This window comes from Fundulus heteroclitus, chromosome 3 (genome assembly GCF_011125445.2).
Source record: "Fundulus heteroclitus isolate FHET01 chromosome 3, MU-UCD_Fhet_4.1, whole genome shotgun sequence".
Taxonomy (NCBI): Eukaryota; Metazoa; Chordata; class Actinopteri; order Cyprinodontiformes; family Fundulidae; genus Fundulus; species Fundulus heteroclitus.
In genome coordinates this window covers 7,355,150-7,643,507 of record NC_046363.1, presented here as the reverse complement: position 1 = coordinate 7,643,507, position 288,358 = coordinate 7,355,150, and the positions used below count along the sequence as shown (strand labels likewise).

General features: G+C 42.0%; 2 protein-coding genes across 2 annotated transcripts; one reads left to right on the top strand and one right to left on the bottom strand.

Annotated features, from left to right (window-relative positions):
- Positions 1-93,772: 93,772 nt before the first annotated feature.
- On the top strand, positions 93,773-252,118 carry zfpm2a (zinc finger protein, FOG family member 2a). The gene is given in 9 exon segments (XM_012872986.3): positions 93,773-94,188; positions 135,086-135,244; positions 145,883-145,984; positions 170,209-170,333; positions 193,492-193,603; positions 246,698-246,904; positions 247,437-247,664; positions 248,657-250,854; positions 250,856-252,118. Coding segments are annotated over 9 exon segments (3,555 nt in total). The 5' UTR covers positions 93,773-94,148; the 3' UTR covers positions 251,240-252,118.
- A 3,905-nt stretch (positions 252,119-256,023) lies between these two features.
- si:dkey-122a22.2 lies at positions 256,024-283,718 on the bottom strand. The gene is made up of 11 exons (XM_012872866.3): positions 283,579-283,718; positions 280,991-281,147; positions 280,748-280,819; positions 280,569-280,645; positions 279,982-280,082; positions 277,051-277,167; positions 273,631-273,705; positions 258,590-258,728; positions 256,596-256,678; positions 256,380-256,476; positions 256,024-256,287 (listed from the first exon to the last, which is right to left on the bottom strand). Exons 1-11 carry the CDS (start codon positions 283,636-283,638, stop codon positions 256,120-256,122), a joined length of 1,146 nt encoding a protein of 381 aa, XP_012728320.2. The 5' UTR covers positions 283,639-283,718; the 3' UTR covers positions 256,024-256,119.
- Positions 283,719-288,358: the final 4,640 nt, after the last annotated feature.

Below are 288,358 nucleotides of genomic sequence, written 5' to 3'. Positions count from 1 at the left end.
TGCAGTCTGTCGACATATGCATTGAGAAATAAATGACCTGTAGACCCATGATACCCTTCACTTGTAGATGGACCTCCACACTGATAAAGTCACCTGTTAGACTTTGAGCAGTAAAATTTGTGTAATATTTCTAAGTAGAAATCCTGTATGTGAAACAGCTAAAAGGCAGTAAAATTAATTTGGTTCAATTCCATTTAGTGCCCTAATAAAATTCAGTTTTAAACCATTTTTAAGTAATTTTCCACAAATGAATTCAAATAACATCGTAAAAAAAAAATTCTAGAATTTGCTATTTTTTTAAACCATGCTCTTTGATATTGACTTAAACTGTGGAGTATATGGGCCATATTTGTATGCATTTTATGAATCATATTGAAGTACAAAACATCTGGAAAATCAGCAGTTTGTAAACAAAAAGACAACGGTGTGTTGTTATTATTTCTCAGCCCAGAGTCATCTACCTTCAAACATTCAAAACATACAAGCTCAGATCAATTAATAGCAAGCACACATAATTATCAGGGTTTAATAAGTAGTTTGGATGCAGATTCCGCCTGTCACAGCAACCACCTCACGAGCACCTTCACCTTTTTCTTCCATGAAGTGATCTGGTTTGTCCTTCATGTTGAAAAAGAAAGAGAAATAGAAGTCAGTTTGCAATTCGTGCATAAACTTTACCAAAATATTAATGGCGTTTTTTTTTCAAACCCGTTCTAACAAGGTGGCAGCAGGTAAACCTTTCTCCCTGTAAGATGTGCCGTTCAGTGGCAGCGACTGCCTCCGGGTGAGGAAGCTCAGCTTCATATTGAGGTTGACTTTAGCATCACTGCTGTCATTAAAAAAGCTAAAACTGGTTTCAAGCTTAGATTCTGCTTCAACGTGAAAACTTTCTCAACACAAATGGCTTATGACAATTCCCAACTCTTACTAAGTTTACTGAGTTAAAGTAATTGCTAAACACACCGGCTTTGCCATTTCTTGCTGGACAACCGCACATACTCAACAACAGGAACAGCCCACACTGAAGGAACGTCTTTAGGTAGATTCTAACCACGTTAGATTTATTATCAAAGTAAAGCGACAAAAGAGTTTAATCATTAACTATCATTGCATTTGCAAACCAATATGCCTGAGTTTAAGTTAAATAATTTGAGAAGGTAACATTGAATCCCCCCCAGAGTTCCTGTAGTGTAGCTGGCGACTCCAGCATCAGCCTTGTTGTTAGACTAGTTAAAGCAAACTGGAATTCTTTTTGTGACACAGAAACTTTCTCAATTACAAAGTTTTTTTTTTTTGACAGATCTTAGCTTGTGCTATGTTGATATATTCATTCATAACACACTGCATATCTGCTGGAAACCCTACACATGTAATGACGGAATCAGCATCTTCAATTAAATTGTAATCACAATGTTCTGATAAGATTTGTTACCAAAGTAAAGCAGCTGATGTTCTTCAAATTTATCATTACATTTGAAAACAAATGACAGTAATTCCTTTTTATGCCAGTGAGGGGAAAGGTCAGGGGCTCAATCAAGTGCATCAGTCCTATAGAGTGTCAAAAAAAGTTGTTTTTTTTCATGGGATAGAAATGAAAATTAAATATTTTTTATATTGTTTTGGATTTTTTGTGTTAATAGAAACTGACGTATTCTGCTCTGATGTCTGATGACAAGTCATATTTGGACATAAGTTTGAAAAATAAATGAGTTAATAGGAAAAAAGTTTTGGATTTCTGTTTTAAGGTTCCGTTGCAAACGTGGATCTCCTGCTAACGTCACATTTTCCACAACATAACACAAGGACAGTACTCCTCTCATTAGGCACTGTTGCTCCTTAAAATGTGTATCTTGGGAAATAAAATTTCGACTCTTCTTTAGAACATCTTCATCGTCGCTATCGGTGCCATCATCACCGTCATTAACTGCAGCTCATTTCCAAATCCGTGGCTTTGTGGGGGAACATTTTGTTTACCCAGTTCCCGGTGTTTTTCAGGAATATGCTCACATCATCCAGCAGCCTCTCAGCAAGAGCCATTATTCCCTCATCTCTTTAGCTTATCTCCTCTGATGATCTGCTCAGATAGATATGACAGCTGAATAAATATGCAAACGCAGAGCGCAGCTCTACCACTTCAGCTCAGAATTTCCATTCTGCTCTCCGATTTAAGGAGGAACAGTGCATTGTGATAACAATGGGACTCCTTGGGGAGTTGGATGAATGATTTCTTTTCTTCTTTTACCATCTTCTGATAAAATACAGATATCAGCTGAAGAAGAAGAAAAAAAAATCAACACACTCCTCACTCATTCGCTAATTAAAAATCTCTTTTCACAAATCTGCTATTGATACTTTCTGAGGAGATCTTTGAATATCAGAGAGTAAAAATGGGATTCATGACATCGTCTTTAATTAACTTCAGTTGGCGGTGTCACGTCTTTTACTCTTTCTACTGGCTCTACTGTGTCCTTCAGAATCGCCTCGGTTTGAAGTCAGGATGAAATGATCGCATCACAAATGTTTTCACTGCTCTGACCTAATTACCTGAGAGCTTTTACTGGATGGAAGTGAAATGACAGAAACTGAGAAATCAGATCAGAGTGTACAACTCTAATTCAAATGCAATTTTTTTTTTAAAACTGTAATGAAAAAAAAAAAAACTTTTTTAAGCTTTCAATGTCAACGTTTAAACTGTAAATGAAAGATCATGGGAACGTGTTCGACCTTAATAAGAAAACAAAGAAAATCTGATCAAATGTTTTCAATAAATCAAAAAAAAAAAAAAAAGAAACCTTCTAGAATTTGGATCGTTGCAGCACTGCTGGACTTTAGCACATATGCTGCCTTTTTTATAGCATACTGGTGACTATCTCAGCTTTAATACTTTGGGCTTTCGCCTGGCCCCCAGTTCCCAGCATGCTTTGAAACATGTAAGTCTCTTTTCAATCAGTTTTTGAGCATGGCATCGATACTGGCTACATCTGTGGCAGAGCGGGTGCTTTGGCAGCCCCCCATTTGAAAAGAATCGCCTTGGGAGGGGCTGGCTTGACCCAGCTTTATTGCAAAACGGGGAGAAAAAAAAAGAAAGAGAGAGATAGCAACAAAAAAAATAAATAAAATAAAACACACAGCTTCACTATATTTAACCAAATCTGCAGCTTACTCGGGGAAACACATGATAATGATATCCTCTTAACAGTCCTTGCTGCAGAATTACAGCCTTCACGGCAGCAGGGGCCAAGATTCGGGACTAGAGAGGAGGCACGGTTATTACAGCAGCATCATTATGTTGTGACTGTGTTTCTGGCCTCTTTCACCTTATGTGGTCAAAAGATCAGCGCTACAAAATTAGCAATTAATGGAGCAACACGGACTCTTTTAGAAAAGCCAGCATTACCATAACATCCTAAATAAGCAGCCGCTATGTGATTATTTTCCTGTTGGGTTGCTGCTTTTTTGGGGGATTTGTCTCCGCACTTCAGTTGCGTTATTTGAAGAACAATTGAGGCACTCTGACAGGCTTTCTGCTGCTTCTCCGAGGAGGCAACGGCGCTCCATCCGGAGGAGCTGGAACTCCTCTCTGCTCCTGAGTGGGCGCCCAACATCCAGCTGCTGCGTCTCTCATAACGCGGCTCTAAAATTAGATCCATCTTCCCTGGCAGGTTCCTTGTTGTTTTTGCTGAATCTTAATTAACGATTAGTTAAAATAATTCTCAAACTGCTTTTTTTTTTTTTTTCCTCGGTGGAGGATAGTCTGTTATTTTAATTAAGCAGGGGTCAGATTTATTAACTCAGTAGGAGTGTGTGGAGTGAGACTGTGAAAATCAGCAACAATGTTATGCACTCTGCCACTCAACACACAGATGCACATTTTATCTCTCCTCCTTCGCAAAACTGTGAAACAAGGAGGGGAAAGGCTTTCTGGGGAGGGGAAGGGGGAGAAGGTTTCATTCTTTGTTGTTTATGGATTTATTTGAGGTCCTCTGTTTGTCCCAGTGATTAGAAGATATGCACAACCCTGGTGTTTGGGAAAAAAAAATAAAGCTGACGAGGAAGATGTGTAGATTTGTTTAGATTTTTTTAAAGTATATATCTTGTTCTGCTTTTGCTGCTTCGGTGTTAGGCAAATCAGTGCATAACGTTTTTTTTCCCCCAAACATTTTGCATAATAAAATCCAGCAAGAAATATTCTTACTAATAGAGGGAAACGAAAGCAGTTTTTTTTTTTTTTTTACTCACGCATGAAGACATTGAAGGCGAACTCCACAACGTAACAATTTGCACATTTCTGCAGTGCATAGCAGAGTTCATATTTTCAGCATTCATTTGTTAGAAATCTCTGCAGGGAAAGACTGCAAAGTGTGCTACATGTCTGTCTGTGGCCATGCAGCAATTACTGCCAGAAAGCTTTTGACTCCTCGTGATAATGCGATGCCTTTCAGAAAATTACACAGATTTCACATCAAACGCTGAGCATACCTCGGCGGCAGTTGGAAGCCTGGAAGAAAAATCCTGACATTCATGCGCGCAATCCTGTAACCCCCCCGGTATCTACAGTAGGCTTTATTTGTCTGAGGGGGCGATGAAAGACAAATAGAGGGGAAGCTGCTTGCTCTCCCTGGTCAGTGCTGCAAAAAAAATATCTGTCTTAATGAGTTATTTAGTGCAGTCTTGATTTAAGAAAAACATTCTTAGAAGCATAAGGTCACCAGGTAGTAATGATGATGAGCTCTCCAGTTTATATGGGACTGATATGTATACTAACCCATAGAAAATAGTAAGATCTTACAAGTATATTTTTAAATGTATAGTCAGTTCTTTAAATGAAGAATTCATGAATTAACAATAGTTAATTCATCTGTCTGCTGAATGTGTAATCTGCAATAAGATCCTGCTCATTAAATAAATAAATCCATTGTGTTCTCAAAAATGAAAAGCCGTCGATTCAAAATAAAAGAGGCAGTATGAGCCAACTTTTAATTTCTACTAGCTAATAAACATTCTGATCAACCCAGAATGGCCATTAATCGTTGTCAAGAAAAATAAATTAAAAAGTACCTGAATAATTTTAGTCAAATTTAAAGGTTTTAACCTGGTTTAAACCTAGCCTGACCCACTCCAAAAATGCTTTGTTTCCTCCTTCTGGCTAAGCTTACCTGGCTAAGAGTTATAATTATATAAACTCACTATCCTAGACCCAGGAAAAATGTTTTCCAAGTACTTTCCATAGAAAAAAAAAAAGAAAGTTGGGCAGTTGTACATATTTCAGTGATGTCCAATTTAAAGACCTGTGTCCTGTGTGTTTTAGGCGTGTCCCTGCTCCATACTAGCTGCTTTAAAAAACTACATGAACTAATAAGCAATTCAAACTTCTCTTGTGGCCTGGTAATCAACCGTTTATTTTTCAGCTCAGTCAAACTAGAGGAACATCTGAAAAATGCACTACACTGACCCTATTGGGTTGACAGTGGACACCACTGGTGGATGCACTAACTTTCTTCTGTGAATATAGCCCACAGAGGACAACTATTTGTATGCAGGATTCCAGCTGTTTGCTAATTAAGTAATCAGCTGTAATAATACAGTAATTAAGAACATTACTGTATTATTGCCCTGTATTCCTAACATTAGTATGACATGTCACTAACTTCAATGTGTGTGTGTGTGTGTGTGTGTGTGTGTGTGTGGGGGGGGGGGGGGGGGGTGTTAAGAATAGCCTTGCCTTTTTTTGTCCAGAAAATACAAGCCTTCTAAATATTCCTAAATTGGTCAACAGCACCCCCTGTTGTTTGATCTGTACCTGCAGTCAGTAGCAGGATGAACACTATTAATAAACTCCTAAAAAGTACAAAGCTTGATATACCTGAAGTTTGTCTTTGATATTAATTGCTTGAAATTATTTTTTCCCATATGAGGTTCATAACTACTTAAAAGTTGACAGCAGGTACTGTACAAGCCATTTATATTGTTGTTAATAATATATAGTTAAAGTGTGGCAATGTTGAAACATTCCAGTTGTTATGTTAATGAACCCATATATATGTTATACGTTTTAAAGGGGGTTCTGGGTAATCTTCAGAACGACAGCTTAAATGCATTGAAGCAGAAAACGATCAAAGTTAAATTTTTGACCCAGTTTGTTGAGATGGGGTCCTGAAAAGGGAGCAAACATATGAGAACTACTGAGTTAACCTCTCATACAGCAGATGTCCGTGAACATCTTTTTATGCCTATTTACGTAAAGTCAGTCTTTGTCAAAATTGCACCCCATCGAAGTTGTTAAAGGTGAGGGTTATTTTGGCCCATCTGATCAAATGCGACCATCTTTCAACCACGCCAACGTCCTGACGTCCTTATACAGATGTCTTTTCACCTTTTACTTCTCTGCCCCATTGTTATGATGAGTAACACTATGTGTGTGAGATGAGTCACCATAAAACAGGATTTTACAATAAAACAAACAAAGACCAAATTAAAAAAGTTATTTTAAACTATCTTATCAATCTTAAAATGAAGGCATAGCGCTGTTGGTGTTGCTAGCGTCACTAAAAAAAAGCAGTCTCTGAATTTCAAGGCATGTAAGAAAAATATTTGTAAAAGGCTGCAAACATTTCCGGATCTTTCCCATCCTATAACAGAGAGGTGCTAAAAGGGGTGTAATGGTAAACGCATTTATGCTGAACATTTTCAGCACAGCCCCTTCCAGTTGCAGAATGCTTATGTGGAGGATTAAAGTTTGAAAGTCTATGTTTTGCTGCACAACTTTAGAAAGTGGCGGCAAAACAAAACCCGGTATGAGGGCTGCGAGCTGTCGATAAAGTCAGCTTTTTACAAGATCACGGTTTCTCAATTTGCTATGGTGACAATTGACAAAGAAAGTCAGATAAGACCAAATCTTTAGATGAGCCTTTTTAACTGTAAAAAAAAAATGCGTAGCTCTTTCCAAAACTTAATTACTCACCTGAAACAAACTCGAAGTGAATCAAAACATAATTGGAATGGAGATAAATAGGGTGACATGAAAATCGTTCTAAATGTAGCATTCAATCTGCCCCAAATGCAATGGAGGGCTTTATGGCTGCAGATGTACCTTACTGGCCATCAGTCCAGAGCTGTTTCACCACCAGGTGCTTTTCTCTGGTGCACTGAAGTCTAACGCCGTTGTCCATAGATCAAACCATCTCCAACGTGAATTATACATATGCTTTATCAAATGTCAGCACAATCTTATTCAAAGATTCCTCAACATTGGCCATTTTCCTGTTTTTTATTTTTGTTTTGTTTGTTTATTTCTAACATAATAAGTTTAACATTCATACACCATAAGACATTTTCTCTCAATTTGTTTGAAAAAGAGGTAGGCAGAAGTAAATACTTATATGACCCTACCCCCTGTTCCTTTCATAGATATCTTACTTTACAAATTATTCTGTAATATAAATGTTTGATTTATTGGCTAAATCAAACCACATCTCCAGCTAGCTCTACTGACCACTAGAGAACAATGACAAAACCCAATTATTTAAATGTTTTCTATTGATTGTTCCATAACCTAAATGTATCTGACTTTAAAACAGAGGTACATACAGAACCATGAGTACTTACATTTTTTATGATTGCATGGACACTAAAAATAAAAGAATGACATAATTATCAACACCTTACACTCAAGGAGAAAAACATTGGACCAGATTCTCACAACTATAAACACAGTCAGCCTTACACTTTTTCCAGAACAAGACACACAGTGATTTGCAAAACATTAAACACACTTGTCTGCGTTAGACACTGAAGTATATCATAATGTCTCTTCCTTGAGATTCCAAAGCACTGACAAATCACCAAACCCGTGAGCCAGTTGATTAAACACACACATTAGGTGTACAAACACATGACTGCTTTATTGTAGACACAACGATCAGGTTTGAGCTCCACAAAAATGCAGCAGCTGAGTTCACCTGCTTTCAAATGAGCAGGAGGTAGAGGACGAGGAAGACCTGAAACCGGAGGAGAATGTCATCAAAGAAGAAGAGGACCAAAGTTGTCAAATGTCAGCTGTGTAACGATGCATCATTCAATATGTTTCTTCCCACGTTGTCTTGCCAATGAGTATATTGTCTGCAATGTTGATGAGATTCTCTGGCCTGATCCAGCTAGGTGAAGAGATGTGTAGTATTTACTGTACAGATTTATTCTTGTTTCCTTCTTTTACTTTGCAGCACTTTTACGTAACCTGTACTGGTAGTACAGTATTTCTATCTGTTTATTTTCTGGGCTTACACTGTTGGGACATGTTTTGTTGTGATTGACTGATTTTGATTATCTAAAGAAAAGTAAATCATATTTTCAATAGTCAGCACCACTGATCTTGTGTTTGGTGAATTTACCATGTTGTATATTTTCACTTTCTCTCTGTACTTCGCTTGCAGTAATATAATCACTGAGAGGTAGAATAGTTACTGGGAAGTTTTTTTAAGTTAAACACTGCAGTGTGTAACTGGTTCAAACAGAATAAAAGCCTTATGAAGTGTGTGTGTGTTTCATAAGGTAACATAATATGGTTTTCATAAATGTGTATATAGTTTTTACAAGAGTCTTTCATTTTGCACAGGATCCGAGGTGTTCTGCATATTGTGTGTGTAGTTGTGCTAATTATGTGTATTGTTTTGAAAATCTGAGCCTTGTTTACAAAATTGTGCCTAAGCCATCGTAATACAAACTGTAATACGCCTCCAGTTGAAAGCTCAAAAGGACACAACAGCAACTTTTCTGTACTCAGTTCAGCCTTCCTGTTATCTGTTCTCTCTCGCTGTCTGGAAAAAAAAACACAGACATGTCAGAACATACAATTTCCTGTCAAGGAGCATGTTTTTATGTTAAGTGCTTTTATCTCCAATGCTGAATGTAGCTAACTTTAAGTCTTCTTCTCTCAAAATGTCTCCCTCAGATCTCCACTCAGTGACTTTTTAAATTCAAACACATGAGTTTTTTAATCAGAAAGGCTTTTAATACTCAATAGCATTGTAGTATTTTGCTCCAGCTTTCTTATACTATTCTTATATCTGTTTTATTTGTTTAATCTGTTCTGAATGATTTTTATGATTTTGTTGTAAAAGCACTGTGGCTGTCTGGTTAGCTGTTGCAAAGGGCTAAATGAATGAATGAATAAATGGATAGCAGCATCCAAAGATGAGTAATGTCCGCTGATTTTTATATGTAGTGTATTCACTGGCCGGAAACAGATCGGATGTTTTAGTTTTCGACCAGAATGTCAAAAATCCTGTAAGGCTCAGTTGAAGTCAACATCGGCTGATTCCATTCCACAGACGATCTTCTCAGTAACCTTAACCCTAACGCAAAACTATACCAGGGTAATAGATTAAAATCATAAAAGAACACATCAATTAGTGGTATCTCTACATAATGTGGCTGTTTTCTATGCATTTCAAGCAAAATCATTATTGTTGATCATTGTTTTTGTCATGATGTTGGGCACTTTGGTGTTCTTGCCTTCTTTTGTTGGCCTTCCTGTACTCAGTATTTTTTCCATCTTGGATTATTCTGTAGTTTTCCAGTCTTATTCCAGTGTTCATTGTATATTTAGGGTTATTTTCTGTTAGATATTTTCTTTGGGTTTTCTTGTACTTACAATCAGTTTCATTCTGATCTTTCTCCTTCTGTTTCCCACTGTTTTCAGTCTATCTGGTTCAGTTCACCTGCGTCTTTTTTCTATTTTCCTTCATGCCACTCATCCGTTACCCCTATTATGTAAACTCCTGTTGCTCCTGTTTCTTTGCTGGATTGTCTATTTCTGGCCGTGCCTCACCTGCCTAAGTTTGAGTTTCTGACCTCATTCTGTGCGCCATACTCCCGGTGTATTTCTCACATAGTTTGGCTCATTTTATATTAAATATTTTTTTCACCCTGCTGGCTGCCTGCCTGACTGCCTTTTGGTCCGGCTGCAACTTCTCAGACCATGACACTTTTATTGTTTTGGTCATGACTGTCAGCTTGAGCTGCTGTTAATCATGTGTCACCATCAGGCGCCAGGAAAACTAGCTTATCAACATGTAACTGACACTGTAATATGCCTTTTACAAATCTTTGGCCTTCTTCTAAACAAAAATATGAGTCTAGGACTGATTGGAGGTTTTAAAATCTAAAGGAAGGGCTGAGACACAATGGAAACCGAAGAGCAGATACAGCTGATTAAAAGGAAAATAAAACTTCAGTTAGAAAAAAGGCTGAATAAATATTCCTCAAAATTAGTTTTCAAGAGTCACTGGGCATAGAATATCAAGAATCACCTTACTGTGTTTTGCAAGTCAGAAATCCCTTCCGTTCCCAGACTTGTACAGTTCACAATACGTCAGATGACATGAAAACGGCTCTTGCTGGTAACAGTTTCTGAAGCAGCTTAACTTGTTTTAATTGCACTCATTACTTTTACTGCTGCAGGGGCTTTTATCAGATGATCTGCCAGCCTCCGTGCCGATCTAAGCTGCATGTTTTCTTCTCCGCAGCACGCCTCGGGAAGGCGTTCGGGTCGCTCGGCGTCAGCACCGGGGGCCTCGGCACTGACTGACACTCTGCGAATGATAGCGAAATCTAGCAGGTGCATTTGGCTAACATACTTCTGATCAGTACACCGCTGCGCTTGTCTTCTTGTGCTCGCTCTGTAATAAGCTCCTTCAAAGAACAGTATGTACGCCCCCCCACCCCACCCCCCTGCCACCACCTCTTTCCTGATAAAAATCTGGAGTATGTAGTTCTCTCTTTCCCTTTATTCCCAACTCTTTTGGTTTTTCTTAAGAACATGTCAGTTTAATCATATCTTAATGCTTTGATAATGGGTTCTTTTACACGGGCAAAGAACAGTCACTTCAGTGTCTTACAAGCCCAGGATGTGGAGGGAAGAAGAGAATGTCTCTAAATTAAATTTACCCTGCCTCTGCACTGTGTGTATGTGTGTGTGTGCGTGATAGCGTGCGTGCGTGTGTGTGTGTGTAACTGTAGGAACCGAGGCTCTTTTTCACCCTCTTGACAATCACACAAAACATGTAATTGTTTCCCGTGTGTAAGTGAGGACTATTAATATTTAAATGTCAGCTTGCTTGATTTAAATAATTGTGAGCGTTTAAGTGGAGACTAAGAAGAAGTGTCAGAGGGGGTCAAAAACCTGCCTTTTCGTAATTGTCTGTGTGCTCTATCTGTACTGTTTTGCTTTGACTCGCCGCCTGATGGGGAGCCGGAGTCAAGTCACTTGTCACGCGAGACTTTGTTAGCGTTCCTCTCAGAAGATTTCTATCTGGCTGCTGAGAAAAGAATATATGTCAACAACAAAACTGCCAGAAGGAAACTGCGAGAAAACAAGAACGGCACAAATAAATTATTTGTAAAGTGTCACCGCTCGCTAACAAAAAGGAGGAAATAGTCCCCCGATGGAAGTGAGCGCGCGAGTGTGCAGGTGCAACACCAGCTGCCGGGTCCCCGAACACACACACACACACACACGCAAACGCGCGCGCGCACGCACACACACGTTCCCTGTCATTCACAATGACAGGCAGGTGAGGCGACGAGCGCACGCTCATACGTTCCCTCACATCAACTACAAGAGCACAGTGGTTAAGGTGTGTGTAGCTCAAACTCCAAACGGGAGCGGCACACTGAACGTATACCGCCAGACCTGTGAGTGAGGGAAAAGTGGGAAAAAGTTCTTCATGCTAAGTTAAAAAAACTAAAATAAAGAAATAAAAGAAAAATAAACCAGATTGCTTGGATGAGGAAAACTCGTCGCGCATCCGGCAGTGCCACCCACTTTCAGCCATTTAGACAGAGCGAGAGGGAACGACCGGAGGGCATATTTAAACAGCCCTGTGGCTCTTCGATGTTGCTGTCAGTCTCTGACACAGAGACACTGCTGGCTGCAGGCTTGTGCTGACCTACTTGTGACTCGTTATTGCAGTAAATTAGAGGGGTGGCTGACAAAAACAGTTCAACAAAGAAAGGGTGGGGGCAGGGTATGGGGGTGGGTGGGTGGGGGGGACATAGCATAAGAACAAATAGCCATTTCTGCTGGAGTTCTAATCAGTGCAGCAGAAGCAACCGTAGAGCACGGGGATCCTGCGCTCAAAAACATTATCGGCGTCTCAAGATGGATCCTTGACTAATCCTGCTGTCTGAGCTCAGTGTTCCCAAGATGCTCGGAGAGGAAAGAAGGAACTCTGGTGGAAAGGAGGTGATGAGGGGGAGGGAGGAGAGAAGGCTACAGATTCAACACAAACACCCCGGTTTGTCACTTTATCACAAACTTCACTGAATTTAGATTTGATTTTTATGTGATAGACAAAAAAGAGCAAAAAAATGCTCCCAATCTATTCACAATATAAATCTGAAAAGTGTGGTGTGCATTGGTTTTGAGCCCCTTTGAGTCAATTTTTTTAGGTCCACTTTTCCTTGCAGTTGCAGCTACCAACATTTTTGGATCCGTCTCTTTTTCAAATCCTGTCACATATTATTGATTGTACTTGGGTCTGAACTTTGACTGGGCCATATAAAATATAAATTTGATTTAAAATTCACCACTCAATTTATTTCTAACTCCATGTTTAGGTCCTGTTCAGACGCAGGGACAGACCTCAGACCTCTCTGTCTGAGGTCTCTTGCAGCCTCCGACGAGTTTTCTTTAAGGATCGGCCTTATTTTACCTCCACCCATTTTCCCATCAGCGTCTCTTTCCCTTGTGAAAGAATCCCCGCAATATGATGCTGCCATCACCATGCCTCCCAGTGAGGATGGTATGTTCAGGGGGATGTGCCATGTTGGGTGTTTTCCTCCTTCTCGTTATTCAAGAGTATCTCCTGTGTGCCCTGTGTGAATTTTAGTAAACTCTGTTGATTGAATTTATTATGACTTTCTTCTTGCCTTTCTTCCTTAAAGGCCAAAATGCCAAAAAAACTAAACAAAAAAACCTTCTAACGAATTCTCTTGCAAGGCACTGTCCTTATTAGCATCATAGTGACTTTGGTCAACAGTGCAGTAGAGTACCATTACTCAAAAATGCATCCAACTACTGGGGAGACATTCTCGTTTTATCTTTTAATTAGTTAGTTTGCATTGTCTGCTACTGTAAGAAGCAGATTTGGTATTTATTTGCTGAAACACAGGCTGCCACATTGCTGTGCGGCTCCGCGCGGGCCTCTGTCCTCTTTGATTGGGGCTAATGGAGTCCCACCAAGCTACACAATACGCGCTGTATGAAAAGGTTCTAATTCCGAATCATCTTAAAGGAACAGAGCAAAATAAAAAAAAAAAAGGAGAACCCCTTCACAATAACACATATGCACACACAAAAAACAAGGGAAGTGAAAAGAACAACAGGGAAATCCAATGTGATTTTTTTTTTGTCTTGTTTTCTTTTGTTCACATGATCATTTTGCTGCCATTCGCAGGGAGTGATTAAAGGGAAGCTGCTTCTTATTGATCTCCGGCACAAAGCTCAACAAGCAACTGCAGGAAATAAAAAGAAACAGAGTTAACATTAAGATCAGCCAAGTCATGATCATGACGGGTATCAGTTCTCCCATGATTCAGCTGTATTAAAATGTACTTTAGGGAACGTGTGCATGGAGCATGCGAAAATCCATGTTCAATTATAATAACTAAATAACCTTTGATTGTGCTCGTAATTTTTCAACTAGAGGGAACAGACTTCTTGCAGAGGGACCAATCATGTGATGAAGAGCGTCTTTTTAGCCGACTGCTGCTGCTTCTGCTTAGCAGGACTCTGTCACTGGCACTCTGCTAAACTGTCAGGGTTACCGTTGAGATGAATCTAAAACTGGCCACAGGCTTATTTTTAGACTTGGCTGCGGGATAAAAAGTTCCTGAGCCTCATAAGTAGGTCAGCTCAAGTGGTGTTCACATCGGGGTTATGTACAATTACTGAAAAGTAGCATCTCCGGTCCAGGACAACTTTTTAATCTACTCCCCAGTGAATCAGCGAGTCAGCTTCTCCCTCACTGACTTCCTTCCTCCTAATCTTCTCTAATCCACAAACAGTTTGTTCTACAAGTTGCTTCTGTTGACATACCTGATTTTGACGTTGTCAAAAACCAGCTGTTGGAAATGTGTACAGTTGCTGCAGCTGTTTTTTTTTTTTTTTTTTTTTCTGCCTGATGGAGGCAGCTTTTAGATTGCTGATCCAGTAGCTCCCCTCCTCCCAACGTTCTGTTTCCTTCCTTAAACCTCTTAAGACGTCTAGGCAGAACATGCATTATAGCGACGTGTCATAACTTTCACGTTCGACCTTCTGCTTCTTGCTTCCGACGTTTCATATGCTCAAAGTATAGCCACGCACGGCCATGCCGAATTAGTTATATTATAGTCTGCAAAAGACGCATTTGTTTTCTGTTTCCTGCCGGTGTCCTTAAAGTTTTCATTCTGCCAGTTTCTTTGAGGTTCACAGAGCAGTTCCTGAATCCATGAATACTGAGAGCTAATGCGGTCACCAAAAAACCCTGCCGTATCCCAGCGGAGTGCTCAGCTACATTAATTGAATAACAGTGGGAGAGCAGGTGACAGTGTTGGAGCAGAAACGATGAGTGGCACGTCCTGCTTTCCAACTTTGACAGGTAAACAATCTAATTGATTTTTTCCATGGGCGCCTCGCCGGACCGTTCAGCAGCCGCGTTTCCAGCTGAAGCGGTGACCGTCCTCGGTGTTTGCAGAACAGACAAGCCCGTCATCTGTAGCACTGAAAACATGTCAAGTTAGAACGAGTAATTTGTGGTGATGAATGACAAGTGCGGGCTCCTGTTCAGTAGACTGAGCGCTCATTAGAAAACACATTTTCAGATGTCACCGAGCTTCTTTGTTTTCAGACTTTTTTAGGGGTAGAGTAAACAGATATTGCTTGAATACTGCCGTGTCACAGAGATGAGCAGAAGGAACTTAAACCTCAATTGACATGTCTCAGGCAGCCGACTTTTTTGAACGTTGACAGCCATCTGTGTGGATTCCTTTCACTCTCCACTAATGAGCTGTGGGTTGAGGAGACCCAATCTACACAGGGCTGTCCCTGGGGCCCTGTGCAGCTGCTGGGCACACACTCTCTTGTGCATACATGTTAGCACCCCCCCCCCCCCCCCCCCCCAGCCCCTACACACACACACACACACACACACACACAGAGGAACACCGAAGTGTCCTCCTATGTTTGATAGGACACTTTGACTAACTGAGCTTTAAAGTTGCAGAGCATAATGTGAATGAGCTCCTATGCACCTGTGGTGCAAGGATTGTAATGTTCTAATTAAAGGAATGCAAAATGTCACAGTGAGAAAAAAAAAATTGCAATGCATAAGTTATGCACATTAAATTTAGATTTCAGATCAGCTGTCTTAGCCCAGAGTGCTTTGCAAAAGCGTTCACTCACCTTGAACTTTTCCTCATATTGTCACATTACAACCACACATTTTAGTGTATTTTAATGGGATTTTATGTCATAGAGTCATAGACAATCACAAAGAAGTATCAAATTGTGAGGTGGAAGGAAAATAATACACGTTTAATAAGTTTTTACACTTTTTTTGATAAATAAATGTTGCTTGAAATTTTCAGCTCTGTTAATCAAGCTACACTGGATTCTAAATTGAATCCAGTCTAACTTTTTACCTTCAGACTTCACCTAGTAGATAATAAGGGTCCACCTGTCTGTAATTGTGCATCTTTTCTATACAGGTTTGCCTCAGAGGTTTGAGAACGTTGGACAACAAACAACATGAAGACCAAGGTACACAGCAGACAGGTCAGGGATAAATTTGAGGAGAATTTAAAACATTATTGCAAGCTTCAACCATCTCACAGAGCTCTGTTCAATTACCCAAAAAAGAAAAGGAGAATGGAAGAACTGCAAACATACCAAGAAGCAGCGTCCACCTAAACTCACTGGCTGTACAAAAACATAATAATCAGTGAAGGAGAAGATATCAGATGTCTAATTTGCAGCTTGCCAGAAGCCATCTGCCTTTGAAGCCATCTAAGGTGCACTATAACATGTTAAATTAGCTGTTGCATCTAAATGAAAACAGAACTGAACTTTTTGGTATAGAGAAAAAATATATATATTAAGGGTGTAACCTCAGCACTGCTACCCGAGGACAGCAGCTAAAACAGCCGGTACAGTCCATCAAAATGCTGCGTGCCCTCTTCAGACAGTGATAGTCCTATTCAACAAATTAGAGTAATAGTGAAACGTTCATTTATTTGATTAATTCGCTAAGTAAAACACATTGTATAGATTGAATATGCACATACTGATGTTTTCAAGCTTTTATTTCTAGAATTATGATTTTCTGTTTACAGCTAATGAAAAACAATATTCAAGATCAGACTGTTACACCAGACCAAGAAACACGTTTAATACATAAATGTGGGCTTAAAGAAATTATGTTTCATAGATGCTTAATGGTTGTTGTTGTTTTTTCAAGAGTTACTAACAATCTGTCAAATGATCTTCATTGAACTGTGTCTGGCAGAAAGCACTGCACATCCCCTTGAACACACCATCTCCATGATGAAACACGGCAGCAGCATGTTTCACTTCATGTGGACGGAGAAGCTGGTCAGAGTTGATAGAAAGATTGATGGAGCTGGATGCAGGTCAATTCAGGAAGAAAACATGTTGGAGGCCGCAAAAGCCTGGAGGATGGGGCAGATTTTCAACTTCAAACTGGACAAAAACATAAAACATAGAGCCCTGATGCTTTAGATCATGTTAGAACAGCCAAGTCAAAGTGCAACCCTGATCCGATCGCAAAGCTGTCTCTCACTCAAACATTTCACAGATGTTCTCTATATAATCTGTCTTAGCTTGAGTAGCTTTGCAAAGAAGAATGAAAAAGAAATTGTTTCTATGTCTGCAGATCTGGTGGAGACATTTGCTCAAAGACTTCCCGCTTTAACTCAAATAAGATCAAAGAAATACTTTTCTTTTTTCCACCTCTAAAACAAAAAAGGAAAAGCATTTATTAGCTTCCTTCCTCTTCATCATTATACAATCTATTGTCTTGATCTCCCATATAAATTCTATTAAATCAAATTGACTTGTCTGAATGTCACAAGTCAAAATGTGGAAAAGTTCAATGGGTGTTAGTACTGTGCCAAAAACACAGCATGTTCTGCCTTTCTGTGTTTTTTTTTTTTTTTAATTGGGATTCTTTAGACGTGTTTTTGTCTTTAAGCAGCATTAATTTGTGAATGATGAGGTGAGTAAAGCCCAGGTAAACAAATGAAGAATGTGTGCAAATGGAAACTAGAATAGGTTAGGTCAAAGTTTGACTAGGCGGCGTTTCCCCCTCGTGACGTTGCGTACCTGTCGATGTTGTGACAATGTGAGGCGATCCATCTGATCCATATCACTCGCGAAAGCAAATGAGCTGGAACGTGGCTGATACAGTGTGTGAATAGAAAATGACGGGAAGGGCCTAATCAATGTCCTGCAGGGCTGGCAACCATGTCCCCTTTGTTTCTTTTTGTAAATACAAACCTCTTTAACATCACAATGTGAGCCATTATCTCTCCTGGCAAGGTAAAAAAAAAAATTTTTTTTTGGACGGGCTGCGCACAAAACGAAACAAAAATATACATTTTCACTCCGTTTGGAGCGGATCAGTTGGATGAGATCTAAAGTCATGCAAATGCTCCAGCAGGAAAATACTGGCAAAACTCATTCTAATTATTCCATATCAGCACATTTGCATGGAATAGAATTTCTTTTTAAGAAGGGAAGAGTTAATGATCAGTGGAGCTTGGGCATGGAGCCTGTTTAGGAATTCACAGCATTTTGATCTAATCACAGAATCAAAATATTCATGAAACACAATGATATCTCCCCCAAGCAGGCGGCTAGCCATTAATTTTCAAATTCAGGTAATTTATTAACACTTATCAGGGGGCTGAAAAAGCCTTGCTCTGTGTTTGTAAAGTGGCTGAAAGGGAGAGAGGAGTTCGAGAAAACTGATTCCAGATGATTTATAACCATGTGCTAGGTGCATTTTCAACCAGGTATTCAATTAGAATGCATGTCCAATTTTCTATTCTAGATCTACAGTTAAAAACTCTATTAAAGCACCATTTTCCTTAGCATACATATCTATTATCAGCGTTCACAGCAAATTTGATAACTTTGGCTCTGGCTCTGTCATTGTGCTCTGTTTTTTTTTTTTATGCTCCGTGCTCTCGTTTCCCACTAATTAGAATGTATTTGACAATGGACTACAAGGTGCTACTCAGGCATATTTTTTTTTTTCACCGAGTATGTTAACAACTTGCCTTAGTATTTATTTGTGGCATAAAAACTGTCGTCATAGCGTAAAAATATCACAGTCGCAGTCATTAGCGGCAACCACAAAAGCATGCTGTACGTGATCTCGCTCACACGCTTGCTTTGCAAAACCATGCCTCTTAGTAGCTATTTGTTAGCTAGCTGCTCGCACACATGCCTTAAACAATTACTCTGACAAATGCAGGTCTCTAAGCTACTTTTTCAGACATGGCTGTGACTTTTGAGCAAATTTTTGAACAGCAGATATTGATTCTGCAGGCTAAAAGCCATGTATTTTTACATGCTGTTGCTGGCTTTCTCACTCATCTTTATCTGAGTGGCTGCTTATAATATTGGCCTGTTTCACATGTGGAGACATCCAAACAAAGATAGGTGGACAATTAAATTCACTATTTTTCACTATTTTTGTAGGTAACTAATACAATGCCTTTAAAAAAAAAAGCGTTCAGACCAGGTTACACTTTGTCACTTTATAGCCAAAAAATATTGATGTGATCTACTGGTATTTAAGCAGATAGATGTAAGCCTGAAATGGAAGGGAAATGATCTATGACTGTCGTCATCTTTTGCAAAATCTGTTATTCTTTGACGTACATGCGAAAACAAATACTGCTTAACAATATGAACAAGCGAATCTCTAGTGAAACCCAGTCATGGTTATGACACAGTCTGCTGTGCTGCACTGCTTTACTTCATCAAGTAAAGGGGAGCTTGTCTAAATGTGTTGTATTGTTAGAATGATGCAAAAAGAAACCTAGACCTGAATCTAATTGAGAATCTGTGGAAAGACTGGAAATTGATGTTTACAGAAGTTCTCCATTAAAACCTACTGCCATACCCCAGAAGAAGTGTAGCTGTGATTGTTTTAAAAATCTGGTTCTACAAAGTATTTGCTCATTCTACTTACTGAATATAAATGTAATTTGCACATTATTACTTAAAAAAAAAAAAAAACTTAATTTTTTGGTACTATTGCCCTTAATCAGACCGTAGGCTGACAGAAAATGAGGTTAAGTGAGAGGGGAAGACATGCGGCAGAGGTCTACAGGCCAAGACTCGAAGCGTCCAAACATGGGGCGGAAGAAACTGAAAAGGCTTTGTTTGTCTTCTGAAGAGTCGTCTCCATCATCCTTTTTTTCTTCCACATCCATTGCACCTGCTAATTTATGTTGGGCTGTCACAAAAGAATGTCCTACACCCCATGCACTGACGTTTGATTTTGTAACGTCACAAAATTTGAATAGGTGTAATGGGTTTCAAGGCTTTTCCAAACCACTGTATCTCATCCATCTGGGTTTACATACATAAATCATGTTTCCTTAAGCAACTTTCAACATTCTGAACTGTGTCCAACACTTTACCTGCAAGTAATTCCGTGGTTCCCACATTAATCAAAATCCATGTTTGAAATGACAGTAGAGTAAATATCCGTGCGCTAACTAATACGCAGTGTAAATCGAATGTATTAAGGGAATACTTTAATAAAGACAACAACCCGATTTGCGTCTTTGTGAGTCATCTCTTTTCAGAGATACTAAAGAAAACAGCATATTCCTCCGTGTTCAGTGCTGCGATAGATATTGTGTTGCTGGTAAACCATCAAGGGGGTTGTGTGGGTGTATTTTTGTTAACCAGTCTACACCAGAGTGCAAAGATGATATCACATGCCTACTATTGTACATTTACACATCTCAAGGAAACAGCCAGCCACATATCTTCCAAGTGTTGCTCACACAAGAGTGGTCTGGGGAGAAGGATGGTCCAAGGACAAGGCTGAAAAACAGCAGGGCTGGCCTCTTTTTGTCTCTCACTAATATAGTGGGATGGATTCAAACAGCCCCCGCCCGAAGCTAAGCTGAGCCGAGCCCTGAGCTGCGATCGCACTGCGATAACAACAAGATGGATCAATACATGCGTTGTAGAGGTTAAATGATGTTATGTTGTTGCTTGTTATTGGACATGGCGTGTCACACTCCATGATACTGACACCTTTTTCTGCCCTTGCTTTTTACATGGGTAAGGCGAGGTTGAAGACCCCCACAATGGTCCTAAAATAGGGATCTAGTCTTCATCTCCATTGTCATTGTACCGGCTTAGATAAGCAAAACTAATTTAAAGGTCCACTTTTTTTTTTGGTATTCATGTGATAAACACATTTGTGTGGGTTAAAATGAACTTAGGTTTATTTAATCTACCACTCAAATATCTGACACTTAACCTTTTAGCCTGTAAACATGGGATCTTCTTACTGGTGGGCTGTGTTGATTTAATTTTCAAACAGCTGAACCCAGAGATTTTAATACATTGTATAAAAAGACACATTGTAATTTTTCATTTCCTGACATCATTAAATCATTAAGCCTATTTAAGGGCATTTATGATTACCAAAAGTGTTCCTATTCACTAAATGACTAATAAGGGTTTTCTTTTTTTTTTACTTTCATCAGAAACTTGGATTACTATCGATTTAGTATTTGTTTTTTGTGATATATTTTGTGTTTATGTTATAATTACATGTTTAAAATGGTATATTTTGCTGAGCTGAGCTTGTGCTGTTAAAGGTGACATATCATGCTGTGTAGTGCCTTCCTTTTCACAATTGAATCATTCAGTTGTGATCTATATAAAGTGGAACTGCAATACTTTGGTCTGAATTCCTTGCTATTGTTGCCCCACAGTCCCTCTTTGGTAGTACTCTGGGGGGACGGTGTAATAAACTGTGTGGGTTAATACACCCCATTTTCACTTATCCACTTGTAGCTTTGGCATTTTTGAGCTTGGACTGCAAAATTGCGGTGAAAAAAAGGAAAAATGGGAGATTATTGAAATTGTTTAGCCAGAAGTCTATGACCGTGTTTAGCAGATCCGCACCAAATACTGTGACATACTTTTTAAAAAAAAAAAATAATAATAATAAAGAACAGAGAAAAGTGAAAAGCTTGAAAAAAATGCCCCAAACAGGAAATAAAGATATCTACGCAGCATCTGGAGAGACTACATTCAATTTCTAACCAACTTCTCCATTGCTGGAGACCCCAAGTACACAACAACATGTATTTAAGGGCTAAAAATGTGGATTTTGCATGCTATGTCCCTTTTTAAGGAATTGTATTTAGGAATCTATTGGTAAGCCAGCTAAAAATGCACTCTCAGCTTATTGGTAAAGATCTCAGAAAAAGCCTAGACATAATTAATTTTCTATTGCAGTAACATTGTCACATTTTAAAAACATACAGAAATTACAAAATTACCAACCAGGTTAAGATAATATTTTTTGATCAAACCACCACTGCAACATTTATTGGCAACCCCCCAACAGTTCCTGTAAAGTAAAATTAACTGAAGCATTTTTATTTTATTTTATATGTAACTTTTTTGAGTTCATCAATCTTAGGAAACGTTTAATTACAAACACATATAATCCTGATTGCATGGGGTATACATATACCACAGCAACATGCTTTTAAAAAGGAACAAGATAAAACATGTTTAATAAAGCAGATATTTGATGATCTGTCTACTTCAAGAAAGACTGGCTAAAATATAGCAATGTATTTAAATCTGGAAAGCTCGCTATTGCCATCTTGGCATCTTGAGGTCATTTTGTCTATATAACAACCATGAGATGCTGTCTACATATAAAAATGTCAAATTTGCTACACTTTTTAGAAGGTTGCTGCCTGAGTTCCATTATTATGTGTGCTGTACATATAGATTGGATACTCTGTTACTTGTGCGGAAGAGCAAGCAACTTGTAACTCCACCTTCAGAAACTGTCTGTCTGAACAAGACTAATAACGGCAGGTTGTGGAGTGCTCTGTTGTACTTAATCCCAGAGGAATTTTGACCAAAGCATGTCTCGGATATTTCATTAAGACTGGTGTCATCAGTCTGTTAGCAGGATGTACTGTCTGTCATCACTTTTATGGTAATAATCCTTACAACTCCATCCACACTCTTGACAGCAAAAACAGAGCCACACAACATCCACCATTTATACAAGGTTGGCCAGTACATCAAGTGAGGCAATGAAACAAGCCAAAGATTTGTAGAATTTATCTTAGCAATTCATATTACCTGAAGAAGTGTGCCGTGGTTCAGTAATATATTCTGGCAGTGGATGGTAGCTGTTAAAAAATATTGCCTTGAGACATGTTTCAGCTTTGTTGAACAGGTGGTGTGATGAAGGGCTCTAACTGGCCTCTTTCTCGTAAAGGTTTTAAATGTATTTAATGAGCTCGGTTATTAACAACTGGGAGAAAAACGCGGTTTGTCATACATTGCCTGGGTTCACTGTGTTCAATTGTACCTTTTCACGGTCCTCTTTGTATGTGCCAGGCAGGGAAGTCAAACTCAGTGCAGAGCATTTACCCCTTTGTCTTCATTTTGAACAGAAGCTATGAAAACGGTTTGTAACGACAGCAAGTTATGGCACTGAACAACATGGAGCAGAAACATTTAGACAGAATTATTTTTTCATTTATTAATGCGGCAAAAATAATATGTTTTATTTACAAAGGAGCTCTTCTCAGTTTGACTTCCCTACCTTTACATGGCATTGCATGCTGTCTAAACTGGAGATATGACTCTGGTAAAACTATCTACTAATATCCGAGATTTTCATTCATGCAAACACAGATGTTCTTTAAGACACTTGAGAAGAAGCCCACTTTAATCCAACAGCACTTAAGGAGAAATGTGTGTTGAGAGTGTTTTGAAACTAATATCACATAAAACTAGAAGCACTAAACTGACATAAAAGACACAACTTAAAATGGAATCATACTAACTTGATTTAATTAAAAAAAAAATTAAAACATACTTCTGGTTCATTCGGCATTTTGCGAGACCATTCGACTGTATGACATTGCATGAGTCACCGAGGACAAATAGCATAAATAAAGCCATTGAACAAGTGGTAGAGTATAGGTTCATCAATTGTCCAGTATTTTGCTATTTACTCTTTGAACCAGAAAAACAACTGGAATATATATTTTTTTACACTTCCCAAATACAAAATGCTTCAATAGGCTTGGATATAACAGATCCAACATGAGAGTTACAATCCAAATCCGAGTGACTGCCTGTGTAGCAACCACCACTTTGAAATCTCCAAATACAAGCCGTCATAATGCGGTTGATTAGCTACAAGCCAAAGGAGCATTTGCAGTGGCCCAGAGCTATAGGTCCTGCAAGGCTAGTGCTGGTAGATAGGGATGGGTGATGAGATTCCGCAACAGCGAGCAGGGCAACAGTTTATATCAAAAGAACTGAACTTTAAGCAACACCTGTTGCACAACACCGCCTATAACAACTACTTACACATGTTTACTTTTCAAACAACATCATGTGTGCATTGTGCTATGAACGTAACATAGAAAAACACCCAACAAAGGACCACGGCACCTCAATCTGAAGATATTCATAAACACATGTTAGCTGCCCCGTGCTAAGAACCATATGCTAAGCTACGAAAATGTCAGCATTGCTTTTCAAATCACCCCCAGAACGCAATTTCCAAACAATGGACTAAATCCACACATTGAATAATAGGGCATGGATGTAATCGGTTCTTCCAATTACATCCCAGATTCCCGGTCTGTAGAGTTCTCACTTGAGTCCAGAGATCAAGCTCTAGGTTCAGGTTTATACTGGTATGCTTCAATACCCACTACTCCCACAAAATCTTTCAGCATTTTTCATGTTCAGTAAATGCTTCTTTTTCCATGGCTACAACTGCCATGTTGTGTTGTAGCTCGCCATGATTAACTATATGTCTGGCAGCTCCACCCACCAAAATCAGTCCACTTCGGCACTCATTGACAGAAATGCTAAAAACAAGTTATTCAAGGTTGAAGTTTGAGAATTTGGCCTCTTGGATGTTTTGTGACAGCGCCTTGCTAAATGATATTCCAGCTATGCCAATATTTGCAGATTTTATTTCATTTCTGCTCTAAGCATTGCTATGGAAGTTTAAATACCCACTCAATAAGGGGTTTCGCCGCTGCTTACCCGCCATTGTTCTACAATACTACCACCATGGGTATCACATCTCCACTGAGATGTTTTTTTTCTCATAATATTTAAAATCTTACCTATAAAGATGAACAGTTTCTGCACCACTACCTGAGTAACAGCATTGCTGTGGAGGAGTAACCGCAATCAAGAGTTGAATCATCTTGTTAGCCTGAGGGGACTGCCAAAGTGCCATCCTGTGCAACTGTTTTAACCTGTCACTCTGGCTCTCACGCTGAGTAAAATTACACAAAAATTTCAATTGTTTTACAAATCGTTATGGTACCCTTATCGAGGATTTAAGTGGTTGTTTATGTATTGCCCTGTGACTATTGGATATTATATTACTGTATATTCCTTGTGGGATGCTGCTTGAACATTTACTTTTTGTAAATGTCCAATGTCCTCATCACCTCCTCCTTCCTCATCGCTCAATGCAATGCTAAGGTTTTTGTTTAAAAGTATGGCAGGTACATTTTGCATTTTGACTGCACCCTGATAAATCTGATGACCCCTGCTAGTCAAACATCTTATGCACAAGTATGTGTAAAGGTGAGTATACTGCCTTCTCAGTGCACGGCAGAAGACTTCTTAACTGTCTTGAGAGTTTCCATGTTCTGATTGATTTTTAAATGCTGTGCTGTAGTCTTAGTTGGGTGTGTTTGCAAATCTGACTAATGAAATTGTCTTCACTTAATGAAACAATGAGGAAAGGAGCCCATCTCTGATAGTAGTCTTATATTATGTTATGCTTGATTTAATACGACAAAGATTGTAACCTTCAGTTAAAAAGTAAAAAAATATATATTTATATCCAGTTTGGATGACGATGGTTTCCCATGAGATTCTAGAACTGGCCATTTTGTAGCCATTTTGTAGTATGCTGTTGTAATGAATTCTGCCGGTGTGGAGGAGTAAATGCAATCAAGTAAATGCAATAGACCCAACAACCTTTACTTATCCACTTGTAGCTTCAGCATCCTTCAGCTTGGACTACAAAATCACAGCAAAAAGAAAAATCAATATGTCAGATTCCCAAAATTGGTAAGCCGGAAGTCCATGACCATGGCATAATAATAAAAAAAAACATAATAGGAAACAGAGAAAACTGAACAGCTTGAAAAAATATGACACAAGAAGAATATAAAGATATCTACGCAGCAACCCTTTTGCACTCCTACAGACTCAATGTACACAACAAAATGTATTTAAAGGCTAGAGAAGAGGATTTTGCATGATATGTCCCCTTTAAATTCTTGCATTTTTTACAGCTTTTTACAACCAGATTTTACAACTCATATTTTAAATAGCTTTGAAATCTGACTTTATTTTCCTTGGTAATCTTCTCAGTGGTTACAACTTCACTCCCATTCATTCATCCACCCATCGTCTATGCCCACTTATCTGTGCAGGATTGCAGGAAGGCTGGTGCCAATCTCCAGTGGTCATTGGGCGAGGGGAGGGGGGTTCACCCTGGACATGATGCCACTCCAGGCCTAAAACGCACATGGATGGGGAGAAATACAAATGCCCCACTGACAGGCCATGGCTGACAGATTTAATACGTATTTTACTAAAAGCCCTGACCCTGCATGGATTTTCTTTCCTGTTAGAAATGACCAGATGAGTTGCAAACCCTAGGCTGTCCATTGATTTTCAGAAAGAAATTGTCAGAAACACCTGATAAGTAGCTAATGTGTCATTCATTATTTGCATTGAAGTGCTCGCTGCTAATACTATGGAGGGCTATAGGTTATATTACCAGTCACATTACTACAACCAGCAATTAGCAGCTTAGGCCGTACTTGGCTGCATGTTGACGACTCAGACTCTTGTTTCTGAGGTGCACAACTTGGTGGTGTTGGGGGATTATCAGTGCTCCAAATTACATAACTGAACTAATGAGATACACACTCGCACAGTCTCAACCCGTATTCCCACCGGGTGCCTCACTGGCGGAGTGAAATATTCCACAGGTCCCTGTGGACTCACAACACATCCCTGCCTGTCTGGGGAAAGAAGAGCAGAGCAGGCGGGTGAGAACGGAGAGGAAATAAATGAAGATGTATTGCCACCAAAAGGTCTGACGGACATGAAGCTAATATGCTGTAATTGTTCAGAGGGTGGAAAGGAGCTTCTCGCCATGGTGAACCAAGGTGAAAAAGCCTCTCAAGTCTTTAGGATCCTTTCTCGTTAGTCTCATTAGACAAAAACACTGGAATTGTGGTTTTCATGTATGGTGTGCATTTTCATTCGACAAATCCCACCGTAGAAAACAAGAGGTGTCTATATTGGCCAGTAGATGGGGACGATGATTTTTTTTCCCCCTGTAAATTCACAAGCACTTTGGAATGGAAAAGCATTTTAAACAATAGCATGTTCCGTTTTCTCACACAGGGCAGACAATTGAGGTCATGCTGTCGTTTGTGTTCATGGTAATAAGGCGTTGCATATAATTGTAGGGTTTGTTCAAAGCTCCCTTTTTCAACTGCAGGTTTATGGCACTCAACCTTACACCCAATTCATCTCTCACCAAGGACCCCTTTGCTTGCAAACCTCGGTGAAAACCACAAAATACAACGATTTTCACCAGATAAGACAGTCAACGTTAACTCGCTGTTTTGGTGCTTTTCCCCTCTGCCTCTGCCTCAGGCAGAAAGATGATGATAATTTTTAATACGCATTTGAATAGATGCACAGAACACTGCTCAGGCTATCATTGTATCAGCATGGCACAGCTACAAACTTACCAAGACGTAGTTGTCACCCAAAACAGGCAGCACAAGAAGATCATTATTCAGAGAAATGCCCTACATGCCGATGAAACATCTGGAGCAGCTGCAGAGATCCAAAAGGTGGGAAAATCTTCAATGAGGACAACTACGGGTGATGCACTCAAAAAGAATCTGATTGCCGTCCGCAATAAGCCATAGGAGACACAGCAAACATACTCTGGTCAGATAAAACCTAAATTTAACTTTGTAGTCTTCATGTAAACAGCTGTGGATGGTGGAGGGCTAACAGTGCACATCAGCCTATATGGACAGCAGTGAAGATGGGGAGTAACCAGTTCTATTTACTCTAGTTCTAGTAACTTGAGTAACTGTTTTGAAGAAAAAAACGTAGTAGTTGTACTGCTCTGTACATTTCACTTCTACTTGAGCCATGTTATTTTGAAGTAATATCTACTTTTACTTAAGTGCAATATGTTGCTAATCTACCTACATTCTGTTTCTTCGCTGACTGAAAAACAAGGATATTTTAACCAAAGAGCTCAGACAGCCACAGTTTGCATTAAAATTCAACTTCGTTTGTGCACGTTGTTTTCTGTCGGCATTAGCCTGCTCTCTTTTTGAGATCAAGCGAATGTACATTAGAGAGTATATATTGTAATTAGATGTGCTTTTCACTGCTCTAACATATAAATATATCGCCTGTTACAGAAAATTAGCAGGGATGGTGGAAAATGTGAAAAAAATGATGGTGGAAAACAATAAATAAATGTATTGTTTTGTAATGATTTTATTCATTTTTACTCATTTATATATTCTATTTTTCAAAATATCAGAATTTTCCCAAAATTGCATTTGTTTTGGCCTGTCTAACATTTTCACAAATTAAATCGGATGTTATGATCAAACAGTTACGCAGTACTTGAGTTGCCTATTTATCAATTTTTTTTTTTTTACTTTTAATTGTGAAATTCATTGAGATTGGCTACCATTTATTTCTGCTTGAGTAAAACCATGTTGAGGTAATGGTTCTCTTACTTGAATACAATGTTTGGCTTCTCTATCCACCTCTGGTTAAAATCATCTGGTGGTGGCAGCATTATGCTCTGGGTTTGGTTTTATTTAGCAGAGGCAGGGAAGCTGTTAAGACTCTTTGGACAGATGGAGTAACAATTACAGGATATAGGGGGAAAAAATCTGTTAGATGCTGAAAAACACTTGGGACTGGAGCAGAGGTTCATCTTTCAGCAGCACAGTGACCTTTAACATACAGCCAGAGCTACAATGGTTTGCTTCAGACGAAAGCAAGACATGTTTCAGATTGGGCAGCTGATTCGATGAGGAGAATGTACAATCCCTAGATGTGCAAAGCTGGTCAAGGCATGCTCCAAAAGACTTGCAGCTGTGACTGTAGCGAAAGGTGATTGAGCAAAATATTGAACCAGGGGGGCTAAATACAAAAACACGGGACTCTTTTCAGATTCTTATTTTTTAAAAGAGAAAATCTTGCATCATTTACCCTCCACTTCACACCTACTTGTGTCCCGTGTCTGTCACGTAAAAAAAAACAATAACATCCAGTCAAACTGTGGCTGTAACGTCACAAAATGTGGGGAAAATCCAAGGGGTATGAATACTTTAGCAAATCACTGTAACTGGTACAGAGCATGGAAAGTGCTGGCAAAGTCTGCAACTGTATTCTGTCTTATTACTTGTTCTGCAAAGAATAACATGGCAATAGAAAGACCCAAAGAAAAGGACTTTGCAGGACTGTTTTCTATCAAGAAACAAAGAAACATGATTTTAAGAAAACAGGAAGGTGCCAAAAAATACATATTTGCAATAAAGGCATCAGTGAGCCGTAGTGGAGTGTTTCCACAGTGTGAATGATGGTATTGTAAAGCAACTGTTTTGACTCGCTGCCTGAGAAAATGTGGAATTGAAGTCACCCTGATAGAGAGACGAAACAACCTAACTGGAGGGGACAGATTCACAGCATTATTTATCATGTTACAATGAGCTTATCCCATAATTACCGTATGGTAATTCCCCTATGGATGTTAGCTGTGTTTTTCCTCTCTCTCCACATCCAAATTAAAATCTACACTGCCTTCTTTATCATTTTAACTACTGTATATTACCTCCAGTACTAATAATGAGGCTTTTAAAAGACACTTACCTAGAAAAGAAAAAAAAAACCCTAATTGTTTTTGTTTGATTTTGGTGACACTTTATCAGGACTGGTGGTTAATTAATAGCAATTATACATTAACTATTAAAGGAGGAACCTTATTAATTAATAGCCTCAGATGCAATTAAATTACAGATGCACACATCAATTTAGCTACCAACTTTCCTTAATCCTGCGTAATTTCAAAGGGATTTCAGAAAGGGGGAAAACGATTCATTATGGCTGTAGTAGGTGTTAATTAAGAAGTAACTAGGGGGTGCATCTAATATGGATGCTGTGTGTGTGTGTGTGTGTGTGTGTGTGTGTGTGTGTGTGTGTGTGTGTGTGTGTGTGTGTGTGTGTGTGTGTGTCTTAGGGCGGGTCCAGGCAGGGTATTTATGAAGCACACACGGATCATCTAAATTTACCACACATAGGGCCGCATTTCTTCTCTAAGACCGAGCTACTTCACTGACGGGGGCTGCTGTGTGTTTTCCTCTGCTCAGAGCTGCATGCATGCAAGACAGTTTCCATTCTTCATCATATTCAGGACCGCTGTCACTGACACTCCTTGTTTGACACTGAACATTTTAGGGTATTTTTTTTTTTCACTCCTGGCCTTTAGTCTATTAATAGACAAGGCTGCAAATCACAACACAACTGCTACTCTACAATAGAGATAAATGACATTTGAAATGGGAGTTTTTAAACATGTTTGGAAAGATTTGACATCCAAAGTTTTTAATCTTGCTGCAGTGACTGAGCGTGTTGTCCCTTTCCACCCATGAATGGAGCCCACTACAACAGTTTAGGTAAAATAAAAGACAAAAAGCAGCTCTGGGAAGCTGGGTGTACTTTGTCATCTTCGGTAAGGTTTAGAAGAGCAGTGCAGCTCATGAGGGAATATTCCAGGCAACAGTCACGATGTCCGATTATGTTAATAATAAATCCAATTATGCACTCACACCGTAATGTTTGAAAAATAATTTGGGCTTGTTGCCCATCCGGTCCCAGTGAAGTGGCACCAGGTTGCTTCATTTTCAAAACACAGGAATTTGCAAGGTTTCTCTTTTCTTTTCTTTTTTTTTTACCTGATTCTTAATGATCATGACACTTTGAAAAGTACAAAAAAAGATTAGATAAGTGGCTGAATCCGTTGCATCACTGCCTTTATTAATAATTATAACTTTTAAAAACACAGATATGAATACCAAAATAGCGTAAATATAAAATGCATATTTTTATGAGACCTTGGGGTTTATTCTGATAAACAATGGATAGTCCTTTTAAATATAAACTCTAGTTTTTATGTACACTTTAAAAAAAAAAGACGGATTAGGTCAGTGAGTAAAGCTTAAAATATGGAGCATTTCCTATGTAAAAACAGAAATGTATTGCACAGACATGCTATTGAGTTAATGTTCTTAAAGGAACAATAAGCGAAATGTTATTTCTTTATATAAAAAGTTATGAACTAACGGTATCTTTTTATATGGACTATGGTATAACGTCACACCGTCTCTGTGTTGTTCTCCTGACTCTGGTTTATGAAGCCGGGCCGGCTGCGCGAGCATGTACGAGTGCAAGTATAGCTGCCTCTCAGGGCTTAGATCCTCCCTGCTCATAAAATGTTAGCGAGCACGTCCAACAGATCAAAATCTTCCCTTGCTAACAGAATTATAAAGTTTTGAGTAACTTACATTTTCGCTAGACATGTTCAAGCCCGCATTAATGCACTGGCTTACTGGGGTTCCAGGGTCTACGAAGACAAGGGGCCTCTCATAAGCCAATAAAAAAATGTCTGTGTATCCTGATGGAGTAAAAGAGTTTAGCGCAACAAGACGTATTTAGACTTAGTAGAGCTGAGCTGAAAGAGTTTTTCCCGCCCCGTTTTTTGGTTCGTTTTGCCGTACCAGAAAAAACAAATCCATCTTTATGTTGTTAGGCCTTTCATTCTTAAGTAAGCTCCATTCTTAAGCTCTAAAAGCAAAAGGTAAACTGCCCCCTCTGCTTCTAGCATGTTTCAACCAATGCACAGTGGTGAATTTGTATGGCTTTGTGTGGATGACAACTTTTGTAAAAACAATCGTGTATGTTATTATTATAATTGTTTTATTTTTTTTATTTTTATTTGGGGTACATATTCATTTAAGACATATTGGTTAAAAATAACATCAGTGTTGTAAAGTGTCTCCCACCCTATGCATGACGCTGTTGCAGAGCTGGAGAGCTCCTTCAGGTACAGACTGCTGCACCCTAGGTGCACAGAGGAGTGCTATCGCAGATCCTTCCGCCCAGCAGCTCTTAGACTTTATGACAATCCCTGCTAATTTTCTTCTTTTTTTCTTTTTTTTTTTTACTTACAGTATATGTGTGTCTCCATGGTTCCATTTAGCCTTGACTTTGCTTCTGGTACACCTGCTTTTATCTACTGTGGGACACTAAGTGTTATTTCTATTCTACTGTATGTGGAGTTGTTGCAATGATGCCATAAAATATTCCTACAGCACATCTTGGAGGGCAAGAAATGAGCGTGACAATGGTAACAGACTAAGGCATGTCTGAGAATGCCATAGATTAAAAGCAGCCATTAAGGGGAGATATGGAGGCTTTTAAAGAAATTTAATAGATTTCTATATACCAAAGGTCTTAACCCATCCTAGATACCAAAGAGTCCATATTGTGAGTGCTTAGGCTACAAAGCATTTGTTATATTGATATGGAGAACTACTTTGTGTCGTCAGCGAAGCACACAGCCAAAGGAAACAAGGGACATTATTGCCAGCATGGTAAGAATTATCCAGCTTGTATTTAACAATTGGTAAAGGCTACTGATCACAAGCTTTTTATTTGAACACCTAAAACAAGTCTGTAACCTACACTGTAAAAAGAACATCCAACTTAGATTAATGGCTTCAGTTGGTGACAAGTAAATTAATTAGATTTAACCAATTTACTAATTTAAAGCCATAGTTGGTAATCCTGTTCAGAAGCACTTTTTGTTAAACTGGGTGAAATGGTCTTTCCGTCTTGACAGTAGTCAATACAGTATGTATTCAGAGAAAGGGAAGTTAAAAATTAGATTTCTTTGAGAACTGCAGGCCTGTACAAATTCACCGCCTTTTGGACTGAATTGCATTGATTGGTCAGAGGACTGGTCCTGGTTGTCCCACATGCCAGTCAGTCTGATACAGTCACAAAACACAAATGTGCATGCACGTTCCCTGCTCATTCCTGCTTGCTGGCTGTACATTCATGCACACTTCTAGTGTTTATGTATCTGGTTAGCTTAGTGATTAGCTTCGGTGTTAGCCGTTCATTGTAGCTCTGCTACTCTCACCGTAAACTTTGAAAATGGCTGAGAGTCGCAAGAAGCAAACGGCATACAGGTTTATGAGAAAAAGAGGAAGGCCTTAGTAGAAAGAAATAAGACCAGATTTGGGAGATTTTTTCAGACTATCCCCCTGAGGAGTGGAAGAGAAGGTAAGACGGTCTTGTGCTTGTGCAGTTATTCAAAAAGGTACTTACTTCCATTTCCGGAAAAATCGCATACTCTACCTTTAATACAATTCTGTTACCACTTGAAGTGATTCAAGTTGGACCTGCATTCTTTTTTTAGCTGATGTACTAATGTAACACCCAATAACAACGTCTTTGACAGGCTTATGTGTTTTCTTATTGAAACTGGGTCATTAAGATCCATTAGGTTGATGAAATTTCACGCTAAAACTGAATTATTACAAAACGTAAATAAAGGGTACGTTTAAGTTTCTCAAAGGTTTTAAGATTGTCAAACTGCTCATCAGAAAAAAAGCTTGCTTGCCTCTAAAATTAAGAAAACTAATTGTAAAATATTTAGTTTTCTTCTTGGAAGGATTCTGAGGAGGGGGCAGATTTTAAATATGATAAACTGCATTTTGTGATAATCAGCTAATCATGAAAATATTGGATCTTCTTAAAATTAATTTAGTTCTGTTCAGTTTGATTTATTTATATAACATTGACTTGCTACCAATGTCATCACAAGAGACTTAACCAAGACATCTAATTTATATACAGAAATATATATGCAGTTTAACCCAATCATAAACACAGATTATAAATCATGTATATACATTCCAATTCATTCCCAGTTATTAAAAATACTGTGAACTTCAGTTTATTTTTGGAATGGGTAAAAAGTTTTCCATCTAAGGAAACCCAGGCAGATGCTGTGAGTCTCTGACTTTGCAGCAACCTCTCCCCCCTGAAGGCGTATGTGGACACAGTAGCCAGGTAATTGCATGGTGATGTTAACTTTGCAATAATCCCTTATACGGAGAATACATTCACTGAAAGAAAAACACAATTCTCCTCTTAAAGAAAGAAACCTCCAGCAGAACCTTAATCAGTGTTAGCGACAATGTGATGCGGTTTGAGAGGACAGAGCAGAAACACACTGACAAACACAACCATATAAAAAAACAATCAGAAGTACTAAACCAGGGGTACTTTCTACTTTATGTTAAAGAAAGAGTAAAGCATTAGTGAAAACAGATGCACCTTCAGTGGCTTCATCTAGAAAAAACAGCTAAACATCTAAGCTCTAAATCAGTAGTAAAGTCCATGCCATGAAAAACAGTGTGCATAAAAGTGTTTGTCGCAGGAAAATAAGTCAAATATTGCAAAATGATTGTTTAGAAGGACCTCAGACCAAATCGTCCGAGACAAAGCAAATGTCTTTCAAAATGGAAATAACTTATTTACAGCTATCATCATAAGTAAGTACCCCACATTTTATTTTAATGCCAGACAGTAAGGAAAAGACCTTACACTGGTTTTCTTCTTTTTTTAACTAAAAAGTACACGTTATTGGAGCTCTAATTTAATAAAAATAGTAAGTTAAATGAAGCAAACAGAGAATGTGATATTACTTATTTATATCAAGTGAAGCTGAATTGATAAATGTCAATAAGTCGATTGTAATGAATCATGCTTGCTTTATTTAAGCATAAGATAAAATCTGTAAAACTGGAAACACCTAAAAAGACCATTCACAATGGCTTTAGAATTGAGTCAGTGTATTTATCTCATGGATAAATTTTGCAAAATCAAAAAGCATTCAGCTGAATATTTGTCTCTTTTTAAATATTTTTTGTAAGGTTTTACACTAATTTTCAATCATTCAGTTGGGAGTCACAGTAAAAGCTTAGTTTACTCTTACAAGAAATAATCACAGCCTGCAGCCCTATACATTAATGTTCCTGCACTAAAGGTGTTTTAGACCTCTTTCATGTCCTCCCTTAATATTTAATTTTTTTTTCTACTTTGATATATCAGGTAGTAACTGCTCCCATGTTCTGCCGTATGTTTTGTTTTCCTTCTGTTTCCCCATTTTGTAGTTGTTGTTTTTAGCTCTTGCAGCCCAGATCCACGTGATTTAAACATTTGCTGTTTGTGCCGTACATGAAACGCCCTCTAAAACACCCAACTGTCTGTGTCCGTGCTAATTAATGTTTACTAAACTTGAAAGCCAGTATAGGCTACACTGGGAACCATAATTACAAATGCGCCTTCAACGGCAATTTGTTTCTTGGGTGACTGAGAACATTAAAAGTCCGACTTAAATGAGGCTACAAAGCTAACAAACACATGTATTTACACTATTTCAAGCCCATTTTGATCCCTAAAGACAGCCTATCAGTGACAAGTCCCTGATCGGAGAAGAAACCATGCAACGCAGTCAAACCAGCAATTAGTGCAAATTAGCCGTCGTTTTCAAAAAACGTCTTTGCTCTGAAAATGGCTGCTTTGTAGTTCAAAAAAATTCCCACTTTGGCCTTCGAGTGGGAGGGTTTCCAGCAAATGCTTAAATCCTAAAATAAGTACTGCAATCTTCTGGCACAGACACACTGTAATGCTTAAAAAACAATTTAGCAACTGTCATCGCTGTAATTACAGTAACTAATTACCATCCTCAGCAAACAAATAGCTTAACATAATAGGCAGGCCCAATCAAATTGAAGAAATGCAAATTCTGAAAGTAAAAAAAAAAAAAGGACATTTTGGCAAACTTGAAAGAATTACAGGGAAATAATACACTTTGTTTTATCCACACATAATTCCCAGGGAATATCATATCATAAATATTTGCATTCAGTTCTTATCAGTACATTTGCATTTGCCTCTTATCAGTCGGCAAGCCAGGTACTGGCAGATAGGGAGGGCTGCCTCCACGCCATACACACATTTCTAATGAGTCACGTCGCAGGCTGATATCATATTTTGGCTAGAACTTTATCACCAAAACGAGGAGGTCATTTTCTCCTGGAGTTGGCTCATCTTGGAACTGTCTTTGACTTTTTTCCCCCTCTGATGTGATTCAGCCGAGATTCATTTTTTAAAGCCCACAAAAAAGGATTATTTCCTCTCCTCCCCCAACCGAAACAGGCCCCGTATCAGCGGCACGTATGCTTGCAATGATTATCATTCTGTCATAAAATATTTCAGTTTTATCAGAGTATTATTTTATTTGCCACAGCATCCCCCGGAACAGAGACTCTGGGGGAAAGGGAGAAGAAGAAGAGGGAGAAAAAAAAAAAAAAAAAAAAGCTCATCTGCATGAACAGCAGTGGATGACAGGCGGGAGGCTCCGTACCGCCATCTCATTTCTAGGTAGACGTGTGCAACAGTTTCCAGGGGGAAAAATTAAAGTAATTGTTTGATAACATTTTCAAAACGGTATTCCACAATAACAATTTCATGGTGAATTGCAGAGTATAATTATAAATCAGCCTTTTTTTTTGCCTTGGATAGCCAAGGAACACTGGGGGTCAAGTAAAGTATCCTAGTCAAATTCTCCTCTCATTAGCGCAATCGTTTCTCTCTGCTAATTATTTCCTCCCTGTCTCACCCGCACTGCCTCTCTCTCCCACTGGAATATTTGGAGCTACATACAGTACTAAGCTACGCACCGATTTAATATCATTTTATTAGGAAAATGTTGTCCCTGCAAATACATTTTGCATTATTTACAGCTTGATATGACAAAATGCAAAATATTCTTTTGATGTAATGCAATCATGCAAATTAGGAAATGCATGTTGGTGTGCACTTGGCATTTTTTTTTTTAAGTAATTGGGCAGGTGTAGTTTTGTACGCAGTTAAAAGGAAAGATGCATTTCCCTGCCAACAGTAGGGAAGGTAGAGAGGAATAATCGGGAAAATTCAAACACAGAAGAATCATTAAAATGTGCTTAAAGGAAGGGATGTGACAAACAAATTATGTGAAGAGAAATTTATGTGTGAAGTCAAACCGGAGTTGGAATCGGAATGAAAAACAACAACCGTGTGATGTTAACAATGAACAGCGGTAATGGCTAAAATAAACTCAGGAAAATTCAAACTTCTGCAGTTTCCTCGCGGGAATAATACAGTGGAAACACATTGTTCCACAGACCGTCCAGCCTTGGTATGGCTTGGTGCCTTCAGCAGCACGGAGTAGGTCAGCTGGATCACCTTAAGGATTCTCCTTAAATCTTATCTCAGGCTTTGTTTAAACAGAGAAGGGAAGACATTCCACAAGGCTCAGCTCTGATGGACTTTAAATAAAACAACACATCCGTACAATCAGCAGTGGCTCTTTTCCAAGCAGCAGCTAAGAATGATCGCAGACTTGATGCCATGCAGAATGCACAAATGTTGCAGAGGTTTCCTGCACTGAATGCATCCGATTTTAGGACTGCTGACTTAAATAAATATGCTGTACTTGAAATTACACTATTTTCCCTGCAAGTTTAGACATTCAATGAACAGATGCAAAAACAGGCTCCTAAAAATGTGCTTTTGCAAAATCTCTTCGTTATAGTACACTAAAAGTCGTGTTTAGAGTCTAGCTCAGCACACGCAGCTGATGCAATGTCCTGTCATTTAACCAGAGCACATTTCAAGCATGCCTCTTCAGTTAAAGAGAATAAATATTTCATATATCTGCAGCAATTAGTTAAAAATAGCACCTAAAAGTGCCTAATACCACTTTTACATGTTGTCACATTACAACCATCCATCCCCAAGTATTTCTTTGGATTTTTAATTAATAAACCAACACAAAGCATGTGCAATTAGGTAGATCATTGAAAATCATGCCTTAAAAAAGATTTTATAAATTAAAATCTATAAAGTGTGGTATGCATTTACACCCCACACTAAAATCAAATGCAACCAACTGCAAAATTGCAGATTTCGTAAGAGTAGGTAGAGTCAGCCTGTGTGTAATGTCCTCTAAGTACAAGTCCAGCTGCTCTATGGAGGCTTCAGATGTTTGTCAGAGAAATTAGCAGCATCATAGATCAAGAAATACAGCATGCAAGTTAAGGTTTAAAAAGGGCGAAGTTAAAAGCAGGTTTAGGTCATAAAACAACATTTGCAGCTAAATTTTTCAGGGAACATTGTCCAGTCCATTTTCCCACATGTGTATGAGGATGACACCACTGCAAACGTACCAAGGCAAACATATGGTTCAGGCAAGTAGTTCCTTAGTCAGAGAAACTGCCAAGAGGTCCGTGGTTTCTGAAGCAATCCAAATCTCAGGTGAACCTGGGGTGGCAGCAGATGCTTTTTTCAGCAATGACAGGGAAGCCGATCAGACTTGATGAGAAGATGGACAAAGTAAAACAGGACAGTTCTGGAAGAATACCCGCCGGAGTCCGGAGAGGAGGTTCCCCTTCATGCAGGACAACAGAAACCAAAAATAATGGCAGCTGGCATTGCAGTAAGAAGTCATTTTACAAAGCAGCAACTCAGAAAGGCTGAATATAAACACATACTTCAGTTTTCAGACTTTCCTTGTGAAAACAAAAGATTAATGCATCCTTTTCCTTCCACTTCACAATTATCCACTACTTCGTGTTGCCGTTTCATGTAAATCCTTAATAAAATATACAAAGGTTGTGACAACATAATATGTGGAAAAGTTTCATATATATTTTTGCAAAGTCATCGTATGTTTGGTAAAAAAAAAAAAAAAGTAAGAATTACAAGCTTAGGTTTTCCTTTGTATATTATATATTTATCACAGTCGGAATGTCTTTTGTTTTCATTGGCTTTGTTAAAAGTATTTTATCCAAGTAATGTACATTTAACCCCAAATTATGATTGCAAAATTGCAATAAGTAAAATCAAAAGTATTTTTTGTTGAATTGTTGTGCTGAAACAAAATGCAATAACAATATTTTAATCATTACTCTGTAACAAACGTTTTGACTTTACATAGGTTTTAATTCTATACAATTGTGCAGGTGTTTACATATATAATATCTGCATCTCTCAGATTCTCTATGCATAATATAAAATCATTTTTGGGGATGAAAATAGAAAAGTAGGGACAAACATTATAGTGTTTTCAGCTGACTATCAGACTAGCTGTCAATTAAAAACATTAAAGCACGAAGGAAAACCTGTAAGATAATAAACTGTATTTCTATTTTCCATGTAATCGTCATGTGACAAATCATTTGCACACAGTGTTATCATGACCCTCAAGTGTTCAACGTAACACCCAATAAAGTTTTATAGCACAAACATAATTGTCCATCTCCCATTTTGTAAAGTCTCTTAGAACGACATTTGACTACTCATTAGTCTCTGTATCATGGAATGTCAGGATAATACCGTTGAATGTTATATATTTTTTAGAAATTCGTTTTTTTATAATAGGAACTGGGCATCAAGCAGGTGGGTAAAAATGTCATTCAGAAGTGAAAGCTGCATTATTCTAAAAGGTGTAACAACTAAACTGTACAGGTCCGTTGTGGTGAAGAGAGAGCTGAGCCAAAAGGCAAAGCTCTCAATTTACCGGTCGATCTACGTTCCTACCCTCATCTATGGTCACGAGCTTTGGGTCGTGACCGAAGGAACAAGATCCCAGATACAAGCGGCTGAAATGAGTTTTCTCCGTAGTGTGTCTGGGCTCTCCCTTAGAGATAGGGTGAGGAGCTCAGTCATCCGGGGAGGACTCAGAGTAGAGCCGCTGCTCCTCCATGTCGAGAGGAGCCAGTTGAGGTGGCTCTGGCATCTGGTAAGGATGCCTCCTGGACGCCTCCCTGGTGAGGTGTTCCTGGCACATCCCACCGGGAGGAGACCCAGGGGAAGACCCAGGACACGCTGGAGGGACTATGTCTCTCGGCTGGCCTGGGAACGCCTTGGGATTCCCCCGGAGGAGCTGGCCCAAGTGGCTGGGGAGAGGGACGTCTGGGCCTCCCTACTGAATCTGCTACTTGTTTCACCTTTTGATCCAGCTCTCTCTTCACCGCTATAGATCGGTACAGCGCCTGCTTCACTGCAGACTCAGCACCGATATGCCTATAGATCTCCCGTTCCATCTTTCCCTCATTTGTGAACAAGATTTCAAGATACTTAAACTCCTCCACTTGGGGCAGGACATCTTCCGCGACCCAGAGATGACACTCTATGCTTTTCTGGCTAACATAATGTGATTAAATGGGGACCCCGCAATAACTATTAATCACTGTGTAAAAAGCTCTATCTGCATTAATGGAGACTCACCTCAGGATGCTGAATGCTTGAAGAGGTTCCATCTGACAGCAACCAGAACCTCTTTATGATCACTTGGGAGAACTCAAAAACCGACTCTGTAGAGAACAAAAATTTTATCCACGCATGGTCAGATTTATCTCAGACATGGTAAAGAAAGTTCAGTTATTTCCAACAAGACCCATATAATGTGGTATTCCTCAAAACATACAAAAATATATGAAACAATGTGATAGATTTATCATCCACTCTACCAGCATTGTGGCTGGGCTTTTGGTTTGTATCATAGTTTGACACATCAGAGGCCCATTACCTTCATGCACAGAAGTTGCCATTCTCAATGCAAACTTTCACAACTGGTGTGATTTCAATCAAAGTGCAAACTGCAAACGGCATCCGGAACGTGAAGAATGTTTGGCCACTGTCTGTGTCAGAGCCCAAGTTGAGCTAGCATCTTGGCCCCTGTAGGGACCAAAGAATTTGAGTGATGCTTCAAAAGTTCTTTAAATAAGCTTGTTAGAGAGATAATGTTACATGGTCCAGCAGTTGATCACAGTAAATAACAGGGGAGTTATGGGAAGGCCTTGCCACAGAACTGAGAATATATGTGGCTGTTTTATCTGCATTAGTTACTGTACGCTTGACACCTTGATAAGGTCAGGATCATATATTAAGCCATGCTTGGTTGTTCTGTTGATGTGCTGTGAGAAACCTTGGTTCGGGGTCAGAATGAGCAGATTTATGTCTTTTCTGAAGCACTCCTGTGCAATCCTCAAATTGTTTCTATAGAAATAAATGTGGTGTGAAATGCCTCAACATATGAAGTAAAAGACTATTTGAGACTGTATGTTTTTTTCTTTCTCAGTAGACTGAAAATTAGTGCCATCAAAACGTAAACTAGAAGTAAATTGAAATGTTACAAGGGTAAACGCTCTAGCTGTAAATACTGTGTGGTGCTGGTAAAAGGTCCTCATGATGCATTTGAAGCATTCATTTGTTAGAGTTCAGGTTATTATACAAAGTACACATTCATTCAATTTCAAAAAGCAGGAATTACACGAACAAACTTCTATTTTTTCTCTATGCTGCATGGTTCACACATGTTGTGTATTGTTGACGTTTGTGCCATTCCAAAAGCTTACTGCTTTATCTATTCCAAAAACAGTGGTTGAGTGTTTGTGTCCTATTGGAGAACCAAACTCATCCAGCTGTTGACCAACTAACTATAGAGTTGAGGAGAAACTAAGGAATTTGGAGATCGTTTGTGTTTTTTATTTCAACCCACTTTGCTATACACCCGTATCACTGGCAGCTAAAAAGCCACTTTGCATAATGCTGCTTAACAGTGGACAGAGTGTTTTTGGTTTAAAAGTCCCACGTTGATTTTCAAAGATTGTGGCCCACTAGTTAAATCTTTGACTAATTACACTGTAAAATATTCCCCCAGAAGAATTTGGCTTATCCAAATGGGCGCCTGTAAACTGCATTAAGGCTAGATGATGTTGTTTTTGGGAGAGTTTATTTCTTTTATCAGCAGTCTCTTAGTCTATAGGAATGAAAAACTTGTTTTATTGTAGAATGGGGCACTGGTGTTCCAGCAGTCTACAGTTCATGGTTGGCTTGAGACTTCATCATTTTTGTTTTTTTTCTGAACATCTTCCTGAATTTATTTATTTTTTTTTAGGTTGAAATGGTTGAAACTTAGAACCAAATGGTTGTTTCAACAGAAAAAATATCTCATCGAGCTGCTTTTAGAAGAAATGTTACAGGTCAATGATAACAGGTGTAGACTATTGTCAATTTTGTCCTGAACGGCACGTAAGGTGACATCCTTACAACGAGAGACGTTCCACACAGGGGGGTGTGGAGACCCCTGGGGCATGGCACCCAGGACGAGCTGCTGTGGACTTGACACAGCTGGTGGAACCAGAGGGACGACGAGGTGGTCCCACAGGTCACCTGACACCTTCCACTGACTATAAAGGGTTCTGGGTTTTCAGGGTTGCTGAAAACAGAAAGCTTCAGAGAACCTTTAACCCTTCCTGACCGGGTACTCAGAATACATAGATCATAGGTCAGATTGCAGAGGCCTAGACAAATAGGAACGCAGAGACGCGTTCATCCAAGAACTTCTTAATCAAAGTCCTTAATCCTCAGTTTAAGAATAAATAAATAAATAAATAATCACGATGTACACAATGTAAGGTTTACTTTATTTTAGGATTAATTTGGGAACTAATTCTGATTTGCTTAAGTAGCTTTAGTTGTTCAACAATGTTAGAACATTTTCAAAAAAACTTCTGCTCTCTCCTGCTCTCTGCTTTGTTTTGTGTTGTAGAACCTTGGCATCCTTGAACAGTAGCAGCATGGTATAAATATTTTGTCTTTTCGGTGCAGAACAGCACCTCGCTTTCTTTAAAAAAAAAAAAAAAGAGGGAGAGAGGAAAAAGGCTTTCACATGGAAAGGCTTTCTTTTTCTCAGTTGGGTTTTCAAAATAAATGGGAAATGTCATGAAACGAATATGTTGATGAAATTATGTTGCAGAGAGCTTCAACTGTCAGACAACAACAGTTAAGACACACATTAAAAGCATTCTGTTAAGAATTATTATGAATTTACTGCAGATACATTTGAACTTAAAGATTACGCTTTTAACTAATAATTAAATTGCAGAATTCTGAGAGCCAAATAATTGTGGACAGAAATATCTTGAATGTGAAAGTGCTTGGAGGATGTTTTAATAAATGACACATTAAAGGGGTTTTGATAAGAACACTAATTACACCTTGTTTCTGTTCTCTAGTGGGAACAAGGACTCGTGTCTGCAGACCATCTTCACAAAGTGTTTTATTAGAGAGAAATGCAAAATAAAATGCTCAGTGCCCATCCAGAACTGAACACTTATTACCATCCAGCTCAATCGTCCAGCCTGCGAGGAGGAAACAAGAAGAGGACTGGGGATGAAGAAGCCAGAGAACTCTGTTTCCTTATTCTTCAACGGGAGGAGTTACCTGAAGAGACCCTAAGCGCGATTAGATTATTTTCTGCCTTGTGCCTGAATGGCCTGAAGGCTTTCTTAACTTTGCGTTCTTGACGTTTAGAACTCTTCTCATATTGTGTTGCTGTTTGTTTAACTGCTCTGTTCCACTGACTCACATGTTTGATTTTTTTGTGTTATGAGATCTACACTTTAATGTTACATCATGTTGATCAATATGGTTTTATGGGGTAAAAAATGGAAACTGTTTGCTTCAGACACACAAGATCTATGGTTTATGCACCTTTTGATTTGATATAGGAAGAACCAGGATCGGATTGGCTCTAAAGATCCTTTAATATTAGCTGGTAATGATAAGACTTAGATTCAATACAGGGGTTTCAGGCTCAGATTGGCCGAGAGCGTGATTTCACCTGGGGTCAAATCAGTTTTTGTCATCTTTTAGATAGGATGAATTTTTCTGATGACAAAGACCCAGCCTGCCCTCTGATGCCCCTCAGTGGTACTCCTGGATTTGTAAGGTATGAAAGTCATGGATGATTGTCCATGGGAATGGTAAATGGAGAACCAAGTAAGGGGTTTTACAGGGTGGGTGAAGAGTAGACGGATTCGACCTTGGTTACTGAACAGGGTTTAGCTTACCATAGTCTAATGTAATTTTAAAATAATGTGCGCATAGGTACCTAAAACAGGCCTTACCTAATTAGATGAATCCTAAATTGTAGACAAAAGCTAAATCTTTGATCTTGTGTGTTAAAGCTCTATGAAGCATTCATGTTGATCTGTATTAAAAGTTCCAGCACTACCCGGTTCCAACACGGGAACCCTTTGGGTCCCACTTTACGAGTTTACAGAAATGGTTCCTCTGTGTTTTGTTCACATTTTCATATGATGGGTCATCTTGTTTTGTCTTGATGCTGACGACGCCATCATCAAAAAAAAAAAAAAAAAAAAGAGAGGAATGTTATAAGAATTATTATTCTGAAGTCACTATGGCCTCACACCACTCGGACAGAGGAGGCCTGGAGACCTGATGTCTGTGTATAAGATCCACTGTTTTCTGATTTCAAGGCCAAATGCTGCAGCTGCTGAGGGATACTGATTGTTTACGATAGACTGTCTTTGTTTTGTCTCATGGGAAGGCCACGGTGCAGTATTAGGGAAAGCCCGAAAAGCGAGGCAGACAGAGACAGGGCAGACAGAGACTGCAGCGGAACCGTGGGGTGCGATTACTTTCCAACTATGTGACACTCTGCTCTGTTTCTCAATAAAAGTGCTGGAACGTTATACCACCGTCTCGTCATTTAGTAAAGATGGGAACTCAGTTACTATTGTTTAATATTCCACCCAAAACTCCCACAACAGGCAGCCAAGGTGACTTATGTGTCCCACTAATGCCAGTTGATGCATATTCCACACACAGTGGGGATCGTATTGGAAGCACTTTTCCACTATCTAGCAGTTGGAGTCATGTCTAATTACTGTCTAATTTTGCCAAATTTCTATTGATTGCATTTGCTGAATTCAAATAAATATGTTCACTTAATTTAGCATTAACTTGAGCTGAACTATTTCTGATAAGAGTGGGCAAATTTCTGAGCTAAATTCTACCAGAACCTAGTTGATATCTACAAAACAATTATGCAGTTGCTCTGTAACTTTTTAAAGGACATTTATCCATATATGTGTGTGCGTGTGTGTTCTTATACTTGAGCGAGAACATGTTTTGCTCATTTTAATAGTTATATTAGGAATTTGATGTAAGGTGTCTCTAAATGGGTGAAGAGTCTTACCTTGGAAACAACAACTTAGACAGTCAGAGCAAGGGTTCACATTGTCAAAAACAAAAACAAGGGAAAAAAAATTATGTCTGATAAATTTAGATAGAACAGTGATTCCAGTCTGACAAAGATCGAGCTGCAAAATGAAGACAAAACCCCTAGTTTATTTTCTTTGTTGTTTTTCTCCACAGAATATTTGCATGATGATAATGATAATGGTTGAGGAGTAGAGTGGACTGGGAGGTGGATTGTAAATGTTTAAACGTCTGTGGCATCTTCTCCAGCTTTAAAAACGTTTTGATACGTTGGCTGAAAACTAACCAGAGGTGCTCTCATATGTAGATTACTTTGTCTACTTGTTGGCGTGTCCTTTCTTTATTGTAACTTTGTGTTTTTATGTGTTTTACATAGGTGATGTTTCTTTTATTCTCAGCTCTTTGTTTTGTGGGATGCTCACTGCAAAAAGGGAACTAAAAGTAAGTAAAAAAATATATCTTAAAATTAGTATATTTTTCCTTGATTTGAGGAGCTAAATATGGAATTTTACCCCTAAAATAAGATAATTAGATATCCTGCACTTTAAATAAGATGATGGAGATGAATTGTTCATATTTTAAGTGAAAAAATCTTATTCCATTGGCAAATAGCCTTATTTAGCTGCTCAAATCAAGGAAAAATACACAAATTTCAAGAAAATTTGACTTACTTTTAGTTCCCTTTTTGCAGTGCTTTTGGTTTTTACCTGCCTTAGGACAATGGTTGAAAATGAGCTGTTTTGCTAACTTGCATATTTACATTGATGCTCACAGCTGACATGTTGATTAATATGCATTGTCCTAATTTAAATAAATAAATGAACTAGAACTCCATGCTGGTTGCACATTTCTTAACTTAACCAATGGTTCAAATTATTAGCTGTTTGTTGAATGCTGTGTCTTGTACGCAGGCTAATACAAATTTTTTTTTCTCCTCGTGCTTTAAAATAATATCCTGGACTTTATGAACGTTATCTGGTTCTGAACATGACTAAATTACCTTGACAAACGTGTAGAAAACCTTACACTTCGAACGGTATTGTCTCCTGTTTGACACTGGTCATCTTTTCAGTGAGACATGCAAGGCAGACAATCAGAAGAGCTATGCTTTGGTAATGCAAGGCCAGCCTCCACTATGACAGAGCCATCAGTGCTCTCTGTAACCCTTTTACTCAGATGTCGCCCACACACACAGAGTGAAAATTGACTGTTTGGCGCAGGGGAAATAGCATATGATGGAAGACAAGGACGCTGCTGGGTGGAGTCAGGCTGATTAAGTGATTGTGACCATTCTGGTACTGAAAGGCTTTCTTCAATCCTGCAGATACCATCATCCTTGGGCTTTATCTTTGCTCTTGAACTTATTTTAAACACCCCCTCCCCCCCATCACCACCCTGCTCTCTCTTCATTACATACTGTCCTCTGCTGTTGGTATCCAGTTTCGTTACTACCGATTCATCTCAGACATCCTTCCTTTCTGTCACTCTGCATTTTGTGACACAGGGATTTTAGAGATTAGCGGCAGCTGCACCTTCCCTAAAATTATGTGTTATCAGAACATGATTCAAGAAATTAGACTTGGTCTGTGTGCCATGTTTGGAGGTACTTACTGTTTATTTAGGGTGAAAGTAAATTAATTAGGTTATCTAATAAAATATATGCATTTCATATCGCCATCGGCAGCAGATTCCATGCACATTGATTGCCAGGGTCTACAAGGGTGGCTGGTTTTGATTAGTTAGATGAAATTCCAGGTCTTTATAAGACATGAAGTTCACCTAAGAGAACAAACCTTGACTTCAGAGCAGGTATTAAAGACACATAACTAATAGCAGCTCCCTGCCATCAAGAATTAAAGGTCTTGTGCGAGTTTACAGCTGCCGATATGACTCATACGTCATTGCTTTCAGAAGCATTAAAGGGCCATTAATTAACCTCCATAAGAAACTGACATTTAGTTATGCCACTGAGTGCAACCATGAGCTTTAAAAGAAAAAAGGAGCGTGTTGGTCTCAGAATCTAGTTAGTCTCTTCTTGTGTCTTTCCACTCTTTGGTTAGGCTGCTTTATCATCACTTTCCCTCCATCACTGTTAAGATTGTTGTTTGGTCAGAAAATCAAGATTAGGAATTTTAGAAAATTAAACTATAATGAGAATATAAAAAGTTACTGTTAGTTGTAAGTGGGTATAACACCTGATGGGTGCGAGTTGATGCACAGTCGGTAGGACATGTTTTAGCATGACTCCTTACAGGAAAGTGATAATCAGAGCTAGACTAGAGTGGGCTGGGAGGTATGAATTCACCTTAATGGTAAACATTAAATTGACTGTAATTTGCAAGTAATTCCAAAGTGCTTTTTACCTTTTACTCTCCCAGTTGCTGATTTAAGTTTGCTAGCTTACTATCATAGTCTGGGCCTTAGTGTTTTTCACAAAGCCTTAGCAAGTGAAGATAATGTGCTAGTTTTTCATGCGTCTACGCAGAAGAGAAGAGGAAGAAATCACCTAGGTGCATCCGGAGTTGTTAAGGAGCTGGAGGCAGATGCGGTTCTAAGGTTTTTCCCAACCGTAGCGCCATCTTGGAGACCTCTCATTTCAAAACTAAAAACATCCAAACATATGAAATTAAATGTTGTTAAAACAGGAGTGTCAAACTCTAGTGTATGAGGATGAGTTTTTTTTTTAGAATCAAATAAGTTCAACACCCTGGACTTCAATGACCTGTTCTAAGAACTGAGTCAGAAATGGCATCTATGGATTCAATGGAAAATATCAGCTTTTTGTATTGCAACGCTGGTGTGTTTTTAATGTTGCTGGTGTTAACTAAGGCAGATCAAAAATGAGTTTGAAACATGCCACTTACAGTATGTTAATTAGTTCCTGACTTCCATGAGCCTGCCAATTGCTCCTGCAAAAAGCTCCTACTGTAGTTGGTCCTTTGAAAGAACCGTTTTTTGGGGGGGCAGAGTTCAAAGTTTTGGAAAGATAAAGGATTGGAGCTTAGCAAGTACTAGTAGCACTAGTTTAATACCGTAATTGATTTTGAGAAAAAGCTCAAAGGGGTTAGCTGAAACCAGTAAACCCCCAATTTGGTGACAACACAGTTGACCACCAGAGCCCCAATATTCCCCCCATATTATACCACAGCCATTTAGTTTTATTGTATAGAATTATTGTATCTTTTATATTCTAATTTTTACTTGAGTAAAGAGTATGTGCATCTCAATCAGACCTCTGTTCCTAGTCAAAAATGCTACTTTCAAAGAGTTTCCTTTTCACCTACAGTATACTTAAGCTCAAAATGATTCACACGGTAGACAATTTTAAAGTTTAAATTCACTTTTTAATTTTATCAACACTCTTCTTCTGGTTGGAAATAATATTAATGTTTTGGAGCAGCCGAGCCAGTCAGGACTTGAATTCGATAGAGAATCCGTTGGGGGGGCTAAAGAGTGGGGTGATGGCAAGGAGGGTTTCCAACTTCAAAGACTTAGAACTCATCACCAAGAATAAATCACCAAAATACCAATGCAAACATGGAAAAAGTTAGAAACATGGAAAAATGTGGTCTGCAATTATAAGAGGGACTTGAAAATGTTGCCAATTAAGATTGTTTCATCGAATATTAAGAAGGTATACATCAAAGTAAAGTGGAAAAGCAAAAAGTAAGGAACATTATTGTGTGAGCAAGTAAAACAAACCAAGAGTCACTGTGTTACAGATATGTCATGAATATGTAAGAAAATAGATTTCCACCCTAATATCAATGTAATACTGCTGATTATTTTTTGCAATGGCATGCCTCATGACTTGAATCATTAAATAGAGCATGAATGCAAAGACGCTTTGTAAAGCAGGTCCTTAACCCAAAAACATATCTGCAATCATAGTCAGGGTATGATGTCCATCTGTAGAAATACTGCGTGGCTTTTTTAGGTTGTTTTGAGAAATGACTGTTTTGTCCAGAAAATTTAGAGCTGTTTTTTAAATTATTATTATTATTATTGATATTATTATTATTTTAATTATTTTTATTATTATAAATTTTAACATTCAATCAACGCTTCCCAAAAGGAAGGTAAGGACTAGTGTAATGTTCCACCATAAAACTACAGCCAGAGAATATCCAGAAGTAAACTGGGTTATTTCCACAAGTAAAAGCGTAGTTTATGACGTGTAATTCTGTCGCTGATGGCATTGTGATGTGTTACCTCATCGCAATCCCATTGCTGCTTACAGAACTGTGTCCTGGCTGCCTTCCAGTCCCTGCCCAAAGTGATCGGGTGTCGTCTTCATCTACATGATATCAACGCTTGTCTGCACCACAAAAAAATGTAATTGCATCACTCAACAAGCAGGTTAAGAGATGGGGTTGAAGAAATTAACATTTTTTTTTTAATAGTGCAGATTTCCCTAGTTGTTTTAATAACCCATCTCAAACCTGTGATCTAATCTACAGGAACAGTAATTAAAGTTGAAATTAATTACTGCCTGTGCCTGATATTCTAATAATGGCTTTGAGTTTTGTAGCAGGAAGTTGATATTTTGTCGCTCGTGTTTTATCTCCCTCGGCCGTGCGTGATTCTCTGCTCTTACAGATTATTAATATAGTCAGGAAGGGAGCCGGAAATGGCAGATAAAGGCGGGCATACTTTCCTTTCCAGCACTCCTCCTGACCACACTGGCCCCTCTTGACAGCTCCAAAGCTCCCCCCCCACCCCCCTTGCCGCCTCCCCCTGCTCTTCTTTTAACAGTCACTTTATCATGACAGTATTTAGAGGAGATACGGTAAGAAAGTGCAGGCCTTATGACTGCTTTTGATAGAATTTATACAATTGTTCATTAGTGGTTAAGATGATGCCCCTCACCCCTTCTGGCCCCTACACCACCAGCCCCCCCACTGTTTTCCCATTGGGATCTCATTTAGGAAGCGCAGCATTCAGCAGTGCATACTGTCGGGGTTATGGATGTGACACACACAGGACCAGCCGCAGACAGTGCAGCAGGAAATGTCAAGTTAAGTGAAGGAAACAGTTGGGCCTGCACACTCTGCTGAGCAGGGTATGTACCTCCCTGTGTGCATGAGGAGGATCGCGGGGTACTTGTGAGCTTGTGCTCCCGCTGCCCGAGTCTGTCACTCTTACAGTGGCTATCATGTTTTTAATGGAAAATGGTCAACTAAAATCAAATATTAAGCCTTGATAACCGTGGTGGAGGAGCAGTGCCCTCTGAAGTGGAAAAACCTTTCAGCTTTCTTTATACCGTATCACTTTTCACCAACTCAGGAGGCTTCGGGTTGATTCCAGACTCGTGTTTGCTCCAATTCACAGGAAGATAATTCAGTCCTTGGATACCTCCTTTGTTAGATCTCATCAGTTTGTTTTATTCATTCCATCTCAGCGGCTGCTCAGTGTGTCTGACTAAGCAGCGGCTTATTAATTAAGATTTCATCCCAGTACCCACTTTTTTCTGCGTGTGCCGCTGCCGGAAAAAGCAGCTGCCCACATTTTCACACATTTACACAATTAAAGGGTTTGCTCAACCGCTGGCTTTTAAACCTGATTCCAACAATGAGGCGACAGATAGACCTTGTATCGACATGACTCAATGTTACTTCCTTACGTAGCCATGTTTAGGGCCCACATATCGTATCTAGGCTAAACCAAGAATAATTGCCTGCTCTAAAAGTGCTCTAAATCTAAGCCTGAAGTTCTCCAATAATCTGTAAGTCATGCAAAACAGGCCAAAAAAAAAAAAAACAAATAAATAAAAACCTAAAAACAGCTGCATTTGATTCTGAATGAATGATTTCAGGGACAATTTCTAATTTAATCATTTTATTAAGTGCAATACAATATCAATGGTGGGGGGGGGGGGGGGGGGGGGGTACTGTCATTTATTTATCTGAGAGCTAAAAATTAATAGAATGTTGGTAAAATACAAAGGCATACTTTCATATTTGAACTGTTTTGCCACATGGAAACAACACATGTGTTTTATGTAAAGTGTTATTAAATATTCAAGTCTGTAAACAAGAAAAGATTGTAGAGAATAAGTTCAGTTCCCTTCATAAAGGAAAAAGCACAGTCAACTGTATAATTGTTCAGCAACTCTGCATTTTTGTAAAATCCCTTCAGATGACATTTGTTGTGAATCTGTGCGATATAAATAAACTGAGTTGAATGTGTGTGATTTAAACTTGATACTGTGCTATTCATATTTAAGATCCCAATTTTATATTATATAAGAAGTCATTCTTAAGTTGCTCCCATGTGTTGACAGAGTCAGCTAATGAAAACGGTTCCTGCTTATATAAGCATTGATGAAGCCTCTCCACTTTAAATTGTTTGTGTAGCAGGATTTTGTTTAGTCAGCAGAAAAATAAAGATTGTGACCGAGTGGCAGACAAGATACAAGCAATTTGTAAGTACTGTACGGGCACTACAGGGCCTCTCATTGTTTTTGTTTTTTAATTGAGTCTGGACTTTAATTGCACATCTATAGCGGAGCCTAAAACACTAAGACTGGTCAAACCTGAACTGGACAACGATTCTGCATTAAAAAGGAACAAGTTATGAAGCCAGAGTGTTGGAAGTTGCAACAGAAGGAGGTTTGCCATCATCCTGCTGAAATTACTGCCATCCTCGTGCAAAGTCATTGCCTTGTATTCATCAATGGTACCTTCACAAATTGACCAAGCCATCTGTAAAAAAAACAAAAAAAAAAAACATTATTAGTTATTTTTAATTGATAAAACAAAAAGAATGTTGTCTCTTCTCTGACAAATAAAGACTAACATTGCTCAACCAATCCATCCATCCACTTTCTCTACCCACTTTTCTGTGCAGGGCACGGGGGCGAGGAGGGTTTTGGGTGGTGCCCATCTCCAGTTGCCACTGGGCAAGAGGTAGTGTCCACCCTGGACATGTCATCAATCCATCACAGGGCTCAACGAATACTTGTTTCAGTCATTTTAGTCTTTGTTACATCTTAGAAATAAAAGAGCTGAAAAGCGGTTAGTAAAAGTCAACATTACAGCAAAAACATGATTGGATCTAGACCGCAACAATAAATGACACTGGCCTCAGACTGCAATTGCTAAAGAAATTAGCAGCACACTCCTGGAACTATGAGAATCGATGGAGTTTTGGTGAGATACCAACTCAGAATTCACACAGATCCATTCACACATAACACACAGACACAAGCAAGACGTAATGTTCAAGTTGAATACACTGACAACACTTCATGAGAAGCTAAAAGTATGCAATTAGTCCTCAGCATCTGGTAAGGTTTAAATGTTTGAATCAAAAAGACATAGCGGTCAGATGTTTGATGAATATGGAACAGTTAATGTTTCAAAAATGACGGGGACTGCAATGCAGACATGACGGAACCGGTTTGTGCTGTGGAGCAACAGAGGTTTAAGAATAAAATAATTGCAAAATAAATTCAGGCAGAATTACAACTTAAAACTTGATAGCAATACTTACAGCCGATAATGTATATTCAGTATGTTAGAACAGTGCAAAGTACTTCCAATGGCAATATCTACTGTTTACTGTACGTTCATTTGCTCTCCAAATTTCTCAATGAATTCAGCAGATTGAAAACAACTTTAAAATATCAAAGCTTGTGCACAAATAAGAAGTCTCACTTTAACATAAACTGTAGGATTTTACCTGTCTGGTGTATTTTTGGTCAAAACAAATCTTCTTTATTCATGAAGTTACTCACAGCAGGTAGAGTAGCCAAACATTTTACTCAAATAAGAGTTGCAATACTTGAGAAATAATATGACTCAAGTAAAATTAAAAAGTACAATGCAGTAAAACTACTCTACTAAGAACATTTTATTCAAGAAGTTACTCAATTAATGTAACTGAGTAATTGTAATTAGTTACTTCCCACCTCTGCATGTACACTCATTCTTCTTATTTATTACATTTAGAATTGGAGAACACTTATTATCTTTTGATGCATTGCAATGGATGTGTTAAGTTGAAATCCATGTAAGAAGCGGCTCATGAAGTTTACAGTTCATCAGATTGTTGGAAGCGGGGGTTCTGTTGAGGTTAGTAATAATTTGCTTGTCGTGAATGACTGTCACAGCGACTTCACGTTCCATGCTTACGAATATGTTGCAACCAAAAGCTGAAACTAACAGCTCGTTGGAGTGGGGCTAAAACCAAAGCAGGTTCTTTCAAGCCTGCACAATATAAGGAAAATGTGTAATTGTCAATATCAAAATATTGATAAGTTAATTGATGACGTTGTGATTAACTCACTATTTCTGAAGTTTTTTTTAACCATTATGGCAATGTCAGTCATTGAATTCTATGGTGGGTGTGAACATTGAGTCTTTACAACACTCCAAATTTACCATTGACATACAGAATATGAATACATGCCAACAAAATACTCCATCCCAGTGGCCGTTTGGATTACGATGTTGCACACATCAACGTTATAATGACAACTGCAGTTGTGTCTTGTGCAACCCCAATTTGTGCTGTCATAATACAGCTCCAATCTCAAAAATGCCAAAGTGGTTTTCACAAACATTACTTGAAATACCTTTAACTGTCATCCTTTCATTAGGTGGTTGTTAGAACAATAAGTTGCAGCCTTTTACCAATGACCTTCAATGTGAAACACACGTTGCAAAACAGCAACATGTTAATTAAGCAAATTTGGGTGTGTCATGGTTTTGGTGCGGCGAGGACCTAGGCGGCAACGAGGCGGAGACAGGCGCATGGTGCAAAAGGAGATTTTAATGAGGGCAAAACTTACAAGAAGCTCAGGAACAAAACTCTGGGCAGCGGCACACAGGAAGTACAGCAACGCAGGCGAGAACTCAGGAGCACACAGACAGAAGAACACAGGATGACGACAACGGGGAAACAAACTGAGAGAGCTTAAATACAGGCTGGGAATAATCAAACACAGGTGAGTCCAATTAACTAAAACAAGTCCACAGGTCGGAGGGCCTGAAAGGGTGTGCTAACTATCTAATACAAAATTAGGTTAAAAGTCAATAGAATAGCATTCTATATTGAAATATATGACTTTTATATTGTCTTACTTATAGAATAGAAATCTCCTTTATTATTGCACAAGGCATTAATTCAGTAGGAAACGTCAGACAGCTATTCTGGCGGGTACTAGTATAATATAGTAGTATAGTAGTATAGTAAGAGCTCTTACTATGCTCTGTGTTGCTGTACAGTTATGGTAAAAAGAAAGTGTGCTCTCTATCAAGTCTAAGGTTTTAATATATAAAGCTGGATTTACTCTTTACAAAAATCTAACATTAAGTATACAGATCTACATGCAAATCTACAAAACAAATTCCAAATGAAATACAGTGCTAATAGGATGTAATAAAAAAAAAATATTCAAATAAATTTTGGATGACACGTGAACTACTTAAACAACATATTTATGAACTTAAACAGTCGCATCAGAGCCTGTTTTACTCCCAAACCCTGCCATCTGGGCCAGGCTAACATTAGCGCTGGTCTTTGTTCTGGCAGCAAGATGCCGAGCCTTGAGGCGATGCCGTTGGTCTGAAGTCCTGCAGGTCACAATAGATCCTTGGCGTCTTTTTTCGCATCACTGTTACACTTGTCCCCGACCTGAGGAACAGAGGAATATATGAAAGGAATATATGAAATATGTTTTTTTATGTTTGACCATTGCTTTTCTGTAAGTAATGACTGAATGTTTACCTTTTACAAATCCCATCCACACCATGACTGTGTGTTTTTAGATGGAAGGTCACTGATAACATGACAAGAGCTGCCATAGCCAAAATATAAACAACCCTCAATCTTACTCCACACTTGACTTCAGAATTAAATAATGACAAATTATTGAAGAAGTATTTTGGTGCCAATTAATGACTTCTACGTAATCATAAAATTAGCAACAACTTTGACATTATCCGCGTCTTGGTAAATGGCAATATAAGGTTTCAGAAATGTTTTGTTGGTTATAGATAAATTGTCAATAAGACTGCGCATACGTACTTAAAAGTATTTTTACATCAGGAATATAGTGTTTGGCCTAACACAAGTACTATCACAGAAGAACAGAGAAAACTCACTTAAAGAAAAAAAAAAATATGGCTAACTGGCCGGCAGTCACTTTGACAAGACAGAAAAAGTTACAGAGCAGAACTTCCTCGCCAAGACTGGAGTCGTGTGACAAACACCCCCTTTCCCCCTGTCTCCTGGATCAGCTATAAGACGATTTCAATGACATGCAGAAGATCAACTGTTGGGAGAGTGAGGACTGGAAGACAGGGGCTTAGAATCGCGGCCGGATCAGAATGAGATGAACATACAATCAGAGGCAGCGCCACACGGGCTTATCTGCCCTTTCACGATGGCTGTCATCATCTGAGAGTTCACTCAGCTTCTCCTCTGCCAAGATGAGAAGGCTTTCTGGCAGAAACGGAAAGTTTCCCCCCCTTTTTTTTTTCCTTTTTTTTTTTTTTTTTTTTGCTTCAGGAGAAACTTCTGGAGGAAACTTGCAGTGCCCGACAAAAGAACACATGAAAGTCATCAAGAAGAGGGCAGAGCAAAAATGAGAAGTCGGTAGATGTCAACCTGGGAGAATATAACAGAATCAAATACACGGAGGGTGAGATACCGAGCTGCAGGGCATACAGAATAAGATTAAATATTGCATGGATGTGGGGAGGCATGGCTGTAGAAAACACACAGGGCTTGAAATAAAGTTAGTTTCCAATTACAAGCTGCTCCTCTCTCTTCCACGCTCAGTTTGATCTATATTACCGATATCCTTTAACACAGAGGCATACTTTCTGTTCCAGGCCCTCCTGCTGTGATGTGTTATGCATGCATACATTAGCCACCATAATGTACACTTGACGTATCCCTTCAAAAACGCCGCTTCATCCCCCCTGAGTGCCATTTTGATGTGAGCTACTGATGGACTGTCAACATATGTTACATATACTTCATACAAACCCCCGTTTGGCATCAGTCTTGTTGGGCTGTGCGGGAGATCCGTGACATAAAATGGCTCCGTTTCAGTGCACATCACTGAACATATCCCATACAAGGCTGCGGCCAGTGTTTATAGCTTACCCCCTGTGAGGTATTGGCATCCAGTAGCGGCTCTATATCTGAGGCGGCATTGTGGCTGGTGTAGTCTTTTCCCATGCGAGCCTTGCAATGCGAGGTGATTAGAGCATCTCTGTCAGTGGCTGAGGGGACAGATGGAGCAACAGAGGACTTTCTTGAGAGGCAATGGTAATTAGGAGTGAAAGGAGAGAAAATGGCGGCTTCAGAGCCACTGGGTTCAGGGACGAGCTTTAAACAACGCCTTTCGAGTGGCGCGGGGAGTTGTAGGCCTTTTGGCCAGTCAATGTGGCATTGTTGTGTTCGTGTTAACATGTTTGCACATGCTGTGATGTTTCTCGCCGCAGGATCACTGCTGGGGTAAAACACTGCGCGCATAGGATGTAAAAACGGGATTTAACTGCAAGCGTTTGCGAATGCGCCACTGTTAACGTTCAGCAACTGTATTATGAAAGCTTGCATCTTACATCCCAGCTCGGGCTGCAATGCAAAAGATGCCACTTACATAACTATGAAACCACTCAAGAAAAAATAAAATAATAAACAACTTTTTTAGTGGCTTGTAAGTTCAGCAAGTATCAAATGTGCCAAGAGAGAGATTGGTCTTGGTTTGACAGGGACATAGTTTCAAGATGACTTGACTCTGCAGATTTCTATATGAGGAAGGAAACCAAAGATTTTTTATAAATACTTGATGTCATGTTGCTAATTTATACAACTGAGCCTTATGCACAACAGATCCTGTAATTGATCTGGTGACTGTGATTGGAAATCAAAATAATGCATTAGTTTCATGTTCACATGCTTTAATGGGATGTCAGTAAAGTTAGTAATACAAGACATATTTTATGACTTTTTTAAATAACAAAACACAGTTTCCTTTTAAGTGCTGTCCCTTAAGAATAAAAGGAAAATTCCAGAGTCCAGCTTTCAAGATGAGATAATAAAAGGAATCGGGAAAGAGCACAAGACACGACAGGATTTTAGCAATATTTTTGGAAAGGCTAAGGTCTCCACATACTCGCATGTACTTGAACCCACGTGGAGTCTGCACGGACTGTATGTACGTTGGAAGCTAAAAAAAAAATTCAACCGTGTACACATACGTGGTTTATGTCACACTATAAACTGCTTGGCGGCAAGAAGTCTCCTCATCAAACCTTTTTAGGTCTGACATTGAGCTGCTGTACTGAGCTGCTTCAAGAAGGTAGTCGCGAGGATGCAGCGTCACAGCCACTGTCTGCCATACTGTCAGGTGTGCTGTGGATGATTGGTGCAGAAGAAATGGTTCTGGGCACTCAACTAACTCATCAAACTTGCTATATCCACTCCCCTGCTTTGTCCCACTGGAAGAACATGTGGGAAATGTAGGAATTTGTCACAAGAAATGTAGGCGATTGATATGCTGGACTACAAAGTCTAATGTTGGGCTCACGCTGAGTACGGTCCAGTTATGGTGCAAATACGGTGCAGGCGGCGCAAGGAACCCAAATCATTTAACTTAGCGCGTACGCTTACGTCAGCCATGGTGCAGATCCCGTTACCGAGGTCGCGCGCTGCACTGGATCGGGAGCGTAACTGGCACCGTAGTCAGTGTGAACCTGGTGAAAATCGTTCCCTGATAGTCCCAGAAGCTCACAGTATGCGCGCAATACCCCAGACTATGTAGGAGCCTTAGCATGTTTTTCACATTTAGAGTAAAAATTTCTGAAATAGCTGCACTTCAGGTTATACTAGTCTAAATGTATGGCAGTTTGTATTCTTGTCCGATTCAGACAGGATCCTAGATCCAAAAAGCTTTTAGTTTGTTTTCATGAATAGAACAAAGATTTCAGAAATCTAAAAGTGTGTTTTAAAAACAATGTCTGGTCAGTATAAAGAAATGAAATTTAGATCAATCCAAATAATGTTGACTTTGAAATTAAAAGAACCATATGTGGAATAAAAGAAGAAGAGTAAAAAAAATACATTTAGCAACAGAATGAAAGCTCACAGCAGATGCTAAGTTTAGTGTTGTTAGTGTCTAACGCTTAGCTGCTTTTTTATTCTTACAGGCCTTGGTTCATTTCTATTTTGTCTTTGACTGTCAGAAGAACGAAGCACCTCAAAAAGTACTTCCTTTCTTGCTTCAAATTAAAAGTCTCAAAACTTTAGATTGAGGCTGTCAAGACTGAAAGCACCCACCTTCACATTTTGGACTCATTATAGCATAAATCTACTTCATCCAATCAAGTCTCATGCTGACAGCAACTGGATTCAGTTTAGTCAGATAGAGTTCGCTTTGACAAGAAATGGTTTTGTGGCGTTTCTATTTTGAGAGGTCGAAGGCTCTTGTCTGCACAGTCATTAGAAACTTTGATCAACTCCCTTTCATTTAAGTACAAAATTCTAAACTTGGAAACATTTAAGTGGCTCGAATGAAAAGGTGTAAACATTCTTTTGACATGTAGCTGTATATTCTATTGAAAACCCCTTATCTCCTTGAAGCTTTAAAAATTGGTATTAATTCTTTCTTTTGACCCCCTTGATATTAAATAAATACAGCTTCCCCTCACCACTGTTAAAAATTCAAACGTCCCCTCCTCCCCTTCTCAGAAGCAGCTGATTTGTCCCCATTGTGATTAATTGGTTTGTCAACCATCAATCTCAAACAGCATGAAATAGCCACAGGACCCGCCGCCAGCAGGTTTCTGTTGAAACAATGGCAGGTAAAAAAATCCCCATGGGGCACATATTAATGAGGCCATAGCCACAGTTAGTAATTCAACATTAAAACATAATGTATTCTTTAATTAATTAAGCTCTCGTTTATAAACACCCCCCCCCCCCCATCCCATTCCTCTTTCACCCCTTATTTGACCTTACAAGGAAGTATTAGCGGTGGTTTAATATATTTACGTAACATTAACGTGGCAGTGTCCAGAACAGAATCCTCCCCCACCCAAATCCAGAATGGATTGTTTAAGAACAGACATCAGTCACACTCCGAGGCATCATTAAAATCAATACCATGTTTGAGAATTCAGCAGTTTTAAAATGCAGTTAGTTAACACGCTCCATGTTTCCAGAATTATACAAAATAACTCACCAATGACAGCTATTTTACTTCCAAAAGGGAGTTTCTCCAGGACAGCCCCCCCCCCTCCCCCCAAAGGACATATCTGACTGGAAACAAACAGCTACAGTTGTCTGTAAATTCACATCTTACCTAGAACCAGAACTAAACAAGGAGAAGCAGCATTCAGTTCCTATGCTCCACTTATCTGGAACAAACTTCCAGAAAACTGTAAAAGGGCTGAAAGCCTGAGTTCCTTTAAATCGCGATTAAAACACATTTGTTTGAAATTGCCTTTGAATGTTCAAGTTATACTGTTTTACTGTTTTTAATGTTCTTTTTTTGTTTCTACATTCTATCCCTACTTGCTTTTATTCCTATATTTTAATCATGTAAAGCACTTTGCATTGTCTCTGTACTGAATTGTGCTATATAAATAAATTTGCCTTGCCTTGCCTTACTCTTTTTATTGTTTCTTATCAATCTACATCACTGCACCAAAAACCAGTATTGAGACTTAAGTTTAGTTGGCAGCACAATAGGGGGGAATTAAGAAGGCTATGATTGGGAGAGCCTGATCCAAAAGCACTACGGTATTTTAAAGAATCAGTGCAATTCTGTTCTTAGATCCCAAATAGGTATCCCACGGGTCAAAGGAGACCTCTCTTCTCTTAATGCTCTGTAAAGTTCATATCAAACCAAGCAGTAAGGTCATCTCCTTCATCTTCATTGGTCATGAGCTGGAGGTTGTCGGGCTTATTTGAACTTTTGTCTTCCGTCACTGCTAGGATAAGCTTTACGGCAGCACAACATTTGGAGAAAAGTAGGACACAGATAAAAGCAGTGAATACCAGAACAAGTACAGGAGATATAGAAAAACCTTCCTGGTTGTAATGTGTCAGAAGAAATGTACACAAGGTGCACCGTATGGTCTAAAAGGGGTCATTTTGGTTTACGCATGGAGGAAAGAGTGATGTCAAATGATATGCAGCAGAGAAGTACCAAGAGGAAGCAAGGAGCAGGAAGAACATTTACTGCCAGCAAAACATTTTATACGGCAGGCTGAAGCAGTCTTGAACAATTTATCCTTTCTCTGTTTGGAGAAATGTCATTTGAGCTGCTTTGGATTATTAAGATTGCCCAAACTTTATTTTCAAATAACCAAATATCAATGACACAACGACACAAAACAGTAAAATAAGCCAACCCATAGGATATAAAACAAATATGTCTCATGTTATATATTAAATGCCACAGTAAATTTTAAGAAATGTTTTTTTTCAACATAATCAGTTATCTAAAAAGTGGAGTGAGGTATTGTGGGGCAGGATTTTTCTTCAGTAAAACACATTTCCTGCTATAAGAATTTAACTATGCAAAAAAATAAAATTAAGAACTACTAAGAACTGAAATTATCAGATAAACGTATTTGTTGTATATTGGGGCATCTCTGTGTTAATCCATGAATAGCACGATGAACACGCCACACTTCTGGCTGGAGCAGGATGTTTTTGCTGTTCAGGCCTTCATTACAGCCAAACAAGACATAATCCAGGACATAATTCAAGTCTAGCCCGAGAGGCTAGAACCGTGTTAGGTAAGATATGCACACCATCACATGACCACTTTCCAGCTCGGATATTAACTAACTGGAGATCAAATTTCACGTCACACATGAGGACTAAAAAAAAAAAAATTATACATTGGTTCCTAAATTGGTTGGTCACTCCAACATTGAAAAATAGGTCACATATTTTTTTTTCCAATCCAAAGTGTCTGCTAGGCTCTGTGATTTCAGATTGATATATGGGGCAGATTTTTTTTTTCCTTTTTTTTTACCCCTGGCAAGTGAAACTCCAGAGTCTAGAGATTCCAGACACAGCAGGGGCTAAGGTGTGTGTTTTTACCAAACTTCAGAAGGAATGTGGAAATAAACATCAAGGAATTGGCGGAACTAATTGTTTTATTTCGATGAGAGACGCGGTGGTACTGGAATCCCATTTTTGGATGGAAAAAATATTATTTTTAATGCCCCCCTAAGGATGATTAAAATTATCCCACTGGAATGTTTCTCTTCGTAATAAGTGCGACGCTTTCAGGACGCCGGCTGAACAAATGTAATGCAGAAACAGAAAGCGGGTCTGAAGTCGTTTCATTGTGTTTCAGCTCGGTGCCTTCAGTGTTCAGCACGGAGAGCGGTCTTCTAACGCTGGACCGTCCCTGAATAACTCGGGTCTAGCTGAGCTAAATTGTTCCTCGGCTACCTCTTTAATTTTATTGATGTCTGCAGACTCCAGCGCGACCCTCGTGATTAAATCAAACCTAATCGGGGTCAGTCCGCTTTGGCAGCGCCAGAGCACCTCAACATCATCATTCCGCTCCCCCGGTCCAACCTCTGCACCGGCTTTGCCTCCCCGGACCGCCGGGCGGGCCTGCCAAACGGGCGAGCAGCTGCTCATCATATGTCTTGTCACAGTCCTTGTCCTGCTTTTTTGGACAGCGGCTCCTCCATTCTCCAGGTTTGGTTCAGAATTTCACCACGATCCAAATCAGAAATGAGACTTTGTGTTTAAGATTTCACTTCCAAGCTGTCTCTGCCTGTGGGACCTGCTCCTTGGGCTTTTCATCAGCTGCCATTTTCGACGGCATGCAGTAATTTCATGGCTCATTGCAAGCGCTGAAAACCTTTGAAACTGCAAATGTTAACTTTGCCTGGCCTGGAGCCATTTAGGAAGCGATTAATTTAGCAAACAGAAGTGAGCCACTTTCTCCTCCTAGCCTGTGCATAATTTTTTATTTTTTTTTTTGGGGGAAAAGGGGGTGCGGGAGAGGGTGGGCTTCTATCTGTATTTGAGTCCGAGTGAGCAATGTAATGACGGCTGCTGTAATTGTGGCGGTGTGAAAATGGTTCCTACCTGAGCCTCTGCTATCTGACTCATCTCTGCTGGCAGAGCTTCTACACCTCAGCTGATTGAGAAGAGCCGGAATCACTTACAACATGCTTGACCTTATTTCTCGTGGGAAGTCGTCAAAAGCGTGTTAGAAGAACATGTTTGTTTGCAGTTTCAGCACGTCGCCACGCCGTGGCCGTGTTCAAATTTGCAAACCCCAGAAACCAAGAGGCTTTTTTCCTCATCAGGAATTCTCCATATATTCTTTGACGCATGGAGGAAGCAAGTATTTAATTTGGATAAAGAAGCAGAGACAGTATTGGGAGAGTGATGCTTTTTGGCTATGGTGCGCTCAGGAAATAGTGTGGATCCCAGTGAGAGGCTCGTGGTGTTTGCCCAGTATTCCTGGAGGCTTGTTTTGTCACAGACTCTGTGCAGCAAGGCATGGGAGCGGCAGAAGGCAGCGGGTCGGCCAGCCTTCCCCCACAGCTGTCCTCCTCCGTTCTGGCACCCGGCTTCACCGAGCCAATATGAAAACAAATTCTCAGCCCTCTTTGCAATTAATTTTCCCTCGCAGCAGAAAAAAAAAAAAAAAAAAAAAAATCAGTCTTGACAACATAACATATAGCAGGTTGTGTACAGAAAATCTGGCTGTACACAGAAGCAGAACAACCTCACAAAAATCTGTTTGTTTCCCGAGAGTAATTTTTCACTCTGCTGGGAGCAGTTGTCTCGCACATATTCCTACCCGTGTGCATATAGATCAGAGCAGAACCATTGAAGCGGTACTAAAGTGCATGATGGGGAAAAAAATACGCAAATATTTTATACATCTAACAGTCGTTTTTCTAAAGATGGGTAATAGCGTGGGCGTTTTAGGGTCATTTTAAGGAATGTCTCTATTCTCTGCTATTTCCTTTTTCTGAGCCTTGAAGGGGAACAAATCTATACTTGGGATCAGGCAAGCGTTGCTCTCATTGTTTGACAAAAAATCAACACGTTCTCAGAAAAATAAAGAGGGTCAAAGCACAAAAGTAAGAAAGTGTACAGCCGAGGAACCCACAACCACCCAAATTCCTCTCTTGATTCTCACCTCTCCAGCATGTGTGAGCGCCTGTGTCAGCACTGTGTTTAGGAAACGACCGCTTCCTTACCTGGATACCCACGCAACTACATCTGCATCCTGTTTCACCACGGCCATCCAGCCATCTCCACCCCACCCCACCCTCCCCCAAACCATTAATTTTGCAGAAAGCCGTTCACAATAACTATGAGATACTGGGCAGCGGTGTTCAAACGCTTTCGTCCTGCCTTCTTATCATAAAGGTCCCACATGTCCTGGCAATATCCCCAAAATACAAAAAAAAAAAAAGAAGATAAATTTGTCCTAATTACGTCCCTCGAACAATGTTGTTTGACGGCCAAAGACGTCAAATTAAATACTATTTTGATTCCGCAAAAGTGGTGTCAAGGTCTTATATTTTCATTGCAGGTACACTGCCTGATAAATATGAGGGAGAGAATAGTAATTATAGGGTGGAAATGACATCAGAAATTAAGCAAATTGTGAAAGGGTTTGCCTTTAAATGGGTTTGAGCCAGGAATTAAAAAGACCATTAACTGGGAAGAGGCAGGTGTTATCCTCACGGCCCAAAACAAAACAAACAGATAGGGGGAGGAGGGTGTGTGTGTGTGTGTGTGTGTGTGTGTGTGTGTGTGTGTGTGTGTGTGCGCGGTTATCTCTGCAATCCCATGTCATTGCCCAGTGAAGGTGTATTTAGCTGATTTACTTCATCATCGGTACTGATAATTTGTAAAATATGTTTTTTTCATACAGACAGAAAGCAGCTGGGTTATGTTTTTGCAGCTGTTTTGTCGGATTTTGGGCAGTTTTAACCAAACATATAAGCGAAAAAAACGTGATTCACATTCTTGAGTTAGGGAAGAGACTTGATGGAGTTTGATCATTCTTCACAGACGTTCAGAACTATACAAAAGCCTGATCAGACTTTAGTGAACATCTGCCATAGAAACTGTTGAGATGGTATTATTATGATAATGTCAAGGAGTTGAGCTAATGACTTTAGTTTACAATACAGAACACTTTCATTTACTGAAGACAGCGTTAGCTCTTTACCTGCTATGGTTAGCACAAGCCAGTGTACGCTATGATCAAAAATTAAACTTAAACCATTAAACCATTAGATTAATATAGTAATGCATTATTTTACAATGTGTTATATATTAAGTATGAGTATGAATATTAGATCTTGGGGAACTTTTGTCTTCATTTTTTTTGTTAGCAACATTTCCTTGCAAGGAAAATAGTACTGGGCTCACATTAAGGGTGCATCCACACCAGCCCTGTTTGGTCCTCTTTAATCAGACTAGTACGTTTGCTCCAGAAAGTTTGGTTCGTTTGGGGAGGTGTGAATGCGCAATCAAACTATGATGCGGACCAAAAAAGTGAACACAGGTCCGCCTCAGAACCCAGGTCTCGGTTCGGTTGAACTGAACTCTGGAGCGGTTTGAATACACGAGGATGCCAAACGGGAGGTCACTCCAAAAGCAGGAAACGGACTACAGCGGAGGGCAATCAGGATAAATCCAATTGTAATTGCTCGATGTCTGTGGAAACGTGACATCCGTTCAATGAAGCTGTACGTGCTCCATGCTGCCGCCATACAGAGCTGCCTCACCCACCTTGTGTAAAATATGACATTCTCCGTGGTCCTATGGCTCGTTCTCCCACTGTTGAATTGTGCTTGTCTGGCACATTTGCCAAAAGACAACATCGCATTAACGTGGCTAAAATCTGTAGCCGTTCCATTTTGTTTACATTTTCGCGGAAAAGGAAGTTGTGCTGTGTTGCTGACCGACCTCTTTCCTTTTGTATTTCTTGGTGCAGCATCACCACAGCGCACAGCCACAGGCGAGGGTTTGAACAGGTTGGTCATAAGGCTTGGTTGGTTTGACAAAGTGCAGCATGAATGCCAACCGCACCAGCTGAAAATTTGTAATTCGGTCCCCATTCGAATCAAGTCTATCGGATTATCGAGTGCAAAAATGACTTGAGACTAGCATTTTTCTGCAATAAGTTCCTTCTGTGCTGGAAAAATATGGATGTTAGGTCACTTTAGAGTGACGAAGAATCTCTTTTGCCCGGACATGTCCACTTTTCATGTGATGCCTCCATGATGGCTCCATGGTACTAAATGGAATGCAGCCCTTCTATGGCAACAGCAGTGACCATAGCAACAGCCTACAGAACTGTAGAATACATGACATGGTAAAATGGTAAAATGCTTTAACTAGGCCCCAAAGTGCTTTACACTGTAGTTAGTCCTTCCCCCACACATTCACACCCTGACGGTGGTGAGCTATGTTAGTAGCCACAGCTGCCCTGGGGCTGACTGACAAAAGCAAGGCACCAACAGGCCCTCTTACCACCGGCAGCAGGCAATTTGGATGAAGTGTATTGCCCAAGGACACAATAACAGAGAAGGTGGGAGCGGGGATCGAACTGGCAACATGCCAGTTACAGGACAAACTCCTTAACTCCTGCATCACCATCACCCCTGTCCTGATGGGTTGTTTTTTTCTGAGAAGACACTGAAATCTTTGGCCAAACTGATAAATTAAAAACTATCTACGTTCCCTGAATGAATATTGTGAAAATATACGTACTTCTTGTTATAAATGTCATAAAAATGCATTTAACTGTGGATGCTTTCTTTAAAGGTTGAGGTTTTTTTGTACAGGGAATGTCGCTGCAGGTCAGTGCTTGATTAGTGTTAAAGTTTTACCAACAATTAGAAGTAACAGATTTTTTTGGCATGATGTTAAGGGAACTGGAGTTGCAGTAACTTCACCCAACGCTGACCGTGAAGAAGAAAGGTTCTATTCCAGCCAGGTGTTTCATCCAGCCAGGTGTTTCACCCAGCTGGTATGCCACTGATCCAGATACACTGACAGCCCTGGACGTGGCGCTGCTGCTTCGGGTAGTGGTGAAGTAGTGGTCATAAGCAGCATCGGGTGGCTAGTGTTTGAATGGGGAAAGTTTTGTTTACGTCACATGACACAATCAGCCAATACATTTTTTGATAGAATCATTTATCCCCATTGTAGAATGATGCTGCTGCTGCTACTGCCATAGACTACTGTGTATAGAAAAAAAAATCCATCGAAGAGTTACATTTTATTAATAAATATTTTACATCCTATTTTACATGTTAGATGATCAAAAGAGGAAAGGGCCGTGGCCCTAGTTTCCCTGCCATTGCACTACAGTTTATCACGTTTTTAGGGAACCATTTACCTGTTGTGTCTTAGTGAGAATTATATAACAATGTCACTTTCTTTCTCACTTCAGAATTATCCAGCATTAAGATGTATTTTAGAAGTAGCGCTCACGGCCTGAGGGAGTGGCAATCTAGTTGGACTAATTTGTTTCTTTTCAGAGCGAGAAGGTGCTGTGTCCACAGACATTGAACTATATTGTTTCATCTTTTGTTTTGACTGCAGGGTTGTGTCAGACTAAAAACGCTTAACAATCTTATTAATATTATGTAGTTTATAAAATGTGGCAATGTTTAAAAATACCACTTGTCTTAGAAACCTTTATTGTCGTGAAACGTATTTAACTATTGTAAAATGTAAAAGGGGAAAACATAGAGGTTACATTTTTGGTTCATTTTGTTGGGATCTGCAGCCTGAAAACGTTTTATTCTTCAAAGGGGGCTGCAGGAGAAGAAATCGGAGAAGCACTGGATTAGCTATTGTCTGTTAGCTAGTTACTTCCACTGAGCTATATAATACACTGGAGTGCTAATCACCGTCTGTTTGAACGAGTTGCTCTGTGAAGCCACCAGCCGCCATATTGGTACTCCCTATTTCCCCCCAGTAACTAGGGAATATGTGCGCTACAGCATCGAATAACGAGGATTTTCTCATGTTCAGGGGAGGCTTAAGACTTTTAAAATGTCAAATGTCATATACTTTTATGTTATGTTCTAAAAATATCAAGTACTGAGAAAGTCATGTGCAGAAATATTTTGCATTTTATTCACCTAAATATATATGTTTAACATTTATAAATATATAAATAACAATATACAAAAACATATATTTACATATGTGTATACATATATATACATATATACATATACACATACTTATATATATATATATATATATATATATATATATATATATATATATATATATATATATATATATATATATATATATATATATATATATATATATATATATTTAATATGAATAACATGTAAAATATTTCAGCACCTAATTTCCTAGTAGTTCATAGTGTTAGTACATCCACTGACTGTAGAATTACCTGTGAAACGTTTTCACTCAGCCAGAAAACTGCTTGTTGTTGCAACCAAATCCAATGGGATTCTGTGAGAGTAGGGAGTAGCAAGATGGCGGCCAGTGACTTCAGTTTTTCGGCAAAATCAGCACTCCGGTGTATTATATAGCTCAGTGGTTACTTCACAGTTAGCGTGTACCACTCACTTTGCTGGGTTTTATTCTTCTGACTAAATATTTTGTTAGATTTCGTCTGGTCCGGCTGATCAATATAAAACAAAATAAAAACATTGAACGTACATATAGTATAAAGCTCATCCTTGTCATACTCGTCACACTTGTCGTACTCATCGTCTTCCACGTATCTGGGACTGGGTCGAGTGAGCAGCAGACTCAGCAGAGACACCCAGATATCCCTCTTTCAAGACACCTCATCGAGCTACTTTGGGGGAAGCCTGAGACTTTCCAGGCCAGTTGGCAGACATAGTCTCTACAGCGTGTCCTGGGCCTTCTCCCACCTGCTTATTCTTTAACTTGAAGTTGAAGAAGTTTGACCTGATTTTTAATTTGACTGGCTTTTGAAGATTAGTTATTACCTTTGTAACATTTGTTCATACAGCAAACTTATTTTTTTTTGTTGTTAAAAAGTGGTCTTTATTTTGAGCTTCATGAACTAGACCCTAGAATTAATTTTTAGAGTGTTTCAAAATCCAGATTGAAAGACCCTGAATCTTTGCTCCAAGTAAAGTGTTGCACAGTGACTGCACCAGATTTCAAAGGGCAGAGGATCAGAGTCTCATTTCACCCCATTTTGTGTTGCCATAGTCTTTTTTTTTTTCTTCTTTCATTTTTTTTTTTATCAAACCCATGCCTGGTCTTTTCGTGAGCCCAGAGAAATTTAAAGGTGATGAGAGGTCTTCTGCCTGATAGGACACGAGGCTAGTGCGGTGATCAGACAAAATTACATGAAGTTCCCCCCCTACCCTCCCCTTCTAGACTACACTTGCCTGCTTTTATTCTCTCTTCTCATTTAATCAAAGTTCTCGCCGCCTGATGCTGCCCTCTCTATTGGCCAGGTGTCAAACACTTTCCATTGATGTCAATGTGGTGATAATCACAAAGTCTATCCACAGATGCCAGCGTGCACCGGCATTTCACTGGGGCACCGCATTCTCTACTCAACACCTCTGAGGCATGTAAGATTATTTCTCCAATCTGAAAGAGAGAATAACCTCCATGAAGGAACCAAATCACAATATAAAGTAATTAAGCACATTATCAACGTGGAGGTTAATTAGCGAGACCTTACACAGCAGCGCCACTGGTAGCATTGCAAACAGACAAATGCTTTCAGTTTTTGTCTACTTCTGACCACGCTCTCACACATGCACACACACACACATGCCCAACTATGCACAACACTTAGAGGCAGTTGATTGCAACTATTTGCTGCTCTGAAATTGATTAAACAACTTGCAATCCAGCTTAATTAATACAAACCATCTGCAGTTCAAAACGACTTAGCCGAATGTTGTCTTGGCGCCGCTCCCTTGTCCTGTGTTGCTTAAACAATGGTAGAAATTAATTAAACTCTATTGCGCACTGTAGGCGATAACCTTTTAAGCAATCTTTGATTTCACAGTTTATATTAAAAGGTACGCACAGCCAGGCAGCTACTCTACCGTTAGCCATTGTTTCTCCAATGGGAGAGAAAAGACCGGGCCCCGGCTGCAATATCACAACACTGGGATGACAACATGCTCAGCCTCTGTATCTCTGAAGTGCAGCTGAGACCAAAATGGCACACTGACAACAACATACATAGTTGCTGCATAGAAACAAAAGACGAAGCATTCCTAATTATTGACAAGCAACATATATTTACTTTTCCTCATTTGAAAGTGATAAGCCCTTGAAGCTCCACTCAGTGTCTGCAGTGTGAAGATGTCCCTATCAAAAAACAACAGGCATACCTGTTTATTCAGGAAGGCTTGGCAAGAGAACACCAGCCCCTGTGCTGCAGCTCCGGGTGAAGCCATTAACTAACTTAACTTTTCTCTCTCTTTTTTTTTTTTTTTTTTCTCACACATGCATCAATTTTTTGATTGGTCCTTTTGTGCTTCATATCTCCCTTGACTAGAAGGGGAGGAAACACACACACACACAGGGGTTCAGGCTTCAAACTTACATGTACATTTCATTATCCTTCTTTCAGTAGTTTTAAAAAAGGCTTGGCTCTCTAAAGCAGTGATTCATGAGAAGTCATACCCCGAGGCTTTGGGCTACAGGACCAGTTACAGTGAACTGTGCAGCCAGCCTGTTTACATACTGTATCTCAACTTAACTCAGTTTAACCACGAGGGGAAACTCTTTGGAAATATATGTCCTCATATTAGTCTGTTTGTATTGTAAAGGACTCCTAAATTGGATTGTAAATTGGCATTTTGAAGAAAAGTGTCAACAGAAACATTAGCATTTGAAGCATATTGCTAAAAGAATTATTAAAGGACATTTGGATTTATCTAAAGTAATGAATATGTTTTAAGAACTGTTTTAAAAGAAGGTACACCTACACACACATACACACACACACACACACAAAATAATTGCTGATTCTGACCTATTTGGACAGAAGGGGGGTAGCTCCATTAAGTAATTTAGACCGAGCATTGGGTCAAGCACAGTTTGTTGGAATGAAACAATGACAGCATCTGATGATCTTCAAAAAAACTTTGCACTGTGAAAGAAAATGGAGAATATTTGTGGTTGTGACATCACATTGTGTGTCTGTGGTCATTCAGTGTGACAGATGCCCCACCGGCCAACGTACATTTACAGTTGAGATAAACTGCATAAGGTGAAAAAGATCAATATCTTTCATCAGTCATTTCAGAAAGTGAAACTCATATGCTACTTCAATTCATTACTCATAGAAACGGGGTGGGGGGTGGGGGTGTTACATTTTTTTTTACCATTGCTTAAGCACAATTTTGTAAACAAGACTCAGAATTGTAAAACATTACACATAATTAGCACAACTACACACACAATATGCAGAACGCCTCAGATCTTGTGCAAAATTAAACACTTGTAAAAACTATATACATGACAACCATATAATGTTACCTTATGAAACACACACACATTTCATAAGGCTTAATTCTGTTTGAACCATTTACACACTGCAGTGTTTAACTTACAAAAACTTCCCAGTAACTATTCTACCTCTCAGTGATTAGATTACTGTAAGCGAAGTACAGAGAGAAAGTGAAAATATACAACATGGTAAATTAACCAAACACATGATCAGTGCTGCAGACAATTTAAAATATGATTTACTTCTCTTTAGATAATCAAAATCAGTCAACACAGACAATCACAACAAAACATGTCCCAACAGTGTAAGCCCAGAAAATAAACAAATAGAGATACTGTACTACCAGTACAGGTTATGTAAAGGTTCTGCAAAGTAAAAGAAGGAAACAAGAATAAATCTGTACAGTAAATACTACACATCTCTTCACCTAGCTGGATCAGGCCAGAGAATCTCATCAACATTGGCAAGACAATGTGGGAAGAACCGTCTTGAATGATGCATCGTTACACAGCTGACATTTGACAACTTTGGTCCTCTTCTTCTTTGATGACATTCTCCTCCGGTTTCAGGTCTTCCTCGCCCTCTACCTCCTGCTCATCCTCCACAGATTCTCCCTCTCTCACCCTCACTCTTCTTCCTCTGACTTCTTCCATTTAGGTTGAAAGCAGGTGATCTCACCTGCTGCATGCCTGTGCAAATTCTCGGTTATCCGGGTCATCTCAACACTGTCACTACCGCAACACCCATTTAAGCCTGTTTGCTCTCACCTGCTGCATTTTTGTGGAGCTCAAACCTGAGCGTTGTGTCTACAATAAAGCAGTCATGTGTTTGTACACCTAATGTGTGTGTTTAATCAACTGACTCACAGGTTTGGTGATTTGTCAGTCAGTGCTTAGGAATCGCAAGGCAGAGACATTATGATATACTTCAGTGTGTTTAGTGTCACGGTGTGTATTGTTCTGCAAAAACAAGGGTTGAGGCTGACTTTGTGTTTTTAATGGTGAGAATCTGGTCCAATGTATTGCTAGCCTGGCCAGACAGACAAAACAAAAGTGAAACTGAGTCTGGCTGTCCAGGCTAACATTTTGCTCCTTGAATGTAAGGTGTTGACAATTATGTAATTCTTTTGTTTTTAGTGTTTATGCAATCGCAAAAAACTGTAAGCCTTTACTGTTTGCAATTTAAATGATTACGGCTTACAGATAATAAACATCCAACATTCAGAGTCTCAAAAATGTTTACATTAGATTAATAGAAAATAATATTTTGAACAGAAATGCCATGCTTCTGAAAATTTGTTACCTTTCTATGTACTTGGTTAGGCCTCATTTTGTTTAGATTACTACATCTGTGCAGCGAGACATGGAAGTGATCAGCCTGGGGTTCTGATGAAGTGTTCAGGAAGCCCCGGTTACTTTGATAGCTGCCTTCAGGTGTCTCTCATCCCTCATACTGAGCAAGCATGAAGCGACAGTGGAAAGGAAGACTCCCCCTGGGGTTTCAAATTGAGAGAAAGTTAAATCTACCATTCACATTCCAGGGGAACAAATGATCAAAACAGACTTACAGTATGTCTTCAGTTAAAAAGGGATCAGTGTGTCTTTTTCTTTATTATTTTTCTAATGAAGCAACATTTGTGTCTTCATAAGTATCTTTAAGGAACAGATTGTGGCTCTGTGGGAATATTAGTTGTCTTGGTATCCAAAAGTTTGAGGTTTTATCCCAAGTTCCTCCTGTCAAATGCTGATGTGCCCCTGGGCAACACACTTAACATTCCTACCAATCTGTACGCTGATGTACATGATTTGTTGAGGGTGTAATGTCAGCCTGTATGACTGGAAAAGCACTCCTTAAATTCGGTCCACTTACCATTTATAAGGGCAAACAGCAACACAATGAGATCATGATTACTCAAACCAAACATGGATATTTCATTGTTCTCATTTTAAAAGGATGATATCTCTATTATTCACATATCTGCTTTAAGATTTTTTTTCTCAGGGTTTTCTTTGGGCCACAGCACATACATGCATCTCTGACATTATCCCTGCAAACAATATTAGTTTATGATAAATATGTGAGTGGATAAGGTTTGCAAGTAGGGTTAAATATGTAACGTAAAATATTTACGCCTGACTGCCATTTAATGCAGGTTTGCTTGGTTGGGGGTTCAACTGTTATCACTGCTGAAGTTAGATGAGGAAGTGATGAAAGCAAAATTATTATACTGAGAAGGGATATTTACCGCTATGATTTAGTGTTTAAAGATTAAAAAAAAAAGCTGTAGAAATATTTTATAGGTCAAATTTAACTAAGAAAAAACAACTAAGGTTTATAATGAGAGGTTAAAATGGTTTGAAAAAATATAATTTGTACAACATATAAATAAGAAAAGAGTAATAAAAAACATAATCAGATTAATCAGATTTTAGATAGTGTCTAGCTAATTAGCCTACAGTGATTGGAATGAATCCCCTTAGAACAAATCTTCATTAGTTATATGTTTCTATTTTAAAAGAAAGTTATCTTGGACATGAAAAATCTTTATTAATCTGTGCTTTTTATTTTTATGTATAAAAATTTGAAAACAGGATCATATGCCTTTTTTTTAGCCGACTTAGCCACCAAAATGTCGAGGTATCAAAATGTGAAAAAGCATTTTTCCCATGATAGATTTCCTGGTTTTGTTTCACCCCACATTTCACAATAACAAACAAGTTTTCATCTCAAAGATAACCAAAGTAAATCATGATCTCGTTTATTAAGGCAAAAAAAGCTGTCAAAACAAAACAGACCCTGCGTAAAAAAGTAGTCGTCTCCTTTGTTAATCCATGACTTTACTGTGATTAACAACATTTTTCATAAAGCTTAGTTGAATTATTCAAACCCAGGCCTGATTTGTGTCTGATCTGTAGATCATGGTGGTGGCAGGGTGAAAGTGGAGCGGAGGTATGGATGACTTGCTGCAAATGATGAAACTATGAATTCTGCTCTTCAGAATGAAACATCCTGAGGTTGAATAACAGCCATTATATGATGACCTTGGGTGCACTAGAGTTATGCTGCAGGAGAATGATGTCAATTAAAAAAAAAGTAAAAAAAAAAGATGCTTGGAAATCCTCTAATGCGTCTGAGTTCTGCAAAGAAGAGTAGGACTACATTCCTTCAAAGTGATCTTGAAGAATCATTGCCAGTTATTGTAAATGTTTGACTGCAGCCGTTGCCACCCAAGGCAGAAAAAGCTTAGGTTACTCATATGGTTCCACGTAGGGCCAAGGAGGTTAGGACAGCTTCTTTGTCTGTAGGCAGGTCTTTTTGTCTGATATGAACACTGCTGGGGGAAAAAGTTAGGAAAGTAATCAATTCCTGAACTACAATAAATTCATTTTTTGGGGGTCTCAGGGAGGACCCAGTGCTCTAAGCCCCCCCCCCCCCCCCTCCCACAGCTCTGCTAATTACATCCAAATTTGGCAATTTTTATTTCTGATAAATAGGGATCTGGGTCATATTTTATGATTAATTTAGATTCATTATTTCATCTTTTCTAAGTCATTTCCCCAACTAAACACGCCCTTTAAAAAAAGAATATGAAATTCTAAGCTTTGCTGCAAAACTGTGTTTGTACTCTAAAAATCATTTATTTGTTTTTGTGGTGAAAAGCAGGTTATGCCAAGCCCATTGTATGTTTTGTTTTAGTTTATGGAGACAGTGTGACTCTCAAAAGTGCCATTAAATATTAACGAATAACAGCCCGGCTGGAAAGGCCAATTTTCCTGTTGTCTCTATAACTAGAAGGGTGCTTGAGGGCAAAGGCCTACAATTAACTCTTATACGTAGGTGGCCGTTCTAGACGGCATCAACTCTTGTTAGCACCATGACAGCAAAGAAAGAGAGTACCAACCCCAAGACTAATTATCTTGCTGCTCTCCCTTAAATAATAAGACATTAAAGTTGATTATTCCTTCTAATTAGGCTACGCTTTTGATACCACGTCTGTTTTTAGCTTCTGGCTTTTACGCAAATCTCTTTTTTTCCACACTTTCCTGCAGCATGTAACAGTACAGACAGTTTTCTGAAGAAGAAAAAAACAACTTTGTTCTTCATTCAATGAGTTCAATGTCTTGCGCTCACCTGTACCCTCGTCACCTAATTTTGCATTTCTAGAACTTTTCTAAGCACGAAATAATGGGGATGTTTGTGTAGAGCGCAAGGAACAGCAGGGTGATTCCAACACGGATCGAGTTTGCTGAGAAATGAAACCACAAGAGCCACTTAACCCAAGATGCTGCTTTCAAATAACAGTTGAATCTGATACGCCAACCCCCCCCCCCCCACCCCACCCCCCCTTCACATCAGCACACAAGGACATGACTGGGCAGAAAAAGGAGAGTGCTCATCTGTAAGATTAGGTTTGGCAACTCTACTCCTCTCCTCTGGATGTCAGATCAGCAGAGTAAATTATATTGAGATCCTCTCAGAGATGACAGATGAAATCTGTCTCTTTGGGCTTGACGTGGAGCTGCAGGTGATACATGATACGCGATAAGGTGGTGGTGATGTCACGGCCGCAGGTGGCTTCCCACCCCCCCCTCCCCTCCCTCTTCCACCTCCTCCTCCTGCCTCCTCCTACCCCTCATGTCCCCTCTCCTTCTGTGTAAAATGGCAGCACTGTGAGCGGCTCACAGAGAACTTTTATCTCTCCCCATCTGTGCAGTCTCAGGCGCGATGATCTTGGACTCCAGCCATCTCAACCTTCATGCCATTTAAGAAAAAAAGAGATGGGGGGGGGGGGGGGGGGGGGGGCAGGAGGATGAGCAGAATAGAGACAGGGGGGTGAAGAATGTCTGTCTGATCTGGCTTTTGAGTTTTGTTGCGAACAAGCAGCTGCTCTTTTTTCTTATGGTATACGTGGTGTATGCAAAAGACTTCTAATTTTTCTGAAACTATATTCTGCTATTCTGCATTTGTCTATATATATATATATATATATATATATATATATATATATATATATACACACAAACATCAGACAGCCATATCAGACTGTTAAACAGCTGAACCCCTCCCCCCTTATGGGAATTTAATCTTTGGACATTTCATTTTACTGCACTATCGTACCTGAGTACTTGAATTTATCTGCTCAATTGGAAAACACCGTTCCTTCTGCTGAATGTTGCACAGAAGCAACCTGATGCTCTATTTCACATTTCTATATCATTATAGTGTGTTACTTGTTATATTTTTACTGTTTTTACAAGCATGCTTATTTATTTTACTCTGTCCAGTGTGGACAGCGGAGTAAGAATTTCATTGTACGGGGATATGTGTTTCTTTACTATGCATATGACAATAAAGCCTTTGGAACTCTGCACTTTGAACACAAACACACACTGAAAATCTAAAAAAAAAAAAAAAAAACTCATGCGGGAGGCTGATCCAATATGCTTAACTGTAATTGCAGCAACTCAAAATGGTAGTCAGTAGCTAGGTTGGTCCCCACATGCTTGTAGGCATGATCCAGATGAGATGACTGATGGTGTCCTGGGGTATCTCCTCCCAGATCCTGACCAGAGCCTCCCTGAGCTTTTGGGCAGTCTGAGGTGACCTGGTGGACCTAAACATGAGATGTCCTCAAACAGAGATGTTCTCTTGGATTTAGGTCAGGGGAGCATGGAGGCCAGTCAATGGTACCAGCTCCATCATCCTCAGGGAATGAGACATCATCCTGCACCAGGAGGAACCATTCGTTTTTTGGGGGGTCGTCTCATTGTTGCCCCTTTAGTGCACCTGTAGTTAATTTTATTAACAGCAGAATAGCGGACACTGAGTAACAACTGCCTCTGCTACTGAATCGACCAGATCAATATTCCAGACATTTAAGCATGTTGATATTATTCTCTGATATACATAAATTTTTACGAGGAATACGTATGTATATCACCTGACTCTCGCCAGAGGGATTTCGTTCCGCAGAGCTCCACACATCCATCTGGGATCGCTCCATCAGAGATGTATTTCAGAAGGAGGGGACTTATCAAAAACCCTTGCATATGACGGGATACATCACTTGTCTGTCATCTTTACTGACGCGCTACTTCAATTACTGGCATCAAAACCAACACTGAAACTGAAAGCGTAGTTTCCACTAACAAAAGCCTTTAAAACCGTTCTCTGGTGTTCTTTTAAAGAATTAATATACGGTAGATTGGACAACACTGATGAAATAACAGGATCAATGTTACCGGGTGACCAGATTTCTCTAATGAAAACGAGGGACATCTCTGATTTTGCTAAGCGGGGGCAGAGTCTCTGATGGGGGTTGGTTTGTTTTGCCCGTTCTGCAACGCCGACGGGGCAGGGAAGGTGCGTTGGGATCAGCTCTTTTACTACGTCGGGACGGCGGCAGTACCAGGTTAATACCTCTTGCTGCGCTAGGCGTTTTACTCCATCATCATTCACTGAAATCGGGGACATTTCCAGGGACAGCTTCTGTTGGAGACAGGTCTTCCAAAACGGGGAGGTCTGGTCACCGCCTGCTTCCTCGCTTTTGTCTGAATCCAAACAGTTGCTTCTCTGATACGTCACATCTACAAAAATCCCGCCCGGCGATCCTGATTGGCTCGTCCATTTTATGGGGTATTGAAATCGGTCCCAATGGCAGCAATTCCAGATGGAGGTGTGGAGCCGTGTAGAGCTCAGCTGAACTACATCCATATGGCTCGCGACAGGTTAGTATGTATACACATGTGTGTATTTAAATAACAAAGAAGTGAAAAAAGCTAATCAAGTATTGGAAAAACAAATTTAGATTACCAATTGTGAGAGAAAAAATTTCATAATAATGTACGTCTGGTTCACAGCATCTATTCACTAGTTTACGTTTTGTCCTGTAACTGTAATTTATATGATTGACCAAAATGCACTGCATAATTAGAAAGTAAAATGATACGGGATTTTCAAAACCAACCTTACTGTCCATTCTTTTGACCATTTTTCATGTTTGGTCCTTTTTTTTTTTCAAGGCCTTGCCGCAGAATTTTTAGATTATTTTGATTTGGACTGTCACATTCCAACCTGAGTACGCTTTGATCCAAACTGCTCCACTGTTGCTTTGGCCGGATGTTTAGGGTCGTTAACCAGCAGGAAGGTGAAGCTCTGCTTCCGTCCAAAGTCCTCTGTAGCCTTTAACAGATTCTCTACCAGGATTGTCCTAATTTAGCTCTATCCATCTTCCCATCAACTCTGACCAGCCTCCCCGTCCCTGCTGAAGAAAAGCATCAAGACCTTTTGGAAGCCAAAAAAGTTCACATTTGGTCTCATCTGCCCAGAGCGTCCTCTTCTGTCATGGTCCTTCTGTTTTCAGATGATGGACCGAGCAGTGATACATGAGATGTTTAAAGCTACAGATATTGTTTTATAAGCTAAACCTGCTTCAAACGTCCCCACCTTGCCTGGTCTTCCTGATACTGTTTGCTCACTAATGTCCACTAATGATTTCACTAGACAGATGTCATGATCTGTGTGTTTGCTGATGGACCAAAGGAGACTGGGACTCGCATGATGAAGAGCAAAATTATTCATTAAGTAAAAAGTAACAGAACTTAGAGGCAGGTAAGGAACCTGACGCTAAATAATCAAACTCCTGGGGATCCTGACAAACAGGCGGGGGCTATTTTCTTTTTAGGTAGTAGGTATATGACAGAGGTATATGACTAAAAGGGGGTGGATTAAAAAGGGATGCCACATTTTCCATTATTGGCAAAAGTTGCAAAACCATTTGTCATTTGCATTAAATTCCACCTTCATGCACTGCTTTTTGTTTGACAAAATGTGGAAAAGTTCAAGGAGTGTAAATACTTTTGCAAAGCAGTGCATTTGATCACATTTACCTTTGATAAGTCATTCGTGGAACTGTTCAAGGGTAACCAGTCACTGTCTTATAACTTTATTATTCTCTCCTAATCGGTTTATAAATATTTATGAATCGCCAAAGCCACCTTGGCTTGCTTTTGAGATTGAAGCCAGGGTGTGGTATGTAAGTTCTAAAGCAGGCTTTCGGTCGGGTGCAGAGAGATAGCATGGGCAGGAGATTTGTGACAGAGCAGAGCATGAAACCCATCACTTGATGAGTGGAAATCCCTACTTTCTAATTAATAGAGGTACACAGGCCAGGAGGATAAGAAGGATCAGGGAAATGAAATCAGCAAAAAGATACCATCACTCATTTCTGAGGTCCATTGTCACACTTCAGAATCTGCTGTAATGAATCACTCAAGCATTCTGCAGATACATTTGAATGGTGGGGGAGATTCATTGTCCAGCGGAGAGCATTCGATAAGGATCTTTTCTCTTGCCTTTCCCTCTCCTTCGGCTTCTTCTTTTCCTCCATTGTCAAAAAGCCCCCTGATCAAAAAGCAAAATCAAGGCCCGAGCAACAGGTACCGCTGCCTGAAAGGCTGCCATAATCTGCAAGTGAACTGGAAAGCTATCTCGGATTTAAGAAGAAAGGAGGCCTGCTTCAAGAAGTTTCAAGGAATTTGTTTCTCGAGATCCGCTCAAGGGTAAGACGAGGTAAGGTGAGGGTATAGGTTTCCTGAAAGCAGGCGTAGTCACAGAGAAGCAGCCTGCGTAACCTGAAACAGTTTCCACTTTGCAAAAGCCCACCTCACTTTGACCACAACGTTTTCTGACAGATTAAAAAAAAACTAATTGTTCCAACAGAGGCGGCGTCAACAGGGATCTATTTAGAACATTTAATCATTCATAGAAAATAACACAAAGTGAACCCGTTTATCCTTTGAGGAACAATCTCTTCATGGAAATACTGTTGATTTGATGGATAAAGGAATGAGGTGATTTACAAGCACTAAATAAACCCAGGAGATGCACCTGGAGCAACATGCTTAAAAAACACCAAATAAACATAATTTTTCTGTCCTTCTAGCAGAGTTTCAGAGATTTGCCTTATCAGCAACACAGATAGTGGTATAATAGTGACACTTTCACTCTCTGTATGTCTTTCCTCCTCTTAATTTACCTACATTTTAATCTAATAGTCTGGCAGTTTGTTCAGCTAAAATGTGGAGTCATGTCCTTCAGTCCATCGACACTATAATTTCAGTGGTTGGCCAAAATGTGCACCATGCAAAGGGGAAAAAGAGGGAAGTTTACAAGCGTTAGAGCCCCAGTCCCATAGTTGAAGAACTGAGGTGGCAGCATCATGTTGTGTGAATGTTATGGTGCAGGGAGAACTAATCCACTTGACAAAATAGATGGAATCATAGGGAAAGAACAATATTTGGTAATACTGAAGCAACATCTTAAGACATCAGCCAGGAAGTCAATGCTTGGGTGCAAATGGGTCCTCCAAATGGAAAATAACCGTAAGCATACCATCAAATTAGTTCCAAAGTGGCTTAATGACAAGAAAAGAAGTGTTACGGGTCGAACATCAGAATACCCTGATTATAATCCTATAGAAAATCTGTGAGCAGAGCTGAAAGTGCGTGAGAAAGCAAGGCGGCCTACAGATCAGACTCAGTAACACCAGTTCTGTTGGGAGGAGTAGCACAGCATTCCAGAAAAACACAGCGAGGTGAAAATGGGTTACCATTAAAAATGGCCCTAGGAAGGCCACAGGTTCCCTGGTTCAAATCCCACAGACTGCCATTCTGGCCCTCTGAGCAAGAAGAACCTTAACCCCATAATGCTATCCGGGTGCCGCTGAGTGGCAGACCACTGTATTTGGAATGTAAATAATAATAATAATAATAATAATAATAATAATAATAATAATAATAATAATAATAATATAAACATAATCTCTTTATGTCTTGACTGGCTTTTGTTAATTTAAAGGAGGAGTGAAGAAAGCTTTGCATAATGTTTCAATCCCTGGAAACAAGTAATATCAACAATTAACTTTTTGAACCAAGCTGCTCAAAAGCTGAGTTAAATCAAAGGCATCAAAACCTGCAGTTCTATGACGAAACCTGCAAACGGACTATTAAAGTGCATTGTCCACATTTATTTGTTCTTTATTGAATTATGCCAACGAAGAGGCTCGTTTTTGTGTGCCACACTTACAGGTTTAATTACAGTAATAGTTGACAGTAAATATAAATAATTTACACAAACCTGGCCAGTTTTTTGTGATGTAAAAAAAATATATATTAAAAAAGCTACAAATCTCTGGTGGCATGAATTTACAGAAACTATTAAGCTATTATTTGAAGCAGGTTTTGTAGCATACTAAACTTTCAACCAGCTATATTTACTGGTTCTGCCTTAGAAAGCTCTTCTTCATCTGCCAAATTGTGACTCCTGTCATGGACAGGTCTCTCTTGTAAATTAGATCTTGGATCTCATTAAGGTTACTTTTGTATCTGAAGGTTAAAACAATTGCTCCTCAAACTTAGGCCTTGGCTCTGATTTACTCATTCCAAAAAAATGTATATCCTTCAAGTAAAGCTGTTCCTTTGTTGACTTTAATGTATCCTCTGGGTCATTGTCAGAATTAAACATTACATCATGTTTTAGCTTTTCAGCAGACACCAGATATTTGGAACTGCTCATAAATTCCTCCAGCTTGACAAAATGTCTTCCAGCTGAAGAAAGGCATCCTGAGCATGATGCTGCCACCGCCATGTTTCAGTGTAGTTCATTTTGTCCCAAACAAACCAGTAGGGTTGAATTTGGGCTCATCAGACAGCAACACTTTGACACCACAAGGTTTTAATAACAGCATTATAAAAAAAAGTGATCAATTATCCAATCAAATATATATTTTTAGAAATATTTAAGAAATATAGAAACATCAGAATAAATAAGATTATCAAAGAGATGATAGTTCCTGCTAACGCAATTAATAATCTAAAAAGAAAAAAAAATAACAAAACCTGAATAGATAACAACATTTGCTACAATTGGTAGCAAGAATATTTGAAATAAATCAAAAAGAGATGTATAGAAAATCCCTGTAAACTTGAACTAAAGGCCAGACTGAATGGTTGCATGTTCTGTTTGCTTTAAACAATCTGCTATGAGGTTCTCTGGAAGACTGCTCCACAGACGAAGGCCATAGTGGAGAAAAACACTCCTCACTGTGGGCTATTACATCCCACCTTACACCCTTTGCAGAGGGGCTGATGGGCCTGTAGGACCTGTAGGATCAGAGCAAATCTGATAAGAAGGGTGGGCTTAGCAGTTCTAAATGGCAGTAAGAGGACCTTATATTCAGTTCGGCAATACGTGAGTAGTGAATGCAGAAACTTTAAAATCGTTGTGATGTGAGCTCGCTTTCTGGTCCTTGGCAGCAATCTAACAGCCAGGCTGAAAAGCAACTGCGATGGAGCTATAGCTCCTTAAGGAAAATCAGAAAGCAGGACATTACATCGTTCAATCTACAAATTAGAAAAGTGGCAACTCAATCTCTGCAATGGACTGTGAAAGAAAAATAGCGTACCTGCTATTAATTCCTGGAGGATACAGTGCCATAGGGAAATGCACTCCTACTTTCTCCTCCTATGCAGTAAAGCCTTATTAATCTGGTTTATTATTGTCTGACCAATTGAGGGCACTCATACAGCAAAGACATTTCCTTTCAATATGGATAATAATATTTGATCATTTAATACGAACAAAAAAAAATTAAAGGAGACTGTGATGTCACAGAAAAGCACCGTACTCCATAATAACACAACTAAACACTGTGAATTTCAGCCAGCATGGAGCGATATGGAAGCCAGATGTTTCATAGAATACATACACACTTATTTGTCTGGTTCTCCTTGCCATTGAGGCAAATTAATTTAGACTTGCCAAACAAGATAACCTCAATAAACCCAAACATTAAATGGGAATGCTGAAAAATCAAAAGTAATACACATTTTATGAGAGAACAGATGTGATAATTACATTTTTAATTCATAAATTATGTTTACTGTGTCTACACTTTTTTCCTGCAGTTTTGACGGGGGCAGCAACCTACAGACCACTACTGCCCAAATGTCCGAACACAACTGAAACAACAAACTCAAATAACCAAACCATCTGGTCTCTAACTCAATCATAATATCAGTAATCACATTTCATGAATTAATGGATCCATGCTCTCCATTACATGCAACTTAAGATTATTTTGAATATGCAATGTTTCAATCATGTTACAATTAGAAACTGCACAGTATATCATGACAAACATGCAACGTAGACGGGGCTTTACCTTTCGCATATCACCAAGTTGCGCTTTGTGTTTCATCTTTGTTGTTTAAATGAGTTTTAGCTGAAAGTTCAAGACAACACAAATACCAATAACTTTGCTACTGCTTATTAAATAGACTTTAAAGGGGACATATGCAAAATCCACTTTTTTAGCCCTTAAATCGATTTTGTTGTATACATGAAGAAAGTTTGAATGCAGTCTGTTCAGGTGCTGCGTGGGCATCTTTATATTCTCCTTGGGTCATTTTATTTAAAGGAGAAGTCCGGTCAAAATCAGAATTCAAACTGCTGAAAGTACTTTAAATATAAAACTACTACATACTGTGCAAAAAATTATACGTTTTTTTAATTATGAATAATTTTCATTTAATCATGTTTATGTGGAGGAATCCATCTTGGTCAAGAATAGTACTGTCACCTCCCATTTTTTGACGTCACTCGGCGGACCCGCAGTTGAGCAAGTTTCAACGCTCTGTTTGTCACGGCGCACTATTTTCCAACATGGCGACGACTAGTGCTCTGTACGAAGCAGAGAGTGATGAAGTACTTAGTGACAGTGATGGGAGCTCCGTGCAGCTATCATCATCTGATAGTGATATGGATTTTTTTAGAAGAGTTTCTTGACAGAAACCGGACTTTTGACGGAATCCAGCGTACCTATTTCCAGTGCAAACTCAGTCGGGTCCTACAGTATATATGTATACACGCGTGTGTGTGTGTGTGTATGTGTGTGTGCGCGCGCTCCGCCGCAGCACGGCTTTGCCGGCGCTGCAGCGGAGCGCACACACACACACAGCGGAGGAGAGATCGCTGAAGTGACTTAAGTTATACATTTGCCCTCTAGTAAATAGGGCAGGTGGTCATTATTGTATAAATATTAAAATATAAAAGCGTTCCAGCACATGCTGGGGCGGAGGGATACCACATCACATGTGGTATCCCTCCGCCCCTCTGCTCGGTGACCATCCCCGCAAATTCTGAATAAAAAATTCTAAAATAAAAAATAACTTACCGAAAATCCTCGCTCTCATGTCATGTTCAAAACATTCTTCTTCAAAATGGTTGCTGCATATGATGTGTTTTCTCTCTGGCCAGAAGTTAGATGGCAAATCCGCTCTGTTCAAGTTGGCAATCCAGCAACGAGCCCGGTGGCTCATGAATCGGGAAGTTGAAATAAGCAATGTTTTTCCACTTTTACCAGTTGTGTTGGAACATCCGATGGCCATGCACGTGGGCATTGTTGCTTCAGCAAAAGCTCTTGGGAATGTCAGCGGTGAAGTCCTCTGGAAATCCGAAAAAATTATTGATGATCGCAGCTGTGTAGAACGGCTCCTATTGACTTTGCATGGAAAGCTTCCGCTTTTCCACGCCCCAGGATGTGATGTCAAACGCCCCTTACTGCCCAAATATGGGCAGTAATGTCAGCCCCCATACACAGTGATTCAGACGACAATTTATGTTTTTATTTTCTTATTGATTAAAGATAAGTTCATTAAATAACCACAAACGTATTAGTTTTAGTTATAGCTAATGATACCCTGATTTTTCCTTGTTGACCGGACTTCCCCTTTAAGCTGTTCAGTTTTCGGTGATTTCTATTATGTTTGTGCAACAACTACGTCACAGTTGTTGCACCCAAATTAGTTGCTCTCAGACGCACCTCAGAACAGAGGTAAAAAGGGGCTAACATGACGGTAAATGAACGAGGAATTCAGACCAAAGCGTTGCACTGTCACTTTATACAGACCACAACTGAATGGTTTCAATGTGAAAAGGAAGAATTGGAAAGCATGATATGTCCCCTTTAAACAGTACAGGGAGTGCAGCATCTTGCTCACCCTGAATGCAACGTATTTAAATCGCAAGCCTGTAAGTGACGATGATGACATTGAAGATGATTCATCTGCAGCAGAGGATCTAGCATTAACCTCTGACCCACAAAAAGAGTGCGCCTGGAAAAAAGAAGGTTTTAAACCCCTTGTCTGTTTGCGGCTGTACAACATTAACGGTTTAATCTGCTTCTCTTTAAGGAATAGCAGAAATGCAAGCCTAAGCCCCGAACATATTAGCTGCTCTTCACAAAGCTGGCAGGCTGTGCACAGCTCCTCGACATTTGAAAACACATAACTGAGATGGTGAAATCTGAAAGCAACATGAAACAAGACACAAAACGCAGCGAATGCATTTCTGTATCCTGCTTTTTCCCAGAGAGATTTACCACAACTGCCTTTAGACATCCCAATGTATGTTCCCATAATGCACCTAGAGCATTTTTCATGTAAATATACAGAATCCAATGTCTCCTCTATTTAGCCTTTGTTTTAGTTTGCTTTCCACAGATTTATTTCTCTAAGTAGTTTAATTCAACCCAGGGGAACAGAGACCACGAAGAAGAAAAGAATCTCTTAAAACTTATTTTTCCATTTTTTTTTTTACTTTCACCCTTATATATCAATGCAATTATTTAATATACTGTACACCCACTCACAGTCTGCATATGAGATATGAATATAATTGTATGTTACTTTTTAATTACAGGAAGAATCTAACTTGTAAGATGATGGGCTGGAAGGTACCACTGCATTGTTATTTTTTTTTTCATCCTCGTTTTCTGATTATGTGAGCTGGGCTCCTTTGCTTAGCGATGATAAGCAGAATTTCCATGTTCTCTGCATAATTAATCCATCTTTGCCTCTCTTCATGCCAACTCTGCCGTTATCGCGGGCACATGCCTGAATTGCAAAAGAATCCTCTCTTCAATTGGAACTTATTGATATTCCGCAAAAAAAAAAAAAAAGAAAAAGGAAAAAAATGGAAATCCTCAAATTTAAGCCACAGATTGTTAAATGGATTAATTTCGCGGCAATCGCAGGCATCTAACGCGGGGAGACAGGCAAAGCAAATTGAAAGTGTCTCCTGTTTGTGGAGTTTTAGTCCCAAATGATAGGGCTTATTGGCATGTTTTTTCCCCCTTCATAGTCAGAAATTACCATTTATTTGCATGCCATAAAATACTTTTATATGGTTGAAAATTCAGAGGAATTTCTTTCAATGCCTGTCGTTGGCTTCATGATAACAACTTCAGCTCCCCACATCTGGACGCTTTTGATACTGGCTGAAAGGAATGTCTGAATATTTAATATTTTTATCTGCTCTCATCGATGGTTTCACCATTAAGGATGGCTGTGCTGTTTGCATGGAGCCTGGCAGATGTAGATTTATTTTCTGAGCTGTCCACGGCCTGCCTTTCTGTGAATATATTGAAGCATTTTTCCATTTTGCTGTGCACTGATGCCTCTGCATATGTAATAAACCAGCAGACACACTTATAAAATACATCAACAGACTGTATTATAATACTGCATTCAGATGTGGCTCCTCAGTCGCTGGTACACATACAGGGAAATAGGTTGGGGGGAAAAAAAAAATCCACTACATGCATCAAATATAATTTACTTGACCTCATAAAAATGAATAACATTAAATCACAAGATGCCAAAACACTGGAGCTGTTTGTGTATAAATCAGTCGAAATGTCATGTGGACACTTCGCTGTGTGGTACAGTGAAACAAGGACACGATCAGGCCAGGAGAGCTGTCTCTCATAATGTAATACACATCTAAGCGATGTTTTGAACATAGCCAAAAATCTGAATTTATTCATTCCGTTTGGTAAATCTTTAGCTGCACAGCTTAGACGCATGCTTTTACTTTCAGCCAAGGAGTCTGGCAGGTTGTAAAATAAACAGGAGACCTAAAGTGGGAACTGTATGATTTGGGAGAAAAAGGAAGTAGAACTTCAGACCTCTGAATCAGTTCTGACTTTAATGTGTGTATGACCTTCTAACTGTTTTTCAAATGGGAAGAATTTGTAATATGTGTGTTAGATAAGGTCTAAGATTTTAACTAAGTCCGTATTTGCATCTTGAAATAATTCAGGGAGTCATTAATTTAGAGCTTATTACAGTAAAAAAAAAAGACTCTGAACCTTACAGTAAAAAGTTGAAACTTGTAAAACAATAAAGATTAAATAAACTCCATGAAAATAATTTACATTTGAAGGACATTAGTTTCCAAATCTAAAGTTAAACACTACCTGTTAAACAATGCGAATTAACTATTTTATTTCAACGTCAAATTCTGCCTAAACATAAAATCTAACTGAAGACGTCGGTTTGGGGGAACCAGTATTCTCCTTTGTCCTGTTTTATTTGGTGAGTAAGATCGGTTTGCTCATGTGGTTTGAATAACGAATTTCATCAGAACCATTTAATTCAGTTATGGGAGTTGTGGTCCAGTTTTAGCTGGTTTAGCAAGAGCGCTAATGCTGAAGCTAAACCAGCTAGCATGCTGAGCTTCTTTATGATGAGCAGCACATGTTACCTGTGTTTTATATGAAAAAGGTTTACACGCAAGCTTGTTGTAATCGATTTAAAATGTTTAGTAGTTTTTCACTAAGATCTTCCGCCCAAATAAAAAAAAATAGTTATTAATTATTTTTTCTTTTTATTATTGGAGATCAAACCAAATGAGTAGAACTATACTTGCAATTGACTAATTTAGTTGACGACATTTTGAAATTATCTGAAATTCAATTAGCTTATTTCTTAACTTTCAGCTGTTTAACTTACATTATTTCTGCTGAGAAGTATTTAAATAAAAGCTACCTGAATAAAATGTGTGCAAGCTGTCACATTAATTTTAGTGCTTTAATTGGGGAAGTTGTTTTGTCAGTTTGGGCTTCAATAAATAGAGATCCCTCCTTAAAAAATATTTTCTTCTTCCTTTTTTTAGATTACTATTTTAAATATGTGTTAATGTGTTTGGTTACATGTAGCTGTTTGTTTAATTAACACAGTATTTTAAATAAATTTAGTAACTATAGTTTGTCTTGCAATTCTAATTAAACCCTGATTCACAAAAAACAAAAGTGGAAAATATTTTTGCTTCTTATTAGGTGCCTTTAACGAGAAATTGTTTTTAAAACACTTAAAAAAAAAAAAAATTCTGTCAGATACCTGTAACCAAAATTACACTATTTGTCTGCAGTATAAAAACATATGTCACACTGATCCTGTTTCTCTTTTTAAAACCTCTAGACTAAATATCCATACATTTTCATAGCAAATTAGTAAAGTATATTAAGCGACAAATGTACTTGATACATCAGCTTTCATTCAGTGAAGTGCTCACTTTGTTAACCCATTGTCCTTCAAGGAATAAGGAGATGGAGGTCTTAGGAAAAGAATGCATGTGGCATCACAGGATCAATTCCAAATGTTTCATCTGAATTGAAATGGAGCACCTCTTCCTGGTAGCCTGAATACACACATAATTTACAGGGGATGTTTATTCATTTATTCTTTCATTGGTTCATTCCTCAGGCTCCTTTCCGTTATGGTGCCTTTACTGTCGGCTCAGTTTTTCTTCCATCTTAGTATGCTGCAACTCTAACATTTTGAGAAATTAACCTCCTTGAAACTCCGAGGGATATTTGTGATTTTAATCCAGGAAAAGCTCGCCAGTTTATCCTCTGGAGGTGTCACAATCTCCGCTTTTGACCACATGGAAAAAAAAAAAAAAAAGAAAAAAGCGGAGATTAGCTGTAAGAAAGAGCTGCCCTATAGTTCTTCTCTCCTCTTCCTCCTCCCCTCCTCTTCCTCCTCCTCTTAAAAAAAAAAAAAAAGCTTTTATTTACAGATTTACACACTCCCATAGGGAGGAGCATCGTTTGTTCATCCCGCCCTCTTTTAGTATCTTTATCAATCCCCTAGACTTTAATGTTTTTGGTGCAATCTTAACATGCTTTGGGGTTATGCGACATTTTTTTTTTTTTTTGATAGCTGTTTGTTTCTTATTTACTTGCTTTGTTTAGCTTCCTGGTAAATGGAAGAGATGAGAAGACGATGGAAAGTGGCACAGAGAGAGCGGAGCGTCCCTGGAAAGGGCTGGCGCCGAGGCCTCCAGGGCTGCGGATGGTTTTGGCAGCTCAGCCAGCGGAGTGGGCACTTTCTCAGACATCTGTTTGCTCACTGCTGCTGGAGATGCTGGCTGGCTGGCTGGCTGGCTGGCTGGATGGAAGGTGGGCTGGGGTGGGGGGGTGGGTGCTGAAGAGGGACAACCAGCCCAGGCAACTTTCTCCAGTCGCATAGTAATAAAAACTGTTTTTAGTTGTTAAAGGTAAGCCGTCATACAAAATGTCATGTTTATTTCAGATGATGCTGCTTGCATTTTTTTTTGCTTTTTACATCGGTGCTGAGATGCTGTGCTTCTTTAAAGAGAATTTAATAAAAGAACATCGGAGGGAATTTATGCATAAATTGTTTTCTCACATGACACCCCTTTTTTACAGATGCTAAAAACAGTTATATAGGCTAGGTGCCACCCCAAGCCACCCCCCCCCCCCCCCCCACACACACACACACACACACACACTCCCATCCCCTAATACCACTCTCCGCCTCACACACACACTCAAACTCTTCTTCCTCACAAGACAAACCAATCCCCAACAGCCAGAGGGTGACATCGCAGCAGGAAAACCTCAGCCACTGATGTCCCAGTCGAGCTGCTGAGGCTGCTCTTTAAGGGCCCAGCCGCTGTCCACGCCATGGCTTTCACTTCCAAGAGCCACCGGACATGTGTGATCCCTTAAAGAAATCAACCTTGTAATTTGTCACAGCAGAACCCCCCTGTGATATTACTCAGTCAGCGCAGCAGCTCAGCCCAAACATAATGAAGAGGAAGGCTGCAGTTGGTATTAAAGAAATATACTGACTGAGGGCGGATGTAAAATTAACCCGTTACAGCCTGGGACTGCTCGCTTTCATTTGCGTAGGTCATTTTAGATGGGACTGATGCCAGCCTAGCAATGATGCCTTTGTGGGAGATGGTTAAAATAAATTAGGTTAGAGAGGTTCCGCTGGGGTAGTTATTTTTTTCTAAATTAATCTTTAAAACACGCAAAAAAACTTCCCTTTGGTAGTTTCTTTAATTTATTAGTAATTTTACTCAATTCATAAAAAATATATACATCCAAGAAACAGGTAGTCCAGTGCATAATAAAATTATAATGAATTAAATAAATTGAATTATGTTGCAATATATATATATATATATATATATATATATATATATATATATATATATATATATATATATATATATATATATACATATATGTATATATATATATATAGATATATAGATATGTACATATATATATATATATATATATATATATATAATTTTATTTAATTAGTATTAGATTATTAATTAATGTATTATGATTATGTACAGTAATGTATTCACCACTTAAATAATTTTAATCTCTTTGTTTTCTTTCAAATTAATTTATGCTGACTGTTATTGTTTTACGTATATGTTGTCATTATTAACAGTGCAGCACTTTTCAACAACTATTTTGTGAGAATTAAAATAAAACACACGCAGAAAAACACAGTGCATGATCATTTAATAAGTGTGTACATTGCACATGTGTGTACAGCGCTTATCTGCAGCCACATTTTGCCTGCATGAGAAAGCATACCTATGTGCATTGTTTATAAAGACGTGACGCTCTCGTGTCTATGTTCCCTCTAAATGACTGACCCAGACGTGTTAAAACTTTTTCAGTATGGTCGCATTTTTAATGATCAGTCATTGAATTCCAGCCAGACTGAGACAGATGCAAAGCAGGAGACAGGGTGGCATTCAACAGTGATGGGGACATCAATCAGCCCAAAGATTGCTTTTAAGAATGAACACAACTAAACCCCCAGACAGCAACGCCACCACCACTGCCCTGACACTGAACGCCTGCGCCCAAATGTGACTTGGCAGTTCTAATCAAATGATTTAGCACATTAAATCAACCTTTCCCCCATTAATCAGATTATATGAGAGCACTGTGCAGCATCTCCGCAGCATACAGTATACCTTAACCTATTAATGTGACCAACCTTGTGTCAGTGATTTCCCCTGCGATGGAATCAGTATCATGTTAATTATCACAACCATCTGGTCTGAGCAGTGAAGAAAAAAAAAAAAAAAAAAAAAAAAGCTTTCTGTTCCTCTTGCAGATTTGTAGCTGCCAATCAAAGTCTGCTTCAAACAAGCCACTGAGGCTCAGGAACAGCACAGGAGAACCGCGCTCCAGTCTCAGAGGATTTAGGAGTGGCGTTAAATTAATCTGGAGCTGGCAATTTGACTCCACTCTCTTACTATGTCGATGCTCTCACCACAAATCATTATTGATTTTGGTGCAGGGTGCCTTAATATACCCGAGATGGGCTATTTATGGCTGGTTAACATGGTCATTTTAGTGACTCCTGCTTAGATTCCACTGAAATTCTGCATGTGGGTTATTTTTACGTGCATGCACATCTGACTTGTGAAACACACACACTTCCACACACACACACACACACACATATACATATACGCACACACATATGCGCGCACGCACGCACGCACGCACGCACGCACGCACGCACACACACACACACATATATATATTCATATATATGAATGTGTATATATATATATATATATATATATATATATATATATATATATATATACATAGAAACATCATATATATATATATATATATATATATATATATATATATATATATATATATATATATATATATATATCCTCCAAACTTAAGCGTGCAGCAGCACCTGGGACAGGATGACAAGCCTCCCCCCAACTCCAGGTGAACCGCTGCTGACCCTCGTGCCACATAAATTATTCTGCACTTTCAGACTCCATCCCAAAGTTGTGGAATTGGGTTACGAGATAATTTCACAGGCCACTTGCTTGTCTTCCTTGGCAGTCCAACTGGCTAATTGAAGAGAGTGATTTCCAGTTTGGGCAACTATTCAGAACATGGCAGTCAAAATCTGAACCATTCAAAGGCTCTTCTTTTCTCAGCCTCTTTACCAAACATTTTAAATATTTTCCTCTTCCACAGAGAGACTAATTAAAAAAAAAAAAACACTCTGATTTCGACTGATGGTTTATCAAATAAAACTGAAAGCAGAAAAGAAATCTATCCCTCCAACTGTACATTTCCTGGAGTCGGCCTTTATTTATTTCACAAGCAAAGCGCATTGATAGAAGAAAGTGTTGGAATTTAACTTATTAAACTGATGCAACAATGTGATTGCATTTTATTTAAGTTATTTTAATCATTTACCATTTAATCGTGAATTTAAATAGCTAGGTTTTTCCGTTTACTTGCTAAACTTATTGAGTCAAATTCTAACTCCTACTGAAGACAATTTTACCCAAGTTAATTATTTGAATTACTCTAACAAACGAGTTACATTCTAAGCATTCTGTTTATATTTTGACTGTATTGACTATATTGTGAGATTTGATATTGCATGTTTTATTAATCAATTAGAAGTACAAAACCACCACATAACAGTTTATAATTAATACAACATTTCTCAATCCAGAATACTCTAGTATACAATTCTAATACTTATTTAAAACCTACAACTTCAGATCGATCACTACCAAATAAATCTCCCTATGAAGGATAAAATTTCACAGATCCAGTCATTAGGGTCCACATAGTAGTTTTATGGAATTTTAATGGATTTAATGGATAAAACTACTCTGCTGGACCCTCCATAGCAACAGAACCATGAGTATCCGCCATATTTAAAAGAAAGATGGAATGAGCGTTAGTTTACTGTCGAGAGATAAGATTACTGGAACCCTAATAAACTTGATAAATCTATTCCAATCCATTGCTCCTGGGTAAAGACGCTCTGCTCGGTAACAAGTTTAAGTGCTGTCGCCGACCTGGTTTGAACTGATTGCAAGCTTGAATCCTTCTCTACCATAAGGCCGATGAAATTCTGAACTCAGCGTATTCCTTCATACAACAACTCGTGTAAACACGTCAGCCTTACCGTTGTCTGCTGGACCCAGCGCATGATGGCCGACGGGTCAATGTCTTCAATTAAACGGCAGTCGACATGTTTACAATAAAGTTGTTACCAAATATACCACCTAATACTCTTAAAATCAAACCGGTCATTGTACATCACACGGTTATAAAGGAATATGCTTGATTTCATTTTGAAAAATCTTAGCGACTGATATTGATTACCCTCCAAAATAATTTTTCATGGTGTAGCCATCATAACATAAAAGATTTAAAGACTCTTGGTTCTGCCTCATTTTTTCATTTTAACTGCATAAAAAACACGCAAGTTCAATTTTGAAAGACAAAAAATGGGAAAGTAATTCTTACTTCCACCTAGAAATTCCTTGCAGACACTTTAAAACAGCAGCAGTGAACACCAACTGTGAGCCTTTTTGTTGTCTCACTAATAAAGTCACTTTATTTGCAACAGCTCTTCAGCGTTAAAGCAACATACAGCGCGTCACTTTAAAGTGCAGACAGTATTTACTGTATTCTAAGCAGTATAATCTGTTTTCATCATGTTATTGATGATGCATTCTGCACCCTGGGTAAACCATGAAAAGAGCTGAAACATGCATTGCAGCAATCAGGTGTTTTAGTTTGTTCCGCAGTTATTATCGCTTTGTTGCTTTTGCAGTAGCACTTCTTTCTTTTCTTCTTCTTTTTTTAATACATACAGTAGAGATGCCCTTCTGTATGTTAGTTTTATTGGAAATTGTACAGTAACAACTCAAAGCTACAGGTTTACCACTGAGTCACGGGTATTCTGACAACAACCCATTTAAAGTGCATCTTCAGGGAGATGTGGGTTCAATGCTTGAAAAAAGAGAGATAGCCTGTGCTTTTGGAGTTTCAGCTTTGATCTCCTGTCAGATGCACCAGTAAGTTGTCAATCTGCATGTAAAGCGCTGCGTTTCAGCGCTGCAGACATTGATTGGTCACTGATATGAAGGTGTTGTAATAAAGCAGAGCTGCAGTGGAGGGGGGGTCGACCCGAAATAACGCGGCTGCTCTCTTCTGCATCACAGTAAATAAAAAGGAAAGCATCACCTCAAACCCAGCATCTATCCAAGGGGGGAAAGGTGTTTCCATGAAAGAGAAAAGAGTGTGAGGAAGTGTGACTCTGGAACAAGTGTATTTTTATTATCTATTATCACCCCCCCCCCCCCCCCCCCAAAAAAAAAAAAAAACAATAATAATAATAAAAAAGGCACCAACAACAAACAAAAACAAAACAAATGGACAATCATCAGGCTAAATGGCTAAGTAACTAGAGGGGAACGAGAGTGATTGCGGATCACAAGAAGTTCACGACGCCGCGGCTACGGTGCCCGGGGAGGAACAAACGTTATCTTCAAACAAAAGCGCGAAACGCTTTCACCTCCCCAGTCAGTCCGTGCGGATCTCGGCGAAGCGCAGGAGAGAGGGGGGGGGTGGGAAGGGAAGAGCGAGGCAGGGAGCGACAGGGAGAGGCAGGGAGGGAGGGTGTGTACGCGCGTTGGTGTGTGTGTATGAGAGAGAGAGAGAGAGAGACCGAGAGAGAGAGAGAGAGAGAGCGTGTGTGTGTCTGTCTGTGGATGCGTGAGTGTGTGTGTGAGGAGAGAAAGTCAGAGTCGGAGCCAGAGAGACCAGAAAGATAAAGGAAAAGACAGACGGAACGATAGACTTGTGCGTTTTTAAAAAAAAAAAAAAGTGCCGGTGCGCCCTTCTTCTTTTGCCTTCTCCAGCTTTTTTTCCCCTCCAGCTGACAAAAAAAACAACAACAAAACAAAACAAAAACACCCCCTCCGACCCCTCCACATTTCGACTGCTTGGATGAAGCAAAACCTATCGATCTGTCAGTACTACACCTGGATTCCCTGAGCCGCCGCGCAGCAGGCATGTCCCGAAGGAAGCAGAGCAACCCCAGGCAGATCAAACGTAAGTTTCCTCTTTTGCTCTTGTTACATAGCATCTGTGGCGGTGTTACGACTTTTGCGGAACGGTGAGCTAAAAGCTGATCCCGGAGCTCCCAACTAACCACCGCCGCCGCGGCGCGTCCTGCCATACGTCCCGGCGCTTCGCTCATCCATCCGCGCTGCGATCATCTCCGCTATTAATTACGCGGCGGGTCATGGAGCTCAATCTGACGCCATATTCCTGGCTGGGGGGAAAAAAAATAAAACTTTCTGCAAAGTTGCAGGGAAACTGACATATTTTTCTTGACACTTTATAGTCGCGTTTATCCAAAAGTGTGAGCGAGCGCATCACTTTTGGCTGAGTCCTGCAATAAAGCGCTTTAATTAGCAGTAAATCTGAATTATAGGCCTAAAAGAGCGATGCTGCCTTGCGAGACTAACTTGAAAAGCCAATTTTCTTGTTTTCCTACACCGCTATAAAGTGCGTATGTTTGCTTCACACACTCTTACACACACACACAGGCTGCACACACTTGTGTTTTCCATCCTCCTTTACAGTTTTCAGCCCCCCCCCCCCCCCCCCCCCCCCCTACCATGCACACCATCTGGCAGGTGTGTGTACACGAATGCATGCAGCATGCCGTGTAAACGCTTGGAGAAGCTGTCAAAAGCTGTGGAATTTGCGGCATTTTTTTTTTAAATCCACGTGAATGTGTTGTAAAAAGAAATGTTGGGCCCAGCTATTACAGATTATACGCTTTCTTAAAATTGTTTTCAAAAAAGGGGATAAAATCCCCTTTTTCATAATTGTATTCAAGTTTTTTTTGTTGTTGCTTTTTTTTTTCTAGAAAATGAATAAATATAAGTGACTTCCAGCATCACATGGCCTGCATAAATTAAAAAAAGTGTGTCATGTGAGCAAGTTGATCAGTTCATTTATTTATTACAGCTTCGAAACAAGTTTAAAGACTTATTGGGATTTTGTGCCGCTTGTATATCAGCCATAAATCTCTAAATGTTGTAAACACACCGTTTTAGCTGTGGTCAGACAGTGTGTGTGTGTGTGTGTGTGTGTTTGCTGTGTGTGTGCTCAGTGTGACAACTGGATGCAGGGTATGAAGGAGGCTGAAAAAAGGCAGATTGTGTGCTGTTTCTAAAAATGTGACGAGCATTGTGACGGTCTATTCTTGAAGGAATCAAGTTTTATCAAAGAAAGACGAAGGAAAAGGTTTTGGTGAGCACATGTAGGTGTGTTTGTTTGTGTGTGTACGTGTGTGAGTGTTTGTGTTTGCATACATGATGGAGTGTGCCTGCTGATGCAATAGAGATGCTTGTATATATATATATATATATATATATATATATATATATATATATATATATATATATATATATATATATATATATATAAATATATAAACAATATATTTAGAATGTACACTTTTGTTTTATATTTTGGATTATTATTTTTTTTTTTGAACAGCTTAAGGAATAGGTTATGTTCATTGTTTGACATTTTATGGACTCTATTTATTCAATAAGTAAATTTTATTAAATTTTTTTTTTTAACTTTCTCTTCTAACCCTCTTATTAGCTTTATCCATTATCCAGTGCAAAGACTAACAAGAGAAGCAAGGACTCTTAATTCATGTGTTTATCAGCATCCACCACGAAGCCAAACAATCTGTGACGTGATAGGCCCTCTCGCTCTTCAGACCAATCCCGTTGTCGCCTCCAAATTCTTGTGCTGCGGTGCGAAAAGGAAATCTAGCGCTCGTTGTTCCGCTTTCGTCACTTTGACCTGGCCTTTTTGCGAATTAGCATGTCGTGTGCAGGATCTTGTTTATGTGTAGCCGGTGTGCGGCCGGATAATCAAGCAGTACTTGGAGGCAGAAAGGTCACGAGGAGCCTGGATCCTCGTTCCCGCCCCGGGAACCCCCCGGAAAAAAAAAAGAGAAGAAGAAGAAAAAAGAAAAAGAAAGGCAGAGGAGGCAACACGCAGAAAGTCAGCACAGACAGTCATTCTAAAGGACAAAAAGGTTGTTGGGCGCAGTCCTCCCCCTCACCCCCCACCCACTCTATTTCTCCCACCCTCCTGCATACATTGGACCGTTATCTAAAATTGTGATTTATGCAGTATTTTAATATTTTGCTTATTCTTTCCCCTTGGGTGCTCTCGGAGCGGCGATAAAAAGGCGATGCTGAAAGAGCACCATTAATTTGCTCCGATGACTGAAGAGATAAGGCCAGATAATGGGAAAGATAAGCAGAGAAGATATACCATCAGAGACCCGATTATTACCATTAAAATTCCAGCCCAGCAATCTGCAGCTGGCTGATAATTCCTTCTCCGTTTCCACCACTTTGGATGATAAGGCAAAAAATAGTCACTCAGTGCTCCTTGATTAGACTGCCTGGATATCCCGATAATACAGTGATAAATTATGTATTTTCCTCCTTGTTTTTTTTTTTCTCTCTCTGAAATGTTTCATCTGATTTTTATATATATTTACTTCTAAATGTATATTCCCCCGCCCCCCCCCCTCTCTGGGTGCCCTCCCTCTGTTGTTTTTCAAGGAAAGAAAGGGGAGAGAAAAAAAACATTCACTTTTATTGTAATAAGAGTTTGATAGAAAGAGGAGATAGCGGTGGAGGTGTTTTGTGTGGGAGCACATATCAATGTTATCAGCTCATCTCCCCGGGCCAGCTGCTGGCTGCTGTTGTTTTTAGCCTTATCACCCTGTGCCAATATGCCAATAAATTGCCCAGATTGTTAGTCATTTCAAACGCGGGGGGCGGGGGCTTGGACAGAGGTAGGGGGGGGGGGGGGGGGGAGTTAGGATTCAGGAGAAATTGACAGGAATGATGAAAATATCGCTGATGCTCGGCAGAGTGCGATTAGCTGATGTAATATGATGGGCGAATTCCACCAATCTCCCTCTATCCCCTCTTTACCCCCCTCGCTCCTCCCCTTAGCCCCCCACCCCCACCACCCCCTCACCCCCACCCACCCGCCTTCGCCTCAGCTTTTGGTGGAGTCCATACCTCCACTCACTGTGAGAGGGGGGAACATTCTGATGCTTAATAGGAAGGGGAGATACGAGCAGGCTGAATTGAAACCAGGAGCCCCGGAGTAATTTTTCTGTAAAATTGCCCCCCAAAGTTTCACATTGAAAAAGGGGAGGTGGGCATCTGGATGATGTAGGGGGACCGTGCCTCCGCCAGTGTTTATGGCAACATATTGAAACACCCCCCCTCGGAGGCCACGCGCCGACATCTGATGTCAAATGTGCTTATTAAACTGACTTAGTGCTCTTCCCCTTTTACTGTTGTCTTCACTTTATGGACCATCTGAGAATTCATGTTGCGTCCTCCGGCTCTTTTACCCGGCACTGTGGAAAATGAAGCACCACACTGTGGCGAATACTGTAAGTTTATACGGCGCCCGAGTGGCCAGTGCACAGGTGCCCACAGCTTACTGCTATGTCATATTGTTAAAATGCCTAATCTCGCCTTTTGTAGCGCCGCTGTGTGCCGTAAGCCAGGGCTGATATGAGGCCCTCATGGTAATTAAAAACGTCATGCTTTCATAGCACAAGCAAAAAGGTACGCTGCTAAAATCATTTCAATTATTTATTTTTTTACATTGGTAATGATGTTACCGATCATTTTTTTTTTATTTTTTTTTCATAGATAAAGGAAGACATTGAATAAATCACTGTTAAACTTAGTAGTCGTTTTCAGCTGCTTATTTCATTGAATATTATAATTTTTTTTATAGAGCAACACAACAAGCTGATATCGATTGGTTACACAGGAAATTTATCTGAATAAAATTTTATCAAATTAAAGAAGATTCTACCTAGATGCAGATACAATTTGGTCCCTTTCTAAAATCTTCTTCAATTTGAGTAATTTGAAGAAGAGAGAAATTTGCTGTTTAGCCAGTCGGGCTATCTGCTCAGATAGCGTCTGCAGTCAGCTGCTTTACAGACAGCTGTCAGAACCCGCAGCTTTAAAACACTTACCTTAGTAAATGATGGGCGGCCTTCTGTCAGTTTGCACACCGCGGCTTTATGTTCTGTTGCACCTCCAGTATGTTTTCTATTCTTTTTGTGAATTTGTCTGTCTTTCAAACAAGGGAGAAATATTGCAGCCAGCTGACTAGAAGTGTGCAGCTACAAGTCGGGGAGGGGCCATGTTGTTCCGCACAACTCAGCTGGAGAAAAGTGTAGTCACTACGGCTTTTGCTCATCTCGTACAAAGGGATTAAAAAGATAGGAATGGAAGATTTTAGTGCTTTAGGAACCACAGGTTATTAAACTCTTGGTATTCCTTGATACCAGAGATCAGATCATGCCCAAAGGAAACTGCTATTTTCTTTTACAATTTTTGCAAACCAAACAAAAGTGTCACATATCACTAACTGAGCTTTATAGATTCTGTATTTAATGTGAGGTCATAATTACTACAGAGATTTGAGACATGTAAGATGTATCGATATTGAAGAGCTGATCTTGCAGAGCAGAAACCAGCATCAGCACGGTGTGATTTAATAACTTGTCAAACATACAGATAAGTTAACTGGGAAAATCTTGAAATTTCAGTCTGGCAAAGTAAGGAATTTTGCTGAATTAAATAAATACGTTAACAAATATCTGGCTGCTGTCACATTGAGTAAAGCTCCAAGGAGGAAAACATTCAGTTTAATTTTTATTTTGTATTTTTTTTGCTTTTCACCAACTGCTAACCTTCTTTGGATGTGGTGACCTTTTAGCTAGCTTTTAACGTTTCGTGTACGTAACCGTGAAAAAAAAAAAAAACACAACAAAGTACCCCCCCCCCCCCCCCCCCCATTCAGTCACTGTGAACCTGAACCACAGCAGAACGGGGCGCTCCGCTCCAGCTTAATGTCTGCTTTTTATCACAGCAACCATTTTTTCCATCTCCGCTCCACAGTTAATCTCTCCAACTCCTTAGCATACGGCCACTTTATGTAACGTCAGCATACTGTTTATCATATCAGGTGACATTTCTATCTTGGAGGGGCATTTATCAGAGGCAGATTACACTAGTAAGGGATAAGGGGAGTGTTTACAGAATTGACTGCCAACATCCTGTATCTGAATGTGTGTGTGTGTGTGTTTGTGCTTGCTTGAGTATACATCGGTGCGTGCACAACCAGCATGCGGTGATGTGATTTAGCAGAGCCGTCGGAGCTGTTAGCTTGATGTGCTTTATGCGTGTGTGTGTGTGTGTGTGTGTTTTTTTTCTCGCTTTGACTTCTCGTTCGCGTTGCCTCCAACTTAGCTCGGCTTTGCTTCCGCGCGCCGTGCTACGCGGGGAAAGCTGCGCGAGCCGTACACGCCGAATGCCACCCTTGGCCCGCCCGAACGCTGGCAGCTCAAGCAGTCAGATGTTTTGGGGGTGTAGAAATCAAAAAAGAATGTTTGCATGCCAGCTTCCCTGTATATTTAAGGGTCCTCCTTTCATTCGGGTGACAATCACGCCGCGTCTCTCTCGTGTTTCTCCCGTTGATTTCTGTCAGGAGAAGAATGGTTGTTGAATGCCAACTTTCCCTCAAACATCTGTTCCCTGCCAATAACAGCTTGTGCCGTTGCCTCGTCTTAGCTGAAGGATCCCCAATTGCCTCCTCACTTTTGACACAAAACAACAATGCAGATGAATGTCATCTCCTTTCATTGTTGTTGTCCCTTTATTTTGTGTCTAAACCAGAACTGTTTCTTGTATAAAGTCTTTTGTGTTTCCCTTGCTGTGATTGGTCCTCATATTAAAGGCTCTAACGCTATAGGGGGGGGAGGATTGGATGGCAGCTGCTGCTTCCTTTCTGCTCAAGGCAGCGTTGCCTTCGCCGAGCCGAGGCCGATACACCGTCAGAGCCTAACGTTGCCCTCGCTGTCGCTGGAGTCTGCGCTGTCAGGGCAGCGGTGGGAGATGTGGGCAGGGTTGCTGCAAAGGTGGAGGTCACTTCCTCTGCCGGCTTCCTCTTTATCTTCCTCTTTCCTGAATTCCACCGCTATTATTCCAATAACCGCTGGTTCAGACTGCTGCCATTGTGTTTTTATTTTTATTCGGGGTGCTGGATCTGGTCATCACTCTGGATCAAATGTTGATTTTAGGAATTTTAGGCATAACTAAAAGCCTGTACTGCAGCTAGGACTAGGTGGGTTAGCTATATGAAGCTATGCCAAAGTTCTTAAAAACCACAGGAAGTTTAGGTCATATTGTCCCCATGGTTTAATGTTATTTTAATGAAATCCCAGAGAATGTATAGCCATGCACCCCCCCCCCCACACACACACACACCCCACCCCACCCAGCCTCACCCACCCTACCCTACACTTCCTGGTTGCTGCACACTGTTAATCAGCTGCCCAATGAAAGCTACTATGTTGTGGAAATATTTCCAGTTGCAAAAAGTACAGTGAAAACCCTCCAGTTATTTCTGTTTATAAAACTATAACTATCTTTTTTTTTATTTAGGAAAAATAAAACTAATAAGATCATATTGCAGAATTTTGTTTCTAAATATCTGTTAGTAGCTACAACCTAGTCTTTTCACTCAATATTTTCAAAACAATCAAATCCCATGCCTGCACACCCTCACCCGCCAAAGTTGTATATCTGCTTTTTAATTTTTCACAATTCGTTCCTTAATGGTATTCCTCCCAGTTTGTTGGGATTTTACATCAGCGATGCCCACTGAGCCCCGGGAAACAATTGACTTTCAGCCCGCTTTAAGTTAATAGCCTTGTCTCTTCCTCGTTCGGATCAATATTGGTATTAATTAATCAGCATTATCAGGGGCAGGATCTAGTTCCATTTGTTGTTACATCAGCAAAATATCAATAGAGAAAGTGGACTCCCTGATCGTCATGGCAACTTCATCTCTCAGGTCAAAGAGAGTTTATCTTATCTTGCTGTTGAGAGTGGCAAACTGCTCAGAAATCTAGTTTAGACTCAAAGATCATTGATTTAAGCTTTTTCTCTAAACCCCACCTTGTTGTTTTGGCAGAGAAAGGGGACGCCCCCCCCCCCCCCCCCCCCCCGCCCCCCAAAAAAAGCAGCATTCTAATCGGAGCCGAGATGTGAGATTTAAATATTGATGGCTAAAGGCCATTACAGCAAAGAGGGCCGCTGGTCTTGCTGTTGTTCAAGTACGTCCTTTTAAGACCCAGACAAAGCTTTGATTATCAGATGTGTCACCACAGAGTATGTCTGTATAGCTGACAGTGTGGGACTGCAGGGATCAGTTTCCTGCCGCCACAAGCTCAGAATGTTAACACAGCGCTCTGCACATCCTGGCATTTCTACAGACCTCTGCATGTGCACGGAGACTATGGCATCGCACTTAGAAGCGTTCTAATTGAGCTGAAAGGATTTATTGGAATGACTGATTTGTGCAATATGAGCTTTTACCAGTTTTAATGGTTTCTTAAATATGAGAATACCGTAAATACGACATAAATATTTATATATGAAGCTTTCATATATAACGTCATTTTCCAAAAAATAAAAAAAATAAATTCAGGGGGTCAGAGTCCAAGGTGGAACATAACAATAAATAGCATATAAGACCTGGAGGAAAGTAGTGCAAAACATGGATTAATGAGCAACACATATTTCCCTCTATGTACCACTGAACAGTATGTGCTTTTGAGAATTAGCACTGAATTGTTTTCTGGTTTTTAAAAGCATTAAAAATCTTTCAAATTAAAAAGAAAAGAAAAAAACACATACCACAATGCTGCTCTGGGGTACAATATAAGAGTAAGCATCTTTCGCTATTTTCCCTCCAGTTGTTGCAGGTTGTGCCTGTAACTGCGTTTTTCCATACCAGAAAGGCAAAAATATTCTTAAACTGACCTCCTTTTTTTGTGCAGGACACACAGAGTTGATTATAAATTTCCTGGAGCCAGGCCCTATATATTGCAGAGCAAAGTGGCTGGTTCTCATGGGAAGTTAGGCCTGGTGTGAACTATGCAGGTGTAGTGGCAGGCCTGGGTGCTGGGTTATACCTCACCGTACTGCCGATTGCTCCTCTGGGTTGGAGCAGAGAGCACGGGTACTGCCTGTTTTCCCCTTTTTTTTATTTTTTTTTCCTCGTCTTTTTTTGCCTCCGGGACACAATTGCCTCATTTAACATTCTCTATTTGGCCTCTGCCAAGAGGGGAAATAGCCAGGGTGAGTGAGAGAGGTCGCCACACATCATGAATTCTTCTTTCATTTAACTTGCACGGTCCCTTTTCACCTTGGTGATGCGCGTGGATCAGGAATGAAGATATTGCTCAATTACGGGGATTTCTGAGGTGGCTCCTGAGGTATTGCGGTTATTTTTTTTTTTTTTTTTGTGCCAGACAGAGGTTCTGATGTATCATGGATATGGATATTGAGTTCACCGCATCCGCGCGATGCTTTGACATCCTCGCAGCCCAGAAGAGAAACAGATCTGCGCGAGCGAAAGGAAGCTCGCCTTCATGTTTGCAAAATAAAGTCCAGGGGTGGAAATGTGTCAGTTTCCCTCCACGGGCTTATAAATAACTCGTGTGTCTCTATTCAGACCCCTTTTTTGTTTCTATCAATCGAATTAGCTACAGATGATCAAAACATTTTCATGGAATCTGTCAAAGCTGATATTAGGGTTTTGACTGAATCTTGGATGAGAGGAACGAGAGGGGCGATGCTCAGAAAGATGACTCACAGCTTGCAGCAGGCATTGTCGCATTGCATTCCTAGCACTGTACGATGTAAATACCGTCCGATGTTGGGTTCGACTTGGCTTTTGTGTAAATAGTCTTTCAAGAAAGGTGACTGCCATGGTGATTCTAAAAAAAAAAAAGGTCAGGGTTGGAATAATGGAAGAGAAGATTCAGAGGACGGCGCTTTTTGGAGCTGGATCACGGCTGGCACTTCCAGAGAGTGATGGCCTAATAGCTGTTCAGTCTAAATCTCTGGCTTGGCAGGAATTACCGAGGATGTATTTGTGGGGGCGCGCGGTTGAGACGCAGAAGTTTGCGGCGAGGTTTGAAAAACGCACCCGGCGTTGCGGTTCAGGGATAGTTGGCAGCCGAGGATTAAGTAACAAGCCTTTCACTTCAATTTGTTCATCAGCGTTTTCCGCCAGACAAACGCCACAAAAACGCACGCCATCTTAAAGGTTCGCCGGAAAATCCCTAATGACAGAGCTTTGTACACAGATAAACAATTTATGTCAAACGCGTTGGAAATTGTAAAAGCAAACTCCAAAAAAAAAAAAACGCGTTAATGCTTTAAAGAGGCTGCGTTTAGATTTGCACCAGTGCAAAGCTGGTAAAGCTGTTGACAGCACAGCTTACCCCCGCGATGCGATCAGAGGCCCGTATCTGCCTGCGTGTGATTAGCGAGCGGGCGCGGGCGACGCGAAAACATACAAACCCAGGTGATACTCAAGTGGAAACGGGTTGACGATGATTGATTATATTTATTGCAAATTGTACAAATCGGTTTAGATCGAGTGAGCGCACCGCCGGGCGGCGACAAAAGCGGCGGACGTGTTGCGGAGAGCACGTCTCCTTCTTTTGATTGTCTTAAAGCGAGCTTTGTGAAGTGACACAGTAAACACCGGGAGAGAAATGCAGCTGCTATTATTTCACATTCAGCCCATTTCCTTTGTGTCGTGTGCGCGGTGCACGCGCGTCTCTCTGTGTGTGTTTGTATTTCAGAGAATGCTTATCTGGTAATTACTAAAAACTGTTGACACTGAGCAAGTGCTGTAGCCAACTAAAATGCCTTTTTGTCTTATGATATCAGATTGGATTTTTATCTGAGGTTCATGCAATCGTGCATCCCTGAAAAGCAAAGATAACCGCCTCAAAACTCCTTATTTTCCAGCATGAGTGTAGAATTAAGAGGCTCATTTAAAAAAAAAAAAAAAAAAAGACTCATTACATCTGCTGTTCATTGCTTTGCTCAAATACAGAAAACATATATAATTTTTTTTCTCTCTGTGGTTAAGTCTTAGGATGTGTCTGTGAATCTTTGAGCTATACGATTGACCATAATCAAGTTTTTTTTAAGCTTCAGAAACAGGATAACAACTGGGTCAGATGATAAGCCTTGGCAAAAGAGGAGGAGGGGGGGGGGGCTCCTGTGATAGACGAGGAGAAAATCTGATTGATTGATGTCGGCTGGCTTTGCCACCATCACAAGCCGGTTGACAGCTAGTTTGGGATCAGATGATTTTGCTCTTAAGATTGGGGTTGAGGGGAAGCTAGGCAAATATGAAGGACACAAAGGTCAATGGCTTCCCTCCTCCTCTCTGTATCTATCTCCCCCTCGCAATAGCTTGCTCTGACAAACTCTAATATGTTGCTAAGCTTTGTGGCGGCAGGACACATGGTCATAGTTTGTACTGTAATATCCTATAGCCGTAATCTCACGAGGCAATGATTGAAAGTGCTGGAAGAACAGGGCGCTTGCCGGGACCCGTTGACATCATCAGTTGCGGCGGACTGGCACATGTCTGCCGACTTGTTTGAACTGTGTTTTCCCCCCGGGACCGAGTAAGTTAAACAACAGCTTCGACTCAAAGGGAATCTGTTATTGTAAGCGGGATCTGATAAGACGCTGCCATATTATGAGTTTGTGTAGCAAAGAGGGGTAAAAATGGAATCTCCAGCGAGTGTGGTTTGGGCAAAAAGAAGACGAAAGTGGAACTGTGACAGAGAGTGATTGGAGGCGTATTGTAAATAAACACCCAAGTCTTCTGCGGCTCACTCGTGGTGTCTTTAGAAAGATGTTCCATGTTAGATTTCAGCTGTTACTGGTGCTACAGGGCCTGCTCCCGAGTTGACCCTCTTCGGCTAAATAACTGTGTTGCCAGGGTTAAATTAAACCAAAGTAAACTCCTGCAAGACGCTCATTTTCTCTCTCCTTGGGCAGAACAAGCTGTAATATTTCCACTGGTTGCCATTTTGTTCCTTTAACCAGTGTTTAGATTTGGTAACACAAGGCCTTGCTACAAGGGGTGTAACAATGGATCTGGCTCACAAGACAAGATGGTGCACAAAATGATGTTTTTTTTTGTGTTTTCACAAATAGACTAAAGGTTTAATGAATGTCAAAGACCTGTCATTACCCTTGTTACATTTAATGAGCTACAATATTTAAGATTTGGACTTAAAGATGATTCGTTACAACCCACCCTGGACTGAGATTTGCACAGTATGACAGCCTTAAGGGGGAAAAAAACATTAGTTTTATTGTATTTGAACAAAAACTACAACAAAAAAGGGCATACAATCTTGTATTTGCTTTTATTCAGAGCACAAATGCTGCACTTGCTTCTGCTGGGAAAACAATAATCTCACATATGATTTGACAAAGAAATAATAATGTTATCTTTCTCATTGATTTGCCATTTTGATTGTTAACTTAATCAAAAATGTAATATAAACACCTGCTAAATTTTAAATGTGTCTACTGTAGTTTTAATTTTTTGTTTGAGTAAAGCAGGCATAGCCAGCTGACATTAGTTGGTTAGTTAGTCAGGTTACCTGCTCCGTAAGCCATTTTGGAAGCGGCTGTGTAATAGACAATTCCTCTTGGGGCGTGCCAAATGTGTTTCAACATGCTACCGTACTGAGAGTTTCCACCATGACTGTTTATGTTTTCACATTCTTTTATAAACAACAGATATTTTTTTACATTTTTTTTTAAGCCAGAAAATTTTCTTTCAGCCATTTTACTCATCGCGTGCAGCAACAGGTGTGAGTGGAGTGGTGCTTTGTTCCTCTGCTACGCTCCAGCCATACAGACTCTGGTGTCTCAGTAAAATGGCTATAAATTATGTTAGCGGTATTATGGACGATTTTAGCAGATTTGAAGCTGTAATTCTTCAAAACCTCTAAATTTTGGTCACCGGTAGACAGTCCATGCCAAAAGAAATTTTAGCTTTTTAGCAGCAGCCACACCAGTAGTAAGGACAGAAGTTTTTTTTAGCCATTCACTGTATTCTCACACTGCTGTTTGTCCAGATCTCCTAACTTTGCCTGCAAGATTAATTTACATGGTATTTCCGCATTCACAAACACACTAGAATTCATCTTGTAATGCCCTGGCTTCAACCGTTTGTGTCCGAACCACAAACGGTTCGGGCCAATCACGTTGCAGTATTGTGGTTTAAGGCGGTGCATACCAGCTGTGACAAAAGCAAGAGCCCACAGCTGAACCAAAGTAAACATGGCAGCGCATGAAAGTCAGTAATTGCCTTGACTAGCTTACCTTGTTGTGGTTTCGCATGACGGTGCTGCATTCGTTTTAATTTGATACCGTGATTTACTAAAACCTGCCTTTGGTAGGCGGGCACTTGGTGTCGCTTCACCCAATCAGCATGGAGAGTTCCGCTCCTTCCTGGAGCAGTCCCAGATTGATAGTGTACAGAACAGACAGTGCTACACATTCTCAGTCTAGCTGGCCAGGTTAGATCTCTTCTACCAAGAACTCAGGATGCTTCCACATCAACGATGTAAAGGTGGTCAAGGCCTTCAATTCGTTTTTGTAAGTGAAATCTTTCCACAGAGCAGAGATACTTAAAAACAGCTTACTTGTTCACTTCAAAATAAAAGTCTTCCACACAATTGCAACACTTTTTAAGTCTCAGGCTCATAATAAGAGGTTACGACAGACACATTCACATGCTGACAGCAACTGGATAGCGCTTCAACAGACAGGCCTACCTTTAATGAGAGAAGTCAAGCTGTTTTGATATCGCGAGATTTCACGAAATTAGGCTTGCTACGAATATATGGCATGAACAACACGGCATCCTGAGTGATGTCTGATGTTAAATAGGCTTTCCTTTGAGGGTCCGTCCCTAACAGACATGTCCATTAGCTTTGTCTGGGAGCTGCTTCAAAGATCAAGGTCTCACTTGTAATGAAGTGGAAATGCAAATGCAAGTCAATTTCAACTATTGTGCATCGCTTGTTTTAATCAAGTTTTCACTAAAAGAAACGTAGCCTCCATTCAGAGCCTCCAACCAAACAATAAAAAAAAAGGATAATCCGGAGACAATTCCCATCCGAATGGAACCGGACATCATTTAGGGGAAGAGACAACAACTCTTTGTTTGTTTGAAGTGGTTGATATGACAACCTCCTTGTCAAAGACTCTGGGCGAATAAAAGGGATTTGTAATTACCATAATTATCTCTTATATGTTTTCACCTAATGATGTCCATTAAATGCCCGGGACTTCATTATAGTCCGCTTCACTGTAGGTTGGCATGCCCTCATAATACGGCATGTTACATTACACAGAGCACAAGTAATGAACTTCTTTCATCAAAGATGTTTATCGCGCGGCACTTCTAGGGGGAAAAAAAGCCAATGTGCTCCAGCTTTTTGTTACAGCTGGATTATAACAATTCTCATAGTTCCCACTTATCTTTCACATTTCCTCCACATGTGATATCAACCCAATTGGCTTCATGTCTAAACAGGACGGCTCCCTAATCTAGACCGCTGTTCGTTTCATGTAAAACATCTCATTTTGTGGCTTAGGCTGGTGGCGGGCCTTATCGTTACGTAACTCGCTGCCCTCGACGTGATTTTTCTTTGTGGCAATTTATTTAAATTCCCCCATGTTTATATATTTTCTGTCTCCTTTCATTCCCAGTGATTGCCTTTGCCTAAGTTCAAAGACTCATCTTGGAGACTTTCGGTAACTCTGCAGATATGAACTGGCAACGGGGGGGAGGAGGGAAAGCGGAGCTGTTTTGTTGGCGAGCAGAGGAAGGAGGAGTTGTAGCGCGTGTCCGTCTGTGACTGGAGGCGTTAATCTAGAGGCTGAACTAACCCCCATCTGAGGGACAGATATAGCCCCTCTTTAAACCGGCCTCACCTCAGCAGGTACAGCGTTTGGCGGATCTTGGCCGCATAAACGCGTGCCGTTCTGCTCCCGCTCTAAGGCCCTCAGTCCTTGCATGTGGCTTCGCTCCTGTGGACGCTTTGGTCTTTGTCTGTCACCTATCAGCCTATCAGCAGTGTCTCTGAAGCCCTGTTGTATAATGCACCATTTATGGCTTTGTGGAGGAGAGATGGCGGCCGGGCGGCGCAATGGCTCCAGGCCTTTCCCTTCAGTGAGTGGATTAACGGCAGCCTGCTTTAGCGCTCTCGACCGCGGTGTGAAATCGGCCCTGCTTCGGCGCCGGCGATCAGGCCGCCTTTCTCTCTCTCTCTCTCTCTCTCTCTCGTTCCCTCTCCTTTCCATCTCTCTGTCTCCTCACCTCATGCAAAGCCTCTCCCAGCCATCTGTGAAATGTGGAAACTCTGTGTCTAAGTTGAGTTCAGATCCCATCCCCTCCGTCAAGCTGAGGCCAGCAAGCAAATGGGCAGGCAGTCGGCAGAGGGGCTTTGGGGAGGAGGAGGAGGAGGATAGGAGGAAGAAGGAGAGAGATGATGAGACGGAGGAGGAGGAGGAGGGTCGTGGTGGTGGTGGTGGTGGGGAGGGATCAGCTCACTGATGTCGTGCCGCGTGTGCAGGAACCCTGCCTGTTCTCCGCGGGCGAGTTGGAGGAGGGTCCAGGCCTGGGTGCCGGCCGAGAGATCTCTGGTTCCTGCTTGCAGGTCCAAATCCCCCTCTCTGTGTGTGTCTGTGCGGAGGCGAGGCGGTGGCACAGCTCCCCTGAGCCCCTGCCCAGTCCTTTGAAGATAAGATGGTGATACAGACTCCCTTTTGGTACGAAGCTAACCGACGGTCTTTGTGCGACACACATGCCTGTCTCCGCTGGAGCCTGCAGCTGAAACACCTATGCTCTTTCCTGAAACGAATCGGCTTCATGGCCTCTGGTCAAATTAGATTATGAATGGGGGGACAAAATTCTAGATCATATGTTTAGGATATTCCGAGGTTTTTTTTCTCCACCATTTCATGCTGATAGCGTGGAGTTGTGCTATGGCTGATTCTCTATTTCCATTCGATTTCCCTCCGCTGAGAAGAATCACTTTTAGAAACTCTTCATTTGCACCCACTACTGACTTACTTCCCCCCCCCCCTCCGCCCTAATTTTCCATGGCAACTAGTTGTCATCTTAACTCGGCCGATTCCTCCACTATCTCCCCTCTATTGCTCTTAATCATGACAGTTTTTCAAAACATCTTTCCCCTTCGCATTTATAACCATATTTTGCAGCACTCATGGGCCAATTCTCCCACTTCTGGCTCTCCACAACAGCTTTTCAAAAAGCGCGTCCGTGGTAATCAGGCTTTTGAATCATGAAGTCAACATTCCCCCTTCTTTCTTTTCCTGCTATCCCGGGGCTTTGGGGGGGGGGGGGGGGTTCAGATCTGTGCATAATGTCTGGTGATTGCGCGGCATTATGGTGGTTTGGAAAGCCGAGCTTGAGGTCCAGCCACGCATCCTCTTTCCATAGACAATGTGGATCTGTGTGTGTCCCTCTGAGCTCATCAGGGATGGGGCGTTGATTGCTTTTTGATACCCCTCCAATGTGGATGAGGTCCTGCATACATCAACTAATTAGAATGTACTTAGAGCATTTGTATGTGACAGACCCCACACTTCTCATCAGATCCTCAGCCCAAGTGCACTAACCACACTCACCAAAGGCTGCACCAAATTCAAAGGGAAACGTCTCAGCGCTGGGGCTCAGATGTGATGGTTGGGGTGTGTGGGATGGGAGATGATGTAGGGGGAAAGGCGCAAAACTAAAAGAGAAAAGAGAATGTATAAATAACAAAAGTAATGCACACTGCCTTGAAGAGATGTTTGCCTACCTTACATAGTTGATTTATTATTATTTTTTTGCTTTAACTAGATGGGGTTTTTTTTTACCTGCAATTTCACACATCATGCCTTGGCCTAATTACTGGCTGACCTGAAGAATAATACAATCTCTCAAAGAGGAACTGTCTTGACAACCTGACGTAGGCTAAAAGGTCTGAAAACGAAACATGTCTTGCCACGATCCAAAAAATTTTAAGAAAAGCTTAGAAACATAGTCATTAATGTCTAGTAAGAGTTATAAAGCCATTTTTAAGGTATTAGGACCCCTGTGAACAATAATGGCAGCCATTATCCACACATAGAGAAAAAAAGAAAACAGTGATGAAGCGTCTCAGGAACCAAAACTACTCCGAGAACACAACAAAGATTCATCCAGGAGTTCATCAATGAACCCAGAACGACATTTAAAGAATTGCAGACCGCAGAGGCCTTAGTGAAGGTCAGTGTTTATAATTAAAAAAGAAGGAAAAAATTGAAAAACAGCATTTGTAGGACAGTTCAAAAACCAAAAACACTTCTAAGCAAAAAGAACACATAGGTCTTTTGTTTCCCAATACCTTTAGGAAAGGATTCTGTAAACTGATGAGACAGAAGTGCAACTTTTTAGAAGGTGTGCGTCCACTCAGATCCAAACTAATGCAGCATTTCAGAAAAAGAAGATCACACCGACAGTCAATCATGGCGGTGGCAGTGTGATGGTTTCAGACTGCGTTGGAACCATGAATTCTGCTTTCAAGCAGGAGATCATAAAGGAGAATGTCTGGTCTTTCAGGTTGTGATCTTAAATTCGAGCAAAGTCATCTCATGCATTAGCACAATGACCCAAAGCACACAGCAACTCCGCCTTTGAATGGCTCTAAAAAGGGAAGGTTTTGGAGTTACCTTGTCAAAGTATGGATTTAAAACCTATTGAGATTCTGTGAAATGACCTAAAACAGCCCAACAGAGGTAAAAAAAAGGGTAAAAAGAGGAACATGAGGGTAAATTAATGAGGAATCAGACCAAAGCATTACAGTTTCACTTTATAAAAAATCAAAACTGAGTGACTTCAGTATAAGAAGGAAGTACTGAGAAGCATGATATGTCCTGTTTAATAGGGCCTGGTTGGTTTGGGTAGTTTTTTCCCCTTAAATACACTCTGCTGTGTACTTGAAGTCTCTATGAATGCTAAAAAAAATGTAGTCAGTCTAGGTGCTGTGTATTTATATATATATATATATATATATATATATATATATATATATATATATATATATATATATATATATATATATATATATATATATATATATGTATATTTATATATATATATATATATATGTGTGTGTGTGTATATATCCTGCCCCCAGCATACTACACAAATGGCTGAATGGGGTGGAGTGGAAATGTATAGGGAGCAGATAGCGCTTTAAATATTTGGGTTTTAAGGCCAACTCATATAAGGAAAATGTTATTTGCGATTCAGTGCAACCCCAGAGTTCTCTTTCTCGCTGTGCCAGACCCTGTCACCGCTGGAAGTCTCTGGAACCCTTAAATGGATGTCTTAGCATTGGGGAGGTTGTGGCCACTAATTATGCTGCTTAAATGGATGTCGACCATTAATGCTTGTACGTTTATGAGGTTGTGGAAAATCAGAGGATATTCCTGCTACTTAACAGATTTCTCATTTTGCAGGACGTTTCAGGAAGCCTTCATAAGTCAACCCACAGGACCTAATTTCTGTTCCCTTGCCTTGCAAAGGCACACGCACAGTCTCACTGAATGCCCTAGCCTCATGCTATGAGCTGTAGAAGGCATCGGGGTGTTGCTATATATTTCATAAAGGCATTCTATTACACCCCTGTGGCTCGTAGGTAACAGCCCACTGTGGTCTGGTCCCCAGGCAGCAGAGAATAAAGTGTAGGACATGGCACTGGAACAGAAATCTAACTGCAGTTTCCACAGCTAATCTTGACTTACATCTTAATTCCAATAAAGAGTTATATATATTTTTTTCAAAGCATAAGCCAAGCAACAACACTCCACTCTGTTTTTTTTTTTTTCAGCAGGTATGCTTTATTCAATATCATTTCAGATAAGAGGCGTAATCCTGTGGAGGAGGAGGGCACAGTGATGTATATTGACCAGCGCAATGATAGCGACGCAGCGCATGGCTGCGACGTGAAAGTAGTAAATAACGATTGGTGTCATCGGCTCAATCAGGCGGTGAGGATTATGGAATACTGTCCTTATTGTTGTCAGCTTCCAACTTTATCGGGGGTAGTTGGAATATTTGAATGCATCGTGAGTGAGGACAGGACAGATATGGAGTCTTAGAACATGGCAACCAAAAACTTTGGCATATTTCACTTTCGTTTCATGTAACGTGATTTCAACAGAGCATCACAAAGTGGTGCATTATTCTAACGTGGCTAATGTTTCAGGGTTTTTTTTTAGGAGTGAAAATCTGAAAAGAGCTGTGTGCGTTTATATATCCAGCCCCCGTTACTGGCATCCCATGGAACCATAGACTCCGCCAATAATAAAAAAAAAACTCGAGACCAGGTATAGATCTTGCTGGAAACTGACGCTGACAGATGCAAATATCGAATTCTCTGAACAGATTGATTAGAGATGCACTTTTGTCATGAAGGTATTCAGCCAGTCAAATAAGCTCAAACAAGAAGATGGGCGCCTTGATGTGCATTATTTTCTCCCGTCTATTCTGCTGATGCTATGGTAAAATGCATCCATTTATTTATTCTTTTAATCACACAATCAGCTCTGAAGCCTCAGCAATACAGTATGGCGGACTATCTACCCTGTTCCCGGCATAGTATTCTTATGCATTGAAAATATTTAATTCGATAAGGCTCCTATTAGACAGAAAGCGATGCCGCAGAGGGACAATATTTCCACACAGGAGAAACAAATTCTGCTGCTAACAATATTTATTTAAGTTCTTAAGGCCAAAGGAGGCTCTCATTTGGTGCATGTCATTTAATCTCTCTCATATTTTGGAGAAGAAAAACATATGAACAATGTAATATATTGATAAAGAATCCACATGGTATTGCAGGAGTATAAGCTGCACTCCCTCTCCTCAGACGGGATTGTTGCAAAGTGCTGGAGCTCCAGCAGTGAGCCAGGTCACTCGGGTCGGTACGGCGCCGCTACAGTCTCACCTTTCAGAGTGACTTCCATCAGTGGAGAGCATCCCTCTTTTTGCCCCTCACATGCTTCACTTCATCAGGGTTTCTTTTATCTTCTCTGGCCAGGCCCATGACCCCTGAGCACTGATAGTCCAACGCAGGCTGCCAGAGAGCATTACCGGGGCCATTGTGGAGACTCAGACAGAACCTAACAAGGTTAAGTTTTCTCTTCCGTTAGATCTCAAGTTTGTGCTGGTGTGCCGCTCACCGACCTGCGTTTCTAGCGCTTCCTCTATTGTTTGCGCAAAACAGTGGAGGTTTTTAGCGAAGCGTGAAAGGACTTGAAGGCTGACCGATTCAGAGAAGGCATTTGTACGGTGGAGGAAATGAAAATTCATATTTGAAGCATGTTTTTATTTAAATATATATACACAGGGTGTGCTGAAGGTTCAGTAGAGGTTCTTTCATCTAATTCTAAAACACAGAAGCGCTGATTATGGTCCAAATTTTCCAATTTCCATGAACCATGAGTGTGTCATGTTTACTTTTCTTCCGCATGGCAGAAGGGAAATAAATGCTCTCGCCTCCCTGTAAAGACAGACATGAAAGGGAGCGCCAAGACTTCTTTCACTCCTTTCTCTTGTGTCGTCCCTCTTTACGGCTCAGGTAGTCTCCGCCATCTGACTGCTTTTTGAAGTCAGCACAAGTCGGCAATATTTGCTTTTCAGCAATTCTCGCCCACTCTGTGTCTCTTTTGAAAATGTGACCGGTGTGCAGCCTCTATCGGTTCACCTCTGAGAAAGAAATGGCTCAAATTAGGCGCTTGGTTCATTCAGGCCTTTCCCATATGAGGGGGGTTCGGTTCATTTGTTGTGCCAGGGTGATGGTGATGGACAGCTCTGGGTGGAGGCGGCAATGGGGGGGAGGGAGTTGGAGAGTGTGAGAAGCCAGGCGGAGCCATTAGGGAGTGGCAGATAGCCTCAGTTCGGACCTGCTGGGGTGTGATCTCACCAGAGAAGTAAGGCTTGGCCAATCTTAGGCACCCTTCCCTAAAAAAGCAAGTGACAGAAGGTGACGGAGAGGGAGATTAGAGACTTGGGCAGAGAGACAAGGGGAAAGGTGCATTCAGTAACAGATAAAAGAAACCCAGGTCGCTTAATGATGAAGTGATTTTTTTTATCCACTTATAATTTTATTATTATGGCCATTATTAAATAGTTTAAACTTTATAATCCGAGATGCACCGGGACATCAGCTAGTGGCTGAATTCTGCATACTGTCAGTCTGACTGGCCGTCTGGAAGAACAACAACAATCGTCTTCCTTCGATAAGAGACGGCACCACACATAAGCACTACCAGGTCACGCTGACAACAACAACACTCTTCAGTGGAGAAGCGATTATTGCTTGAGCAAGACTCAAAGAAAGCTTTTTCTTTTTTTTTCATATCATGAATCAAAGACACATGAGCTGTAAGACTATGTTTAAGAAAACTGTGTTTTCCTGTTGGGTCTTCATGCGGGCAGCTACAGCAGAGAGCTAATCTTCGGGATGTGTTGGGTATTTCGCTCCTGTTCTGCTTCTGCGGTCTGGGTTGTTTCATAAACCAGGTTTTTTCGGGTACGGAAAAGCACCCGAGATGAATTCGTGCCTGCCTTGGGGACGTTTTGTCGTTCTGTCAAATGGCAAATTGATACCATGCGTTGCTCCGGTTTGTGCTCGTGGATTTTCCCCCTCTGTCTGGAACATGCTGCTTTTAAAAAAATGTTGGCTGCTGTTTGCAAAGCTCCGAGTTAGGGTAAAGATCTTCATTTAATACACACAGATCTAATGAATACACACACAGAGTGCTGTTTACGTCTGGAAATGCTAACGGAAGTCGAACCTCGTCGTCCCAATTAAACAGTAAAACTCGGTCTAGCGGTCTCTGCTCTCACGAGTGCACAGACGCCGTGTGACGTCACCTGGCCTCCCATTTTAAACGTTATTGGCCGCTCACAGCGGGAAGGCTAGACACAAACATTTGAAAGCTGTTCATTTAAGCTGTTGCAGAGAAATGAAATCGGGACCGGCTAAACCGAGCACCGGCAGGTCAGAGTTTCAAACAAAATGGACGTCATAAATCGACCTCAACATGCCGATTGGCACAAATTTGTATGATGTTTGAAAAAAATCCCTGCGTCTCACCGGGCCACCGCCCTTTTTTGGGTGTCACACTGGATGAATTAGGAGCTGACGCTGTACCTTGTCCCAAAATACCACGCAGCAGGAGTGCATGTTTTGCTGCATTGAAAGCTATTTTTAATGGCATTATTCAAGGAGGGAGTGTGCCAGCGCTGTTCCTTTTTTTTCTCGTGGAGGTGTGTGTGGGCGGGTTGGAAGGGAGGCTGCGAAGCTGCTGAGACCCCGGCGTTATCAGCACCAGATGCACGTCGACTTGAGACTTTCAGCGCAAGGTAAAGAGAGAGGGGAGGAAAATTAATGAGAGCCATAAAACCAGCAGGATAAATAATTAGCCAACTGGTTGTGAGATCTGTGCCTTCGTTCGCCGCTTCAAATAAATCCTCCTCGCAAAGTTTCTTTGTCAAAACTGCGAGCTGATGGCATCAGCTGCTTCTGTACGCATGCTCATTTGCATTTTTTTCCACTTTTTTTTTTTTAAAGAGTCAGTTGCTGTGTAGGCATGTGTTTTTTTTTTTCCTGTGTTCACATGAGTGACAAGTTTCTCTGTCCTCTCGCTGATAATTGACAGGACCAAGGTCTCCTTCCAACCTGCGCAACATAGATGGACAAAAAAAAAAGACTCCGCAGCTGTCATAATTGAGCTCATAAATCATCCGGGTGACAGAATGTCACATTTGTGTTCAAATTTTTTTTGTTTAGAATAATCAAAAGTTGTAATGGAGCCTGCTTACTCAGGGCTGATGATGTTCCCCAATTTAGCCAGCAGAGAACGTTTGGGCCCTAAAACACTTTTCTTTGCCCAGATAACAGAACCTAATGTGTCTTAAATTGCCCGTTTGTCCGACAAGTGATGTCGTTTGCCTGAACCGGTTGCCATTTTGCTGCCCCCCCCCCCCCCACCCCGTCAGGATCAAAGCTAATTTTTGCTGCATTAGAGGACACTTTGTGCCAGTGTGCTGATCTGGAGTGTTTACACGCGCTTCAGTCCCTGAGGATTTTGTATTATTGTTGTCACACTGTGTGGAGCACAGCCACTTGCATTGTTCTAATACACCAAGCGGTAGATTTGGAAAAAAAAAAAGCTGAGCAATCACAGAAAGACTTACCCTATCCTGCTGTCTTTGATCGCTATTCATACGTCTGCGCCCAGTAATCTTCCCCTCTAATCTTATTCACAGATATAAATAAACAAGCAATGCTCTAAATGACACGAGAGCACATGAGTGAACATCCAGAGGATTATGGTAATTTTATGGATACATAGGAGTGTTTAAAAAATGGGGAGAATAAAATGTTGCCTCTTAAAAATGTGTTCTGACTCCACTGATGTCTCACAGAGATGTCAGTGTACAAATAAACTGACTTGAAGAGGATGGACTGGACTGGCACTCATCATGTCTGATGAAGTTTGTTAGGGGGGGTTTGGCAAATAAGAACGAGCGGGTTACTGCTATATCGGCATGCAAATGTTCGTTCAGTCAGGTGCCAGAAAAAGAGCCGGAGTGCAATTCCCCTTCCCACCTGTTGCTGCACACTGCCAGTCAGCTGGCTGTAAGAAGGCTCCCAGCACTTCTACCTTGGTTACAAAAGACAAGTTTGATGGTTGGTATTATTTCCCATCATGATAGCCACCCAGTTTTAAGCCAAATGCTTTGAAACTGCTGGTGGTAAGCTCCCCATTAGCAACTACTCAGTAAGGAAAGTAGCTTTTTGCTGTCCTTAAACTTTTTTATGTCACAATTTCAAGCCTCCTTCTTGATCCGACTGGTAAATCTGACTGGAATGACCTTTTTTTTTTTTTTTAGCTTAGCTTAGTTTTGGATTGGATTTTTAACTTTGGGGTCCACTTGGAAGGTTGCAAGAAATAATGTGAATATTTTTAACTATTTGTGTATAGCTTATGTCACAACAGAGGCAAGACAGTGGATGACAAAGAAAACGTAACATTTACAGCATGGGTTGACAATCTGCAGCCTTGACTAGGAGGGGTAAACATCTTTTGCCCTGACTGCGACGGGGAGGGACTGCTCTGCAAGGACTGGGCCGCCTGTTACGTACTCTCAACTCAACTCAACTCAACTCAACTCAAACTTTATTTATAAAGCACATTTCAAACAACCGGGGTTGACCAAAGTGCTGTACAGAAATCACAGTTGCAGAGTATAAGATAAAAACTGAATGCTAAAATACATAAACACAATGCAAAAAGAAAAATTGAATGCGGATAAAATATAATAGGATAAATGTTTCAATTGCGATGGGGAACACAGCAACACCTGCAGCTTATTTAGAAGAGCAAGAATGGTACTTTTACTTTAGTCTTAAACAGTCTCCAGTATCACCAGAAAATAGATTTGTCACTAGTCCCTTTTTTCCCACAAAGACCTTCATAAAGAGGTCTGAATATCTGATAAATGTAGCAACAAAGTTGCTAGTTTGGGAACACTAGAAAACCTGTGGGCAGCATGTGTGTAAAGCAGCTGACTGCAGGCTAGCTACCTTGCAAGACTGCCTGACTAGTTGACCCGCTAGTATTAGCTTGTTACACTTGTGTTATAAAGAGAGAGGAAATGTATAAAGAACAACTGCTAAGTAGTTATAGTGTAGTTTTTTTTAAACTGATCAGATTATGTTATGCTTTTTTTTTATTTCTTAATTACTTAAGGTTCTGATACTGTGGGAATCTGGCCCATGCCTAGTGATACAGATGCAGCTACAGATAACGTTAACCCAATCACAGAACATCATCAGCACTTAGGCCCTTTATTGTATCTCTTCTAACTAGGAATCTGATAAGTCAAAAATCAATAATGTCTCCTCCTCTTTAAAAGAAAGGCCAAAAAAAAAAAAAACTAATATAGGGCTTTAAAGTCCGCCTAGCTTGCCTTTGACACGGTGCATTACAAAGGGAAAGGGAAATCACACTGCATACCTGATCCATAAAAAAAGCCTTTGAAATGGATTGCTGGGTGCAATCCAGTCTGGCACAAGTCATGGCACTGATGGCACAGCCTCTGGGTGGAGGGATGCTTGGCCTGGACAAGACGGTTGCTGGGCCCGTATCAGTGGGCACTGGCCCATCCTCCGGGAGCTCCTAAACCATGCCGTCTGAAGAAGAACTGATGAGGTTGGCAGCGCATGTGTGCGCATTACGGGTTTTTATTTCAGTCGATGTTATCGTCTTCAGTCACCAGAGGAACAAACTGACCGAGGTGGGATTCTAAAACAAACACTTTACTCCTTAATTATTCATTCCACCTACACCAATTGGGAGTCGCATCACCCCCCCCCCCCCCTCCCCCCAGCGTGATAAGCACACATTCTGCAAGCCGCCCCAGACCGGAGGTTGACAGCTGCAGGAGTTTTCAGAAATGTTGATAACAATCCGTGGGGCAAAAGAAACGTCCACCTTTGATGAGAAGTTGAAAAGAGCGTGTTCCACCATTGGCTTGGCAGAACATTAGACATGGCTGCAGGCTGGCCGGGGCCGGCGAGGGATCAAGCCGTTTTAATAGGGCTCATCCAGAGGTAACGAGAGCACCGAATGCACTAAACTGGAGAGGTGAGCCAGGGCTGCCAGTACATATCTTTTGTCTTTCATTATCTTTATTTCCTTATTATTTTAAATGGCCGGTGTGTGCATGTGTGAGTGTTTTTTTTTTCTTCTTCTCTAGAAGCTTTTTTGATATCCATTTAGATTGGGGCTTCATTAAAAAACCTCAGACAATGGAGTGACTTCTAATTAAGAAGCGCCGCATCTGGCCCCTGGCACCCTATCCCGTTGTTCCATCTATTTTGCTGGGGAGAATTCATTTGTTTCTTAATTAAGAAAAACACCAATAGCGTGAAAAATCTGCTTATGGTACCTGAATCCTAATGAGCTAAATAGTGAGGGGAAGGGGAAATCACATTCCAGTAGCCCTAGAAATGAACTCAGAGCTGATAAAAATGAACTAACTAGCCTTGCATAAATCCAAGCTGTGGAGAAAGTGTACCATCATTATGGGTAAGACAATATGCAAACTATCTTCAAAGAAATCAAATTGCCAGAATGTTTTCATTTGCATGTATTAACCATTAACATAATGAGGAGAAGTGACATTGGACCCGGATTGTGTGTCTGTTCGGATTGATAACTCTGCTGCATCTGCAAATAGTCTCCTCTGCAAAATTATGCTAGCAGTCAAATCAGTGCTGAACTGTGGAGGGAGAGGGAGAATGATGGAGAGAAGGAGAGGCGCGCTGAGCGAGGGAGAGGGAAGAGTGCAGGCTTTTGCTTTTTTTTTCACCCCCCCCCCCCCCTCGTTTTATCAGGGAGCTCTGTGCAAACCTGCTGCAGTTTTGAATCGGAGCCATCATCCCCCCTGACAGCTATCCTTAAACAGGAAGGTGCCACGAGTCATTGTCTCTGAGCCTCTGCAGAAAGCCACCGTGTGTGTGTGTGTGTGTGTGTGTGTGTGTGTGTGTGTGTGTGTGTGTGTGTGTGTGTGTGTGTGTGTGTGTGTGTGTGTGTGTGTGTGTGTGTGTGTGTGTGTGTTCATGTGTGCGTTTGGGGGGTCGAGACACACATCTAGCTGGAGACTGACTCTCAAGTGGGCACACTTCACGCCCCCGTCACCCGTATCGGACGTATGCACCCACACGCATGCACACGGTCTCATACATACATGTGTCCACCCCCGCTACGTCCCCCTTACCCCAAACACACACACACACACACACACACACACACACACACACACACACACCCCCATCCGGGATACCAAAAGGCTCACTTATCTGCTCCGTAAAGACTCGCCGTGGCCCACGTTGGCGAGTTGGCGGGCACGCAGCCAAACCCGCTGTGTGTTCCCCCCACTGCAGGCGTCGTGCAAAACAACAAGCAGCCTTCAAACATTAAAAATTATTATTTTTTTCCCCAGCATGTTTTTTTTTTTTTTTTCTTCTCAGGATCAGCCTCTTAGGTCAAATTATTCAATTAAGTGTCTGTTTATTACTGATACCAAAGCTGGGTGGTGGTTCTACTTATCACCTTTTTTGCAGATTGGTGTTCTCGCGGAATACCACCATAAAGATTGTCTTGGCTGTAATTAAAATGGCACGGGGACAAATTTTGGCGCAGAGCTAAGAAATGAAGGAGGTAGTGGGGAGTGTGGGGGGAGGGGGGGGGGGAACCGCTGGGGCTGCATTTAGTCAAATAGCCTTTAAATCAAAGCAAATACGTCCTCAGAGGTCTAATATGTACCTAGCATGTGTAAGAGGGAAGGTAACGCTGCCTTGTTGTAATCAGGAGGCAGAAAACGGTCAGAAAACCGGGGAGGTTCTTTGTGGATCTGACTGAAAGAAGTAAACAGGAGTCGGTGATGGCTTCTGTGGCAGAGCGGTTGCTCTTTAGGCGCTGTAAATGCCAGCCGGGCCAGCGTCCATCCACAGTCCTGTGTTTGATGAGCTATTGGCAGGCTTTAGGGACACGTGTTCCCATGCCTCGTGGCGAATGTACCTTTCACCGTTCCTGACTCCACCAGGCATGTATGTGACTTCTCAGGCAATATAAAAAAAAAAGAAAAGAAAAGAAATCAAAGCGCCCATAAGCTGAGAGTGTTAAGCCAGAGAACGGGGGAGAAAGGAAAGAAAAGAAAGACCTGAGCGACTTTGGATTTCGACAGAATCTTCTGACAAAAAAAAAAAAAAAATTTGCATCGTTATCACAGATAGCTGGTGATGTTTTTTTGGTTGGTTGTACATTTTTTGGGGTGAAATATGTAAAATGTAAACCGAGCCGCTAACGACTCCCTTAATGACGCGGATCTTGCTTCTCCCCCCCCCCCGAATCGCGTCTTAGCGGGCTTCTCGGCGCGGGATGTCTGATATCTGAATATTAAAAGGGAGTTTCAAGCTCATCTGCAAATGTGATTTGCACATATCACACTTGTGCAGTCGTCAAGCTGCTTCATCGCCAAGCTTCTGAGCAAAGAAGACAGGGGAGGGGAGGGCGGAGGAAAAAGAAACAGAAAGATGCACATATGGGTTGCTATTGATGTATTCCATTTCTGACCTAATTTAAGTCCCTGCCAACAAGCTCATATGCATACTGTACATTTGCTAAATTACCGAGTGTAAACCTCGCCGTCTCACAGAGACAGGTGTAAACATCAGTGTTGTCATAATGCGCTACCTGTAAATATGATAATTGGGCCGTGCTGCGACTGAGCCCAAAAATAATTTGGACATCATTTTGATGCCTGAGGGGCCCTGGGGAATGCCCTCGTCGAAACGGAGGTGGCCCATTGACATGCCATACACGCCAAGATATAATTATGGCTGCCTGTCTTTGTTCCTCCCGAGTTTGCTCTCAGAACATGAGTAATTATTTGTGATATTTTGGTATTCTTTTACGAGCGAGCTGCTCTCTGTGGACTCGATCATTACACGGGTGGAAATGAAGTTGCGAACGAGCTCCTCCGCTGCCAAATCCCGAAGTTCAGTAATTGTAAGCGCACCATCGTGACAGGAAAGTTACGAGGACGAGAAACTTGCAGCGCAAAGGCAAAGGCCCGATTTTGAAATGTTATTTGCGGATCTTGACTGGTGACGGCTGCTGATCCTCTGGCGTTTGGCCGCCTGCTCTCCGGTGTCCTCGGCGGCTGGCTGCAGGAGGGATGGTGCTGATAATAAGGGGCAGCGCCGGAATATCTTTAGGGTATGCAGCGTGTCGAGCTGCGGTTTGTTGTCATGATAATCCCCTCATTTGTAATGTTGGGATCAGCAGGTTACGCCTCTCCACTTGCCTTCTGTGTCAAGGCTTGGGACCGGCGAGGTGGATTGTCATTTCTGAAGCAATATTTTGACAGCGCCTTCACTTTACTCGTATGCCGAGGCTCAAAGGTCAGAGCTGTGCCACTTCCATTTACTGTGCATGAACACTCAATCCCCGAGGAGCTCTCTACATCCCCCCCCCCCCACACCCCTCGCCCGCCACAGACTCTGACACACACACACCCTGTGCACACAGCCATTCTTTGTGCCTCTCGCTTTTTAACTCGCTTGTTTTAGGAGATAGATGTCAGAGCTGGTCCCTCGTACAGCTTTGCAGCGACTTTAAAGCTCCGAACTGCAGAGCAATTACAGATTCTCAATATTTGGGGATGGCACAACTGGAAAAAAAAAAAAAAAAACGCTGAATATGATGCCTGTTTTCCATTTCTGCCACCGTTCCAATTAGTGTATTAGAGTCAGCCACCTCAGCGCTGTCCTTGCCTACATCCTATCGCGCACGCACACACACGCGCGCGCGCACACACGCAGACGCTGCTGGGTATTTTTCAAAACATAGTGTGCTGTGATTTTTGCAGCAGCACAATGTCTCAATGGTGTAGCTGTCATCCGTTTCCCTGTGTGCTCAGTGCCACCCCTCACATGCACAGGCAGGTTATGTCAACCAAATAAGGCACTTGTCAGTAATACAAAAAGACATTGTTGCCTGGCCATTGTTACCTGCTCTGCCAGCTATCATATAGAAAGTGATAGAGTGACGGTGTTCCTGCAGAACCGCGCAGCTCCGGAGGCCCCAGGGGTATTATGGGTGTAAATCTCCCTCTCACAGTTCCGCTCCGGGCCAGGGAGAGCATCATCATTAGCCGGAGCAGATGGAGGGGCTTCAGCGCTGTTTTCCTACACTAACTCTGCTGCTGTCAGACGGTTCTGCTGGAATCTGGTCTGGCAAGTGGATAGGAGCAGCAGCAGACAGTCAATGATGAAATGAACGTGAAATCAATTGAAACACACACACACACACACACACACACACACACACACACACACATACACACACGGACTGATTCATCATTTATTTGTGAAGTTGTGACTGCAGAGGTTTGGTTTAAGTGCAGCTCAGCCAGTTTGTCTGTTTTTGCTCTTTTATTTTGTAGACAGAGAAAAACCAACACGGTGATGGGTGTGAAAGCTCTACAACAAATTTATGCAACTGTGAGAAAGCAATGTTTTTTTTAAAAAAAATGGTTATATGTTTCTCTTTTCTATAAATCTTTGGTTCTTTTCTCGGTCAGAACCCCAAAAATCCACGAGGTAGAGTCTATCACACTTCAAGGTGTGATGGACTCTTTCTTTAGTTTTTTTAATCAACATTATAGGAATTTTTCAAGTAAAAAAAATGACAACTAAGTATCATGTATTTGAGTTAATGCTACATATGAAATATTTTGCCTTACAATAAAGAGACTAAATGCGAGTCACCATCTTTAATCTTTGTTTCCTAGCTAAACCCACCCAAAACTGTCTGATTTTGCCAGGCTCCGGGTCAACCCACCCCTTTGCCAACTCATGCCCACATTTCATACCTATGAACAAACCATTCCAATCTCATATACTTAAACCACTGCGTATTAGGTTTTTTTGTAGTTCAGTGTTTTCACGACTTATGGAGATAATACCATAAATGATCAGGCTTACATAATATGTAACTACCTTGCTTATTGTTTCTGAATAATTAAAATTGTAGCACGTTTTAGTTTATTTTGCTTCTGTTCCTTGTTAGGGAAAGTTGTCTCTTGTGAAATTTTGGAGATTAGGACCTCTGATCAAACCAACACAACTGAGCCACCTTCTATTGGTAGATATTATGTAGTGTTGTCATATAAGCTTTGTTCGTCATCCTGGACTTCCTGGTTGTCAAACGGGGTATGAGACATTTCCTTGGCAAACTGAAACGTGTGTGGGGGGTGTCCCATGACACAATTTCTACCTGTAAAAGTCAAGTAGAACGCAATCAAAACTGCAAATGTGCAAAATGTTAAAATGGCTCTGACTGCTGACCGGCAGGTCAAACACAGAAAAATGTTGTTCTTCTTCCTGTTCATTGAATGCATAAAAACTGGAAACCCCTATTTCGTCTTACTCAAAACGTCTTTAAATGCACCACCATACCTGTTGCACTTTGTTCAATTAAATTCAGAATCAAGTCAAGAGTTTATGCATTGATGGATACATGGGGATAATTTTGGAATACCTTCATTTTCTGTTACACTCCCACTGCTGTCTTCCAAAGAACCAGTTTTTATTAGATTTTATTATTAGATTAAAACAAAATATGAACAAATACAGTGCATGGTGTTTAAAAGGCGGCTCTGAATCTCCCAACATCAGAATTGTCAGCTGAGACCTCAAAGTAATGAATTTGAGGCAGTAAAAACCAGAATCAGCACATCTCACGACTTTCTGTATAGAAATCAAAGTTTACAGATATGCAGATTAAGGCCCAGTTTGTCTCAGACAAACGAAAGAGTTGGAGAGAGACTTCTTAAAAGAGTCCATTTGATCAGGTACATCTTCCATGTACAGTGTAACAGTAAGTGGGATTTCAAGATAATCACAACAATCATTGGTCAGTAGGGAGTATTTATCTCCAGCCGGCACATGCGGCTCATTGATGCAGCAGCATCTCACCACGTATCCGAGGCCTGCTATCCAGGGACAGCGTGCGTCTGTGTGTGTTAGTGGGCCTGTTTTCTCTGAAGCGCCGGCAGAATCCTAATCGTCCAGCGTGAGGCTACACATGGCTACATGAAGAATTATGAGAGAGGCAGAGACGTTGGGGGGGGTGGAGAGGGGGGGCCTTCTCGGTCTGTGTTTTAAAGGACAGTGCTTTGAATGTCATTTGACAATTTCCTTTTAATTAGAACTAATTTACAGAAAGATGCCCAGCAGCTAATCTTTACAGGATAATTAACTTCTATTTTCTTTACTTTTAATTAAAAAGTGGAAAAGATTTAGCTGATCCATAAAGAATTGTTCTTTTGAAATGTTCATCAGACTTCACACTTCTTTTGGCATTGGTAATATTTAGATCCTATCTGCCGCTCGCAGTCTCCACTGAGTTATTGCAGCGATTTTCTCCCTCTTATCCGGGGTATTAAGAAGTAGAACTATCAATAGTAGAAATAGGAACCAGAGGCAAATTAGAATTGAATTAATGAAGAATATATTGCAAAAAGACACGCCACCCCCCCCTCGATTCTTCATAATACTGGAATGAAATTGGCATCTTAGATATATCCATTTCATAGAAATTCCTTGATGGGGAAATACTGTTTTATCTACATTATTTGACACAGTAATCAGCTTCCTTGTTCATAAGAAAGCCCTTTAATTTCTTTGAAATGGTTCTCGACTGAAAGCTATCTGTTGCGAAGGCAGTTTTTGCTTTTATGGTGTTGCCATTTCAGCACCGGAGGCTAGCGGACCACTAAAACGTGATGAATATTACCCTTCTTTTTTTATTTTATTTTTTTTTAGGTTAAACTGCAGCGTCCTAATAAGCGCTTAAGACACAGTCAAGTGCCTTGTGGCTCAACAGAATGAAAAGTCCCTCAGCCTCATCAGAGCTGCTGGAGAAAAGTCTTTTCTGGCCACTGTTAGCACCTTCCAAACAGACTTTACTTAGTGGAGATAAAGTGAGCCAATATGAGGTGAGTGCGCTGCAGACACAGCCTCCACTCATCTGCAAACGAGCCAGTGGCTGAAGATGGATGCCCCCACTTAACCATGATAGCTCCCTGGAGGAGCCTCACTCAATGGCTTCATTAGAAGTGAACGTTCTAGTGAAAAGCTCGCTTATAAACCAGTAATTAAGAGCACAAATATTTTACCTGCTTTGTTTCAGCTGTCACCGTCACATGGTCAACGTATATTTCCTTAGCCGTAACAGACCGGCTCGAATAAATCCTTTAGTTTGACGAGGAACCGTTTTCAGCGACAAGTCTTTCTCTTTGCTTTAACAGCATTTCAACCCCTTCATTGTACCTGATAAAACAAACTATTAGGATTTAACTGATAGAGAACCATTCAGTGCAATTTAGTTGGTGGATGTAGCACACACTCACAACAAATTTAATCTTCGGACACTTTGCAAGACCCACAAATCCAAGTCAGAAATATATAACAAAAGCAATTTAATACAATCTGATAATATTGACACATTCCAATTTAATTTAGGTGCTCTCCAATTTGTTGCAAGCTATAAAACAGTACTGTCAAATTGGCTTTATTTTGCCAAAAGATAAAAGTTATCTTTGACTGCATCAAGTCATTGGGTGTGATGCAGCCCCAGCTGCTTAGCAAGCATATGGCTGCAGTGAATTACATCAGGTCGGTTAGTGTAACAATTTGTATACATTTAATTTGGGATTTTATTACTCAGTACTTCTAAAACACTTAAATACTTTATATTATTTTGTAACATGTTCAGCTAAATAAAGTCAGCTAAATTCTCAGGATTATTTTGTTAATCTGTTTTTTTTTTAATGAGTCAAAGAACAGTTTTGGTTTGTGAATAAGACATAAAACATGACTGAAATATCAATATATTTATTCAAATCTGCTCTGACAAGGTGGGATGTGAACTTTTTTCTCCTAATAACCACAGCTAAAATCTTTTATTCAGTGGCGATGGCTGCCTCAGGGTTAAAAAGCGCAGCTTGCTAGCAAGTTTGACTTTAGCGTTAGCGCTGGTAATAAACTAGTTAAAGCTGGATACCGATGGAAATTTGGTCCTCAACACGGAAACTTTCCCTGTCACAAGTTCTTTTTCAGCCCTGAGGTTATCTCCTGGTGGACACTGTCAACGACATGACAGACTCTGTGTGGCTTCTTAAAAAAATCTTCAAACAAAAAAAGAACAGAGTCGAATCCAGGCGTCCAAGTTCCCCCAAATACTGACATTTTTTTTCTTCTCAAATACTGGCCAGTTGTAGTTTCTATAGAGAATTGAAATCAAAATATTATTCTTAGTTACCATATTCTTTGTCATAAAAAGAATATATTTAACATGGTTTAGCTTGAAATGTTGGAATTTCAGTATTTGGCAATCAATGCTAGTTAGGATAGAACCCTGCGTAACTTTACAGGTATGAAAGAACTGAAGTCACACATGCGAGAGCGTAAGGACATTCCATTTCAATTGCTCAAGTTAGCATGTTATGATGTTTTTTCTAATTTACACAGGTGTAAAATGGAAATCATAATGGTCTTGAAAGATTTTTAAAAAGTCTTTTGAACTTCCTGAAACCAGCATAACTCCTGGAATGAGAATAATGGGGGATATGACCAACATCTTAATCAAAATATTTAGGTAAATTCATTAATAAAAACAATTAGGTAATATTTGGGGATTATGGCCACAAGTGAATTATTAAAGTAATATGCTTCAATGGAATTTCCCCAATTTTAGGGAGTAAAATTAAAATTTGTTGTATTTCTTTAGTGGACAAACTGACTGTTAGACACCACAGAAGCATCAACAGAGCCGATGCGACTCCTACGGACTCATCATTGTACCGGGGACCGGTGCTGGCGAGAGTCTCTTTCTGCAAACTCCAGTGAGGAGAGGAAAGTCAGCAGAGTACAGCAGGGCCCGACTAACTCCACAGAGAAAGTGGCTGGCATCTGCTTAAGCCCTCGGGCACGCTCAGAGGTGCCTCCAGCATTTTAATAGCGTAGTCAAATGCCAGCATGTTTTCATGCTATTCCAATTCAAATTCATTGGATAAAGAAGTGAGAGCATGTTATTCTCCTTCAACGGTCCAGACAGAAGCGCCGGGCGCCACAACACAGAACTTAGCAACTCTGGAAACACGCTGGGATCCAACGCCGCGTCTGATTGGAGTAATACACTGGACCAGAACTCTCTTAGCTCTTGTCTGTGAAATGTGAGCAAAAAATAAATTTGTGTCAAGAAGAAGTGATATTTTTTTTTTCCCCCCGCTGCACGTTGATTAAACAAAACAAGCTTTCATGAGGATGCTGTCCGAGCCAATGGGTGTGTCGGCCTCGCCGCACATGGAAACTCCTAAATGGATGATTTAATCGGATTGCGTTCAGATGCCGTGTCATCTTTAGCGTCGCAGCCTCAGAGAAGAGAGAGTGTGTGAGTGGGAACGCATTTACTTAAACCCGCCCCACCCAACCAACACCCCCCCCACCCCCCTCCCCGACCCGCCTCCTATCACACCACAGCCCCACCCTCCCGCCTAATTTTCGCCACACTTTCCAGATGAGTGTCACCGCTGAGTTTTCAAGCAGTTTGTTGACTGCTGATTGTAAGTGCCCGAATTTAGGAAGGCAGCCATTTCTAATCACGAGAATTACATTGCTTAGCAACCGGAAAATCAAGTTAAACAATACCGTTGCTTATTCTTGCTCACAGGCGGCAGCTCGCAGAACGCATCAGTCTCCACTGAAGCTGCTCCGCGCTCCTCCCACAACACACACACTCACACACACACACACACACACACACACACACACACACACACACACACACACACACACACACAGGCAGACATTCACAGACAACATACAAGTGGTTAATTTGCTTTTGACTTGCGTTACGGCCCTTGCTCCACATTTAGTCTGATCACAGACTGTGGATCTTGGAGAAACGCTCTCCGTTCGCAACGTTGACAAAGAAAACGTCTGAAGCGGGATATTCCTTTGAGCTTTCCTGTAGCATATTAGACTATTAACAGTTGGTATCTATTTCATTACTATGATCAAGGATTAAATTAGAAGCGTGAGCCCGGTAGCGGTAATGCTAAGTCGTCTCTAAGGCCGTGCGAGCCCTCTGCTTCCCAAAGGTCATTAGAGCTGAGGAGAGTGTGGCCCCCGAATCTCTCAACACTTTATCTCCCTCTTCACTCTCAACCTTTTGAAAACCCATCCTTCAAGTTGAAATTAGTCCTCGCTTTCCTCCTTTGCAAAAGTTTCACCCGGAAGCGAGGAAGGCCCAGCATCGGCATCGGCACCCAAAGGCCAGTCACCGGGAGTGCGGTTGGCAGAGGTTGAGCCGCGTGGCCCCTGCTGGATTTTTAGGTTCTGCATTATGCATTCATGTTTGGTCTCAGGTGCGGCGTTTTATCCCCAGGCCAGCTTGGACACGTTTTCAATGGATCTTTTTGGATGAAAAACTGTATAGGTGGGTGCAAAAAAAAAAAAAAAAAAAAAAAAAAAATGATTTCCATGCTTATAGAGATCTGCCGCTTTGTTCTGTCAGATTCAATTACCTCACCTCTAATTAGGGAGCTATAGAGGAGGCTGGGTTTGTGATCCACACATCACACTGTGGAGCCTGCTGATAATGTGCGCTATCGCTATCACAGCCCGGCCACAAGCTCCACGCATTGCGGACGGTTGAAAAAGCACTCCGTGAAATTAGCAGCCACTTCTACAGTCTTGCACATACCCACATATTTCTTTAGAGCTCTTCCCTTTTTTTTTTTCGGATGGGAAGCTTTTGGACGAAAAGGTGGCACGTTCCTTTTTCCTCTTCTTCTGTTTTTTATCCACTAAGTCACAGACTGCAGTGTGGAGTATTTTCCTGACAGATATGCGTATTCCTCCACCTGTGTCCTGCCTGCTTCCCTTTTCTCCGTGACTCATTAATCCTCTGTCCATCATACGGCCTCAGAGTATCACCCCGTTTTATAGACCCAGCGGGGGCATTACCATATCCCTCTCCGGAGCTCCACTCCGCATGGCCGATCCCTATCAGACAGAGGCCATGCCATGAACAAAAGAGCCTCTGTGATCAGGCCTGCATTGGGCTAGCAATGTCTCTATTAGCACGGGCTGCTCCTGCTGCAGGAGTGTTTGAGGAGGACGCACTTTCTCCCTGTGGCTGACAGAAGCTGAATGTGGATGGTACGCTTTAAGGTGGAGGGCTGCAGAGGTGCCTGAGCAGTAGCATTATTAACGATGCATCTATAGACAATAGGAGAAGTAGATTAGATTAGATTTCACAGTAATTTGGGGGGAAAAATTAACCCCCACTTTATTTATTTTTTTCAATCTGAAGCTGTTTTCATGCTCGACTAATTGTAAGGAATGCTATAATGCTAAAAAAGAAGCTCTTAAAAGGCTCTTTTTGAACTTTCACAAAAAATGAAGTTTTCACTGCATTTGGAAGAATCCCTAATCAGCGTAGAGTTACCCAGGCCTGGTTTGATCAGGATGCTTGTTTTAGATTTTGAACCAGAGTAAATAAAATAGCGCACCAGATTCCAGTGCTGTTTGCAGCTATCAGTTAGCCCTATTTCCACAGTGCTTACAGAATGTTAGAATTACAAATTAGCCGACTGGTAATACAGCAGCACAAATCAAGAACTACTTCCTTTCTTACTACAAAATAAGAGTCCCAAACATAGATATAGGGTGTCAAGCCCAAAGCCCTCATCTCCATATCTTGGGGTCACAATGATGCTTAAACTGCAGCAGATGAAGTGATGTTGATAGAAACGGAGTGGTGCTTCACAAGAGATTCCAGTTACAAGAGAAACATTGTGCTATTTTAATATCTCGTTACGCCCCTCCTGGACAGAGACCCTGATTATAAGATTGTTTGTAAATGTTGTTTTATATGAAACATATGGAGAGTGAGCAAAAAGACGTGAGTCTGTTGACGGTCACTTGTTTGTCGGGACAGGAGGTCATTTCACTGATTTTACAGCCACAGATATTTTGAAAGGTCAATGGTTCAAATCCTCTTCAATTACAACTACATGATGTTCAAAGTCAGTGTCATTTACTGTCGTAATTTTGCAGATGTCCACAGGAGTGGCTGACTTAGGCAAAATACAGAAAGAAGACCTGTTGAATGTGGTGGTAAACTGACTTGTGTAGAATATACGTTTTTGTCATTATATTCTTTATAACTTGAACAGGTTCAAAAGCAATCAGAGGGCACCACGCCTTCACCACATCGGTGCGCGTTGTTTAAGAGAAAACAACAGGGGCCAATGTTTTTAAGGCGTCTGACGCCACGCGCATAGTCAGGTAGCTAGCCTGCAGTCGGCTGCTTTACAGACATCCTGCTCTTAGCTTACCGCCTAAAGGTGTTACCTCCATGGCGCCCATGGGCAATGCTCCTTCAGCGTTTGTGGGGGAAGCAGCACAGAGAGATTCTGCTCCATACAACTGGAAACATCACTGATAACTCCAGAAATTAAAATATTAGCAGTCCTAAAACTGTTACTCTTTAAATCTTGATGTACTCAGCAAGAAACTGAAACATATTTATACATGCCAGACTAAATGCCCAAACAAAAATGATATGTTTTATCTATTTATCCATCCATCCATCCATCCATCCATCCATCCATCCATCCGTCCATCCATCCACCCATCCATCCATCCATCCATCCACCCATCCATCCATCCATCCATCCATCCATCCATCCATCCATCCATCCATCCATCCATCCATCCATCCAAGTTAATTTAATATATAATAGATAATTTGAAAGGGCATTGGTATCAAAGGTTATCAACCTAAATAACTGCCTAACTCTGCTCTTAGATCTTTAATTACATTTTTATTTTGTCTTAGTTCCCTACCTCACAACACATATGCGAGTCTTTCACCATACCCCCCCTCCCCACCCCCCGACTGAAGGCGCACTCTGTTGTCCTGCCGTGGTGAAGTGAAATGCAGACGTCCTCTCTCCGCGGTGTCGTTGGCCATCTGAACCCCGGAGAAGGCCTGATAAGAGGCAGAAGCAGCAAACATTCCTCTGGCCCCGTTCGTCAGCAGCCCCCTATAGAAATGCACCGACGAGTGTGGGTCACACAGAGAATGTGACAGGATTTTAAACAGTACACAACTAAATATAGCAGGGACGCCACTATCAGAAAATGAGTTAGGAGTGTGGTGCTGGTCGTTTAGAAAGTCATTATTCTTATCATTGCTGTCTCTGAAATAATTTCAGGTCTCTCCATGCAATGAATACTGTATAATAAGCTAAACATGTGAGAATGCGGGCAAACTTTGCCAATCTACGTGGCTCTCGAGAAGTAGCCCATCAGGCCCCCTTTAATGTCTCCGACTGGGTGGAATATTTCATTTTTCCATATTCAGCAAGGCCCTCAGTATCTCTATCAGTCTGAAAATGCTCCATTTAGTTACTATCTGCTAGAGTGGGGAAGTGAGATGCCCTTATTCCGAGTCTATTAAACCTCAATTCTATCTCATCTTATCTACCTAATCTGTGTGTCTTATTGACCATGAAGTTTATCTTTAATCTCCCTTTTACTCTTATTATCTCGCAACACTGTAGGTCTATTTTCTGGGCCGCAATAGCGCTGCTGTATTTTGCGAGCACCGGAGGAAGAATCATTTAGTCGTACACACGGTTCTCATTCAGCTGTGTAATGGAATGTGTACAGACTGTGCGTATAGAAATGTATTTCCCCGCTTTCTTTCACACCGTCTTCATTTGCCTTGGCAGAGGCTTTTAACGCCAGTCATACAAGCTCCCCTTGATACCGTGATATTTATCTGCCGGTATCATCCTGAGCGATGGTAGACTCATCGAGTCACTTCACGCCTCACTTCACTCCTCTGCGAATCAGCAGAAGGCATCAGATAAGATCATAAAACTGTATCCTCATTTAAAAGCAGCACTCGGGCCTCCGCGGCGTCTATTAGAGATCCGTGCGCTAATTCTTTTCATGTCCGGGGCTCCTGCAGATGCTGGATTCTACAAAGGAGTAATTTATAAGACTAATGAAAAGAGCAAGCAGTTTGTGGACATCAGGGGGGTCTTTTTATGAGGCTTGGTGCGGGAAGAAAGGGAAACAGGAGAGGCACCCCGGCCCCATTTTCTGAGCTGAAATTATTGCTTTATTAAAGCTGAAGGGCTCAGTCCGGCTGCAACAGAACAAACACGCCGAAAGGCGTGGAGAGGATGTGAGTGCGCCCTGTTTAAGTGATGAAGAAACATCACTCATGTGACAAGTAGGACATTCCCATAAATTACTACTGCTTCACTGTACTGTCGCCTCTTTTTTTTTTTTTTTTTTTAAGGCGTCTTTGCCTTCTAGAAACATCTGGAATTAAAATTTAGGATTTTTTCTCTCCAGATCTGAATAAGTATGGACAAAGAAAATGTGATGAGGAAAATTGCTTGTTCCCAAACTGTTTTCCTTATCCCATCCTCTAAAACTTCTTGCCTCTCTTCCTCCCTTGCTTCCTTGTGTCCTTCCTTTGTGTCCACCTTTCTCAGGTCTTTCTACCTTCTGTTGTCTTAAAGTCCCATCTTCATTCCCTGCTAGTGCCATGCCCTTCTTTCCTTCATTGTTTCTTTTCTTTTGTCCTGCATTGTGTACGTTCACCTTTCATTCTCTGTTGCATCCTTTCTACCTACATTCCTCCCAAGTGTCCTTTCTTTTCTTTTGTCCTTCGTTGTGCCCTTCGTTTTCTCCTCTATTGTATCCTTCCACCCTCTCTTCCCTTTCTGTCTTTCCTTTTGTCCTTCCTTATTTTCTTCTTTGTTTTCCATTTTTTATTGTGCTTCTCCTTCCTTCCTTCCTTCCTTCCTTCCTTCCCTCCTTCCTTCCTTCCTTCCTTCCTTCCTTCCTTCCTTCCTTCCTTCCTTCCTTCCTTCCTTCCTTCCTTACCTCCTCTTCATTCCTTGTGGCCTTTCTTCCATCCTTCCTCTCTTCATCGTATCTTTCAGCCTGTCGTTTGCGCAGGCTCCAAATATGAAGCCTGCCTTGTATCCAGATTCCCAGGGAATAAATATTGTTTTAATAAATGAAAAGAGAAAGAATTCCTCTTGTTTTTATGTTTTAAAAAAATCCATAGGTATCCTGTTAAAAGCATTTTAAAGCATAAGAACACTTTAAGGGAAGATTTTAGCTGTTTTGTTAACTTTTATAACCCTTGCTACATAATGAATGTATTCATGACACTAAAAGGCCCTTTCCTGATATGGTTATTCCTTTTTAAATCTGAAAAAAAAAATATTTTTTTAAATAGTTTTTTTTATATAAACAAAACTAAAACGTACCATGTTTTTTTTTTTTTTCATTTCTCTCTTTTATGGTAATTCATAGAGAAAAACACTGAAGACGTGTTTCCAAGACAGAAGTGTGTGCTAGATGCACCGGTATCTTAATAGCATTCAGAAGCCGGGTGAGATGTTTTTCAGAACTAATACAATTCAGGTGGCAGTACAGTAATTCCATCAACAGCCTTGATTGAAGCAAAAAATGGTAATAAGCAAATACCAAAAGAGATGTACAGCTACAAGCAAAATTGTGAAATCATTTAGATTTAAAGAAATAATATTGCACAGAGAGGGGGAAAAAAATTAATCACACGGAAAAGTGTCTCCTTTAAGATTGCACTGGTGTATTACCCGGAGGCATGGAATGTAAATGGAAAATCAACATTGTACCCTGTGATAAGACTAACAAATTAATAAAAGTATTTTCTTTCCCCCTCCCATGCTGATGCCTGTATGAAAAGTCTGGAAAGGATCTTTTTTTCTTTCCTCCCTCCCCCCCTTCCTCCATCTGTGTGAGGTTTTGTTTTGCAGGTAGAAGGATTAACATCAGGCTCACCTTGGCTGCATGTCAGCTCGCTTTTCTCACCAGCGTAGTGTCACAAAGGACTTTCGCTGGAGCTATTGTGGAAAGACTTTGTGAGATATTGCAGCTAAAAAAAAATAATAATAATTTTATTGACAAGACTCTGTCTGCACCTGAACTGAATGTTTTGAAGATGGATACCGAGCATAGGCAGGAGGGTATTTTGAATTGCATCTGAATTGGTTGGATTGCAAGAAGAGCAACAGAGAGAAGCAGAAGTTCTTTATATATTCTTGAAAGCCTGAAGGATGTGATGAAACTGCTGAACATTTCCCGTGTGTGTGTGGTGTGTGTGTGTGTGTGTGTGTGTGTGTGTGTGTGTGTGTGTGTGTGTGTGTGTGTGTGTTTGTGTTCCCTCAGGTCCTCTGGAGGATGGCCTCGAGGAAGAAGAGGAGGAGTGTGTCTCCGAGGAGAACGAGCTTTTGGCCAAAGACGAGTTTTCGGTGGAGGAGAACTTCACGGCCGAGTTCGAGGGCGAGAACATGAACTGTGAAGACATGGAGTACTTCTGCAACAAAGGTGAGGGATTGACTTTAAACATAAGGCGGCGAAAAGCTGGTGTAAATCCTAAGAAAGCTAAAAAGTTAACTAAAAAGTCGGATGAATACAGTTCCTCTCCCTGCTCAAATCAAGCCTGGCAGAGCTTGTATGCATTTGAGGAGAGTTCCCGCATCCCCCACCTCGAGTTCTGATATTTGATCCCAGCAATCCACCCAAGAGCAGCGACTTGATCTGAGAGGAAGATGGCCCTTTGGACCGCGAATGCTCTTGTGAAGTTCCGCTGTGGTACGCCGATTGCTCCGGGCCGCGCAGCCCTCCCCGACAAAGCCGGCGACAATGCTCTGTGCAGCGCTGAGCAGCACCTGCTCCTGCTCGGAGGTCCAGCACTTTAAAGCGCCGCGGCGTCGCCAAAACGCGCTCCAGTCCTCTTTGAACTGCAATTCAATTAGATTGCCTCTTTGTGTGTTTGTTTCATTTCAGTCGCACCTTGCCATCACAGGAGCTAATTTGTGGCCTGCTTCAGGTTACAGTGTGAAGATGACAGGCTCATCCCCCCCCCTCTCCCATCCCACCCGAACCAGGCTCTTCATACCCTCCGGTTGTGTGGCACTCGCTGCCCCAGGTGGCCCCGCTCTCGTTGGCGCGTGGATCCCCTAAATTTGACTTTTTAATGAAGAACCAACGCTTTGAATGTCTGCCCCTTCGTTCGTCTTTCAAAGGAAATTTTGTTTAGACTTATTCTTCCACACTTCTAAACTGATGTGCCTCGTGGGATTACATTATTCAGGACCAAAATAAATCTTTCATGTTGCAGGTAGGCTTCGCCCCAGTAATCATATCAATAACGTTCTCCTTTTGTTCTCGGGGGAGGTAAAAGTCGAACGGCGCAATTGTTTCGAAATTGCAATTATAAGCAATGTCTCGGTTGTTTTGCCCCCCTTTCTTTGTCTTCCTTGTAACATATCCTTCCTTTAACTTCAAAGTGCAGTGCATAACCCAGTAGCCATGAAGTAGATGGTGCTGTATATCGGGGTTAAAAAAAAAAAAAAGAGGAAGAAAGTTCTGGAAATCTTCAAAGAACCTTGCCAGAGCCACTTGATACTCCCTTTTGTTTTGGATAAAACCGGCAGAAACTAGGACTCAAATCTTCTTTGCGTGTTTTTGGATAAACTCAACATGACATAGCAATCCCAAATGTCAAATACTGCTTTCCGTGGGCATTGGTAATCTGTTCCTTGTCACACACGAGCCTTAGCAGTCAGATTTTTTTTGTATTGCTTCCCTATCTAAGCTTACAGTAGCTAAGTCCCCCATTGCCTCCTAAGACCTAAATGATGTACTATCCACAGCTCGGTTTTCCGTGTGGCGAATTCAGTGCTATCTTCAGGTGTAACACCCCCCCTCCTCCCCCCCTCCCCCCACTCCCCATTGATCCTTTCCGCAATTAGATCTGTATAAAACTAATGTCATAGTGGCTTAAATTTACCCCACTTATGTGAAATTGCCGCGCATTAAACACGGTGCAATCCTGGCGGCATTAAATGGTTTAAGTGTGTTATTCCTCGACTATAGGCAGAAAAAAAAAAGAGAGAGAGAGAGCCCCCTTGATTAACTAAACCCTCTCAAATGCGATGGCATGCTGTAATTAGCCCTGTGCGGACTTGAACGTGGGTTTTAAGGCAGCCACTCATCCCATGGCCTTTATCTGCGGCTGCTTCCCCGAGAATAAGGTCTCCCGTGTAAGGTTCCTCCACTGAGCAGCGACTCGCCGGTCTTAGCTTAGCCTTGTATCTGTGTAGTCACTCTCTGAAATGGGCTTGTCAGGGGGACCTAAAACCTCCATTAAAAGTTTCAGTCCATAATAGGTATTAAAAAGCTGTAGGAACACAAAGAGGAGTACCAATTTTCATTAACATATGAAGCACTTATTAACTTTGATCAGAGAGCGGTGAAGAAGCAAAGCCGCTTAAAGGCGCAAAGGTCAAGAAGTTGAATGCCACCAAAGACTCAGCCATTTGCCTTACCCTTGCAAAAAGGGTCTCCCAGATAAGTGCGTGGAGCACCTTGGCGTCCCATTTTGGTCTGAGGCCACGGAGCCTTGAAATCTGTTCATGGTCTTATTGTATCCTGGCTCTCGTGGTTTTTGGGGCTATTGACATATATGCTAGTTGAATGCGCAGATTTCATCCAAACCTCCCCAAAGTCATCTCTTTTAACCACTGTACAGTGGCTTGTAAAGGTATTCACGCCTCCTGAACATCGTCACATTTTTTTTCCTGTTGCAAACTCAAATTTCAGCGTAATTAATTGCGGTTTTGATGTGAAAAACCCATAGACAGTTGTGACTAATTGTGGAGCGGAAGAAAAATGAGGACGTGGCTTTCTATTTTATTTTTACAAATAAAAATTTGAAAAGTGTGTATTCAGATCCCTACATCAAAGTTTGACTTATTGCTATCAGGTGGGACCTAATCAATAGAGTCCATCAGGGTGTAATTTAATGTCAGTTTAAAATTAGTTGTGATGTGAAGTCCTCAGGTTTTTTTTTTTTTTTTTTTTGTGAACTAACAACATCATGAAAACCAAAGAACGCAGCAGACAGGCCAGGGAAAAAGATACAGGGAAGTGCTAGACGGGGTTAGGTTTAAAAAAGCAATATCCCTAGCACTGTTCAGTCTGTCAGCTGAAAATGGAAAGGGTCATGGCACAACAGCAAACCTATCAAGACATGGTCGTCCTCCTAAATTGGCATGCTGTGCAAGGAGAACATTATTCGGAGAAGCTGGAAAGAGGCTATGATATACCAGGCTAGTCCAAGTGGGAGAATCTATTGACTGGAAAACTTATAATTTATAATTAGGCCTTTATAGGAAAGTGGCAACAACTAAACCGTTGTTAATTAGCCTGCATTTAAAGGTGATGTGTGTGGTGGAAAACCAACACAGTACATACTGAACATTCCCACCGTGAAACATAGTAGTGGCAGCATCATGGTGTGGGGTTGCTTTTCTTCAGCAGAGACAACGACACTGGTCAAAGTTGATTGAAAGACAGATGAACATCCTTTAAGAAACCGACTAGTTTTCGAACAGGCTGCAAAAGAATAGAGACTGGGGCGGAGGTTCACTTTCCAGCAGGGCAAGGACACTAAACACAGGCCCAGAGCTACATGGCTTAGATCGAAGCATAATCACATGTTTGATGGGTTCATTCAAAGTTTAGACATCAAATTAAGGAATCTGTGAGAGTTGAAAATTTCTCTTCACAGTTGCCCTTTATCCAATCTGACTATTTTTTATAAGGAGAATGACCGTTCAATTTCAGGCTCTACAATTAGATGTGCAAAACCGGTAGAAAGACAATCCAAAGGATTTGCAGCTGTTATTGTAGCTAGAGAGGGCTCTACAAAGTATCCACTCTTAATACAAATGCAGATACTAAATAATTAGCTAATTTTTACCATAACAATGTAAAAAAAAAAAAAAAAAAAAACGTACCATAAATTGGAGAATTCTTCCAAATGTCCTTCACTGCCTTACTTGGTATTGTCGCCTGCTGAATCATTCAGCCACTCAAGTCAGCTTAAATTAGCTGGCACTTTTTTCAGCAAGCTATAGCAATTAATTGCTATAATTGCAATGCAAGCCCACCTTCATAAATGTGCAGCTTTGCAGTCAAAGCCTTTGTTTGCCCTCTAAAGGTGTCCACACTGCCTTGTCACCTTAAAATGCTCTATTTGAGACAACTTGGGAAATATGGATCGGCACCCAGTGGAGAACGAACAAGTTTCAATATCCATGGCATTTTAAAGACGGTCTGACTACCTTTCAAAGTCGCAGAGGGGGAAAAGGGACTAATACATAAAGAAATAACCTTTCCCAGGTGATTACACAGGAATCTTATCATGGACAAGTTTCCCTCAATTTCACATTTATTTATGGAGCTTTTTCCTGTTTGCGAGAAGCAGCGCGACACACCGACTCCACAGTAAAGATTTATTCTCTACTGAAGCACCTGGCTCTGGAATTCTGAAAACGGCTCCTTTTCCCTGTTTTTTTTTTTTTTTTCTTTCTTTCTTTTTTACTGAAACTGTGAAATTTCACCTTGCTGTTTCACCCCCTGTTTTATTGCTGGCTATATGTGAAGTTCAGCACAGGATGTTGCCACAAGCTGTTCCCTTTGAGTGTTCCAAGTCTTGTCTGATGACAAATGACTTCCCGTCTCGGCTCCGACAGTAAATTTACATGTCACTTCATGTGTCTCATTTCCTCTGTGTAAAAAAAAAAAAAAAAAAAAAAACCTTTTTTGGGGAGTTATATTCCATGATTTGTATTTATTTTTTTTGCCCTCAGACAGCCTGATTTTATTGTCGCTCCCTGCGTGTCAGGATATATCAATAACAACTAACTGCGAACGCTCGCACCGTCCTCTACAAATGATAGGAATTACAATAGGGCAGAAATATTTTATCAGAGTAGAAGTGGGAGGTGAAAGCAAAGGCTGCAGGACTCGGCGTAGCAGATGAAAAACCCACCTTGACCCCTCAATATCCTCTCTGCGAGGAAATTCACTCGCTTCAGTCAGAGGCATGGAGCGGCAAGGAGAAAGTCCCAGAATTAATTAGTCTTTGTGTAACGCAGAAGTAATCAGAATCTCCAGCTACACAGGAGGAAGATCTCCTTTCACAGCTGCCAGTGCCCAGAATGGTAAATGTGGAATTTTAATGCACAGTTGATGCTGGAGAATATGGGGAAATGCTAATTTGCGGTGCGATAAGATGAATCGAGTCATCCCTTTAGCCCCATTTGACTCAGTGGAGGAAATTAATCATTAATGTTTGTTAAGTATGACAATCTAACTGGGCCAGATCTACATGCTCAAAGACTGAGGCAGAGCGAGATAAAGAGCCGGGCTGCAGACGGGGAGGAAAACTGCCAGATTCTGTAATGATGGGAATTTATTGGCATTTAAAGAGACAGTGCCGAGGCATTTCTCTAATAGCCTCCCTCCATTGGAGTGCTGTGCCTGCCACAGATTGCATGCAATTCCAACCTTTTTTTTTTTTTTTTGTCAGATAGCAGAAAAGTCTTACAGCTATGCTTGACTTTACTAAAAAAGAGCAGCTTTCTGGAACTGACTTCATCTGTTGCAGCATAATCTGCATCAACAAGCCAACATCAGAGGAAGAATGGAAAAGAAGGCCTGCTGTCAGATATCCTCAAACCGATGGTCAAACGACAGCGATGGGTTTAGAAAGTGTCAGCAGGTTAAAGTCATAAAGCCAAAAAAAAATCCTACCTTACCTTGAAGGGACAGTTCCGATGTTTTCATCCAAGATTCTGTAATATGGATGTCAGCAATAGATGGATGCCATATCACACATCCTCAGATCAGTGGATGGCTTAAAGATAGCTGGTTTTAGCTGATTTTAGTTATATGAAACAAGTCCAACTGAAAGTTTGTGTTATATTAGCAGATATTAAATGTCTACACCAGTGGTTCCCAACCCTGGTCCTCAAGCACCTCTGCCCTGCGTGTTTTAGACGTGTCTCTGGTGCAGCTCACTTGATTCAAATGACTGCGTGGCCTCCTCTGCATGCCATCAGGTTCTGCAGAAGCTTTTTAATCATCCATTCCTTTAAGTCATGTGTGTGGCAGCGAGGACGCACCTAAAACAGGCAGGACAGGGGTACTTGAGGACTAAGGTTGGGAACCACTAGTCTACACCACACCCAGCATTTTACAGCCCACATCTAGCCCTTCAAGATGCCCTCAACGTGACTGACTAATAATTCAAAATATCAATTTTTATTTATTATTATTTTTTTTATCATTTTTTATGTTATTTTTCTATTTTATATTTATTTTTGTGCTTTAAAGGTTGCATTTTTGTTTTGATTTCTGTTAAAAATAATAAGAAAAAGTAATCCAAGATGTAGCGTTTGTAACAGGAAGGGAAAAAAGTATTTATCTACAAAAGTCAGAAGTTGGTTCGCTCAGTTTGTGAAACCCAGGCTAGCAGTTAGTCTGGTGCTTTTAGAAATTTTAGCTGCTCAATCATTTGTTGTTCTCAGGCACTGGGATTCAGATTTTGACACTTGTAAAAGAAAATTTCAGTTGTCAGTAAGGTGGGACACTTTTTATGGTCCAGTTGCAATAGCTGTTAAGCCAGAAGAAAAACTATAATTATATGTATATTTTAATCAAATTAAATTGGACTCACTTCAAGCAAATAATATTGTATTTTCTGTCTTTTTATGTGTTAAAACACCAATACAGCACATTTCCAAACAGATATATTATTACAGTGTTTGTGCAACTGGGCTGATGTGACACAAACCATTATAAGAGCTGTAATATAATATATGTAAAATGCTTATATTGGCTCTCACATTCTAAATGCTTGGCAGCCATACTAAATACTAAACCACCTGGTTCCTTCGACTCTCGCAGTGGGAATTCCAACTTCATCAAGCCTATTTGTTGCATTTCCGACAGCGAATTTGTAAAAAATCCGATTTCCGAGTACAAAGAACATAAACACGCCATCCGAGAGAGCCGGTCAACTTATGCAGCAGATCGATACTCCATCAGCCGTATCCTGAGTAAACTTAGTGCAGTTACATGGATGTTGCTGGTCTCAGAAAGCACAGTTTCCTGTAACAGCCGTCTAACGGGAAAATGCAGCTGTTTATTATCCGCTAATACAGCTTTATGCCCAACTGACATGAACATTTTGGGTTTGTGTGGGGTGGAATTGCTAAAATCAACTAAAAAACATCACAGGCCCCATGTGAGTAGCTGTTTGCCTTACCACCGTTTTTTGGGGGGATTTCTTCACTTTTTCTACAAACTCCCTGCAATAAGATACCTTTGTAATAATAGCAATGGCACGATTACAGAGAATAACTTATGGTGTTGCAGTCAGTTAATTTATTTTCATACATTCACACATAGCGACTGGTCTCAAGAATCTCTGGTCAGGATTAGAGAGCTCTGAGCTCCTTAAAGTCACGCACGACAGATTGACATTTTCAAGGGCTTTCTGAGCAGAGACAATGCTAAAAGGGAGAGGAAAAGCCAATATGACTTTGTTGCTACCTTGCTCGAGGAATTGTTTGTGTAAATCGCCTATAAGCTTATTGACCCGAATGCGTGGCGCGCTGCGTGCGGCTGTGATTTGGCTGGAGAGCCGTCCTTTGATGGAGCAGCGATAGGGCTGATTTTAACAGCTCACTGGCTCCTCTTCCATGCCCGCCAACCCAGAACGCAGCAGGCCGCCTCGCCTCGCCTCTACAGCCCCCCCCCCCCTCCCTGCCCTCCTTAGTCTTCTCTCACTCATTCCTAAATGTGACCATTCGATCGCGATGCAACGGGAGCCCGAGCCAGACGTAAATTGTAGTCGATAATGTAGAGGAAAGTCATTGACAGTCTGTCTCCTTTGATAACACCAGCACAGGGTTTCATTTCAAATTATGCGACAAGCCCGAGTCTCTATCACTTAGAGTAGAAACGAAACGGAGCACCACAATCAGACACTTTCCATATCAGATAGTTCATTAACAGTGTTCAAATACTGCTCCAAATTTCTCCTAAACCACGGGGTAAGCAGAGGAGTGCTGCTCCTGCATTTCTTCCTCTGTTTTTTTTTTTTTTTTTTTCTCCTACAGACATTTGTGCAGGAAACTTCATCAAAGCCCTGTGACATTGTTCCCTGCTAGGTTGCCGGGGCGATTGTGTTTAAAATGCACTGCAAAACTGCATTAGATAGAAGGCAGAAAATCCTTAATCACTGCTTAATTAAGGAATCATCTTGTAGCTTCATTTCCCGGGCTGTAATTAAACACTTCCAATACGTTTCGTTACAGGGCTTAGCATGTTCGCCTGAGATCAAGGTAGTGCCTTTAATGTTATCTCGCCGGCTCTTTTTTTTTTTTTTTTTTTTTCAAACTCCGCTCCATTGGAAGGAACTGTTGATACACGCCTTTGTTATGCTCATCATAATACGAGGCTGGTATGCTAAAGAGGTTCTCCAGGCCCAACAATAAATAGTGGGGGGGAATTGAGTTGAGTGGGCTTCTTGTTAATACGCTGGGAGAGAGGAGGAGCAGGGGGAGAACTGCCAGACCAAACAGACACTTGTATAAGCAAAACTGGGTCATAATGACCTCATGGACCGTAAGTAGGACATTTCTGAAGACTTCCCTTCGGTATCACTTTTTTTTTTTTTTTTTTTTTCCAAATGCATCTCCTATTTTAGTGTGAGGCAGAAAGCTGACATCCTTTTGGCAACATTCGCTGCCTTCTTTGAAGTGAGCCATGTCAGGGAAAAAAAGCTAAACAAGCACAGCGTGTGTGCTTGATCTGGAGATGAACAAACCTGAGGATGGACAGTGTCCTGTGGGCTGCGGCACAGGGAGGGTGACAGCACAAAACTGAAAATAGGAAGCACAATGTAAAGAACCAAAGATCAGGGGTTTTTTTATGAGGTGACGGGTGCAGTTTTAATGTGTTCCTAATGAACTGCTTCTCAGAGACCCGTTTAGAGTATGGAAGAGAATATACATTTGCATCAATATGCTCATATTTGTTGGCACCACTAGTAAAGATGCATAAACAGCACTATTACAAATTCATCTTTTATTGGAGTGGCATATTGTCTGCGAAAGTAAAAATTGTGTAAAAAAAAAAGAAGAAAGAAAAGAAAACCTTTAATTTCAATAAACATTTTCAGGAAGGGGGGAAGAAATTGCATAAATTTTTAACCAAAATCCCTGCCAGCACAGATACTGGTTCTCTAAAAATCACTTTAAAATAAATGTCACTGAAGCACTTTCTTAATTCACGCTTCCCTTTAAAGGCGACCGAGTTTTTATAGGCCTCTAATTAGTGATCCGTGATGTTCTGCTTCCCTGGGGAACTAAAATGGCATGACACACAGAGGCCCGTTTCTCTCAGCCGCTGGTGTCTCGGCTGGAGACCGACCATGAGATGCCATCTGTATGTTTAGCGGGGAAAAAAAGCTTTTTTTTTTTCTGTTCAACCATCATACATTTAAACGTGGGGTTTCTGAAAAATTGGCTTGGACTTTAACCGGAACTGTGAGATTTGGTCAGAGGAGAGTCACAGAGCGGAGAGTCACTTTTTGAGACACTTGTTGTTTGGTGTAAAAGAGGAATGACGCACCTGATGCCCACAGACAGGGGTAACGGAGGATGTGTTAAACCGTGGGCCTGTTTTCTCTGCCAAAAGCCCTGGAAAACCTTGTTAGAATATATGCAATTATAAGGTCCAAAATAAATAAAAATCCAGCAGACTTAAGTTTATTACTCATCACTGAGTCCATCAGGATAATGATCCAAGTTGTATTGTCAAATCAACACAAAAATGGCTCATCAGACACAAAATCAGCCTTTTACTCTGAATCAGGGCCTAAATAGGAACATGTTGGCTGAATTTAAGCTCTAAGAGCAATATTTAAGGAGCAGTTGTCAAAGATTGCTCATGTGAAACACATGTGGGACAAAACTAAGTGGAAAATCGGGGCCAGGGAAAAAGTATTCGCAGCAGGGACTTTGTTAAAAGTCATCAAAAGTTGTGTATTAGTAAATAACTTGGCGTGACACACGGCTGCAGAAAAGACGCGTTTTTATTTTAAGGTTTTCGCCACATCTCTCATATCGCGGGCGCCAATAAATGTGACTCGCACTATGCATATCCTTTTTCTCTGGAGAATGCATGAAGTAAAATAATCCATCGTTTTAATCCTGCCCTGTCCTTGACCGTTTACTATTGGGTTTAAAAACATCAAAGGAGTGAAAAAGATGTGGCGACAAAAGTGGGGGGGAAAAAATGTTCCACCACGAGCCGTCAACCGCCACCGCATGCCCCGAGCAGGTTTGCTCTCGCTCGCCTCACTTTGGAGACACACTGTGGCGGCCACATTGGATTTTATTTAGAGCACCACACTAGAGGCACCTCCTAAGCGCTGATTTATGTTCCCATAAACTTTCAGCGCAAACTGTGCTTACTGTAGACATGCAAAAATAGATTTTCTTTTACAGTTAAGTGTATCAGAGAGTCCTCAACAAGCCCTCCCATCAGCGTTACCGCCGCAGACTCTGTTTAACTCGCCCTTTAAGCACTTACATCCTGGAGAGAGATACCCAAATATCCCTTAGCAGGGCGTGTATGAGCGCCCAGACTGTAAATCAGCCCTACATCCTATAACACACATTCTAGCTCGCTCCACAATAGATCAAAGGGTAATAAATAGCCACCTCTCTCTCCCACACATTGCTTTCCTTCCTGTTCCACGGAGCTTCCTCCTGTCCCTGCTGGTCCTCATGGGAACTCCTTTCGCACAGAAGTGTGCAGCTGGGCCTGGTGAGCTCACTGCAAATGCAGCATGTACCAAGTTATGCATACGCGACAACACACAATGGCTCAAATGTTACAGGAAAGCGTTATAAAAGCAAACGATTCTTTGCCGGGACGCCGTCCAAAGGCCATAAGAACGCGCGGACGGAGCTGTCCATAACCAAGCACTTAATTAAATTAGGTCTCTGAACATTACGTTTGTGGAGAAGTTCTCTCTGTCATTTGTGCTTTGTGGGACTTATGGTTGTTGTTTTTTCTTCCATCTTCCATTTGCAGCAGAGGAGGACGGTAACCGAGAAGCAGGAGATGTGGAGATGGAGGGCCAGAGTGAGAAGACTAGGAAGCCTGCTGTTGGACCCGATGAATGGGACGGTCCAAGTAAGAGAAGCATCTCTATCGCTTTATTAGAGAGACTCTCAAGGTCATCGCATCAAGTCATTGTTGCCTCAGCACAATACGCTGTAGAGTTTGAGGAAAGGCGTAGTGACGTCAAACCAGGGAGATTACGAGACATTCATGAGACGAGGCGATCACGAGAACAAGAAAGCATTTTAACTAGGGCTGCATAATATATCAGAAATATATCATCGTCTTATCATCAGTGTCTGTAACATGAAGTTTCCAAAGAACTTTTTTTCTGTAACTTATTTGTTAGTTAAAATGTTTACAGTATTATGACTTCACACTTTATATATCAATGTATTTGCTCAGCCTTTTGGACGGAGTCTCGCTACAGCAGATGAAGGTCCCTAAGATTTATTGCAACCGATATCATCATCAGCGACCATGTTGCCATCGCACGGTTTTCTGATATTGTGCAGCCTTAATTTTAGAACCCTTTTTTTTTTTTTTTTTTTTTTTTTTTTTAAGAAATTGACTCCAAGTTTCACAAAATCACCAACTTCAGTCCACATTTGACTGGTCAATTTTATGCTTGTTTAGTATTTTAGATTTTTAATTAGAGATCAGTGATAGGCAATTATATAAGCTATCATCATAATGGAAAAGAATATAATAAAAATAGCTCATATTATCTGTCATAGTAACATTAACTTTACTTGATAATGCTTGCAAAACCTCTAAGCTGATAGCATTGCTGGCATTGTTAGCTTCACTGTTGGAGCTATTTTTCCTCCACGGGTTTGAAGAAAGCAGAAATTATTGTGTTTATGTTTAAAACACGACCGAAAGCAATCATTTTGTTCTGTTTAGCGCTACAGTTGCACCACTGAATGCAGCTGTTTTCATGAAGTAGCTTACTCAATAAAGTTTATTTTTTTAGAGCGGTATTTGTTTTTGTGAGGCTTTGATGGAAACAGATTTATAGTCAAAAATACTGTGATTAAAGAAATGTATTATATAAATATGTATATAATATAATATTTATAAAATCTTAAGTCATCAAATGCAATCCAGAATCATCCTTTTAGCTTAGCATAGATACACTACAAAAACAGAACCAAAAAATAAGTGAAAATGTCTTGAAATTAGTGCGTTTCTCCTTGATGTGAGCAGGTAAATCGGATTATCTGCCAATAGGATGAGTATTTTGACCCCTAAAATAAGATAATTAGATATACTGCACTTGCAATAAGATGATGGAGATGAGTTGTTCCTATTTTAAGTGCAAAAATCTTATTCCATTGGCAAAGCAGGTTATTTACCTGCCCAAATCAAGGATAAATGCACTCATTTCAAGAAAATTTTAGTTATTTTGAGTTCCGTTTTTGCAGTGTAGGAATCCTAAACCATATGCTAACTGTTAGAGGCTAACATTTTTGCCAGATTCTTACTGTGCTTGTAAATTGTTTGCGTGTTTTCTGTCATGGTTAACTTTGTAGGGAATTATTTGGATGTTTTACTGTGGGAAGACCTCATACTAGCATATCTCGTTAAGACTGACAACAGATTGACACTGTCAGGTATATTGCAAGTTACAACAAAAGCACTTAAAGCTAGCATTCACTTCATGGCGAATTAACCAAGTTACATTTTAGTGAACGCTCCACTTGAAAGAATCATATAATCCCACATAGGTGCACTTTAAAAAAGAAATGTTTGCAGCAGCAACTTCATCACAGTGATGGATAATAGAGAAAACTACATGGCTGCATGGCACAAAGCCTGCACATACACTGCTGAACAGACAAAATATGACTCCTTTTACTGCATAAAATGACCTCCAGAATTTATTCCAGGTACATGAGTTTGTAAAAAAGAGAGAGAGAGATGAAAAAGAGAGAGCTGGAACCATGGAAAAAAAAGTGGATTTGGGCAAGTTGCGCTCGCTAGCTCAAAGCCCCCTGGGGTGTGTATTTTATACTGACAGTGAATCAGTGTTATCGCCCCCATCAGATAATGCATTTATCATTAAATTTCACATTTGCATTTAAATCTGGGGAAGGAAATGAGCATTGCTGGCTAAAGATAAGAGCGCTGGGACGACAGTAATAAACCATCACTGTGATCAGTCAGGAGACAGGGCTGAGGGGGTCAGCTCAGAACTATGGGGGCCATGACAAAAAGAAGGCATCACAAGCGGGGGAGAAAAAAAGTGCTTTTGGGCGAGAAAACGCTGAGCTTAAAAATACTGCTGTGAAAGAGCGGGATGGGTGTAGCATGACTGGATGTATGACTGGCTGTAATTATGCTTCCTCGTGCTCTTAGCCGTCAGGAGGAGAATTGGGGGGGGGCCAGAAAGACGCGGCTGGACAGGCGGTTGGCAAGGAGAGAGAGGAAAGTTGGGATTTTATGGAAGAAATGTGTCTGTTGTGAAGGAAGTTAGATTTCGGAGGTAGTGACGTGAGAGCTGGCACACATTTCATGTTTTAGTGAACCGCAGCGTGACCGTGTCCGATGATTGAAATACTCCTACTTGGTGCAAATAAAATGACTCTATATCATTTATTTAGTAGTGTTTTATGTGGTTGATCAACACAAGGTTGCACATAATTATGAATTGGGGGGGGGGCAGATTATTGATTTAAGTCTGGACTTTGACTAGACCAAACCAATACATAAATATGTGCTGATCTGACCCATTCCATTCTATGCCCTCATTTATAGTCAAGGCTGTTGCAGAGGGAGAGAATGAGAGAGAAACTGAGTCAGATTCCTACCTGCGCCTCCAGGAACGAGAACTTCTGCTTCCATCTCAAGACTTTTTCAGCCACTAAGCAGCTTTTCTTCTAAATAATGCCCTGTATTTAGCTCCATCCATTCCCATCAACTCTGACAAGCCTCCCCCTGTCCCCGCTAATGAAAGGCGTCCTCACAGCATGACGCTCCAACCACCATGTTTCACTGTCAGGATGGTGCATTAAGGGGGATGCGCAGGTGTCAGTTTTTCTGCCGCATATAGCATATTGTATGCAGGCCAAAAGGTTTCATTTTGGTCCCGCCTAGCCAGAGCACTCATTTTTTCCCTTCCTGCTGTGTTTCCCACATGCTTTGTTGAAAACAGCAAACAGAACCTTTAATGGCTTTCCTTCAACAATGGCTTTTCATTGTGGATGACCAACAGATTCTCCCACCTGAGCTGTGGACCTCTACAGCTCCTCCCAATGCACCCTTTTAGGTCAAGAGCTGTGTTTTTGTAGGTTTGGACTTGTGCTGTATTTTTTCCTTCTCCATCAGAAGTTTAAAGCCTGGAATGATGCTTTACAGTCTAGGACTGCTTTAAACTTTTTGACAACCCTAACCCTTACCTGCTTGCGCTTTTCCTTGGTCTTCGCAATACTGTTTTATCATAAATATTTTCCGACAGACTGCTGAAGTCCTAACCTCAGATTAGATTATTCTCATGTGAGGGTCAGGGGTTCTGGGGTCACAGAGAAAACAGGGCTGAATACATTTGTACACCTTACAATTTTTTATTCGTAAACCCCTTAATAATTATATAGAATTTTCCTTACAAACATGCACGCATCAAGTCCCAATTAAATGTGTCAAAGTTTGCGGTAGCAACGTGACAAAAATGTGGGAAAAGTTCAAGGGGGCGAATACTTTTGCAGCTGGGTTATCAGTTGGAAATCTCCCACTTGTTTGCTTGACATCTGTATTATATAGCGACCAATTAATGAGCGACGTACACCGAGGCATTCGTGCTCCTACTGTGTTTTCTCAATGGGCAGCATAAAGTGGGCAGAAATTAATCTTGGCGCATGATAATGCCATTCACTCTCTCATCATCGCCTGCCACGAAAGGTCATTTCCCTTTTTAATTTTTCCCATTGTGCTGGAAAAGTCAGATGGGCATGTTATAATTTGAATAAAGAGGAGAATCAGACAATCAGATAGGGACATTTGAAATGACATGACTTCCTGTTCAAAGTGATTAAAAGCAAATTTATTTAGTTGGAGACTGTCTCCCCTTTAATCTCTTTGTAAATGTTCAGATAGTTCGGCATTCAGAAGTTCTTTGTTATTCTTTGGCTTAAGTTTAAGCAGCTGTGATTAGGATCACCAACAGATAATTTTTAATCACAGCGCGTGTGCATCTGAATGGGCTGTGTTAATGTCCGCCACATAAAGAGCGAGTGAAGCCTTTTAATGAGGTGGGCTGACTCGGAACAAGCCCACCTGCTTTGGTGACTCTATTGAAGCACCTCCATGCCGTTTCCCTTTTGCTGAGTAACAACAAAAGCCTTTTACAGTCTACATCCTGTAATTGAATGCTTTTTTTTTTTCCTCCCTCCGCTCGCCGCATTTCATCTCTACTTTAGTAACTCATGTCAAGAGCTGTCCACGATTGCCTCGCGTTCTCTGATTGTCTTTTCTGCGTGGAACGGTGGAGAAGCGAGCTGAATGAGTCACTATTAATCTGATAGCCGGCTCTTCTCTGTTGTTCCGAGAGCCGGGTCTCTGATGTGGAACACCCAGTGAGTTGCCTCTCTCTCTCCCTCTCTCTCCCTCGCTCTCCCCCAGCTCCTACAAGTATGTCCTTAAGCAAATCTCCGCACCGATCTCCTGTCTCGTGTTCATTTCTCGTCACGGATGTTTTCCAATCAGCCGCTGATTCCGGAGATAGTGCGTCAAGCTATTGTGTTCATTTTCAGAGACTTGCGCTGATAGGGATCTGACTCCGTTTCTCCCATTCTCTCCCGCTTGCTCTCCTCAAGGCTAATTGTGGATCGGGTGTTAGTTAGCTAACTGTACTAATGAACTTGTTCTCTGCCTTATCTAAATGGTTTCGCTTGTGAACCACGCCCCCTTATGAAAATTGGGAAAATCCAGGGTTTGTTAAGAATCCTGTGCTTTTTTTTTTTCTATTTCACCATTGCCTTAAATGATCAACCATGGTTGGACAGTGCAGAGGCTACCCCAGCTGCCTTACAGCCACTGGGCTAGAAAGTCCTGGTGGCCTTTCTGTGAGCAATTTCTATATTTCTCACTGTCCGTTTGTGGGTTGTTTTCTGGCTACTCTGGTTTTCTCCCACAATCCACAAAGAAGCATGTCTGGGTCTTAGCCACCCCTTTGTACGAGAGTCTCAGTAAATGGTTGCATTTGCACTGGATGGTGACCCAGGTGACCTTTCCATCCAGGATTAGACATATGGATGGATGGTATAGGACTGTCTTTTCCATTACTTTTATTTAGGCTTTTGTTTAACAACTAACAGAATACCATGCGATATGAGAAGCGGAAGACATTTCCAAGTCATACAGCATCACACCACCTGGTGTAAAATCTGCTCTTTGGCTGAGGAAAATCACTCTAAAGTCAGAAAATAAAAATACAAGCGTGTTGATGCTGTCGGGTTTACTGGAGGCGCAGTTTAATCAAAAAGCTTGTGGTACGAACCGAGGCCAAGGCATGTGAAAGGCACGGGCATTTACAAGGCAGAGAGGCTGCAGTAAAAGACACCGACGCTTTGGATGCCAGTGTTTGGGGGGGATCTGACCTGACATTAAGAGCAACGATCAGATTATTTCTGTGTTTATAACCAGGAGTCCTCAGCTTTAGGGAAATAAAATATTTGGTATGTGGTACAGCTTTTTACCACGGAGGATGGTATAAGCAGGCATATCGACCTACACCTAAAAAAAAAACTCAACTTGACAGCTTTAGAAAGGAATTGTGTGGTTTTTTTTCGTATTTGTATCTATTAGCATTAGAGAAATTATTCTTTCCCCAAAACACTTAAACAAATGGGTGACCCACCACAGAAAGAGGGGCAAATGGAGGAAATGAGTGTAACAGAGTGGCGACAGAAGAAATATGATCACCTTTTCACACAAATCTCTTCTATTGTTTGTCCCCGATGGTCCAGTTTCTGTATCCGGCTAGACACCTGGCAGGGTGAGGCAGAGGTCATCCGTAGGAGTGGCCGTCTGATTCACTTTGAAGATCTCACACACACACACACACACACACACACACACACACTGAAATACTTAAAACACATAAAAAAAACAGATTTGTTTTCCACCTTCCCCTTTCAAGGCATCAAACATGCACAAGGTGAAAGCGCAGCTTCACTCAGATGTAAAAAGTCTTGAGTCTCACTTTTGACTCCAGCCAACGCAACGCAAGGTCTGGGGCCGATCAGTCTTCTGCCACCCTTCCAAAGAAAAAAAACATTAAAAAAAATAAATGACCATTTCAGGTTTAATGCACATATGTCACGCTCGGAGAAACGAAGGACCAGATGGCCATGAAACAGTGGCAGGTGCCTCAACAAATGTTTGCGGTCGCCCGTGCTGCTATTTATACCGCGCTGAAACACAGACAGGCAAATATTTGCAACAGGACGGAGGGCCCTTTATGTTGGGAGGTCAAAATGATCATTGATGGGATTGAACCTTTTGGGCACCTCTGTCTGCTTAAAGATGAACAACCCCTTTGATCATGTCAAAAACTTACTGGTTACTAAAAACACTGATAGGAAGACAGAACAATGATGTGTCCAGTTTTTAATTTGCTTCAGTTAAAATCATTTTTGTCATTCTTAAAAGTGTGTTTTTCACCCCAGAATTTAGAGTATGGGTTCTAAAACTTTATGTTCTAAGTAAAAATCTAGATAAGGTCAGAGATGAAGGTGAAAGGTGAAATGTCTTTTATTCAACTTGCTAACAATTTACAGGCTAAAGACAAAGCACTTCATGTCCACATCTGTTTATATCCCTAAGTATTTTTGACAGTAAGGTTTAATGATTCCTCTACTTTTATAAGTCATTTTAACTTCATTTATTTTCCTGACCTCGTTAACAAGTGAGAATAAATGAAATAAACTGAACCCACAGTGCAACCAGACACCAACATCACAACAGAGTTCAAACCTACAGCTCCCCAGAGAGAGAATACGTAGGATCAAAATGGAATAAATGGCATTTAATGAACTGCCTTAGCCAATAAAAATCATTTTTGTTTTATTTTATAAATACAGTTTAGCCCTTTCCTAGTTCTTTTATTTAAATTTTTCAGATCTCCGTCGTTTACAAAGTAAACGATTACAACTCAGAATCATAAGGGTCATTTTTACAATTTTAACAGTTCAGTATAAAAATAACTCACATGTATTAGAATTAGTTTATTGTTTTTATTGGTCTATTGTTGTTTAAATATCTAAAAAAAAAAAAAAGTTTGTAATAGAAAAAAAAAATTATAGAAAAGAATCCTTTTTTATGGTCTTCTTCTGGGGTAGTTGACACCAGGTTGACCTCAGGTTGACATTGAACCCAGGTCAACTGCATCAAGGACTAAGGCCTCCATGTATGGGTCATGCTTGCCATCAGAGCACACCCAGTAAATAATCCTTTTTGAAAGTAAAAGATGTTAACTTAAAACTCACAGCACTTTAACAGTACTGCTCTATGTCTCCAGAAATCGTGGTTAGGATGGCTTTGCTTTTGGCCTCCTGAAATTATTTTCCACTCCAACCCGGTTTGACTCGGCTTAGATAACAGCTATAATGCTCTAATGACGCTTCCACTGGAACACACAAGTTTGTCTTCTAATTATTTTCTAAAGGGCTATCTTACGTGACATATTAAGCTACAAAATGACTTCAGTAATTTTGCATCTCTGTTAACGATCTTTCCACTTAAAGACATAGTGGACAATTTTTCTGGAAATGGAGGTAATATAATAATAATAATAATTAATACTTTATTCATCTCACAATGGAGAAATTCACCTCTGCATTTATCCCATCCCCTTGAGGAGCAGTGAGCTGCCACTGTGGGGCGCCCGAGGAGCAATCGGGGGTTAAGGGTCTTGCTCAGGGACCCAGAGTGCAGGCAGTTGGGATCGAACCGGGTACTTGTATCCTTCTCAGAGTGCAAGCATGCCGCTCTAACCACTAGGCCAACACTCCCCAGTAAACGCCCAAGACCGTTTTTGAATAACCTTCAAGCGCATGTGCAAGACCATCTTACCTACTCTTCCACTCCTCAGGGGGATTTGTGTGAAAGAATCTCCCCAATCCACTCTGGTCTTATTTCCTTCTTCTGAGGCCTTCCTCTTCTTCTCATAAACTTTTAAGACAGTTTGCTTCTTGTGACTCTCAGGCATTTTCAAAGTATACGGTGAGAGCAGCAGCGCTACAATGAACGGCTAACACTGAAGCTCACTGGATACATAAACACTAGGAGTGTGCAGCCAGCAAGAGGAAACTAGCTAGGAACGTGGACGCACACTGGTGTTAGGTTAGCACGTGGCAATAACTGGCATAGGAGACAACCAATAGCCACTATATAAAGATATTTAAATAGTGGCTCGGTTGATAAGATAATGTTAGCTTAATCTCTGTTTTGATAGGACTTGTTGCTAATTCACATTTGATTGTGGTTCAAGTTAATTATGGGTTGACAAAACTCACGCAGAGTCGTGCTCCTGATTCATAAACCAAGGTCTACTCTTTGAATGTCGTGCTCATCATTGTCTAGTATTTAGCAGTCATCCCGTACAACTTGCGCTCAAAATAAAGTTTGGTCCGGATTGACTTTGCTGTTCAGTCCAGATGTAGGTCAGAATCTGTACTTTAGAATGGCTTGTTTAATATTTTTTTTCAGCAAGACTTTTTGAGAGTATATTTCAACACTCAAGTTGCTCTAAGGAAACGGGGAATTTTGGAACTCATCACCCGAGTCCATTATAAAGTCAGGGTGTCGTCGGGGAAGGAGGGGCGAGCCGAAATGAAGCAGAGAGACAAACGGCGCACCCAGATGCAGATTAGGCTGCGGAAGATGAGGGTGTAAAAGGGATTTAATGGTAGGATGGATTAGAGAAATCCTTGTAACAATGTTAAATAATTATGGTTCCAGCCGAGATCAAAGCACCATTGATTGAACCCCTCAAGCCTTCAGCACGCAGAGTCTTGGAAAGCAAAGATTGGTAAACTCGTGCTCAGACCACTCCGGCTGCTCCACTTAAATTGGATTGGAAATATTAGGATATAGATGAATCCTTCAGGAGGCTTTCGCAAAGCTTTTGTCACCGGAAATGTAGCTTGGGAGCGCTATGAAAGGTTTGATAGTGTACTGTCTCGACAGAATCATAAGAAGAGGGTGTCGCAGCTGTCTCCGCTGATACCTAAGCGTTTTAAGTAGACTTATAGACACACTTGACTGTTATATCAGCAAACTGAAAACTTTCAGAGCAGGCATTCGTTCGAGGTTTTATCCCCCCCCCCCCCTTTCCCCTCCCTCCTTCTCGCCTTCGTCATGTAATCAAGAAATTTGGACGTGCATCATTGCAATTCCTCCACAGAAAAGGGAAGGTTTTTATCTCGCTCCTCCAGAGGTTTATTCAAAGTCTTCTGACAAGTCTCACAAAACATGACTGACACTGTGATTGCTGATACAGATGATGAAAGTCCATCAGCAGCTTCTCCGGGAGTCCTGGGCTCTGGGTGATGTAAAATTAAATTGCAATCAAAGTGCTAAATGTAAACACTGTCTGCCGTCTCTCCCCATGCATTTGTTTGTCAAGAGGTTGTTGATGAAGGCTGCCTGCATCACCTGTGTGCGGAGAATCCCCCCCCCCCCACGCCACCGCCGCCGCCCCACCCCAACCACACACGGCGATGAATGATGAAATGTGCCTCGAGAGATTAGACAAATCACTGTACTCCTTTGCTGCGTCGACTCGATGCAAATTCAGTCACTGATCCGCTATACTAAGAGGCTTTATGAGGGAACTTCATGGTTGTTAGTTATATAATCTAAAATAGGGCAAAATGCAATCACCGTCCTTATCACCTAAGGAAGATGTCACTATATTTTGTTCGAGTTTTTTTTTTTTTGTGTGTGTGTGTGTGTGTATCCATGGGATGTGAGCAAGCCGAGAATGCCATTAGAAGATAATTCTCTTCCGCCCGTTTTGTCCGCATCATAGCTGCGTTTCTGTCCACTCGTAATGAAAGCGTTTGACTGTAATTCCAATTTCACATGAACAAGCCAAAAGATTGACACAAAAAAAAAAAAAAGATGGTGGTAAATGGAGCTGTTGCTAAGTATGGCCGTGTTAAAGCGCGGATGGTGGTGGTGTTTGTGCCCTGGGGGACGTGACACCCATTGCATCTTTCTTCAGCTCCCTTGAACGTGTTTGTTCTGCAGAGGTTGCCCCTCCGAGGCGCTGTATCTGCTCAGGTTTTTTTTTTTTTTTTTTTTTTTTTTGAAGAGGTATCATTGTAATTGGCTGAATATTTGATGTGTGTGTTTAGCATTAGCATGGAGACTCCCGTGCAAGCGGTGCTGGAGGACATAACGCTGGGTAAACTCTGGATTACTCAATTGAAATTTACTCCCATGTGGAATTCTTCCATTTCTCGCGCCCATTTCAAATAAAACCTTTAGTTGAGCGGCTGGGGTTTAAACTGTTTTTTTTTCCATCTAAATCCTCGTACGTGTTGAGTTTTACTTTCAGCCAGAGTCCGTTCAGTCCTATCTGAGCTCATTTTCACTCAGTACCCCAACTTCTCAATACATACCAAAAGTATTCACACCCCCTACTCATCCAAGCTCAGTAAGATTGGATGAAGAGCATCTGCTCACAGCAATTTTTGCAATACATTTTGAATTGGGTTTAGGTCTGGACTTTGACTGGGCCTTTTTTTTTTTTTTTTACTTGAATGGGCTTTGATGTAAACAGCTCTGGCTGGCTGTTGTTTGTTCTCCTGGTCTCAGTCCCAACTCTCTTGCAGCCTCTAACAGGCTTTGAGATGCTTTCCTATCCCAGCTAAAGATAAGCATCCCAACAGTGGGATTCTGCCACCACCATGTTTCACTGTCTGGGTGGCATGTTAGCTTCTCCACAGTTAATAAAAAAAAATAGATTAAAGCTTGTACCTGTATAGTTACAAAATATGTAAAGGTTGTTATAATAAAATTTTCCCAAGTAACCGTACAGTATTCTTCCTCTCTGTATAGCACATTGATACTGGGGCACCGGCTTCACACTGATAGGTGATGGGTCTCCTCCTGTTGACGGTGGTCATGCCAATTCTGCTGCCTCTTTGGAGGTCGGCTTATGGGCGGGCCTGTTTGTCAAGGGAATTAAAATCCCCCAATAACAGCAATAATCATGATACTGAGAAGTTAATAAAAAATGGCATGTTCTCCCCCGGATCGTGTGAGTGTTGTGGTATTCAATTATGCAATTTTCATTGGCATATTAATCATCTTTTCAACAAACAAGCCACCGTTAATTAAAGCAAAGCATGGATAAAGACGTGTTGCCGGATCATCACTCCGTTTATCGCCGCGCGCACACCCGCAGTTAAGTAAATTCAGGCTGTGAGATGAATTTCAATGGTCTCCCTGCCACTTCCTCAGTGTGTTTGTGCTTGCCTGTATAGGTAAGCATATCTTTATGAACAATATGTTACTGATGGGGAAAAAAGGAACACAGCTGCCAATTATTTGTGTTTTTTTTTTTTTGCCTTTTCTCTTTGTTTCTCACTTTCTCCTGAGCAGATTTGATAGAAACCTGGCTCTGACTGGGTCTGCTATAGCTCAGATAATACAGACAGGCGACAGGTCACCAAATCATTTTGGTGTTTCCTATGACCTCCCAGTGCCCACACTTAATACACAGCTGCTCTCAAAGTTTACACACCCTGCTCATTTAAAAAAAAAAAAAAATATATATATATATATATATATATATATATATATATATATATATATATATACACAGGTCTGTCTCAGAAAATTAGAATATTGTGATAAAGTTCTTTATTTTCTGTAATGCAATTAAAAACCATGAAATGTCATACATTCTGGATTCATTACAAATCAACTGAAATATCGCAAGCCTTTTATTGTTTTAATATCGCTGATTATGGCGTACAGCTGAAGAAAACTCAAAAATCCTATCTCAAAATATTAGAATATTTCCTCAGACCAAGTAAAAAAAAAAAATTATAACAGTAAAACAAAATCAAACATTTGAAAATGTCCATTAATGCACTCAGTACTTGGTTGGGAATCCTTTTGCACAGATTACTGCATCAATGCGGCGTGGCATGGAGGCAATCAGCCTGTGGCATTGCTGAGGTGTTATGGATGCCCAGGATGCTTCAATAGCGCCTTTAGCTCATTTGCATTGTTGGGTCTGGTGTCTTTCAGCTTCTTCTTCACAATACCCCACAAATTCTCTATGGGGTTCAGGTCAGGGGAATTGGCAGGCCAATCAAGGACAGTAATGCCATGGTCAGTACACCAGTTACTGTGAGAATCTTATATCGTCTCTTAACCACTACCATACTTGTGATTTAGTTTACTGAACCAAGCTGAGTGTTTTTCAAGGCTCAGGAAACCCTGCAGTGTTTCGAGTTAATTAGACGATTCAAGTGATTAGTTGAATAGCCTACTATTATACTTTTTTACGATATTCTAATATTTTGAGATGGGATATTTGGGTTTCGTAAGCTGTAAGCCATAATCAGCGATATTAAAACAATAAAAGGCTTGCGATATTTCAGTTGATTTGTAATGAATCCAGAATGTATGACATTTCATGGTTTTTAATTGCATTACAGAAAATAAAGAACTTTATCACAATATTCAAATTTTCTGAGACAGTCCTGTATAGAGGACGGTTCTTGTCCTGAGAAGAGGACATCCAGGCTGGTCCAATCCTTTGGGAAGAATACCAATCAGTTTTGATTGAATCCAGTAGTTCAAGGTGTCTGCTAAAAAGCTGGGAATGTATTTTTCAGCATCAGAGTGAGTTCAAGCACACGTCAAAATCCACAAAGGTATGGGTTTATGAGAGGAAAATGTATGTTTTGGAACGGCAGATTCCAGAACTGAACCTAACAAAACAAGTCTCTGTGTGGTCGCCTGAAGAGAGCTCAGGCCCAAAGATGTCCTCACAATTTTATAGCAAACTGTTTCCCTTCAAACAAATTGAATTGCATAGGATAAAGGTCCTATTCTCCGGGTGGAACAATTTGAGATGACGTATCATGGTCTAAATTTTCCATAAAGAAATCTGCCCTTTTAACACGGATGTGTAAACTTTTGAAAGGTACAATGTGGTGGAGCCCAATGGAGCTGGATGACATCGCTGTCAAACCCAGAACAGTTCTGCCCAGTCTTGCTTGTTTCTTTTTTTTTTTTTTTCCAGCGTTTTGTGCTGCCTGTGTGCCTTGCTCATCGGTGGGAGGGGATGGAGATTATTCGGGATCTAGGAAGATACGGGCTTCTCTCCAATCATAGCTCTACTGTCATTCAGTTACCAAATAGAAGTAGGAAAAAAAAATGCCTTGGTGACGGGAAGAGCCAGACAAGCTGTGCAAGTGCTCCGCTTCCACCGGCAGACAGGGGGAAAAAAAAAAAGAGAATTTGAGCATCTGCAGACACGTCGCTTGTCCCTGTCCCTCATTGTGGAGCAACTTTATCAGCACCAGCCGCTCACCCACTCGCTAAACTGGAGGGCCGCTCGCCTCTTAACTTAAACATAAGATCTTTGTGGTTTGAAGCACTCGGCTGCTCTGCTCCCAGTGTGGAGCTGAAAGGCAAACACGAGTCCAGTGTCGCCGTCTGCCATCAGAAAATCACACCTCGTGGAAAACTTGTTTGTGCTGCGTTAGCTCGAATCTAAATGCACTCAAACAGACTGTTGCACTGGAGCAGGATCCCCCGCAGAACCGCCGCCACCCCCTCCCTTAAAGGAAGAGAAAAAGAAAAAAAAAAAAAGGAAAAGATGATGGAGAGAGAAAGAGCAAAGGAGGAAGAGAGATGGAGATGGAGAAAAGAGGCGGAGGAGTGAGACAGGGGGGAGAGAAAAGTCAAAAACCTCCACATAACAATGCCGGAGAAAAATCAGAACATTTTCCCCCGAAAGATGGGCCATTTCCAAATCCTTGTGCCCTATCAGACAAATTAAAGTAAATCAAGCATGAAATGAAGCAGAAGAGCCCGGAGATAAGGCTCCTTTAAGTCGTTTACAGATTAGGACAGAGGGAGAGAGAGAGAGGGAGATGGAGAGAGAGAGGGAGAGAGGTGCATCTGGTCTCTGGCAGTGAAGGAGGCTAGTTTCTCATTTCACAATAGCAGCCTGTGTATAGGATTACTCTCCCCTGTCACCGACATGAGGAGCAGTGGGGGGAATAGACGTCCACAAAAAAACGCGTCTAAAGATGTCCCCTCAGAAAACGTTCTGAACCCAGAACCTCTCTCAGCCCGGGCCCGATGCGACGCGCGATAAGCAAACACGCTCCACGCGGCGTCTGAGCTGCTTTGACGCCTTCCGTTTGTTTGTTATTTCAGACGCCCCTTCACCTTTTGATTTTGCTCAAGTGGCTTCATCACGGCGCGGCTTAAACACCCGAGCGAGCCGGGGGATTGGCTGCGCCGCGTCACGTGACTGTACGGCTGTCAGCTCCTGTGCGCGTGTTGGAGGCGCCTCAGATCAGGTCTGGGGGAGGTTGGAAGGGGAAGGGTTGCTCAACCGGGGGGGGTTGGGGGGTGGGTTGCTCAAATCATATACTCAATATAGTTTTAGTTTTTTTTATTCCTTGGTAAACTAGGTTGTTTAATTTAGTATTTTCCTCCCTCTATTTTCTGCCTTACATCAGCAGATTATTTATGGTTTTATTTTAGGCCTCATTTAATCATGGAATTAGACTTTACAGTCCTCACACACACAGGCACACACAAGCAAGCGACGGAAACCAAACCATTCCGCCTTCACGGTGACAGACACGCTCCCTCACAGACACACTCTGTCTCCCACACAAGGCAAGAGGCTGCGCTGCTCTTTGATGCCTCGCCGGATTTTGTTTCTCCCCTCTCGTGCGTCTTCTCTGCAGGCGATGAAAGGTGGGCTCGGCGGCAGGGCGCTCCGGCCGGCCCCCCCGAGATAGTTGAAAACCTGCCCTCCGAAAAGCGCGACCTTGACATTCCCGGGGCTCGGAGACTTCGTTCGGCTCCCCTATCGCGCCATCTCCAGGCATTTTAAAAATACTCCTGAAACTCGATGATTTAACCCGCTTTTTTACGCTGTTCACATCAAAACCGGATGAAAAGGAGCTTAATCCATCTTATCTGGTGACTGTCAAACTGCTCGCGCTAAAACCTACTCACAAAAGACAACTAGGTCACCCAGGAAAGAAATAAACAGAATCCCCCTGTTACACAGGGGAAGTTACAGTCTGGTAATTGACTTGGGAGAAGATGCATGAGTATCTGCTAAAAAAAAAAAGTCACTTTTTGAATTAACAGCACAACATGGAAAAGGCAATGTTTACTGGGTCCCAGCGCTTTATACTCGTTTGTTGGTACACATTCCTAGATTTTAAACCAGTATCATTGGCCAGTTTTAGATTCTCACGGTATGATAACCTTGAGAAAAAATACAGCGGTTTCACAATATGAGAGAACACGGTTAAAAACCCAATTTCTATAGTTGCTTTTATTTAAAACAGAAAAACAACAATTGTTCCTGCTGCTGCTCCACCACATTAGCTTATGTTGCACCAGTCAATCATCTAGAGATCAGAACAGGACAATTTCCCATGAATCTGTTCTGATCAGTGATCAGCTGGTCTAAAACAGAATAAATAAACATGAATCTGTTCATGAAACGCATCAAAACTAAGAACTTCCTCCATTTGTCGTCTAAAAGGCATCAGCCACCTATATAATTTGATCCCCTTTTTTGAGTTATGTAAGAATCAGATAAATAGTTTCCACACCTATTCTTTATTGATTATTATATAAAGAAAATATAAACTGCGAGGTCAAACCTCAGAGAAAATGATGATGGTTATGTTTATGACACCGTCAAAAGTATTTATTCATTGCTGTTTTTATATTTATACACAGACTTAAGCAAAAAAAAAATTAAAGAACACCGGCTAGGTCTTGTGTTTTTAAGTAAGCGTGCTGATTTTGCCCGGAATATTATTCGCTGTGGCTGTTCTGCTCTTTAGAAAGTTAGTTGGTATTATCAGGTAATTAGTTGGGCCTCCAGTCAGGTGTTTGTCATATGTGCTGCTTGTAGTTTGTAAATTGCAGCTTTAAAACAGCGTTACCTGGTGCCTCTTTAGCATCCACTCCATGACTCTCCCCATGTTTGTGCCACCAGAACTCTTTCCAGTTAGCCAGACTTGTTTTTTCCTGTTGGTGAAAAACAAAGTGCTACAGCCTTCTTTCCACCATCTGCGCAGCAACAAGTGGGGGAAGGGCAGCAATGCATTACTCTATGCTCCTCACAGCGGGTTACTTTCTCTGGCCTCTCATCAGACAGACTTCAGGAACAGTATCATGTAACATTTCTGTGGCTTTAACACGCGTTAAAGGCTTGGTGCACCTTGATGCCGACGATCAGCCCGTTCCTGGTGTCACCCATCTTTTATGAAAAAAATAAATGATTTCACATCAAGACTCAAATAGCCGAGCAGCAACTTCCCTTCACAGCACCAAGCATGCGGTCCCACCGCACACACTGAGCATCCCTCAGTCATCCTGTCACACTCAGGCAGAGTAATGGGCCTCTGATGCTTTTGAAATTTGAAAGAAAAGCATTTAAACAGATCAGATTGCAGCGGGAGCGCTTTGTGTCCTCTAGATGTTGTCTGTGATATCTGTGTGCGAGGACAGTCATTCTTTAAGTTTTGCTGTCTCCTTTTACATGCCATCAATAGGAACTGCGGTGCTTGGCTAAAGATGGATGCCTCAGAGATTGTTGTCAGCCAGCCTGCTGCTAACTTCTCCGGGCTTTTTGATGAGAGGGAGTGCCTGACAGCTGGTATATTTCAGGTGTTCGGTGACAATAAACCACTGTGGCTGTGTTGATACTGTACTGCAGTATCTGTGAATGGATGTGGGTTTGCTGTACCAAGTCGCAAGAGTTTTCCAGCTTTTTTTAATTTTCCTGATCAGTGCAGCGACCTGTTTAAAAAGACATCATGGCTAGTAAAAGATTACTGGTGTGAGTTTATTCCTAGATATCAAATCCAATAAATTTGTGGTTGTTTTTGTGTGTTTTATTACTACAAAAATATATAATTTATTTAGGAATCCTCTACCTAGTGCTATGATTTGATTTAAACAGATGAAAAAAAATATTTGATCACCTAATGGTAAATTAGGTTTGCATCAAGTCATCTCTCACGCAGTGGTATACAAGTCTTTGTCTTTAGACTTAAGAAAGCTAACCGGCTGCCAAATATGACTTTGGATACAAGGTCGTGTTGTTATAGGCGGAATAGTAACATAACCTGGAACTGATCCTGTTTGGTTGCAGTCTGAGAGAAATGCAGAGGTGGCCCTGTGAGCTGAGCAAAAGAAAAGTGCACTGACCTGTCCATGAATTAACATCACTGAAAGAACACGAAAAGTGTGGGCTCATTCCATGACCATGCATGAAAAGCTCCTGTGCAGCTGACTTAAAATGCAACGGATAGAATACCGACTACTAAAGCCACTTCCTGGTTTCTGCGTCGGTCTGTGCAAACCAGTAGGCAACTTACTGAGAAAACCCTCCTTGGGCACTCATTCATCAATGTGTTCCGTGTGAGCGAGAATATGAAAATGTCATAAAAGTCTGAAACAGTTAAAAATGTGTCTGGATTTGGAAGCTAGTATTTAGTGAACATTGAAGCTTCTCTCACAGAGAAAAGGCTTGCGTTCCTCTATCTTTACATTTACAAGATAAACAGTTAGTCCTGTTTAGCATCAACCAGTCAAGGGACTGCGGGTGGAAATTAGCTTCTTTTTGCTGTAACCTGGTACCATATTTGCTGTTTTTTTCTTAGGTCAATGTATTGTTGTGCTCCGTCCCTGTAAAAATAACATGATATCATCATCATCATCTAAAGGACCTACAGCCGCCATAAAAGCAGAAACACAGCAAACCATCCGATCCATGCGATCCAACGGAAAATTGCGTCGCAGCAATTAGACGGTTGAAGTGAATGGGGCCGGGAAGACCGGCTTGCGGTTTTCTGGAGCTGTGTCTTCGTGGCTCTGACCAAGGTACACATACTACACCGCTCTGTCCTGGTCAGAGCTGTGCAGTATTTTAATCCATCCATCAGACAGGAAGAGAGACACTTTGACAAAGCGAAACACATCCGCTTTGGTGGGAAATACAAAATAAAATGTCCAAACCAGGAGATTTGTCCTGGAAAACACACAGCTCAATAAATAATCAATAAAACATTCCAATAAAGTAAGTGTACATACCCCATGGTAGAAGCTTAGAAGTACAGCAAACCGATAGGAAAGTGAGAGAGCGATATTCTTTGAGCTTGTTGGAGCAGCAATATGTTTATGTTTCAAGTACATACTCTTAATTGAATATTTGATATGGCAGAGTCCGGTGGTCCGTAGAGGGACCCTCTACACATCCAATAGGTCAGAAAAAAATCTGTACGGTTCTGACCGTTGGATCGGATTGTTTGGTTTGTTTCGGCCTTAACCCCTTCTTTACCTATATGTGGAGTGTCAAACGGGAATACCCCTTCCAGCGCCGTCACCACCACCAAATGCCTGCCCACCCACCCCAAACGTTAAACCTCATTGGTTTGCCATGAAACCTGCTCTACAGCAAACAGTGCTTCCACCTCTGAATGCGGCTACCTCTAAATCAGGAGGTTAGAGCTGGAGGTAGGCGTGGAACGGGTGAGGTGGAGGACATCAGGAGGTACTTTGGGAGTGGGATGGTGGGGGTCCCCCCTATGTATTAAAACAAATGCCCTTCTCAAAGATAATAGTGTGGGCTGCAGGTTATAAATGATGCATTTTGCTCACTGAGACCTGATAATAGCAGTTTGGGCACAAGGGGGAGAAAGTTCATCGCTCTCTTATCAAAGCTTTGTGACATTTCTCCTTCAGCTGTAAAATTTCATATCACATATCTGCTTTACAGATGTGGAACCTTTTGTTGAACCGATACGGCGCGTTCCATTTCATCCAATACGGTGTCTCTCATGGTATATTAATTTATAGCCCATTTACCGGCTCTATAACACAGCCTATCAGTGGAGATGACTGGGATTCGGTGGGACGTCTGTGAATTGCCACACACAGGTTATTGAACTTTGAACAGCAGTAATTTATTTGCTTTGATTCAGAGGCGCTGCTTGATATCAAGAGGGACGGTGGAGTGCGGCGCGCCTCTCGACTGCTCTCAGTCATTCTTTGTTTTCCTGCAGCATCCATCCTTACTGTTAATAAACTCCTGATCATCGCAGAACGGTGGAATAAACCAAAGGCAGGGCTGCTAATCAGGCTGTTTTTTTTTTTTTTCGTGCTGCAGGAAATTTCTTTTCATTGAAGTGACTTATTTGAGCTAGTTAAGGGAAATTAATGCTAAAAGCACCTTTGTCAGATCTGTTTGCATCAAATCTGTTGTGGATAAAGTTTGTCATCCATGTCCATTTCTATGTCCACCTTGGACTACAAATTTGAAGAAAATTTTATTCTGCTCTGAATGTGCATGGATAAAAAAATAAATAAAAAATAAAATACAATCTAAAGAACTACCTCTCAAAAGTAATATTGTACCCTTTCTAATCTGAAAAATTGTTTGTAATTGATATAAAGAAGGGCTTTTTTTCTGGTTTCATTCCATTTTTATTAGCCTTGCATTGCCCCAAGTATACCCTGTGTTAACCGTTCACCCAGCCTTCCTTGGAGTATAAGCGTTGTAGTGGTTATTACATGTAGCCCAGAGCTGCGTGTTGCGGTGGCAGCATCATGATGCGGGAAGGCTGTTCAGAGAAGCTGATCAGAGTGGATGGATATAGATTGAGCAAAAATAACCTGAAGAAAACCGGTTGAGATTAGGGTGGCGGTGGACCTCCCAGCACGACAGTGACCTTTAGGTTAAGCCTAAACTTCACCGTTGAGATCAAGGAATGTTCATTTCTTCGAATGGCCCCGTCAGTGTCCAGATCTGACTCTAATTAAGCAACAGTAGGCTAAAAAATGGCTAGAAAGATTGACATTCACCGACACTCTCCATGCAATCTGACTGAGTTTGAATATTTTGCAAGCCAGGCCAAAAAGAACAGTCTGAACATATCCACACCCCTCTTTTCAGTTCTATTAAAGACATTTCAAAATGATATTTCCTTTTCATTCTATTTCACGATGAACCAACAGCCAATGTGTTGGTCTATCACATAAAATCCCAGTAAATTTTGACAAAGGTTTGTGGTTATGACATGACTAAATCTGGACATATTTACCAGGTATAAATATCTTGTGTGGCACTTGTAAATTCCTTTTTACTTCCTTTCATTCAACTTTGTTCCTGGGTTATCACAGAAAGGAACATTAGAGATGTGTTGCCAAATAAAAGCATTTTGGACATTTAGAATACCAAGTGAAGACTTTAGCTTTATGTTTGAATATATTTTGAAGGCAAAACAAGAGATCTGACTGTGCTGTACGGATGAATACAAGCAACATAATGTTCTGTCCCCTTTGTTTGGGCTTTGACGTGATATTTAAAAAACATATAATATTGGTTTTGAAAGAAATAAGCACTGCCTCCATTTTATTCCCAGTAAGTTTGGGTAAAAAGCTCATGGAGGGTGTGCTTTGTGAAATAAAATGCCACTAATATAAAAAAAATTACACGCTAAAAGACTGTTGAGAATCCCTTCATTATATCTAATAATATAATTCAAAGGTGAAAAAGTGGCAGTTCACCTCTCTACCTGTCAATGGTTCACACCCACTTATTCTTTAGATCATTGCAGGCTGCCGTCCTGCCGTCATGGAACTCATTAGCTTTCCCTTCGATGACACAGAAGGGAGAGAGACGCCCCATTTCTCGCCATTTTTTTTTTGTACCATAGCGGAAAAGAAAGGCAGGACACACATGCACACTTAAAAAAACTTAAAAAAAAAAAAAAAAAACAGATGCCAGCATGGAGCATCTTGGGCGCTATCTGAGGAGGATCTCCCCACACAAAGGGACATTCATTGGTCTGCCAAGTATCTGTGGAGTGCAGGGACAGACCCTAGAGTCTAGCGACAGATGATGATCTTATCGAAGGGTGGGGGTGGGGTGGCTGGATGTTGAGGCGGTGGGAGCAGAGGGGTGAAGGTGGTAGAGAAGTTTGGGTTGGGGATTCAGAGCAGGGGGGGGGGGGGGGGGGGTAGAGCTCTTCAGCCACATTATGAGCTCATGTACTGTGGTGCCAAGTGAGTGGCATTTAAGCATTAGATGGTGAGGAACAGAGGCACCGGGGGCTAGTTCATTCTCCTAATGGACCATTATAGGCTTTCCACGTTCCACTGCTGTGTAAGTTGACCTCTGAGTTGGGATAAAAACACAGTTGGTGTGTGAGGTTTTGTGTAAAATAGAATTTTGTTTCAGGCTCCGTTTGTGTGCAAAGTGAAAAGAAGCAGAAGCCATAATAACTAAAGTCAATAGATGGGTTCTTATTGAATGCGACGGCACCTTAGATGACAAATAGATACAAATTTATAAACATAAATTCAATCATATCGATTCAAATTCATGTAACAGTGCCAGTTGGTGAAATGGTACTGTATCTGTATAAAGAGGCCCAGCTGATTGCTTCCAGTCAGCCCACTTTGCAGCAATCCCTCAGCAGGAGGGATCCTCCATTCATCCCAGGGAGGTTTATGCAAATAATATCAGTAAAATGTAAAAGTTCGTGAAAGCAAGTCGGGGGGGGGGGACTCATTATTCTGCCATGGCTGCTATTTTGTGGAGATCCTCCACTTGTATCTGCAACAGATGTGACAAGCCATCTGTGAGCCAAGGTCCTCAGGCAACATTTGGTGTGAGACGCACACAACTGGCACCTAAACATCGCGGACCACAAACGGCACAAATTGCATCATGCCCTCTTTATTAGCCCTTCATTCTTGCACCTACCCGGCACCTCGTGTTTTCATTTTTTGCACACAGAGACCCCACCCTGAATGAAAAGAGGAGGAGAAAGTCAGAGTTGTTGGCTGGGGAAAGCTGGTGGTGCAGTGTGTGTGTGTGTGTGTGTGTGTGTGTGTGTGTGTGTGTGTGTGTGTCAAGCGAGGCTAAACAGGAACTTGCATCCAAGCGGTTAAAGGCCGTGGGTCTTATCTGAGGACAAACAGAATGCATCAAGCGGTGGCTGTTGCTCTCAGTGATGACGGCCAGCTGTGCACCAGTGTTTAATTATTTCTGTGTAATGAGCTTACCCACCTTCCACTGCAGCACCAGGAAGGCTGCATGCAACAGCAGGAGCGACGGGGTGGGGTGGGGGGGACACAAAGGGAGGGGAAGGATGAGATAAAGCTGTCGAGAATATCTAACTTTAAGGATGATTCCAGAACCATGTAATCGCTCCGAACTATAAATAAGCATGTGGTTCGTGTGCTGATGTTTCATTAACTTTGGATCCACATCCGTCCAAATACTGCTCTGAAAGGCTCTTTGTTTTTTTTTTGTTTTTTTTTTTATGAAAGGTGACATTTACCTTTTTATTGTCGCTGGACTGACGACCATTGATGAGTAACATGATCAGCCTGGGTCATTTGTAGCTGGTGGCACCTTTAGACACGGCCTCGACCGTGGTTCTACATGCAAAGCGGCGCATAGGCACGCATTTCCATACCAACAATACCGCGCCGCAGATACACGCTTGATATTTACAGAGTGGGCCGGCGCTGAATAGGTCATTATAAAGCGGCTCCTCACAAAGTTCACCGATCGCTGCGGCTCATTCAGCATGAATCCAAGGCGCCCCCGGGAACCCGGTGGCCCTAACGCGTTAACACACAGGTTCAAAGACGCACTGTTAGCGACACATGTCTGGTCTTTTAGCACGCGCTCTGTCTACAAAAAAAAAAAAAGAAAAAAAGAAAGATGACATGAAAACAAGCAAATTTGGGCTGTTTTGCTTCCCCAGGCTGGGGTTAAATATGGACCGATTTGGTGGATTTAAAAGGGGTTGGGAAATGGGTTTGACCTAACATACTGGGTTGGCTTTCCAGCCCAAAAGCGTTAAGGTGACTAATGTCTGTAAAGAATTACATATAACCTGGATGGCTGAAAAAGCTATATTGTCCATTTTGCTTACCTACTTATTCCAGCTCCCCAGTTGATAATAACAACCCAACAACAACATTATTTTGCAGCATCTTTCCACATTTTATTTCATCCTGTGGAACTGCTCACATCAGGGTGTTGATTAGCTCAAAAAGGGTGGCCTTTAAAGACCCCCCTCTAGTCTCTTTGCTAACCCAACAAACCTAATGTTTGGTCAAAACTACCCAACGTCTGTCCTGAACGCATGAAACAGGCATTTAGATCGGAAAAGCTAACCCTGAAGTTGTTAGAGCTTGACAACGCGACACCTCGGTTTGACCTGCTGGCCTCGAAGAAGCCACCGGTGCATTTTCAAGTGTCCTAAGGGGAAAAGATGTCATATAACTGATCCAAACAGATTCCACTGAACAAAAAAAGCCGTCCTGCAGCGTTTGGATCTCTCAAACACGGCTCCCAGGCTAACAAAACTGCATTTCGTCTGTGATACGGTTTTCTGCATCACCTGACTTTATTGCGTTGTCGGAGCAACCGGTGAGAGCAGTGAAGGGCTGCATGCTTTCTCCGTGCGGCACGGGCACACATGCCGAAAAAACATCCTCCTCCGTTAGACCACGTCACAGCCCGCCAAGAGGTTTATCATAACTATTTGATTAATCGCCATCCTGGAAAAAGTACACTGAATCTAGACGATAAGATAAGCCGGGGGGGTGCCGGGGAGGTGAGCACTGGTAGTACTAACAGTGCTATCCGGTCCCACTGTTAATTAACTGCAGCTCTGCAGAGCACTAACAAGGGCTGTAGCTTTCCTGGAACAACAGAAATAGGCCTGCCACCAGCTCCCCTCAGCAGCCAGTGGGCCTGCACTGTCTCACAGAGATTATCTCCACACAAGACACCTTTCAAGTAAGGTTAGGGCTCCCTGCGTCTGAGGAGCACCATCAGATGGATGCTCGCTTGATTTGCTAATCCACGCTGAGAATGCCTGGCTTTAACCTTCGCAGTCTTATACGGGGGATTGGATGCCGTAAGAATAGTCCATGTGTCAAGTTTAAACGATTTAGGAGGGAACATGATTGTGATTTGAACCGGAATTGTGACAGACCATTTTTTTTTTATACCCGTGTGCTTGTAGGAGAGCTGGACGCGTTCCTCAAAGACGGCGAGCGTCGCATCCACAGCCGGCAGCAGCTTCCCGTGGGGACAACATGGGGACCCTTTGAAGGAAAGATCGAGATGAGCACTGACACCACTGCACTGGTATGTCCCGCGGCTGCATGTTTGCAATAAAAGACGAATTTAAACGGGAATTAAAGGCACCTTTTAGAAGCAAACAGAAGGTGATTAAATAGAGCGGTTTCAAGTCACAATGCAATAAAAGTGTGGTTTTAGAAGTTATTTAGATGGGGATCAGTTTCAGGCAAACAAGCAGGAGTTGACTTGCTCTAATGTGTCTTCAATAAATGATGAGACAATCATGGACTACACTTATATGAAATAAAACCTGATATTGCTGAGTTCACCACATTGTGTCGGCAAAGCTTAGAGTCATTTTATATGATTTGATTGAAAAGACATTTTGCCCTTATTAGGAATGTCCCAACTCCCAGATCAAGACAACCACCGACACCTGTTATTAAAGTACTGCCCCAGACTTTATGCCAGCTCCACCAGCATGTGCTGCATTTGATCCTTTAAAATTACATTTTCATCTAATTTAATTTTAAGGATCTTTATTTGTCATTGGAACATGCATTCCAGCGCAATTTGTCCTCTGCATTTAGCCCGTCCCTTAGGGAGCAGTGGGCTGCCACTGTGTAGCACCTTGGGAGGGTCTTGCTCAGGGACCCAGAGTGGCAGTCCGTGGGATTTGAACCCAGGAACTTGGTGACTCTCCAGGAGGCAAACGCCTTGCTCTCTTACTAGTAGGCAACCACTTTCCAATCAACCCCAAGAAATGTGCTCTAAAGATCCAGGGTACCTCCCTGCAGTTCTCTACCAGCTAAGCTATCAAAGGGTCATGTGCAGCCAATTAAGAAAAGGTCTAAATTTGTTATGCATTGTTAACAAAACTGTGTTTTAAACGATGAATATTATTTTGGTATTAATAAGTGTGTGTTTAAGCTAAAAGTTCACCATTTACAATTGCGGCCACACTGAAAAGGAGAATGCTTTGGCTGCTGCAGCTCCTGGTCCATCTGTTACATTTGGCTACCTCAATGTTCTTTGCTAAGATATCCCCAGCTGAGAGAGCGGCTGAAACACTAGTCCCTAAAGTTTACGACATTCAAGTACGTTTATGTAGCAGGAGAGCAAGATCCCAGTCACTTTTTCCTGCAAACGACTAGCTGGACCCACAATAAAACTATGAGACAAGCTATCAGCGGGGTTGTATAAAAACATAACCTTGCCTGCAAGCTGAATTCACCTATTGGTGTGTTCACAAACAGACGAGAATCCATCTTCTCCTGCTCCTTTCTCAATCGTTCGGGCCTGAACCAAAAGTGGTTTGGGCCAATCGTGTTACAGAGTTGCCGAGCCAACAGCCGGACCAAAATAAACATGCTGCTGCTATCACGTCTGTTTTGTCAGAATCCACAATTTCTTCTTTGAGAGAACAACAGCAAGAAGTGCCTTGACTATCTTACCTTGTTGTGGTTTCTCATGACATCTGCTGCTCATATTTTCATTTGATACTGTGATTGGCTAAAACCAACCTGTGGTGGGCGGGCACCAGGTAAAAGTTCTGCTGAATGTCCCTCCTTTCCCCAAATGGATTAGATGGGAGCATGCCCAGACTAATAATGTGCAGAATGGAGAGTTTGGTACCCATTACCAATCTGGCTGGCCTACCAATCAGGCTAAGACTAGCCTGCTTTAAGAAAACTACTCCAGATTAAAACTTTGTCGGCACAAGTAATATGTAATAAGGCTGTTGCCTGGCCAAGTCAGAAACATCTTTGGAAACAAATCAAAGAAATGCATGTTGTTGGTTTTGGGTTAGTGGGAGATTTTAGAATCTTCCTAAGTTAACCTGCCTGTTTTGAGGCTGCATAATAAGGCTGACCTGACACCTATTTTTCTGAAGCATCAGGTAGGACTCTGCATTAGCAAATGGCTATTCCTAAATTGATCCTTGGATCCTAGTTGGGGCATCCCAAGTATTCACACATTACATTAAAGTTGTGGGTCCTGCTGGTATATTTCCACAGCCTTAGTTAAATGTTACAAGTAAATTCTTTTATACACCCAAAGAGCAAATTATTACAATCTGTAATGACATCCTGACCTACTGAGGTGACTCCTTAAGGGATCAAACATAAGACTTTAAATCTGTTTTTTATGATTCAATCTGCATAATTTCATGTCAAAACAATTTAATTGGCAGATTTAGAGCTCTGGCTATGCTTCAACTGAGGGAAGTCACTAGTCATTATTTTCAAACAGTAGCCTGCACACAGAAGCTTTATATCTCTCGTTTCAAAAGATCCCAGCAGAGGCTGGAGCTGACCTGCTGCTCTACTGGAGTGACAAGCCCTTCATGGGGTTTGATCCTTCATTCTGCATTTGGATTAATTAAGAAATTCCTATTAAAGTCATCAGCAGCCTCGCATTCATCCTGTTAAAACACATAAGGAAAAGTCCACAAGGATTTCGGACTCAGAGGCCGTTCCTTTCATTTTTCAAGATTCCTTGAACGCAGAACTTTATTAAATCATTTTCTGAGTTTTGACTGTTTTCTAAGCTCCCCTCGTGGTTTTGAAGTCATCAGTGGCTTTAAATAACTCTGGCCGTATTATAGCCATGAAATACGGCTTCTCTCAGAGTAAAGCCGGTTATCCTTGAGTGGAAAAGTGATTTGACAGAGCAACACCTCAAGTTGCCTTTGGAAGTGATACACTCTGTCTACAGCGCCTTTTAAAAGTATTCACATCCCTTGAACTTATTCGCATCGTGTTACGTCGCAACCACACTGGTCAGTGTATTATTTTGGGGTTTATGCAATGCCCAAAACACAAAACAGAATCATTGTTAAGTGGAAGAGAAATTCTAGACGATTTCCAAATGTTTTAAATCTGAAAGTGTGGCAGAAATTTGTTTTGGACCCCTGAATCCACACTTTGTAGAACCCTCTTTTACTGTGATCACTACCAGGGTAGGATCTTTTAGGGTATGTCTAGACCTAGAGCCTGAAATGTTGGCCTATTCTTTAAGTTTTCAAATCTTGCACACACATTCTCAATTGAATTTAGGTCTATACTTTGACTAGGTCATTCAAAGACATAAATTTGTTTTGAACTAAACCATTCCTTCATAGCTCTGGAAGGAATGGAAACAAAGCAACAAAGCTTCTCAAGGAAAGCTTTGTTGCTCAAACGGGAACTTCCTTCCAGTTTCAGTTTCTGGGGAAATCTATGGGAAGTCGATTTATGATTTTGGTGACTTCCAAAGCCGGTTAGGTTTGCTGGATTTAATTTAGGGTCATCAGAGTAAATGGGACTGAACTCAAATGCAGGCCCCATTTTCAGATGCTTATTTGCTAAAAATGTTCAACATTATGCCAACTTTTCCTTTCCAGTCAGGATTATGTGCTGCTGTTTGTCAGTTAACCACATAAAGCCCCAATAACACAAATTGCATGTCATAATATAACAAAATGCAAAAAAAAGTTGCTGCATTTCCCAATACTGTGTACATATACTGTGTACATCAGCTGTCAGGTAGACCCTCAAGCTCATCAGACTAGTCTTCTTCAGCTCCGTGTGTTTCAGCTTTTGAAACAGAAGATCCAAATAAATTCATCTCTCCCCCGCTGGACGCCATGCATAAACTGATTGTTGCTCTTGGCGAGAGGTTTGTGTTTTAAACTAACTACCCTCTGAAGAATTCATCACTGCTTCCCACATCCTCCTAAACTTTTTTTCTTCCCCCTGTTTTTTTTTTTTAAATGGAGTGAGCAGGTGCTGGTCATCACCTGTAATAGGCTGCGGAGGGGTTACAGAATATGCCTAACCTCTCATGCAATTAAAAGCCGAGGAAGCGACTCTGCCTTTAAGGATCTCCTGCTTGTGTCTATTCTCACGGGGGCTCTTTTCAATGCTTGCCCTCCTTCGCTCATAAGTTTCATCTCTCAAATGGGGTAGAGGCTGTTAGCAGCTTCTCACTATCTCTTATTAAAGGCTAGGTCAACCCAGCTGGCATCTTTTGTACAAGTGACCTTCCTTTTAGGGTTGAGTGTAACTTTTTACTTTTGTCTCTTGAGCTCGGAATACGTCAGAAACTTCACATTTGTTGTTCTTTTTTTTTTTTTTTCTTCCTTGCACCGTGGTGAAATCGTGTTATTTACTGCAGGATAGCTTTTGCTTTGCACTTTTTTTTTTTTTTTTTGGTCCAGCTTATCAAGCTTTCTCGTTAAAGACACATACTTGGGAAACATCTTGAATATATTGCGGCCTTTATCATCTGAGCTATTTCAGTGGGAGGGAGGGAAGGCGTTCAAATGCCCAGACACTGACACGCCGAGACAGGAACAAACCTGGACGCCTCACCTGGAGAAGGGAAAAGTTGAACTAATGAATACGGCTGTGAGGAGGATGGGTGATAGGTGGGGGGGTGGTGGGGTGGGGGTGATGACGGAGAAAGCCTGGCTGGGTTTGATGCATGTGAGGGCGGCCGCCACTGCAGAGCGGGGTCAGGGGGTGGCAGAAAGCGTTTGAGCTCGAAATAAAGGCTCATTGCTTCACAGGCCTTTACCTCGCCAAGGAGGCACACTCAGTCATTCTTATGAAGTGTGACCTCCGCACACTATTAAATCTCCTTTTACTCGCTTAGATTTCTTTGAAACCATAAAGGTGAATGAATTACCCATAGGCAGCCAGGTATGTGGCAGGAGTGACACCTCTCCCCCTGCTCAAAACACACAAGCAGCTGCTGAGATATTGATTCGCCCTCCCTAAAATCAAACATATTTTATCCCTCCACCCAGACACATTATTTAAGGCGGGACTTTTTAGAGGTCAAGTTATTTTCGGCAAGCACGGGTCCGTTTCACGATCCCTGGCCTGGCGCCCGGGCTTGGACTAAAGTGAGATGACTCCTTAAAGGGGGGGCTTACAGTAAATAATGAAATTACTGCGAATTTAAGCAGCGTTTGCAATAAAGCGGACAGGAGAGTCACTTTGCCATGTGCAGAGGCATTCAGGAGGAGAATGTGCTGGGTGAGGCTGCCGTCTGGGGAGCAGCGAGCGCGGAGGCGTTCGGATCCCCAGAGGCAAAGAAGCGGGGAGCTGGCGTCCGCTGTGGCCTGTGGGGTTTGGCTGCAGGTGGACGGCGGGCATCGGCGGCGGAGCAGAGTGATGGATGATGCTGAGGGAGAGCGGCGAGTGGAGCGTTTCATGCCGTTCTCCAGACAGGCCTTGAAAGAGAGGTGTGAAGCTTGAAAAAAAAAAAAAAAAAGAGACCGAGTGAAAGGAGATAGAGAGCGTCAGTGAGAGAAAAAGCAGGGGGGAGAAAAACAGAAGGGAAAGAGCATGACAGGAAATCTGGGCATCTGCAGGACAGAGATAGGGTCACATCTCGACCGTTTATCAAAGAGGAAAGCAGATTTCACAGCTGATGGGTTGCCGTGGCAGGTCGGCGGACCCCAGGGGCTCCGCTTGGCATGAGGGAGTGGAGTTGTAGTTATTGCTGCTGCAGACCTGTTAACACAAACACATCGCACTGTCAGCCCGCGCCTGCCGTCTTTTGCACAGCTCTTCATCGTTCCTGTGTAAGTTGTGGACTCGACGCAAACGTATAAACCGCTTTATGTTTATTTTGAAAGACGACTGCAAAACAGTAGAGCTGCACCCATCCATTATTTCGGAGCCAATTTCCAATCGCTGATTCACCTGATCACAGATCAGGGCCACTCCAACCATAAAGTAGCCCGGTTCCAGGCATCACAAGGTTTCTTGGTGCATCTACTGTCTATTAAACCGCCTTTAATCCGGATTCAGGCCAACGCTCAGTCACCGACCAATGGTAGCTTTACTGTCTCAATGGGGAAATGAAATTGCAAGGTTTAACTCAATTTAACTTAGTTTATCCTAAACCGAGAAAAGCAGGACAAGTATAAACTGAAAACTGGGTCATTAGCTTTTGGTTAGAATGCTTTGGGAAGACAAGAGTCTTGGCTGAATAAAAGGAAGTACCAGACAAAAGAAAAAGGGGGTGTGAGCATGAAAGGAGCATGTAGGAGTTTATTGCTACTGTTTTCCACTGCTTTCCCTTCTCTGTTCCTTCTCCTCCTCCTCCTCCTCCTCCACTTGCTCCTCTCCGTCTGACTGATGGAGCTGCCAGTGGGCCGTCTCATCCCTCACTTCACTCACTGATCAATCAGACCATTAGACTCCAATTACAATCCGAGCCCCGGCGCAGGTGAGCGACGAGCACATTCAGCCGGGCCGCCGACAAACGCCTCCGCCCCGGCTCCCTCGCCCTCTCCAAATTAACGCAAATTAATAGTGACACTCAGACATAAATGTCTGCATTGGGGTGGTGGTGGTGGTGGTGGTGGGGGCAAATTAACAGTCTGGGTCGAAGCTATTGAGTAGCAGGTGCCTTTAAACGTGGTAATTACCTATGCTGGACAGAACCTGGAGGAAGACGGTGGCCCCGCGGTTTGCCTGGAGTAACAGTCCTGGCCCCGGCGAGCCTGGCCTCCATTGTAGGTGTTAATAATTGATTAGGAGGCAAGCTATTAATGAGAGGCAGATTTAGAGCTGTGTTGTAAATGTGTGTTGATGAGGGTGTTGCTGCCTCTCATACAATGCTTTACCAATGCTAATTACTGGGGGCTTAGTCAAGGTGCAACTGTAATGAGTCTGGATTGAATAGAGATCTGGTTGTTATGTGTTTTGTGGACCTTTTAGTACAAATTACTCAGTAATTGAAATATAAAAAAAGCCCGCTTAATTCCAGATAGCATCTATCAGGGCGTTGTTGTTTTTTTTTTCCCTATCTTGTCTTCTGTCTTAATATTATTAAATTAGCTGAGCTTGCTGTTATGTCGGGTTTAATCATACAATAGCCTTGAAGAAAAGGGCAATAATCTGAAAACGTGCAGGTTATATTGATATACTCAATGAAGATGGCGAATGAGCTTGTTAGTGTGATAACCTTTAAAAAAAATACCTCATATTTAATGAATATTAAATATAATATTTAATAGTGGAAGCTATAATGAAATCGTAGCTGCCACTATTTATTTAGTTTTAGCAGTGAATGAAATAATTATTGATTTTTTTTTTTTTTTTTTAAGAAAATCAATTAGATCATGTTATACATTTTGTGTTTTAGGGTTAGGGGCAGGTTATCATATTATGAAAATCTCATTCTTAGTCTTTGCTAAACAGAATATTGTGACTTTTTCTACTTTTCTACTCTCTGTAGGGCTGGGCTAAGGCGGTTTTGACTGGAAATATTTGACATTAACTAAACTACTCATCTAGTAGGCATATGAAACAATAGCCAGGTGGCCAACAGTGTGTAGAAACAGGTGGGGGAGGGGCAGCACTATGTTACTCTATGCTCCCTAGAATCAGAGAAAACTCTGGTCATATACATGTATCTTGTTAAAAGTAATTAACTCTGTTCAAACTGAATTAAGGAAGTTTCTTTCAGTTATGAAACTGTAACTTGGAAAGTCTTGTTTATTCTTGTACCGGTAACTGGGCCCCACCTAAACCTTTAATTTAGCCTTCACAGCATTTGATTCTAGTATCCACGATTGGTATTTAATATAATGCTACATTTTAATTTGCTTGTTTTTTGCAGAGTTCAGTGTCATACTGAGGCAGGTTCAGGTATTCCGCTTCAGCCACAATGTGAACCAGAACCAGGTGCAGCCGGGGAAAATGCTGGTGTGCAGACACGTGCACTGTGTTTTCACATCTCTACACGTGTTTTAGGTCTTAGACGCTTGTGAATGTGGCGGCGAGTAGGAGGGAAGCAGCGGCGTCTGATGCTTTTGGCTGCGAACAGAGAGCTTTAGCTCGCCGACTACAGAAGAGCAAAGAATGTCAAGATACTGTCCTAATTTTCACCTGGGACGGAGGAAGAGGCACACGCTGTCAGCCGATGGAGGCTGATTATTGTGTAATTTTGTACAAGGGTAGGAATACGGGACCAATATAAAAAAAAAAAAAAAAAAGAAGAAAAAAAAACGCTCCAGAAATTATTCAGCCCATCACTCAAGCTATTTATCTCAGCCCCCTTTTGCCCACCCTCTCCCTCCGCTATGTTTATTGTTAGCTACCCCTAAACTTTAACAACTGGTGGCAGATTTTTCTGTTTCAGAAATTATATTTTTCTTCTTGTCATTGCTTCATTAATCAAGAGGAGGCCTTCTGAAAAATGTTTTGTTTTGGAGGCTGCAATCTATTTTTTGTATGTGTACGTGTATGTGTGTGTTTGTGTGTGTGTGTGTGTATGTGTGTGTGTGTTGTAGTTAATCTGCGCCCGTGGCAGGTTTCCCCTCCGAAACGCAGCGCTAAGCAGCGGTATCGCAGGCCTATTGTTGTAGCCTCTGTCATAGCAAGGAGAGCCTGATGCAGGCCTGGGCTCGCCTGATAAGGAAAAGAGGATTCAACATGGCTGGAAAGGAGAATCAGTGGGACTTGAGAGTGGAGTACGGATGGGGCAGATGTGCTAACACACACACACACACACACACACATACCGAGTACATACAGAGACAGACAAACATACAGAAAGACACACAGAAACACACAAATCATAAACCATCATCACACTGGCACATGCCCAGGCAATTATTTACAGTAACATCCAATTACATATGCAAGAAGGCACCCCAGGATAGGACCTCTCTGTAGCAAAGCTGCTAAATCACGCGCGCACACACACGCATATGCATCAAATATGCAAATACACAAACAAACAAACCAATAAACTTAAAACAGGGGGGGGTGAAATAAGCTGAGGTATACACGTTTCCTTTATATTTGTATTTAAACGTGGCCTTTGCGTCGCATATGAAAGTCACACTGTCTTGGATATGGTTTGAAAACGCTCAACATTATCACAACTAACAGGATTTAAATTTCTGTGTTGGACACACAAATAATTTTGGCACGGCGAACGTGGCTCCATCTAATGAAATAATGGGCCCAAATTTTAGGCGGAGAACCAATTTGTGATTGCATGCACCAATTATTTCTTGGGTTGAAACCAATATCAGAGCCGGGGTCTCTTCAGATGGGTAAAATTGTAATTATCTGGCCCGCTTTTCCCTCACTCAGTGGTGTCCCTAGATTTATCGATGGCGTTGTCGACGGCTTTCAAGACTTCGCATGAAAAAGGAGGAAATATCAAAGCGGATTCTGCTGAAGCGCGCCTTTACATTTGGGCTTTTGAACACATGGTGTTGATATTTGTTCGTCAGTCAGATGTAAAAAGAAGAAGAAGAAGAAGAAGAAAAAAACATCTTGCCATTTTTGAAATTTTCTCCAAGCCCGCACCTTCTAAGTGGCTGCGTGCATTGCTGGAAGTCATGGCCGCCCACTGCTCCACGCATTAGCCACAAAACAAGTCAGACTGCAGCCGAGCCTCACTGTTCGACAGATAAAACATGGTTGGCTTGATCTACAAGTGAACCTGACATTTTGCTGTCCTTACATCACAACACAACTACCCAAACTGATATGGCAGGTGCCCTGATAAGCAGAACAGGACCTGCTAATTTGCTTTGTGTTCACTGTACAGTAATGACTTCATGGTTTCCTCAAACATGCCCATCATACGGCGACTTCCTCATAACACAAACACACAGGAGGCAATCGTTTGCCACTCAGACCCAGGGTTGGTGGCCTTTTTAGATTTAAATATAATCCCGGCAAACACTGCGGGAACGTAAGTGATGGCTAAACGGGATAGGGGCTGTCAGTTCTAAGGAATTTTAGCGCAAATATTGGGCTGCTAATTAAAAGTCTTGTATGCTCCCACAGTCGTACCCATCATAGTGTGGTTACCAGAAATCCAATAACGAATGGAAGAAGGAGTAACTAATATCTGTAAGCTAACTAACCACGATATGATAACAATGTTACCTTCATTTTTGGCCTCCTCCATCATTACTATCAATATTTTCCACAATGTGAAATATTTTCCAAACAGCCAAATTTCTTGTAGGCAAAGTAAAAAGTGTAGCGACCTTCTTTTAGGCAACCTACTCAGGGCTTCAAATGACTGGAGAAAACTCCAGCCACTCTAAAATAAACATTTTTACAGTATATTCGGGCCCTGTTCAGCTGCTGTGTAGCAGAGATCTGTGATCAGTGAGCGATGAGCTGGCTCTTTCCCCATTGGTCAGGATGTTTTCAGTCTTCCAGGTCCAATCAGGGTTAAGAAGGAGCTCAAGTTCACGGATTTGCTTCCTAAAGCTTATTGAAGTTTAAACCAATCAACAGCAGCTCGTTCTAGACACGGATGCTCAAAAAACAAGGGGTTCTGCTTGGGCATAGTTATTGCAGGGGTTTTTAGGAATTCAGACGACCGTTTGTGGAAGCTTTGTGGAGACGATCCTTTAGCTGCGATCTGCCGCGCTTTAAAGCAGCCAAAAAGCAAGCCAAGCTTCATCTCGGTCTTTACAGAACGTCTTTAAGGCCACAATGGCGAAGCCGAGGAGTCCCCGGCCTCACGCGTATATACGGCGCGCAATATGTCTTCCCAAATGAACGACCGTGCACCGTTTCAATACACAACAGACCTCCAGTGCAGCGAAGGTGCCGGAGGAGGGAATAGAAGGAAGGAGCAAAAAGAAAAGAAAAGAGAAACAAAGTTGAGGGGTGCCAGCTGCTTTGCCATCTGTCACTGTCATGGCTGCAGTAATTTGAGATACTATGTTGAAACAAGTTTCTTGAGAAGAGCTGGACATAATTCTCCTTGTTGTTTTTCGTTTGCAAGGCCGCGACGGTCGCCTGGGTATCCCCGCGCTAAAGGGACCTCTGAAAGATGTTCAAAGGACGCTGAGAGCGGCGGACCTTGAGAGGATAAACTGCTCTCATTCTTTGTCAGGAATTTAGCATTTTAGCTGTTTGTGGGGAAAGGGATCATAGTGAGATTCTAAAAGATTTTTCACATCCAACTGGTCTCTGCAGGTCACTATTAGAAATTAAAGAGGTACACTCTCCCTTTCCCCGCTGGTCACAGTGGCCAAAAGGAAAGTGGAGAATCGCAGAGGCTTAGCTCCCTCTTCCAAGAAGGATGGGCACCCTACGGGGATGCGAGCCCCTGCTGGTAGACCTTGATAAGTTCTTCCTGTCCCCTAACCTGCCCTTAACGCCTTTGATTTTTCAGCCCTGTTGGCTCAGGGTCAACCGAACACAAAGCCCTGTCCAAATGACTCTAGATGGATGAGCGACCGAGCAGATGAAATCCAGTCTTCTGACAAAAAAAAAACAAAAAAAGGAGGTTAGCGTTGAAGATAAGAAATCTAATCGCTGCTAAAGACAGATGAAGGTCTGGAGAGTGTCCATTCCCTTCCCCGGTGGTCCACCAGCGCCTCATTAGATGGATTTGTATGAGGCTGTCGAAGTAGGAATATTACACTGCGGGCTTGTCGGCAGACTAATTGGGTAACAAAGACCATTTCCAGCTTGAGAAACACATCTTTTAACTGTGCGTGTGCTGAGCCTCTGATAAGAAAGTTCAAGTCTAATGCATTCGGCGAGGGCCAAGTTCACCATCTTTATCTTATTTACTTAACTTGGTGTAAATATTGTGAGTCCTTTGGCAGTGGATTTAATAAGACCCCATTTCTCTGAAGTGCGTGCGGGGGATCAAACTATTGAACGGTGCAGCTGAAGGTGGTTAGGTGGTGCAGATTTCAAACAGCTACTCACCGGTCCTGTACGTTGTCAGGACACGGTTGCAGCAGTTCAGGTTTCCCTTCGATTGCCTTAATTTCCAGTCACGTTTCAAATCTACTGCTCTTTAAACTATAGTTGGTGCAATTTTGAACTCTTTGTTACATGGAAGTGTATAAACCAGATGCGAGCCTGCTGCAATGTGAAATCACACACGCTAGATGCCTTTCGGAAGCATCATGAAATTTCTAACTCCGCGAGTGAAGAGCAGGGAGTTCAAAAGAATATTAAAATCCAATACCTAAAGGGGGGAACTAAGGTTTATCTTAAGTCAGAGCCTTTATTCAAGCATCATGCCTTCTGCTTTATTGTTTGTCTTTATTTACCGCCTCTGACTGATCCTAGTCTTCCATGTGTGGTTATGAGAGCAGGGATTTGTTGTGACCCCGTTGACTGATTGGCTGCCGAGTTTCCATTTCTTCCTCTTTGAAGCAATCCCCAAGTCTGTGTGTTTATTCCAAGCAGGAGGGGGGGGTGAAAAAAGGACGGTCTGTCCAGAGAATACGCCACCTGCCACCTTGACCCCCAGGGGCCATGGTAATATCCATGCAGGTTAACATTACTGACTTGGGGTTCTCTATTATGTTCCCCCCACGCAGCTTCCTGCCGCTCGGGAGTCAGACTCAACTCGCATGCCGAAGATCAAACAAGTTCTTCCCAAAGGAATTGAAATGGGAAATTTGGAGTAATTCAAATAGTGAGTAGTGAAGCGACAGGGCTGTATTCGGTCCCCTGACCGAAGCCAAACACGAGGTGTATGCTCTACCTCCGAGACACGATTACGTCCTGGAGCACACGCATTACAAATATGGCTTTCACTTGTTTACAAGTTCAAATAGTCGTCAGGGCATAGCCGGTTTAGATAGTTACAGCCATACACACGCTTTTGGTTGTAGAGTTTGCTCTTACAAAGAAAAGTGGGTATATTGAAGGCGGATGTCAACGCCTTAGGAAGGCGGGGGCGTGAAAGTCGATGGATGTAAAAAGTCCGCACACCCCGGCTGAAATGGCAGGTTTTTGTGGTGTAAAATAAAAGAAACAGTGAGAAGTAATATCGATATTGTTTCACCTTTAATGTGAACTATATTCTATAAAATACACAAGCAAATCTATCTGTGGGGGGGGGGTAATTATAAAAAAGCTGAAATAAACTGGTTGTCTTAAGCGAGCACCTTCTTGAACAAATACTTTATCACGCATCTTTTTGATTCAATTTTAGGATTTCAGTCTTCTTTGGAAGCAGTTTCTCAGTATTTCATGTCTTGGCCTGGTCATATTTGCCTTCTCTGCATTGCTAAAGTTCTCCATATCCATCAAACTGTGAAAACATCCGTTGTTCAGAGCCCTCTTCAGGTGATTTTTCTGTCCGATTTAGTTCTGGATTCTTGCACGGTCATTCCAAAAGCAGATTGTTGTTCATTTTGACAGAGGCTTAGACTCCCTCTGCAGCTGAAAAATAAAGTGCTATTTGATCTACCGTGTCTAGCAGACACCTGGAGGCCTGGGGATCAAAACTGACTGATATTTGGATCTGATTGTGATTTTATTGCCCTCGGGAAGAAGTTTAGTTCCATCTAAAGTAACCCCAGAGCTTGATCTTGCCACCACCATATTTCACTGTGAGCACGGTGTTCTTTTGGTGAAGTGCTGTGTTCTTTTTGAGCAAAATATACCTCAGAGTTATGGTTAAACCTTCAGCTTTGGTTTCCTCAGACTAAAACACATGAGGAATTGTATCCAGGCCTGAATGTTTGCTTTTAAAGAAAATGATAATCCGGCTTTCCGTACAGGTCTCCCTTTCCAGTTCCCAGTTTGTGTTTTGGTCAATTATGGAGAACCCTACCGTGTTAGTAATGTTGCTAATATCTCACATTTTCACCAATCACTTAATGGCTGCCTTTACATCCAGCATGGTACAATGCTGGGGATTTTTCTCAAGCCTCTCCTGACTGATACATTTATACAACAAGATCATCTTTACCTGCTGCCACCTCTTTGCAAACTATGGCTTTTACTAAAGGACGCAAATGAGCAAATATAGAGAAAGTCGACCTTGTTTCAGAATAAACTAATTCTCTGTGACTGATGGCAGGTCCCCCCCCCCCCCCCCCCCCCCCGTTAGTTTTTTAGTTGAATAAAGCTGGATTTCTTTTTTCCATCACATGACCCTGCCATTTTTAACATGAATGTGTTGACGTTTTCTACCCACTGTATGGTTTCTTTACAGTAACCCTTAAGGAAAGGAGAGGAAGAACTTAGAAAAAAGCGAAGGAGGGGGGGTTGATTATCTTCTGGGGAGATACCGTTCTAACTAAGCTGTTTGGGTTTAGAGTTGGAGAACGTCATTGTGCCTGGAGGTCTTGACAAACAGCCATGGTTACTCCCCACCCCTTGTGTATTCCCATCCTTTCCTTCGCCCTTCTCTAGTTCAGCTGCTGATTCCAGACAACATAATGTTGGGCTGTGCTATTTATAATTAAGCACCGCTTCTGTATCAAAAACCCCAAACAGCGTGTCATCAGTCTGCTTCATTATGCCATAAAAAGGCGACCGAACACACAGAAAGCATGCCATACCACCCATAGTCGGTATAAATACAACCACTGTGTGCATTTCAATGGAGCCAAATAAGTAATAGCAAATGCAGCACATGAACTTTGATGCTTACAGTCCAGTCAGCAGGATAAAAGGTGATTTAAATGAGAAAATATTTACTGCTCATAGCGGCGCCATGATAGCAGCAGTCAAATAAAGGCACATGTGATGGGTGTCCCTTTAAAGATTCCGGGAACAGCGGTGACTCTCTCTCAGTTTAATCGATTTTAAAATGAAAAGTCAATTTAACAAAGTTGAAAAGGGAAAGATGGGCTGAGGGAAGAAAGAAAGAGAGAGAGAGAGAGAGAGAGAGGGGGGAAAAAAGCGCATTCTCTTGCACTCAAGCAGTAAACTAACTGCCGCACAGAGCAGGCAGAGATTTCAGCTGAATTATCTCCCACCTCACATTTGCTCTTAGGCAAGCAGTTTAAAAAGCCAAGCGATTGAGCCAGTGATCCAATTTGAAATGCAGAAATGATTAGAGCAGCTTGCCTCATTTCATATCGAAATTCTCTGATTTATGACAGGGCACCAGCCAAGATCTATCTCTGAAGGGAATTAGTGTGCGATTCCTGCATATTTCTGTTATTTAGTCTCCCAATAGCAGATGCTCTAGCCTTAAAGAGAGGAAGAGAGGTAGAGGGGGGGGGAAAAAATGGGACGAAGGCGGAGCGTAGCTATCTTTTCATTTCAGCAGATCTAACCATGGCCATTTAAAAGAGGAGGAAATGACACAAAGGAAGACCTGAGAAATGGAGGCATTTGGCACTTTAGTTTGGATGTTGTAATTTCAGCACCTAGTTAGGCTTACACGCAACTTTTGCAAGCAAGGATTGTGGGAGAACACAGACTGTGGGGTTGGCCTAGCTTTTTTTTTTTATCCTAGGAAAAAAAAAAAAGAAGAGACTTTTGCAATTCATCCATCCTTGAGGCTAAGAAAATATTAATACGCTGAGCGATAACAAGGGCTAGAGGAAAATCTCCCTTAATGAAATTTCCAGTTGACCACATGCAATTTGTTTCATCGCAGTGAACAACTAATTGCAATGGACGTTATCAAGGTGTGAGTGTGCTGTCTGCTGTAAACTGACTGGTAGAACAGGTACAAATCCTTTATCCTCACTCCCATGTTAGAAACAGAGAACATAGAAACTAGACGTTCCTCTGTGTGTGTGGGTGTGTGTGTGTGTGCATGCGTGTGTGTGTGCGTGCATGCGTGTGTGCGCAATATGGCAAAAAGTATTGCTATTTTTAAAATGGGGAAATCACAATCATGATTTCATCACAGTTTTCTCAACTTCGAAAGGAAACGCGGATCACTGGGAATTTTAGGGAGGGGAACTGTAGCTTAACATTTCTGAATAGATTTTGATTTATTGTTTTTCCTAACCCAGAAGGTGCAATTTAAAAAAAAAAAAAAAAAAAAAATTGGTTTAAGGCGTTCTAAGGAAGTAACAGCATGTAAATTTTGTGTCATGATCATTGTGTGTAAATTCCTCTCAGGTTATCAGTTTCACTGCAGCAAAACGCTTTCAGGAACATTCTTACACTAGTTTCCGTCGTAGTAAACAGCAGTAAGAAATGTTTTTCCTCATTTCACTCAGTCAAATGTTGGCAGACACCAACACACACAGCTTGTGTTCTGTATTACTTAAAATCTGTCAGGGACAAATTAAAGTCTGGAGCCCGAACACACAATGCACCCAGCCTTCAAACTGCTGCTTCTGAGCTGAGAGGAAACTATAATCTGTTTAAACTGGGTCTGAAATGCCTTATTGGACATTTAGAGTGCAGTTTATATGCTTAAGGCTCTTATTGTGAAGGTTTAAAGGAAGGTTATAAAATCATTACTGCTTTGTTTGTCTATTTAGCACAGCATTCAGACTCCTCAAGCGACTCTTCTTCATATAATAGAATATGAAGAATTCATTTAGAAAATTATAAAAGTCTTCATGTTTTACTATGACCTGTTGCTGGCTCCTAGGCTGATCATACAGCGAAGACAAAACTAGACTGGAGAAGTGGAAAATAATAATCAGAACTAATTAATAAAAACAAAAACGTGACTGTGTCTCTTTTGGCTCGCTTTTGCTAGTCATTGAAATTGTGACGCTTAAGAAAACGTTCCTTTCCTTACTGAGGGTTTGTCAGCTCGTTGTCAGACTGCCTCAGGTATTATGATTTCCTGCCGAGCAGCGGGTTACAGGTTAAACGCAGTACATTTTCCTGAAGACTATACATCCAGCTAAAAAGCTAATTAGTTAGCATTATCTGCTAGGCTGCTAATGGCCGTTTCCATGTGCCATATGGAAGACAAAAACATTTACAAAATGCCCTCCTTGTGCAATTACAGAGTCATTTTAATTTTTAAAAAGCTAATACTGATCAGGCTGTTCCTGATTATCAGTTTCCGGTTTCCTTTCAGCTCTGACCAGTCGGTACCATTTTTTATTTTTTAGTTTCTTACTGTAACACAACGTAGCAGTAGGCGTAGTAGCCTTGAATTCAAAAGTTTACATTTTCTTAAACTAAAAATAAAAGTGCATGGTGCTGATGAATGTGTTTATCCACAGATGCAATGGGTTGCCCTTAGTTTTGTTGCATTTATTGAATGGGGGAAAAAAAATCTGATTCCCCAGTTTTTGACATCTCAGTCACTGACTAAACTCAATCAAGGGAAAATTGGCTTACTGGTTGATAAATCGGTGCATCTCATATTAAATCTTACTGTAGCAATTCTTAAAACCAGTTATCAGTTCAACCTTACAATGTCAAACTAGTTTACGAAAGGAAAAAAAAACGGTCAGGTCTTAACAATATGTGCTGCTATGTGCCTTACAGGTGATACTGTGATTTCTCTATTTGGGCAACATCATCAACACATTTTAATCCTTCAGTGTCAAATCTAATCATGCTGCCCCCCCCCCCCCCCCCCCCCCCCTTTGGGAGTCTTTGAACTTCCCATCTCAGCACTGGACAGATTTCAGGACGTGCTCAAACAATTTGTTTAAGCCGGTTTTGTTTTTATTAGAAAACGGTGCTCCGTTCACACCAGGTGGGAGCTGTAAGAATTCAGGGAATGTCTTGATGTATTCAGACTGAGTGGTTTTGATCTCTCGGTTGTCTAAATCCTGCAGCTGTGGGATCAAGGCGGATACAGTGCCAGTCAGTGACCTTGTTGGTGGTGATGTGGGGGGAGTGGGGGGGGGGGGGATAATCATTCCCACCCAAGGTCCGTATCGATTTCACCTGCCCTGACCGTGAAGCGGGTTAAGAGTAGCCAGTGGTGGTGAAATGGTCAGCCGTGATATCATTAGCTTGTTGTTTGCCCAGGAAAACCGGGAGCGAGGAGGAGAAGGCTGAGTGTCACAAGCCACTTTCTTCTTCACCTCCTTCAGCTGATCAGAGGATCATGGTATCAAGGAGGGATTAGTAGCGACTTGGGATTTGTGTGATTGGTTAATTTATTGCAGTGATGGCAGGTCTTTCATCTATGGCAACATTTAATCAGCGCAGCCACAGAGGCTATTACAGGTTAGCTCCTTTCTGGAGTCAGGCTGGATGTGCCATCAGCTCTATCACAATTCCCCCTGAAATTTCCAAATTATCTGGAACAGGCTTTAGCTTCTCAGTAATAAAAATTAGAACAGATTCCTGATAGAAGCTTTTGCTCACACAGGGCCAATTATAAATAGCACAGCCCTGGCTTGGAAGAAGGAAAAGCGGAAAGGAGGAAGAAGAAAAAAAAAAATCCAGGTCTGAGAGATGTGCGCGGAACTTATCGTTCAGTCCCCGCTCCGCTCTGATCCAAATCCGTGTGGCTGAAAATTTATATTAGATGCTATCACAGAGGCACCTAAGTCTTGAAAAATCAATGAAGGTTATCTTTCATGTTGCAGCAACTTGTGGAAATATTGATTTTCATTTTACAGCGAATTTGGAGCATCAGTTTGTAATCACTTCCTAGCTGACTACACTGTTTGGGTCACTGTATCTCTTACACGGGGAGCGGTAACAGAGCTCAGTGGGGGGGAAAAAAATACAAGAAGAGTATTGAAAGCACTGGAGTGAAGGTGGAAGGTGGATAAACCACAACAGAGTGCACAGAGAGGGAAGCTTAGCAGCTCCGACAGGGATGACAGTTAGTTTGTTAAAATGATACTAATGTGATAAATGCTGCTAATACTAATATTAGTATAAATTAACAATAAAACAAATGAAATGTATAAATGTGATATGCTTGGTGGTAAATACCCATATTAAGGTAAACAAAGGATTTAAAAGTTATAATGTCAAAACATTAACATTTTCTTATTTTTTTTTTTCCCCTACCAAACTGCTTCCAGGACTGAACAGTTTACCGGTGCTGAAGCCACAAGCAGCGGCTGCAGCACCGGTAAACTGCGTCTGTCTTAGCACCAACTAGGAGCTGGGCCAGAAGAAAGAGTTGTTTTCATCTGCAGCTATGGGCGGGCTGATGGAGGCCAGCAGCCAATCAAAATGCAGCGAGCTCTATGTTTAAACCTGCAGAGTTCGTTTTGTGTTTGGTCCGGCCCGATCCGTTGCAGATTACTGTTGCGGTCTCCCCACCAACCACAGCACAGCCAAAAGATCAGTCCAGTTAATTCAGCTAATGTGTATACTGAGTAGCTGCATTTATATGTGTGGTATCTTCTCTATTCAGATCAACAATGTGTAGGTAATGTAGAATCACCAATAACAAGAATATTATTTTTTTCATATAACTCAAAAAACTGGAGCTGCATAGGGACACAGTAGTCACCACCGCAGACTCTTTCTGCGTATTCTCCCAGTGGATGTGTTGGTTTTCTCTGGGTACTCTGACTTCATCCCACAGCTAGAATATATTTGCAAATCATGTATGTATTCTCCCTCTCACTCAACGGCCTCAAGGGACCCTAACAGAGTAAGTGGGTATAAAGGATGGATGGATGGGTGGACTAGACTCTAGTTTTAGTTAGCCTAACTTTAAAAAAGTTTAACCCAGGCAGCAGATGTTCCAGTATTTTCCCATCAGAACACTGGTTTGCAGAAAAAAAAAAAAGGCGTCCACATCTCCTGGTTTGTGTGACTTCTATCTAGACAAGGAATCGCTTTACACAAAGCCTGTTCATCATATGTTACCCTCGCGGCGGGCAAATTGCAATTTTCTGGCTGTCAGTCTGCATTTCTCCTGGCCTCAGCCACTTTGGCCAATTCGCCCAGTTACCCAAATGTTTCCATTTGCATTCGCAGACGCTCCCCGGCTGCTCGGATGCCGCTGTGTCTTAATCCTGAATATGTCACGTGCGGGCGCTTGTGTGTGCTTTCTTCTCTTTGTTTTTGTGGCACCTGTACTCATGCGTCGCTCTTACAAAGCGCACACTTTAACTATTGATTTTCTTTTTTTTTTCTCTATGTAAATCCGCATTTGGTGCGGAGGCGGAGAAGGGGAGGTGGGTGTTAGTGGTTGCTGCTGATAACTTTCCAACAACGTTCAACCCAAGGAAAGAATAGAAACCGGTGCCTAAATTAGGGATTTAAAAAGAGGAAAATGTTTTCAGAAAAGGAGCATTTTTTAAGATCCCCCATCGATGTAATATTTGGCGTGAGCAGCTGGAATATCATAAATTCCCAGCGGCACAGAGGGATGGCAGAAGGGCCTCTCGCCGCCTGAATAAGAGATGGCTCCAGTCTGGAGATCTGAGAAAGGGTTAATCTGATTCCCATTTCAGATAGTCGTCCTGGCAACAATCGGCCGGTCTGCTCTGCTCCTTTGACAGGGGTGTGAGATTTTCAGGTTAGGGAGATAGAAGACTTTATTGTGAGGCTAATTTGAAATGTGAAATTGTGGATGACTTAAATTACAGAGGTCCCCCCCCACACACACACACACACCTCCTCCTCCTCTCTCTGCCTCTCATCTGCTGCCAGCACAGGATAAGAAGATGCCAGGAGAAGTATTAAGAATATCAACAGACACAATTTACTGTCTGTGTTTGATCAATTTGGCGTTCTGCCTTGCCAGCACGCAGGGTTATATATAAAGACTTAATATAGGTCCTGGTTTCTCACTGTTCTTTTAATTTTTGCCCACAGATCAGATTGCTATCAGCCCCAGGAGCGGTATTTGCTTTTTGGTAAATGATTCTCTTCAAATAGAGGGGGGTGGGGGTGGGGGGGGGGAGGAAATCTGTCCTCCAGCCTCCGACTCAACAGAGTTCATAGAAAGAGACACGGGTGGGTGTAGGAGTGGGAGGAGGAGGGGGCACTGCCGGAGCACTCTGCTCATCTCTTGTGCATATCTGTGCCAATTCAGACCTTTAACATGCTCAAGTGACATTTGCATTTATCCTTGAAGGTTGTTGCCTTCTGCGGGGGAGAAGTAAGTGAAAAGCGCCGGAATAGGGCCGGTGTTTTTTCTGTTGCATTAGTCAAATGGACAGTGTCCTGTCCCCGGCTCGCTCAGACGGAATGAAAAAAAGAAACAAATTGTTGAGCTTTGCACACGCAAGCCGCTTTCTCTTAGCTAAGCTATTTCTGTAGCGTCTTAATAAAGAGAGGGATGGGTAGGTAACACAGTTTGAAGGTAGTGGTCTGTGAAGGCCGACACTGTGAGTAATGGGTTACCAATCCATATCTTCTCCCTGATACCGCCGCGGCTTGGTTTTATGCTAAGAAAAGGAGGAAACTCCTCCGTGAATTAGAGCTACGGGCTAAAGTGTTCATACCCCTTTCGGAAAGAGCCCTGTGCTGTTTGCGTTCAGCCTCCTTTAGTCTGACAGCCCTGGATAGCGCTGGGCAATAAAACGGTGTCAATAATGTGCAGAGGAACAGAAAACATAAACAACCGATGAAGGTAGGCTTTAAAACTCAACAAGACAGACAATCTGTGGCCTGACAGGCAGTTCAGAGGGTTCACCGTGATTTGAGTTTTTGTTTTTTTTTAATGTCTGGTTATCTGGTTGTACTCAAACATAATCTCGCTTTCAAACGACGCTGCAAACCGGACTTTTCAATCAACATATTGCCGTAATCCATAATGTCCAGGATTTCCTAAGGGAATACAGACTTTAGTTTGTGTCAGTTTTTTAAAACAAATCTCATTAGTAGTTTTTAATTTTTATTACTTATTTGAATTTGTTCGTTTAAACTTGTAATAGAACAGTTGCTATCTTGGAAAATAGACTTTTAATTTGAAACTTCGTGATGGCCAAAGAACATTGCATGGTCAAAGTTAAACTTGTGGAGATGTAGAAAGCGAGGTTTGGATGTAATGCAATATTCCCAGATTCGAACATCCTAGTGAGCGCTGTTCAGTCCGTCGTCTCGAATCAGAGAGATCTGCCGCTCAGGGAGAAGAATGGAGAGGACAACAGCTAGTCGTGCACAGCACAACTCATCCCGCTTCTATGGAGGCGCAGAAGGCCAGAGTTTAATAAGGAACACTGCTAACATGTGGACCAATGTGCTGTGGTCAGATGAGCTAAAGGTGATTTTCTTGGCCTACAAAATAAAGGCTTCATGGGATAGAAACCAACAGTGACACATGGTCAGGGCAGCATCATGCTGAGGGGATGTTTTTCTTGAATGGTTCATAACTAGACTTCTGCAGAATCAAACACCTGAATCAAACGTTGGACTCATTTTGTTTTAGATCAACGTATATGTTGTTGATCAGAAAAAGTCCAGATCCACTCGGGCTAGATTTCAAAACAGATGTTTGCAGGCATCCAATCTGACTGAGCTTGAGCTATTTTGGAAAGAAAACCATTTCCCGCCCCTACATTTGTGAGAATTAGGTGGAACGTGCAAAAAGAAAACGAAAAGCACAAGAGAAGGTGGTCCTTCAAAGTATTGAGCTAAATACAATATTTTAAAATCGGACAAACATGTGTATTTTTTATCATGCACTACTCTGTGTCTGTCTGTTATTGTAATGGCAAATAAAAAAATAAAGACATTTGCCATTGTAATGCGACGACATGCGGAAACGTTCAAGGGGTCTGAATATGTTTGCGAGCAATTGTAAAACAGAACGGAGAAACAATCTGGTGACACCGCGGCACGGGAATCTATTACAGCGGAGTTCTCTATCTCGCTGGCTTTTCTTTTCTCCTTTTTAGAAGAAGAAAAAAAGTCCACATTTGACCTCTGACCAGGAAGAAAAACGACCTTACACATTCAGAATAATTTTTCCGGCATATTATAAAAACCCTAACCTCAATCGCCCTTTGAAATGGATACTGATTCTTTAAATTCTCCCCCGCTTGTTTCAGGAAATAGTGAGATCCCGGCGATAGCGCGGCACAATGTGCCCAAAGTTCACTGTAGAACACTCACTTCCTTCTCTCTGAAAGTCACCATCCTATTTATTTTCCTTCTTTTTCTCCTGCTTTTGTGTGTGTGTGTGTGTGTGTGTGTGTGTGTGTGTGTGTGTGTGTGTGTGTGTGTGTGTGTGTGTGTGTGTGTGCGTGTGTGTGTGTGTGTGTGTGATTACCGGACACCTGGTGCATTCCTGCTAATCTGGAGCATCTGATGCTGGATCATCAAGTTCACTTTCTCCTTTTGCTCTTCCTCTTGCACTCATTTATCATCATTCCAACCCTTTTGGAAGCTTTTGTCTGGAGGCGGGCACGTGCACAGAAACACACACAGATACACAAACACACACGCACACACACACACACACACACACACACACACACACACACACACACAACCGTCCATGGTGTTTTGCATTTTCTCACTGGACTAGAGTTGCATGCTGTTTAGCTCCTGAAATTGTCTCTTTACGGCCATTCAGGGAACTCAAAAGCGTAACTCGGTGCCTATTAATATTTGTTTAATCACCAAAATAAGCAAATGATTAGTGTCTGTTATCTGTCCTCGACCAGAAGACGAAGAGCACGGTCCCGGTGGTGCTGAGCGCCGGCCCCAGGTGGCTGCTGGATGTGACTTGGCAGGGAGCAGAAGACAACAAAAACAACTGCGTGGTGTACAGCAAAGGTAAGCGAGCAGCTGCGGCGTTCCCGTTATCTCCCCCTCACCTCGCCGTGCCACAATCCGAAACTCTTCCTCTCCTGCCTTTGCTTTGCCTCCTCTCTTTCTCTCGCTCTCCTCGCTCCTCAAAGTCACAAACATCCACGCGTAATCGCAGCGGCGCGAGGACACGCACGGAGCCGCTTCAGCCTCCGTATCTGTGTTTCTCATCCAAAAGGTCATTTATATATCGCTAAAACTCTGATTAGGAACTGAGAAACATCACTTGACACACAAAGTTAATGGTCTTTAGATCTCAAAAGGTAATTAATGCCCCTTTTCTCAGTTATACTTAGTGAATCGCTATCGCAGGGGTAGATAGCGAGGGAAGCTTAAGAGGAGAAGGGTTCATTTGCTCCCAGAGCAAAGCTGCGTATCTATTATAAATCAAAGTAACTCATAAAGCCCACAAAAGTCAAGGATTTATACTAATGTGTGTTTTGGAGAAGAAGAAAAAAAACATCTTTGATTTTTACATGTAAATAGGAGATATACGGTGCAAAAACATTTTAGTAAAGCCCTCATTAAAACTCTGCAGCACAGTAAAGGGATGAGAAGGCATGTGATGGTTACTGGTCTGAGAGCACACCAAGTTTTTTTTTGTATTTTTTTTTTAGAGTACGGCTTGAAAACTGCTGAATTTATCCATCATGCCAGTTTAAAATCCTAATTAGATGACGGAGAAAGGGCCTGAGTTTTCATTAGCTTTGCTGCACCTGCCTTACATGTTGCTGGCTTCTGTGTTTCTGTCATACTTCCAAAAAAATATCAATTCAGATTCTTTTTTTCACACTCTCAAGGTACAATAACTAAAGAAGAGCCCATTTACAACGGGTTTTCAAACCGGAGTTAGCAAGCTGTTTTGAAAACTCACTTTAGATCAAACTGTGTTGTGTTTTTGGTTTTTTTTTTTGGCCTTATAATGCAGTGAAACCATGTTACCTCTACTCAATATTATCATACACTCAGAATCTCATATCATCCAATGCCGTGTGAAGAACTCAGGGAGATGCAGATGTTTTTTTGTAAAATACTGAAAGTCTACAGAGAACAGCCACAACAGTCTCTAGACCTCTCTTCTCATGAAAGCAAGAGGCTTCAGCAAATATAATATTAAGTGGGTCGTGATGGGCGCTAAGCAGAGACACTGCACAATAAATACGTAAATAAAGTTGAGCATCGGATCCCAAAGGGGTGAAGGAAAAGGGCTCCATTTATCACTTTTCAGAAATGATTACCCCGTGACAATACCCCCCCAAAGCTGAAACGGAGCTTCTTCTCCCTCAAAGTGAATAAGTGGCAGGAGTGGGATTTGCAACCCGGATTTTCAGTCTCCCAATTCTCATCTACTAATCACTAGACTGCACTGGGGAGTTATCCTCTTAACCGGCTACTTAACTTTGTGCTCTTTATCACCAAATCATTAAAGTTTTGATAAGCTGTTAAAGAAGATTATGCACTTCTTTTAAGATCGTCTAATCTCGGTGCACAGAGGCCGACTGTACGAAACAATAAAAGGCCAATAACAGGATTTTGCACTTTTTTCTTCTCCCCCAACTGCGGCGCATTTACAATTGCCAGTCTTGGTACATGTATCCCGGAGATAAGATCACACACAATGCAGGCGAGCATCATCACCTCGGCTGGGTATTGCTGGCAGTTCCTTTGTTTGTCACTGCGAGCTTGACCTTATTAAATTAAACACAGTAAGATCTCCAGACGAGCCCTGGTGAGAGTTGTTCTGTTTTGTACCGTATGAGTTCATTAGCCTAAGTAAGTCCTCCGCAAGAATCAGGGCTTGCTTGCCCACTGGTAAATCTGAATGATCACGGATAAAATGTTTCGTGCAAAAAAAATTGATTTAAATCTCAGAAAAAAAGGGTTTTCCAGGCAGTGTCTCTGCATAATTTTTATGTACTTATGTAATGGTTCACACTTTAAATTATAATGCTTTAAATAAGGGCCTTGATGAATAGAAAATAAGATGCTGTAAGATATTTGGAGACCTTCTGATATCAAATAGTTGCAGTTCCTTACTAGACTTAAACAGCTTTGCAACAATTTTGCCATTAAGTGTTGCATAAATTCACTCTGTGCCGGTTTCTCTCGTTTCTGATTTTTTTTTTTTTCTTTCTTTGCAAAGATTGGTGCACCTTTTTGCTCTCGGCTAACATATTTTTTTCCACGCGGACTCGGGAGTGAAGTTCTGAAAGTGTTGAAGCCGTTTGATGCCGGCCTGGCGTTTGACTCTTGCATCCAGACTATGACTCGGTTTATGCCGCTCATTCTTCTCCATCGGCTTCTTTTAAATATTCCAATCTATATGTCTGCGCACCCCCTCCGGAGGTGACATTGAAAAGCGAGCGCCGGCCAGAGTGCCGAAACTCTCAAATCTTTGTCAGGTTCTGTATTGAATTTTGGTCCTTTTTTTTTTTGCTTCAGTTTTGAAGTTGAGATGGAATTGGGTTTTTTCATATCGAGAGCAGCGTGGCTCGACTTGAGGAGGGGAAAAGGAAAAAAAAAAAAACCTTCCCAGAGTCTGTCGGGGACTAACTTTATACCCGGATTGTTTATATCTTCACTGCGGTGCTTCACTTCTGTGGGCTGCTTCATTGCTCCCAGAGATGCGTTATTTATGGAAAACAGTGAATATCTCAACGCACAGTTTGCTTACAGAATATGTTCTGGCTCACGTTTTGCTGGTCGCAGTTTTCTTTAAGGCTGCCTGCAAAGATAGTAGCACTTCACTTTGGATGTTTGCCAGCGTGAGTCTTCGGAGAGAGAATATCTAAATGAAGAGCGGTGACTGGTTTGAGTGGCTCTTAGCCTTGTGGTGGCCGTTCTGTCCTGTGATTTCGGCTTTTCTGCTCAGTCCCGAGAACTTGTCGGATCGAGCAGATAGGTTCAGGGGTGTTGCCGCACCGAACAGCAGACCTGAATTCAACATTGAGGTTGCATGTTAACCCCATTTTAAGAGGAGGCTATTAAATTGATGCCCTGAATTAGAGCTATAAATGTAGATCGCCAATTAAGATTCTTTAAGGGCTACTGTAAAACATGCAGCAATGCCTGCAAGCCCAAATAGAAAGTGGAAAACAGCTTTATTTGATTCAGGATGAATGAACTCATGTCATTCTGTTTTCACTTTTGATAATGCGGTAATAGTATGGGTTTCTCTGTTTTGTGTATTTGAGAGCTTAAAGTTGGGATATAACTGTTAAGTCTGAAAACATATTTCAGTTCATATTCATTTTCATAAAAGAGAAATGCCAGCGCTTCAGAAAAACTCATCATTTTCAGCCAGAACTACGTACTTGTCTCTGATCCGGTGGCAGCACATCCGTGTCATCATTAACGAGGACAGGAGGTCTCGAGGCAGATGAGGAACGGACTTTACATTCTTTATAAAAAATAACAAAAGAGTCAGTGACTCTATAGGAAGGACATTAAAACCGTGTCTGGATCACATAAAACCCTGATCCTGCTTAGATATTCAGCTGGCTAGCTTAGCTGGTTTGGTTCTCACCTGAAGCTTCTAAATTCAATCTCAGCCCATTTTACCTAGTTTTTACCTTGACTGAAATAGGTTTGCATTTCTAACTTCAATAGAGGTACAAAACATTTAGATATCAGAATAAGTTTCACTGTAAGATCAAATCGACCCTATATTTAGCCTCCAGGGTGTCCCGTTTCATATAAGCTTGTCATTATCTTCAGCTCTAAAACAAGCTGAGCTAATACTACAGTGCCACCAGAATATATAATCCCAGGTCCACCGTCCCTACTCGCTTTGGCCCGCCCAGCTCGGCTCCAATCCGCTGGGTTTGACCCCTGCTCCTGAGCAGGACTGGCCCTGAAACACCTGCAAGTGGGTGGAGCCGAGCGGTGCACGGCCAAAATAAGCCGGTAGAACTGGGGTTTATAGGATCCCTTTACTTTTATTCTCATTCTGTCATGTTACAGACTCATTTTTACAGACAATGGATCTCAGAGACACTAAGTTAGCAATTCTTCTTTCATCATGACAATGAACCAAAGCACACAGCCGAGAAACCAAAGGGGTAGCTTCAGTAGCGGGCTGTAAATGACTTGGATTGACCTTAGAGTCCAGATTTTAATTCATTTGAGGATATGTGGAAGGACCTAAAAGTGGTGGCTTACAGACTCTTTACATCCACCTGGGCTTGGTTTAGTTGGCTGTTAAGAGTCGGTAGGCAGTAATTGCTGCCAAAGGTGGTTCAACATAATGCAGTATTAAGCCTGTGAGTCCTTCTGTATGCTCCGTGTTTTTTTTTTTGTTTTTTTTACTTTACAAAGTTGTCTGAAAACATTCTTAGAGTTTGTCCATATGAACTATGTTTTGTTAATTTTTCCCCCAAGGAAACAGCTCAGATCGCTTTTAGAATAAGTCTGTAAAACAAAACAAAATGTGGAAGTGGCACTGAGTTTGTTGGCTTGGAAGATTTTTTTGCATCTTCAGCATCCAAGTTTGATTAAAAAAAATTCTTTCAGAGAAACAGGCAAAGACAAGCTTAAAGAATGTACTAGATATTGATTTAAAGAGATTTATTTTTTTTCAAATAGAAGTATTCTTACATTCCCTGTCCTCCAGCGACGGGCAGCAAGAGCCCTGCAGTGGAAATAGGCAAAGGAGCAATATCTATTTTTCCCAGGCTGTCAGCATGGCCCTGTTTGTTTTACATTAAACTCCCAGGAAGAGCCTTAGCAGCCAGCCATTACTAAAACTCTCAACTCCACCACTGTGCTAACTCATTATCAAGAAATCCACCTGGAACTCCCACAATGCTCTCTCCTCCACACTCCGACAGTCTCTTTGAACCTCAGAAGTTATAGAAACAGGCGGCAAGTCTGCGGAGTAATTATATGTTACAGTAACACCGGAGACCGCGGAGCGAGGGAGAGGATGACAGACAGGCAGGCAGACAGGGAGAAACGGGTGGAGAATTTTCTGTACAGATAAACAACAGGACGATAAACACTGCAGCTGGAGAGCAGGGAAGACTTAACAGAGAAAACAAATTCACTCACACTTAGATTTTTTTCTTTTTAATCTAACACCTGCTAGTTGACTAAGTGAGCGGTTCAAATGCCGCAAACCTGTCTGGTCGGAGTTTTTGAGCCTATTTGAGCAAACCCGGATTCTGTTTCGACAAAACAGCTCTCGTTTTTAAATGTTCCGTTATAAAAAGTTATGGTTTAAAAACAGCAAAATATTTCACCACACCGTTCATACAATTAATCACACAGATTTATGGGGGGCGGCTAGGTGGATGGCACTAAAAATCAAGAAAAAGTTTACTTACATTGCTGTCTTCAGCTATGTTGCTATGATAAAACCTGAAAAAAAATCTTAACCCTCTGTAGTTTTCTTAAGTGAAAATCCAGTAACTTTGCTAATTTTTGTCCTAAATGTGTGATCCTGGCATCTCATAGCAGCGTCCATCAAAGGCATTTAAAGAGGGGCACTGCATAGAACCATAAGAGAAAGCATATTAATCTAATTAAATAAATAATTGAAGGTTTCATGTCATCAGAGGTTGTCCTTTCATCTCTTAAATAAGAATCAGCTTTATTGACCAAGATTGTGTGCACAAACAATCTGACTACGGTTTGAAGTGCTGACAGCGTATACACATTAGGCATAAATAGAAAAGTTTAGAGAGGAAAAAAGGAATAAAGGAACAGTATGTTCATGTATGTGTCCATGCAGCCATTTTTAAAATACATTTAAGATTTTGTTTCACAGTGGAGTAGCTGACTGTCTTTGTGGAATAAATTCAAATATGACAAATATTATGCATGTAAAAGTGCCAGAGGTGGTCCAAAAAGATTTACAGGGGTGGCCACAGCCCTCTCTCAGCCCCCCTGGCACTGCCACCAGACTGGAGTTCCTCTCACTGTAAGAAGGAAATTGATGCATAGCTGCTCCTGCCCCACCATGGCAGTCAGCTGGCTGAAAGAAAGCGACCATACTTTTTCCTCTTGTGAAAGAAAGATAAGTTTGTATGTTTGAGGAAAAAGAACATTAAAAAAAAACATTTCATGGAGTGAAATGTAAATGAGTCTGTCTATGCTCTTATTAAAGCTGCAGTAGGGAGTTCTTAGAAAGCTGTGGAACATTTGAACGAGCCTACCTTGCAGGTTCCTCCCCCCCTGCTAGCCACTGCGCTGCAACCCTCCCTCCGTAGCTCCTCCCCCACAGCGGAGCCAGCTGTGCTCCTCCAATGTTTACTTGTCTTTTTTTTCTGAGCAGGTGCAGTTTTCAAGTAAAGCAGGTTGTTTATCTGCCTCTTTTCCACACAACTGCATGCAATCTTGAGCTTGGATGTTGGTAGCTCTGGGCAGGGGAGGGGATGTGAGCAGTGCACACAAGAGTGATTGACACTGCTAAGAACCAATCAGAGCCAAACATTCCTCCTGGCTCTGATTGGTTGTTTCCGACCGGGAGCGGTGTATTTCTGCAAATGGCGGTAAGACCGCTGTGAGGAATCAGATGAGCCTGATTTTCTTCACAGATTATCTGTCTTATATTTTACTGTCAGAACATAGGGAAAGCTTTTAACAAATATGTAAAAAGTCAATTTTTACAAAAGTTACCTACTGCAACTTTAAGGTAGCTTTTAAAACTACAAGATGAACCTGGCTGGCTACCTGTTCCCTTAGCCTGAATAACTGACTAATTAAACCAGCTAATAACAACTTGTTTTTACTTTATAAAGAGCAGAACAATGACAATTCAGTACGGTAAGCATGTTTACTAGAAAACTACTATAGTTATTAGGTGTTAATTCTACTTTGTTGCTTAAGTCAATGTATGAAGATCCAAATAAGCATTAATAAATACTAAAGAAAACATTTTATCAACTGTGATAGTGAAAATATTACATCATTTTTACAGGATTAGAAATACTTTTTTGCTTTTCTGTTTTTTTTAAAATTCAGTTAGTTAATGCTATACAGTTTTTTTTTTTTGTTTTTTTTTGGCTAAACACCGTGCTAAATAAAATGCAGGATATTTTTACTTAAGGTTATCTCACTGTAAGACTCTCATCCCAGCGCTTGGCTATTTAGAACTAAAATCCAACATATGAGTCAATTCATTGAGCCTTCATTGTGCATGGCTTATTGTTGCCTGACACCTGAGTCCATTTGAAACTATTCATTCACAGCGAGCACATTATGCGACGCTATGCGGAGGTCAACCAAACTTTTCAACTGTAAGCCTCTTAAGCCAGACCACACTGAGACGCAGCATGTCCAACAGTCTCCAGAGCAACCGAGTCTGTTGTTCGTGCAGAAATTCACCAACCTGACGGGAACGTTTTACACAAGGCCAGACAGAGCAGAATTAGGTAACTGTGTCTTTGTGTAATTTGATGTTCTCCATCTCCTCACATTCATTTTCCCTTCCTTCATTAGCTCCATCCTCAGCCGTAGACCTCTGAGACATACGGTGAACTAGCTTGACCGGTCTGGATCTACCTGACTTGATTTATGTTAACAACAAGCCTCGCCATATTTGGTGTGAAAACATTCTGAGATTTTTCTTTTTTATTGGGTGACACGTGAAATAATTTAACAACTGTACCGTTTCCTGTACAGCTCCCCCTGCGCCGCGCAGCATCAAACGGTGGGAGGAGGGGACTCTTACAGTTCAGCATTTAATTGTTCAGTTCAACCCCGCTCTCTCAGATTGACTGCGGAGAATAGGAGGAGGTACGCGTGGTTATTATCTGTTATCTGGGAACATAGCGAAATAGTGTGACGGAATAATAACTAAACAACCGACACAATGTAAAAATTTCATTATCAGTGTATTAAAACAAAATTGTACCCTAAAGGAGTCCCCCCCCCCCCACCCCCCACCTCCGCCCCACAGCTCCAAGCAGCCGACTAATTATGTTTAATTAAAAGACAACAGAGATCAACAGAATCGTTTTCATTTGGAAATTATTAATGATTCCACTGCAACAATAATTGATTGCAGTGAGCCACGCGATAACTCGGTACGGTCAGGCTGGAGTGAGCCGGGTGGAGGAGGGGCCGCTGATTTAGACTTTTGGCACTGGCTGAGAAACGTGCCTTTTAGCTGAGGCTTCCACACCAGAAACTTAGGAGGAGTTGAAAAGCTTCCTGAATGAGGATGAGACGAGGAAGAAAACTACGGCGGGTGGCAGTTTTAAAATGTCCACGTCTGAGAGAACCGTACCATCGCGTGCTCACATATAGGGGGTCTCCGTGCACACATGGGCACACATAATTTAAAAAAAGGAACGGGATGGGCATGCATGCATGCGTTGCATTTTATTTTGTTTTGAAAAGGATTTGTCCCCTTAGAGATTTCTTCCTTTTTTTGTTTTTTGACACGCTTCATCATCATGAAATAAATTTTAATACCCAACAAAAAAAATCTGAGTTTATACAAAAATACAGCGTTCAAAGGATGATTTAATTTATTAAAGAAATAACAAGCTTTTTAAACCAACTTGGCCATATGTGAAAAGTGTATTACACCCATCAGGTATTTGTAATAAGTGGGTAAAGGTTTTTTTGTTTTTTGATGTTTGTCACATCACACCATCTCAATTAGATTTAAATCCAGACTTTGACTAGACCGCTCCATAACCTTCATTTTACTTTTGTTTTTTAGCGCATTCAATGGTGGACTTTACTGGTGTGCTTCAGATTATTGTCCTGCTGCATAACTCCAGAGACCTCGGGCTTAAGGTGGTAAACTGATGGGCTCACATTCATCTTCTGCATTTTCTACTAAAGAGTAAAATTCTTGGTTATTTCGATTCTGAGATTTTCCAGGTAACAAAAAATGCAAAGGAGTACAAGAACATCTCACTTCAATCACCAAGTTAGACTGGTTGTAGAGAGTTCCTTAGCTGAAATGCTGTGTTAGTTTACACCAGATGGAACGTGATGCATGCCAGAAAGATATCAATGGCAAATGTAATACAGGCCTTGGTGTTCTTTTTGATCAGCAGGAGGTTTTTCCTTGGAACTCTCCCATGGATTTCAGTTTTCCCTAGCCTCTCTTTCTTGTTGCTGAATCATAAATGCTGACCTTAACTGGGGCATCTTTAGATGTTGTTCTGGGTTCTTCTGTGACCTCCTGGATCAGTTGTTGATGCACTCTTGAAGATCCACCATTGCTCTGTGTTTTTCTATTCATAGACGATGCCTCCTACCATTGTTTGCTTAAATTCCAAAGCCTGAAAAATGGCTTTGTAACCCTTTCCAGACTGCTAGATGTCAGTGACTTTATTTCTCATTTGTTGTTCAGTTTCTGAAGATCAGAGCATGATGTGTTGCTTCTTTAGGCTTCTTTAAGCCTACCTCATGCTGTCAGATGGGTTCTACTAAAGTGGTTTCTTCATTGATCCGACAATGATCAGATCTGGGTGTATTCAGTGAAAATTAACTGATAAATGTGGCTAATCAAAGTGAATTGCACATTTAACATTGGTGCCAATTATATCTCCACATAGGGCCAGGTTGGTTATAGTAGCTTTTTCCTTTAATAAGTGGAATCACAATGTGAAAACTGCATTTTCTGTTTACCGGGGTTATCCATGATCCATATAAAAACGTCTTCCTCCTGAAAAGCGTGACACGAAAACATCAAAAACAGAAGAAAACTGTAAGGGGGCTCTACAGAACTTTTCTCACTGTGCTGCATACCCACACACAGGCAAACCCAGATATTTTCTTTGCTGCTCCATTCATGGGGCGTGAGAAGAACGTCAGCTCCAGACACTTCCTCCTTCAGCGTTTTATGTGCATTGTTCTCCCACCATCCTGGCAGTTTCTGCGTGGTAGACGTTATAACACAACCACTAGACGGCACGCACCGCATTCACTGCAAACAACATTACAGGGATGCTGCATATTGTTCGCTGACACATATATGCCCATATGCATTCAGTATGCACTAAGCCCTGAGACAAAAACCACAATACTGGGGGGGAAATGTTAAACACATGATGAGCACTGATGAGGGACAACACTCTTGTTTGCTCATATATCCGTTTACCGTGTTGTCGGTGCGGTCTGGGCCCATTCTGCAGTCTGTGCCGTGCCCGCCTGCCTCAGACTATAGCCAGTCGGTCCTGTGTGAGTGCCACCGAGGGTGTCAAGCTAATGAGTGTGGGCTGTCCTCAGAGCAGGAGGGTTTGGGTTGTGCCATTCACTCTGCATATTTAAATGCCTTGTAGAGCTTAAGTAGGCCCACTTTTCCATGTCAGGGCAGCGTTCAATCCTGCTGCGACCATTAATTATGATACCATTGTGCTCCAGTGTGGCTAATAAGAGTGATGTATTGCACCCTCGTGGCATTATAATCATCTGAGTGAAGCACCTGGACTTCACAGAGCTTGCTTTAAGCACCCTGTGAAGAAGGAAAAAAAAATAGGAGTGAAGTGGGAGCGTTTCTTCTCTCAGTCTTGACCGCTGGCTTTGTCGGTGATGTCGGTGATTTGACATGAAAGCAGGAAAGCACGTGAGTTACAGCACTCCTCAAGAGAGCCCCGCTCCTCTTGAACTTCTTTGTTATTTGTCATTTTGCAACCACAAATCTCACTGTGATGTGTTGGGACTGTATGAGACCGACCAACATGAAGCAGTGCATCGTTTTTAAAGTGGAAAGAAAAATGACCTTTTTTTATATATAAATGAACATTTAAAAAGTGTCCTCTGCATTTGTATTCGCCGCCTACGTGTAGAACGACCTTCTGCTGCAAACTTCTGGGTATCTGGGTCTCTGCTAGAGTTGCAAATTTAAAGACAGAAAATGTTGCTCTTTTTTTGCAAAATAAACTCAGAATGTATGGAGGGTGTCTAAAAACATTAATTACTCAATTACTCAAATATTCAATTAGATTTGGGTCTGGGCTTTGACTGGGCTATCCTATGACAGGAATACACCTTTCTATAGTAGTTCTAGACGTATGTTTAGGATTTACGTCGTGCTGGAAGGTGAATCTCAGCCCCAACTCGTTTACAGATTTTCCTAGGGTCTTACCCTGTATTTAACACCATCCATCTGTTCATTCATTCTGATTATCTCCCCTGCCCATGCGAAAGAAAAGCACCCCCCAACACATAATGCTGCCACCCACCCCCATGTTCTGTTGTGAGGGTGGTGCGTTCAGGGTGATGTGGAGGGTTTGTTTTCATCTGATCAGAGTGGCGTGTGGCACACCCTGAACAGAACTTCCTAAAGGGTCTCTTCTTGGCACTTTTACCTTAAAAGATCCAAGTTGTAGAGGACGGATGAATTCTTCCACTTATTGTGTGGCTCACTGTAGGTCCTGCAGAGTCCCCATAGCGCCGCACAGGTCAGCTCTGCTTACGAGTTCCATGACTCCTGAAGGCAGCTGGACTCACTTGAGTTTATTTTTTGGTATCAGATTAAAGGGGGCTGAACACAAATGGGTTCTGCTTTAAAAATCACAAATTAGTTATTCTCTTAGGTCGCACACTGTCCCAACAGTTTAAGGGGCGTGAACACTTCTGCGAGGCAGTGTTTCAGCACCGGTTTTACCGATGTCTTCCATCCCAGAGCTGGTGAAGTGGGTTTTAAGGAGCTTCCTCTTAATATTTGGTGCATGTCTCCTCAGCACTGCATGCCTTCAGTACTGCTGGAGAAGGGAGGGGAAAAAAAAAAAGATCACATTCCATTACATTAATCACCGGGAGTTAATGTGATTATATGTACTTTATATTTCCCTTCTTAACGTCCCTCCCTTAACGGCATAATCAATGGCCGTTTTATATTCATTGAAAAATTCCGCGGATATGAAAATAAGCCCCCGCGACTTTCTTCTTAATCTGCTTTGGGATCTGGAATCGGTAATTAAAGAGTCCGTTCTCCGTGCGTCTCCTAAAAGGCCCTCAGCCTGCTTTTAGGCCTGGGCACGATCCAGCCCGCCGCCCCCATCTCTGCTGCGCTTAAGTAGGTGTGAAAAGCATTGTCAGTGTGCTTTGGGATAAAGCTGTGCTGTTGGATGCCATTGGTCAGAGTCGACCCCCCCACCCCCACCCCCCACTCTCTCAAGTGCACATAGGCACACATAGATAAAAGATCCAGGAGAAGGTTGGTTGGAAGTGTGCAGAAATAATCAGGGACAAAAGTTGAGAGCCGGGGAGAGGGGCCTTTCTGCACATCCACACATGCTTTTTTTTCTTCTTCCTCTTCTTCTTCTTCTTTCGGAAGGGGGGAGGTGGCTGTTTTCATCGCTCTGAGGACGAGCGTGTGCGAGAAAGATGGAGGGACAGAGATAGAGGAATCGCTGAGGTGGAGGGTCGTTTAAAGCGTCAGTCAGCGTGATGGAAAAGCAAATGGTTAAAGTCTCTCTGAGGGCTGAGACAGGACCGCAGCGAGGGGAGCCGAACGAGTGAAAGTGATGTTCCGACAGAAAGGAGGAGATCATGCTACCCACAGACGAGCCCCCGGACAGGGAAAGAAACAGCCCACCGAGGGGACAAGAACGCTGGTGCTTTCCAGAAAGTAGAAGGAAAAACATACGGCTCCAGCTGTAAATGTGATAAGCCGGAGGTTGGGAACACAGAAAGAAAGAAAAATCCATTCTAGCTATGCAGGACCACGTGTTAGCGAAGCCATTTTTTCCTTGGATAATGCACACTCCTGAAAATCAATTTTTAGGTTTGGCAAAAAAAAAAAACATAATCAGATTTGCTCCAAAGAAATAGCCGGAGATATTACTAAATTGTTTTGTGGGGTCGCCCGCTGTGTTGGCGGAGGAGAGCTCGCCGATAACCTTTCATACAAACCTTTGCAGCTAATCCATTTTATTGATCGTGCATCCACCTGTGTGCGAAAACAGCACAGCAGCCAAAGTGTTTAGAGCCACGTATCAGGGTGATATCACACTTCTCTCCTTTGGCGCTGCACAACAACAGAACGACGCGAGCAAGAGCCACCTCTAACACGTATCTTATCTTACTGCTTTATCAGGCGATCTGGTCGACGGATCTTAACTGTGCGGGACCTCTAAAAAGATTCAGTGGGGTTGGGTTGGAGGTGGTGAGGTGGCATGAGGTCACAAACTGTAAAAGAGCTTGATAGCAACACTACAGGAAAAGTTCAGCTAAAACATGTATGACGAAATAAATCTGTACAAATGTTGGGAGATAGATAGAGAAAACCTGTTACCTTCATTATTAATGCTTTCGATCATAATTCAGAGGGGTGAAAAAATGGTTTGAACTGAGTGGGATCTTTTTTGTGTGTCTGTGTAAACAGCAGCTGCTTGGTTACCTAAATCCTCGGAGATGAATTGTGTCTCTAGCTAACTACATAACCAGTAAAACCTCCACTTTCTTTCATCTGTACAAATAGTGGCAGGAGCTACTGAATAGTATTGATGTTAAATCCTCTTCATTACTCCTGAGTATAATGTGTCACCATTATATTTAAGGGGAAAATTAATATCTCATATCAAGATTCCTAATTGCCTGACTGTATATCACATTCTTTTAAATTCAAGCAGTACCCGTAGCGTTATATTCTACGTATTTTAATATACGAAATACACATAATTCACAAAAGCCTGTCAGTGTAATCTGGAGATGCATTGTCCATTGTTTTGAAGCACTGCAATCCATGCCCTGGGAATCCCCTCTTATAACGGGCCGCATGTTTTCCTTTCACTCAACTTTCCATTAAAATGTGTCTAAACAGCACTATAAACAACCAGCTTCTTTGCCAACCACTCAGTCACCTTCCTACAACAATGACCTAAGCCACTTTTGAGCATAGCATCTGTAGAAAATGCGTGTAAGACTGCCCTGAGTAAATGAAAATCTGCTGAGGAGGTCCTCGCCGCAGAAACCCCTGTGTGCCCGGAGACTGAAAGCAGTCGTCAGGTTAGCCGGCGAGGCAGACATCAACCCAACTCCCTGGCTGACACACAAACGCCGCTTTTCCCACAAGCGAGCATGATGCGCTCCGTCCTCGGCGCCCTGCGTGACCTGTTACACTCCGTATCACCACTCACGGAGCGCAGCTTCCTGCAGAGGCAGCCGGCGTAGGCTCAGAGAGACTCAGAATAGCTCAGCGTGGCCGTAATTCCCAACAGAGCCCCTGTTACCCAACAATCCCGTACATGCGTATTCTTGCCGTGTTAATCTGTCAGCTCTATTTGCCGCAGCATCCGCCGTGTTTTTTTATTTTGCATATTTAAAGACTCCGCGCCTGAAGCCTCGACCATGAAATCTTCTTCTTATGAGGTGAACCCTCTCCCCTCTGGGTTGCTTTACCGCCTGAGCTCTGCTGACCTCTGCCTGTCGCCGCGGGTTGACAGAGACGGGTGCCTCCTGTTCTCGGCGACTATACGTGCGTGAGAGAGAGGCGAGCAGACAGCCAGCCGTGCTGTAGGTACAGTAGCGTAGAGGACCAGACATCGGTGTCGTCCAGGTCAGACAGGGCCATCCATTCTCTAAGCCCCAGGGAGGGGAGAAAGGGAGCAAGAGGATGAGGGAGAAGGAGAGAGAGAGAGAGAGTGTGGAGGAAAGACGAGGTGCGTGTGTGTGTGTGTGTGTGTGTGTGTGTGCGCATAAGGGAGAAGAGAGATGTGGGGGGCACTGATGCACTGTTTCTCTTAACTCTGTCAAAGCCACTCCATTGTGCTCCCCCGTGCAGTGAGTGGAAACCAATCTGTCATCGCTCCACTAGCCAGCACACTGGAAGGGGGGGGGGGGGGGGGCTCGACTGCTGGAAACACAAGTCTATTCAATGTGAAATGTAACTGAAATCTGAGCTGTTGGATAGCTGGATCGAAAAGAAGAGAAGAAAAAAAAAAAAAAAACCCTGATGTAAGATTTTTTTTTTTTTTTAACCCTGCTCACCCACACACTGTGAAATGAGGGCTGCGAGTACTGTATTCGAATCTAAGCGAGATAGCTCGCAGTCTCATATCTTGCCCCCCCCTCCCCTCCCCGTTTTTTTTTTTTTTTTTACCCCCCTCTCAGAGAGGTGATTGACATGTTTTGCTGATAGAAGTCTATCTGAAGCGCGTCTGGTTTGCATAGGCAGGAAGGTCTCAGTTAAAAGCCCCTCGCCCAGGATCACCCCGGCTTCCCGGGACCAACAATATTTAGACGGTCGTCGCTGGCGTACGGACCCCAGCGGAGCTTTCTCCCTCGCACTCTGTCTTCCTCACACCTGTCACCTGCTGTTCCCAAAGCCAGCCTCAACGTGGCCGCCTCCTCTGCTGCCCTCAGCTTGCTAAGCCTGCATAAAGTTGAATAGTGGCTACTAATGCTATGTTCCAATGCCATTTGGAGTCATCGCTCCCCCTCTCCTCACAGGAATCCCCCCCACCACCACCCCCCCTTTGCCATTTTTCTCTGTAATCTCCCCACTCCTCGCTGTTGTGGGGTGGCATGCCCGCTGCTCCCGCCACTATTTTCCATCCCCTCTCCTTCACAGAATCAACACCTCCACCATTTTAATCCTTTTGACCCAAGCCCTGTGTGTTTCCCTGTATCAACAGCTTCTGGAGATTACATCCTGCTTGCCTCCTTAGAGCTGTGTGCTTCAGTCACTCGGGCTGCAGCTGCCCAGCACATGCTAGGGTCTTAGTCAGACACTGCTGGCTGTGATAGCCACTGTGGCTAGTTAGCTCGGTCAGGGTCAAGCCAGAGGGCGGGCGGGTTGAAGCGCGGTGGGAGAAGGATGGAGGGAGACGGAGGCTTCTTGGAGACTTAGTATGAAGTCTAGCTTTATTAGGAAGTTTCTTTCTGATGTTTGGGCCATGTCAGGAACTTTACATGGCAAAGTGAAGGGGATAGCTGTGGGTTTTTTTTGTTGTTGAAGTTTTAGTTCAGTATCAGTTCCCTTTCTTGTAGTGGACAGACCTCACATCGCAGTGAGTCTGCGGAAAAGCCACGAAATCCTCACAGCGAGTCAGACAGAACCCAGCTTGAGCTCATTTTAGCGATTTGAATTGACACAAAATGTGAAGATTCATATTTGTTGGAGACACGTCTGTAAAAGCGCACAGCAAAGCCTTTCAGTCATTTACTAATCGACGTTACGTTGGTTGAGGTCGCGGTCAAAATTAACTCACCTGATCGGCTGCAACACATTTGATCACTTTATGTATCAGAATGAGCCAAGAGCAGGCTAGAGACGCACCGATCAATCGGCCAGTTATTTTCCTTACTTGATCCGCTCTGATCGGTGATCCAAAGGTTCTTTCCTCCTCATTAAGTGCATCAAAACTGAATACTCCCACCCTTTTTGTCTCTAAAGCTATCAACCAACAGTATGTTCTCTGATGGACGATTTTGGAGTTTGTTAAAAAATAAGATGACTTTTAAGTTATAAAATATATATAAGTGGAGATAATCTTGTAACCCCTCGTCTTTCTGTTGGATTCAAACCTATCCCCTCTATAAATCAAAGTACATCTCCTTTTTCATTTTCATTTTTGATTGTCCAGATGGAAAAAGAATCAGTTAAAACCATTGAAAATAACTCAAATCAAAATTGGCAGGTCAGACCTGAAAGAAAACTGAACATTAGTATCTGCCAAAAGAGCTTGATCAGTGCCTCTCTAGATAAAACTGGTGGATTTGTGACTGGCTGTTATTTGTGCGATGGCGCTGATGATGGTACGCTTCTGTGCTTCTCCGGGCCTCGTCGTTGTTCGCAAACCACTTGGTAGTCTGAAGTCTCAACAAAGGTAACTTTGTGTAGTGACATGGATTTTGTTCCGCTGAGAAGAACAAAAGTTGGTTTAAAGATGGTCTCTGTAGACGATCAATATCTGCTAATATAGCAGGGTTGGAGGGACATAATTATTTCACATCTTATTCATATTATTCGTTTCTATATGGTAACAAGTAAGGTTCTTGTTTTGTTATATTTTATAAATATATCCAGTTTAAGAATGTGTGGGAAAACCACAATTTGTTGTTTATTCAATTAGTATCAAATACAGGTGGCACAATCAATTGTTTAAATATAATGATGTGCCTAGTTTTTAACATTAAAAGCCCTTCATGTTATGGAAAGATCCTCGTCATTGAAGTAAACACTCAGGTTTTAAAGAAAATAGCCACTTGTTAATTAATCGGTAGTCAGTCGATAAGCTCAATCAGGTTTAGATTAACTCATTAATCCATAACTTCCGTCTCTAGTGTGAACATTGTTCTTGTAAATAGCTAAAATCACCTACATATCAGCCTTTCACCAAATCGGCACATTCCTTCCTTTTTCGACAAACGCATTGTTATGTGACATCTTCCTACTAAAGGAAGGGAAAATTGTGTTTATAGTAGATTCACAGAACCTCCCTTCAAAAACTCATTTCTGATGTTTGCAGCCACCGTCTTGGGGAACTTTACTTGGTAAAGTCAAGACCTTCGAGTGCTACAGACAGAAACCCAGCGATTTGCCTTTAAGCGGGAATTTGGCAACAGCAGGGAGACGAAACTCCCTTTTAACAGGAGGATAGCCATCTGCCAGGCCCTGCTGGAAGGAGGCGAGAGCAAACACAGAAAGAGCAGAGTTCAGAGATCACATTAAGAAATATGAAACAAATAAATTCATCCATTAGTACAGACAACATTTTTTCTGAATAACGAGTCGTTGCAGCTAATATATAATCAGTTTTCCTGTTGTTTTTCACTCAAAGCTGCTTTAGGAGGAGTTGATGTTGAAGTCAACGCAGCCTGTCAGAGTCCTGTTCTGCTTCTTCTCCACAGCTTGTTACAGAAGTGAACGCCGGTTCTGTCGACACGGCCCGCTCACTCGGGGGGGGCCCCTCCTCTTTCATGTTCTGTTTCTGGTAATGGCTTTGCTCTTTATTGACGCAAACTCATGTGATCGCTACTTTGCCTCCTCGTGCTCGGCTTTTCCTGTGGGCCGCATTAAACCCGAGCCTCCGACCCGGACTCTAGTTAAATGAAAGCCTATCAGCATGTTGCCCCCCTCGTATCGGAGCGCGGGCTTTTATACGGACGGCCTGTAAACGCTGATTAGTGGGTGTTTTGATTAAAATTCAAACACGTGCGATTCTCTGGTGGAGCCAATCGCCTCCTCCTCCTCCTCCTCCTCTGCCTCCTTCCTTGTTGTGTCTGTGCGTGGACATACAGCGAGACATGCATTAACACACACACACACACACATGAATCCTCCAGACTTGCCTCCCTTCCTGCCTCCGTCTAGCCCGTTCCCATGGCTCAGCAGAGTGCGAGGCTGATTTAAGGGGCCCTTACAAATGGGAAGGTTGCGAGGGAAGACAAAAACCAGAGACAAATCACGGTGCGGCCGCCTCAAGGTTTCTGCTAAAGCCGCGCAACAGTGAAGAATATACACACACTCCATCCTGTCACAGCGCTTTTGGCTTATCTCGCGCGGCTGTCAAGGCTGCGAATATCAGGGAATGGACAGAAATATATAAAATTAATAAGCCGCTGGATGTTGTCGAGAGTTATGACGCTTCGTAAATCCTGGTTTGATTATGGCGGACAAGGCTTAGACCCACTGCTTCCTGATGCGCACAGCAGTGTTTTTTTTGGGGGGTCTGGATTTGTTTCTGTTTGGGAGATAGAAGCCCTTAGCTGGCAAAAGCAAGATTTATCATCTCTCCCCCCCCCCCACCTCCTCCCTTTTTTCTTTCATGAGTGACAAATATTAAAAAGAAGGCCCGAGGGGAAGCTGGCAACCGTTACCACCTTTAATAGAAGGGCACGGGCGCAGCAAGGTGAGACTGGGGCCAAAGGCAGAAAAAACGCTATTCAAAGAGAAGCAAACGGAAGAAGGAGAGGAGGAAGAAAACGCTCCGAACTTATCAGTTGTACTTCCTCCGTCGGGTCAGGGGTCCCGGAGCTTTTGTTTGTTTGTTTGTTTCGTCTACTGATGGGATGGATGCTATCTCTCTCGCCATCCAAGCAGGTCTGCTCTGTCGAGTGCCGCAGGTAATATTTCATGTCAGGAATTAAGCGAGCCTGCCCACCGACTCCTTTCTACTGTTAGACGGCCACCACATCCATCATCGTCCCCTCCCTCTCTCCAGGATTGGCCTGTGTAGGGAAATGAGAGTAAAAATCCACTCAGGAGGTGTTCTCAGGTATAGATTTAATGTTTGTTTTCTTTGGTTACTTATTTCAATGTACGTTTTTATAGAAATTATTTCTTCTTTTTTTTTGGATATGTTGGTATTTCACATTGTAATCAGAAAAGCTTTAGTTTTGATATTATTATCATTAATGAATTAGCAATATAAAACTAAAATAGTTTTATATGGATGAGTCCATAGGTGACTAATTTAGCTTTTAAAATGAAATTAGAATCTAGTGTCATTTTCAGAAAGTACTTACTGTTAGAAATCTTCTTAATTTTGGTTGGTGCAATCCTTACATTTTTTAAAAGGGTGGCTCAAAAGACCTAAAAAGGGAACTTTAAAATAAAGTATTGCAAATGTTTTCTTTTTGTTTCAATGGGTTATTGCATTTTTTTCATTATTGACATTTTGCAGAAATTTCTCTTTCAAAGAAGTCCTTGAGAGGGAAAGAAAAATAATGGCACTTCCACTTTGTGTTTCACAATAAAAGCATCCAGCTCTCTTTAGCTTTCTGAGTGGTTACCATTGCTACAGTTCTTCTCATATATCCCCTGACAGTATTACAAGTGTAAATATTTTAATGGAAAAGAATAAAAATGTCCCTTTTTCACTAATTAACACATGTATCTATTTATTCAAATAATTTCTTAAGAACGAAATTTTCATTCTGAAAATTCCTGCTTTTCCTAAAAAAGTGAAAGAAAAGATGCTCCTCATAAAGAAACACCTTTTCTCCTAGACACATAATTTGTCATGAAGGCAACCTATATGACACTGAAACCTTGCTTGCTTTGACTGAAGCAAAGAAAGACCATGTTTAACTGTAGCTTTATGTAAAATCTGTATGTATGGAAATAAAGAAATAAAACGCTAACATGCAATCACAGTAAAAATATTTCCTATTTGTAAATAAATAAAACAAAACTGCATTTTTGACAAAAAATAGTGAACGTCTTACAAATCACAAACCGTGTATCACAGAATCTGTAATTAATGTAGGCTATTTGAGACTGGTCTGCATGTGGAGGTTCTCATACCAAAAAAATATGATTTTAATGTCTTTTTTAATAATAATCATCTTTATTGTCAGTACAACATACATTTCAATGACATTTGTCCGCTACATTTAACTCATCCCTTTTGGGAGCAGTGGGCTGCCACTGTGCAGCACCCATGGAGCATTTTGGAGCAGTCTGTGGAAATCAAACCCACAACCTCTAGGACACAAGCACAAAACTCTAACCACTAGGCCACCACTCCCACTGCCTTGCTTTTAGAATGCATGTTTCATGTGTGTAAAACTAAGGCCTAAAGTAGAGACTTTGATACCGGCTAACACTGATAGTGACTTCACATTGATGAGAAATGTCCTGCCGATTTTATACGGTGAGATCGCATTACACCTCTACTCTGTGTGCTTGGCAGTAGAATGCACTGTCGCCAGCTCCTCAGCAAAGAACATCACTATTGGCTGTCCTAGAAGTCGCTAGATGACATCATCGCCTAATTTGCATTACTGGTTCATGTGCTTGTGAGCCAGGCAGTAGGAGAGAGAAGCTTTTGTCAAGACAACAAAAAAAAAAACATGTTTAATATGTTTGTAACTACAAATGAATCTACACTACATGCATCGAATTATACCAAAAAGACAGATACAGCAAACGAGGTGAGTCATATTCAGGGAATTATTTCAGTGCAAATGTTTCAGAGAAAAAAAGAGACTGTATTAAGAACTTTATTTACATTATATTTATCACCCGCTTTGTAACCAAAGGTCGACTCACCAGCAGCTTTGCGCATGCATTCTACAATTGTAATGTGAAAACCGAGTGCGAGAGACTGGCTACAGTGCTTGGGGTGTGTAGAGGGACTCAAGACAGTAACTGCAGATGATTGGTGCTTTCATGTGAAGTCGCTAAAGTCCCCAAAAACAGAAAACACACTAGATTTGTCTCTAATTGCTTTTTTTGAAACAACAACAACAAAAATCGCTTGAGGAGTCTGAAAAGTCTCTAAGTGGGCAACACTGGTATACCACGTGTCTGATGACTACATGCACCCAGTGGAGCTATATTTACAGCATCTTATGTAACAAATTACCTTTATTAGTGTCATTCAGATTTCCTTTAAATTTGTGGTTTTTTCACTTGTGGAACAACTCCTGTAAAGTGCAGAGAAACAAAATGCTATTCTCTGAAAGTAGCAGACCATGTACAGCAAGGCAGGACTCCTAAACAGTGCAAGTCCAAATATGAAAGCTACCTTTCTTGCCATGGAAACAGTACAACGTGAAAATGAACAGAAACACGTGGCCTCATGCGCTTTAACTACATGCAAGAACCCAAATAAGTTCTGCGAGTGTGAAAATCTTAATCGAACGAAATGTTAAATACTCATCACTCATCTGGTCTAGCGCTCTTCGAATGCAGGGTGTCTGCTTTTTATGAGCCATGTGGCGTTTGTTTTGTCTCACTGTCAGGTAAATGCTATGACTCTCCACCGCCCGCTCTCCAGTGCTGCTGTAAATCCCCAGTAACAAGAACCTCATTCACACTGCTGATGAAAAAAAATCCTAATTAATAGTTCTAATTATTATTAGCCATTCCTGCATTGCTTTGGTGTGGGGTGCTTTGGGCAGTATCTACATCTTTCTTATTTTTTTTGGTTTGCCACAATGCCAAGCAACAAAACACGTGTGCACTTTCTTCTGGATAGCACCGGTGACATCCTGTGGCTAGAATGTTCTCTGACTGACTACATGCACCAGACTGAGACATGCCTGTTCTAATGGTTTGGTACGAGTTCGGCACACACCCCTAATATTTACATCGTCAGACTGCTGTTTTCAACTCAGTGATCTAATGCCGTTCTCTACCGATGACTGTCTTTGTCTGATCACCTTCCTCTTTCCCGTCGCGGGCCTTCAGCGAAGGGAAAAAGGACGGCGGCGGAGGAAAACTCTAATTAGACCACTGTGTCTAATCTCTGGGGCTTTACTTGTCAATAAAATGTTGTCAGCGAGGATGAGATCCCTCCAGATGAAAGGCTCTGCAAGTCTTGAAGTGTAAAACACGCGTCACGTTGTTTCACTCAGCGACATCCAGACGAGACGAGTTGTCAGGAAAGTGAAATGACAAGCAAAACATCTCTGGTGTAGCGATTCAGCATAATGGCACCCTAGAAGCCCCCTTCCCCTCCCTCGTTCTATTCGGGAGAGGTCATGCTTTTTGAACACAAGCTGTAGTTAGGAAATTTATTCCACGTATTTCTTGTAACGGCACACAAAAAAAGTAATGAGGTGTTGGGAGATAAATATATGAAGACAATAAGCCATGCAGCGGTTCTGCTGTAGCTGCCTTTTGAGTCAATTAGCCCGTTTTAGAGACTGTGAAGAACATCGCCCGCCTTCTGCAGCTTTTCCGTGTGCCGCGTCTGACTTTTTATCCACTTGCATCATGGGAGTTGGGCGGGAACGCGAGGCACAACGTCCGTAATGGGGGGGGGTGCCATCTTTGTTGCAACACTCTCCGACACTTTTCCACTAAATGTGCCATTGGCACTCACCATGAATTATTCAACAGCTTCATCTGCGCGCAACGCGAGCGAGCGCCGCTCTAAACAGATTTTCTGCTCGCCATCCTCACAAATTTGAAGCGTGGGACAGCGTAAGAGCCAAATGATCACGCAGCGGCCCCGTTTTACCTTTCCCGTATTAAGCTCACCTTAACTCAGATCATCGTTACTGCGTCCTCTTCAGCGACTCGGCAGGGCACAGTTTAATGTTGAACCCGCAAAAAGCAAACAACAATGGCTTCTGCCTATCGCTCAGTCATTTTGTCTCTTTGGTGTTTCATCAAACACATCTGTTGCTCCTTTTCAAATGAAAAAAATGACTTAATATAATGTCGGTTTATTAAACTGTAATATATAGCGGCTGTAAAGCTGGACTCTGGCTACGTATAATCCCTTTAGTTCCTCGCTGACTTTGTGTCCTGAAATAGAAAATATGAATATTACATGGACTTCAAATCCCTGAAAAGCATATTTTTTTTCCCCAGAACAAGAAAATTGACACATCCCGTGCGTTGCTGCCGCTCCCGTCTTTGGCTAATGGGGATTTCACATTGTAGCACCATGAAATATGCTCAGCGTTTAACAGAAATGAACTTTTCAAACATCGCAGACGAAGAAGAAGCGGGAGAAAGGGAAGGATACCACCAGAACCCCCCCCTCCCCTCCCCTCCGCGGCTTTTTCGCTGCTGCATGGATTCGCCCCGACCTTGAACCGTGGCGTCGACCCGTGCAGATCTGTGGCACTGACACATGTCATGTGTTGGAGAACGGAAAGCAGGAAGCAGGGGAGACAAGAGGGAGTGATCTTGGTCTGTCGCCCAGTCGGAGTCGGAGTCCGCCCTCGTGTCAGAGGACGGCCATGTTTGGCCCCAAACACAGACTGCACCTCATCCACTGATCTCAGCACGGGAACACCTTTGGGTGGCTGACTGGGGGGGGGTGGTGGTAGGGTGGGGGGCAGAAGAACAGTAGCTGCTCTTAAATTCTTGTGCTGAAGGAGTCTGTGCGTGGAGAGCAAGATGAAGAGTGGAAGGGTAGAGAAGAGAAGAGGAGCCCAATCTGCAGATCCTCCTCTTGTAAAGCTGACCTGGCTGAAGCCGAGCCAAGCTTCCCTTCCTCCTTCCTGTCGTGCCACACTTGCTCTCTCCCACCAAGCGGGGAGAGACTCAAACTACAAAAGAAAAGATGCTCCTCATCAAGAGACGTCTTAGAACTCCCCTCTTCTTGCGTTTTTTTTTTTTTTTTTTAATCTCAGGTTTGCAATCATGAAGCTGAAAGCGCATTATCACACATGCATGGAGTTAACACACATATCGACCCGATGTTTCTGCACAAACCGCGCAACGCTTGACTGGACTCTTTTTTTTTTTTTGCTGATAGATTGCACCAAGGCAGTGGAATAATTTGTAATTGACTCACAAAGGCTCTGAAATTGAGATCAAAAAGCTCGCCAAGCAAGATTAACATCGTTATTTTTACAAAGACGGCTATTGTCACTCATTGTGTCCCGGGTTCTTGTGAAAGTGTTTATCTCGGAGCATCAAAAAGGGCTGCCTTTCACCTTAGTTGGAAACTAATTGATAGACCGAGACCCCCGTTTTTGTGCGGCACATCAAGCAAACGCTGGCTCTTTGCATGTGTCTGCGAATAAATAAATCATAAAGTTTGTTTTCTTTTTTTTCTCGAGTCAAAAAGGAGCCTTTTCTCTTTCTTCGTCTTTGTGTCTGCACCAACACGAGGCTAAAACCCCGAAGGCTGGAGCGTTTAGGAAAGCTCCTAAACGGTAGCTCTGAAGCCGGGTCTGAGCTTTGTCATCACGCTTCAAGAATTTCCTTTTAATGTACTGTAATGTGCAATTCAGTGGGGACAAGTTTAATTGAGTTTTACACAAACCAGTTGGGAGTAGCGCTGGAAGGTAGGTGATGTTGAGGTTTTTAATCTCTGGCTCCGGAGAGGCTTGTTGACGGAGTGGTTCTTTCTCTTTGTGGGGGAAAAAAAGAGGAAGCCTAAGAAATGATACATCCGTGGATAAAACCAATTGGCAACCCTCAAAGGGACGGGGGGGTTGATAAGGCAAATCCAGCACTTGTAGAGAAATAAAAGAATCCAACTGTTCATTAAAATGGGAAACAAAACAGGCGATTGAGAAGGAAGGCAGCCTGCTCGGTGGAGGAGTGAGAGCGCAACAGACAAACAGAGCCAGAGATATCAGAGGAAAGGATTGGAAAATAATCAAGGATTTGTGAGGAGAATTAATAAGAAAGATAGGCACAAATAAGGATTTCTTTTTTTTTTTTTCAGATTCTCTGTAAAATTAGGAAGGATGGACCACAATAATGAAACAGTTGAAACGGCAATAGCTGCATAGACACCGATTGGAAGGGATGATTTAGATGTGAGGGTTGCTGTCTTTTTGTTTTGCAGCCGCAGACTGTAAGGGAGAGGGACCTTTGTGATCACAAAGACAGATATTCACTGGATAGAAAATAGTCCGGAACGGATTAATAAAGAGCTGTTCCTTTAGTCTTTGTCAGCGGTCTAGTTCCTGTAACTTGAATAGAATCTATTGAGAAAGTGGAGGACTTTTAACCTCACAGAAAAGTTTTTTTTTTTTAACCATTAAAAACATTTTTTTAGTACAAATGTGTTCAGGAGTCCAATTAAAAGCCATTAGGCTGAATGTTCAGTGTCACCAATGTAAGCCAAGATTACCAGAGTTAAAACTGATAGGCCCTTTTTGTCTCAGACTTTTTATCAGAGATTGGAAATGTGTGCCTTGACCTACAAATGACCTTTTGGCTGATTCTGATTTCTTTTTAAGAACTATAATAAAAGACAGCAGAAGAATATGAAGACGTTTTAAAAACATCTCCAAATCCAAGATGTTCCAACACAAGCACAGACTGAAAGTTCAAAGGACAAAACAGAACAACTTTGCTGTACTGCGTTTAGCCTTCCTGTTATTTGCTAAAAGTCTTGCTCTCTTGCTGCCTGAAAGAGGCACACACACGTCTCCCATTGTCCTTCCCATCAGCTTCTCACATCTCTTTGCTTCCTCTGCCTTCGTCTTAAACGCGCCTGTGAGAACAAAAAACAGGTGATCGGTTCGTTTCATGCCAGAATCAACTTCCACACTGTGACCTGGTAGCACCTAGATACGGTGCGTTCACTTATCGGGAAAAGATTGGATTTCTGAGATCCTCTCTGTTTGTGAACGTGTTCCTGTGAAGCTGCAGAGAAACGTTGCTAGCTGAGCATGCCAGCAGGACTTCATTTGGTCATTGTATACAGCAGTCAGCAAACCGTACTAGTTTCCTGACTTTCCACTGGAACAGGATCAAGGTGATTTTGTTGCTATTCCTAGATCCAAGTTGTGACTGCAGAAGTAGCCACCAGATTGTTCTCAGGTAACTCACCCCTGTGTCACTTTCTACTCGTTAGTGTTCTTCAAAGGCACTTTCCTTTGAAGAAGTATCTGAAGGAAAAATCAATGTGGCTTCACTAATCTTTTTGGACACTCTGGCTAATAAACGCCACATAAGAGACAATATCTTTGTATTTACCATTGTAGGCAAACCAGGTCTCACCAATGGCACTTGTACCACAGTTTGAGACCCATAAATCAGCCGAGATTAGAAATGTTTGTGATCTGTCGGAAAACCTAGCATTCATCGTGTTTTGAAATCTCCGCGCTTGCTTCTCGTGGCTCCCTGCACAGCGGCCAGACGCGCGTGTGCTCCTGCTGTCAGACATTTCTGACAGGTTAGCGGTCTCCCTCACCTGACCCTACTCTCTGTAATGAGGTCTGGAGTCGGGGAAGTTAAGGTGATACAAACAAAGGGCTAATGAAAGCCTGAAGAGGAGCGAGGGTGGGGTAGGGGGGGGTTCAGGAAACCGGCAGTGAAATAATCAGCACTTGTTTGATCGGTCGCTGAGACATTCCGTTGGTGTTTTGTGTGAAAGGGAGCCATTCATCAACATATCAATAAAAATATGGAGCAGATTATTATTGCATTTGCTTACCGTGACCCCCCTCCCACCATCGTAAATAATGGGCCTGCCGCTGCTGCTTGTATTAATTATAATTAGAATGCTGATAATGCGTGTGCTCTTTTATTGCAGGAGCTGAATCAATTTTACAGTATTATTAAGGCCCACAAGGTCACACAAAGTTGCCAGGGCGAGGGACGGCTTCCTGTAAAGCCGGAGCGTAACCTTAGGCAGGGGAGAGAGAGAGACAAGAGAACAACCCGGGCAGGACTTACCTGACTCCGCCAGATAGATTTGCTCCGCATATCCATCTGGAAACCTTCCGTTGAAGTAATTTTGGGAAGGGGCGAAAATACTGGTTAGCTGATTGGCCTATGTTGGTGATAGACGGGCCAAATAAACCAATCAGATTCCTCGTCGCTCTGTTACGAGCGACGACGAAAACACAACCACAAGCCAAGCTACTCTTGCTGCTGCAGGTAAAGGCTCGTTAGCTCAGCAGAGAAATACTCTGTAATTCCGATAAAACTTGCTCGATAGCCACGCTAATGCTAGTTTCATCGGCTGAAGCCGCCATGTTCTTTAGACTGAACTGACGCGCTTCCCGTTGCGTCACACCTCAACCCGCCTCAAAGCCAACGCTGATTGGACGTTCCTTTGGTGAACGGCTCCAAATTTTCTTTAACGGAGAGTAGCCAGACTGATCTGCGAGTGAAACCTTGAAAGCTCGCGAGATCAGGATGGTCTCACGAGGCTAGGGCAGGACAGGGCTGGCTTCAGGAGGATGTGGGGGCCCCTGTGCTACAGCCGGTTTTGGTGCCGTACCCACACGGGTTTATTTAATGCATTTAAATTACTATATGTTTACTGCCCACATGAAATTTAAGATTTTCAAAAACAATAATGGCCCGATATATTACAGATACTATGTGATTTTAGCAGTAGAGCAGGTACACCTCATACCGAGGTGATGAGTCCTCCAAGCAGCTGTGCGGGCTCTGACTTTGCACCATTTGCTGCAGGCCTTCCCCTTTCCTGTCATGTTACTTTAAATAAATGCCATTTAAAGCTGTAACATCAATTTTTTTTCACAAATGATTCCCAGGTCTCTATTTCTAACAAAGTTAGACGTTTTCTTTCCAAAAAGCTGCTGTTTTTAGTCAAAATATGATGCTAAATATATTTTATATTTATTTATTCTAGGAGGCAAAAACCGAATGTACCAAATGCAACAATTTAGAGAAAACCAGGTGTGCTGATAATGATTTGTTTTTACTGCTAAATTAAAAATCGTATTATTTTTATTTTTTTGTATGAGGCTTCAAAAAGGGTAAGGCATAATTGTTGGGCTATAAAGCAGCGAAAGAAATACACCAGAAATGAGGAAAAAAATGCAGTGTTGACCTTGGGATTTAAACTTACTGTTGTTACCTGGGATGTGTTAAGGGTTGAAGGTTAGGCTTTTATTTTATTTTGATAAAGTTGTAAAAAACATGCAACAAAGAAGAAACCAGTGGTATGGACTTATGTTTTTTTTCCCCTCAAAACATAAGCTTCTTTTGAAAGTTCAGAAAATATCCAATTCCTTAAACAAAGAAAAAAATTATTTTTTTTTGGGGGGGGGGGGGGGCCTGGCCATGGCCCTTGTAAGCCTTTGCTTAGGTCCGGCCCAGTAGACAGAGGGAACATGGTCAACATGTAGCAAGTTGTTTTTTTGTGTTTTTTTTTGTTCTTGTTTGTTTTTTTGCAGTCACATTAATCTGTTTTTGACCACTTTAAAATGAAGCAATACTGGCACACGTTGTCCAACTAAATCCCCATGACAGATTACAAAGATGGACTGGCGAAATGTTGCTTCACTTCCTCAGTTCTTGTTGGGTCTAGTTTGCATTTCTTGACAGTTCACAGGAGAGAGCGTGTTTTTGGCCAAATGTCGAATCTCAACTTACTCTAAATTCATAAGGCACCCCACTGGCCCGTTCCTCTGTTTCCCCCCCTCCCGCCTTCCTCACGGGTTCGACTGTCAGATGGCCCCACAACAATGGATCTTACCAGCCTATCAGCCGGCTCCGACGTTTGTAGCTTGCTGCGTGCCTTTAAAGAGTGGATTTAGCATTGCTTGGCAAGGTTCAAACCAACAACCCACGACACAGATTTTCCTTTTTTTTCCCCCCACCAAATCTACATATCTGCTCAGTTCATTTTCACATTTAAAATGCATTGCCACACGTTAAATTGGTCTCCTCTCAATACGGGGCCAAGACCACAGTGGTTTGTCTCTGGTGTGTCTTCTCAGTGCATCACCTGTTAGAATAAATAAGCCTGTAATCTTTACAGTCAACATGATCCTAATTAGTGCTATGCATACATGGGGATTTGACCAAATTAGAGATGCGTATTTACTTCCGTGTTTCTAAATAACGACAATTGTGAGTAATTCTCATATGTGTTCAGGAGTGAAATGAGCATTTGTTTAAAAAACCGTGCGATCAGTAATTTGCAGCCTCCCGTCAGCCGTTAAAAATCGCTCGTTTATTTCCTCTCTAGTGTAAATTCTGGGATTTTCTTTTGCCTTTTACTGTTAAAATGACCCAGCATTCCCCCGTGAATGCATGCATCTGTCATGAAATTATACAATCCATCAGGCCTCATTGAACTGGGCATTGACTCTGAGCTGCAGGCTCGGGGCCCTGGTGCTGAATCTTGATTATGGACTCTGTGATATTGTAAATGACTTGAGATTCCTCTGAGTGTTTTGGATTAATCGGTTCGTGCAGATGCGGGTCCCCCCTCTTCTTTTCGGTGGGCGCCATCTTGAACAGTTGCTTATTTCCATTCCGCCGTCACATTCTGCATACAAAGCAGATTTGTAGATAGGTAATCCTTGTAAGTTTTTTTTTTCTCTCCTAAAGACAGGTTATTAGAGGATTGAGGGGTTGAGCGTGTCTGTCTGTCTCAGTGTGTGTGTGTCTGCGTCGTTGTGCCGAGGAAATTATGTACATTTTTTAAGTTGGTGACAATGAACTGTGTCTCAAGGCGAGGGACACAGTAAATGTCTCTCCTCACCTCTCACCTAACAGCATCCAACCTCCTTAAAAAATGAGCACGCGCCAGGTACACGCATTTACAGTCTCCAGCTGCTCCCCCTGCCTCCTCCCCACCGCCGCCACCCAGGTTTCTTTGAAACGCCTGCGGCTAAAAAGCCGGCTACTCTCCCCTTGGCTTTCCAGCTCCCAGCTCCAGATTATTCCTCAACGCCAGGGCTAGTGTGCGCCCCCTCATTTCTGCGAGCCCAAAAGCCCAGCCCCCACCGTCGGCACCACCCAACTCCGTCTCAAACACGGCCCCACCTGTCACCTGTCAGATGCACCCTACCTTTAAGTGGCCAGTTATTTTCCGTTGGTCTTAGACGTCTTTCATATCATGGCTCATTAAAGCGCAGCACAGTAGGCAGCGTATTTACATAGGCTACCGGGGAGGTTTTAATTTGCGTCGGTACAGAGCATGACCGGAACTGAGGAATGCAGGGCCAAAATGACTTCTTCACATGGCGCCCCCCCCCCCCCCCCACCCTCCTCGCTCCCCCACGTCAGACGCACCACCCTCCCCCCCCACTCCTCATCTTTTTTCCCCAGTTGAAATCATGTAGCCGGGCGTAATTGCTTGAACCGGGGCACAGAGTCTGAGACAGAGCCGTCACTGAGCGGGCCGAGGTTTCTCCCAGGCGACAGAGCGGGGAGGCCAATCAAAGCCGGCAAGTGAGCAGTGTGTGCCGGTGATCATTCGACTGAATATATAAACCATTAGTCTCCTCAGAAAGTCCCAACTCTTTCAAGTAGTTTACAACTTTCTAATGTTTACTCCCTCTGACTGGCTTCTGTTTTCATGGCCCAGCACAGGATCCAACTGTACTGCCAAACGCAGCCCTGCTCTCATAGTAATAATGGCCGTTTTTATGCTTATTTAGCAAATGAGAGGCTTTTTTCCCCCCCACTCTTATCCCACTTTTTAATTGGTACCGCAGAGCTCCTGTTGCTTTTTTTTCCGGTGATTCTTGGAATTATTATATATTCAGATTTTATGATCATTTCTCTAAAATACAGCGCTTTGCAGAGCTATTCAACGTTTCCATATTTTCTCATGTCCCAACCACAAAGCATCTCTAAATGTGTCATAAATGTGAAGTGAAAGCCAAAGGTTCATGGTTTCAGGATGAATAACAATTGTAAAAGCGTGGCATACATTGGTTTTCACCACCCTTTACTCTGATAAAACAAACAAAAATGTCAGCTTTCAGAACTCACCTAATCATTAAAAATAGCCCTCCTGTCTGTGAAAGCTAACCCTGCAAATCAGCCTGAATGGCGGTGAAAGGCGGTGTTGGCAGCGGCATGCTGCAGGGATGCTTTTCTTCAGCGGAGACAGGAAAGCTGGTGATGACTGATGAGGAGATGGAAAGAGCTGAATACAATCCTGGAAGAAAAAGCTGTTTCAAAACTAATGAAGAACCCAAATTCATGTACCGCGTAAGAGTTGTACTGATATTAATAATAATTTAAAAATAATTCCCATTTAATTTTTTGGCCAATTAAAACGCATTGAAATTTGTGTCCATACTACTATTTTCATATTGTCCATATGAAAATATGGACAATTTCAGGAAGCATGTGTGCTTAGGGTGCAGTTGCTTTGTTTTTCACTTTCTAATTGTTTATCTGATAAAACGGTCAAGCTGCCAACGTCTGAAGCTCTGACTGCGTACAGCTCGGGCCTTGACAGGATGTCCGCTGAGAGTCACCTAAAAACGGCAGGCGTGCATCCCAGGAGCAGAGACTCCCATACGACTTCAAGATACCACTATCAGCTGCCGGTACAGCAATCTATTTAGAAAGACAAGGAGCCGTAGAGGCTAATATTGTCATAAGAGTCTCCGTGTCGCTCCCGAACTGCTCGGAACACTGGGAGATTCAGCAGCCTGCTCCTCAAACATTTGCTCTCCTCCCACATCTCCCTAAGGACTCGTCGCTACAAACTGGCTCCTGCAGATGCACTCCAAATAGCAGGCTGTTCATCATGCATTGTCATAGAACAGCCTCGTTCCCCTGCCCCCCTAACCACCCTTGCACAACTACCCCCCCCCCCTTTTACCCATGTAACTACCCCCTCTGTCTAGTCCATTGATGCTCCTGCTGGCCCTACATCCCACTGCATAGCTCTGATATCAATCAAGAGCAATGAGGCTGGCTCCGGCTTCCTCATCACGGCGAACTGCGCCGCCTAGCCCCGGTCCAGGCGCCACACCCAGGCAGGGACGGATGCCGCACCGTGCCATGTGGGAGCGGGCAGATAGGTGGGAGCGTGGACGGACAGACAATCGAGGAGACAGACACGCAGCCGTGTGATTTCAGAGTAATTTTGGAAAGCATATTGTCTAATTTTGCCATCTGTCTGGGAGGGAGCGATGGCAGCGCGGAGCTCATTTGCCGTCTGCTTGCTTTATTGCGGCTATACGGAACAAGTTTTTGGAGCAGGATGCAGGCCCGGGTGCACAGCCCAGCGCAGCCGAGAGGCGTGTCCGTGCAGGCGCTAGGTTCCCAGCGCCCCTTCGCGAGCGACCGTTTGTGCCGCAGCGCGAAAACACGTCTAAAACACTTACGTATTAAAGCTTAAAGCATTTCTGGCTTGTAATTAAAAAAAAACAGACACACAACAGGGAACACCGAGGTGCCATCTGAGCTCGAGGATTTGCTCAGATTTCGCAGGACAAGTTTGCGGGGACAAGTTGGTAAAAAAAAAATTGTTTTGCACCCCGTGTCCGTTTTGAGCGTCGTCTCCTACCACCAGGCCGTTATGAACCCGGTCCAGTTTGCTCCCCTATAGACACACAGGCACATGCACGCATACATCGCCGTCACACATTGTGGATCACGTCTGGTTCAGCTGCTCCTTGGCTCTGACATTAATACAGAGCAGATTGGTGGAGATCTGCAGCCCTTGTTGTTTGATCTTTCCTACTCTTGCCACATTTCCTGGCACTGCCCCCCTGCCACACCGCGTGGCGCAGGCAGGACTGGCATGGCCTCAACGTGCCTGCCAGGTTTGTTCTCTGTCTTCTTCGCCTTCCAACTTATTCCCTTATGCCCGCTCCATGGATTCGGCTCTGCAAATTACAAGAGCTCCCCTACCCCCAGCGACAGCCTGGATTCAAGAGACCTTCAATCTATCAGTTTGTCTTCTTCAGAGAGGAGTGATGCTACCTCGGCCTATGATGTGTCACTCGACTTCCTTTTTTCCATCATAATTGTCCTCTACAGTAAATTAGGTTATCTTCCTCATTCTCCTTTCCAAGTGGAGCTGAAACGGTGTTCCGTGAAGACTTCGTTTTGGCTCAAATTACATAAACTATCAAACATTAGAAGTATTAAGCTGTAAGGCCATGACTAAACATAGGATACAAGCCAAGCTTCGCCTCAGAACAAAAGACTTCCCTGAGCCAGCAGAGGCCTCAAGTTGAACAAACACTGTATTTTATTATCAGGAGCCCATCCCCTTCCCGTTCCATTTGTTCAGGACCATCGTTTAGCTTGTAATACTGTCTTTGTCAATGGAGAAATTGAAACGGAGTCTCAACAGAGGAAATTTTTAAATGTCACATTATGTAATGTGTGAATTAAAAGCAAACACGTTTTGGAGGTAAAGACAGCATCAGTGCCTCCTGAAGTATTTGTTCAAAGGAATGACGTTTGCCACACAGTGGTGTCCTTCCTCTTCGGCTCCCCCAGAGGCTTTATCAGAAAGTTTGCACAAAGCAAAACATCGAGTTTTGTAATAATGCCGCCGCATGATGTCGACACCCAATTTGCGCGCTCTGTTTTGTTTTTTTTTTGCCTTCCCCCATTTATGACTCGGCACCACATCTCGTCCTTATCTTCCCCCCTTTTCTGCATTAAGCACTTCATTTGTGACTAATGGCACGCGCGCGATCGTTATCGTCCTAATTTATTCCAAGTTTAAGATGAAGCCGCGGATAAGGTACGAGAGACAATAAGTTGAAAAAGCCAGCGTGATGCCTCAGTTAATGAGGCACATCTTTTTCTTTCTTTTTTCTTTTCTTTTTTTTTTTTGTTCTTTTTTTTTTTTGTGCCGTCGGGGTCAAAAGCAGAAGGAACGCTGATTGAGAGCGAAGCAAAGTAAAACTGAAATGGCAATCCAGAAAAGAGAGGGTAAAGGAGGCTGAACCGTGGTTTTCTTTGCTCTAAATCAGCTTTTGAAGGCAGTGTGTGATCAGACCTTGAAATGGAAGCTTGCAGATCAGCTGGAGTTAAAAAAAACCTGGCTAAGGGCCTTGAGAGCCTCTAAAGGAGACGCCGAACCTAGATAGAGGAAGAAACTGATGCTATGGACTGTATTGAATGAAAAAAACATGTAACCATTCAGTGTGATCTAGCAGCTCAAAGTGGCTCTGGTTGTAAATTTAGAACCTTTCGGTTGGGAGAAAAGCTTTTTTTTGCAAAAAATGCTGTTTTATGTTCAACATCATGTTACAATTCCATATTTCAATATAGTTACAGGACTTTTTTTGTTATTGATAAAAGTATTGCATCGTCGTGAAGTGGAAAGAAAGCAGGGTTTTCAACATTTTTGCAAATAAAAATCTAAAAATACTCATATTCAGTCCCCATTACTCTGACTCGCCTAAGTAAAAACCAGTGCAACCAGTTGCCTTGAGAAATAAACTAACTAGAAACCATCTGAGTGCCACTTCATCTCAGTCTAAATGTTCCGTGACGGCATCAGAGATTTGTTAGAGCTCGTTAGTGAAAGAACTAAATAAGGTTTTAGGTTACGTTTAAAGCAGGGTAGCTTTATGTAACATCTCCCAGAGCGCTCTTTTCACAGTAAAGATGGGAATAGTAATGCTAGAGTATTACAGATATCTGTAACTCAACAGCTAGGCTGTCCACAAACCAACCAAGAGTGGAAATTCATCGTCGGAGTTAGGAGGCGGGGCACACCAACCGTGTGGAGGATGTTCTTGTCAGATGAAACCAAAATTCAACGTGCCAAAGGCTATGTGGAGAAAATGTAACAGCGCAAACACATTATCACCATTGGTAACTCAGTTGTGGCAGCGCCGTGCTGCGGGGATGGGTCAGGAGAGCTGTTCAGAGTCGATTGATAGAGCAAACGGGAACAATTGGTTAAGAAAACTCGTTAAAGGTTACAAGGCTCGTAACTGGGGGCGATGTTCACGTTCCAGCAGGACAATGACCTCCAACATGCAGTACGAGGATATCCAAGTCTATCCATGTGTTAGAATGGCCCAGTCAAAGTTCAGAACTGAATCCATTTGAGAATATTTGCCCAGACTTGAGAACAGCTCTTCACAGATCCTCTCCGTCCAATCTGACAGAGACTGAGCTTTTTTACAAAGAAGAATGGGCAAAGATTGCGGTCTCCAGATGTGCACGCCTGGTAGAGACCTTTGCAGCTGTAATTTTAGCAAAGGCAAGACAAGGCATCGACTCTGGGTGGCTGAATACAAGTAAATATCACACTGCACTTTTAAAACCCGTGTGCACTTTACAACTATTCACTACTCAGTTTGTCTATCACATAAAATCCCCAAAAAATACATTGAATATTTTTTTAATGCACATTTTAAAATAATATCAACTGCTTTGTTTTGCTAATTTGTCTTGCGAAAACAAAAACGGTCAACAGCAGATTGAGTTATTCCCTTGTTTAGGTCCTCCAGATATTTGTTCAAAGGATATTTTGTCAGTGACAGGAAAATGCTGCCATCCCAGCGCATACCCCAAACTATAGGTGCTCTGCTCACAAAGACAGCGTTGCCTTTGCCGTGAGACTCTCAGAAGCCACATTTCCTGCTTGACCGTGTTGGGCTGAAAACGCGTTCTTATGTCGCTCAGGCTTCAAATATCGAATTCTTTATTTTAACCACAGGCAGCCCAAAGACACAGAGGCGAACAAGAGATGAGCTCCATTCATTGGTTTGGCAACTACTCCCTCTCCGTCCACAAAAGAATGAAAAGCCTCTCTCAGGAGTGAACACGGTGTCTCCTAATGTGAACACAGGATCAGTGTGTCTCTCAGGCCTCCTGGGCAACATATGGAGCCCTCCAAGTTAGCGTTCAACTTCCTAACGGCTATTGTGGAGAGTGGCGCTCTGAACGGGGCCCTCTGAGAGCTAATTAGAAACCCTCGTGCATAAACCTTGCTTGGGAGTTGCTGTGGGCTGCACCGGGGCCCAAACAAGGCAGGATCTGTGCTGCCTGCGAGATAATAAACAGAATTTGCATATAATTGTCAACGTCTGGCATCCTCTGACGCTGGCCAGGCCGCTCTTCTGAGACACATCGATCAAAAAAAAAAAAAAAAAAAAAAAGTTTGAGTGGAGCGTCTGATTGTTTACAGGCTCCCGTAATGTGAGAAAGATGTTTGGACTCGTTCGGGCTGTTCTGGAACCAGATACCCCCCCCCTGCTAATTATTCCCTCTCACCCTCCACTGCTGCAAACTTGTGATTGGTCACAGATAATAAGGAATCCCTACAAAACATATTTAGCTTGAGCGTAATTAAGCTGTATTAGACTTCATTCATACCTGCCAGGCTGTAATGCCGCGCTGTTACACGGTGACGCTTTCAATTAATGAAAATGTCTAAAGCGGCATACATCTGGGATCAGCGTGCAGGCTCCGGCTCGACTGTATTTGTCATGCGCTGTAAGCCAACACAATTACACAGACCTAACTGTAATTGCAAAGTAGCAGCTCTCACAATGGCGGAAATAGAATGATCTCGAACGGAAAGCGCTAGCAGGTCCGACGGGTCACGAGAGAGAGCAGCAGAGCGGGGAGGGGCGGTGGGGGGGGGAGTGGGAGGAAAAAAAAGTGCAACCTTTTACCAACCTGTAAATCATGCTTCACTTTTAAGCGGAGGGAAAATAAATAATGTCTGAAAGTGCAATGATTTTGGTGATTTAGGGGAGCTTTTGAGAAGCGTATTACCAGAGGTGACAGCTCGGGGGAGATAGGCAGGTTGTGTTAAGAGGAAAGGATAAGAGGCTATGACATTATGTCTGCGGGGTTACGGTGTCAGAGTCAAAGTGTGAGCCACTATTACTGGATCAATACTCCTCAGTTTTGCACTTATCTCTGGGCTGATGGCTAGCAGCAGCTTCTCTGGGTAAACACGCGGGGACTCCATGCCACTGCTGAGAGACCCGCCCGCCTCATTTTTCTACTGTGGGAGAGAAGCATTGGATCAGGGAAGATTTAACATGCAAGCTTCATTTTTACCGTTTTGTGTAAGAAAGAGAGTCTAGGGGGGAAAAAATGGATTTCGGCTACTCTTCCTCTTGTTCTTAAAGGGGCAGCTCAGGATTTTTGAATTGGGTTTTTGGCTGTAATGAGGAAAGACAATTAAAAGCTGCAAAGACCTTACGAAGGGTCGGCACCTTTTGCGTGCGGCTTGGAGCGGATGCTGTCACTATTAAAAATTAAATTAGAAAAACATGAAATTATCATTTGATCAATACTGATGGGCACAGACAGAAGTGTCAAGTCTGTTGCCATCTCTCTCCTCGACATTGTTGATTAGACCGCTTGGATCAGATATCTGTAACGAATAAACTCTGATCAATCTAGTCACAAACTGGTGGTTGGTAAACCTCATATGACTACAGCTGTGTGTAGCTTGTAAGCAAATACAGTCCTACGTGTGTTTTCGAAAAAGTAAAAAGTAAATATTGCCGCTATGTTGAGTGACCAAAACAGAGCAGAAAAAGTGGTTTGAGGACAGGCGCTATCCCAAAATGGAGAGAGGTTTTCCTGGGTAGAGTAATAGAGTGAGAGGTAGAGGAAAAAGCTTGAGTACCACTCCAAAAGAAGCAAAAGTCAGCAACCCTGTAGATAACTTTAAATTGCGTCGTCATTTGGTATGAATCCAGATTAGCTGGACCCAGAGGCTGAAGCTGGTGGTGCATAGTCTCCTTCCTCTATTTCCTGTGTAAATAATTATTCTCTGTAAATAACAGTCCAATGCAAAAGCGACTGTAGTTTAAAGGTCCTTAAAGTTGTTTGAGCGCTGTAGAAGTGACTTTGGTGCTTGTCCGTCTCAGACCAGCTGTACGCTTAAACCTCTGGGTCCTGCTAGTCGGTATTCAGAAATAGCAGATAACCCTCTGGATGTCTTCATTTAGTCTAACTCCAGATTAGTTTCAAAACGGGCCGAGAACAAAGCAAACTTTTAACGCCTTTGAACAACTCCAGTCTCAAAAAAAAAATGCCATAGCAATTCATGTGGGCACTCATTATTGAACCTTTATTACGTTGTCATAAAAGCAATGTGTGTTTACTACAGAGAAGGGTGCTGAAAAACGGGACATCTAAAGCAATTCCAGTCAGTCAATGCCTGATATAAAAGTAAATCTGGGTATTGACCATATTCTATTGATTTTTACACATCCTTACATCCCTCTCAGGCAGTTATTCTGATCAGAAATCCTTTTTCCCAATACAAACCTGGGGATAGTTTAAAGGGTCATAAAGTAGTATTTGCTTAAACTGTAAGCAGGTTTTCGACACAGGAACTGCTTTGAGATGGTGGAGGTCTGCTTTGGTCTCAGCCTTTCTTAGACTAGCGGTTAGCTTTAGCCTCCAGGTCCGACTAATCTGGATTCATCCCAAAAGCTATCACATGCAGCTATCACATAACTTAGAACCTTTTAACACACCCTCGGTTCTGATTTTCTGACTCACCCCTTTAATATACGTTATTAAAGCATCCATTTCATTTCGGGTAGGTTTTGTGTTCTGACCATATTGGTTTTGTCAAGTCCGGCCGATCTAATGTTTTCATCCTTTATGCCTTGGCTATATAACAAGAAAAAAAATCAATTTGCGCTCTCACGCAGGAAAAAGGAAACACTGTCACAGTGAGAAACAAGAGAAAAAAAAAGTAAAGTATGTACTTTCAAGTCTTTCATTAAAACTTCTGAAGCCTCTGAGTTAATCCGTGCTGTACATAGAACAAAAACTCAGCATTCAACAATTAAAAAAAAAGAGCCAAGTAAGAGAGAAGGGAAGAGAGACACAGAAAGAAAGATGAGGAGGGTAGGTGGGGTTGGTGAGGGGGGGGGGGGGGGGTCTGACTACTGGCCTGATCGCTACATATTCATATTCCTATGCAGGCGTTATCACTTAAAAGGCTTTCTAATTACAACAACAAGACAAAAACTCCTTGGATTCCTTCCAGACCCGCTAAATGATAAAATAAGCTCGCACTCTCTCTCCTTCTTAATCTCTGCAAAGCACCTTGGAGCCTCATCTCCCAAATACAGGCGAATGAATGTGAAAATGCCATTTGGAGATGCAGGTGTGACATTTGATAAGAAACTTCTGGATTAAATATGTTCTGCTAATGAGGAACCCAGCTACCCCATCAGGGCAAACTATTGGTGGGATTGTGCATGCGCTGATAACGTTCCGCACGCAAAACATCCCAAATTCATTATTAATAAACAGCCGCAGTCTCTATCACACGGAAAGTCTGGATCCTTCAGTGGAGAGACGGGGATGTTGCGTCTCATTAGGAGGCGCAGAGGAAAAGAAGGGGGATGTATGGGTGGGGGTATTAACTGTTTTCATATTTTGCTGTTTGGGTTTTTTTTTTTGGGGAGGGGGGGAGGGAGGTGGAAGACACAATTTCAAAGGGTATGTTAATGTTGCATTGAATGTTGGAACAAAAGAGCTGAAAGTTTCAGGGGATCTGGCAGTGAGTGTAATACTCTGGCTATAGCTAATACGCAAAAAGAGGGGGGATAGCAGCAGGCTAAGCCATTGGTGCAGCAGAGTGGGAAGTCCCTGGCCCCGGCTTGACATTTAGAATGATTTGGAGGAGATTAAAGCCGTATTACTGCTGTAGTCCGTAATGTGGCCCTGTAATGAGGTGCGAGTGCATTACCGTCCTGCCGAAGTCGGCCGGCAGGACGGTATCTGCTCCCTTCCTTTAAGGGAAGGGGATACTCGCCTGTACCGTGGGGGGGGGGGGGGGGGGGGCGGGCGTCGCCAACGGAGGACGCTCAGTTTTGGGAGCCGGAGAGAGGCGAAGAGGCTCCAGAGGCCTGCCAGCGGAAGCCGAGTCTGCCACAGCTGAAGACTTGTCAGTCTAAACCAGCTTAGTTCAGCCAGCCAGCAAAGTGTCTCAGACTGACAGGCAGCACTTTGTTATCCGGACCAGTAACCGGAGGTCCATGTCATGCAGACTGGAAAAATTGTGTATTCAAATAGAAATTAGAAATGGAATGTGTGGATTGCTGTAATTCTGCCAGCTGTGCTTTGACAATAATTATTTTTTTTGACTCGGCGGCTTTTTATTTTTTGTTGTTTGCGGTGCATCGTCAGAACGGCCGGCAGAGCTAAATCTGAAGCCTGCCTTAAGAAAAGAAAGGAAAAAAAAAAAAAAAAAAAGAATGGCTAAAAAAGGAGCACCCTCCATCTGCCAAGCTTTTAAAAAAAAACAGAGGTAACACCGAGTTAGCGTGTGCAAATGAAGGTTGCAGGTGTCGCCTGTCCCTTTAAATCGCTCTTTATGATGTTAATTAGTTGTTAGCGTAATTTTCTCCGCCGCCGCCGTCAACCGTGAGAAGTTCAGAGACCCCACTGTTAGCGGAGAGTCGGTGCCGTGGCACCGTTTCAAGATCGCCCGAACAGGACGGCCAGCGATAACGAACAGGTGATGGGGCCTGATGCCTATGGCAGCAGGATATTGCCGAGACAATTGAATTTGTCGGGAGAAATGAATCTTCTGGACAGCATATCTCATGTTAAAACAACACACATTGCATGCAATTTGCTTATGCAGGAGGGTGATAAAGTATGCTTATTTAAAAGATAAACAAAGGGGAATCTAGCGCAGTAAATTGCGCATGTGTGTTTATTCCTGATGAGTAACGCCAGAGGTTTATAGTCCCAGACACAGCAGCCGTACTTTATGGCAGCTCTGTGGACGTGATAGCAGTATTTATGATACTGGGATTTATGCTGTACTGTATTCGGACTGTATGGGGGTTCTGTATTTAAATGCACTTAAGAAGATTTGGTGTTTCTCTTGTGTTTGAGTAAATGCCTTTGAATGATGTCAGCCCCTTTACAAGAGGTCAGATTTATTTTCCCCGCGGAATCCGGCCTCCCAAGGTTAAATTCAAACATTCCAAGTTTTCCTCCAGCCGTTCAAATAGAGAGGAGATTCACCTCCTCTCTATCCCCTGCCACAGCTAATCTTAACCCCTCGCAATAACATTTCCACTCGGCTTCCTCCGACTCCAGACATATTTGCTCTCCCTTGCTGCTTGTGTCCTGTTCAGATTTAAACAGCAAGCACAAAATGTGGAAGATAACCTGCGGAAAAGAAAAAAAAAAGGGGTGGAATAATAAAAAAAAGAAAAGAAAAAAAGAGAAAAAAAAGCTTTGGCGAGACTTGACTCTGAACATTATTTTAAAGACCGGATCTGAGAGCTCGCAGCGCGGCAGTCGGGCACGATTATCTGCCGTGATCCCTCCACGATGCACCAGAGTCATTCATCTGCCGATCCTCCTTTAACAACCCCCCCCCCCCTTTCCCCGCCCCACACACACACACACACACACACACACACACACCCTTGTGCTGACACGCGGGGCCCTACGCAAAGGCAGACCCGCTAATCATGTCGACACCGCGTGTCAGCACCGTGGATGAGCGGGGCCTAGAGATGAGGACGGCTCTGTAAACACGAGCAGGCAGCGGAGAGCTTCCCCTCTCTTCCCACTCCCACCCCACGCTCCCTAGGAATAAGCAAAAGGGAAGATTTAGGGATTTTCGCGGGTCCCAACTTTGTAGTATCGGCTCAGGGTGTTTTTCTGCGCTTTCCGGGTGCTGCCGACGGGATATTGTTCTTAGCTTATGAAGTGCCGCCCGCCTGTTATAAGCTATGTCTTCTTTCTTTTTTTTGTCAATAGAATTACAATTTTGGAGCTGAATATTCGTCTCCCCCACCCCGCCGTTCTGCCTCCCCTTCCCGGGGTTTAACTGTTAAGTATCTGCTGCCGTCCACATATTGTCCACAGATTCTGTCACTGACCTTTGCTGCTGGCCTCTAATATTCAGATAACAAGCCGAATCTTTATGAGGAACTCTTATTATGCTGCTGGCGCCATTTTTCATTTGACCTCTAGATTCATAGAAGTCAACTTTTTTTTCTTTTTTTTTTACACCTCGGTCGGTTAAAAACTATCCTGACAGAGCAGTAAATCTAGTGTGCATCAACTATTCTATAAACAAGCTAATACAATTGGCTGTGTCAATTGGGACGTATATTAAAAACAGCGAGCTGTGCTCTCTCTCTCTCTCTCTCTCCCTGTCAGGATTCTATTATGGAGCATGCGCCCGCCCCTTGTTTTGATACAGCAGTAATTTAAAGAGCGATCTTAATTGACTTATTTTTTCCGCATGTCTGTCGGAGCTTGCGCATGCACTCCAATAAGAGTCTTGTTTCTTTATTGGGCCACACACAATGTACTGAGTTCAATTTTACCATTCATAATGAATGCAGCCTCGCCATTCAAATGCAGCCATAAGCACACAGCAGATAAGAATTTAATTAAATGTAGATTAAAACCAAACAGGAAAACACACTGGCTGATAATTTTTTTATCACGTCCCCTGGTCATATTTTTTTTTTTTTTTTTCCTCTCTGCAACCCAACCCCCCCCCTCCCTCCCTCACCCGGCCCCCGTTCATACTTTCGACTTGTTCTTCCTTGGGCTACGTCTTTTCAGCTTGCCAAAAGTGGCGAAACACCTCACACATCTCACCGTGGTGCCGTGAGATTGTGGCAAAATGCAAAAACGAGGGGCGGTCACACGATTAATCACAATCCTCGTGTCTGGGGAAAGATGGAGGCTGGCGGAGGATTGAGATGGGGGATGGAGGGGGGGGGGGGGGGGGGGGTGCAAGGGGTGCAAAGAAGGAATTAGTTGCTTCATCCCAAATTTGCATCATATTCCAAAGGACAATCCCAGCACTGTAGGCAAGGGGAAACATATCTTGCTCTCTGCAGGAACAATTAAATGTTTTGCTACAATAGGGAATAAATGTCACCTTCAGTATCAAATTGTCCATACTTGCTAAACATGTTGTTGCACCAAGTGCCTCGAAAGCATGCCTGAGCAGCGAGGAGGGGGATTTTTTTTTTTTTTTTTTTTTTTTCTTAAAGTGGACCACAGCCTCGGCTAACGTGCTGTGACACACATTCAGGAGCTGTTCACCTCGGGCTCTAATAGTGTGTCGAACTCCACTGGGGATACAGCGAGCAACTGCTGTCTTGTCAGGGATTTCCTCCCACTGAAACCTTACACCCGGGTGCTCACTTACATATTAAACCAGACATAGTTTTAGACGATTTCCACACTGTTAGAGTTTTTACCCTGTTGTACGATTTAATTATTATGAAAAGTGACAGGCAGGGTTTTAATTGTTTTATTTTTTTACTTCTTTTTTCCCCAAGTGAAGAAGCATATATTTTTTTTTTACCATCTAGCATATTCACAGTTTGTAGGTTAATTCATTTGGATTTTTTTTTTTTTTTTACACTTTAAGAAAACTTTTGAGTTAAACAGTTACCTGAATGGCTGTCATAATTAATTCTGCAGCAATGGGTGCAAAAGCAAAAAAAAAAAAAAAAACACTTTTTAATTAGAGTTGTGCCATTTTCTTTGTGTGCACGCGCTCATACCTGCAGGATTGTAAAACATGATTTCAGAAGATGTTGTCGAAGACTTCCTGCTGTTGCACTGGCAGGAGAGGTTAGAGACATCCGTGTCGCCGATGCCCGCCTGGCTGCCGGTGCCCGCTCCCCCCGCCTGCCCGCCTGCCCGCCACCCCGCCCCAGCCGCCGCTGCATCTCAGTTCCACTCGATTACCCTCACGCAGCGATTGGCCTTTTCTGGGAGGAAAAGAGCAATTTCCTGTCGCAGTCTGTTTGATCAAGTGCTAAACCCTTGTGATCAATAGAGAGACAGATGTCAGCTCCAGATGGCCGCGTGGTGATACCTGGGGCAGCGCGGGGGCTTGCCAGGACGACAGAATGGCAATGAGCGAGGGCAGCGGCTGTGCTCCCGAAGCACCAGCCGCCGAGGCACAATGTGACAAACGCAATTAGGCCTCTTAGCCGCAGATTATTTATTTCCCCGCGAAACGACTGAAAATTTAATTAGCACATACTTTAAGCAATATGTAGAGTTACAGGGGTGCAGAGGCAGAGGGCATGCTGAGGTGGTGCACTACTGACTAGGAGCGTGTGTGAGTTTCCGTGCGGCTGTGCCGTGAAGCCCAAATCGGCACGCACGCAAACAAGTTACACTTTGGGGAAAAAAAGGTGTCGCGCCGCATATCGGAGGAAATGAAATGAACACGTAGCTTCATCCACGAACAGAGCAAATCAATAAATGCTGAATTCCAAAATGGACGACAGGTGCATCTTTCTGGCTCGCCGTCTTTCTGGAGAGGAGTGAAATAAGTGCCAGCACCAGAAGGCCAAAATAGACCTTTCCAAGGAAGAGGGACAGAGGAGGAGAGAGCCTTCCATGTTTTAAAAGGCAAGCATTTGCATTAGGGCTGGCATTCACCATCCAACCCCCTCCTCCAATACACACACACACACACACACACACACTCTCACACACCCACACACCCGCAGACTGGCCAGCCAGCCCATGTGGCGCAGGGCCGGAGCCATGTTGGAGGAACCACTGAGGCGAGTGGCGGTGGAGCGCCGCTCTCCCAGGAAAAAAACCGAGCTCGCCGCCATTGGCTCCGCGCCGTTCACCTGCTCCCGCCGAGGCATGATGGGAAGGGGGACACGGGCCATGGGGCCACAGCTGGAGAAGGGGAGGGGTATAGGGGTTTAGCTGGGCCGTCCTGTCATGAGGGGTCTTCTGGTCCCATTAGCAGGGCTTGGTCAGGACGGGCCCCCGACCAGCCTGCCGCCGCAGCGGGGGCCGCAGTAAACACATGTCGACTGGCCACAACCAGGACACAGGCAGCACTACCCGCAGAGAGGGGGAGCTAATAGAGATCTCAGTGGGACAAACCTGTCCAAATAAAGAATAAAGCCGAGCGGAGAGCAGCCAGTCAGGGCTCTGCTTTAATAGTCTCCTCCACTTTACTGTGAGCAGGGAGGAGCTGACGTCTAATGAGGGAGAGCTGCTCCGTACTGACGGAATGTGGCTTGTTTTGTTTATCGCTGAACTTGTCTGAGGAAAAAAAAAAGCAATCCTGCATCTTTTTATAGATGTATTAAAAAAAATGTCTCAGTGAACAAGTAATGATTTATGCTCTGAATAGTCTTCAATTAATACATTTATAATTGAAATACTCAGGCTTTCATTGTATTCTAATAGAGCAAGAAATAGCTCCTAATTCACATTTCCATTTTCTCTCCTTTATAAAATGATTACAGCGCCATTACCAGGCAAACAACCCTCTGCCGGTCGCTATCTTCCTAACCGAGAAGCTCCTAGAAACTCCAGAGAGCAGCCATAGAAAGGTCTATCCCTTTCAAAGCAAAACCTTTAATTTATCCCTTCTGCAAAGCGCTTACTCAGTCACATCTCTGCATCATTTGGGTCAAAGCCGTTTGTTCTAATATCCTCAAACGTTCTGTTGCCGGTGAATGTGTACAGTAGAGCGAGAGAGCGAGAGAGACGTGCGCACCAGCGGGGTCCCCCGGGAGGACTCTTTAATTTGCGCATTCTGACCCGTGTGCCATTCGCTCAAGGCCACGAGCTCTGGGTAACTGATTGCATCTGCAAAAAAAACAAAAAAAAACACTTGATACTGAAATTAGTCTGGATATTTTAGTGTGAAAGGAGAGATCTCTAGGATGATGGGATGAGAAGTTGTGGGGGGGGGTGCCCAGGGTAAAACAAGTTTACTGAAGGATTTCTGTTGAACTGAAATATGTAAAAGAATTTTGTGAGTTTCTGTGTCAAAAAGTGAAGGTGGGAAAAAAAGATGGGAAAACCAGATCACTAAAACATTTTTGTTCTTTTGCCATGGAGAAAGATTTTATGACAAAATTACAAAATTCGCCTTTTTGATCAAAATGCGTGTCACACAGGACTACAAAAAAGTCAGAACCATGCTCCAAAGATGTATGTGCAGACAGGCGTCTGAGCTCACTTGCCATGTCTGAGGCATCTCTGCATCATCGGGGTAGAGCCGCCACAGGCCTGCAGTTTGAGCATGAGAAGAGTGCCTCCTAGTGGCTGAGTGAGGACATGAGGGGCCTGGCAATAACACAATCCATCACAGCTGTATTGGAACAGTGAGAGTCAGCTAATTCTAGTTTAGTGCGCATCAATAATAATAATAACAGTCGACTTATTTGACCTCATGAGTGACGCTTGCACTGGGTTTTAGCTCGGCTCTGGATTGGTACACCTGTGAGTCATCCTAATGTGTTCATCTCTGATGATCCAGAAACAATCCAAATATTTACTGGTGTCCATCAGCAGGATTGGTTGTCACTGCACGGTCTGGTCCGCTGTCAGGTGCAGATACAGACATTATGATCCATGGACCCGCGCCGGGAAGCCGGTGTCGTGTCACGCTGTGAATTCCTTCTGCGATGATGCTTTGTTTAAGAAAAGGTAGGCGACTGTTACTGGCGCACAGCTACTTGATATTCGGAGGTGCAAGCTGCTTGTTCCCATTTGACCAGGAGGAGCCGGAGCTGATTTGAAGACAAGAGGAGTAGAGGTCTTTAATTACAACCCTCTCTGTGGCTTCAGGCACCACTGGCCTCACTTCACAATTAAGACCAGCAGTTAGTGCAGAGCCAATAGACAGAGATGAAAAATGTAAGTAGCCATGGAAAAAAAAAGGGAAGTCTCCGCATTAATAATCGCCTTCACAAAGGAGATTTGAGTTCCACTCTGAATCTGGAATCACATATTAAAAACTTTCTCTCTTTTAAAGTGCAAAATTAAAGGCCAAAAGTACTTCTATGAGTAAACCCAACACAGCTTTCTCTCAAGCGGGTGCTGTATGAAACATGACCCCACACTGAAAATACACACTGTTTGAACACATAAAGCCATAGCAGTGTGGTTTACAGGCTGATTTTAATTATGGTAGTATTACTCAGTATAGATTCTGCTCATTTGACAGGTCAGGTAAATTAAGGATTATAACCAGTTTTAAAGTGTACTTAGTCAATTTGTGTTGTTTCAACTTGATTTAAACAGGAAACCTTTCCTGAGACAAAACATTTCCCCCCCCCAAAACTGTCCTAGCCAAAAGAGTTGTACAGAAGAGGCAATTATTAGGACTATCTTGCTTGTCTGGTTTGTCCACCCGTTTAAATAAAACGGGTTCCTGAATCTTTTTTTAAAGGCTCTCTATTCAGTGTAGGATGATCAGGTTCAGGCTTGAGCGGTCTACATATTTTAGATTTTGATCTAGATTCTAGCCATTAAGTCTAGCGCTGATAGGAGGCTCTGATACGGATGCTAACATTGTTAGCAACTAAAGGTCATCCAGTCACTAAATTCTGACATTACTTCGAAAGTGTTTGTATTGTGTCTGGCATTTTAATAATTGTTTTCAGGCAGACAAACAATATCGAAGCTCTTTATGCTTATTTAGCCGTGCGTAGTCAGCCAATCCGACTCGCAGGCTTTATTAGCCAACTCCGGACAACAAATTAAAAAACAGCTTCCTCTCTTACTTCAAAATAAAAGTCGCAAGCATGGAAATTGGGTATTAGGCTTCAAGCACTCACCTCTGGATCTGGGGCGTATTATAATAGCTTGGACTGAAACGGGTCAAGAATCTGGGCATTAGCATTAGCATTAGCATTAGCATCAGCGTTGCTAAACGAGCTAAAAGACAAACTTACATTCTTGCTCCAGCACTGAAGCTTTCAGCACTGTGTTCTTGGTTTTTACAGATTTTTACTCGGTTTTAGACTAGGACTTTTTTTTAGTTAACTCCTAGTCTAAATGTTTAGGTGGAATTTGTTGTTAGACTTTAACTATTACAGAAAATGATATTTACAAACTCCCATGCTTGATTCAAATCTAAATTTTGATGGCTAATCATAAATACGTTCTAAAATAAAATGTTTTTGTAGTGGATGATGCATTGAGATAACGCCAGTGGGGTCCTTTTTAGTGCTCCCACAAGCCCCATTCAACCCCTCCTGTATGTGGCTGCGGTGCAGTGAAACTGTACTCCAGAGCCGTAATGGCCTCAGCAACCGTAATGTGTTTGGACAGATGGGAGAGGCAAGTGCTGATGTGCTTAACTACGCATTTTACAGCTAAACTATTAAAGAGTTGTGCTGTTTACACACCAACATTTGAATACCTGTCTTCAGGCCAGTTTAATTATCCGGGCCCTTCTGTTATTTCTGCTGCTTTGTTGTCTTTCAGCTTTTGCACGAGGCATGAGAGATTTGTTTGCAGCTTCATTAAGATATGGTGGTGGTAGCGGTTTGCAGGAAGCAAAAAAAAAAAAGAAAGAAAGAAAGAAAGAAAAAATAGCTGGAGTATCTCATACTCCACTCTCCCTGCCTTCCCCATACAAACACAGATACTGTACACATCCACGTTTCTTATAAAGTCATTTAAAGTGAGAAAATTAAAAAATGCCCTGTGATGCCTGCACTTTGAAATCTCTCGGGGCTTTAGGCAAAGGGGAGGAGACACGCGCCCCCGGTCCCTCCGATTCATCCTGAGACGTTTGATTAGCTCACGAGTGCTTATGGAGGGGGAAAGGGTTTGCATTATAATTTTGTTTCATGAATTCCTTCATATGTTCATCTTGAGCTGCATGTTCAAATGAACCATTAATCAAAGAGAAGAGAGGGAAGAGGGCATTTAGCCAGCAGTCTCAGGGCCTCAGTGAGCCGGTGGGTATGGTATTGAGAGACGGTCGGAAGCAATGGTTTTTAATTATCTGGACTACATACAGGATGCCGTTTTTGATTGTTTTAATGAGGCAGCTGGCCTATTGTCTCTCCTTAATTCCTCCATTGTTTTTAGAATATGTCATAGTTCTTTATTCTTTTATCAGGTGCTCTGCAGGAGGATTTAGACAATAGCCTTCTCTCCAACTGCATTGGCCACTGCACAAAGGCGGCTCACACCGCAGACAGTTAACACGCAAACAAGTGCAAATCACAAGCTGCACTTTCCTTCACCCTTTTCCCCAGTTTCTCAACTTAATGCTGGCTTGGTTGTTTGCTCTAACTCCTGACCCCCACCCTCTACCAACCCCCACAGCCCCCCCATTCATGCCTTTTATCACCGGTGGCTCACCTGGACTTCTCAGATCTGATTCACCTGTCACCAATGGGCTGCTGTGCGAGGCAAATAGCCGTGACAAATCTTTCTAAAGAACTCATTTGTGGAACATTTGTTTTCGTCTGTTGCCCAGCTGACGCCTCTGCTCAGCCATTTTTTTTTTTTTTTACTTAAAGATTTGCTTCTTGATGCATTGCTTTGCAAAAGTGTTCATACTTCACACATATTTAACTTTTCATGTCATGTTACAAACACAAACTTTGTTGTATTTTATTTTGATTTCATGTAATTGACCGCAACAAGGTAGCGCGGGGTTGTGATTTGGAATGAAGAGGATACATGATTTTCAAAATGATTTGAAAAGGCCTTTTTATACAGACACCATCAAATCTGACACCCTTAAATAAAATGACTTGCAACAATTTGCCTTCAGAAGTCACTTCATTAGTGAATAGTGCCCGTGTGTGCAATTTAATCTCATCATGTTTGTTCGAGAACATAAGTGAACAAACAGCATCACTAAGAACAAGAAACACATCAGACCGGTCAGGGAGAGAGATATACAGACGTTTGAATCAGGGTTAGGCTATGCAACAATATCCCAAGCCTTAAACATCTTACTAATTTTGTTTTAGAAAGAATGTTAAAACAATTCCCATTTGCAAATCTGAACAAAAATCAAAGTTGATAGACGATGCTATACCAGACAATCCTGGAAGAAAACCTGTAAGGCTGTTACAAGACTTCAGACTGGGGTGGGAGTTCAGGCTCAGACAGGGGAAATAAAAATTTAAGCCACACTTTTCAGATTTTTAGTTGCAAAAAAAAAAATTGTAAAAGCAAAACAACAAAAAAACAACGTTCCAATAAAATAGGTTGAAATCTGCTGTTGTAAATGTGACAAAGCATGAAGACGTTCCGGGGCCACGCTCTAAATGTGCAGCCATGTCCATCCGCTCCCCATGTTTGGATGTGTTATACATGCAGGACGTTGTATAGAGGTAAAAGTTAGGACAATTCTAAGGCCAGCTGACAGTCAGCCCCCCCAAAAAAACAGAACATTTATATATTTATATGCACTTTTAGGGTGATATAGACTTTTTTGTCATGGTGCCCAAAATTCCTGCCGGCACCCCCTGTTCGCGTGTGCCGATACTGCTGCAGCGACATCTTTAATCTGCAGAGATTCTACAACAACAACAAAAAAAAAAAAATCCTGCAAACCTAAGCAATTGTGTCCCCGACGCTGATTTAGATGCCTCTAACAGTGTAGTTCAAACAGTTTTCCTGCAGCCTGAAATGAGTCACTGTAACAAGCTCAGCGCTGCCTCAGTAAAAGTAGGACACGCAGTCCTGAAAGTCTCTTCCAGCCTTCTCACACGCAGCAGATGGATGTGTAGCAATCTTGGCCGGAGGGAAAGCGTTCCTAGTTTGTATTTGTCAAAATGCAGTCAAACATTTTCATCAGACGCCACGGGATCTGCTTTATTTCAGCTGAGGACGGTATCTCAGGTTTTCGATTGAGCCAAACAAGACGACTCGGGTATCCGAGCATCGGGGGCCTCGTTGCGGATTCTCTTTGTAAGCCGAGAGCTTCGTGAACGACACTCAGAGACTCAACTTTTGTGGCTGCTGCAGCGATATGTTCCTCGCCATTGTCAGCGCGCAGTTTGTATCTACCTTGACGGTGACTCGGGCAGACAGTGGAGAGGAGTTTTGTTATTTTAATTAGGAGATAAAAATTCAAAGGGTCTCTCCAGGCAGTGTGTGGTATGACAGAATAAAAAAAAAACGATGAAGCAGAGAGGCCTGAAGTGTGCGTGTCGCCGCAGCAGATTGGCCCGACAGATAGGCGCTGCTCTTTAAAGTGGCGCTGGCACGCACGCGCGGGGAGGCAGTGCGCACGCAAAATGGGACTGAGACAGATTTTAATAGCGTTTCCGCTGCTCTGACATGTTTGCGGCGCTCTAATTTTCAAGCGAGCCACAAGCACAAACAAAGTCCCCGGGAAGGTAATCAGGACACCAATGCTAGATCTGAAACAGTCTATTATTCACGACCCAACACTGGATCACGCATGATGCGTCTGTAGGTTCCCAAGGAACAGAAATGTGGATTTCTTCATTCACTCGTACGCCTCGAACCAGTGCGCTGAGCCGTCTTAAACCCGGGGATTCACCGGTTTTACCGCGGACCCCGGCAATCAGCGCTGCACACGTGTGGCGGCTCCCTCCTCGGGGCTCTCTTTATTCCCCGCTAGCCAGACCTCACATCACGTCCCCTCTCAGCCGGACGCCTCGTCGGTATGTTTGCACATCTTTGAAAGCCAACAGCGTGCTCTAATTAATTGTCCAGCCTCCCTCAGAAACAATGTCCTAATTCTGCCATTTAGCAGGCGCGTATCATAGTTTGTTGTTATCTCCTCGGCCAGATTTCTGTAAATAGTCACATTAAAAACTTTAATCTCTTCAATGCAAAAATGGAGTGCGGCTGAAAGGCCTGTCATGTGGCCGAGATAAATTTTATCTGAGCTAAAACCTTCATTCTCTCCTTTTAGACCCCCCCACACACACACACACACACACCGAACTTAATAAATATGTTCAGAAGATTTGAGAGCAATGCTTAATCCCAAAACACAACAATCTAATAATGTGAAGGACCTGTCTCAGTGCAGCAGCTGACAACACTCTGGACGACAGCGTTCCCCCAGCTGTGGGGGTTGGAGGAAGTTGATGGGAAAAGGGTGGAGCTGAAAACGGTGAAATCCTTGGAGAAAACCCGTTAGTGGCTGCGAAAGACTTGAGGCCAGCATTTTTACTGTGCAAATGTCAGAAATGTCCATAACTGACAACTATTGACTAAGGTGCTGTGGACACACTGGTCCTTCAGAGTGTCACGTTTTAAAACCCGAGTTAAGGTCCATTCATACCCTACGTTTGGCCTACACGTCTGTATTTCTGTCCGTACCTTCTATCCAATGACTCCTTCATACCTCCGTCCGTTGAGGTGCGCAATAACCAATATTTCCTCTAGGTGGCAGTGCTGGGCGCCAATAATTCATCATTGATCAAACATGGCGACGGTCCAAGACGTGATTTTGTTGTATTTGCTCCGTAAGTAAACTTTTTGTTTGTCCCTGTGCCCCGGACCCGACACATCATATGTGTGGGTAGTTGCGGACAAGCTCCGCAAGTCGTTCCTCGAATCCCGCCATTGTTTAAAGCCCAGAATTATAACCTTCTTTGTGATTTTGTTGACATTTTGTACTACGAACTCAATAGCGCCCCCACCCTTTCCGGTAGTATTGCTCCGTATTGATCCGTTTCGTCCGTAATCGTAAGCTCCCAATTTTCGTGTCAAAATACGGACAAAATCGACAGTTAGAACGTATGAAACACTCGACAGGTATCCGTATCCGTCTTTTACGTGAGGTATGAATGGGCCTTTAGAGTCCTGATTGGACATGCATGCACGGCACAATCTCTAGGGGTGTAAGACTTGATACCTCTGCTTGAACTGTTACTGTTACAGCCCACCAACTCTTTTTTTAAATGGTCTCCTGCACTTTAACAAGGTTCCAAATTAAAAGAGAAAATCACGGCCACAGCATCATAGGTCCTCCACCGTACATGCTTTCCCCCCTTATCCATGCCTTGTTCCAAACCCAAGAAGCTCAACATAACCATGGGTCCAGTTAAAGCCCCAGTAGACTTGAACAAACTCCACATGTTGCTGTTTGAAAGGCCGAGACAGAAAAGGCTTTGCCTCAAAGACAGCCAGCTGCTACGTAGGTCATGTCTTGTAGACCTGGTCACCCACGAGGTGCTACTCGTTCCTGCTGTTCTTCAACACTGAGCTTCTGGCTAAACTATTAGGTCTTAGAAAAATGTTTCCTGATCATCCGAGTGTCGTTTCTCTGCGGAACATTGGAAGTGTTCCCATAGAGCGTGACTTCAGCCTGCTGCAAACACTGAACCATCTCTCTGCGCTTTCTCCAGGTGGCCAGCTGTGGTGCACCACCACCAAGAACATGATGGAGGGCGAGGAGCTGGTGGCGTTTGCGGTGGACTTTGACTCGCGCCTGCAGGCGGTGAACCACATGTCTCTGAGCGAGGGCATGTACCCGGCCCGGCTGCTGGACAGCATCCAGCTCCTGCCGCAGCAGGCCGCCATGGCCTCCATCCTCCCCACCGCCATCGTCAACAGTAAGTGTCTAAACACAGCAACATTTTTTATTTTTATTTTTTCTGTCTCGCACACGAGTGCCAGTCCGCTCTGCACTCAGTCACCTGCTTAACAAGGAGCGGCGTTTTCCGGCGGGCGTAGATTAACCCAGATGAGTCTCTGCGCTGCCGATAAGGACCGTCGACCTTCAAGTTTTGGGTTCACATAAACACACCCGGGCTCGAAGCTAACGTGTTAATTGCAGGATACTCGCCTCATGCAAATAGTGTGTTTGTTTACTCGGCGAGGGCTATCTGGGTTCAGCTCGACAGGGAGGCTTCTGTAAGCAGATGGTCCAGTGTTCTTGTTTGCCCTTGAGAAAGGGTACCAACCTCGTGGTGGCGGCACAGCGATAGGCTGCAGCCGAGGATTTGGTGGAAAAGCCTGTTAATGCAGGCTTTGGGAGTCACAACTGGAGAAGAGGGGTGTTTATCTGCGAGCGTTTTATCTTTATACTCACACTCGAAAAGCGTTTGTGTCTTGATATAGTGTCCCCCTTCTGTCTCCCTTCAGAAGACATTTTTCCCTGCAAAGCATGCGGCATCTGGTTCCGGAGCGAGAGGAATCTGCAGGCCCATCTCATGTACTACTGCAGCGGGCGGCAGCGGGACACGGAGACGGTGGTGGAGGACGGTGACGGCGGACCCCACCAGACCCCCAGTGTCTGCCCCTTCCCCCAGTGCAACAAGAGCTTCTCTGGAGCCAGGGCCCTGGAAATGCATTTAAGCACCTCGCACAGCGGTTAGTGACGACGTCAGGGCTCCAAAACATACAGAGCTGTTGAAAAGTATTTGCTCCCCTTTTATTTCTTCCGTTTTTTGCCTTGTTTTGTCACACAATCAACATCAAAGATAGTCGTTCAGTCATTAATCAGCTTTTTTAATCACATTTTATGGAAATCTGAATCACGTTTCACTCCGGCCAGGTAATGGCCAGATCCGTTGGTTGAAAAATGTACTAACCTGTTTGACAACATGAAGTAGGCAAAAAAATAGTGACAAACAGGCTTTAGGCAAAATATTCTCTGTGACGGTGAAAGATTAGAACGTTTTGGAAGGTGTCCCATTCCACCTGGCATCAAATTCCTCGTTTGAGCAAAATAACATTGCGCCCACAGTAAAACACGGTGGTGGTAGCACGGTGCTCTGGAGCTACTTTGATGCTTCACGATCTGGATAATTTGCGGTAATTAATTTATAAAGGGGAAACATTTTAATCCCCGGGTACAGCTGGTTGAGGTAGCTTTTATCGCTCAGTAAGTCATTTGAAAACATTTTGCTATATTTTCTCAGGGTATTTTTCTGATTAAAAGTTGTTTTCCACCTTTAAGCGTGATAAAGGAGCAAAAATCTTAGAAATCTCAACGGACCAAATACTTTTTCATGGCACCGTCGAAAGCAATAGCGTCTTTGCGCAAACATCTACCCTTTGTAGTGTTAATATCCTTTATAGATGTATTTTAAATCTTAAATTCAGAACGCTTTTGAAAATTCTGACAATTGGACAGATTTTAACATGAATATGGAAAAGGTGACTCTCGTTTCTTTTAAGAAATATACATATCCTGCTGTCACCAAGCACAGCTGACAGCAAAAAAAAAAAAAAAAAAAAAAATCAAGTGAATGGGAGTAAGCTTGGCATAATGCACGAATGTTTGATGGTTTCGCAGTTAACTCTAAAGGAGAAGTGGGGGACCAGATTCTGAGCATTTCTCTCTTTTATCTCCCTCACAGGTGTCAAAATGGAGGAGAGCCTCCCCCCTGGCACCAGCTTGAAATGCACAATCTGTAACTACACGGCAGATTCTCTTATTACATTCCAGCATCACATCATGTCTCACCTGTCACAGGCGGCCTTCAGATGCAATCACTGCCATATCAGCTTCCAGAGCCACAGGGAACTCTTACAGCATCAGGACTTACACGGGCACGGCAGCAAACTTCACAGGGAAGGCGACGGCACCGAGCATTCCCCCAGGGGTCCGGAGGAAAGCCTCCAGCAGCAGCAGCAGCAGCAGCAGGGCCGCGCGGAGCTGGCCAACAGGAAGGATGCTCTGATGGGAAGTCCCAAAGGGGCGCTCAGCAAGGAGACCGGCACAGACGGAGACGCTGACAAGGCTGAGAAGAAGCCCATGCTGTCTGCTCAGAAGGGAGAGGCCCACCCAGGCAGCAAAGCCAGTTTTTCTTACACTAGGATCAAGTCGGAGCCCTCCAGCCCCCGACTGGCCTCCTCCCCGGTGCAGCATAACATGCCTACATTTCCCATGGGGCCCTTCTTGTCTCAGTTCGCTTTCTCCCAGGACATTTCCGTAGTCCCGCAGGCTTCAGAGATTCTGGCGAAAATGTCAGAGCTAGTGCATCGAAGACTGCGCCATGGTGGGAACAGCTACCCCCCTGTCATCTACAGTCCTCTGATGCCCAAAGGGGCCACCTGCTTCGAATGCAACATCACCTTCAGCAACCTGGACAACTACTTGGTCCATAAAAAGCACTACTGTAACAGCCGGTGGCAGCACATGACAAAGTCTCCGGACTTCTCAGCCCTCTCCGACAAGGTTCCCGAAGCAGTAAGCCCCAACAGCGGTCACAGTTCTGTTAGCATGCTGGCCGGCTGCCACCCCACGGAGGCTGAAGGCCACCTCATGCAGTCCGCCTGCATGAACTCCAACGTGTTGGACATGATCAGTGCGGGGGCCAAGGCCTCTGATAAGGATCTAGCAGGGCAGGTGAAAAAGGTGTCGACCCCGACCGGGGCGGAGGACCGGCTCAACGGAAAGCAGCTGGAAGGGAAAAGTCCCAGCACGGGTTTGGTGGAAAGCGATAATGACCCCAACAAGACCACCTGCGAAGCCTGCAACATCACCTTCAGCCGCCACGAGACCTACATGGTCCACAAGCAGTACTACTGTGCCACGCGCCACGATCCCCCCATGAAACGGATGTCGGCCAACAAGGTGCCCTCCATGCAGAGAACCATGAGGACCCGCAAGCGCAGGAAGATGTACGAAATGTGTCTCCCTGACCAGGACCCCCAGAGGATCCCGATGGGGCAGCCGGGTTTTCTCGGCGTTCCTCCGATGAACCCGTGTACGTCTCAGGAGGCCGTGGAGAGCCTAGCAGACCGCTTCCACCCCCGCTGCGATATCTTCCCCGGCATGGTACCCAAACACCTGGAGGCCTCTCTGACTGTCACTAAGCCTATCCTGCCTCCCAAATGCAACACCGTGGAGCAGCAGGAGCTGGACGCACCCATTGATCTCAGCAAAAAATGTTCACCGGTCCCTGACAAGACGTGCAGCTCTCCCAAAAGACTTTTGGACTATCACGAATGTGCAGTGTGCAAGATAAGTTTCAACAAAGTGGAGAACTACCTGGCACACAAACAGAACTTTTGCCCCGCGACAGCTGCTGCCACGGCTGCCGCCGCCGCCGCCGCAGCCGCTCAACAACAACAGCAGCAGCAGCAGCAGCAGCACAATGAGAGCGGCACCTTGGAGTCTGCTATGTTCCCAGATGTGAAGAGCGAAGGGAATAACAGCCCCGATGACGGGTACGATAAGAGCCCTGGCAAATGTGAGAAGAACGGAAATGGGAAGGTGGTGGTGCAGAATGGAGGCATGTTCCCCCCTCACCTGGCGCCCGTGCCGGGACTTAAGCCTTTCACTGAGCCTCAGCTCATCCCATCAAAAGACGAGAACAAGAATATGTTTCTGCCCCATTGCCTTTATCCAGGAGCAATAAAGAAGGTGAAAGGTCCTGAGCAAATATCGCCGTATTTCGGGATAAAGCCAACAGATTATGTTGCAGGGGGCCCGGTGATGCAGGGAGAGGCGGGCGAACAGGAACAGAGTGTCAATGGTGGAGGAGGAGGAGGAGGAACTGGAGCAGGAGAGACAGGAGCAGCCAGAGAGCAGGCTGCACAGCCTACAGCGAAATGGCTGCCCTCACCCCGGCAAGGAACCCCTTCCCCTCCTGCCCAAAAACCGGGGCATGGTCATCGTCAACGGGGGGCACAAGCCCGAGGAGCGGTCAGGCACGGCGCCGCCGCAGCAGGAGAACCAGCCCCAGTCAGACAGCCAAACTTCCAATCCTTCCCCCACGTGGGGCGCCGAAAATCAGGCCGACTCCAACGAGAACATGTCTCCGTCCTCCAAGTCCCCCAGCGAGGAAGCGGCGCCGGCGGCCAACAAAGGCGTCAACGGCTCCGGAAGCGGCAAATACTGCCGCCTGTGTGACATCCAGTTCAACAACCTATCAAACTTTATTACCCATAAGAAGTTTTACTGTTCATCACATGCTGCAGAGCATGTAAAATAAGATGAAGTAAAAAAACAAACACCAAGACTTGTTCTTCCCCTTCCCCACCTTTAAACCAGACTTTTCCTCCTTTTTTCCTCCTTTGTTTTTGGTACACTGTTGTGTCTGAAATAGTGCATCATGCAGTGCTAAACGCTGCTTGTGGACAATCAAGAGAAGCTTCTTCTTTCATCGTTTTAAGACTTAAAAATGCAAACCATTGGTTTTAAAAAAAAAAAGAAAGGAAGAAAAGAAACGAGAATCAAGAATAATATCGGTGCCACGTTCACATTAATTTATTTTACAATCAGTATTACTAGGAGTAGTGGTCTTAATTTAAATTCAAAATGAAATTTATATCAGAGTCGTTTGTAATGTTATTGTATAGTCATTCTTGTGTAGCACACACATTGTTTACACTGTAATGTAGGCTCAACGAAACAATAAACAATACAAAAACGAGACGCATTTTAGACTCAAAAATAGCTACTGAGGCACTTGTGTATTCTTATTTGCTGTACCAGTTTCTGTATGCTCAAAATGTCTCCTGCGGATCTCTGCTAATGACTTGTTCGCCTTACAAAACCAGCATTGGGAGGCGATCGCAAGGCTCAACCCTGCATCCCACATTTTGGCATACATACATGGCTTTGCATACATATGTGGCTGTTTGTCCTTGTCTCTTTTGTTCAACTCAAATGTGGATGTTTTCATGAGGATGACAACATTCTTGTATAGTACTCGTATTTCTGTTTGCTGATACACTTTGGTCTCCCTTTCGGAATTTTTGCTCTCAATGCAATACTTTGTAAATGAGGGAACATTACTGAAAGCAGTATTACGACATGGGGACTGTGCATATAATTATTTGTTACCCCATTTAAAAGAAAAAAAAAAAAAGGAAGAAAAAAAAAAGACGGTGTTCGAGAATTAAGCTTATTGCCGACGAACAAGCTGGGTGGGGAGGTCAGTGGGGAGTACTGATGTAAAATGATCATTCCAATGTCCTGATTATGGGAGAAAATGTTTCTTAAAACGTTGTTGCTATGCATGTATATGGATGGAATTAAATTCCAGATCTGTTGGAAATTTTTATTTTGATGTGGTGTCATAATTAAACTTAAATCCTCAGGATAAACCACTGGTCTTTGCTCTTTATTTTTAACACATTGGCAGTTTGGATTTTTTTTTTTTAAAAAAACAAAAAATTCAAATGGAATATATTCACATATTTATTTCAGTTTTACAAAAGCCTCAAAAACAAAGTGCCCGCTTGTTCTGCGTCACAGTGCTCTTTAAAAAAAATAAAAATAATGTATAGAAGTAGAACCACTAGATCCTTTCTTAAACCCAAAACTTCAATAATTTTCTGTGATAGACCAAAACATGGTAAAGCATGAACGTGAAATGGAAGGAAAAAGGTCACTAAAACTCCCAAAAGTCTGGCACGTATTTGTATGGATGGCCCATTCAGACACAGCAATAGGCTTCCACCTAAACATAACAGCTAAAGCTCAGTCAAGATTAGGGGGAGAGCGTTTGTGAACAGCAGTTTTCAGATCTGGACTTTGACTGAACCGTTCCAACACATGAAAATGTCTTGTTTTAAACCATTCCATTGTAGCCCCGGCTTTATGTTTAGGGTCGTTGTCCAGATGGAAGGTGAACCTCCACCCTGGTCTAATATAATTTCTAGCCTCTAGCAGGCTTTCTGTCAGTTTTTAGCTTTATCATCTCCCCCAATAATTCTGAGCAGCTTCACTGTCAGCGCTGGACAAAACCATCCCTACAGCATCCTGCTGCCACGTTCATAAGTGAATTAACGTTTAGGTCACATTACCAGAGCACCTGAGTGGTGCAGCACACGACTCATCATGGCTTCCATGTTGCCACTCTTTCATTAAAGGTTAAAGGCTTACTTTATTAATCCCCAAGGGGGAAATTGAGTTGCCACTGACATGTAAAAAAACACATATATACAGACAAAAAAACACTGGACTGCTACAGACCACTAGCCTCGTGAGACCATCCTGATCTCGCGAGCTTTCAAGGTTTCACTCGCAGATCAGTCTGGCTACTCTCCGTTAAAGAAAATTTGGAGCCGTTCACCAAACGAACGTCCAATCAGCGTTGGCTTTGAGGCAAGATGAGGCGTGACGCAACGAGAAGATCGACAGTTCAGTCTAAAGAACATGGCGGCTTCAGCTGACGAAACTAGCGTTAGCGTGGCTATCAAGCAAGTTTTATCGGAATTACAGAGTATTTCTTTGCTGAGCTAACGAGCCTTTACCTGCAGCAGCAAGAGTAGCTTGGCTTGTGGTTGTGTTTTCGTCATCGCTCTGTTACGAGCGACGACGAAGCATGTTGACGAGTACGTCATATGCTTCGTTGATCTGATTGGTTTATTTGGCCCGTCTATCACCAACATAGGCCAATCAGCTAACCAATATTTTCGCCCCTTCCCAAAATTACTTCAACGGAAGGTTTCCAGATGGATATGCGAAGCAAATCTATCTGGCGGCGTCAGGTTAACAGACATAGCTCTCAACTCTCACGCATTGACCGTGTGACACACGCATTTCATCAATTGCACACGCTCACACGCATTACTTTGAAAATCTCAATCTTACAATGAAAATCTCACTCTTGAAACGCACGCGTACGGACGCCTCGCGTCATGGCGGAACCAATTTGCGGTACAATGGTTTCCGCACGTCCAGTATTAGAGGTAACACAGCTGCAAGGACCGCCGCCGCGCAAACAAGTTTCCCTCATCCAAAGTGAAACACTTCTACGGTCCGTGTTGCGTGCGAATTAAATGGTAAGTCGGCATGTGTTATTACAAACTGTAACATGAAAGCAAAGTCTTCAATCGACCAACAGCACCCCCCCCCCCCCCCCCCCCCCCCCCGTCAACAATCTCACTCTCAACAGTCGTCAAAAGTTGAGAGGTATGTTAACAGACCACAGCAAAAGTGCCACATCATTAAAACAACATCAGTGTCAATATCACTATCAAATAATATATAATGCCAATAACAACGAGGCATTACCGTTGGCCCACTAGTAGAGCTCCTGAGTTCATTAAAGACACCGTGGAGAAGGTGGTCCTTGACATACAGAATAGTCTTAAGTCTACTCATCGTATCCATCGAACAAAGGTGATAACTTCCTCCCTGTAAGCCTGGTCATCACCCCGAGTGATCAGGCCCAGTAGGGCAGTCATCTGAAAACGTCTGTAGGTGACAATATGGAAAACTATGCCTATATTAGGCTCTGTACAATGTGAATAAAAAGGGGGTAAAACTGCCCCCCACGGTGCACCAGTTTTGGTTCAATTTAAATCAAAACACTTCTCTCCCACCCTTACAAACTGGGGGCGATGCAAGAGATCAGGCAATGGTAGAATTGTGCAGCTTAAAATCCAATAACTTATTTGCTAAAATATGTGGTTGAATAGTATTAAAAGCACTAGAAAACATAATTCGAACAGAACTGCTGGCTTTTTTAAGATATTGATGGATAATGTGGAGCATATACAATAGGGCGTCATCTAGACTCACACCCTTCCTATAGGCCAACTGAAGGGGGTCTTGAAAAGAAGCTACCTGTTTTCTTAAGTGATTAAGAACAACTCTCTCAAAACATTTAATTATGTGTGATGTCAGCGCAACCGGTCTAAGATTAGACAACATACAAATCCAAACCAGAGCTTAGAATCTTTGCAGCTCCTCCAGAGTTACCGCGGGCCTCCATGCCGTCTGTGAAATGTACAGTTTGTACCGCGAGATGCTCTATAACCTAACCCTGCTTTAAACCTCCCCAAATTCTGTCTGACTGTGTTTACTTGTTCATCAGAATCATCTTTATTGGCCAAGATTGTAATTACAAGGAATTTGAGTTTGGTTTCAAGCACTCGCAGCATACAGACATTAAGGAATAAAGATATAAACTTTAGGAAATTAAAATAGGATAAAAGAAACAGTCTGTGCATGTGCAGCCATGTTTATCAGTAAAGGAAAGAAAACAAACAGGCAGGCTGAGGTAGCGTTAATATGCTTATTTTGTTCCGCAGCAGTGCGGCTGACTACTCAGGTGTTCAGTGTGCTCTTCATCGGGATGCTGGATTTTTACTGAGATCAAATCATGAGCCAAGATGAGCTCTTTTTGCCGATCAGAGAGACTGGAAGGCCGTTGGTTATCCTGGACTTTATTTACAGGTATCAGTAAATGGCGAGTGCACGCCACACTCTCAGATCTTTCTATTCAGAAAAACTCTAAAACCGCGTGTCCTTTCTTCCATTTCACAATTATGCACGACTTTGTGTTGGTTCCAACACATAAAATCCCAATAAACGGTTTCTGGTTTTAATATTATGAAAGGTGTAATGCATATGAATCCTTTTGCATGAGACCGTACGAGAAAAAAGAAGAAAAAAAAGAAGTGAAGGTACCTTTGCTTGTAGCCACAGTGTGACAGAATATTAACACTGAACTAACTGAGATAGAAGTGTTGAGTTGGATGGTGACGGGATGTGCACGTGTGGCCTTCACCTTGATAAGAATAATCTATTACATTTTTGGCACCGGCCAATCTGGCGAAGAGCCTGAAATAACAACTAGAAAGATAAGATGAATCTAAGACAGAAAATGTTCCATCACACTGAATACCCCCCAGTTATCTTCAATTAAAAAAAAAAAAAAAAGCTTCCAATGGAGCAGAAATATGCCCTGAAATTGACTTTTTGATGAACCTTCGCAGGCATGTAGACCATCTCCATGAAGGGCAGCAGAAAAGAGGTAAAAACGATAAAGCAGAATGTTTTATTGAATATTTAAAACATATTCAACCGTTGCTCGGCCTCGTATCGGAGGCGCGCCCGTCTCTCTCTGGCCACGGGTCACTCGCTCTGCGGTCTGGCTTGTCGCTGGCTCACGAGTTTCCACAGGTGCTGGCTGATGGCAGATGGCTTCTTGTAGATCATTCGCCGGTCTGCTCCTTTTATGTGAACGTGACTGGCTGATGGGTAGGATTCCTTCAGGAACCTCCTTTGATGTTGGGCCACCATCTGGTGCAGGAGGAATATGATTTACCGTGTTACCGGAGCATTGTTCGTTTACTGCAGGAGGAAGTTTGGCCAGCCGCAGCAGACACACTCACTTGGTTTAGGTGTTCTGGCATTTGCTCATCAAAGGAATCCCCGGTCAGCATGCTCACCGCTATCTTGCTGGGGAGGGGTTTAAACTTTGTTATATCCCTTTAAAAACACAGAAAAACAGCATTTTAATGTGGCAGATATGAAGAAGCATCTACTGGATTTAGCAACCCGAAAGCCTAAACGTCCCCCGGACAAGTTGTCGTAGATGTCTGTCTTACCTGACCTGAGCGACGCTTTCGTTCATAAAGTAATGCTCGTCCACAGCGCCGCTCTGGTGGGCAGGGTTACTGAGAAGGTACTTCTGTCAGGAGCAAACGCAGAAAATCATAATAATCTGCCAAACTCAATAGATCAGTTTCAGAAAATCAACCTATAAAGGTTAACATCTTGACTCGATAAAGTGGCTCAACAGGAAAAACATTGATCTATAATACCAAAAACAGAAAGTTTCATTAAAGGTGCAAATTTTTGCAATTTTCAGCCTCATTTAAATCCTACCACCAGATCTTCATGTCCTTAAACTGAGCAAATATATAGTTTTTATGGAGAAAATACAGGATCCAATTTGCTTTTGAATGTTTTTTTATATTGATCTCAAAAGTGTAAAAAAAACTTTAAACAGTTGTACCAGATTAAAAAACACATTGATCATTTTTATGTCTGGTTCATTTCTGCACTGAATTCCCTTCTCCTCCTTCTAGGATCTCCGTTTATTCTGAGCCTCTTTGTCCCAGCATGCTACGATCGTAAGATTTATACTCTTGATTCTGAAAAAGCATAGTTTTAAAGCACAAAGACTCTAAAACAGCGACGCCAACCACTGACACGCTCTGACTATCCACCACAAAACGCCGCGTTCGTAGATCCTTACTGGCATTTTTCTGATTCCCCATTTGAAAAACATTTACACCACAGGGTTGATCATACGATGAAGGAAAAAAAAATCATACTACAGCAGAGAAGGCAGAAACAACTTCTTCTAGTGTAGCCAAAAATCTCGTATCACTTAGGGACTGGGTCGGTCAATGCCGTCAGACTTCGGCGAACTCCCGAAATGAGCCGAGATGTCTTCAGCTCCATCCATCATCGGATCGGGTAGATTTGATGCTATTAACAATTCTGCTCCGGCCCAATTAGGGCATGCTAGCAGAACATGCCCTTCAGATATGGACTGCCTGCTCTATTGAGCATGTATGTGTGTGTGTGTGTGTGTGTGTGTGTGTGTGTGTGTGTGTGTGTGTGTGTACATATAACCTTCACCGGCCCTGACGACACAACCCTTTTTTCCTCTGTCCTTGGAGAATTCAAGCACAATGATGTCCTTATCTCCTTGGCAACAACTGTAATACTTAAAAAGCTGAAATAGGTCCCCCCCCATCACTGCTGCCATCAAACCGTGGGTGGCTGGCAGCAGAGTACAAGGCGTCTTAACGAACCGTTAACATCCCTCACTTCAGGCAGACGTCATCGCGTTTTTTTAGAACCAAATTCCCCGCAGTAGCCTCAGCGTCTCTGAGCCTTTGGCTGTCTTTAAAGACATCGCTTGCTGCTCATCCTTCACCGCTTCACTGCTCTCAGTTGTTTTCGACGAACGCTGAAAAAAATGGCTACAGGACTTGAAGATGGGGCAGAGCTGTACATGATCTGAACACGAACCTGCGTAAGACCTAGAACCCATTCCCTGCAGAGAGAGAGGAAGAAAAAAACCATCTCATCTAAAACACACAGGAAAGAGCTTGTAGCTCATTTTAACAGCCGTTTCCTCTCAATCTGTATGAGCTGTCAGAAAGCTTTCTAACATACCGGGCGCCAGCAGACGAATACAGTGCGTCTGCTGCATCATGTCAGCCCTGACGGAACGGACCTGGTTCTCATTTATTCAAATGTGACGCGTACGTGTCGCATCCTGCAGAAGTCGGTGTGTCTGACAGTTTGGAGACAAACGCTCCTGCAATCATCGCCCACTCGTATCTGGGCTGAGGAGGAGGCGGCGGCATTATTCTCGCACTAGCACCATCCTGTGGCTGCACGGGAAGCACAACGGGCCATTTTTCCTCTGTGCATCAATTAGGTTGCAGTAACTGTCGGTGCAGGGGGATCGGGGCCTTTTTGAAGAGAGACTGCTCACCCTTAAAAAACTTTAACGTTTAATGAAAAAAAGACATTGGGCTTTAAGCTCATGGTGAAGCGCAGCTGTGAGGGCAAGCCTGACCTGACGCTGGATGACCTCCTCTGAGAGATTTTCTCCTTTTAGCGTCGGCTCAATCGCCCCGAGGATGATGAGCAGGCGGCTCAGCCCTGTGGCTGCTGAGAACTGCCGGGCTTGGAGCGAAGGCAGCAGCTTCCCATACCTGAGAAGGAAAAAAAACGAGACCCGAACAGTTAAACAGGAACCAGCCACTTGGAGACAGGTTAAATGTAAGAAATGGAGATGCATAAAGCTGCATCAGCACCAAAGGTCTGGCTGAAAAGAGTAAAAAAAAACTGTTTAATGACATAAATACAGCAAATGGTAGGCTTGGGAGAAACTTCTTTCCAAATACTAAAAACATCTGAGATTTGATCTTTTTAATTTGATCAAGCAGGAAACAGTGTACACATTTTCTACACATGCCTCAGTCTCAAAACCGACCCAAACACAGGTCACAGTCATGTTACGTTGCCATCCTTGTGTCTTTTCCGGTGGAAAATTTCAAACTTTCTTGAAAACAGAATACATTTGCCTGCGAATGAAAAACTTCTCCTTTTTTTTTTGGCAGATGAGAGAAGAAGAGCTGCGGGATTTTGTAACTCAGGAGGCCCAATCGGTCTCGGCTCACTGATGCTCTGAATTGGCTGGTCTCAGCCTGTGGAGCCCAATCAATAGTGTGCTGACATCGCCGTGCTGCCGAGCCCGCCCTTACGTGGAGCCAGCACCGAGCAGATCTTCACCCCCGCATGTCCTGAGAGCCTCGTCGCCGTTTCTCCCTCCTCTGAGCAGCGCTGGATCTCACATACTCTCAATTTAAACAGCTGATAAATCACTCTTTGCTCTCTCTTTGCACTTAAAAGTTACAGTTCTGTAAGGTAGAACGAGGCAGATCAGATGCTGGTTCTTTCATTACAGCCCAAAAATAAAAGAAACTAACCCATCTTTCAGTTTTACGGTTCAAGTTTTAGACAAAGATTTCTGGCTTTCACCAGGGTCTAAAATACTCTAAATCCAATGTGAATATTACAAAAAGCACACATCAGATTCCACAGCGTTGTCACTGATGAAACCAAAATGGAAAAGCTGCAAGTGCAAGTCTAGCCTTGCTGTCTCCAGAGGATTTACGAAGCAAAGCGGCAGCGGTTGACTCATTGATGATCAACAAGTGTGACCAGCTCTCTAGAAGCAGGAGTTTGCTGCTCTGGAGCACGCAGGCGTGTGCTAAGATGACGCCAAGATGGAGAGGCAATATGGGAAGTTATGAGGCCATCTCAGAAAACGTTAAAGAGGACATATCTTGCTTTTAAGTTTTTCCTTATTACATTGAAATCCTTCTGTTGCGGTCTATGTAAAGTGGACTGCAATGCTTTGGTCCAAATTCCTCGTTAACTTACCCCTATATTCCACCTTTTTACCCCCAGTTCTGAGGGGCGTCTGAGAGCAACTCGTTTTGGTGCCGTCTCTTTAAATCTAAAGGAGGCACTTCACTCCCTGCCCCCCTCCAGGTCCCAGAGTGTCCCACTCCACCCCATTCAGCCAATTTTGTAGTACGCTGGGGGACGGTGTAATGAACAACAGATGACTTATCCAATTGTGGCTTAAACATTCTTAAGCTTGGACAAAAAGTACATTAAAAAAAAAAAGCTCAGAGGAATAAAAATGGCAGATTCGCGAGACTGGTAATACTGTGACGTAGTTGGTCAAAAAACATATTAGAGAAATGTCCTTAAACTGAGCAAATATCTGAACGGCTCAAAAATATGACCCAAAAATAATAAAAGATATCTTTGCAGCTGCTGGACAGACTAAATCCAAATTTTCTGCACTCCTAGAGACTCCAAGTACATAATAAAATATATTTTAAAAAGTGGATTTTGCATATGTCCCCTTTAAGACATTCAGGACTGCTGTCTGTCTTCTAAGGGCTGGCCGTCCCATTTACCCCAAGGCTGGAGCACGCAATGCTCAGAAATTATAAATGAATAAACACAGAGCACCATCTCAGTCGAGAAAAAGTCTCTGCTCTTTAGAAAGAATATGGTGTCAAAATTTCAGTGTGAAAAGTTCCACCTGAATGAATCAAAAGACAGCTAGACTGTCTTTTGGACAGTCAAGACCGAAGTAGAGATGAGGGGTCAGCAGCCCAAACCCCTCATCTCTACTGTCAAGCACAGTGGTGGAGGACTGATGATCTGGGCTTCACATTTTACAGTGACAAGAACTAATATATATATATATATATATATATATATATATATATATATATATATATATATATATATATATATATATATATAGTGGGACTGGAAACCTTAATGGCCTGAAGCGACGTCGCAGCGAAGAGCGGGCTGAGCTACCTCCGCAAAGATGTGACCGACAGATAAAGCCAGACAGAGAAATATCACTGAGGGTGATCGCTGCTGAAGGTGCTTAAACTATCCAGGCCTTTACACAGCTTTTTGCTTTCTATTTTATGTTTGCTTAATAGATAATGCCACAGTGGGACGTATGTTTTGCACTCTTGAGAGTAGATGGAAATCGTTTTACGGATGGGAAAAGAGCCGGTACGTTTTATTATGCGGCGCTCTGTAACGTGGCAAAAATGCAGAGAAAAAGCCACCCGCTCTGAACCAAACTCATCAGAATCAGACTTCCTGTTGTTGTTATTGTGCAAGAAAGCACAATGAAGTTTAAAGAATAGCAATTCTCAAAGGCAGTGCAAATTAATAAATAATATTAATAATAATAATATAAATAATAAAGCATATCTCAATAATAAAAATGTAGAAACACAGAAACAACTGGGATGTTAATAAATAAATGATGATCAGGGGTTGCATGAAACTGCATTGTTCAGAACAATTTCATCTATGAATGAAGATTTTTTTCCACTGATCGCTTATAGAATCTGAGGTTTTGCTGAACGCCACCATGCTCCACACTCCCAGCTTAAGGCAGCGGCGTTTACCACAGGACGCGGCGCTCTCCAGCACTTCTGCCCTTCCTTTATTCGCCCCTTATCAAGCCGCTATCATAAACATGCGCTTTTCATGTGCTAAATAACCCGTCGCACCTGCGGTCGATACGACATGTTTCTACATAAACAGCCGCAGCTAGATATATCAGGTGGAGCTCCGACAAAGCGTGTCAGCAGTGATTGGTCAGATAAAGCCCCAAACGAATCACGGAGAACGTATTCAGCTGTTACACACGGCTGTGTAAAGATAACATATCCGCCATATTCGCATGGTGGGGGGGGGGGGGGAAGCAGCCCCTCCTGGACAATAATAACTACAGGCAGCAGGCAAAACGAAACAAGTGCGATGCAATATTTCTGGGTCTTTATTAGACGGAGAGAACTTTGTATATCAGACTTCTGAAGAGTGACGTTTTGACATTTTCATCTTCTTTTCCACAGTTTTCCTCAGAAGTCATTCTGGCAACACAATTTCGAGCCGACTCTTCGACCCGGCTCTTAAGAGACATCTCAGTCTCTGCACATTTTCCACCTGTCACCCTTCTCGTACCACTTGGTTCCAAAAAAAAAAAGAGAGCGGGTTGGGGGGGGGGAGGATGGGGGTGGGCTGAGGAACGTCTCTCCTATCAGCCAGCCAGTTCCAATCTAGTCAAATCATTCCCAGGTCTGGCATTCAAACATTATTTCAAGGATTCTCCAGCCACCTGTCCTGTTCCTTCCTCTTTTTTCCATTTTTAATTCTGCCCCTGAGTGAGGATTATGCGAAGCAAGGCATGCGTGTCAAAGGGAAATTTAGTGGGTAAAGACAGCCAAGATTGGTGGGATGAATTAAACAGATAACGGGAGGAGACGAAGTGGGGGAACCATGTAGAGCAAAACGCCTCACCGATGTTGGTCATTTCAGAGGGGCTCTTTTTTTTTTTTTTTTTTTTTTTTTTTCCCCTCCCCACAGGAGCGAGGAGGCAATATCTAAATTAATAAAGTGATGAAATGAGTTTGTGCCGTGGACTTTCTGCTGTTTGACTTTCCCATCTGGATTAGTGCAGGCTGAATGGACGCTCTGTTACTTTTGTTACAACTACGCAATTCACTGTCGGAATTTGGCCCCGTAGCGATAAGGCTCCCCCCCTCCTCCTCCTCCTCCTCCTGCTCCTGCTCATTACCATCTCATTCCATATGCAGGGCCTCTGTTACCTGAGAGCGTGCTCACACACAAAACACCAACTATTACACACCCGTTTGCCAACTATTACAACTAGCGTGGAACATTTAAACATGGACTATTACACCAGGCTCAACTATTACATCAAAAGGTGCTTTTTTTTTCCTCCTTTCGTTTTTTAAATGTCCTCCAGAAAACAATACATGAAGAAATCTGGATGTGAAGAGGAGCACAGTGTGGACCCTTTACACCACGGGTATCTTTTTTTATTATCTAAAGCAATATTATGTGACTTGATTTTGATTTCCCCAAGTAATAAGACCTCTTAAAAAAAAACACCCATTCACTGCTGTCTATATTTAGCATTGGATACTCATAATGAATGATAAATAAGGTCAAACATCGTGATAATTAATAGCCAGAAATCCTGAAAATGTTAGATGTCAAAAGCAACAATTAACCACGATCAACTCTTGTGTTTTTTTTAAAGCAGATAAGTCATTTTAAATCAAAAATTTCTCACCCTAACAGGGCGCCTGGAACCACGAACCTCTGGAGCAAAAAGCGTACTCCCTTGTAGGGATAATAATCTGCGGATAGAACCGCGGAGAATAGCCGCTGTCTGCTGGAAACCGAAATCGAATTGTTTTCCTGACTATAATGGCCTCTCTAATGAGAATATCTCAAATGGATGGGTGGCTGCTTATTGACAACACAGAAACAGAAGGCGTAAGCACTCTTACTTTCACTAATGACCTGCCTACGCAGGAAATGTGTGTGAAATAAAAAAAAAACGGGGGGACTTTTACCCGCCCACCTTTTGAAACGCGTTTTGCCGCAGGATAATGAACAACTGGAACCTTGGCTTCAGGGAGAGGAACAATCCCAAGGCTGGAAGATGGGGAAACGATACAGTTCAAGCCTCGGTGACTGTAGACGGCTTTATTGGAGGACAAGGAGCGACAACAAAGTTTATAAGGTGAGAAAATGTGTTGTTTTAACTCAGTTTCCACTTTTTATATCTTCTAATAATAGAAATGTCTGCTTACCCCCACTGATAGTCTTATTAAAGGAAATGAATAACTGCTGTCTCTAAGCATTTATTTTGCATGTTTAAGCCAAAAGAATGACAGGATGTAGATCAATATTTAGACTTCCTTTTTCACTAACCTCATCTGTAACATTAGCATGAAGTAACTTTTTAAGCGCAGACAACATGATGTTGTGGCAAAACAAACTTTAGACAGACTTACAGAGTTTGTGTGATGGGACAAGAAGTGTCCTGGACTCATTGTGTGTAGAGAAGTGAGACTTTCAGCTGCTTCCATTCACTGCTGCTACTATTTTTTTTTTTTTCTTTTCAAAATGGCTCATAGTGTTCTAATATAGTGTAAGCAAGTATCATGTGACACAGTTTGGAGAAAGAAACTATGCTGCATTCAAATATCTATTTTCTATATGTTTTTTTTGCTGGAAAAAATCAGCACATATATCTTAATAATATAAGCTCCCATTCGACCTGGAGGCTTTACTATCACTACATTCATCATGCATGGCTATGATGTCAGAATTTAGTTCAATATGTAATGTCATCACAGTCTTCTCTGCTGACTTTCCTTTCTCTCTTTTATGAGTTTTATATATTCAGACAAGATAATGAACATAAATATCAAGAGCTACACGCCTGAAAACAGCTGAAAGCAGAGTCAAATATGCCCTTCAAAACAAAGCCATTATAAAATGTTAACGTATCCTGTAATCCTTCAAAGCGAGACGGCAGCACTACCAGAGAAGAGAGGAAAAGTACGGAGTCGATTTATTTGTAGAATAAAGAGGTTTGGTCCAAGCAAGCTGGAATACAGAGCAGCCCTGGTGTCACCTCCTGCCACAGCCCCATCTCCATCGATTCGTTGCACAACAACTAGGTCCCCCATAAAAATAGCATTTTATTTTTAACATCACATGCGAGACAGGAAAGAAAACAGGAAAGATTGCTGCTCTTCTGCTGCACATTTGCACATGTTTAAGCAGACTGTTACACACATTTACCTTCATTCAAAGAAATCAACAATTGATTTTTTTCCCCCCTTTCACCTTAATAAAAAAGTTGCACCAATCATGTTGAGATTATTTTTATGACGCTGTATTTGTAATGATGAAGATGAAATAAAAAATAAAAATGCTTGTTCTGCAATTCTGTAAAAACTAACACCTTGGTTTGCATATACAGCACCTTGGTAGAAGATGTGTTAAAGGACATAAATAAATGAATCTTTAAGTGCGGAGGAATAAATCTCATACCGAGCAATCTGTGCACCTTTATTCAGTGTGTGTGTGTGTGTGTGTGTGTGTGTGTGTGTGTGTGTGTGTGAGGTGGGGGGAGGGATTTTAAATTTGACCATGACTTCTTGTTTCCCTGGGCTATGTGTTGTGAGACAAAGCACTTCTTTTAGCCACTTTTAAAGACATTGTATTTACATCAGGCAGGCATGCGCTGATCTTCATTTTTTAGGAAATAGCTACACTGAAATAGCTACTCACAGAGATCTGCAAGCCTAAGTGTGGGCGAGGAAGGATGCATCTGATTTCCACTCTGCAAATCATATGTGTGGATCGTCGAGAAAAAGGTTTTCCTTCTGGATCTGATTCTAATTCATTCAGGCCTGCGGCACTGAAAGAGACACGGAAGGACTTCTGCATAGGACTGTTATCATGCTAATGCAAGTCTTTAATTCATTTTAAGAACGGGAACCTATGTTTGCTGGTTTCACTGGATGTAGGGTCAGATTTCTATCCATGATGACACACTGGAGGCTAAGCAGCACATTGCTGAGGGTTGACAGGAATCAGTTCCCTTCTGATGAACAGTTTGAGTTTTTCTGTTTTGCTGCTTTTCTGGTCTGACAGACCTCTCAAAGCCCTTTCACATTGGGTCCCGCTCGCCCAGCTGCACTTACCCCTCTCACACGGTCGTACACTGATTGCTGGGGAACCTGGGGTTAATGGCACACCGGCGTGTGGAAGGAAGACGCGCTCAAACATGCAACCTTCTGATTGCCAGATGACTTCTCCTCTAACTGAGCCACAGCTGCCCCGCTGCAAAGAACTGTTTACATTATTACGGCGTCTGATGCCTAATCATTACAACTTCAGCTCCGACAACATTCACACAATTAGACCCAACGCAGCCACTTCAGAAGGAATCGAGCCGTTCAAATCAAGATCCCGGCAGGAGCAGGGCTCCAAAAGTTCAAACTGTTATACCGGCGACGAACACAAGGTGTCACTCTTGCACCACCGCCACTCCTCCCTCGTCTGCTTGCTCTCTTCCACTTGGCATCGATACTTTAGATTACGCGCGGGGGTAAACACACGGAGGCTGGAGCAGGCCTGCTTCATTAGCGGAGCGTAGGAGCAATAGTTACGCTTACAGCGGTTCTAATTACGATTAATTGGCATTCCTGACTCATCCGGGAGTGTGAGGATGAGAGGGCCAGGACTGGGTGGTTAGCTGATTCAGGAGAGGACCGGTGAGGAGAGGCAGGCACACTGGGAGCTGTTAAAGGCCCACAATGTGAACCGCGATGATTCATGCTACTAAAGTAAAATACAACAAGCTGATCAGATAAGGAAGTATTTATCAACTCAGACCGTTGGATCATCATCTCCCCTAAACATCATATATTGTAACCTAAACCAGAAGCGGAATCACGCAGCATTGCTTCTCCAAATGCTTAATAATGTTTTCTTCTACCTTCTTGCCCCCTTTCCATCCATCGGCGACACAGCCAGACGTTCGGCAGCAACGTCATCTGAAGATTTTTGGAGGGTGTACGGCTGTGCACCGGTGGCTTACTGAAGGGGGAGAGAGGAGATGCGTCATCGTGAGCAGCTACTCAGCCCAGAGAAGGCTGAGGAGACCGAGGCTGAGAGCTCAGATATTAACAAGCTGAACGTAACCCTGACGTTTAATTATCTATATTTAACGGTCTCTCCATCCATCATCTGTAAGTCAAACAATGGCGGCAGTTGTGAGTCTGAAGAGTCCTCAGTCAGAGTGGCTGTCGTATGCTAGCTGTCCCACGGAGCAGGCTCCGGGTGAGCCTGCCAAACGCGTCTGTCTGATGAGCGGCGCTCCGAGCTGGGAGGGGAACACGCGCACGCATACACGCCACAGGTTACTGGTGTTTATGTGGTCCTGACCAGGTGTGTGCTCGTGGGCCGGCTTTGATGAGCATGTTAATGAGACAGATTGATGAATGGGCTACAAGGTGTCGCTTCTAATCCAGACTCATAACTCAATATTTGCAGCCAGACGCAGACAGCTGAGGCCCGTCGCCTGATGTGACGACTCCGCGTCGACCTTCAGGTGCAAAATACTCAGACACACACAGGTCGCACACAGGCAACGATCCATGATTGTTTTTTCTGGTGTGTTTTTTTTCAATAGTAACTTCAAAATATATTTTTTTTAATCCAGATTAACTGGAAAATTACTTTTCACACTGACAAAAGTAGGCCATTTTAGAAAGTTAGCTTCTTTTTTAATAGTCATATATTTTCTCCAACCTGCTCTTTACATTTGAATCCTCTTCCAGGTCTTTTGATGATGAGTGTGCAAGTGATAGAACACCTCAGGTTCAACTTTATTCTTTTTTTTCCACAGAAGCTCCTTTTAGAAGACACTTCCAAGGAATCTGGATGCCGTTTGCCTTTCTGCTTGTTAGGAATGGATCAATGTGGAATGAGGGGCTTTCTTTTCAGGCTAAAAAAAGGACTATGTAAACACTATCAGGACAAACGCTTAGGGTTAGGGTTATGCCGTATATTGTTTTATTTGAAGATGAATGTTGAGTTTTTTGTGTTTTCCTTTTATGGTCAAAATATTTGACTAGGGTTCGTTATATACTAAATTTGTTCATTTTCCGAATAAAGTTTTCTTCATTCATATTTTTTCTTGCAACTCTAAAAGACTGTAGCCAGTTTATTTATTTTTTTATGTAGGCCTTTTATGCTCAGTGGTAAATTCAAATTAGCCAAATCAGCCAAAACTGAAAATCAACCGCAGCGTAATGACTAACACTTAGAAGGACAGCAACACAGAGAGCAAAGTGATGAGGAAACCTTGGAGTGGTGCTCCAGTGAAGATTGAGCTGCTCTAAACACAGTGAGGCTACATTAAAACAGGCAATCAGTAATCATTAAAATGTAAGGACTGTTCCATTAGAGAAGAGCATTCCCTGCTGTTTCTGCTCTCTGAACAAAGACAGCTTCCCATGGTGTTCATTAGTTTTTCACGCTGCTCTCATGGAATGTGGAGGAAGAAAGGAAATACTTTCCCCCCATTTTTTTCCAAATACAATATGAAAGCAATGAGCAAAACGCCATCTCCCAAATTATCCCTACTTCTGGTGTTATTGCTCTGCTAAGATGAAGACAAATGTTATTTTATCGTCTTGTTTTCTGCCTGGGCTGTGTGGGGTTTCCGTGTATCGGTTAGACAATCTGAGCCAGTAAAAGGCAAACAGGTTTTCCAAACAGCAGCACACTGCGTTTAAGAAGGACCAGATAAGTATGGAATGGAAAGCTGGCCAGAAATGATGGAAAAATGGACTTAAGCAAAATAAAGGGAACTCTTCATTTTTAATTCAAGTCAACTCTCCCTGACAAGATGGATAAAATAGCACGTTTTGAGAAATTTGGTATCGTGCATTGACTGACCGTGAAACAGATCAGACTTTATTTTACAGGTTTATCAGGGTTGGTCAAGCAGAAAATTTGACATTTTTGGTTTTCATTCAATTTCTCAGTGCATCTCTACTCTTCAAGGGAATCGAGTTAGGTCAACTTTAAAGCAGGAGGTGGAAATCACAGAACTTGGGGCAGTATGGCTGCTAAAACTGAGCCTCCTTTACAGTGGTGCTAGTAATAAAGAACACATAAACTGAGCCAGGAACATCTTGCAAAGTTAACTGTAAAATATGCACAGGATTTTGTGGAGATTTGTTTTTATGATACAAAAGGGAGAGAAAAATTTGAAAAAAAAATAAAATCTGAGCTTGCATTTTTAAGCCATTTCACCCAGCCCTGCAACACACCGTAGGAGCAAACATGTCACATCTATGATGTTTTATTCTCACATGTGGGGTCTCTCAGATTTTGAAAAATCAACCGACAGTTTAAAAAAAATCTTCTCATATCAACCTTTGTGCCTATGTTTCAGGAGGGGGACGCTGTGTTCTTGCTCAGCTGCTAGTATAAGAACACACATCAGTAAATGTGGGTTATCAGACACAACAGCAATATTAATATGGGATAGCAGCCCAGATTTGCATATTGGTGCATTCCTATTGAAAATTCCCAGATAGTCTATCTGATCTGACTGAGCTAGAGCTTCTTCTTTTTTTTTTTTTACAAGAACTAGGCAAAAAAATCTAAATTTATAGATGAGTAATGCTGTTAAAGACGTACATGGGAGTCCTGTTTTCTCCTTTGGATGAGTCCAATTCAATCCGCCACACATTTGGGCTTCTCCTGATGTCTGATGCAAGACCCACTGCTGGATTCATCAGCGGGACGCATAATCTAAGCATGAAAGGAGCTGAGACTCCTGCTGAGATGTCTTCAGAGGAAAATCCCCCAATCAAGAAGTTGACCCTTTACAAGAACAGTGCGCCAGAAAATACCTACACACAGACAGCCTTTCTCGGGAGATGGCGGTGATTCATTTTGTAGGATGTAACAGAAGTCATTTTGGGAGTGAGCCTGTGTTAATGAGCTCGTCTTTGATGTGTAAATCCTCCAGTCCCAGTGCAAAGCCGATACAGTCGCCCCGCAATCCTGCTCAGGTGCAGCCTTGCTCCCTTCCGTGCTACTGAACCTGTGCATCAAATACTGTCAGACGTCTGACAGCTAATAATAACGGGCCCTAAGATAGAGAAGAGCACGCTAACGTACAATTTTGTAGGGGGAAAAAAAGTGAACAGAGATGCTGTGAAAAGTGTTTTACATCACCGTACAGAACACTGTATCCTATTCTTTTTTTTCTCTATATTCTCCCTGGACGGGAATGAAGCCGAGATGATAGAAATGTATTTTTTCCCCTGACTAAATGTAAGTCTTTGGTTCATTTCATCTCTGCGTTGCTTCTCCACATAGTAATTGGATTGTGGCTGCACTGTCATGTACTTGTTTAAATGAATGCCTATTAATCAGAGGATAATTGGACACATACCCCTGATAAATGGCGCTGCTCCACTTTGAGTCACGTACAAATTAGGCCATTTTCAGGGATCCATTTCTTATCTAGCTTGACTCATGCTTATATAAGCCGTAAGCTAATAGTGGTCTTTGGACGTTCCACATCCTCATGGGCATAACTCAATTATTATGCTTTTACCACTTTCCTCACTGTATTTTTTATGTAGGATTTCATGTGTATTAACTCATAGGAATTCTAGCTGACATTGCAAAATACAAGACATAAATGTATGCAAACCACAGAGCTTGCTTTTAAGAAGATGAACTAGAGAGAAGCACTGGAGCAGACAGATGTACTTTTCCCATTTAGCCCAGTTGTAGTGAAGGGGTAACTTTTAGACTTGATAGCAACCTTTCTCAAACCTGCCAGAACCATCACAAATCAGATACCGTCAATCTGCCGCTAATGATACTCTAGCACCAAAATTGCCATTCACCTGGCCACTATTGAGGGTTTGTCATGAAAAGTAATAGTAATAGTAATTACTATATATTACTATTACTATATTACTATTACTATATTACTATTACTATATTAACATGCCGTTATGCTTAAAGTCGTCAGAATTTCGCTGAAATTAGACCATTATGCTCATTATTAATGAGTGTACTGGTCAGTACGACACCAATGCTTGAGAGCAACATAGAAAGGTCAGTAAAGCTCTTAAACATGCATCAGCACAGCTGTAAACCTCTCAGACAAGAAGACTTTTCCAAGTCCCTTAAGGAGGTTCCGCATGTTCCGCTTGATTCTTAATAATGTGGGCCGGATTAAGTCATGAGTGAAAGAGGGTGTAAAAAAGGAGAAGTATACATGTAAAGCAATTTTACAAATCAATAGCAAAAGCACACTTTACTGCAGACAACCTTTGGCTTTAAAACATTTGTTAACAAATTAAAGGAATTATTGTCACTAAAAATGTCCCTGTTTTATTAAGAGTATTCAGGTATTATGCGCTCACGGTGTACAGAGAAGTTAACATTAAGTATAAACATTTAAACATTAGAGGCAATAAAATAAAAGATAAAGAAACTACATGGTATAGCCCACTGTATTATGGGCCTGGTAGGCCGTCAGGCTTTACTTGCCTCTGAGCCAGGCTAAAAGTTGTTTCTTTATTTATTTAAATAAGTTTTTTAAACACCAGTAACAGCGATACCAAAGATGGTATACAGGGATCTTCAAGTCCAGTCCTCTAGGTCCGGTGTCCTGGAACATTTAGATGTGTCCCTGGTCCAACGAACCTGAATCAATTGGCTGAATTACCTCCTCAGTCTGCAGTCAAGTTATCCAGAGTCCTGCTAAACACCTGATTATTTGACCCAGGTGTGGTGAAGCAGAGACGCATGTAAAGGTTCCAGGACACCGGACATCGAGGACTGAAGTTGAAGACCTCTGATGTATGGAATATCTTTGGTGATACGGCTAAAAGCGCAACAGTGACACCTTACGCTAATCACGTGGACCAATGGGGAGTCATAGGTCAGGTGTGTTTTTAATCATCTGAACTCTCAGAACCACTGCTATCTGTACCTGTCTACACACTAACAACTTCTTCCAATGACATGACCTGTCACAGAGAAAAGGCCAAAAGACATTTGACCATTTCTTTTCCGAAGTGAGAGCAGTAGTGGAGGAGACGATGAGCTCGACCATTTACCCGCCGCCACCACCAAGCCAACTTCATTAATGTAAGCCGAGCCACGGCTAGATGAGGCAGAGCCAGTCTTCTGCGAGCCGCAATGCTAAACAATGAACTAGCGGATTTAACCCCAAAGGGCTCAGGTTTTAACATTTAAAAACGTACAACATAGCAATAGGTTTGATTCCTGACAAGTTTCACCCCAATTCTAATGAGACCTTGCCAACAGCTCTATAGAGCTGGGAACTCCACACTACTCCAGACATTTTGAACTGAGAAAGCTTCCTGGTTGGGAGGCGAAACGTCTTCAACTTCACAATAGAAGTCCAGTTGTTTTATTTTTTACCCTTTTCTTGGATTGATCATGACCTGGATGACTGAGAATCTTCACCAACAGTACAGTACGCATGTTGTGTGTACTATATGATAAATGCACACATTGGCTCTCTCCCCCATCGCACTAGCATTGAGATGGCGGCACCCTAAAGTAAAGGTAAACAATGCAATCACATCTAAATAAATTGAGCTTCTGTGGCTGAGATTTATTTGAAAAACCCAAGAAGAAGAGGTCAAAACACAGTCGTGTACAGCATACCTCTTCTTCTAGGAGTTCCCTGGTTTTATTCCTTGGCCTTGAAGGGATCACTTTGTTGGTTCCTTGTTGTTGTTTTTTTTAAATGTGACCAGCATTACTATACTTTTTTTGAGATTCGGAGGCTGATTACTTAAGTAGGATTGAGCTTATGCGCAGACAACTGATATTTGTTTGAATTGTATGTTGTATTTTGTTAAAACGATATTTTAAGAGTGCGCCTTTTTGCAAGACCTGTTGATGGAGCCAAGATCATCCCAGATTTAACTTCTCCGTAGACCCGATTATTGTCCAGTTTTGTGGGAGAGGCAAACCACTAATTTATGCGGACGGTAAAAATTTTAGTCCTGTTTCTGATAGACTATATGTGACAAGGGATAAATATTAACTTGCATGTAGAACTGACAACTGATCATTCGGGATGGATTTTAGAGTCAGATGTCAAGACAAATACGTAAAGCTGTCGACTTAGAAATAAATCAGCATGTAAATGAATAGCCTAAACAGCACTAAAGGAAGTAGGCCGTTGTCAAACACATAACACCGTTTATAAACCCTTCCCCATTTCCTGTGAACAAGCAGAGCATGAGCAAGCACTTCACCACTTACCTGATAACAAACTTTAATATTTTCAAATGAGAGAACCTGCTAGTGCCCGATAAACATCCACTGTGGGTTTTGGGCTGAAAACTGAACAACAAACCTCAACAATGTGCTTCAGAGATGTGTTTATCATCCGCCCATTGATGCTAGTGCTGTCAGTGAAATCTAAAAGCGTTCAATGATTTGCTCAATTATACACTCAGAACAAAATCTCAAGTGGTGTCGTACCATTTGACAACAACATGGGACATGCTGTACTTCTTTCCAATCAGAAACACAGTAAGCGTTGCATAACTGACATTTTTCATCAACAGTCCTCCTCTGCACTCTCGTGTACGATAAGCACAGAATAATGAAATATGTGCTGCGACAATGACTGCCACTTGACAAGAATCGTGCCATACTGATTAAAGCAGTGTTTTTACACTCTCTGTAACCCAGTCCCTACCACCGCCACAACACTTTGTTCCCCACTCATCTGCTCCGTGCCACAAGACCACAGCCCGTTAACGAGCTTCCTTGGCCTCCAATTAATCATGTTAACGAGCCCCGCCCAGCAACGCTAATTGAATGCACACATGAAACATGGCTTCGTCAGTGTCTGCTTTCTTTATTCCAAACCCTCCTTTTCTTGTTGCGTCACCCTCTTTTCTTCCACTCTCCCATGGCTCTCGCCTTTTTTTTTTTCTGCAACCCTCCCAAGTTTCTGCCTTTTCATCTCACTTCGTTCTCTCCTTCCCAATATTTATTTCTGAGCTCCTTCACCCTCGACCTTTTTCTCATGATGTTCCCCTCTCACGGATGAAGAGTCTCCGATGAACTCACCAGTACTCCTTCCACTGCTCCTCTTGGAAAATGTCCTCCGGGATGGGATCTATCAGCACCAGGTCTGACACTTGCCTGAGGACAACAGGGACACACACACACACACTCAGACTTTAACTAGACTCGACCACTTTACCCTCCAAGCCCGGGCCATAATGAGCGTGAAATAGATGGCGCCGTCCCTGCTGTCACGCTGCAGAGTTGTCATTTTATGGCACCACATACTCTGAGGTAATATTTCCATTCGGAAAAGTTTCATTAACGCACCCCTATTTCATTCTCTCTCTTAACGACGGAAACATTGTGCCAAATCAAACCCTAAATCTTCCGTCCTGGTACGAGGAAGACGACGTGTTAATCGCCAGGCTGTCAGTGAGGTGGCTGAATTATGCTGGATGATGGGAGCTGGAACATCTTTAGCTCAGAATGTGAAGTTGACCGGCTCAGTACAGCGTTTCATTTTTTTTAATAGAAGTTTCTTCTTTTAAAGCCTGTTTGAATGTCTCGTTAAAGAAGTTTGGGGTTTTACACAGTTGGCAATCTTTTATAGGAATTAATGGCAACAATCCTGGAATTTAAAATATTAAAGCTTAACCAAAAAAAAAAAGGATTTGAAATTTAGGTGTTTTTTTTGGGGGGGGGGGATCCTTTAGCACAACCCTGACTAAAACAACCACTTTTTGTACAGGTATACCTGTGTACATCTATGCAATTCCTCAACCCCATGCAGACTTCTTAGTGAAGGGGCATTTAGGCCACGCCCCCTACATGCCCTATGGATTTCCTCCATCACACACTGATGATTTCTAAAACCCATTTGGGGCGCAAAGCAGAAGCCTATTAACTCTCACTGTGTCTATAGACTACATAAAGCAACGTATTAACTATATTATTGCGTAAATATATTTATAAAGCTGGGCTTTATGGGCGAGTGGCCAGAAAAACTTAATTTGATCTAGTGCGTTTCAATAACCAGTTCTTAAGAATCTCCATGAACATGTCCAAAACTTCTCAGTCCAACATTTCTGGAAATTCACCACCCTTGGTGACCTTAATCAGAACCATAATCTCTTCTATATAACAGCTGTTTTTCAACAAGTTATACGCACAACTTCATTTGAGATTTTGAACTAGCATGCTAAATCTGCAAGTATTGAAATGTGAAAAACTACAACATTCAGATTCAGCGGCAGATATACATTACACTGCCTCAATATGAGACAGCAATGCCAGACAGCTTCACTACAGCCTGACAGTTTGCTTCTGAAAAGTGAACCCTTGACAGGAAAATTGTTATGACAGTGATATCTCTGACAGCCTTCAACCGCCGGAAATGCACAAAGTTCTGACATGGTGCAGGAAATATCACGAGCAAAAGAAGTCAACAAAACAAGAAGTTGAGACAATATAAGACTGTGAAGAGATATATCCAAGAAAGGCCCAATAAAATCCAAACATGTAGCCTGAAACCGTTTTAAACTAGATCCATATTAACCACACACAGGAACAGAGGGGAGTTCTTGTACAATCATTTTCCCCCTCCGGCTATGAATAGACAGCGACTATTGGTCCTTTTGTCAGATTAGTCAAATTGGCACCATTTTAATTCTTACAGTTAAATTCCAGCAACTTTAGTTCCCCAGGTGGGACAATTAAAGGCCTTGTGCCGTTTGAGGACAGACCTATATCTTGGGTGAAAAAGTGAAGGTCTGAAGGGATCTCAAGTGCTGGAATATGCACTAAAACAGCCGGATTAGTTAAGGTAGACAGACCAAGGTAGAGAGCAGACTGTTTTCATATCGCTTAACCAGTCCAGTATATGCCAGACGTCATCTGTTGCAATAAGTCATAAAATGTTGCTTCATAAAATGTTATTTAAAAGCAGCAGATTTTATCATTACAAATTGTAGTGTAGTTTCCACTCGTGAGCAAGCACAGGGCAACAGTGGAGAGGAACAGTTCCATTTTAACAGGAAGAAACCTCTAGCAAAACCAGGCTCAGGATGGACGGTCATCTACCAGGTTTTAAGTTGCAGCGGACAGATTGGAGATGCAGACAATACTGCCTGTCCATACTGGAAGCTGTTTATTTTATTTGGGTTTAGTTGTTTTTACCTTGGAATGGCCATCTTTCTATTATTCCTTTCATCATTTGCCAATCATACAGTTCAACCAACGAGTGAAGGCAACAAGCTAGACAACTGCCGATAGAGGGGGACGGATCACTGAATCGTACGTTCGTAGCCTACTCGGTATTCAGAAAGGGCTGTGGTCACCGTCGCTGGTGCGGCATGGACATTCAGACTTATTTCCAAAAAAATACAAGAAGACACAATGAAGCTAACGAGAGCGAGCGGGAAGCCGTGCCATTCGTTTCCATTAGAAACATCAGCACTGAAGACGACACACTGCAAGGGTTAGCCACAGCAGCTAGGGAGCACAGGGAGCAGAACCGACCAGTGAAACTGAGCCAGATGGAAGAAAGCTGGGTTACTTGCAGGCAGAAGAAACGCTGCTTTGTTCTGATTTTGTGCTCCTTAGCTGCTGCAGCTAACCCTCCTAGCATGACTTTTGACTGCAGTCGGTGTCCAGCCTGACGTCGGTGCTTATGTTTGTCACAGTGCGCATGTTTATGCTCATGCTTGACTTTTGAGTTAACTGAATGGACACAGCACTGCACTGTGTTGCCAGACCTGACTGATGACCACGAAGAAAGTTTGTTCTGGCCAGAACTTTTCCTGCTTCATTGGAAACTAAAGCGCAACATCTCAGGGATGTCCTCACAGGGTCCTGCACTAACGCATATGTCACGTACTTTTTGGCATAAACCACACTCACTTCAGCTTTCTGACCAATCATATAATAGTTGTCAGGCACAACAAGGGGGGAAAAAAACTTCTTGGAAGCACATTTCCCCCTTTTAGTAGCTCTCTCAGAGTGAGAATGAGCTCATCTGCACTCAGTTTAACCAGGAATCACAGCTTTGTGTCAGGGCAGAAATACCGAAAAATATTTTGTGATGAAGAAAACTTTTTAAGCTAATAAAGCCCTTTTCCAGTGACACGAAGTGGATTTAATAACCATGCTTAACATTCTGAAAACAATGCTAACAGACACCAAGTTATTTTAGAATGTCCTCATAATCTAAAAGCATTACCGTTTGCTGGGAAAAGCTAAAAGCATCTAAATCAATTAACTTAGTAATTTGTTTGGAGGGTATATCTTGAGAACTACAATCCCCATCAGTCTTCTTTAACCTCGTTTGGTGCAAAGGCCTTCCTCTGCCCACGCTGAAATATTCCCTTAGGCAGAAGCAGCCTTCCTTACAGCCACAGACCGCAGCGTACACACTTTTTGTAGGAAACCCGTCTGGATTTCCCAGCTAAAACGTTACCTCTGTTTCTCTACTGGAAGACTTACACGTCATGAATGTGGCTGTAGAACCTGCCGTTGAGCGCCCCCAGCTCTGAGCCGACGAGTATGAAGGGGGCGGCTATCCCTGCAGCCTGCAGGAGCCGGTGCAGATCGTCCACCATCCTGCAACACATTACACTCGTCAGTCTCTGCGCACAACCAGAATCTATGTAGCAAGAACCACAAAAAGGGGAAAAAAAGTGTAAGGCATACTAGAGGTAAACCAAGAGCAAAGTGATAAGGTGTGGCTTTCTGTTAAGTCGCTCCCCAGTTGTAGGCACGAAGTTGACGGCGCTGCTGACGAAGCTTCCAAAGCTGCTCTGCCGTTAGCTCTGTCCAACCAGCTTGGTTGTCCCTCAGTGAGAAAGGCATCCCCGCAGCATGATGCTGCCACCGCTAAGTTTTGCTAAGTGGATGGTGTATTTAGGGCGCAGCATTTGTTTTACTCCACGCGTTATTTTGCCAGAGCAGCTTTTTCCACATGTTGGCTGGGTACTTTGCATAGAATGTGGCCAAACTGCAAGCTGGACTTTTATTTTTTTCTTGCCTCTCTGTCATGTGTAGCGTGCGCTATGACTAGATGTCCTTTTGGAGAGCTGCTGAAGCTCTGCAGCTTCTTCAGAGGTACCATGGGCCTCTGAGCTGCTCCCCTGAATAACGTTCAGAGAAGCGATGCCGTTTGTTCTTCACAAAACAGCTGCGTTTATTAAGCTGAGATTAAGTTGCACACAGGTCCCGTCAATTTCCTGATCGGGTCGACAGCTGGATTTCATTTAGGGGTCTCAGAATAAAAGGAGGATAAACGTTGCTGGGAATATGATGTGAAAACCGGGGCTACTTCTCCTTTAACGACTGTCCACCACGTCGTCATCGTGCAAAACAGCGCACTGTGCTGTTCGCCAGAGCAAAACAAATGTTAATATAATGAAATCCTCGGAGATGGAAAGAAGAACTGGGAACTCAATTATTAATGGACAGAACGTGTACAGCACAAAAACATAAAGGTTCATTCAGATTCTAAGACTCAGACCGGAGCTTTGGTTTTACAACTTTAAATGACGACGGAACGCTAACAGTTACAGTAGGACTAAAGAAATGCTTTGCTTGTTTTGTAGAATCCAGTCTGTTATATGCTCATTTAGAGGTGCATTAAGAAAAACGCCTGAGACGAGACTTTTCTCTGTCAACGCTTTAACAAACGTGAGTCGCTGCTCCGTGCAACAGAGCTTCCTCTCCCTAGAACCTGTAACATCCTTCTGGAGGTCTTCCGCATTAGGTCTGAGGGTCACGCTGCTATCGAAGCAGGTCGCACTTCTCCCAGAAAGTTTTCCGTCATCATTCAGGCTTACTCGAAGCTTAAATGATAACACCTTCAACTTTGAGCGGTTCTGTGACCCTCGGTCATCTTCATTTCCAAATTATCAGGCTGCAGGCTGCGGAAAGCTTTGCTGAAGGATTCTTTCAACGAAAACTACACAAAAATGTATTTAAATGTTAGAATTTGCTACATGTCCTCTAACTTAGACTATGGCTGTACCATAAACGGGGGGGGGGGGGGACCTTCAGCTGCAGTGACAGGGAAGATGTAGTGTATCCTCTCTATGTGCGTGAATGTCATAGTAAGGCTTTTTTCCCCCCCAGACTGAAATGATTATACACCCTAACAGAAAAATGTTATTGTTCTGGATCTTCTTTAATCCACACAGCGCCAAAAGTAAATGTGCAGGCTGGGTTTTAGGGCACCAAATCAATTTTAAGATCATTAACAGATTAAACAGAGTCAATAAAATGTATAATTTTGTTTATTAATGGATAAAAGTGGAAGAGGATGGATGCATGAATGGATAAAAGCGCTTCAAACCAACCGGGCTCTGTTCTGCCACAGCATTTCAATCAAATTTAAGTCCAGACTTTCACTAGGACGCTATAAAACGTTATTTTTTAAAGCCATTCAGAAGTGGTCTTGCGTGTGGGCGTCCGGTTACTGCGGTGCTGCACGACCCGAGTACGCCTAGAGGTCACAAACTGATGGTTGGAGATTCTGCTTCAGGGTTCATGGTTGTGTAAATTACTGCAAGTTGTCTGTCCTAAAGCAGCCCAAGATCATCAAACTGTCTTCATGTTGCTTGACCCTCTGCATGAGGTTGTTGTTCTGAAATGCTGAGTTAGTTTATTACTTGTAAGCGACGTGGTTACCGTGAAGCACACCTTCCAGGAAGCTCAACAGTTGTCTCATCGATCCACAGGACATTCTCAGGTCTTGGAGATCATCAGGACACTTTGGCAAGATGTGAGGTAGAGCTGTGTTGTGTTTGGTAACCAGTGTTTTTTGCTTTGGAGCTCCCCCGCTGGTGCAAGCGCCCTGGATGAGTTCCCAGTAGACTCGCAGAGTAATATCAGGAGGCTCCTGGGAAGGTCCACCGTTGTTCCGTGTTTTCACTGTGGTTCCCCCACAGATTTAGAAATGGCTTTGTAACCTTTTCCAGATATCAATTACTTTGTGTCTCAACTGTAGTCTCAGATATCAATTACTTTTGGGTCTCAACATAGAAGTACTTTAGATTTCTTGAGATAAGTTTACTTTTGGGATTTTTTAACCTGCTTCATGTTATCAGGAAGGTTCAACTGAACACATTTCTTGGTTCTACAGGCAGCTATAAGCCCTCAGTGTTTAGAAACTGAACTCCGATTCCCCATAAATGTTGGCTTAATCACAGTTCATTTAAGATATAGCGGGGGCTTCTTATCTTTCTTACACAGAATCAGGTGGGTTTGAGTAGATTAAAGACAGTTTCAACGTGTGTTTGGTTTACTGTCCTCCTGGAACACCCAGTCATGTCCAAGGTTCACCCATCTGACCCAAACATTCAACGTGAAGTCAGTCAGGTTGTCCAGGAACAACCTCGGAACCATGACGGTTCGAAGCAGCATACTCACCGTCCGGTTGTGGACGCCCCCCAGACCTTCTCTGTCCCTGTCGTTTCATTCTGCATCAGCCGCTTGCTGAATCCCAGTCCCATCCGGTCGTAGGTGCAAACCTGGACCAGGCGACAAGACAGGGACAGCCCTGAGGTTTTGCTTGGTTTCAACGTGTGAGACACTCCCAACAGTAATCCATGACCTTCCTTAAAGAAAAACGCACAACCACCAAGCTGCCCTCTACTGATATCCCTACAGTGGACAGCGCTGCTCTGCTGTCGCTGCGGTTTTACTTTAGCTGTTTCAGTGTAACTCCTCTCTTCCCAACAAGCCAGTGACCTAATTTGGGTCACAGTCTCAGACAAACAACATGGGGCAGGCTGTCAGCCTCGGCGCTGCTGCGCTGAGTGTTGTTGAGCAAACAGGAACTGACAGAGCGACTGCAAGGACCGTCTCTGCGTGACCCTGAGAGCAGCAAACAACATGGCCACAAGAGCAGAAAGATCACCGGCCTCTATCACCAACCTGTGCACCATTTCTTTTATCTTTGCAGAACTTTCTCTGCGTTTTTAATATCTATGCACCATAAACATGCCGTGTGTCACCTTTGTCAGGGAGGAAACTTTCTCTTGGACGTGGAGCCAGATGTCTGAGGACATTCCTGTTGGGGCATCTAGTATAACTTTAAAAAAAAAAAAAAAAAACAGACTAGTTAGAGCTCAGTTAAATTGAACACTCAATCAACATGGAGAACAACGTGTGAGGAAAGTCGGACATCTATTACCTGCTGGTTTTCCTCGTCCTTTGCACAAAAGATGCATCTTTTGACCCAAACCCACATCAACCATCTGGCCATCTGGAGGTAAACCAAGCAAAGTTTATGAGGCGCTGCTGAGCTCTTTCCACCTTCTCAAGAACTTCAGACACCCCCACAGCCACTAGGACACTTTTAGCGACTCAGTCAAATCCAGCCATGCCTTAAGGTGACATTGGAACAGAATCGGCACGTTTTTCAACCTCAGAATACCTGTAGGCAGGAGCACCTGTCCCTCTCTCTGCAGTGATGCATAGTTGAGGAACGGCGGGACGATCACGATCAGAAGTAAACACTTTCCAAAGTTGATGAGAACGGAGCTGCAAGACACCCTGCGTGTGGCTTCAGCCTGCCTGTCCGGATTCTGTCCCTGATCGTAAAATTAGGGGAAAAAAAAAAGAAGAAAATACCAGGTTGACTTATTGACCTGCAAAGATACACAGAAACACACGGAAGAGAAGTTTGAAAGCTCAGAAATCCTCATCATGAGTATGAATGTCCTTTTAACTTGGGGGAAATGATTAGCTTGTTTAAACTGTTCTTTTTCCAGAGTGGAATTCAGTGATTTTTTTCCCCCCAGTATTTTATTTTTTTTAAAACAAATGGACACACAAGTTTGTACATGTGTATTTTGTCTATCCAGCAAGTGCTCCAAATCTTACTTTTTATGGCTCAAATGAATGCGTGCAATCAGCAAAACCTTTTAGACGAGTAGTGCTGAAGGTAAAACCAAAAGGTTTACATTTCTGTTATCTTCTCCTTAGTGATCATGACTACCTGTAGCTGGTACTGATATAAAAAGGATATTCCTCAACATTTATTCAATCAGCCTGCAGCTCCAACCAAATAAATCTGGGGGGTGTAAATCTGTATTTTATTCAGTGTGTAAAATTTTGAGCCTCTGTGGATTAAACAAAACCAACAAACTCAGAGTCTTGTCTTCAAATTGTGTTTTTAATAAAAAGACTCATGTTGCATGCAAATATTGCACTCTGGAAATGAATTAATATAACATTCAAGCTCATGATGAAATTATGTAAACTTTCATGGTTGGCTGGATAAAGAATATTTATACTCAGGGCATGAGAAGGAGAGGTTTTAACAATATTTTGGAGACACCAAGAAACTCTTTTGTTTTTCTACTGGCTTTCACGCATATAGCGAAGCTTAGACAAGTCACACACTGTGGTTTAAAGAATCTAGAGGAGGAATGCTGTGTGTAGAAAACCTCAAGTCTATGGCTGACCGCGGTTTTCATGCTTGTCCGGATCTGCAGTGGTAACTGGGACTGGGAATCTAAACCAACCCATTGATGGGACGTTTTACAAATGTCCAACTATGTTTTAAAGAATAAGCCTTCAGTTTGACCAATCTAACTATTTCAGCTTTGAACCACGGATGATCAGATGAAAAAATGTCCCAACCCTGAGAAACGGCCCTTTACTTTAGAGCAGGCAAGAAGCTCGAAAGCATGGTTTTATTTTCACACTCTTAGCTGTTAACAGTTAACCAGCCACGGTATCCTCAAGGTGCTTAAAAACATCGCCAGGTTTGCAGATTGTCTGCTGTCACTCTGTCCCAGTTACGTTTTTTATTTGAAACACTGAGAGAGAGAGAGAGAGAGAGAGAGAGAGAGAGAGAGAGAGAGAGAGAGAGAGAGAGAAGTTTGAACAGTTTATTGATTGATACAAGGAACAGAAATGAGATGAAGAGATAAGTTCTAAGTAGAAGAAGAAGGAGGTTCTGGTTTGTCAGGGGTATCATTTGAGGAGAGAGAGAGAGAGAGAGAGAGAGAGAATGACATCTGGCAATCATTATTAATTGACAACTTCAGTTGCTCTTCTCAACAGAGCAACTCAAGAACTACTTCCTCTATGCCTTCCAAATAAGAGTCTCAGAAAAAAGCTCTCAATTCATGCCTAGGGCTGCTTAATAATAAAATAATAATAATATATAATATCTTAACTACAGAGTGTGAGAGGATAGATAGATAATCAGGATGAATCTTTGACTGACAGGTTACTAAAATAAGGTAATACTATTATCTGGTCACAAGATTTATGTTGTGACCAGAAATATATATTTTTTTTAGTTTAAATGGAAACCTATTTCAGTGGAAATCAATACTAAAAGGCAGGGAGCTCTCACTTACTATAGCATCCCTTCTAGTCAGGCTACATAATCACAGCCTTGTTTTTCCCCTTCAGAAATAATGTTAGGTCGTGATCGTTTGTATTTTTTCTTATCAGATCCGTCTCTCAGCTCCTCGCCCTCCTTATTATGGGCTGGTCCCTCATCATCTCTGTCCGACAGCTCTAGCATCTCCGGTTGGAAATCAGGATTATTTCTGGCAAACTTTAATAAAAAAGCAGACTTTCGTCTCTGGTGATTCTCGAAAAGGGGAAGTAGTCTTGCGATCAGAAGGTTGTGGGTTCGATTCCAGCGTGTGGTTCTAATGCAAAGCACTTTGGAGTGGTTAGAATGACTAGAAAAGAGCTGTATGAAAACTGTCTATTTACGTTAAAGTGCACGCTGTTTCCACAGACCTGCACAGTGCAGCGGTATGTCGTTATACTCTTTCTTCCTCTCTCTCTCTCTCTCCAAATATAAAACATGCAAATACGTTTTCAGCACCATTGCATTGTTTGCATTTAGAGGAGAAAACGCGAACACATTAGGAAACATTCGGCGGCAGCTATATGTTAAAAACAGCGTTTGAACAATGTTAGTTTAACATTGTTAGTTCCCTAAAGCAGCAGCAGTGAGCTGTCACACGCCGCCTGCCGCTAACACTGCCTCACCTTTTTATTAACGCTGGCAGAGTCGCTGCTTGCAGCCTGACTTTCAGGTCTCCGACGCATTTTGAAGTGAGCTTCGGAAGTCCACACTACACTGGAATGAATGAAACCTACTGACTTCCTGAAGGAGGTAAGGATGCCGGCGAGGGACCAGATTTCTTTTGAGAGTCGAACTTATCGACGTGTTCCTGTTTCAGAGCGAAACGATGAAAATACAAAAAAATGACATTATTATTAATTTATAATCTGTAAACACATAAAATTGGATGCTTTCTTGCTTCTTTCGGGATTGTTTTTCTTTTCTTCTTTTTTTACGTTTTATAACCTTTTTATGCAAGTCTACAATCTACTTGCTGCAGTACAACTATTGACCAGCAGGAGTCCCTGTATCCCACAAATCCACCCTTCATCATGTCTCCGCACCGACAAAGGCAAAAGGATTAATCATCATTGTAATAATCACCGCTGCTTTTCGAAAGAAGTTTTGATCCGAATTTTTAAAAAAAGATCTATAGGTTATTAAATAAACAAAAGAAATATGCAAATACCACGTCCTCGTAGAGCAAAATAATTAAAATTTTAGTAACTAGAATATGTCTGCTGCCTATAGCTGCTGCGCTTCTGAGGGCTTTACAAGCAATAAAGGCCTCAACAAAAATGATGACCTGCAGATGGTGTGCAGGTGGGTTCACAGTCAGCAGACGTATGCAAATGAATGACACTGAGGAATCTACTCTTTTTTTGTACTATTTAAATCATTTTTTTAAATAATCTGGTTGGTAAGACCAGCTCCAGAAAGCCACCCAAAGAGAAATCCACAAGAAAGCTTGCCACAATTCCCGTCAGGGAAAATTGCAGCTCACAGACACCTTTTCAGGACTGAGCAGGATTTTTTTTGTTTGTTTGGTTGTTTTTTTTGCAAACAGAAATGTAAGTCATGAAGTGTGTTCAACTGTTATATACCAAAGACTGTTCTTATATGACATAAAATCTCACTAACATACATTGAAGTTTACAGCTGATAACTCAACAAATGTAAAAACATAAAAAAATATTATAATTATAATAATGATAATAATAATAAAAGCTCAGGGTGTATGAAGATACTTTTGCAAGATACTTTTGGAAACTATAAAGCCAGTTTGCCCTTGTCATTTTTCCTGAGGAAAAAAAACAAAACCTGTTTATTTAGCAGGTGACTTTAGCCATGCTGGGGATTCATCGCAGTAATTAAAAAGCCTGACTGGATGATGATGAATGTCAGCTATTTGTGCAGTGTCAGGTTGCTTGTGTGTGTGTGTGTGTGTGTGTGTGTGTGTGTGTGTGTGTGTGTGTGTGTGTGTGTGTGTGTGTGTGTGTGTGTGTGTGTGTGTGTGTGTGTGTGTGTCTATGGTTGATTAAAAGTAATGATGCAGAGCCATCACAGCTTCTTGCTTCTGTTCCAACTCCATATAATTAGAACTGATCGATGGTCTCACAACAAAACTGCTGCTTCTCTCCACCGTGTCTTCTTGTGACGCAGCTGCCTTAACCCTCACCTCTGTGTGGCCCATCACATCTGGACCTATTTCTCCTTCTTGACGAAGACAACTTGTTCCATCAAAGATTTTTGTTTTCATTTTTACCTCTAAACAAGATTTGCAAAGTAACAGATAAATGGCAGCCGCGTCTTAACTTTCAGACAGAGATGATTGGTCCGATAATGTCAGAAGACCTTTGGATAGGATACCAGGGTTGGCACCAGACCAAATGTTCAAAGTTGATACCAAGTAATAGTGTAAATGTTTATGTCCTTTATGGAAAAGTGTGTATTTGGTCCAGTTATGAAGTTCTTCTTTATTATAATTTGATGGTGGAAGAAATCAATTTCACAATAGTGTGTGACAAATAAAAGCAGCATATTTTCTTTGGTGAACAACTACAGCAGCAGGGTAGGTTGCAATATGTTTCTACTTTCTGCTGTCATCTCGTTAACATTCTCCTGCCTACCACTGTAGAAAAAGGATGTTGCACGGGGAAGGGCAGCACACCTGGATCAGAACCATGGGATCAGCAGGCGTTGACTTCAGTCCAGGCAAATTCAGACTTGGTGCCAGGCTGCTCCAGTTCATGCAGATGGTCGTGGCTCGAAGGCGCCAACAGAGCGCCATTATCTGCAAAAAGCAAAAGTGAGACCCTATAAGATTTGCAAACCAGTAATTCTCTGCTCCATGGGTACGCCTCAGGATCTATAAAAACCATAAAGTGCATCTGGAACAAGGAGCAGTCATGGCAGAGTCCAAGCTTAGGTTTGGGCTGAGAATGTGGCCACAGCTCCTGCTTGATTGTGCAGGACTGGATAATCATTAACAGCATTTCCATCACCCCATATTCCCATGCTATAATTTATAAAATGCCTATGTGAAGAAGCTGAATCCAAGGTTTAACAGTCGGTTAGATCCTCCCCTGAAACGCCATTGATTCAGCTCCCCATGGAGACTGACAGTAGTGGTTCCTTGATAGCTGGAACACATTTTCCGGTCTCCATACTGAGAACCCCCCACCCTCAGTTTGCCACTCTCCAGGTGTTTTTCCAGCCATTCAAGCAACAGTTGAATGAATACTAGTATCTTCTTCAATATTGATGGCCGAGCAGAGCCGGAGATGGACAGATGCATGGGCGTAACGGACGGGGGGTACAGGGGGGACATGTCCCCCCACCTGTCGAATCTGTGCCTTTTGAGTATTGTTACCTCTGTGTTGCATCCCTTAATGGTAAGTTTATGGTGAGAATAAACACAAATCTGTTTAGTTTCTGTGTAGAACTCACTGTGGCTTTCCACATATTTAAAATAAATCTTTCTCGCCACAATAGAAAGAGTAGAGAGTCAGAGAGACCAGAAGCCAGCAGGGGTGGACAATGATGCTGGGTGTTCACAGGTAAGGAGAGCTTACAACCTGCTGAGTAAAATATAAATATATCTGCAAGGAGAAACCAATCAGTTATCAGGACAGGGTCTTCACTGATATTTCAGAGTAACTCTCATTCACACTCTAAAATATTTTATTCTGTATTGTAAAAGGTAGTCCACTGAAAGGGAGAGCCTGCAGACAGTCACAGAGCAGAAGATTGATTCTTTGTTTGATTTGTTTGTTAAATATTTATTTTCACATATTTGGCTTCTGCGTTAAATGCATTTTTAAAGGAAGCAGGGACCATTTTTTTTATCTTGGTTAATTTTGCACATCTGTTACATTTGACTAAAATGTGGATTTGTTTAGTTTGGGGGTCACTTTCTATGTTCATGCCAATAAATAAAATTATGAGGCTTACAGCCCTGTTACCTTGTCACTCCAATTCCATGTTGTGCGATAAGTAATAATTTGCTTACAGAATAGTTTTTTTAACCAAACATCTCATGTTCAGTGCTTTCATTTGGCACCTTGTGATCTTACCTTGTAGATGTCAGAGGGTTATTGTGTCAACTCAACCAGACGTTGGGAGCTAAACTTTAGATTTTGTTCACTTAAAGAACTAAAGTTGGCCGCCCAGTGCTGCACTTTTTGTGATTATGTGGAGGATGATAAATCCTCCAATAGGCTTCTGAAAAAATATGTGCCCCTCACTTCTGAGAGGATGGTTACGCCCTTGGACAGATGGGTTGGGGTTTCCTCTGTAGAAAGGCAGACATTGCTCTGGTCTGTGATGGTAAAGAAGGAGCTGAGCCGAAAGGCAAAGCTCTCCATTTACAAGCCAGTCTTCACGGATGGATGGATGGATGGATGGATGGATGGATGGATGGATGGATGGATGGATGGATGGATGGATGGATGGATGGATGGATGGATGGATGGATGGATGGATGGATGGATGGATGGATGGATGGAGGGATGGGTTTTAGTTATGCACCAGGTTTAATAGTTAAATGTCAGATTTTTATATATATTTTTTTGTTACAAAAATAATCAAATTTCAGAAAAGATGAAATAAAATCCACTGCCAGACCAGCTGGTGTGACCGTTTGGAGATTCAGTACATTTCCCTCAGAGACAGCAGCTTTCATAGTCTGCTTCCTCTGGCAGGGACAGTTAGCTGCTGAAATGTTGTTGTTTTTTTTTTTGTTTGTTTTTTATCCTGCTAAAATGCAAAGTGACCAGAGAACCATGATGATACCTGCTATATTCCATGCTTCCATGAAAGCTCTCCTGAGGTCATCGATCTGGTGTTTTAGAAGTTTCTCCTCAACCTTGAGTTCAGTTTAAAGCTTTTTTTATAGTTCTCTTTAAAAGGAGCAGATTTTTGTGATGGTTTATTTCAAAAGTTGATGTTTGGACAGGAGTCCATAGTAAATTTCAGAATAGAACTGTGTGAATTGACAGTCAGGTTAATTATTGTGCCTTACCAAATGATCATGAATCCTTAAAATAATATTTTCATTAATGTTTTATAGCTGAGTGGATTTACATTTGCCTTATGCCACACCCCGCAAAAGCATTTATACCCTTGAGCTTTTCCCCATTTTTTCATGTTACAGCCACAAACGTGGACAGAAATACAAAGTAGTGCATGATTTGTGAAATGGAAGGAAGACGATTCTAAGTCTCATTTGTCTTTTTTAACTAAAGGAATTTCAGAAAATGGCAACGCCTCAGTTTGACTGGATGGAGAAAAACCTGCGAATAATACATTTCAAATGTTATGATTATGTGCAATATTTTCAGATTTCTCAATTCATTTTCTATTGACTTCTTCTTATAGAAAATAGTGAGCCTACTCCTAGAAAATCCTTTGAATGTTTACTGT

Bases quoted from the DNA above. Each gene is read 5' to 3' on its own strand.
- si:dkey-122a22.2 (XM_012872866.3), bottom strand. From the start codon at position 283,638: ATGCGTCGGAGACCTGAAAGTCAGGCTGCAAGCAGCGACTCTGCCAGC. The intron at 277,168-279,981 runs GTGAGTATGCTG...AATGTGTTGCAG, and splicing joins GGGGCGTCCACAACCGGACG to GATGGTGGACGATCTGCACC. The intron at 256,679-258,589 runs GTCAGGCTTGCC...TGCTCCTGACAG, and splicing joins AGGAGGTCATCCAGCGTCAG to AAGTACCTTCTCAGTAACCC.